Source organism: Pelodiscus sinensis, chromosome 22 (assembly GCF_049634645.1).
Source record: "Pelodiscus sinensis isolate JC-2024 chromosome 22, ASM4963464v1, whole genome shotgun sequence".
NCBI classification, from domain to species: domain Eukaryota; kingdom Metazoa; phylum Chordata; order Testudines; family Trionychidae; genus Pelodiscus; species Pelodiscus sinensis.
In genome coordinates, this window is record NC_134732.1 from 24,833,360 (window position 1) to 25,117,336 (window position 283,977).

The following is a 283,977-nucleotide window of genomic DNA, read 5'->3' on the forward strand; positions in this document are numbered from 1 at the left end:
GCTGGATGGCAAAGTCAGCGGCAGCAGCGTGGGCCTGGATATGGGATCCGACCCGCGCGGCCCCAGGGACACCGCGCTGCCGCGTACCGAACACGCCGCCTGCGGCTGGGGCTGCCCACGGAGGACACCGCTCGCGGGTCACGGCTCCAGCTTATGCCCGGCTGTTCCTAGGAATGGAGGTGGCGTTCCTGCTGCTCCTGCTAGCAGAGCTGTACACCCAGGAGTTTATCCTCCCAGCCCCAGTGCTGCGTGGCACCCCCTTCCCCACACACCCTGCACCTCTCCCCCGCGATGGCTGTGCCTGACACCCCTCTGCCCCCACGCTGGCCACCGGGCAGGCCAAGGGCTGCCTGCTGGAGCTGAGGATGGTGATTCCTGCACCCAGCGCAGCCAGGGCTGTACCAGAGGAAAGGGCCTCTCACCTAGGAGCTAGGAGGGGGCCGTTCCATAACTTCCTGCCCAGCGCCACTGCTCATGCTGAGCCACAAAGGCCCTGGGTGAGGCTTATGGGGACAAATGCCCACCACACCCACCTCTGGAGGGTGTGACCCACCGAGTCCCGCACCGCCTGGGAAGAGCAGTTTCAAAGGGCGGGACAGCAGCGGAGCTACTGTGGATCTGAGGAAATCAAATTCTGAGCCACCCCTGCCCCGCCTCAGGCAAACACCCAGAACAAGGGACAGCTGCAGGGTGGCAGCGTGGGAACGTTCAGGCGCTGGCTCCTGCCTTTAACCAGAGCAAACTGCTGCTTGGGGCAGAGGCAAACAGAAGCTGCAGTGACAGACAGGTGCAATTCTGACCCCCCCCCAATTCCTGCGTAGCCTGGGTGGGCGGGGTGCAGAGGAGAACCTGAGGATCCCACTGCAGCCCTATTGCGGTGTCCGTCACAAACAGCCTGGGGCTGGGCCGTCTGCCAGCCAGCCTCTCCTTCTGATTCCTAATATGATCTCCCTGGAAATAGTTTGTTTATTGAAGTTGTGTTTCCCGCAGGGAGCCTGCTTTAATGCTGCAGAACGGCTCCGGTTACAGGGAAAAAACACCCAGCTCCATGCCTGGAAACCCAGCCGGTCAGCAAACCTCTGCAGGCCCGTAGGCAGGAATTTCTGGGAGGGGGGCTTTTTTTGTAAATGTGGACCACAAGGGTGTGAATGCAGCCCCCCCCCCGTTTCCCAAGTGAGCAGGGAAATCAGCTCCGGCCTTCCCCCGGCTGGTCAGAGCATGGGGGAGGGAGGCTCCGGTAGCGTGTTGCTCCTGCCTTCCCCTGGCCGGCAAGAGCATGCTCACTTGGGGGATCGGTGGGTGGGGGGCTTTTGGCCCCCCCCCCGGTGCACAGGCCTGCTATGTGCGAAATCCTGGATCCCCTCGGCATTCTGCCCATGTGATCGACGTCAGGGAGATCCGAGAGTGCCGGCCCGTCCTGCACAGAGAGCCCCCCCCACCCGTGGGGAAGGGCTTCTGTTAGCTCCCCATGTATTTACCTCCAGCACGGCAGTTCTGGGGTTTCTAGCGGTTTCCTAGCGCTGCCATCGGCTGGGTGACTCCTGCGGGAAGAGGGAGTCGGGGTCTGGCACAACTCTGCCTCATGCCTAATGTCGCTTGGGAAAGGCAGGGATGCCTGGGGCAAGGGCTCAGAAGTCCTCCTTGCTTTTGCTGAAACACTAACTGCTAGGAGGGGAAAGATGGTCCCAACTCCTCACTCGGAGACAGGACTCCTGGGTTCCGTTCCTTGCTTTGTGGCAGATCTGCCGCTGCGCCGGACAAGACACGCTCCCCGTCTCCATCAGCGAATTAGGGACAACAGCGTCCTCCCCTTGGGGAGACTGGGGGGGTCAATGCTGCTCGAAAAGCTCTTTGAGATTCTCTTGCCGAACGGAGAAGACACGCTTGGCACAGCTAGCCTGTGGGTACGATACCAGCTCAAACGCCGCGTGTGCAAGTTCAGACCGGCGTTCCCAGGGAAGCGCCTGACATTCTGTGATCCACGTCTCAGGGCTCGCATTCCTTCCCCAAGCACTGCTTCTGGCAGGAAACAGGCTTTTGGAATGATCTGTTGTACATGTCACCCCAAACCAGGTAGAGACCCGTAAACACTAGACCAGGGCTACTCAACTTCGGAAGCCCCGGTGGCCACATATAAGTGTGATCACATGTATATATGCAAATATACACAAATAGCTTCTTTCACAGACAGGCATGAATACATAAATTAAGGCAAGACTACACAACACGCAGGCCCCGTTTAAGTCAGTTCTGCTGATATTAATAAAATGCAACATTTCCCCCTATTTCCACTCACATGGCAGCACTTTTAATGAGCAATGACAGTCCAGGAATTTAACTACTAAACCATTATATCGACTCGCCAGTGTGGAGCGTGTTCCCAGTGGAGGCCATGTTCAAAGGATCCCACCCGTGGGCTGTGTGTTGAGCCCCGTGTAAACCCAACCCACACCACAGGCGGCAGTTAACAAGCTGCGGGCCTCATGCGGCCTAGGGCCAGGTGTTGAGTAGTCCTGGTCTAGATCATCCCTGCCAGGTGTCTGTCTAACCTGCCCTTAAATATCTCCAGAGACGGAGATTCCACAACCCCCCTAGGCAACTTATTCCAGTGTTTCACCCCCTGACAGGCAGGACGGTTCCCCAATGTCCAACCTAAACCTCCCTGGCTGCAGTTTGAGCCCCTTGCTTCTTGTCCTGTCCTCAGAGGCCAAGGGGAACAATTTTTCTCCCTCCTCCTTGTGACACCCTTTTAGCTACCTGAAAACTGCTATCCTGTCCCCTCTCAGTCTTCTTTCCAAACTAAGCAAGCCCAATTCCTTCAGTCTTCCCGCATAGGTCATGTTCTCTAGACCTTTCATCATTTTTGTTGCTCTTCTCTGGATCTTCTCCAATTTCTCCACATCTTTCTTGAAATGTGGTGGCAGAACGGGATTTATATAGAGGCAATAAATAAGATATTCTCTGCCTTATTCTCTCTCCGTTTCCTAATGATTCATAGTAACGTTTGCTTTTTTACTGCTGCTGCACATCGAGTGGACGTTTTCAAACAACAATCAACAACGACTCCAAGCTCTTTCTACTTCCCTCACTAGGATTTAACTTCCACTTTTTAAACAATGCTTTATCCCTCACTGCTTCTTTGCCTTGGCTATTAAGCCACGGTGGCTCTTTTTTGGTTCTCCTACTGTGGTTTTTAATTTGGGAGATACGTTTAAGTTAAGTTTCTATTATGGTGCCTTTGTAAAACTTGCATGCAGCTTGCAGGAATTTTACTTTTGGCACTGTGCCTTTTCATTTGTTTAACTAACCTCCTCCTTCCCTGGCACCCCGCGCCACACTCAGAGCTGGAGTTCCTGAGATTATAGCCAGGAGAAAACTCTAGCTCCCTTCAGCTGCAGGTTACAGAAAATCTGAGCTCGTAGTGCTCTCTAGTGCCTTCTCGTTAAACTGCAGGTCTTTGGGCTTCCATTGCAACCCGCTACCCTGCTCCTTGCAGAGCAGGGGGCTTACTGCAGGGTTGTTCACAGCCCATCACACGGGTGAAGCAAGTGATTCCAGTTTGCCGTGAAATGCTGGTGCTTCTTCATAGACCAGCATCATTATGCTGTCTAGTACCTGAGGAACCTTCCTGGGTCAAGGGAGGCGAGAACAGAACCTGCAGAGAGAAGAATCAGTAGCTGAATGGGGCTGGCAGAGGAAGAACCCCCCAAAATAGCTGGCATAAGCTGCCCAGGTCTCTCTGAATGCCAGTTGTACTAGCTCACAGCCTTGGGCTGTGTCTACATTGGCATGATTTTGTGCAAACTTGCTGCCTGTCTAAACTGGCGGGGAGTTCTTGCGTAAGAACACTGACGTTCTAATGTGTGAAATCAGGGCTTCTTGCGCAAGAACTATGATGATCCCACTCAGGAAGAAGCCCTTTTGCGCAACTGTTCTTGCGCAAGAGGCCAGTGTAGACAAGCAACATGAATTTCTTGCACAAGATAAAGCCCAATGGCTAAAATGGCCATTGGAGCTTTATTGTGCAAGAGAGCGTCTACACTGGCACGGATGCTTTTGCGGAAAAGCACATGCCAGTGTAGACACTCTCTTGCACAAATACTTTAACACAAAAACTCTTGCGTTAAAAGTATTTGTGCAAAATCTTGCCAATGTAGACGTAGCCTTCTACTTTCCACCCTCTCTGCCTAACCAGACACCATCCTCTTCCCAGTGCCTAGCTGACAACTCCACTCCTTGCTGTTTTGCTCAGTAAAGAACAGCCAAACAGCCCTGGATTGTCCCCTACAGTAAAGTATTGTCAAAGCACCACACACCCATTCTCTAACAAAGGCAGCCCTCCCCCTGACTGGCCTTTTAAGAGATAATGGTTCCAGCCCCACCTGCGACTTATTCAGGCCTCCTCCCAGGGGAGGAAAATTGGCTCAGCCACGACAGGTGGGCCATGCGGTTAAATCAATCCAAGAGGCGAGGGCCCCTAGAAAGGCCAAAGGTGGGGAGGAGTCCAGGGCGGGGAGGCAGGAAGAACAGGGTAAAAAGGGTTGGGTGTAGTGCCTTTGTAATCTAGCCACACAGTGGGGGAAGAGAACGTTGTTTCTTTGGGCAGCTTCGGGGGGGTGTGTGTGAGAGAGAGAGAGAGACATGCATGCATGCATCTGAGCTCATACACGCCTCCTCTTTGGGATGGGCTGAAAGGGGGCAACTTGGAGAAGCTGAATGAGGGTTGCAGCTGGCCTGAATTATCAGCAGGGGAACCCCGTCTCCCTCCACCACTTCCCAAAGAGGGCTGGCCTAAAACATAGGAGAGACCCCACCCTGGACTCATGTAAAGGAGAAAAGTGACTTGCTGCAACAGGTGAATAACTGATATTCCTCAAAAGTACAGGGGGGAAAGGGGGAGTCTTGGTTTAAGATGCTTTGGCCTAGTGGTGAGCTCTTCCAAGGCCTTGAGGGAACTGGGGGCAGTGTCAGGCCAGGAGAAGGAACCCAGAGCTGGCTACCAGCTACAGACAGGCTTGGTCTCAGCCTGCAGGTGGGGAAGTTGAGGAGCACTGAGGCAGAGTTACCTGCCCACAGGCACCCTCAGCCCTTGGTGAGCCAGTCTTCTAGTGCCTTACTTCATCCACCAAACCATCTGCCTTCCAGCCACGGATCTCCGAGCGCTGTACAAGCACTGGCGCAATCTAGGAGGGTTTTGCCGATGACTTCAAGGGGCTTTCACCCATTCACTGCTGCAAAGGATTACTGTGAGCTGACTGATTCCCTCTCCCAGGTATGGCCCTTCTGAGTAGGGACGTTCACCTGAGCCTGGGAACAGCTGAGAGGCAGAATCAAGACCTATTTACGTGTGGTGCAGACTAACGAGCAGCTCATTGTCCATACACTGCTGTTCTCGAACTGGGGTGGGGAGGGAGTAACAAAACTCTACATCCACACTGGCAGGTTCTTGTGCAAAAACGACTGTTCTTGTGCAAGAACCCACAGGACGTCCACACTGCTTGCCCGCTCTTGTGCAAGAAGATTTCCAGGAAGGCGTGGGAAGAGAGGGCTTCTTGAGCAAGAGCTACGCTCTCTTCTAACAAGTGTAAGCCCTCTTGTGCAAGAGGGCAGTGTGGACGCACGGCAGGGGATTCTTGAGCAAGAAAGCCCTATGGCTAAAATGGCCATCAGAGCTTTCTTGCACAAGAGAGCATCCACACTGCCACGGATGCTCTTGTGCAAAAGGACAGGGCAGTGTGGACGTGTTCTTGCATAAGAACCCTTGTGCAAGATGTTCTTGTGCAAGAACCCTCCAGTGTAGACACACCTAGAAATGTCTTTCTAAAACGAATGGGGAAGGTAACCTGGGGTTGCAAGTCACCTGCCGGGTTGTAGAGGAATGCAAGCTGGCTCCCCTGGACCCACAGACAGACGGGCTACCTCTGGACCCAGCAGCAAGGAACCATTTCCAGACAGCCACTTCCCCAGATCAGTCTCTGGGCTTCCTGAAAGCGGTGACTGCCGGCACAGTGAGCAGGCGGGGGGAAGGCACAGACCAGCCAACCACTGAGTCCGATGGAGTGACATAGGCTGGTGTCACGTTACTGGATCTTGAGGGGAGCAGCCAGATCACTAGTGCACCCATCGGTGGGGGTGTTGGCCCCAGAAATGGTATAGAAGGGGGCCATGTGGGGTGTTGAATGGAAGCTCACTGTCTGCTAATCCTATGTACGCTGGTCATGTGTTTGTATAATGTCTGTGTGTGCAATTATTAGCATGTACTTGTATGGATCCTGAATATTTCCCTGCATGTGGTTGAGCATTGGGCAGGGCCTGGCCTGTGGACATGCTGATTAGTGAGGCCCTGTGGGACAATGGCTCTCAATGGGCCAAGGACACATCTAAAGAATGAGGGCTGTCACCTGAGAGCTGCAAGCAGGGAACAGAGATTGGCCTCTGGCCAGGTGACCTGCTATAGCCAAGAAGGGACCAGGAAGGAGGGATAAATAGGCCATGTGGGCAACGCCATCTTGTTCTCAGCTCAGCACTTCATCCCAGAGGCAGCACTGCAGGGATCGAAGAGCCTGGAAGACCTGTGAACCCATCCTGATCCTAGGATGCGCAACAAGAACTTTTAAACCAGCAGCTGTAACATCACTGCTAGAGCCTGCACCGAGAACTGGGAGATTCGATGCATGTAATGTACTATCCTTTAACAACCTTACTCTCATGCTTTTCTTTATTGTAATAATAAACCTTTAGATGTTAGATGCTAAAGGATTGGCCCAGCGTGATTTGTGGGTAAGGTCCAGAGGGTAAATAGACCAGGGATCTGTGGCTGGTTTCTTGGAACCGGACAGAACTTGTTCGGGGTAGGTGGGATTGGGTGCTAGGACTCCTGTAGCCAGACACAAACCCCATCTTGTTTTTCCACGAACCCCATCTTGTTCCCCCCCCCCCAGAGAGCAAGAGAAAGGCAGTCAGCCTTTGATGCCCTGGGAACGCAGGTGGGCTGCCTGTCCCTGACTCTACCATAAACAGAAACCAGACAGTAAATGGGCTAGCTGACGACCCGGGGCCTCCCGTCGCCCTGATGGCTAGTACCAGTAATTGACATGCCTGCACTGTCCCAGGAGAGGAATCTTCGCCCATCACATACCAGAGGTGCCCATTGTCTGCATTTTCCCAGGTGTAAATTATGCTTTGCACCCTTCGTGGGAAACTTGGCATTCAAAGCCATTTTTCCTAATTGGCCACTTGAGACCAGGAAGAAGCCTACATGACCCAAGGGGTATAAAAGAGGTTCAGCAGCCCACCCCATTTGAGCTCCAATCATCTATACCTGCTGGCAGGTATTGATTGTCTCCCGAGGTCTGTGGGACGCCCAACCTCGCCCTACTTCTTCCCAAGGGATTGAGAGAAAGACGCTGGCCACGCCAAGTCTGGAACGCAGGGGTGAGAATATATACCTGCTATGTGTCTATTTTGCATGCATTTAATAAGAGCTCAGAGAACCAAAAAGGTTTCATGGTACCTGTAAGTGACTTATTAGTGTAATTTCTGTCCTGTCCTTTGTAATGTCTGTTATCTGTAACACAGCAGTAGCATTTAACAACTAAGTTTACCCTGTAACAATAAAATAGTAACTGTTTAAGCTTTAACCTGACTCCTTCAGTTGCTGTAACAGAACCAAGCACAATTTAAAGAACTTCAGCTGGTAATAAGGGACTCACTGCCCTGACCGTCGGCTGACAACTCCCCACCTGTGTATGAGGCCCGGGGCCATCTGGGGCACAGATATTGCTGGGGTGTCGGAGGGGTTTTGCTTGTGAGGCTTCAGGCAGGCAGCTGAAGCGCTCTCTGGGACTGGTTTGTGGCCTGTTCGGAGAGGTCACCAGTCTGGGGGCTGTAAGGAGCCCCGGATTTGAGCAATTCACCCTGAGCAGATGCCCTCAGCTGTGCCCGGACACGGCCCAGTCTGTCACAGCTGGGCACAAGACCCTCTGCAGGCTGCAGCTCGGAGGTCCTGGTGGCCAGGGACTGCCCTAGAGGTACAAGGGCTGCTTGTCTGCTCCTGCCCTGCAGTCTTTCTGGTTGTTTTGTTCATGCTAACCTGAGTGAACGTGATGGAGGTAGGGGCCTAGTACTGTGGCCAGGAGGAAGTGAGGGAAGGGCAAGGCCGTGGCCAGAGACACCTGTCAGGTCTGCGATACACAGTGTGGCCACTCAGCTCCCAGGGGCTCTCTGGCACTGGAATGGTTCTCATTCAGCTGGTGCGAGGCTCACTGAGAGGTGAACGCAGGAATGCAAACCTCAGTCTGCTTCACTTTGGTGATAAATCTCCCTGTGTCCATGACACCATTCAGGAATCAGCAGTGTCCTGGTGGCTGCCTGCTCTGACTCCTGGGAGCTCATAAAGGGATGAAATTGTTCAGGGTCCACATTCCCCGTCTTCCAAGATTGCCCTGCAGCACAAATCCTACTCAGACGGCTGTAACCAAGATATCTGCAGGCCAGAAGCACTCACTAGCCTGCTCCTCTCTTCCCTCCACTTCTCCAGGGAAAAGCCCTCTATCTCTGAGGTAGACTCAGACAGGTGCCCCGGCTCCCTCTCTCCATTTGCACTTTGCCCTTGTCACGTTATCGGACTCTAAAGATCATTCTTGTACCCATGGGGGGGATGGAGGGTATTTGCCCCAAAAGTCTAAACAGGGAGCCACGTGAGGTATCACATGAAAGCTTATGTTCCACTGATTCTGTATGAGCTATTCATGTACTTGTATGATATCTGTATGTGGAGTTAGAAACATGTACTCTGTAGGGATGCTGGAAAATTCCCTGAGGCAGAGCAACAGGCAAGGAATTTTCAGCCAGTGTCTATGCTAATTAGTGAGGCTCCAGGGACAATAGATCTAAGTGCCAGAGACACTCCTGGGGACTGTCTTGATATCTGCAAGCCAGCCAGGATAACAGTTGCTGACTTGGGACACAGGGATAGGTCAATGGACCATGTGACCTGTTCTGGCCAGGAAGATACTAAGAGAGGTATATAAGTGCCATGTGGCACCCTCCATCTTGGTCTTCAGCTCAGCTCTTGATCCCAGATGCAGCCTTGCAGGGAGCCATGAGCCAGAAAGAACTGTAGGATGTACACCAAAGACTTCTAAGCCAGGAATTATAACATCTCTGCTACAAGCCTGTGTCAAGAACTGGGTGATTCGGTGCATGTAATGTATTATTCTTTAACAACCTTACTCTCATGCTTTTCTTTCTTTTAGTAATAAACCTTTAGATGTTAGATTCTAGAGGATTGGCTCAGCGTGGTCTTGTGGGTAAGATCCAGAGTGTAAATTGACCTGGAAACTGTGGCTGGTTTCTTGGGACCAGAAGAACTCGTTTGGGGTAGGTGAGATTGGGTTCTAAAACCCCTCACCTGTGCATTAGTCCCAGGGCTGTTTGGGGCACAGGAAGAGCTGGGGTGTCTTTCAGACAAACAGATTCATGAGATAAGGTCATAGACATTTTCCTTCCTTTTGTAACTCTCCAGACTGGCATCCTCCAGGCTCTCTGTCCTAGCACACACAAGGGTAGGAATCATTCTCTCTTCCTCGAACACACAAGCCCCTGAACCGTCAGATCTCTGGGATTCTGGCAAGATGCTGACTGGATCTACCCAAGTCACAGCATCATTCTCCCCAACAGACACAAACCTAGGGCCACCCCCTTTCTGGGCCTTAGCTGTATCCAGTCCCAACTCTGGGACAACAGCACCGCTCTCAGCCATCACAGGCTGAGGGACACCTTCCCCAGACACAGGATCAGGGAAACCCACTTCCCCTACAGGCATGCCACTGCCATACAGTCAGACAACTAGACAGTTTCTTTGTCCCAGCACCCCCAGCTATTCTCAGGCACACAGCTAGCGACAGATAGCTTCCTTCACTGACCCACTGCTACTTCCAGCAGCCAAACTGGCTACAGCCAAAAGGCAGGAGGCTGGACTGATAAGAGAAGAAACCCTGTGGGGCCAGGCGCCTGGAACCCTGCAGACTTCAGTGAGAATTGCTGCGGCTTAACTAAGGACAGAATCAGGCTGCTGAGCTTTACAAAGGATGAGTAGGTAGGTCAGGGGAGCGTAGGAAGTAAATCGTTCACGGAAGGGGAAGAATGCTTCTAGAAGATGGAGAGAGGCCTTCTCCCCGCGCATGTGTTTTGAAAACACTGTAAAAGCCAAAGGCAAAACCCAAGGATGTTCTCCAGCATTCTCTGAGCCAGGAACCAATGCCAGTCCGGCTAGGGACTGCTTACAGAGCCAATAGGAGGGTTGCAGCAGATAGGGCGGGAAATTCTTCCAGCCATGTGAACACACGTCTGATTGGACAGAGATCTGGAAAGCAAAGCACTAGGTCAGCTGGAGCTGTTGAGATGCACTCAATCGCCAGACAGCAGGGGCACACACAACCGCCTCACATGCTAGCATTTTACATTTCACGTGGTACTGGCATGGTTAATTAATGCAGCACACTCAAGCAAATGCAAAATTGTCAGCTGTCTCTACTGAAACCCTGTACTAGGGCCATTCCCAGGCCCCTTCTCTTCAGGACTGTGACACTGTCAGGTTTTTTATATTTCACAAACGGTTACTCACTTGGCATTTTGTAGGTAGCTGAAGGAGCCTGAGACTGTGCTTCAGCAGCTACTCTCATGGCCTGGAACCACATGGCTCTTCTATGGGACACTCGTGAAACAAGCATTGCTACTGATGCTTGGAGATTCCTGCATTCCATCTGTGTTTGATATGCTAAAGCACAGGAAGAAGTTTCATTCTTTGCAGATGGTGGTAAAGTAGCAGTAAGCACTTTTCCTATGCCCATGCAAGGAAACAACATCTTCAATTCAAAGCACTAACACTGTTTCTTCTGCTAGTTTTTAAAAGGCTGCTTAATGCACTGAAAGGTAACATTAATCCTCTGCACTGCAGCAACCCTCCTGACACAGCATAGAAGACCTGCTAGAAGACCCATTGCACATCCCGAATGTGTCTCGACTACATCTCTCTGTCGACAGAGATGTAGGTTAGGCACATCGAAATTGCTAATGAAGCAGGGATTTAAATATCACACCTCATTAGCATAAATATGGCTGCCGCTTTTTTTTAAAATGGAGTTTTTGAAAAAACAAATGGCAGCCTACACGCGGAGCTGTCAAAAATAAAACCTTTTTCGACAGATCCGCGTCTAGACTGCCATTTGTTTTTTTTAGAAAAAACTAGTTTAAAAAAAAAGCGGTGGCCATGATAAATCCCTGCCTCATTAGCAATTTCGATGTGCTTGATTTGCATCCCTCTGTCAACAGAGGGATGCAGTCTAGATGTAGCCTCTCTGACCTGTTCTGATGTCAGTTTCACAGAGACATAAAAGTTAGCATGAGGTGCTATTTAATTCCTTGTAAAGCTGCAGCAATCTGCAAAGACCAGCCAACCCCTGGGGGAAGTGAAGCTAGTCCTGCAAGTTATGGTTTAGAAAAATTTCCAACGGCTGTTCACTTTTTGCTCCTACAGTTAAGCTAGATGTTGAGGCGCTATCCAAAGTTGAGGGTTTCCCCTGAATGCCAAATATCTGGTAACCAGACCTCAATTTTCTGTCATCTTCTAGTTATTGCCGTGAATATGCTAGTAATGTAAACACTGTGAGAATAGACGATTCTATTCAGTTAGGCATTTATGCTGTGCTCATCACAAGGGGATGTGACAATATTAATGTCCAAGTGATTTTGCCAAATGGGCCCCCTTACACAGCTGAGTTTTGCACTGCGTTCAGAAATGTTTAGATTTTCATTTGCAATTCCAGCATGAACCTTCCAGCATCTCAATCCCCTGCCAAACCTCTGCAGCTCCCCTCGGTCACAACCCCCTCCTAACCTCTCCCCCAGGTCAGAATCCTCTCCTGCACCCATACCAGCTCCTGGACCTGCACCCCAATCCCTTGCCCCAGGTCACAACCCTTTCTTCTTACCCAACCTCCCTGTAAGACCCCAACCCCAATCCTCTACCCAAGCTCCCCTCTGCACCCAACCTCCGTCCCGGACCCCGCACCGCTCCCATAGAAAAGCACAGTCCTTGACCACTCAACCAAAATCTTGGAGAGGCCCCTCATCAAAAATTATTGCCTCCCCCCTCTGTAGTGAATCCTCAGCAATATCAGGCATAGATAAGTTACTAATGATGCATCTGCACTGAAAGCTCAATCCAAACTGCCACCCTTTCACACAATACAAGCACAAAGTAGTGACAAGTCCTGCACATCCGAGAGCAGTGTTGATAATTTGTCAGGAGCAAAAGGAGCCTTCAGAGCTTAGACTAAAAGATCCACCTCTTGAGAGCTATAAATCCTCAGCAGCATGCAGTGCTCACTCAATTTAACTTCAGGAGGCCAATCCTCTGAAATCAAGATTAAGACTGCAATAAACCTTCCAGTCACACTTGCGCACCTGTTGAAAGTGAGGTGAAATCCTGCGTAAGAGCCTTAGCATTACTAATAATTTTTAAGCACAAACTGTAAGCCAGATGGTTTAGAATGACAAATATCACCATCAATGGCTGTACATTTTTACGGGATATATTTGGGTTCATTTCAGCAATACCAATTAGGATTTCCAGCTGTAAAGTCATTGCTTCAGATAAAGCGCGGCAATAGAGGAAGAGAGAAGGGACCTTACTATGCTAATTTAAGCTACCTGTAGGAGACGAACTAATTCACTTTGAGAAGTCTGAAGTTAAATACTTTGGCCCCAAAACTTAAAAGCTTAGTGGAGTCAGATATCTGCGAGGACTCATGTTTGCCTAAAACATTAGCTTGTTCTTTACAGAGGACACTAAAATAAAACAAAAAACCACCTGTTTCGTAGTACAAATACATACTCAAAAGCTACACTAGTATAAGGCTCCCATGATTGATAGTTGGCTTGTTTAACCTCCATGCTAGGGATGCGAACGTGAACCTGTGTACATGGTGAACCAATCACAACCCCCCCACCTGCCAGCTCCCAGAGCTGCCTCTCTCTCCCCCTTCCCGCTACTATCCCAGAGGCAGCAGAACGGAAGGGGGAAGGCAGATGGGAGCCAATGCTCCCCACAAGCACCGCCTCCCAGCGTGTAAACATGTAACACTGAAATTTTCAGCAATTTCACATTTACAAAAAAACCCCACAAATTTTAACATTCCTGCTCCATGCAGTGTTATGAGTTCTGAACCAAAATCATACTATGAAACAGAATGATCTATGCTTCTCCGTTTCCAGATGTGATGTTTAATGAGAAGAAGCTAGCCAATATAACTAACAGATTCATAGTATGCAAAAAGGTTTATGCCTTAACAGCAAACTTCCGGAGAGGGTACAGGCGCTCTTTTCGCTGCTGTTTTTTGGTCTTCAAACTTTCTTCATATTTATTTAATCTGCGGCGCATGGCACGAGTCTTCTTTGGCCGTAAATCAAGAGGCTTGTATTTTTTGCCCTGTTTGCAGAAAAATAATAAATGAGCTTCAACAGCTGTTGTGTTCTTTTTAGACAGACATTTCTGAACCGTGTGGCTGTAGTGGTAAGAATAATCTGCAGAGTCTGGGTGTACACAAGTACGTACAGCTGTACTGTCTTGCTCCTGCATGGAGAGTAGACTCTAAAACTTCCCTATGCCATTCAGTCAGCATGGTCAAGATGTTTTCTGGCGAGAGTTCTGACTTCTTCTCTAATCTTTAGCCTCTCTATTGACAGTATCAAGAAAGGAACCAACCCCACCTGTGCCTAGGACATATACTTTCTCCACTAAGGAATGGAATTAATCTACTCAGCAGCAGTGACAGCATACCATCCATCCGTCACTACCAGCCATTTTACCAGACAGGACTGCAGCCTGAAGTTGAGTGATTTCTGATTTTATTAATCCCAGGAGTCTGCCAGTGCCTCTGGAATTTGGACAACTGCTCTAGAGAATACTGGCTCACCAGAAAGAATCTGGCCCATGAGAAATAACACCTGCGTGGGGGGGAAAACCCAACTCTGTCCCAGTACTCTGCCTTGATTCCTCAAGACTGCCAACCTTTACACAAGTATTTTCCAACAGAGCACTTACATCTGTGCCTACTGGAAAGCCCACACAGCCAGATAACAGTGTTACATGCTATCCAGTAGAAAAAAAATCCTCTAGCAAGAACAGATTCACACTGCATCTACTAAAATTCAGAGCAGTGCTGGGTGTTAGTCTTGCAATAAACAATGTTGTGAGAAGAGACCATAAAAGCATGAGATTAATGTTGTATTTTCCCCAGGATCAGAACATTTGAAATACAATCTAGTTTTCAGAATAAAGTTATTCTTGCAACTAATTGGGTCTCATGCCCCACAACTGAGGTCACATCTGAAAATGGCCAGAAAGCAATGTAGGGTAAGGCCTAACAAAGTACACAATTTAGACTTACTTTGTAAAATTTCCTCAGGTTCTCCTTCTGGGTCTGGTTGATGACAGTCAACACTCTGGCAATGGATTTGCGGACAACCCGGCTGCAGAAAATAAGCAGAACTCAAACCACAGGCAATAAAAGACTTAATCCTAAATATTTCATAAAGTATTTGCTAGTTTTAACTCTATTTTCCTATATCTTAGTTGATAGAACTCCTGATAACACAAGAACTACCTGAGAATTGTTTCTTACTATATTCAAGACACAGTAATAATTTTACTCTTCTGTTGCATTCCCTCTACTCAAACTCTAAAACAACTCCCTTTCCCCTGTGTAATACAAGTTTGTTTCCTTCCTCTAGCCCCAATGAACGTAAGAACGGCCATACTGGGTCAGATCCAAGGTCCATCTAGCCCAGTATTCTGTCTTCCAACAATGGCCAATGCCAGTTGCCCCAGAGGGAGTGAAAAGAACAGGTAACCAAGAAGTGGTCCATTCCCTGTCACCCATTCCCAGCTTCTGACAGAGGCCAGGGACACCATTCCTGTCCAATAGCTATTGACGGACCTGTTCTCTGTAAACGTATCTAGCGCTTTGACAAGATTTTTAAAAGTCCTGGCCTTCACAACGTCCTCTGACTTCTCCTCTGTGCTACCCGCTACGCTACCTACATCAGGTCTCAAATGTGCCATATCTATGAGAAGCAGTCTACCTATATTATGTGCAATATCAGCTGTAAGACTGAGTGTATGCCCACACATGGCTCACTGCTAGGGTTGAATGTGGCCTGAAGCACTTGTAGCCTAACGTATCTGAAGATGATTCATGTAGAGGAAAGAGAGAAAGCTGGGAAATCAGACAGATCCACTGCAGCTACAGCTCAGCAGCTTCACCCCCACCCCAACCTGGCTGGCCATAGGCCCCCTCGGACTTACATCTTGGACAGCTTGGAGGCAGCTCCGCCAGTCACTTTGGCCACCCGCAGCTGGGACAGCTCTACTTTCAGGTCGTCCAGCTGCTTCAGCAGCTCCTCCTTCTTCTTCCCTCGCAAGTCCCGGGCCTTGATCTTGGCCTGCCAAGGAAAGTGAGAGCTCCTCAGAGCCTGGACCGGCCAGCTGCCCCTCCTCACACCCTGATCCCCCCGACCGCCCCGCCCCCCCCAGAGACCGGCCCGGCCAGCTGCTCCCTCGGTCCCCCCCCCCCCCCCCAAGACCGGCCCGGCCAGCTGCCCCCTCGGTCTGTCCCCCCCAGAGACCGGCCCGGCCAGCTGCCCCTCCTCAAACCCTGATCCCCCCGACCGCCCTGCCCCGCCCCCCCCCCCGGAGACCGGCCCGGCCAGCTGCCCCCTCGGTCCCCCCCCCAGAGACCAGCCTGACCAGCTGCCCCCTCGGTCCCCCCCCCCCCCGAGACCGACCCAGCCAGCTGCCCCCTCGGTCCCCCCCCCCCCGAGACCGGCCCGGCCCGGCCAGCTGCCCCCTCGGTCCCCCCCCCGAGACCGGCCCGGCCCGGCCAGCTGCCCCCTCGGTCCCCCCCCCCGAGACCGGCCCGGCCCGGCCCGCTGCCCCCTCGGTCCCCCCCCCCCGAGACCGGCCCGGCCCGGCCAGCTGCCCCCTCGGTCCCCCCCCCCCGAGACCGGCCCGGCCCGGCCAGCTGCCCCCTCGGTCCCCCCACACAGACCGGCCCGGCCCGGCCAGCTGCCCCCTCGGTCCCCCCCCCCGAGACCGGCCCGGCCCGCTGCCCCCTCGGTCGTCCCCCCCCGAGACCGGCCCGGCCAGCTGCCCCCTCGGTCCCCCCCCCCCGAGACCGGCCCGGCCAGCTGCCCCCTCGGTCCCCCCCCCCCGAGACTGGCCCGGCCAGCTGCCCCCTCGGTCCCCCCCCACAGACCGGCCCGGCCAGCTGCCCCCTCGGTCCCCCCCCCCCCCCCCGAGACCGGCCCGGCCCGCTGCCCCCTCGGTCGTCCCCCCCCGAGACCGGCCCGGCCGGGCGCCCCCCTCAGACCCTGCTCCCCCCGGCCACCTCCCCACTCAGTGCCCTGCCGCTTCCCCCCGAGCCCGCCCGCCCCCTCACAACGCGGCCCGGTCGCAGCGCCTCAGCCCGGGCCTGCCCCGCAGTGGGGCCTGGGCCAGCGAGCCGGCCTGGGCCAGCCCCTCGGCGGAGTCCCCGCGGGCCCGGCTCCGCGCGAGCTCAGGGCACCGGCCGGGCCAGCTCACCCCTTCCCTGCCCCGGGGGCCCCCCGCCCCCCGCGGATGGCGCCGGATTGGGCCGGCCAGGGGTGCCGGCCGCGAAATCGACTCACCATGTTGGTGGCGGCTCGGAGCGAAAGGACGGAAGCCGAGCGAGGCCAGGAGTTAGAACGCGAAAGAGCGTTCTGGGCGGGATCAACCAATCCGCTCTCCCAGTGCAGGAGTGAAAGGAGGAGCCCAACTACCCTCCCCCTCCTGAGCCGTGCAATGGTACAGACCGCAGAGAACCTACCTGGCTGATAGGGGAGGGGCAGGTGCCCTGGGGTCCATAATAAATAGAATTATTTAATCTGTGTATTGATATTACTGTGTAGCTATCCTAGCAACTGCTGTCTTTCTAATCATAGCAACCGATACACTAACGATAGTAAAGACCGAGTAATTATATTGCAGGAGGCCAGCATTTTGCAGCGGCTCTGCATATGGAGAGACCCAGGGCTTCAGTGGAGCTCTGCAGGAATCCCTTGCATGATCAGGCCATGTGTCTTATACTCAGAGAGATTTCTATCTAGTGTAACCATACCAGTAGCTCTCAAGATACACAACGATAATGTACCATAATGATTTCTCTGTAACATTTCATTTTACAAGCACTGGCTGAGAATCAAACTTTACCACTAGGGCCTTAGAGAATAAGACATCAATGCTGTATCCGGATACCAGGCACTTGACCTGCTGCAAAGGCAATTAAAACACTAAAATCCATTCAGGTCATAGGAGTACTACTGCTGCCCCATTTTAACTGGGCAGTGTGAACTTGAAAATTATGCTTCTATCTGAAAACGGTGTGCCTGCTGTTATGAATGGCACACTGGAGGTCCTGAACCTGCAATTGGGTCCATATGGACACAGGGTGTACTGTACCTACATGGATCCAGTTGCAGGATTGGAGCTTTAGGTTGATGTAACAGAGTTCAGAGAAAAATCTATTTTCTCAAGTTGTATTTGTGCACATTGACTAATTAGGGCTCCAAGAAACTTCAGGGAGTAGCCGAGTTAGTATGTTACAGAAAACAACAACAAATGGTCTGGTAGCACTTTATAGACTAACAAAACATGTAGGCTATGTCTAGAATGGCCATTTTTTTCGGAAAAATCAGCCGCTTTTCCGGAAAAACTTGCCAGCTGTCTACACTGGACGCTTGAATTTCCACAAAAGCACTGACTTCCTACTGTAAGAAATCAGTGCTTCTTGCAGAAATACTATTCTGCTCCCGTTCAGGCAAAAGTCGCTTTTGCGCAATAGGGCCAGTGTAGACAGCTGAGATTTGTTTTGCGCAAAAAAGCCCCGATTGCGAAAATGGCGATCGGGGCTTTTTTGCGCAAAAGCGCGTCTAGATTGGCCACGGATGCTTTTCTGCAAAAAGTGCTTCTGCGGAAAAGCATCCGTGCCAATCTAGATGCTCTTTGCCGAAAATGGTTTTAACAGAAAAGTTATCCATTAAAAGCATTTCCGGAAAATCTTGCCAGTCTAGAGGTAGCTGTAGATGGGATCATGAGCTTTCGTTGGCACAGCCCACTTCTTCAGATGACCGGACTCCAAGTGCCACAAGCAGGGACTCCTGTGACACCCCTCTGAGTGCTACTGGCCTCTGTGGGACGCAGGGTCCATGCACACACATCCCAGCGCAGGACGGGGCCTGGGTAGGTCTCTTCCCCTGCTGCTCGTGGGAGTCTTTTTTGCTCCGCAGGGATCCGGCCCCCCCTGGTGCAGGCAGCCTCCAGCTGCAGTTCCCACTCTCTCCACGCGGTGGCGCCCCTGCCTCCCGCACGGGCGCCCCTGTCCCGTATCTAAGCAGCCAGAGTCATACTCGCCGTCGCAACGTACCCTGCTACGGGGAGGGCATGAGAGTGACGGGCACGGCAGCCAATCAGAGAGCGGAGTCGCCGCCTCGCCGGGCTACGAGCCAATTAGATCCTGTGGAGGGCGGGGCAAGCCCGCCCCCAGGCTTGTGTGAGGCGGCATCCGCGCTCCCCCGGCACCGAGCGGCAGCGCGAGCAGCTTGGCCGCGGAGCTGGCGCGGATGGTGAGAGGAGCCGCCCGGCAGCGCCTGCCCCGCACTGGCCCGGCCTCCAGGTGAGCGGCCCCCAGCCCCCCCTCTCCTCTGCCCCCCCCCCCCGTGCCAGCCCGGCCCCCAGCCCCCCCCTCTTCTCTGCCCCCCCCTCGTGCCAGCCCGGCCCCCAGCCCCCCCCGGCCTGCCCCCCATTTCTACACCCCCCGGCCCCCAGCCCCCCTCTCCTCTGCCCCCCCGGCCTGCCCCCCATTTCTACACCCCCCGGCCCCCAGCCCCCCTCTCCGCCCCCCCGGCCTGCCCCCCATTTCTACACCCCCCGGCCCCCAGCCCCCCTCTCCGCCCCCCCGGCCTGCCCCCCATTTCTACACCCCCCGGCCCCCAGCCCCCCTCTCCGCCCCCCCGGCCTGCCCCCTATTTCTACACCCTCAGCCCCCCCTTTCCTCCGCCCCCCCGGCCTGCCCCCCATTTCTACACCCCCCGGCCCCCAGTCCCCCCTCTCCTCTGCCCCCCCTCTCCTCTGCCCCCCATTTCTACACCCCCCGGCCCCCAGCCCCCCTCTCCTCTGCCCCCCTGGCCTGCCCCCTATTTCTACACCCTCAGCCCCACCTTTCCTCCGCCCCCCCGGCCTGCCCCCCCTTTCTACATCCCCTGGCCCTCAGCCCCCCCCTCTCCTCCGCCCCCTGGCCTGCCCCCCATTTCTACACCCTCAGCCCCCCCTTTCCTCCGCCCCCCCCGGCCTGCCCCCCATTTCTACATCCCCTGGCCCTCAGCCCCCCCTCTCCTCTGCCCCCCCGGCCTGCCTCCCATTTCTACACCCTCAGCCCCCCCTTTCCTCCACCCCCCCGGCCTGCCCCCCATTTCTACATCCCCTGGCCCTCAGCCCCCCCCTCCTCCACCCCCCTGGCCTGCCCCCCATTTCTACACCCTCAGCCCCCCTTTCTCCGCCCCCCTGGCCTGCCCCCCATTTTTTCACCTCCCCCCAGCCCGGCCTCCAGCTCCCCCCCCTTTCCTCCACCCCCTCCCAGCCTGCCCCCCCCATTTCCGCAGGCAGGCCCCGTCTCCCTTTCCTCCTACCCCTCCCTAGAGCGGCCCTGGCCTGCCCCCCGCGTACGCCCTGCTGTGCCCTCCTGCCGTCTGCCCCCCCGCCCTGTGCTGTGCCAGGTCCTTCCCTGCCTTCTGCCATGGCGTGCACCGTACACCCCCGCCCTCACCTGCTCCACTGTAGCCCTTGATATCTCAGATCAGGGGGGGAGGGGGCTTGCTGTAGGTGTCATATCTGTACTGCATGAGGTCAGGGAGGTGGGGGGGGACCCTGGGGTCTAGGGATGTAAAATCCCATTGAAGTGGTTAATGGGTTAAATGTTATGTTTAACCGGTTAACTGATTAAAGAATGTGTGGGTGGGTGGGTGGGGGGATGCTCCTCTGGGCTGGCACGGACCCCCCTGCCCTCCAAAGCTGGGATGGAGCTCCTCCTTCCCCCACCCAGTTGCTCTGATGTGCCTGGGCTCCCCATGGACAGAGGCTGCTCCAGTCTGCAGGGCACCCGGACTCTATCTGATGTGGGGGCTGGCACTCCAGCCCCCATCAGTTAATGTTTAACCAGACTGGCAAGCATCACCTGTTAAGATTGATGCTTACTGATTAACCTTTCACCTCTCTACTGTTGGCCTCTGCCCTTCCTAATACTTGTTGCCCTGTCCCCCTAGTTCATTGCCTTTTCCCTCTTTCCTGCCTCCAGAACAACAGGCCTGGTGGAGAAGCCTTCTCGCAAACGCAAAACCAGGTAAGATGGTGATTTTCCCATCCCACTTTAGTTTGGTGATGGCTGACTTGGTGGGTAGGTAAAATAGAACTTCACAGGTTCTTCTACATAGCCTCCAGCTACCAGGTCAGGCTCAGCCGCCACATAAGCAGGAATGAAGAACTTTGAATTCAAGGGGAGTTGGTGCCCACAGTGTGTGTGTAGGAAAAAAAAATGAACTGTTCAACTAGCCCACAGGAGACCTGAGCCACGTGAGATATCTGTGAATTTTCTAGGAGAGGATGGGGCATGGGATTTGTAAAATGGTGTCAAAGCTGCAGACCAAGGCAGATAATGCGTTGTAGTATATGTCCCTAATGCAGGGGATAGAAAAAATACATAAGATACAATCAGACTTTCCATGAGAAAATGTTGAGTACCCTAGAACCATGGAAATAATTCTAAAGGCAACAGGGGTTCTCTCACCCACCCTCTATGTATGTATCTCTGGGGGTATCAATAAGGAAATACTGTTGCTTGCATTTAGCATGCACGTTTCTGGGTCTGTCTATTTAGCCAGAAGAGAAATGTCTGCAAATCCCTGCTGCTGCCTTGTTCTGTGCACCTAGCCACACAGATGCTGCTTTTCCCTTGCTCTCAACATTTTAATTTCTGAGGAGAGGGAAGGGGATTCTGTTGTCAGTCTCTGAAATATTCTCTGGATTCTGTCTGGTTCAGTGTTGAGTTTCTTGGTTTTTTCGCTTGATGGTTTCTGCTCTTACAGCTTTTTTGGGGGGGAGGGGAGGGATAGGTTTGACATTGGGTAACATACACCATTCCAAATACTGAAATGCAAGAGCTCTTTGTGTGTATTACATATTTTATTCCTACAAACTGGTCAATATAGAGTTCGTAGCGTTGGCCCTCTTCCTTTTCAATCTGCTAAATTGCATTAAAAGAGGCCTTCAGTAATTTTCTAATTCTTTTTAATGCAAACAGCTGCTTGGATATGTGTGGAAATATGCTTTATATGTGGATGTCACAGAAATGTCAATTGTGTGAAGGCAAATAGCAAAGAAGGTAGGTTGTGACACAGTGAATTGGAGGAGAGGCTGTCTTAAAGACAAGTGTATCTAGTAAGATGTGTTCAACCCTATGGAAAAAATGTAGGGGCTCCTTACTTACTCCCTGCAGCGTCTGCTCTTTATGCTTTGAACTCCTGCAGTGGCTCTGTGTGGTAAGGGCTACTGAAACAAATTCCATTTTCATCAGTATTAATTGATTTCATTAATTGGTAGCATGCTCTGTGCTTATCCATGAGTTTTGGGGCAAGCAGTACAGATTGGTAAGAGCAGTTCAGCAAGGTTCACTTTCTTTGTGTGGAGTGAAATTTGGGTGGGAAAGGGAGATGGATAAGCTGCATGTGTGTTTGGAGGATTTTATTCACAAACTCATATACTTTATTGATAAGCTTGTGAATAATTTTGTGTTGTGCTTGGTTCTCTCTTCCCACTCTGTCTTTGTTACTAATTGTAAGAATTGTGGTGACCAGTGGCTTAATCTTGAATACTTGTCTCAATCCAAACTCCGTTGATGCAAAAGTTTCACGCTGGTCTCATGCCTTGGAGAATAACGAGTTACTCCACTAAAGTTTGTCAAGTAGCATGCCTAAAACTTGGCGTCCAGTTTGTACTTTAGTCTTATACTTAGGACTTGTCTTTACTAAAGAACTGTAGCAAAAATGTTCTAATGTAGTTACAATAATTTCAGGTCCAGTGCTGGAAACTCTCATGTAAATGGGGCCAGACCACTGTTGGCCAGGGTTGGCCCAAGGGTTTTTGCTGTTCTAGGCAAACTATGACTCTCTGCCCCCACTCAGTAATATGGTGGAAGCAATGGGGGGAGCTGGCACTAAAGCCACTGTTTAGCTCTGTCTGGCGCGGGGAGGAAGAGGCTCTGTGTGTTGCCATTCTCCCTCTTTCCCCCTTGCCCTTTGGCTGGGGGAACCACAGCACAGGGAAGTATTTGCCTACAGACTTTTTCCCTGCTGTTCTCATTGGCCAAGTTTTTGGCACCTCTTAAGTCCTGGCACCCTAAGCAACTGCCTAGTTCCCTCTGTATGGTTGGGCTGGCCCTGCTGCTCTTTTTCTAAAAGTCTTGCCATGTACCCTGCTCTGTGCTGGACTAGACAATATAGCAGTTAAAATGTTAGTGTAACCAGGAACTCTGTTTGCTCTCTCTCCCACCATGGCCACCAGCAACAAAACTGAAAAGGTAGTGGCAGTCATGAGGAATCTTAGCAAAAATATCCTAGTGTAGACCGAGCCTCAGAGGTTTAGAGAAGCAGCTACTGTTGAGTGCATTTACTGACCTTAAAGGATCTGGAGAAATGGTCTGAGGTAAATAGGATGAAATTCAATAAGGACGAATACAAAGTACTTCACCTTAAGGAGGAACAATCAATTGCACACACACAAAATGGGAAATTACTGTCTAGGAAGGAGTACTGTGGAAAGGGATCTGGGGGTTATAGTGGACCACAAACTAAATGGGAATCAACTGTGTGACACTTTCAAGAAACAAACATCATTCTGGGTTGTATTAACAGGAGTGTTGTAAGCAACCCATGAGAAGTAATTCTTTCCCTCTATTCTGTGCCGATTAGGCCTCAACTGGAGCACTGGACTCCACATTTTAGGAACAATGTGGACAAACTGGAGAGACTCCAGAGAAGAACAACAAAAAAAGTATTAAAATCTATAAAACATGACCTGTATGGGAAGATTGAAAGAATTGGGTGTGTTTAGGCTAGGAAAGAGAAGGCTAAGAGGAGACGTATCACCCCTTTTTAGTACTTGAAAGCTGTTATAAGGAGAAGGGGGAAATGTTATTCTCCTTAACCTCTGATGATGGGACAAGAAGCAATGGGCTGAAATTGCAGGAAGGGAGGTTTAGGTTGAACATTAGGGAAGAACTTTGTAACTCTCAGGGTGGTTAAGCACCAGAGCAGAATTACTTAGGGAGGACATGGAATCTCCGTCATTGGAGATTAAAGAGCGTGTTAGATAGACATCTATCGGATGGCCTGGATGGTGCTTGGTCCTGCCATGAGTGCAGGGGACTGGACTTTATGACCTCTTGAGGTTCCTTCTAATTCTATGATTCTCTGAATACTGTACTAAGTCTAGTAACACTTGCATAAGAATTGTAGCTTGCTCAGTCTATTGAATGAGTAAGCCATTAGGAACCTTAGCATCACATCTGACTGTAGATTAGATGTGTGGAAAATGTCTTTTAATTTTTATCTGAGATTGATTAACCTGCCGTACGCTGGCCTTCCCCCACTCTTTGAATGGCTTGGGGAGTCTCTGTAAGCCAAGCCGTGTTTTATTTTAACTGGAACAAACATTGAATCACTTAGTGACAAGCAAGAGCATCATTCTCCATCAGTCAGGGCTGCCAAAACAATGCAGATAGGATACACAACTACAGCAGCCAGCTACTATGCTACAGAAAATGAGAATCTTTTTACAGAAACCATTTGTGAGGAGAGGCACATCTGAAAGTCTTGTCATTCAAATTGTTACAACCAGCTCATGTAATGTTGGTCTGTGCCGCTGAAGAAATGAACGGTAAACTGCTGGAACTCGATTGAAAATCCATTTCCCAACAATATAGGGAATGTCTTCCTACCTTCCCACACCTACATAGCTATCTCCTCTGAGACTTGTAATCAAGTTAGTTGTGTTTGTCTGTTTCTGCAAAAAAAAAAAGAGGAGTCCTGTGGCACCTTAGAGACCAAAAGATTTATTAAGGCATTAGCTTTCATAAGTAAAACTCACATCATCAGATGAATTGGAGTCAAAGTTACAGATGCAGGAGCATCTGTAAGAACAATGAGAGAAAGAAGTTACTTGTGTTAACTTGGCTAAGCTGTTTACTGTAGAGGCATGTGAAAGCAAAGACACCAGTCTGTAAAAGGTTAGATCTATATTTCAATAATGATATAATTAAGCCATAGCAGTTGGAGGGAGAAATGGGTAACTTCTTTGAATTATGTTGTCTGTTTCCATGTTATTTATAAACCATCCACAGTTTGGCAAGTACGGACAAATAGGGAGACAGAGTCCCTATGCTAAGGAGTTTACAACCTGAGTTCTAAAAACATTTATTAAAAAAAAAAAAATTGGAAAAATAACTCTTTGCCCGGGGACTGTGCTATATAATGTACCAACCTTTTGGCAGCATTTAAAAAGCTGCTGCTTGAAAAACATCGTGATCACAAAAGTGAGCAAATAAACATAGGCCACAGCTGATGTAACGTGGGTATACGGTGAGAGCACTTTGTCCAGATGCTCATTGTGTGGGAGAGAAAATCTCTCCCAGATTTTCCTGCAGGATGTTGCTCTCTTGTTCCACTGTGTTCATTTTACCATTTGCAGGATACCTGTGTCATGTAGAGGTCATAAAAATGCCTTATTCTTTGATCCATTTGTAAGTGTCTAGCACAGTGGGGTTCTGGCCTGTGATTGGTGGCCACTGTAGCATGCTATTTTGACATTGGTTTAGCCTCACAGATTTTAATGACGCTCTGACCTGCTCTAGATTGAAAGGAGGGAACCATACATACTTTGTGTCAAATAGGAATCTGATCATTTGGATTCATCATTTTGTTGGCTCCTGTGTTAAGCATGGACACACGAGTCAATGGGAGAGGACTTCCAATATGAAAGAGTCAGAAATGCTGTGTTGTCGTTCCCCCCCCCCCCCCTCACTGGAGCCACAAATGCCAGAGTAGCCGGCAGCCTGTGTGATTTCCCCATTTTCCTATGGTGGGTGGTGCTCAGGCTTCTGGCTTCAGTCTGGGGTTGCAGGAGGCAGGTTTCAGCCATGCAGCGTCAGGCTCCTGTCTCTTGGCTCACCATCCCCTCCTTGCCTCTGCCCCTGCTGCCTTCCCTAGCTCCAGACCATCCACCTCATAAGCTTGAGCCCCCATTGCCTCCCTACCCACCTCACCATCCAAAGCTTAATTTGTCCCCTGGCTTGCCAGTGCTAAGTGAATCAGCCATAAAAAGTGGTATTTTTGTGTGTGTTGATATCACTTTGCACTTTGGGCCAGCTAGCTAGCCAGTCTGCTCCTGTGAAAAGTGATACAGGCAGTCCCCGTTACATACAAGATAGGGACTGTAGGTTTGTTCTTAAGTTGAATAGTTGAATCTGTATGTAAGTCGGAACTGGAGTCCAGATTCAGCCGCTGCTGAAACTGACCAGCGGCTGACTACAAGAAACCCCGGGGCAGAGTTGCTCTGCCCCGGGCTTCCTGGAATCAGCCGCTGATCAGTTTCAACAGCAGCAGAATCTGGATGCCTGGGACAGAGCAGCTGGGGCGCTGCTGGGTAGGTCCCTGCAGCGCCGCACCTCGGCGCTGCGGGGACCAACCGGGCAGCACCCCAGCTCCTCTTCCCCAGGCGTCTCCAAGTCAGCTGCTGCTGAAACTGATCAGTGGCTGATTCCAGGAAGCCCGCGGCAGAGCAACTCTGCCTCTGGCTTCCTGTAGTCAGCTGCTGGTCAGTTTCAGCAGCGGCTGACTTGGAGATGCCTGGGGAAGAGCAGCTGGGGTGCTGCCCGGTTGGTCCAGTAGCGCCGAGGTGCGGCGCTGCAGGGACCTACCCAGCAGCGCCCCAGCTGCTCTACCACAGGCGTCCCGAGAAAAGCCTGGTCTCCTGGGGGGGTGCACTAGCTGCCGCCGCCCCCCCCCCCCAGCGGACCAGGGAGACGCAGAGCAAAACTGCGGAGGACCTGGGCGGCGGGACCGCGGCGCGTCTGGGTGGTCCTGCCACCCGCGTCCTCCGGGGCGAGAAAAGCCCCGTTCGTTACTACGGATCCGACATAAGTCGGATCTGCGTAACCTGGGGACTGCCTGTATTAACAAACATACAAATATTACTCTTCACAGAAGCAGACTTACTAGTTAGCAATTCTATATTTTTTAAAAAAATCCCCACAAACCCCAGAAATCAAATAAGCAAAGGAAATAATTAAAAAAAAAAAAGACAAGAAAATGCAAAGCATCTTATTTGTGTTTCTATTCTGCCCAGTAAAGAATAGAGACAACTGTACGCTGTTATTGACTCAGGAAAAAAAACCCAAACGCCATATAAATGAGTAGTCCTGTAGCATCTTAGGCTATATCTACACAGCAGTGGTATTTCGGAATAACATAGTCTGTAGCTACACAGAAAACCGTTATTTTGACATAATGTTGAAATAATGTCGAGCTGGAGGACTTCTTACTCTGATTCCTTGTAAAACGAGGGTTATGGGAATAAGGGAAGTTGGAGGAATAGTGCTCTAACTCAGACTTCCTGCTGTGCAGACAGCGCCAAAAGCCAGAGTAAGCTATTTCGACTTAAGCTATGCAATTGATGTAGCTCACATTGCGTAGCTTATTTCAGCTTTAACCCTGCTGTGTAGAGGTGCCCTTTGAGACTAACAAAGATGTAAGGTGCTACAGGACTACTGTTTTTTTCTAAAGATGCAGACTTAACAGGGCTACTCCTCTGAGACTTTACTACAGAAATAAATTACAGTGACCTGGACACACACATGTGCATACTCGTTTTAGCTAGAGTTACGTTTTTTTCCTAAAAAATTGTCATTGTGGCCACTAGCAAGAGTTGGGGGCTGCGCTCTGAGGTCACCAAAAAACTTCTTGAGATCCTCCTAAAGAACATTTTCTGATGGAAGGAAATCAGGGCTGTGTGGGCAAAACTCCAATTCATTACTCTGGAAATCGTGACTTGCAGACTCAGGCGTTGGGGCTGGAACACAGGTTACTTGCCATGCGTATGCAAACTCCATTCTGGGGGTGTGATTTCAAGCTCCCTACAGTATTCCTACTTGTTCTGGCATAAGGGGGCATCATAAAGGAATGATCTGAGTTGTATGTGGGAGCAGCACAGAGGGTCAAGGAGAGGTCTGCTTCTACAAGTATGCTAATTAGCTGCCTACATAAACATTACCTTGCTATTTACATGTGCGAAGGAAGCCCAGTGGAGTCCTGTAATCGGACTCAGTCTGGTTCCCTGAGGATGTTGGGAAGAATGCAATGCCAAAAAGCCTCTGTAGGGAACAGGCAGAGATGATTCCTCTTTTGAAGTCTTGTTAATTATTACTGTTATTGTAGCAGAACAAAGACCAGACACTGAATTTTGTGATATAATTAAACATTAATTATGATGGCAGAAGCTAGAGCACAGGGATTTCCCTGCTCAGTGGTAAAGAATTGGTGGAGAAATGATTCCTGAACTGGAGATTGAATCCCCTCAGCACTGCTGTCCTCTGTACATGATTCTCATGCGTTTCTCTCTCTCCTTTCTGACCCGGAGGGAGGGCAGCAAACCAATCTGACAGCTCTCCTTGAGCTTGTGCTGTCTTAATGGAGTACAGTTCCCGTTGGAAGGCAGCCACCAACACCCTTGCTGAGAATGCTAACAAGATGTAGGATGATATGATTACTGCCCTCTAGTTCAGAAGCTTGGCCTGATGTGCCACTTGGACTATCTAGGCAATAATCCAGCTTGCTGGGAGTACATCTCCTAACCATCTAAGCAGCATTAGCACCATGTTTATGTGGTATTATAGCTGGATTGAACTAAGGTCTGTATATCAAAGGGTTAAAACATCCACAGCTTTCTGAAGAAGTAAAAAGAAAACCCTATCATATAACTCAGATGCTTTCCAGGAACTTGGCTGATGTGAGAGGCATGTGCTTTTCCACCCAGCTTTAGGAGATGGCTTAGTTCAAGGGGCCCAGATTTGGCTCATGGAACAGTTGTTGGCAACCTGCCACTTAATGTGCATGAAATAGAACTGATGATGACACCCTCTTCCTCTCCCCCCCCCCCCATCTCTGATGAGGAGGGGGATATCTGAGATCCAATATGCCTTGCTGTATCTTTGCTTGGATATGTGGGTTGAACTGGGCTTGCTACTTAGGCTGCATAGCAACTGTGATAAAGCTCTGTGGACTGTATTGAGCCTTGGGGCTGTGTTTTGGTGGTTTGTCATTTTAAATCTACTTTCTGTATCTGTTTTTTTCCCCCTTCACCTTCCTTCCCTTCCCTTGCCTCCTCCCCCCCCCCCCCCAGTTTCATGAGGTGCTCCACACCTGTTCAGAGTAGAGGTTTGTTTGTTTGTTTGTTTGTTTAAGGCTGCTGCTTTGATCTTGTGGCTTGTATTTTGCCATGTGCTCAAAAAAATATACGCTACTGACACTTTGCTGTGTAGAAACCACTGAAATACACCTTGGCACATCAGCCTTCAACAGAGGATGATGTTTGTTTTTCAGACAATGTTGCTCAGACATTTTCTTTCTAACTTCGGATGCTGGCATGTGAAAGCATTTGTTTATTGGTGTTACAGTAGAGCCTGCTGTCATGGGTGGGTACCTTGCTGCATTATATGCTGCATGAACACATGAGATGGCTCCTGTCTTAAAGACATAATGATGCAACTTACATTACTAATATAGTGCACTGCAGCATTGGCTGCAGTGTGACATTTACAATGCTTGTGCTCAAATTGCTGGCAGTGCGGCTGTGCCTCTCCTTCCCAACCGCTTTCTGTAAGAACATCCTAAAGCAATGTTTTAAAGCTCCAAATCTTTTCAACTATTCATTGGGGCTTCCAAGGCTGCTGATACAGAAGATAGCTGTTCCAGTGTCTGAGTCAGAACCTGGATGTATTTTTATTAACATGCTGGGTAAGTTATGATGGAAGAGTAGGGGACTTCCCCTCTTGGATGCAAGATAGAGAAGTAGTCATGAGCTGCAGGGAATGGGAGCACATGGAGTGCAGACTGGACTAATGGGCAACAAATTGCTAGAGGAAGCAATGTAAGGCAAGGAAAGTGCATGGGAAGTGAGAGAATGTAGCTGTGTGTGAGAGGTGTGGTGCCGTGCCGTGGGCAACTTCATTTAATTTTTGGAGAAACACCCCTTCCAGGCTGGTTATGTCAGCACACAGCCATGGCCTCCCTTTGAGCAGCAAAAGGATCACAAATACCTGAAGTAAGTGATAAGGACCTGGCTTCCAGCAGGCCAGGGTAGGGAGACTTAGGGTACGTCTACACTGCATGGCTATTTTGGGTTACCAGAGGCATCCCGAAATAGCACTCTGTCTACACAAGCCGCTCGTTATTTCATACAGTCACACTGTTTCGCCATCCCAGTAAACCTCTTTGTACAAGGGATACGCAGTGGCTTGAGATGGCACGTTATTTTGAAATTTGGTGCTGTATAGATGTGCCAGATTTCAAAATAAGCTATTTTTAAATAGATTTGAAATAAGATATGCAAATTGCGTAGCGCAAATTGTGCATCTTATTTTTAGATTAGGGTGCTGTGTAGATGCACCCTTAGTTGAAGCTGAAATTCCAGAGCTGGCTCCTGATCCTTGAAATTAATTAAAATGTGAAAACACTTAAGAAGCAAGTTAGGCCCAGCCACAAGGTGTCTTGGACAACTAAGATCAGTTGGGTGACCTGTGGGGAGACTGGATCTTAACTAGAAGCAGCTCTCTGATGGGAATGCGGTGCAGGGTGTAGTGTTGGATGGGGCACTGCAGGTCTTTTGAGCAGCCTTCTTCAGTGGGTGAGAACGGGAAGACATATAGAAAGCCATTTTCATGCAGGTCTTGAGTTGTAGCAAAATAAGCTATAAATAAACAAACAAGCATGTGCTGGCTAGGTGAGAGCCTCCATCTGGTCAGGGTGTGTGTCACATTCTGCAAGACACTGTCTCCTGGGTGATCTGTTCGGAAACTTGAGCTCATGTTTACTAGTGAAGCAGGAGAGCTCTGAGGCTCTGCTTGCTGATTTAAATGACACACTTGTGAAATAGCTCTGGAAGGCAGTTCCTGTTCAGAATGACTTGACCAGTAAGAAGCTTTTTCTTTCTCAGTAGAAGAGATGAGTTCCCATGTGGATCTTCTTGTAGAACAATGCCTTTTTAGAAATAGGAAAATGTGAATATCCTATTAATATCCTAAGGGTACGCCGACACTCCTGAGTTTCGTCAACAAAGCTTATGCCTACGCCCAAAAATCCACAAAACTAAAATTGCCAGAGGGTGTTCACATTTGCACCTTCTATTGACAGAGCATGTCCATACTGGGGGCAGTGTTGTCAGCAGTGTAAGCAAGGCACTGTGAGTATGTATGCAATGCTGATTACATCTTGGGATTCCCTCCAAGTTCTCCTGTAGCCACCTTAGCTGCTGTGTGTGGCATTATGAGTAGTCATATGCTGGCTTTGCTGAGGAATGTCAAAACACAGTGCAGCAACCTGTCCCCCCCCTCCCCCTGCAGCAGCAACCTGTCTAGAGCAGAACGGGAGCATTCTGGTGACTTGTGATTTGTTCTCAAAGGGCCTGACCCCTTCCATTTCGATTAACTTACCCAGCTGCTTCAGATGGATTGAGGGGACCCCTTGAGCTTGGAGCCCTAGTTGAATTGTCCCTCTTCCTGCTTCCACTCTCCCCACTCCACCCAGTTAGTCCTGGAAAGTGATTTTAAAACCAACTAGATCTAAAGACATACTGTAGTTCCTCTTTCTGCTCTTTCACGGTAAAGCTTTTTGCATTGCACACGGAAATTGTAGCTAATTTGAAATGTACCCTCTTGTAAGATCACACATACAATTTTCCATGTGGGTGAGTAAAGCAAAATAATCATTACAATACTAGATAGCAGTAATTATAACAACAATCTCTCCAGTAATCACTTTGGTGGCAGTCTTTTCTCCAAAAAAGGTAAGAGGAAAGAATTGTACAATGTCTGCTTTGGGTAAAACCAGCCCCGTGAGGTTCTGAGCCTTTCTTTATGTCATATGTGGGAGAGATATATTGCTGGGAAAGTGGATTCATCTGGATCTAGTGGCTTAAAATATATGAGAATCTAAGGTTTTGTAGTCCATGTTTAAGTGTGTCTTCCTCTTGCAGGGTGGGTGGGGGAGAGGACTGAAGTCTGATAGAGTATAGCATTTTGGGGGGCCCCAAGAAATTTCAGTGCCACTTAAACTTCCGGCTTAATATTCTTCCTGCTATGATGGAGTCTGAAGTGAAAACTTGGGGGGTGCCTTCACAAAGATTCAGCTGCCCACAAATAGTTTTATACACAATGATCCTTGATCATAAAGTGTATGACGATTTCTCAAATGGAGAGGACCTGGTATCATAGTTAGGATTCTCTTGGTTGCCTTCCCACAAGTTCTATCACTGAACAGTACAAATTTTAAGTAACCAACAAGGTTGCTAATGCTCAAGAGTGTCTGTATGAAGCAGGCCTCCAGTGGGACCTCTGACTTACCAAGCTGTCTGCATTTAGCATGGCTCTTTGAATGAAGTATCTAGAATCAGGTCATCCGTGCTTTGCTTTCCTCCAGGAAGCTCTCCACTTCCCAGTCCCATGTAAGGGCTTGGTTACAATTTAAGCACTGCTATTTTGACAAGTGCTGTGCTCCTTGAAAGAAGGAACTAGAAATACCCTTCCATTTGTGCATAGTGGTCACTCAATAGGCCTTGCCATAAGTCCACTACATCAGTGTTTCTCAACCGGTGGTACGAGTACCCATAGGGGTACTTGAGAGAAGTCTGGGGGGTACGTCAACACAACTGACATTAGGAGAGAACTGAATTTTTGTTAAGTTTTACAGTGCTGCTTTATTTTTGTACATTTTACACCCAAAAATTTCATCACCCGCCCAGATACGATTAAGTTGTTTAGACAAATGTGTTACAATGGTAGAAAAAAAATTGTCTCTGAAAACTGTAGGTACCACTGCATACTCGGCAGTATATACGCATAGCGCACAGCAAAGCTGGCTACCTGGGAATGGGCCCAGTAGCCCCTGCTGGCCTAGGGAGCCAGCATGTAACCATCATGGAAACTGATAAGCTGAGGCTTATCGGTTAACTGTTTGAAAGGTCACATGTTTAATCCCTGCTCCGCACTGAAATGTAAGTTAAATATTTCTATTCCAGTTGCTTTGTTCTATAACTATATGGTAACAAAGAGGAAGAAATTGACATTTCAGTAATATTGTAGCTGTGACACTGTTGTATTTTTATGGCTGACTTTTGAGGCAAGTAGTTTAAATGAGTTGAAACCTGGGGGGATGCGAGACCAATCAGACTCCTGAAAGGGGGACAGGAGTTGGAAAGGCTGAGAGCTCCTGCACTACAGGTAAAAAGTGGCTGTTCAGTCAGGGTGCTTCTACACTACACCCTTAGCTCGAAATATACAGGCAGTTACGAACGGGGCTGCCCCGGAGTACACGGACTGCGGGACCTCGCGGTCCCGCCGCCCGTGTACTCCGGGCAAGAAAAGCTGTTCCGTGTCTCCCTGGTCTGCAGACCAGGAAGACGCGGAGCAAAGCCCCGGAGGGGCTCGGGCAGCGGAACAGCTTTGCAAAGCCGCGGGGGGGCTTGGGCAGCCCAGGCGCCCCACTGCTGTCCCGCTGCCGGCGTCCTCAGACCAGGGAGACTGGGAGCAAAGCCGTGGAGGACCCAGGCGGCGGGACCACGGTGCGTCTCGGTCCGCCGCCCGCGTCTTCCTGGTCTGCTGGGGTGGGGGGTGGGGGGGCGCAGCTAGTATGCTCCCCCCCCAGCAGACTAGGCTTTTCTCTGGACACCTGTGGCAGAGCAGCTGGGGTGCTGCCGGTTGGTCCCGTAGCGCCGCTCTGGGCGCTACTGGACCAACCCAGCAGCACCCCAGCTGCTCTGGTCCTGATTCAGCCGCTGCTGGTCAGTTTCAGCAGCGGCTGAATCAGGACGCCTGGGGCAGAGCAGATGGGGCGCTACTGGAGCAACCCAGCAGCACACCAGCTGCTCTGCCCCAGGCGTCCTGATTTAGCCGCTGCTGAAACTGACCAGTGCTGACTACAGGAAGCCCGAGGCAGAGTTGCTCTGCCCCGGGCTTCCTGGAATCAGCTGCTGATCAGTTTCAGCAGCAGCTGACTTGGGGACGCCTGGGGTTCTTAAGTTGATTCTGTATGTAAGTCAGAACTGGCGGTCAGTTTCAGCAGCGGCTGAATCTGGACGCCAGTTCCGACTTAGGGACTGTAGGTTTGTTCTTATCTTGTACGTAACCCGGGGACTGCCTGTACTCCGTTTGCGCTATGCAAATTGCATATCTTACTCTGATTCTTTTTTAAAATAGGCCAATTCAAAATTTGGCATGTCTACACAGTGCCAAATTTTGAGACAAAACACTGTTTTGAGACATCCTTTATCCCTCATGCAATGAGGTTTACAGGGATGCCGAAATGGTGCATCTGCTATATTTCTCAATAGCAGACACCTTCAAAAGATGCGGAGTAGCTATTTCGGGATACCAGTAGCTTTGCAGTGTAGACGTACCCTCAGTGTCTTGGGGTGGGTAGCAAGATGGCAGCTCTTGAGGCACCCTCATCACTTGGCTGTAGTAGCCAAACTCATAAAGCCTTCTGAATGCAGCATTGTGCTCTTGCATTCTTTGCTGGGCATGCCAGCGACTTGCCAACTGCCCCCTTTGAGCCTGTGCCTTTTGTACAGGGGTGACACAAGGAGTCACATGTCCCCCAGATGCTGTGAGGGGGGGCAAGGTGTCAGCAGTGGGAGTAGTGGTGGGGGAAGCTTGGTGCCTGCAGCAGGGGCTCACCCCTCCCATCCCTACTCGCTCGCACTCCCTGGCAGCAGCAAGGGATGCGGTGTAACACCACCTCAACTTGCTTCACTTTCTCGGTGCCTTGCTCAGGATAGGTGTGGGACTGCCCTCCACTTACAGGTAGGGAGTGGAGCGATGCGGCCGGGGAGCAGAGCAAGCTGGGGCCATGTCTCTGCTTCCCCCTGCTTCTTCTGGTGAGTGCAGTGGAGTGACCTCCTGCTGCCCCCACCGGTGCTGTTAGTTGGGGGAAGAAGCAGGGAGAGGCAGTGTCTGGGCAGAAGGGGTGGTCCTAGCCCAGGCATGTCCAAAGTCCGGCCCGCGGGCCAATTGTGGCCCGTGTTCCGGTTTAATACGGCCCCACAGGTAATTTGGCAATATCTATCTTTTATGGCCCCCAACGAATCCATATGTATTGAGATGAATACATTGTAAAATCTCAGTTAATGTCAGTTGGTCTAAATCAGTTATAAATATATTTGGACACAACATGTATACTTGGTGTTATGTTCCTGTTCATATTTTTTGAACTTAAAAGTTGACAGACAACCTTTATTACCAATAATATGTAATGTACTTTACAATGTTCCTGACATATTTCAGCTTCCTGGATTTTTTTTTCATCTGGCCTTCAGATATGAAAGGCAGAGTGATTTAACACCTGTTTAGATTTGTCATCCATGTGACGAAATGAAAAGTATGCTGTTTGCAATAAACTTTGCATAAAATAGTTAATTTGCATTTAATTTTAATGGTTCAAAGAATGTCAGGCAAAATGGTCGGCCCTCACGCTTGTTCACTTCATGAAATCTGGCCCTCTTTGAAAAAAGTTTGGGCACCCCTGTCCTAGCCCTTCCATAGGCTGGAGGGGCGAGGTGGCCAGTGGCCCCCTAGGTATCCTCTTGCCAGTTTCCCCTGCTTTGGTAGCATACTCTGTCCTTCTGCCCTCTTGGTTACCATGACAGTTGTCAGAATTCAGTGCTCTGTCTTTGGGTGTCTCCTATCTTGTCCCCTTATCTCCTGGGCCATAGACTTTTCTTCTTGCATACAGAAGACACCCACAGGAACTTTCCGTGAATGATTCTTTTTATTCATTTGCCGTTTTGCTCTTTGTATGTTCTTTTTGCTGATCTAATGCATATCTTTCTCTCCTGTATTCTTTCCAGTCAGATTTGAGCTGCTTATTTTAAGTTGTCTTTTTTAGTTTGCGTGAATTACTGTGAAGGTTCCACTCCATAGATTACTACTCTGGCCTGTTTTAAACTAATGGGCTAAGGCAATGAATAACCCACCTATCTATGTGTATACTAGCACATTTGGTTCAGATGTAGTCAGGGGTGGTAAGAATCATGTAATGGAACTGTATCACCACTGAAAATCTCAGCGGTGACATGGTTACCCATGCTGTGGGCTCTGCAGCATAAAGCTTAGCTTTATACTGCAGAGCCAGCAGCAAAGCTTCTTCCCCGCTTGGGGAGTGGGCAGCCGGCTTTGCTTGAGTGTAACAGACATCATTAACCAATGAGCATCTGCTTATCGGTTAAACGGTTAGTCCATTTACACTCTAAACATCCCTAGGTGACGTCCCATCTGAGCTCACAAAAGACTCAGTGCTTTATTAACCTAAAACCTATACTGAAATTAATTTTAAATAACAAAGCACCTGAGTTAAATTCTGGAGGAAGAGGAGGCAGCACCTGAACCTGGCCTAGATGCTTAGGGAAGTGAGTAAAGACAATCCCCAGGTTGAGTCTAAGGTTGTGGTCACCAATCAGTCAAAAGTGTGGTCACCAATCAGTCAATCGTGATCGACTGGTTGATTGTGGGGGCTCGGCTAGTTGATCGCAAGGTGTTCCCAGCCACTCCTTGCTTCCTCCACCCCCAATGAAGAGCTCACACTGGTGCTACAACCTCCTGTGAAAATGGAGCTAGCTCCAGCTTTTTGTGGTGGGGGGAGTCCCACAGCTGCACACCAGATCCAGCTTATCAGGAAACATGCACGTTGCTTCTCCCCTCCCCACAACAGCGGGAGCGCTTTCTGAGAAGCTGGCTCTGGTGTGGAGGTGTGGGACTCTTTCTGCCCCCCCACACCGTGGAAAGGCAGGATGGGGAAGGAAGGGAAGAAAAGAGAGCACGCTTGCTTTCTTGTTTTCCCTTCCTTTCCCGTGCTCTGGGGAGGCGGAGGAGGTGGGGGTTTAAGATGACAATGCAGGATCTGGAGCAACTGGATTTTTTTTTAAAAGATGTTGCACGTGCGCTTTGTCCAGCACTACCCACAGATCCTGCCCCAGAGATCTTTGTCCCTGGCCAAGCTGTCCCTGCCCCTCTCCCCTGGCGAGAAACCCACCAGCACCCAGCTCCTGCCCTTCTCTCCTGGCCAGACACATACCCACAGCTTGCTCCTGTACCCTATTTTCCACCCAGTTTCTGCGCCCCCATCTTTATCCCACTCACTGGCAGCTCTGTCCCACACACTGGATCCCTCATTTTTGGTCCCACAGAGTGTAGAGGCGCCCATGAATTCTACTACCCTTGGAACCCCAGAAGAGTTTATCTCGCCTGAAGCCTTGACCCTCACTCCTATCTACCCTCCCTCGCCCCCACCCCCATGGGGCTAGAGTGCCAGGGGAGGGAGGTGTCTGTTGGGGGCACATCTGTGAGGTGGGAGGTTTTGGAGGGGTTTGTGGGTTTTTTTGCATCTCACGTGTGGTCCCCGACTGACTCTTCTGTGGGTCAGTGGCCCCTGGCCCAAAACAGGTTCCCCGCCCCTCCCATAAATAAAGACAATGCTGAAATGTTTTGTGTTGGACATAATATTTTATTTAAAAATGAAGCCTGCCAACAAGCCCCCATCTGGCTGCAACATCATAACAATCCTGCACCCCCCACAGACTCCAACCCTGAGCCTATCATATACCTGAGCCCCTCACATCCCCAGTCTTCTGCCTCAGCACTGCAACATCCACACACTGAAAATCCATGTCCTGAGCCCATCTGACTCCCAACACCCCTGCCCTGAGCCCCTCATATATCCCTACCCAAACTCCTCTGGCTTGCTCAGCACCCCAACCCTTCACCTAACCCCAGAACTCTCCAGCCTGGAGCCCCCTCCTGAGCCAGCATCCCCTTCTCCATCTCCTCCTGCACCTAAATTCCTTCCCAGAGCTTGCACCTCTCACCCCTTCCCACACCCAAATCCATCACTCCCACCGCAGAGCCCACACCTCCTGTCTGAACCCAGTGAGAGTGAGTAAGGGCTGGGGACAGCAAATGATGGAAAGGGTGGGGCCTCAAGGAAGGGGTGGAGTCTTGGGAAGGGATGGGGTAGATTTTGGCTTGCCCTGACATTTAAAAAGTGATGTTGGGTGTTAAAAGGTTGGAGACCATTGGTCTAAGGGATGAGGTGGGTTTAGCTGAGGCAGGGATGGGTGATCAGGAGCTGACTTTTTTTTTTTTTTCTTTTTTCCTCTTAAGCTTTTAAGTTGCTAATTTGATTTCAGAGATGGGCTGGGCTCTCAGATGGTATCTGAAGCTATATCTATACTACTGTATAAAGTTGACCCAAGCTACACAATTCCATTTGTGAATAACGTAACTGGAGTCGACGTAACTTAGGTTGTGTTACCGGGGGCAGGGCGGAAGGTTGATGAGAGAAACTCTCCTGTCAACTTCTCTTACTCTACTTGTCTGGGCTAGAGTAGGGGGATCTACTGTGGCGTGACGCGTGCTCAATTTTTGTGTGTCTTAACTAGACTTGCTAAATTGATCCACTGTTGGTTGATCTGAGTGTCAGTCTGGGTTATAGTGTAAGACACAGGCTGAAATGTCTCTTTCCTACCCAATGTTGGCCATAGGAGACAAATGTCAGTATGTAAGGATTGAGAAGACAAAAGCCAGAGTGGTACAATACGGCGTTTCTGGTTCATGTCCGTGATTCAAGGTTATTAGGATTCAGAGATATTCCCAGAAAACCTAGCAGTGATCATACCTTTACTGTTGATGTCCAAGGAGAGAAATTTAACTCTCCTGTCCCAGCTGTGAAAGTCCAAGCAAGGATACTTGTGCCAGCAGGATGGGCTTGAGTATTTTGGTTGCTGGGAAGCAGAGCAATTTTACTCCTCCCGTCTTTTCCTCCCTGACCTCCCTATTTCTTAAACAAAGATTTCATCTTCATGACCCATGCTTGTGCATGTGTGCAGGGATCAGAACAGAGTAAGATGTTAGAGAATAACTCTTCAATTGCTGCGGCACAAAAAGGCATGACTCAGGCAACAGCAAATTTGTGGCAGAGCTGTTTGTAGAATACATGCTGATCATGGGATAGCATTTCTCCCTACAGGGTATTTTTCCAGCTCAATATGAAGAATTTTAATATTAATCAGAGCTCCTTCTGAAAAGCTTGAGTAACTCAAAGTTGCAAACCATGAACTTGAAAATTCCTGAGATCCAGGACATCTGATAAATATGATGATTGATTACTGCTCTATGTTCTGAAGCAAAGTAAGCTGTCATGGGATAAGAGGAAAAGTCCTTTCCTGGATTAATAACTGGTCAAAAGGTAGGAATAAAGAGTCAGTTTTCAGACTGGAGAGAGGTAAGTAGTGGTGTCCTGGACAGATCTGTACTGGGACCAGTCCTATTCAACATATTCATAAAGGATCTGGAGAATGGGGTAAACAATGAGGTGACAAAATTTGCACATGACTGCTTAAGGTGTTGAAGTCCAAAGCAGACTGGAAAGAGCTTTAAAATAATGTTACAAAACTAGGTAACTGGGCAACAATATGGCAAATGATTTTTAATGTTGATACATGCAAAGTAAAGCATATTAGAAAACATAATCCCAACTATACATACAAAATGATGGGGACTAAATTAACTATTCCCACTCTAGAGAGATCTTGGAGTCACAGTGGATAGTTCTCTGAAAACATTCACTCAGTGCACAGTGGCCGTCAAGCAAACAGTGTTAGACATAATTGAAAAAAGGGATAGAGAATAAGACCGAGAACATCTTATCGCCTCTGTATAGAACCATGGTACGCCCACATCTTGAATACTGTGTGCAGAAGTGGTTACCTCATGTCAAAAAGGATATCTTGGCACTGGAAAAGGTTCAGAACAAGGCCAACAAAAATGATTAGGGGTTTGGAACAGCTGCCTTATGAGGAGTGATTAATCAAACTGGGACTTTTCAGATTGGAAAAGAGATGATTAAGGGGAGGGGTATGATAGAGGCCTATAAAATCATAGCTGGTGTGGAGAAAGTGAATAAGGAAAAGTTATTTATTTGTTCCTATAACACACAAACTAGGGGTTACCAATCAAAATTAAAAGGTTGCAGATTTAAACCAACAAAAGGAAGTATTTCTTCATACAACACACAATCAACCTGTAGAACTCCTTTCCAGAGGATGTTGTTTTATCCCTGTGTAGGCCAGGACTTTAACAAGCTAGATAAATACATGGACGTTAGTTCTATCAATGGCTATTAACCAGGATGGGGAGAAATGGTGTCCCTAGCCTCTAGAGGTTTGTCAAAAGCTGGGAATGGGCAACAGGGTGTAGATCACTTGATGATTTCCTGGTCTGTTCATTCCCTCTGGGGCATTTGACATTAGCCACTGTCAGAAGACAGGATACTGGGCTAGATGGATCTTTGGTCTCACCCAGTATGACTGTTCTTATGGTCTTATGAATCCTGTGTCACAGCAACGGTAAAGGCTAATCAATAAAGTCAAACTTAACTGATTCACTTCTTAGTTTTGCTCATTTTATTTGCCAGTTTACCAACCTTTTGGGTACAGGCAGGAAAAGCCCTCCTTTTGGGTACAGGCAGGAGAATATCCTGCATACATGCAGCAGACTACATTTGCGTCCACTGTTTGCTCTAAAGGTTGCCTGCAGGTTATCGGGGGGCAGCACCGAAAGCTCAGTAATTGAAACTGCTGTAGCTGGAGATAAAATACAGATTCTTTTTCTAATTTTAGCCAAAGAAGCTTCAAAGGGTCACATTGATCAGTTCCTTTTGTCATAGTAGGTTTCATTGTTCATGGCTAGACTGTTATTCAGTACTTCATTTTTTAATTGAAGCGTCCTTTAAAAAGTGTGAAGTTCACTAAGTGTCATACAGTCAGTATACCACCCCAAGCCAGGCAGCTGCAAAAGATGAGCCTTTTTGACATAATGAACCCAAGGCTAGGGAAAAGCACTGAGGCTGCACTACTGACAAAATATCATGCACCACAGAAGAGTATGTAACCTTGTGACTTTCCCTTCAGCTTTTTGAGGTTTGCAAATCTTTTTCTCTGTTGGTTAATTTGAACTGTTTTGTGCATATTTCTTATCTAAAGGGAAAAAAAAAACATTTGAGAGAATTGCATCAAGCAGTCTCTTCGGGTAATGCCCCCCTGAATTTACACATGCCTGTCTTTCATGTGTGTCTCTTCTCATGTCTCAAGAATTTCTTCTTTGGGTCCATCTCTTTGGGCCCAGCTCAGTTTCCTAAGTTCATTCTTAACTTGGGTCTTGATCCTGTCCTTCTTTTGTTCAGACATGACAGCACAGTCTGTCTCCTTGTGCTAGTACAGCCTGAACCTCTCTGTTCCGGCAACATTCATGGTCCAGCATGATTTTAGTTAGCCGCATGTCCACTTATCACTTGTGGGAAACTTGGCCACTGTCCCACGTAAAGTTTGTTAGGAAGCCAGGACTGGTGGCTCTCGTGTTCTGTGCTGTTGTTTAGCTCTAATTAACCTCTGAACATCTTCTGATTGTTTTACTTTTATAAAGGAGATGATGATTAAGATGGGCCCTAATAATTATAGAAAAATGAATGGTCTAGAGAAGGGAGATCAGAAACTTCTTGTGTTGTAAGGTAAGGATGCTAAATTTAGATGAATCAACTAATTGAATAGTCGATGTAATTTACATTGATTAGTTGATAAGGGTACCCCTGTCTTGGAGTCCCCTGATCCCTCCAGGCTCCCCCCAGCACTTCTGCTTTTGAAATGTAGCAGTCCTGCTCTAGCTACGTTTCAAAGGCAGAAGCGCCACCAGTTTCCTGCTGCACCTCTCCCCAGCACCATCTCCGTGGGGAAAAGGGGCAAACTAGCTTTTAAGCCAGCTTCTCCGAGCACCAAATCCTGCTTCTCCCCCTATCCCGCCCCGGCTGCCTTGTTGCTTACATCCCTATTATAAGGTCTGGCACAGAACTAGGGGAAACTCCGTGGGATTGAAAGACAGCAAATTCTAAACTGATAAAATGAAATGCACGTTCCCATAATGCACAATTAAGCATTAATTGCTACATTGTACTGAGGGCAAAAGTGCAGTACAATTGAACTAGATTAGATGTTTGTATGGATAACAATATTCTGAGCTAGAATAACTGTGAAGGGTCTATTTGCAGGGCTCGCTGAACCGCGGTGAGCCCCGCTCACCAGCCGTGCTGTCCGGTGCTCTGGGTGGTAAAAACACCCCGCTTCAGGTTTTTAATTGCTAGGGATTTGGACTCGTTTTCTGGAGCTAGATTAGTCTACATCTCCTACTACAGCGAGTTGCCTTCCTATGAAGCATCTGGAGGCAGGATACTGAACTAGATGGACCTTGAAGCTGAGCTGGGCTGGTACAAATTCCTGTTACTATGAGGTCATCTTTCGAGGTTCTGAGTGGTGGCTACCCAGATGTTATATCGGCCTGAATTACTGAATCCTGATTTATTAATACAGAAGATGCCAAGACCAAGATTAAAAGAAGAAATGCTGATAAAATGAAGAGTACCATTTTTATTCAGTATCCTATTTTTTCAGCTTTTGAGACTGCTGCTTATAGAAATGGTCTTTACTCTTATTTTGGAAAATAAGCTAGCCTAGTTAGAAGCATCTACTGTAAATATTTTATGCCTGTCACCTGAGGATCTGAAAACACTTGATATGATACACGACTTCCTAAATAGTTTGCTCTATAGCTAGAAAAGAGAAATGAACATGAATGTAACTGAAAATGCATAGAAATGTTCCTTATCAAGGTCTCCAAGGGATTTATTCATGAATTTCCATTTTGTAGCACTTTGGGTCTAAGGTCAGAAGTCACCAGTTTAGTGTCCTGTCAGGTGTCTTGCTCTGTCCAGTGACGATAATGGTTTGGCTGCGTTTGTGTGCTTCCCTTGTATGTTGCCCTGGCTACAGGCAAGTAGCCAGTGCAACAGAACTAGAGAACCCCCAAAGACCACAGTCAGATAAGGATGGAAGGCACCCGGTCAGGATTATTGTCAAATGAAACATACTCTCCAGCTTCCCAGCTAAGATCTCTACAGTTGTGCTAGCACATATGTGCCCCTGACAATGGACTCAGCTGAGTCAGTGGGATTTCCCACTGCCCCCTAGGCTGCACAATGACAACCCCCTGAAGGTACATTTTTATACACAGGCATAAACAAATCACTCCTGACACATCCGGTTGCCACCCTCTCATGTACCTAGATACGACCCATTACCTTTTACATGGTGGTTCAATCAAAACATTGCTGTCCATCATGAGGTCACTTTAGACCCTGTCCTGAACTGGGCGTTATCTGTGAGGAGTGTGTTGGTACCAAGATGCCTCCTAACAAGGTGTTCTGTTATCCTCCCTCTGGAATGTGCTTACGGCTTGTGCCTAGTACCTAGTAGGTCTGAGTGTTTCTGCAGTATCAGCCCTGTTCTTGCCAAGTTGTGCGAGCAGGGCCTGCCTCTTGCTCACAACTTAGCTTTGCTTTATAGTAGCAAAGTCTCGACCATTGTTACCTAGGCCCCAGAACGCACACCAGGCTTGTGTTTTATGTTTTAGGCCCCAATCTTACTACAGAGTGTCTCACTGGTGTTGCAGTAGCCTGCTGTTCTACTGCTCTAGGGGTGTTACATTTTGTTTAATCAGCTAATCTAGTAATTGATGGGGGGGGGGGGGGGGAGACTGCAGCGCCACTGTGGGGTTAGCGTTCAACCTTGCGGCCTGGCAGCTCTTGCTACATTTAAAAAGCAGAGGTGCAGCGTCTGGGACGGGGCACAAGCCAGGAATCAGCTGATTCCCGGCTCGCACCCGGTCCCCTGCTGTGCCTCTGCCTCCCTTCCCTCCCCCTACCCCACCCCACTTTGCAGAGATGGTGCTGGGGAGAACCAGCTTTTAAGCCAGCTCTCCCCACATTGGATTCTGCTCCTGCATTTGCTTATTGAGTAGTCGACTACTGGCTTACATCCCTGTACTGCTCTCCCATAAGCCTCCCTTTTTCCTCAACCTTTTGGCTCTACCCACTGTGCTGTAGCTTTTTTCAACGATTGCCTGTTGTAAATGAGAGAGTTATTGAAGTTAATCTCAGTTGTTTGAGACTCACCGTGATGTCTTCCCTTCAAAGCATCCTTTGACAAGCCCTTTTGTCAGTGCAACATCACTGAACAGGAACTTGCGTGACATTCAAGGTTAAATTGCGTTTTCAGAGCATGCTTCCAACACACATGAAAGAGGAGAAAATAGCAATATGATTTAGCAGTATTCACCAGAAGAGTTGCATTTGACATGGACGACATTCTAGCTATGTAGTAATCTGCTCTTAACCATTAGCAGAGCCAATCCTGCCCCTTATCCCCTACAAACATTGCCTTCGCCAGTCTGTGTCGACAATGCTGCCATGACAAATCGGGCTTCATTCTAGCCTGCCATGTATGCGTGTCCAGTCTCTATGTGCGTAGACAGTCTCATCTCTCCAACACTTCTGAGAGAATAGAACACTTCTGATGTCAGTGCCGTATGAGAGGATGTAAAATGCAGTGTGTGGTGGGTAGAGCGCTCCCTAGACCTGTTTATTGTGGAGACTCAGAGAATTGCTGCTCTTTGTTTCTTCCCTTCTGTCCCTTTGCACTGCAATACCTTCCAGAGTGCTGTACTCCCTTGAATACCTTCTGCTCCTTATTGTCTTCCTGGTGATCTTGCCTAGGCTTTGAAGTGGAAATTGTGTTGCTGCTTATGAAGATTCGCAGCTTTACTAGCAACCTTTAGATAGTACAATGTAGCACTTTAAAGACTAACAAGATGGTTTAATAGTGATCGAGATGCAGCCGTGTTAGTCTTTAAAGTGCTACATAGTTCTCTTTTGTTTCAGCTACACCAGACTAACACGGCTGTATCTCGATCACTATTTTAGATAGTACAGTGTGAGATGGTCTTGGTTTTCAGAGAATACGCTTAAGACCCCACTCTGCAATTAACAAATTAGATCCCCTTGACAGCACTCTGCTGCCGCAAGCTCTGCATTACATGCTGAGAGTGTAGCATATTCTGTTCAAGTACTAAGCAGAGGAGGGATTCATTGTGGAATACTGATTTTTGTTTTTGTTTTTGTTAGTCCACAAAGTTTGGTTGAATCTCAAATAACACTAATGCTACCTGATCTTTCTCCTTTGTCAGCCTGGCGGTTTGTCAAGGATTTAATTCAGCTACAGATTGTGAAGTGCACAGCCTTATAATGGGTTTATATACCCTACCGGGTAGCCGGATAAACAATTGATAATCCACAGTATACATCCATTGAGAAATCTGCAGCTTTTGTGGTTTTCACTCAAAGCCCAGTGTCTTTGGGAGTAACAGGGATTAGCACAATCTCTGTGGAGACCTAGGACCCCTGGAAGCCATTGTCCTGTAAATTTCCTGTCTCCCCCCCTCCCCCCGTAAAATAACTATAACTTAATCTGCATTAGCGTGGTGGAAATGTTTGTGGGTTTCACACTGCATGTTTTCAAGATATGCTGTTATGAGGCTGTTGAAGAGAAGTGGCTACTTGAGGCTGTTTCTCATGGAAAGAGCATTTTTAAAAATCTCCGTTGAAGGACCTCAGGCATTGTGTATCTTATTTTGGTGGACGTTTGAAACTTTTAGGATAAATACTTTAATGGAAAGGCATACGTTTTGAATGACATGGCATGAACAATAATTTTTTAAAGATTTTTCTAGTTTTTTTTGTTTTAATAAATGCAGACAGTAAGGTTTTAAAACCTGAAAGCTTCAAAGCATTGTGTGTGTATTGCCTACTTTGTATATACCAGGTATGGGATGTGGCCACATTGTGCTGCTTAGAATCTGCATTTATGGGTTTGAGGGCTTGTCTACACTAAATTTTGTCAATGAAACTCATATTGACACAGGAAAGTTGACAATCAAAATCCAAGGGGGGTTCACACTTGTTCCCTCTGTCAACAGATCACGTTCACATTGGGGGCACCATCATTCACAACCTGGGAAGCTGTGCTGCCTCGCAGCTTAGAGGGAACACAGGTCCCTGGGAATGGGGATGGCAGTCGGTGTGCTTCCGGGGAGCCTCTGCCACTCCATGCTGCTGCCTCTGGCTTCAAAACCAGTTTCCTCCACAGACTGGCTGCCTGCCACCCCGCTGCTGCCTCTGTATCAGGGGCTGAGTTCCCCACAGACAGACGCTGCTTCGTGGCAGCCTCCCCTGCCCCCTCACACGGCTTTAGAGGCAGCAGCATGGGGTATGGGCAGGCAGCACCACGGAGCTGGTGCTGGGGGGAACTGGCTTCTAAGCTGACTCCCCCCTGGCACTGGCTCCTGCCTGCCCCCTCTTGCTGCCTCTGTAGGGAGCTCCGTGGAGCTGGCACATGCAGAGCCTGCTTGATAGCTAGCTCCCCCTGTGTATCGGCTCCAGCTTGCACCCCTCACCCTCTGCGCTGCTGCTTCTCTATCAGAGGCAGCAGTGCAGGGGTGGGGGAGAAGGCAGATCTGGTGGTTGTGGGGAGCTTGATTAAAGCCAGCTCCTCATGGGCTCCTGATATAGAGGTAGCAAGTGGGGGAAGAGTGCCTGTAGTTGACAAGATTAACTGATAAGCCAAGGCTTATCGGTTAATCATGTAATTGACTACACATTGACATCCCAAATCTAAGGGAGAGTTTGTACAGGGGTGGACCACTAGGGCTGTCAGAGGAGCCCAGAGTGATGCAATTGACATCGGGGATGCTTTGAGGAAGCACTTTGACAATGAGGGACAGGAACATGCTTCTGATCTGGAGTTGGTTTCCTGATGTGTTCTATGTAAATTTTGGGGGAGCCACATATCCATGAAAGAAAAGGATTAAAAAGCTTGTGCCTGCAATCAGTGACTGCGATGTGAATTTGTGGAACACAAAAACGATTTCTCATTATAAAACTGTCTTTGTCCAAGCGAGAGCACCATGACTCTCCCCAAAACGTACCTTTGCTGGTCATGGAGGGCTTGGAAAGCACAAAACCTCGCAGTTCTGTGTAGATCCAGCTGTCATTGCTAAAGTTGTGAGGGGAGGGTGGGCGTGAAGAGGAAGCTGAGAAGTACCAGATAGCAGAAAGGAACGTGGGCATAGAGGGATTATTGCTTGACAAAGCATTGTGCATGTGCTACCTTGGAGGTCGAGTTCGGATCTGCTCACTCGGCAGCGTTATTAAAGACTTAAGTATCTGTTTGCTCCTCCTTTACTTTTTATAGTCTGCACAGTTGTGTCCCTAGCAAAAGCTTGATTCTTTTTTCTGTCCTGCCTTTCATCTCTCCAGCACTCCTTTTGTTCCCTTTTCTCTGTAGAGGAGCGCTGCAGCAGCTCCCTGAACATGTTGTCTCTGCTGCTGCTTGTCCTTCTTCTTATCTGCTAGAGACAGTCGGCGGGGGTGCGTGGTGTGTACCTCCGGGACACGTCTGCTCAAGGCCAAGCGGACAAAGCACAGAAGAGGGACTGTTAAAATCAAGCACAGCTTTGTAACCTTTCACTTACGAGCACCTTTTTGCAACCTACTGATGGCTTACATGGCAAGCACCCAAAGCATGGTGAGTGGTGCAGGGGGGTGGTGCATATAGACAAAGGAAAATAGTGTTTGCAGGGCTTGCTGTGTAGCTTTTCAGGGAACTCATTCTCAAATTATCCCACACTTTTCCAGAGGCAGGGATCATTTTAGCAGACATCTTACTGGTGAACATGAGCAGGGAAACCAGGGGACAATTACTGCACTCTTGTGGCTTTTGTCCTGCTCTGTGCTGCTTTGATCCCTGCACAGGTGATTGCAGAATGGCGCCGGACAGTGCCCTACAGTGTGGGAAGGAACACAGCTGCACTGCCAGGGACCTGCAGCAGAGGATTAACAAGTACCTCCAGGATACTTTCCTGGAGATCTCTCTGCAGGATTCCCTTGATCTCCGTCAGCGTCCATCACCATCCTGTTGGGCCATTCCAACTCACTACACAGGGCAATGTCCAGCTCTCAGAGATCCGTCCAGCTTCCCATTCTATGTGGCCAACTCCCACCTCTGCCCTCCAAGCCACAGCCGCTTACCCCATGTCTCATTGTCTGCTTCTTGCTCTCTGGAGAGAAACTGCTAAGTCTGGCTATGGGCTTCAGCAGTGAAGGACAGTTCCTGGCGCCTGTCCCACTGTGCAATCCTGCTGGAAGCACCATGTCCTTGTCTACCTCACTGTCGACATCAGTCCCAACCTCTGGGTTAGGCTAGGGATGTTAAATGGCGTTTAATCAGCTCATCGACTAGTCGATTAGAAAGGGGGAAACTGCAGAGCCACAATGGGGTTAGCTCCCGGCCCCAGGACCTAACCCTGCTGTGGCTCTGCCTTTTTAAATGTACTTTGAGCCTCATGGCTCTTAAAGGCTGAAGAGCAGCAGGGAGGACCAGGCATGAGCCAGGAATCAACTGATTCCTGGCTCACGCCTGGTCCCCCGCTGCACCTCTGTTTCCCCTGCCCCCCACAGAGATGGTGCTGGAGGGGAACCTGCTTTTAAGCCAGTTCCCCTCAGCACTGGCTCCTGCTTCTCTTCCTTCTTCCCTGCCCCTCCCCCCCCAGCTGCCCCCCCCCCTCTGATAGAGGCAGCAAGTGAGGGGTGGGGGAGCAACTAGTCGTCACTGGTCGACTATCTGATAAGCATATGCTTATTGGATAGTTGTCTAGTTGCTTAAATCCCCAGGCTAAGCCTCCTTTTTGCTGCCCCATGCCCTCTGAAGTATCCTTGGGGCTCTTGGCAGTAGAGGCAGGGTTGCCATCGAAGTTAGCATCTAGCTCCTTATAGAAATGGCAGGTCTTTGTTCAGCACCGGAGCTGCAGTTTGCCTCCTTTGCCTTATGGTAAGCTGGCTTCAGCTCCTTTTAGCTTTGCTCTTCACTGAGAAGTGCCCCGATCACAGCCCGTTTCACACAAGCCTGGAGAAATGTGCCTAGACGTATCCCAGTTCCTTTGGGTTAGTTGCAGCTGGGACCACGCAGACTTCTCGCCACATAAACTGCTTGGATCTAACCGCTCCGTGGTGGTCCAAGCAGGAGAGGCTTTGGTGTGATGGCTGCCTGGGAAGCCAATGAGACCTCTCTGTGCTGAGGCAGTAGGCAGAAAAAGGAATTTAAGGTTCCCTGGGGCTTTCATGGGGGAGGTGAGGATTGTTGTTTATCTTGCTGCAAGGCAGTGGGGTTCACACTGCTGACCAGAGCAATCAGCATGGACATTGTGGGATGCTTACTGGAGGCCAGCAAAAGCAGGTGTGCTGTTTACACTGGATGTTTGTGGACAGTAAAGGCCGGCGGGGGCGGGGAGGGTGTTTCTGATAAGGGTGGGATTTTTTTGTCACTGAAACACAGCATTTTTTCATGATGAGTCGCAACGCAGTATGCACGATTTCGTTGTTCTGTTGCCAAAAGATGGGTTTTGGTGACACAATTTGGTAATGTAGATGAGGCCTGAGTGGCTCTTGCCTTGGGTCTTGACATTTGGAGATGGAACAAGTGTGACATTAAGTTGTTAGTCACTGGGGTTCCCTGCCTCTGACAGTAAAAGGCCGAAGTATCAAACCTGGTGGGAGGATGCAAAGAACAGGGCATTCGGAGCCCCCGTGCAGATGGACAGAGAACTTATTGGAACTGCCCAAGCAATGGGGGATCTGGAAGGCAGGAAGGAGACTGCGGACTGTCTGTGTAGTGCACTTGAGAGAAACTCTCTGCTCGTGTTAAGCCGTCACTTCTCTGCAGCTTCAGCGTGTGTTTGTCACCCCTGCCACTATTCCCAGTTGCTTGCTGTATATAGCCCTAGGAAAGGGATTGTTCGTCACCCTGCCCTCCCCTGCTCGCTCACTAGAGACTTGTCCACTCCCTGCTTCCCTCTTCAGCTTTAGAATAGCATTAAGTCCTTGGAGTGAGGCTTGATTCCTCACATATGGGGTGTGAGGTAATAACTGTGCAATTCCAGCAGGCTACTGGGTAACTGGCTGCCATATTTTTGGCTGGCTAACATGTCTGTAGCTAAAACATTCTGTTTAGCCAGTTTGTGCATGTGTGTCCAATCTCTCTCCTAATCAGCCATGTGCAAAGCCGTCTTTACATTGCAAGCTTGTACATCAGCCCCCCAGTGAACCAGGAGCGCACAGTGTTTAACTCCTCATTCTCTCCCCCTTTCACTTTATGCTGCAAAACGTCGGCCAAATGCAGCAAGCTGCTAGGAAGTAGAACTGTGTGTGGTATAAATGACACAGACCCTTAGAGAATAACAGCTAGCATTGTGAAGCTATCCCTTATTAAACTGACCTGCTTTGCTGAATTTGTTCACCTGCAGGATGTTTGTAAAATTCTTCTGCTCTGGGAATTTCAGTGAGATGGAACCCTACAGCCAGTTAAGCAAATGGAGTGAACTAGAGGAATCTGAAGTACTGTGTGTTTTGAGAGAGTCTTGGAAAGGACCTCGCATGTCCTTGGCTAGAGATGAAAATGCCCATTAACCAGTTAAACATATCCTTTTTAACTGTGGAGGGTCGGGGGCTTGTTCCAGCTGGATCTGGCCCTCTGGTTAACTGGTAAGCATGCCAGTAAGGCTAATGCTTACTGTGTAACAGTTAACCTTTTACATCCCTATCCTTGACAAGTCTGTTTCTTTTGCCTCAGGGAGCCTGAGGAGTTAATGAAGTCTGTGAGAGAGAATAATAAAATTGGACTGAAAGTATCCATTTGCTGGCTTTTTTTTGGTTGGTGTTTTAAGCTAAGGTTTCAGTAAGTGTCTGTGGGGGGCTGCAGGGAAACCAGAGCCAACAGTGTAGAAACCATTCCTCTAAGGATCGACACATGCTAAGTTTTGAAAAACAATGTTTGCTGGCTCCTGTCTTTCATTCTTGTACCTTATGGGTTGGTTGGCTGGTTTGTTTGTTTTTCTTGTCCTTTTGCATAAAAGAACCTCTGGCTGTTTTGCGCATCAAATCTTTCTAAACTGACTGGTCTCTTAAACCAGCAGGCTGGGCTATCCATACCTGTGTGGCACCGATCCCTGGGGTTATCGACGGAGTCAAGAAGTGGGAGATTTGTAGTGAGACCATATTTTATTTTTGCAGTTCTAAATATTCCCAGGGGAATTGTGGTATCCTGGCAAAGGTAGAAGCTAGAATTTGGAATAGGTGATGGGGTGGATCACTTGATTGCCTGTTCTGTTCTTTCATTCTGAAGCACCTAACGTTGGCCACTGTCAGAAGACAGATTACTGGGCTAGATGTGTGTTGGGTGTGATCCAGTATGGCCGTTCTTATGAGAAACATAAGTATATTCCCTGTTTCTCATGAGGATTCTTCCTCCTGGCTGGCAATGGCATTACAAAACACTGCCTTTCAGTAGGGAGAATCATTCCTCCCTCTTCTCTAAGCAGCTTGTGATAGTAGTTCTGTGTCTACACAGCACCTAAATGTTGCCTTCTCCTGTGAATGAGAAGCCAATGCAGAATGAGGTAGGCGGAGGTGATTTAGCTCTTGTCATTATTCCACTCTGATTTAACTCTGTCATTTTTTTCCCTCCCCTATTCTCATTTAACTGCTCTCATTCTCTTCCCGCTGTTCTCCCCCTTCCTTTCTTTGCTTTGAATTCAGGTTTATGTCAAGGCTGAGTGAAACCAGGGCTTACGGCAGCAGCAACCTTGTCTGTATTAACTCAACCATAGTCTTGAATCTGGGATCTCTGAAATCTCTACTGGCAGCTCTGATCAGAAATATTTTGTAGATGGAACTTATGCTTTTTACAGCTGAGCTTTGCTTTCTTTGTCTCCTCAGTTGTGGCTTTTTTCGGTTTTAGAACTTTTTGTTTTCTTAGTTATATCCTTCTCAGTTTGGGAAACGAGACCCTGGGAGGCAGAATATCTGTTCCACCTGATCATTATACAAACACCACAAGTGTAAAATTACTTTATATTTTTATCGTGAAAATAGGTTTTGCTCTCGGTTGGGAAGAAATGCGTTTAAACAATGCAGAATTCATGCTAAGGTCTTTAAAAAAGCACATTTTGTGCCCATTTTTCAGAGGATTTTATACTGCCCCCTAGGCCAATACATACATTGTTCAGTTTAGAGGTAAATAATGATTAGGGCCTTATCGAATTCATGGTCCATTATGGCCAATATTATGGTCATAGGACTTGAAAATTGGTAAGTTTCACGTTTTTCAGCTGCTTAAATCTGAAATTTCACAGCTTTGTAATTGTGGTTCCCAACCCCAAAGGGGATTGGAGAGGGCAGGCTTTACAGACCCGTTGTGGTGATGGTGATTCCAAGACCTCCCTACTTCTGTGGTTGTTGCCTGCAGCGCTAGATGTGGAAGGCAGGAGGTTCCGAGAAGTGGAAGTGGGTCTGATCATCCCTGTGCTACTGGGAGCATCCCAGCCAGGGGATCCTTGCTGAGAGTCCTCACCAGCTTGGGAGGAGGAGCTGTAGGATCTCAGGCTGCTTGCCCAGTCCTGGCCAGCATCCTGCAGCTGGGGGAGGTACCCCTGGGAGGATCTCTCTGGTCTCTCCTCAACCCCAGCAGCTATGTAGGAGACAAACAAGTCCTGTCCCTCTACTGTCCAGCTGGAGCTGGGAAACTCCCCCTCCCTTTGATGGGGCGCTCCCAGCAGCACAGGTACAGTATGATCCAACTCCACAAGTCTCCAGTTGCAGGAACATCAGGCTGCCTGCCAGTCCTAGACATGGTCCTGCAGCTGGGGGAGAGACCTGGAGGCGGAGTGGGTCTGGTCTGGTTCCCCCCGACCCGCACTGCCAGAGCAGTTTGCAGGGAAGGAACAAGTCCTGTCCTGCCCCTGCCCAGTCAGAGCTAGGATGGAGTGCTCCTAGGAACAAGGAGACCTCAGATTTCACAGGGAAAGGCTTATTTCACGGTCCATGACTCATTTTTCACAGCCATGAAATTGGTGAGGCCCTAATAATGATCCTAGTGTTTCCTAATGAGATAGAGGCAAGAACTTGCTACTGATAATCCTAGTACTAGCATTTCCGTAGACTCTTCCAGTGCTGCTAATTCTTGGTGCTGGAGGAACTGGGTTTGAGTTGGTGAGTGCTGCTCAATCTTCTCTTCCTGTCCCATGTTGTTGTCGGGTTAGCAAGCTTCCCTGTTCCACACCAGAGGTGGCTGGGGTTCAACAGTGGGTGAAGCAATACACATCTTACTATATATTTTAGAAACTTTGTGCATCTGTCTTTGTGTCTGAAAGTCTGTCTGTCCAAGAACTCCTAACAGTACGAGCTAGGACCGCCACATTTGGTATGCAGCTTCCTCTTAAAGCAAGGTCAGGGTTTGGTTGTGCTGGGACAATGGGACGTGCATGGAATGCAATTGTTTCCCATAAGATCGAAGGGAGGGATGTGATAGCAGGGACAGTTATACCCCAGAATGACCGCAGGGAGGCAGCAAGTGCCCCAGCCCTCAGAGCAGCTGCTGGCCAGCAGTACGACCCCTGCCACCCTGGCCTGCCCTGTGGAGCAGCCACTAGCTGGTAGAATCCTTTCCCCCACCCTGCCCCTCAGCCCTGGGGAGAAGCCAGCTGCCCTTAACCCCTGCCCTGAACTCCACTTGCACCTTCAACCCTGACTCCTGCACCCCAGCCCTATGCCCTGAGCCCCTCCCCACATAGTGGTCCATATCCATGACCTAGAAATAAAAGCTTTTGAATCCAATTCCTGAACATCTAGGACTGGTCTGGGATCTCTGACAGACTGAGGAAGAAGTAGGGCAGCAAGGGACTTGCAAAATTATTTTTAATCATGGTACTATAGGTTGAACCAGAGAATTTGCCAAACCACAGGAGGCCAATATTGTCTGGCAGCATTACCAACACTTCCTCTGCTTGCTGGGCTCTTAGAACAGCAGTTCCCAACCACTGGTCTGCAACCCCCTGCCTGCTGGGCCATGGCACATTGTTCGGCCATGCCCACTGGGGGTTCCCTATAAGGAAATTCCCTTCTGTCCACTTCACTGTGCAGCAGCAGGGTGAGCAGAGCAGCGGCAGGGCTTTACTGTGCGTCCCAGTTCCAGCTGCAATAGCCACTACATGGCCTGGCTGGCAAGGCCACGTGAAGTGGCTGCGGTGGTGAAGCCATGGCCGCATGGTGAGCTGCCAGGGCCTGCGCCGGTGGCCGGGGCCTGCACCTGCGGCCATGTGGTGGATTGCTTGGTCCTGCTCCAGCGTTGAAGGTGGGGCCTGCTCAGGAAAGGGGAGGGCCCTGGGGCCTGCTGCTTGATGGGGTAGCTGGGACCTGCTGTGGCTGCATGGTGGTGGGGGGCTGGGCCCTTCTCGGGGAGGGAAGAGGGATGGAACCTGCTGCGTGGCGGGGGACTGGAATCTGCTCCCACTGGTGGGCGGATATTCTGATTGCTGGAGCTGAATAAAATATGGGGGGCTGTAGAAGTCAGGGTTGGCGTGTATGAGGGGGCGGGGGTACATATTTTGGCAAGCAGGATAGGTTTTATTCACATATTTGCATATTATAATGAATGTGACTATGCAAATGTTGCCGGTCTGCCGCGAGTTTGTGAACAGGTTTGCTAGTCCTTGGTACGAAAGGTTGGGAAATCCTGTCTTAGAAGATAGTTAGATTTAATTTACACCTAAGGAACAGAACACACAGCCAGGACTGGTGGATATCAACAAACTTTAGGGGACTGTGGAAAACGTGGCCACACTTCTGATAAGTAGACATCTGGCTAGCTAAAATGATGTAACTGGACCAGAGATTGCTGGTCTAGAGAAGTTCAACCTGTGTGTGTACCCTTTTGATCTTCAGATTCCTAACAAATGGAGTGGTTTCATAGCATGCAACCATGTTACAATAATAGTCAATTGAATGCAAAACTGACAGGTCAGTAAACGCAAGGTGAAATGAGTTCAGCTCAGAGCCTACAGTTCAGAATGCAGATGATCTGTGAACAGCCATGGTAATAGGTAACAGCCTGCCCTTAGTGTTAAGCAAATAGAAAATCTATCTTGTATTTGAAGTGATAGCCCTTCTTATTTCCTAATTCCTGACAGAAGCTGTCAAATTATTTCTGATGGCACTTCCCTTGTAAATCTGCATCCTTGTCCATCCAACCCATGGCTTCATCTTCATCTTTATGGCCAACTGGACGCTTCCAGTAGCTCACCAATATGTGACTGCTATACTGGAAATAAGGCCCTTCACATGATTAGCTGATGCGTTATTAAAATCTTTAAAAGCAGCTTTTTTTAAAACACTGCTCTTCCATTATATCTTCTTTTCTTACGTATTTATATATGGCTAGGGAAACTTCCTCTTTTGGAAACCAGGCCTTTAGTTCCCTGCTCCTGATACTTTTTCCTCATCCTGAAAACTGAGCAGTTCTACTGCAGCTAAATGTGGTGTGTCAGAATAGATAATATTGGAACCCTGGGATGCTTTGAATTGCATTCATGTACAGGCTGTGTGCTACTTCGCTTTTGCTTCTGTGTTGATTGACAACTGAGTGAGGAATGGTCTCTGGTAGCTGGGGATTAGTCTGGCAGATGAGTTAAAGGGGAGCAAGCTGCACCATCCCACTAGGGAGACGGTGTTGACTGGATGCTCTAGGTATCATCTCCAGCTATCAACTGAACTACAAATGCCATTGACGAGAAATATAAAAAATGGAGCTTTCGCTGTATTGAAATGAATGCAGAGTAGATTGCCTCAAAAACTGACCTAGTCAAGTTTCAATGGGGCAGCTGTGTTAGTCTGTAGTAGAAAACACTTAAACAATGAATAGTCCTGCAGCACCTTAGAGACTAACAACATGTTGATGGGATCATGAGCTTTCGTGGGCAGAAGTGGGTTTTGCCCACGAAAGCTCATGATACCATCTACATGTTTTGTTAGTCTCTAAGGTGCTGCAGGACTATTTGTTGACCTAGAAAAGTTTGTCTTGTTTTAGTTACCCAGAGCTTCAATTACATTGTTGTAAAATGACGAGGGGAATCCTCCAGACAGAAGACCTTGTTTTTATGAAAATATTCCTAGTAACTTAAAATAGACTATGTATTTCTCAGCACCTTTCTCAATAGAATATTTATTTCCTACAAAGTATGGGAGACTTTCAAGCATTTTACAAAGGCTCTTTGATGTCCTGTAAGTGGGGAGACTTTTGAGATGTTTTTGTTTCTGCTTGTTTGGGATCCTGATAGTTTCTCCCTATGGATTCGTTAGGAATAATTTGGTTTTATTTTTGGAAGCATTCCCAGGTCTGGATGGTGGTGAAACTAATGAGCCTGGGCCCTAACCATTCTTCATTTTATTGACCTATTGTGTTTTTAATTGCTTCTGATTTTGACAGATTTGTGACTCCTAGTGGAAAATGTCATCTTTATGGAGTCTAAAAATAACAATGAATATTTCTTACAGGATTCTTTAAGCGTTTGCTTCCTCATTGGAAGAATGAGGTGTACAGATAGTGCAAATTAGAGATGGTTTCATTTTGAAATCAACCCAAACTCTGATGCAATTATGCAGATTTGTATAGTTTAATGTAATATGTGTGAGGCTTGAATTTAACTATTTATAACTAAATAAGGGATCTTTGGAAATTCAGTTTCTGTATTTTAATAGAATACTTCATGACCAAGTGCTTTACGCACATTAACAAAAGTTGTCAATTGCATCTTACAGATTGGGATGCATAGGCCAAAGACATATGGTTGAAGTCTGGCATAGCCTGGTGTAGAACCTGGATCTTCTAATGCCTGTCTTTTCAGAGGACTTACTCTGAAAATTTTTATAGCTTTACCATTAAACATCTAATTCAATATACACAGAATTGAAAAGATATTCTCTAGGGTTTTATAAAATTCATTCAATGAGAGTCTTTCCTTTTTTTATGTGCGTGCACATGTGATAAAACAGTGTGAGATAAATAGGAGCCAAGTGGAAGATATTTTGAATACTTGGGGGATATTTTCTTGGCAGGAAATGTAGTAATGAGATCCTTTTGTGCACTCACTGGTTTAACAGTTTTTACTTTTGTGTTAAAATCCTGCTCAACCTAAAAGTTAATCTATAGCAAAAGGCTGCCCAGCCATTGGAGGTTTGAAGTGCAATCTGGCAAGCATTTTTTCTGTTCTGGTTTGAGGGGCATGTGTGTGTTGCGAACAGAAAATAACTTCTCCCACCCTCTTAACCACTAGATGCAAAGGAGCTTTATGGTCACGAGCACCTGAATATCTGCCTTTGAGTCTCCTTTTCTCTTACATTCATCTCTGTTGTTTGATACTTTTGGGTTCTGTTCAGTACAGGTTGGACATCCCTGGTCCAGAACCCTCGGGACCTAACCAGTCCTGAATGAAGGAATTTGCTGGATCAGGCAAGGTCCCCTGCCACTGATCTCCCAGGATGCTGCCACTCCCTCTGGCTGGCTCCGCTCCAGCCCCTGTGCCACGGGGCTCCTGCCCTGCTGTTGCCAGCTGGCTGGGGCTCTCCAGGGACAGAGCTCCCCAGCCGCTGCGGCCCTGCTTCTGCCCTGCCCAGCCAAGGCATCTCAAGAATGGGGCTCCGCAACTGCCCTACTTCTGTCCCGCCTGGAGCGTCCTGGGGACTAGGCTTTGTGGCTTCCCTGCTGCTGCCGCACCTAGCCGGGGATTCCTGGGGACGGGGCTCACCAGCAGCCGCTGTTGCCCCGCCTGGCTGAGGCTCCCCAGGTATGAGGCTCTATGGCTGTCCCACTGCTGCTGCACTGGGAAGGAGCTTTGCAGGGACAGGGCTCGCTGATCCTTCTAGCCGGGGCTCTCTGGGGACAGGGCTCGCTGGTTGGATGGTGAGGCTTCCCTTTGCTGGACTCCCTGACTGGCTCGCATTCCCAGGCACCAGGGCTCTCTGGTCCAGCAACATCTATGATCCTGCCAGACCATGGATGTTGCCGGACCAGAGAGTCCTTGATTTAAGAGGTACAACCTGTAGTAATTAAGTGCTGTACTTGCTAGGTGGTTCTTCTCCTCCTTCCTCCCCCCCCCCCCTTTCCTTTCTCCTGCATGTCCTCCTTGCCAGTTATGTAGTGTTTAGAGCCTTCAATGAGAGGAATAGAACCAGCCCCAGCAGCAGGCGGCCCCAGCTCGGGCCGGGAGCCAGGTGGACTGAGGGCTGCTCCAGCCAGGCTGAAGCGATACCCAGCCTAGGATCCCGCTTTAGTTTGCTAACCGGTTAAACACTAGGCAAACCTGACTTTTAACCTGTTAATTAACTGGGATTTTACATCCCTTATCTGCACGCAGTATTCAAGATGTGGGCATAGATTTATGTAGAGGCAATATGGTATTATCTATCCTGCCTGATGATTGAGCAGATGTTTTCAGAGGACTGTCTGCACTGACTCCGAGATCTCTCTTGGAAACAGCTAACTTAGTCCTCATCATTTTACACACATAATTGGGATCATGTTTTCCGATTACTTTGCATTTATCAACATTGAGTCTCCGTCTCAGGAGGCAGTAAGCCCATGTGCCCCTTCTTGAAGGAAGAGTGAGGCTCTTGGGGTCTGGCATGTTGAAGGGGGTCATCCAGAGACTGACCCTGAGGGGTGACTAGGAATAAATGCCTCCATTTCCTCTACTCGTTGCCCTGGCTTGCAGGATGAATTGCGATGCTGTAGTGGTGGGGATCTGATTGGCCCTTGGGAGAGGGAAGACATCCCTCTGGGATGGTTAGCGGAGGAGCTGAACTGAAAGGACCCACTTGAGAGGCTGAACCATTTTACTAGTTCAGTAAGTGACTTGATCTGTGAATCATAGCCGAGTGTTCTCTATCCTGTGCTCCAGTGACTAGCTGACTTCATGGGTTAGTTTGTAAACATTCGATGCCTACTTGGATTATTATTTTAAGTATCCAAGCGGCACCCACTACCCTTATTTACAGTTAAAGTATCAAGACTATTTGGCAGGTCAGAAGGCTAATGAGGCAAGGTGGGGATTAGATAAGAGCAAACTGGTCAGTGAAACTTCATTGAGACCGGGGAGCGAGCTGTGGAGGAGAATGATTTTAGGAAAGTTGTGCTCTTTCTTCTGCCTGAGCTGGGACCTTGTGTTTGGTGTCATCTTAAGATAGTGGCCCAAATGCAAATAATCTCTGTTCAGTGTCTGCTTTTATGCAGTTCCCATGTGGCCAGGGAGCTGGGGCTAACAGGTGGAATGTGTATTTGTTTAGGAGGTGAAGGTAGGTTACCAAGCTCCCAAGTCATCAAGGAATGAAACAGCAGGCTGCAAAGCTGGTGGGTGTAGGTTAAATTATATTTGTGGATACCACGCCCCAGGAAGCAAGGTTACAAATGGAAATCATGCTTTGGCTGTTCTGCTGAAGTGCTGCACAACATTATAGCTTGAAAATGGTAGTGTTGCAAGAATGTTTTCTGCTGCAAAAGTGATTGTTTATTGGGTATAATTACTGTTGCTCAGATTTGGGTCATGATCCAAACACTGGTTTTGGTTTAATAGGACAAACCTGCTCAAAGGTAGACCTTTCTGAATTAGATCCTGCACTCAATTTCTGTTCGCTGGTGGCGCCCCCATGGTACTCCATGGGGTCGTGAAGGGTAAGGGAAGTTTCTCACTTGGACCTGCCATAGTGGGGATGCTGCAGAAATTCGACTTAAGGTATGTCAACTCCAGCTACTCTATTCTTGTAGCTGGACTTGCGTATATTAGGTTGACTTTCTCACATACTGTAGACCTGGCCTAAATGTGACCTTTAGTGACTAAATGATTCTGGATGTCAGCTGAGTATGCACAGCCCCTGAATTGTACAAAACAGCACAAAATAGCAGTATGGAGAAATTGGGCTTTCTAAGACTTTTTAAATGGGGGTCTTCTTAAAGCGAGGCAGTTTCCTGTGAATTGTTTGTCCAGAAGAGCAATGCTGTCAGTGCCCTGAAACCATCCAAACTTTAGTAACTTCTCATCCTAGACTAAGCTTGGGTTGTTGGTGGTTCTTGATCGCATCTGTGTGGCTTGGCTGTGACATGCATAAGTTCTGAAGCTGCATGTTGGTAGTAAATTGAATGTCACAGTGAAGTGGCCCCATGATGATAACCCGTCAGGTGCCTGCACAGCACCAAAACGTGCTCCTCTTCCTTCCTCCTTACACTTCTGCACTAGCAGAATTTGTGATCAAGGCAGGCAGATCTTGTGGGCTTCCACAGATTCTTCCTGTGACTGTAACATGTAAGAGACTTCCTCCATTGAGCACAAAATATGGTTTTAAACATGAGCTCCTGCTATGTAAGCCCGCTCCTTCTAGCATGTGGGGGCGCACAGGCAGTTTCTCCCTGGATGTGCTGTGGTATCAATAGAGTAGACAGAGCAAACGGGCAGTGAATTAGATTCCACAAGGGAGGAGACCCAGGCATAATTTCAGAGATTCAGGAGCAGGGATAGAGGATAACTGGGCTTCCTGACTTAAGGGTTTCCCCTGGTGTGACAGTCTCCCCCTCAGCCCTAACAAGTGGTTATCATTCAGGAAACATTTTGGTCTCTCCTGGCCTTTCTGTGCTGCCAGTTCTTCTGTTAATCATTTTTCAAACTTGTGTCTTAGAGTAAAAGGGAAAAACACACTGTTGCCTGGGGAGGAGGACTAATTGCAAGTGTTTAAATACAGGGATAGCTGTCAGTTGCTAGCTTAATCAAAGGCTCCTGAAGTTGCACCCATGGAGCTGAAGTGCTGAACCAATGTTAGTAGCAGTTTTATATCTTCTTATATTTTCCCATGTAGACATTAAAAATGGAAGAATTTTGAGGCAGCATAAAATAAACTGAGTTCTTTGTTGAGTTAAACGTGGATCCATTAAAAAACCTGTCTGAAGCTGTTGTAGAGTACCTGTCTGCCACAGTGGAGCACTGCAGAGCGCAGAGGATCTGGGGTATAGTCCATCTTTCTGAGATACTTGACTTTCCTCTTCGCTGCTTCATATGTTTGTTTCTAGCTCTCTTCTCACCATGTGGTGTGTCTTGTGGGGGTGAATTTCATATGCTGGTGCTTGGAATAGTTATTGTCTGTTCCGTGGCATGTAAAATGTTAAATATTTGATGCTGGAGGCTTCAAATGCCAACTACTTTTTCATGGCACCTAGGTCCTGCTTTCTTAGTTCAGCTCGCAACCACGACTGGGATGTTTTGAGCTCTTGCGCGTCTGGCATTGCACAGAAGTAATTAATTGAAAATAAGTTGGGCAGATGTTTCTTAAGTTTCCCCTCTGAATCGCGTCAGCAATTGGTCTAGTGCAGTGCAAGCCACATTCTAGTGATAAAGCCTCGTGTATCATTCTGTTGGCATGTGAGAAAGGAAAGTGAATAGATGCTATGCTGCCCCTTGCCAAACACAGGTCTGCCTCTTGCCAATTACAGGCAGGCAGCCATAAAGTTCCTTGTTAGGTGGGCTATGTTCACTAGTGTCCTTAAAAGGTGAAGGAGGGAGTTGCCACTTTTCTCAGTACTTTGTAGTGCAGGAATGGGCAATAATTTTTGAATGAGAACCACTTCAAAAAAAATTGTAAAGTGGTTGTGGGCTGCCCCAGAAGGGGCGGGGCCTCAGACAGAAGGGGCGGGCCTTTAAATAGCAGGAGTTGAAAGGGTTCATGCTTCCCCTGCAGCTCCCGGGCATCACGTTAGCTGGGGATGAGCGCTGCAATCCTTCTCAATTCCTGCTGTTGAAAGGGCTCATGCTAGTGCTTTGCTTGGGAGCTGGGGATATGTGAGCCCTTTGAACTGCTTCTATTGAAAGGGCTCACAGCTCTGGCGCTGCTAGCGTGTTGTCAGAGAGCTAGGATGCGTGAGCCCTTCAGCTGCTTCTATTTAAAGGGCTCGTGCCTTCCTCGTGGCAACCTGGCAACGCATCGCCTGACAGGCAAGCAAATATGATTCTAGGTTGTATCAACAGGTGTGTTGTAAGCAAAACTCGTGAAGTCATTCTGCCGCTCTACTCTGCACTAGTTAGGCCTCAGCTGGAGTACTGTGTCCAGTTCTGGGCGCCACATTTCAAGAAAGATGTGGAGAAATTGGAAAGGGTACAGAGAAGAGCGACAAGAATGATTAAAGGTCTAGAGAACATGACCTATGAAGCCAGGCTTCATGAACTGGGCTTGTTTAGTTTGGAAAAAAGAAGATTAAGGGGGGACATGATAGCGGTTTTCAAATATCTAAAAGGGTGTCACAAGGAGGAAGGCGAAAATTTGTTCCTCTTGGTTTCTGAGGACAGGACAAGGAGTAATGGGCTTAAAGTGCAGCAGGGGAGGTTTAGATTGGACATTAGGAAAAAATTCCTAACTGTCAGGGTGGTCAAATATTGGAATAAATTGCCAAGGGAGGTGGTGGAATCTCCCTCTCTGGAGATATTTAAGAACAGGTTAGATAGACATCTGTCAGGGATGGTGTAGGTGGAGCTTGGTCCTGCCTTGAGGGCGGGGGGCTGGACTCGTTGACCTCTCGAGGTCCCTTCCAGTCCTATTATTCTATGATTCTATGATTCTATGATTCTAAGGGGTGAGCCCTTTAAACTGAAGCAGTTAAATGGGCTTGCACATCCCCAGCTCCCAGGCAGTGTGCTAGGGGGTGGGGCCTGGAACTGCCATGTGGGTCGAATCTGGCCCACTTAGAGGCTTTTGCCCACCCCTGTTGTAGTGCATGAAGTGATGTCACAGGAAGTGTAACCGAAGTCTGCTTGAGTTGGGAGTTTGGCGTGACATTGATGGGACAATGACTGTAGTTGTTCTCCAGTGTCTGCATGTAATCTGCTTTTTGGCCATGCTCTCCTGGCAGGGCAGGTGCTGCTCCCTCTTGTTCTGAATTGAGAGTTGCAGATGGTTGCACATATACAGTCATTGCACAATGATCCTGTGCAAATGGAATTTATTGTTGCCCTTTCTTCCCCAAACAATCCCCAACCCCATTAGTTAGCCAGATTCCACAGAGATGCCAAAAACACTTGGTTCTCTCTCTCTTTCTTTTCCTATTAATGACCTGTGTTGACCTGAAGTTTCTAGAGAGCATAGATGGGTCCCAAAGCGGTTAGCCATTTGAAGTTCAGTACATCTCATTACAGGTATCAGAACCTATAGCTCCCTGTTCACGGCTGGATGGTCATGACATTAATCTTGCTGTGGATTAATTTCAAACAGGTTTTCCAAAAAGACAGAACTATGTAGCACTTTAAAGACTAACAAGATGGTTTATTAGGTGATGAGCTTTCGTGGGCCAGACCCACTTCCTCAGATCAATATGTGGAAGAAAATCGGCACAACCATATATACCAAAGTGTATTTCTTCCACATATTGATCTGAGGAAGTGAGTGTGGCCCACGAAAGCTCATCACCTAATAAACCATCTTGTTAGTTCTGTCTTTTGTTTCAGCTATACCAGACTATGTAGCACTTTAAAGACTAACATGGCTGCATCTCTAACACTGTTTTCCAAAAAGGTCACTAACTTCTATACTTTTACTCAATTTTAGGTCTGTCCGTGCTACAGATCCCTTGTATACGCATTTATAGCATACTGCTAGTCATTGCACAGTATGAGGGTGTGCACAGATGAATAAACAAAAAACCCAATGATTGTGTAGGTATCCTTGGGCTGCAGCCCTCTTGAGTTGTTAGTGAGGAAAAGCTGTCAGTGAACAGGCATCATTTAGGGCATGTCTTCCTGGAAACACCACCGATGTCCAACAGTGCGGAATAGTGAACTATAGGTTCCAACAACTGGGGAAGGAAAGGAAAGGGATGGAAACGCATGTAGTAAACAGATTTAGGGCCTGGATCTCTTCTTTCTAAGCATTGCTGTGAGGCAACCCACATCACTTTGCTAATAGACAAAAAGCTGAGAGAGAGGAGTTGTTACAGTCACGCTGTGTTTACGCACAATCTCTTTTTATTTGTGCTTTTGTCTTTAATAGTCCAGTCAACAAGCTATTTTATGTCATGAGTACTATGCCATTTTCATTTGTTTCGTTAACTAGCGAGCCATGCTATATATATCCCCATGCTTTGTTAGGGTTTTCTGGTCCTGAGTTAATATTCCTGTTGTAACTTCAAAGAGTCTCTCAGAAAGTAACAGGTGGGAGAATTGCCTGTTGGATGTTTCATTATCCCTGTGAAATCATATATGCTTTTTAAAACTGGTCTGCTGAGTTCCCAGTTGCTTTCAATCTTTGGCTTATATAGATCTTTGCTTTCTTCTAGGACTGAGTTTGCCCTAAAAGAAATCATGTCATCGGGAGGAGCTGAGGATGATATCCCTCAGGGAGAGAGGAAAACAGTCACAGACTTTTGTTACCTACTGGATAAATCTAAACAGCTCTTCAACGGCTTAAGGTTAGTGGATTTATAGTGCTACACAAGTGACTAGCAAATTTCTCTCCTGTTCTCATTCAGGATAACATTGTAACCCAGTTGTTGACGCATGAACAATGCCAATGTTTGTACATTATACCGTGTATGCAGCAAATCAGGAGTAAATTGGAATGATTTTGTTTTACAACAAGTAATTACCGTGTATATATTGGGGTAGGGAAAGGGGATTATGGTTCTGCACACATTTTTGTTCTGAGATCCAGGAACCAAGACCAATTTCTACAGAAGACCTCTCTACCACCTTTATTGTTGTAGGAATCTGGAAAAAAATTCTTACAGCAGTGTGCCCTCTGGAATGCTGCATAGCCACTTCCTGAGCATCCGAGGAGGAGTTAGCTCTGTGGACAGCCACTGCATGTGGTTGGTTTACATGTCCATTTACATGAGGCATCTGGCTGTTGCAGACTAAAGGCCATGGTGGTTCTTGTGTTATGGTAGGGCTTAGGACTGACAAACAAGAATCAGGGCCCAGCTGCATGAGGCACTGTGTAGACAAGTTGCCAAGAAGATGCAAGAGCTGGTGCAATTTGTACACGATTGTGATACGTTGCTAGTGTATCACAGCATAATTATACAGAACAAAGCAGAGTGGGATAGTGTATAAATGTGCAGCCACAAATTCCTTTGCAGAAACCTGTGTGGCTACTTGGGTTTCTTGTGTGTTCCCAAGAATGGAAATGACTGACGGCTTGTCAGTGGGGATGTGATTCTGTTCTCTCCTGCTGTGTAACAAGTGCTGTGTGGGTGGGCTGCCTGAATTGGCCATTCTAATGCTGACATGTGGGCTTCTCTCTCTGGGTCTGGAGGTTGAATACAAAGATTGGGTGGGAAGGCAGATGGCCACAGTGGGAATGACAGGAGGACTGGTTTTAGATGTTTCTTTGCAGCATTCCTTACCTTTGGATTCATTGCTTTATTGTAGCACTTGTTTACACCGGCAAGTTTTGTCACCCCAAACCCCATTTTGGTGGCAGAACCCAGGAGCGTTCACATTGTAACATAACAAGTCATGAAAAATGCCCAGTTTTGGAGACAAAAAGCTTCCAGCTTCATGAGGGACTATGTCTCTCCCCCTCCCTTCACTGTCAGCAGTCATGCAGTGTGTACTACAGCAGGTTTTTTTTGTCAAGTTTATTGAAATTCAGCATGCTTCCCATAATGCCCAACTAGCCACTCTGGCCAATGCTTTGAACTCCACTACTCTTCAGCCAGCTAAACAGAAATGCACCCCACCGCCCTGAGAGCCCCGGGAACTTTAACCCCTGGTGTCTGGCTCATTTTGTAGTGGTCCACATGGTGTCTTCTCAGGGAAACAGGGGTGGCTATCACTCAAGACACACCCCTGCTTGGAGCACCCCAGAGCCAGGCCTGGATTAAGGTTAAGAGGGGCCTAAAGCTAGTGAAAAAAGGCCAACTGCAGGTTTATTTAGCTTTGCATTTTTGGAATGAAACCAGAGATGAGTCAGGCGGAGCACCCCAGTACGCAGATGCTTTAAGAGCTGGCTGGGGTGCTCAGTGGCAGGAGGAGGTGGGCCCACTACCAGCTGGGCTCCTGGAGCTTTCCTGCAGGCTGCTGTGCTAAGCTGCAGGCAGGTGAAAGGGGCTGACGGGGTGTGCCCCACAACAGTCCAGGGCTGCCTGAGCTGCCGCCTTCCACCCCCTCCCGGCGCCTTTTAGGAAGGGCAGAAGGAGCCAAAGCCACCCCGGATTCGTACCAATACTGTTTGTTGCTTGCTGTTCCCCTTCCAGCACTGTCAAGGAGCGATTGGGATCTTCTAAGCCACAGGGCTGCTTTGCCTTGGCTGGCTGGCAGGAGATCTCCTTTGAGCAAGCTGGCTCCCCCTTCTTTGCCCTGTCCTGCTTCCTTCCTGAGTGGGAGGGCCTAAAGCTATATAGGCTTATTAGCCTCATAGTTAGTTTGGCCCTGCCCAGAGCTTTTGCATCTTTTCAGTGTGGGGGTGATGAATCGGTGCAGTCACAGCTGTGAGTGACCCACCTGTTGGAACTGGAACACATATGGCCAGGTTTCCTGAGCCCTGTGTGAGAAGGGGTACGATGCAGAGCCAAGAGAACTCTGGCAGGCATAGCAGGAGATAAACAGCTGGTCTGGTGTTGCACCTAAAACCAGGGCTGAAAGTAACTTTAAATCTCTTACAGGCTCTGTCCAGTGTTTCCTCTAAGCCGCAGCCCAGCTTCACAGGTGATCAATCAGCCCTGCCCAGTCAGAGGCTCAAGGCTCCATGCAGGCAGCTAGCTGACTGGGGGAGGGGGGCTGATTAATGACGTGTGAAGCTGTGCTGCCCAGCAGCTTACAGGGAACACTGGTACTGTCCTGTCACAACCCACCCCTCCTTGAGAGGGCCTCAGGGCAGGGAAGGGTGCAGTACAACAGTACCTGTAAGAAGTATAAGTGTGGGGCCAGAGGGTTGGGGTACAGGAGTCAGTACAGGGGGCTGAGGACATGGGGGGTGGGATGCAGGAGTCATGATTGGGGTGCATGAGGGGCTCAGGACAGGAATTTGGAGCATGGAAGGGGAGGCTCAGGAATGAGGGCAGGGGACTTGGGGAGTGGAGGTGGGGGGAGAGGAGGCATCATTATTTCTCACATATGTAAACAAACTTGTTTGAGTGACCAAGAAATAGAACTGAGTGGACTTGTAGGCTCTAAAGTTTTTTGTACATAATTCTACATTCATAAGTTCAACTTTCATGATAAAGAGATTGCACTACAGTATTTGTATGAGGTGAACTGAAAAATACCATTTTTTGTAGTGCCAATATTTAATCAAAAATACAAAATGTACAGTGCTCACTTTATATCCCATAGAATACATAGAAATCAAAATATTTGAAGTTGAAAATATCTAAACATATTTAAATAAGTGGCATTCTGTTATTTAGCAGTGCAATTAATCCCAAACGTTTCAACAGCTTGAGAGCCCTAGTATTTAGTAGGAATGTTAAAATGAGTGTAACTGCTGAAAACTTCAGCTGTTACACAGGGAGAGACAGTCAGCCAGGTCTCTGTGTGACAGTGCAGAGTGGCAGGAGGCTCCCTGGGAGCTGGTGTGTGCGGGGAGCCAACTTTTAACTGAGAATCCATGCTCTCAGTCCTGCCCTGGGGAAAGTTCCTTGTGAGACTTAACAGGGATGCCTTACCCAGATAAATAGCTCCAGAGTGAATCACAGCCAGTTCTCCTGGACAGTGCTGGCTGACTCTTTGGACTTCAGGTTACTCACTTTATATTTTCACCCTAAATGGTTGTCTGCAGTAGCAGAGAATTGCATAACCCAGCAAGATAACTTTGAATCTTAAGATGGTGGCTTATAGTTAAAACACTGGTGAAACACAAGTCATGAACCCCAAGTTCTAGTCTCTGCTTTGCTGTTGACTCCCGCGTGAGCTTGGAACACGTCACTTTCTTTTGTGCCTCAGTTAACATAGAGGCCAGGCTGGGGATGGTCTCATTTTTAAGGGGTGCAGAGCAGTGTTCCCGCTAATCTTTTCCATCCATGGGTGGAGTTTTTCCTCTATGCGCAGAATAAATTTTTATGTGCACAGAGGCATGTGCAAATGCGCACCACTAGTAGAAACCCAAATCTAGGTGTGAGTGCTCTGCTAATCAGCTGCACAGCACTGAAATCTCTGCTGAGCAGCTGCACAAGTGCCCAGCTGACAGGGAACGCTGGGGCAGAGTTACTTTCTGCTGGCACAGATTCAGTTTTTGCTCGGGACACAGCTCAAGGCCGTTGCCCAAGCGAATCTTATCTGTAGGGCAAGATTAAGGATTGAAAGTCTTTGCTGTCTTGTTTGAGCCAGTGCAAGGTGTGACAAGAGTCCTGCCGTGTTTGTGCGATGGGAGTTGGAGCGTGCACAGTGAGGAGGGCATACCTGTTGCACAACGTAGGGAATTCCCTCAGGGCTGATGTTTGTATGTTACAAACTTTATTTCTTAACTTCTCTGTGGAATCTCTTGAGCAACACTGATTAGAGCCACGGTCTCCCTGGCAATTTAATGTCTGACTGATCTGAGTAATACTGTGTGTTGGGGGCTGTATGGATTGCTGGTATTCAAACGCAGATGGTTAGCAAAGGCGTTCTCTGCCCCTTTTTCCTCAACCATTGATCTACAATTTGTGTGAACTGGATTTTCAAATGCCAAACAGCCTGTGCTTCAAAATATGATCAATAAAGCAAATGGGAAGTAGACTAGCAAAAGACTCCATGACCGTACATAGCATTCTAAGGAAGTGGACTCTGGTACACTAGGACTGAAAGATCCTGAGTCCCAGGTTTCTCACTTGGCTTCTGGCACCATATGTCCTGTCCAGTAATCCTTAGGTCACAGCCTGCTTTTGGCTGTGGCCCTGAGACCCCGTAGGGAACAAATCAGAACTTCTTGTGTCTTGGAGCTTGAGGAAAGTTCAGGTTAAGAACCAGAAAGAGACGCTGTGATCTGCCACGGGGCAGTTGCGCCTTCTCTCTGAAAAAGCCGTTGCTGCAGCTCCATGCTGTGTGTGTGTCCTGCTGATCTATAGTGGATCAGGATTTTGTTAACTGTAACTGGTATGCTGGGGACAAGAATCCCTTCTCACTTAGCTGAATAACAGGAAATAGAAAAGACCAGTGGGTTTGAGCAGTCAATATAAGATGGTGGACTCCAGTCAACAAGCTCAGATGGTTTCTCAAGTGTGCCAGTGCATGGGTTTCTCTGAAGCAAAATACCCAGCTATTGCAGTCTCCTCATGCGCAGAAATCACTTGCCATTGTACACACAATGCTCCTCACAGCTGCGTTTTCTGTGAGCCTGGGGCTTGTGGTGATGCATTGCTGTAACTTCTCTCTGTGGTACCTCCTGAGCACGTTATCTGTCCCCTTCTGGTTTGCCTGGAAAAGGCTTCACATCCCAATTGCTCAGCTCAGCATTGGCTTCTCCTGTACATGCCTTCCCTCTGTGTGACTCAGGTGATGGCTTCTGCCACTTCTGGGCAGCGGTATGAGACATACAATGTTTCATGCTGGGGGTTTCCTTCCTGAAAATTCTTCTAAACTCTAAAGCTGCAGAGAGCCCAGTTTATGGCTCTGTGTTGGCAGTTTTTTCACTCTTGCTGCTGCCAGGATGGTGGGGCCCAGCCTGCCACGTCTCTTTGTTTCTCTAGCATTTCCTTCCTCTCTTCCCAGGTCGGTTGCCAAATACAGCATTTGGGAAAAACCTGTTAGAAAGGTTGCTGCTCACAAGAACATGTTCTGCTCTTACTGGTGGCTAAGGCTGCTGCTGTCCTTTTGCTACTGTAGCTGCTAAAATTGTTTGTATTTAGATGGTGGAGGGGGGGGGCGTGTTCTGTTGCAGCACTTGCCTCCCTTCATAAACATTCTTGGCTGTACATGTCAAAACTGACTGACTTCCTTGCAGATGTCCAGGTCTGTTTTCCCTTGGCTTTCCCTGGGATTGGAATGATGGTGCAACGTGCCAGGAAGTGCCCAGCTGGTGGGACTGCCAGCCTCTGCCCTGCTTTTGTTGATTGTCACTATAGGTGGCTAGATGTTGGGCTGCGTGCATGCTGTTCCAGCTCCGGGCAGCTGGTTGGCCCAGCGGGTCTTGATTGTACTGCCCAATAATGACAGCCCCCTTTGTAGCAAAGGCACTTTGGGGGTCAAGTGATTGTCAATGAAGCACGGTCCTAATGTCTGGCTCCATGGTAACAGGTGCAGCAGTACGTACAGTCCCATTGCAAAGGACTAGCACAGTTTAATAGCAGGACTTTCCATATCCCCTAGACCAGCCAAAGACCCTCCTTCGGAGACTCCCTTTTTTTCCCCACCAACACAAATGAGTTACTGATTGCTCCTCTGGTGTATCGGGTGTCACCCATTGTATCTGTTGGTTCCATCAAAACATCTCTATTTGTTGTGCTGCAATCCTAACCTTTATCTTGAGGATGTTCCTGTTACCTTTTGGGGGGAGGAGTTTATACCATGCTTGCCTAGGGTGTTCTGGTACCACCCTTCTGGAATGTGTTAGTGTGTGTGTGTTGTGCCTACCCTAGCACTTCTTAGGAATGTATGTTTCTGCAACGTTAGCCCTGTTCTTGCCAGATTCTTTGAGCTTGCGGCAGGCAGAGTTGGACCTCTGCTCACTTGGCTTCTTTGCTTTGTAGCCACAAGGCTTGACCCCTTCTTTGGTTCAGGCCTCTGGCCTCACACCAGGCTTCTGTTTCTGGCTCACTTCCAACTACGTTCCCCCACTTTTTGCCTTTATATGGGGAGGATGTTTACCCGTCATCCCAGAAAAGCATAATGCGTGAAAATGACTCAGTGGGCTAAACACTGTTACGTTACCGTACTTTATCATCATGCATGCGTGTCCCTTGGTGGGCACATTCCCTCGTATGGCTGGTGCACAGATTTTATTTGCCAGTTGATTGTAGGTGTGGCCTGGATTGTTAGGACTTTAAGGAATGTAGTTTTATGATTGAGCCTTGGAGGAACTCCCAGATTCTTCTTGTATATGGATATGGAATTTATTTGGGTGAGTGTTTACAAATGACACTACTTTATATCCCAGTATAACAGTCTTTCTTCAGTTTGGTGGTGCCTGGCCCTTTCACTTCAGCATCACAGAGAGCAACATACTCCTATTAGGCAATTACCTTTATCACCTGGGAGTAGGCTGAGTGCTTTGAAGTGCTGGGATAGGCATTGCTATAGCATGTCCTCCTATGCGTAGCACTGTGGCAGTAAAACAGATATTGGTACTAGTGACAATACCAATGAGGCCTCTCTACAGAGAATCCTAGAACACTACAACTGGAAGGGACCTCGAGAGGTCGTCGAGTCAAGTCTTCTGTCCTCGCAGCAGGGACCGAGCACTGTATACTCTAGACCATCCCAGACAGGTGTTTGTCCAACCTGCTCTTAAATATCTCCAGAGGTGGAGATTCTACAACTCCCCCAGGCAATTTATTCCAGTGTTTCACCACCCTGACAGTTTGGAAGTTTTTCCAAATGTCCAACCTGAACCTCCCTTGCTGCAATTTAAGCCCATTGCTTCTTGTCCTATCCTCAGAGGTCAGTGTGTCTGATCTAAATTATTACTGGTACAAACAGGGAATTTGTTTACCCAATTTGTAGTTACAATGTAATTTAATTTCTTTAACAGTTCGGGGGGTTTTGCCTTCACGTTGCCTGTTGATTGTTACCTGTGTGTTGGCTTGAACAGTTGAGCAATGGTGTACAGCAATAACCCCACAAAACAGTTTCTAGCTCACAGTAGCTTGTTAGTGAGGAGGTTGTGCTACTTGGGAGTTACTGCACAGTCCGAGTGTCTGGGTGTGGGAGGCAAGGGTTGGTCCTAGCTGAGTGCGTGTGTGACTGACTGACTAGATAATAGGGATGTTAAAATGTTTTAAGCAAATAAACATGTAACTGGTTACACATGTGGGGGGGCAGGCGGCTCCCCTCATGCACCAGCTCCCATTTGCACCTCTGTGCTGCTGCCTCTGTGTCAGAGGCAGCAGTGTGTGGGGAAGGTGACTTCCCAGAGCTGGTGTGCCCTGTGAGCTGGCTTTTAACTGGCTCTCTGTGCATACCAGGAGTCTGTGTGTAACTCTGGAAGTTAGTCAGTGAGCCCAAGCTCATTGGTTAACCGTGTACACAGTTACAACATTGACATCCCTATTAGACAAGCACATAACCCTTCACCTCCATGTGTTACACATCATTCTGGAGTCTCTGTTCAATTCAAGTGCAGCTCTTGCTCCTAGCGTTACTGCTACAGGCCTGTTGACAGTCGTCTTGGGTTTTGTAGGCCTTTTACTTGGTCTGAGCTGTGTCCCTCTGTGACAGCTTCCATGTAGCATTAGCCAAAAGAAATATTCTTTAACGTGCTTTCAACCAGGTCAACTCTAGCCTCTGCCAGCATACCACTGATGGCAAATGAATGTCTGAATACACAAGAAGGTCATAGAAAGAACTGTGGGAAACTTCCATGCGGGGCCTAAAGTTCGCCCCAACTTTTCCTATCATCTATCTCCATGCAGTATGTGGACCAATAGACCACAGCATAGTGTGTGCCATGCCCCAGGGGCAGTTGTGGGATTTCACTCATTCCGACTGAGTGTTAGGGATGTCCACAAATCTGAATCTTATTTTACCATTCCAATTGCAGGGCTTAGTAGTAAACTCTAGATAATATCTTTTTGCTGTGCTCATCCTCAGTCCCTTCTGCATATTGTGCTTGTCCTTCTGTGGCAGAGACACTGGGCTGGGGGTATGGAGAGAAGAGGGAGAAGGCTGCAGGGAAGGAGAGCAACAGGTCGTTGTCGATCCCCATTACGCCTTTGCTTTGTGATGCCCATTGCCTTGTGGTAGTGCCTGGAATAGCAGAGTACCTTGCCGTTGTGCGTCGTATTTGTAGCTTGTGCCATTGTCCATGTCTGCCTCAGTGGGCAGGTGGGAAGGAGAAACTGCCAGACAGCCCATTCAGATTGATTAAATGTTGAATACCCTAATCCAGACGTGAGTCCCCCTGCACCCAAACTCCTTCCCAGAGCTTGCACTCTGAAACCCCTCCTGGAACCCAATCTCCTGCCCTGGGCTAACCCTTCCATACGCCAAACTCCTTGGCCCAAGACCAGAGCCTGCTTGCCAACCCCCTGCATGGTGAAAGTGAGGATGGAGGAGGAAGGGGGATGAAGTGAGTAGGGTGAGGCCTCGGAGAAGAGTGGAGCTGGGACAGGGCCTCAAAGAAGGGACGGGAAGGAAGTGGGACTGGGTATTTGGGTTTGAGGTAGATCGGACATAGCACTTAAATTGAAAAAGTGATCATGTGGATAAAAAGGCTGGAGACCACGGCATCCTTTCCTCAACAAACAGGGCCCATCTGCAGGCCCTGAGTTCTGTACTATTCAAAAGCGTTACCATAATAGTTGTTTGTCACTAAACGGCCCTTCTCCTCCTTGTGAGCATCTGAACAGAAAGGTTCCTGGAAAGGGATGAGGGTAGTTCCTGGGGAAGGCGGCAGGAATGATGTGCAGAACACACGACAAATGGGCGGGAGGGTGGTGATGGCAAGAGCAGCTCTGCCCTGCAGACCAGTGCTCGACAGTGCTGTGGGGTTGAACTGCCACTAATGAAATTTTATTATGATGCTGTCAGGACATTATCAAAAGTGCTGGTGCTGGTTTCCATGGAGACACTCTTGTTCCCAGGGGAGCCCAGGAATGGCATGGTACCTGGCTGTGCCAGCTGTAATTAGGCTCGCCTGCTGCTTGAAATGTAAACGTGCAGCAATTTCTATCCACCGTAGCGGCCCAACATGTACATGTTACAGTGCTTCAGTCCTGGCAAGAGGCCATTAATCCGTGAGAATGCAAAGCACTGAACTGTCTGGGAAGCTTTGGATCAGATAGGAATGTTTGGGCTTGCACGGAAATTCCATGTGTACAAAATAGTAGGGAATGGACAGCAATGTTCCCCCTCATTTTTTACATCCATGTGCAGAATTAATGTTATGTGCACCAACATGGAGGTTATGTGGGGCTGAGGGGTTTGGAGCATGGGAGGGGGCTAAGGGTTGGGGCAGAGGGTTGGGGTGATAGCGTTAGCTGGGGTGTGGGCTCTGGGTTTGGGCTAGGGATGAGAGGCTTGGGGAGCAAAAAGAGGCTCAAGCCTACAGCAGAAGGTTAGCATACAGGGGGGCCAGGAATAAGGGGTCTGGGATGCAGGCTCCTCAGGGTGAAGCATGAAGAGGACTCACCCAGCTGCAGCAGCTCAAGTAGGACCAGATAAGAGGGGCTTTCTTCCCATTGAGCAGCCAAGCAGCTTATAGGGTAGATAGGCTGGTTGGGATGAGGAGAAGGGTAACATGTCAGTTCACTACGTTACAAGTCAAGAATGTAGCATGCAAATGCTTCATCTTTTCCTTGTTTAAAGCTACATTTTCTGTTCGCTGTGTGATGGACCTGAAATGGCCGAAATGTGAAGGAATAGGTGGGGGAGGGGAAGAGGGCTGCTTCTTAAGTATGTTAAAGAGCAGTTATTTAGCTAATCGTGTAGTCGATACAAATTGTACACACGACTACACGATTAGTCGATAAGGAGCCACTCTGCAGAGCTGCAGTGGGGGTAGTCGCTCGAGCTGGGACTGATCAGTCCTAGCTCACGCCTGCTCTGGACCGCTGTGGCTCTGCATTTTTCAATGTAGTAAGAGCCACTAGGACCAGTGCAAGCTGGAACTGCTCAGTTCCGGCTCACGCCGGGTCCAGAAGCCCCTCTTCAGGGGTCCAGGCTGCTGTGAACAGGGGCTGCTGCTGGAGTAGTCTTGGCCCAATGCAAGCAGAGGCTGCTTCGTAGCAGCTTCCCCTGCTTCCACATCTCCCACAGCAGAGGGGGAGGCAGGCAGCACTGCAGAGACAGTAGTATGACTTGTAAGCTGGTTTCCCCCCAGCACTGGCTCCAGTTCTCTGTGGAGGATGCAGCTTGTGATAAAACAGCATGAGGTCTGTAGCAAGGGGCTGCGCCGCAGCTATTCCTTGCCAACCGGGGCAGTCTGTAGCTGGAGAGAATGCTTTAGAGTTTGGAAGGGTCATGGTTTTTCAGAAAACAAATGCAGAGATTTGCTAGGACTTCCTATAGTAAAGTTGTCCCATTTGTTGCTGTCTGGCAGCTCGTGCAGCTTCTCTGTTCCCGCACTGAAGGCCCAGTGGCCATATGGAATCCTACTCAGACCTGACTCAGTTTGCATCTGAGGCAGGGAGTGGCTAACTCAGAGTCTGTCAGGACCTGCTTTCTGGCTAGTTCCTGCCTAGCTGCTAGGCATCAGCATCACAAAAGCAACAGCAGTTGAAATGGCTTTCCAGGCTGGTAGGGGAGAACGCCAACGACTGATTCACTTTGCATGAAATAAGACAGCCGGTTTCCCTCATGCTGTGTGGGAAATAGAGTTGGCTGATAAGCATAGCAATATTAATTTCCTATCCCACTTGGAGAGCTGTTAAAGAGATTACAAACAACAATGTTGCTCCTTTCTGCTGTGTCTCAGAGGGGTAGCTGTGTTAGTCTGGAACTGAAAAAACTTGATAAAAATCAGTATTTCCTCAGCACCTTAGAGACCAACAGACAATGCCGATGGGATCATGAGCTTTCGTGGGCACAACCCACTTCTGCCCACGAATGGGGTAAAGGGTCCAGGATACAGATAAACAGCTGTGGAAATCCCACTCTGCTGCCTTTCTCCTGCATGGTCCACAGAAGCTGCGTTCCCATAGTGGTCACTTCCCACGTGCCTTCCAGCACAGATCATCTCCTGTGCAGGGAGGGGGCCTGTCTGTAAAAACTAGTCCTAAGCTACGTAGTAGCAAAGGAGAGGTGAGGGGTGTCCACCTCCTGTTGTGACAGCACATCTCAAGGGCATCGCTGGGCTCTGTTAAAGAACTTCGATCCCTGGGTTGCAATTGTTCTTTTTGAAGTTAATGGGGGCTGGGGCGGAGGCATCAGAGCGCCTGTGTATATAGAACTGCTTTGCTATCAGTATGTAGAGCAGGTGAGCCAGCGGATTAATTTGGGGTAGGTCTTGCTGAAGAAATTCGTGACCCAATTCAAGAACAACTAAATGTAACATCTCCTGGAAACTCTGGTAGCTTTGCATGTGGGCTCTGTGCCTACCTTGAAATTCCACCCTAGGTTTGTGCTGAATGGGCAGACTTCAAGGCTAGGATATTTTTGTCTTCTCCATGGAATTCATGCCAAGCTCCTTGTGATTCCCTCACAAAAGGCTTTTTGTTCGGGTGAAATTAAGGTTGGGAACATGTCTGGATAATTTAAAGATTAAAATCCTTATAACATAGCTAAGAACAAATACCTGGCAATTGACAGTAAAGGTAGCAAAGGCCCTACCTCTGCTTCCATAAAGTGTCCCATGGAACGTGGAAACTTCAACAATGAATAGTCCGGCAGCACCTTAGAGACTAACAAAACATACAGATGGGATCATAAGCTTTTGTGGGCACAACCTACTTCCGATGAATGGCGTTATTAAAAGCCCAGTTTCTGAAGAAATAGGGGATGGGCGAGGGGGGCAGAAGGAAAAAGGACCATGGAATGTGAGTTCAGCCGTATTGTTCCTTACAGAGGTGTCTCCAGTAGTGAGTGTGATGCTCTGCCATCCCATTGGCATTTGTTCTGTTCATATAAGTGCTGTGGCTTCACAGTGTGAGCCAGAACAAGGAGCAATGGTCTCAAGTTGCACTGCGGGAGGTCTAGGTTGGATATCAGGAAAAACTACTTTACTAGGCAGGTGGGGAAGCACTGGGCTGGGTTCCCTAGGGAGGGGTGGAGTCTCCATCCCTAGAGGTTTAAGTCCAAGCTTGACAAAGCCCTGGAGGGGGGATGCTTTAGTTGGGGTTGGTCCTGCTTTGGGCAGGGGGCTGGACTCGGTGACTCCTGAGGCTCTTCCAGCCCTAGGATTCTATGTACGGGCATCTGCTGGCTGACTCCAGTGACATTGGATAACTGGTTTGCATATGGAATTGCAGGACCTAAGACTGAGAGGACTGAGGCAGTTAAATGCACCTTGCAGAATAGATTCCTTGATGAAGAATGGAGAGTGCTATCCAAGAGTTGAATTGGATTATTCATGGCTTGTCCTTGCAGCTTATTTTTGGAGACTCTTTTCATGACATCCCAAAATGTTTGTTACATTAAATCTCAATTAAATGTGATTTGTGGCCCCCTCGTTCTGGGACATTCCATGTCCTTTTGGGTACACTGAGCATTACGTTTCCAGCCAGTTAATGTATGTTTGCAACTCAAAGGATGGATCTCTTTTAGTGCTACAGGAAAATGGGAAGGAAGGCTCCAGGTGAACTGGCTTCTAGCCTGTTTGCAGCAGAAGTTCTCAGGAGGAAAGAAGGCAATTCCTCAGTGCAACCTCTTAAATTCCTTTTATGTATTAGACTGCATTTTAACATCCACGGGAGCTTTGAATTAAATGGATATTCTCTTTGCCTTGGACTAAGAGCAGGCTTTATGAAAATGGATCTGCCTCTTGTAATTTAGGGAGGAATCTAGAAACAGTTGTTCCATCCTAAAGTTGCCCTTGCATGGCATCACCTCCAGTGAGATTTGTTTTATGGGGTGATCCCTGGGCACCATTTAATTTCATTCCATGGATTATTAACTTCCTTCTGCTGACAGGAATAGTGGCTATATAACATGGTGTCCAAGTGTAACCGGACAACGACATGTTTGACCTGTCTCCCCACTTCTGGGGCAGAACTGAAGTCTCTGTTGTATGTTCCTGACTGTGGATGATATTTAGTACTGGTGCATATAAATGCTTTTGTTGCAGTTTCCACTTGCCACTTGAGAGCATAGGAGCGGCAGACATCCTGCCGTTTCCTTCTGGAGTTTTCAGGATTGCAGTCAAAATGTAGAGACACTCTCTTGTGTTTCACTGATTCAGGAGTCTTGACACATTGTGGTGAAAAACAGTCACAGAGCTTGGAAAACATGAATTCCTTTCCCCTCTCTAAATCGCCCAGTCTGTGTACACACGTGTGTGTATCTCCATCAGCACAGCCCGTGGCATGGAATTCCCACACAGTATTAGTTCCCACCAACTGTTGCTGTAGTTGCATATTTTGGCATGTGATGGGGCTTTTTCCCCACACTGGGCTTAACAGTAGAGCCCTTGGGAGGCTGTGCAGGAGGGAGGCAGCCAACCAGGGCTGGGCAGGCTCACATAAGAGCAGCCTTGGTCTCATCCTGGAGCTTGAGGTCTGGCTGCCTTGCAGAAGGAAGTCAGCAAGCACCCCAGACTGAGCAGTGCTGCAAGCACATTGCCTCAGGTCCCTGCAAGGATAAAGAGGTTGCTGGGGGCCTCAGGGAAGTGGCTCGAGGAGATCTTCAGAGAAGTCAGAGGGGGTGCAGCAAGTGGCAGCCATCTTACAGGACCCATGGGCCAGGGCCTGGAATAGTAGGCAGGCCAGGTCCTCCCTGCCCCTACTCACCACAGAGGGAGTGGCTGGGTGGAGCGATTGTGATATCTTCTCCCGGAAGCGGCAAGAACAGTGTGACACAGCTGCAGGGTTGTGTCCTGTAGAGGGTCCCTGGAGCAGAAGTGACGGTGGCAAGATGCCACCGGAAAAGCATGCACAGGTGCAGCACTAATTCCCACAGCAGCCAGCGGTACCACAGCGGTGAGTTGCACCCACCCTAGCTAGCCATGCCCTGTTCCCAGGCATAGCTGGACGAGGCAAGTACATGCGACATATTGCTCTATCTACTGCATATTTGCGAGTGTCGGTCTGTCAGTCTGTTCAAGAACTGCCCCTAAGCACTTAAGAGCTAGAACCACCAAGTTCAGTATGCAGCTTCCTCTTACCATAACTTAAACCAAGGTCAGGGTTCGGTTGGGTTGTGCCAGGACAATAGGATATACCCGGAATGGGATTGCTTCTCCTAAAACCATACAGGAAAGGGACAGAATCAACAGGCAGGCGAAAGGGGCAGGCTGGGGGCGCCTCCCCTGGTGGGAACACTGCTGGCTGTTCACTTGCATCAGGGAGCGAGGGGAAAGTGCACAGTTCGCTGCATTCCTCACTGTGACTGGGGAGCGCAGGGGTCAGATGATCCTGGACCTGCCCCAGCCAGGGGACATGCATCCCTCCTCCCACTGGGCCTGCTGGAGCTGCAGTGGCCATGGAGAGATGCTTCTCACCTGGCCCCAAGCTGCTGCGGTGAGAGGGCTGGAGTCGTTCTCTCTCTCCCTAGGGCAGCCTGCACCTGAACCCTCCTCCCCAGCCTCACCCCGAATGATGATTTGAATGAAGCCTGGACACTGTCATTTTATTTTCCAAAAAAACAAAACTTAAGGACCCGAGTAATGCCTGGTAAATCTTCTAGTGTGTGGTACCTGCACATTCCGTAGTGATAGACTGGCAGCTGAAAGCCTGTGCCGCTGCACAAGTGTCATTCGTACAGTTGTGAATTTAAAGACAATAAACGTGAACTTAAAATTGGATGGAAATAGAATGAATCTGGTGATGCTCTGAGCAAAAGGAGCTCTTGGCTGTACCCAATAGAATGATGTTCAAGGCTTCAGGGTGACTTTTGGGGGCTATTGTGAATGCTGGTTGGCTGATTTGTGTGTGGGTTGTTATGTTGGGTGAGTTGTGTGCATTTGTGCATGTGCAAATGAGTGTGTACCGCCTTGCGGGGCAGCGTGTGTTTGGAGTGGAATGTGGGGGTGATTTTGAAGAACCGTGGTAGTTCTTAGGTATTAGTCTTTGCTGCCAGAGGCGAAAACACCTTAGCCCCCAAAAGGCTCTGTCCCAAGTACTGGTGAATTCTGGCTCTCACCAGCCTATCCTCTTGCCTCTGATACTAGCGTTGCCTTGTAGATTAAATGACATTGCATGGGATGCAGGGTCATGCTGCCCGGCAGTTCAGGGCACTAGATCTCTACGTACCTTTGCCCTTTTCACCTATTCTCAGACCGTGATAAACTGACCATTAGCAAATATTCAAGCTGTTACCCATGTGTCTGGAAATTGCTGGTGACTAATGGAAAGCCCAGCCCTGTTTACGCAGGGGCCAAAGAATTCTGCCCGTGGGTAAGGATTAACAGAACAGGTGTGGGAATAGACGCTTGGCTCTCTGAGCAGACGCTACAGAGTCTTGGCTCTCTGCTACAGAGGCAGGGCTGTAGCAAGTATGAATCAAAGTTCTGGCCAGTAACCTAATCCCAGATCTCTCCTGAACGCATTGCAGCGGGTCTGCCTGTGAAGACATGACATGAAATTGCTATGGTGCAAGTGTGGATTAGTCCGAATATGTCACAAGTCCTTTTTTTTTTTTTTTTTTTTAAATAACTTTAAAAAACCCAGCCACCCAAACAAACTCGGTTCCATCTCTGACTGAGTTTGCTGCTCAGCTGCTGGATGTGTGCTGCAATTACTCTGCATTTGTCTGTTGCAGAGATTTGCCTCAGTATGGGCAGAAGCAGTGGCAGTCCTATTTTGGGCGAACCTTTGATGTTTACACCAAACTCTGGAAATTTCAGCAGCAGCATAGGTAAGAAAATGCTCCTGAGAACCCCATCTTTAAATAATTCTGCAGCGTTTCTTCTTGTATTCTGGTATTGCCCAAAGACCTGGACTGGAGTCCAGTGTTCCCTCTTAAGATTTTCCAGCGATGAGCGGAGTGAGCTTTGGCTTGTGCAACAGTATTGGGGTCATGAGCACTTGTTTGGATGTGTGCCACCGTGGCACCCAAGTTATTAACACACACATTCCCGGCCGCTGAAGCAGATCCTGCCCCTCCCCCTCCCCGCCATGCGGCATATCCCATTTCCGGCCCCAGCTGCCAAAACACACCCTGGCCCCCCTGTCATGTGACAGCCTAAGTCATTGGAGCAAGCCACTTCCATCCCCCGCCACGCAGCTGTGGCAGGTCCCGGCACCCTGCTCCCTCACCACGCTGTCTCAGCCAGCCTCACGCGCCACGGCGCTCCAGAGGAGGTGGGAGGGGGCGGGGGAGAGAATTTTTTGTGTGCAGCCATGCAGTTGCACATCTTAGTGGGAACTGTGTTGGGGTCCCATTTTTCTGTCCCAGCTTAGAGGAAGACAGTTCCTGCCCTGAAGAGTTTACATTTAATTTAAACCAAAGAATGTTGCATATAATCTTTTCTCTTTGTAACTTTTTTAAGCAAAACCTCCCAGCCTGCTCACATGCACATTGCCTTACTCTGCTGAGGGTCTCTGCAGTGCACCTGTGTGCCCAGGTGGAGCTCTGACCTTCTTACATCTTGCTGTACCTGGCTCTTCTGAGCATCCTCAGGAAGCTATGACCCTCTTCCATGTTTATCTGTGAAACACCATGATCCCTCTAGCTATCGCACTCTTTTTTGCAAGGAAACCTATAGTGCTGTGGAATCCCTTGTCTTGGAATGTGTCCCTGCTACTGTGCGCACGGCTCTGTCACAGCCTGGCTTGTAAGGGCCCTAGTAGAGTATAAAACTTTCTCTAAGGGCTGTTGTTTTGAATACCAACTTAAGTAAGGCAAGCAGGGTTTGATCTTCGAATGGTGTTTTGCCTTGGATTTGGATGGTTTCCGGGAAATGCATGGAATCTATTAATGCTCTTCCTTTTCTCTTGCTTGAAATAGACAAGTACTGGACAATCGATATGGGCTGAAGCGCTGGCAAATTGGGGAAATTGCCTCCAAGATTGGGCAGCTTTACTACCATTATTAGTAAGTGACTCTGCTGCTGTGCTTGCTGGGGACAAGTGGTGTTGCTCATGACCCCATGCAGCACACATGGTGGTGGAACAATTTCCTTCATGGGCCAGCAATGAAGGATGGGGTTGGGAGGTGCCATGTGTATTCTTGAGTGACTCAAGCTTGGTGTACAGAACAGAGTTAGGTCGACGTAAAACTTCTTGTGTTGACCTAATGCCAGTATACACACTACAGCCTTCTGATGTAAGTGCCTTGTTACACCAACATCACAACTCTCTCCACAAGGGGCTGATGTTGGTGTAGTTAGGGCCCTGCATTGTCCAGTAGACAGGTTGTAACCTACATCAGCTGTTGGCTTTTATGTGGAAGCCCTGAAACTGACAAAAGCCCAGCTGCCACTGGTGCAGGTTGGGGAGCTCCAGCTAGAGCCCATCTGCTACCTGAGTTCCCCACTCCTACCTGGGCTGTGCCCTCGCCCGCCTCTTCAAGTATAGCTGCCAGGCTTCCTGCTATCCAGGCTCTCAGTCCCCCACACTACGCCTTGTCAGCCTGTGGGAGCGCTCCTGGTGAGGACGTGCACCACCTGCAGAAAGAAGGTATTGGGAATATGAACCACAGCAGTAATTACTGTGGTGGTTGTAAGTCGACCTAACCTGGTTGACGTATGTTTCTGGTATAGACATGCCCTCAGGACTGGTACAAGGAGGCCACAGGAGGGACCACTCTCAGCCTTTGTGGCCCAGAAGATTCATTGCAGAATCAAAAAGTGGATCCCAAAGGTGACCCTCATGCTCGAATATTATTCTGCTAGAGCCTTTTGACACTGTGAAAAGATCTGCCTCTCTGCCTCAACGGTCACTTTAAAGTTGCTTCTGACTCTGCATATTGATTTAGTTACTAGTTGGGGTTTTTAAACTGTTGTTCCCCTTAAATCTTCCATGTTGATTGTCACCCGTGTGTGGGCATGATGTACTGAGATCTGATCTTTGTTGCTGGCTCCTTCCTTAAACTGAAATAAAACTGAAGCTCTGGAATCCCCTCCAGTCACATGCTAGAACTGAAAAACACTTTATGTGGCACTCTCTTGAGAGTGTGTCTGACCCACTCAGCCATCTTGTGTGTTGGTGGCAGGAGTGGGGGTGGCAGGAAGGTAATATGTTAGTGGAGCAGTGAGGTAATATGTTTCTCCCACAGCCTGCGCACATCTGAAACCAGCTACCTGAACGAGGCCTTCTCCTTCTACTCTGCAATTAGACAGAGATCGTATTACTCCCAAGTCAATAAAGAGGACAGGTACGCCTGCACCAGCGTCTTGACTTTTTCAGGATTAGAGCAATGAGCAGAAGCAGTCTTGAATTGTAAACTGTGATTAAGGGAAAATAACTGGGGTAAGAGCAGCTCTGTACAGGAAGTCTCTGTTAATCCTAACCACCCTGATGAAACACTTTATTGTAGAACCACCAGCCATGTGTGAAGTCTAGAGGGATTAGCAGTTGGGTTCAGCAGCTCATCTGTGTCCTTCCCAGCCCTTGGTATTAGTGCTATCCCTGGAAATTACCTCCATAGTGTTCTAGAGCTGAGAGATTAACTCTCTCTCATGCAGAAGCAAATAGAGAAAATAACAAGTTTCTTCATATTTACTGATGTTGGCAGTTTACCCTTGTCAGGTGTGCTAAGGCTGCTATTGTGGTCCTCCCCATCCATTAACTATTCTAGAAAGCAATGAGAAGTATGCTCCGGTGGGAGCAATCCTGAGCAGAACTTGTTGAAAAGGATGCTGTGAGGTGTAGTCTTAACACTTCAGGCTCCTGAGAGACTAGGAGACTTTAGTTCGAGCAAGGCTGAAATCAGGCAGTTCTGGCTGGGAGATCGGGCCTCTGTCCAATTAGAATTGGGGAAGAAGTGATTTGGATTTTTTTTTTTTTTGAGGAAGCCATTTTTATACTGATTGCTGCAGTGGAGAATTGTTTGCCCAGTTTGTTACTGGCACTCAAGAACTTTTGATTTGATTGGCAGAGTCTAGGGACTTACTGATTTTTATTTTTTTCCCCTCTAAACATGTTCACTGAAAGTCTGAAGCTAGACTAAACCATTTTAGTGTCCTTCATTGTTGGCCTCGGATCACGCTTATTTTTGCTTGGAGAATCTCCCCAATCCTGTCAGGGTGTCTGAGCTTCTTCAGACTCAATGTCATTGGCAGAAATGTCCCCTTTAAATGAGATAAGCAATTATAACACATAATGTAACTTGTGGAGGTTTAATGTTCAGTTGTCTCTGGGGGTTTGACTCATTGGTCCAGAATCTCACTTGTGATCCATCATCAGATCACATAAAGGAGCGAGGTTCTGCCCATACACTGGCAGAAATCCAGTAGGGCCAGCTCCTGCGCCAGCCACCCACATCCTGCATTTGAGTAGAGGATGTGCAGGAGACAGCACGGAGCTCTGCTGAGCCTTAGCTGATGGATGGGGCCCTTTAGGGATGATGTCCAGCAGCTCTAGATTAGAGGAGTCCCTAGATTGCTTGAATTCTTGCTAGGTCAGCACAGATGGTCATTTTCCACAACCACTGCATTGGTGTTTTCTTTTTATTCTCCAGGCCTGAACTGGTGGTTAAGAAGCTGCGTTACTATGCAAGGTTTATAGTGGTTTGTCTCTTGCTCAACAAAATGGATGTTGTGAAGGATCTCGTAAAGGTAAATGAATTCTGTGAGGGCAATGCAAAGTGTACATGCCCATGTAATGCAGGCCACTAACTGTGCAGATCTGTTTTGTAGTGGGGTATCATAGCTTCCAGGATATGAATACTTTCAGATAAAATCTCTCACAAGATCTCAGCTGCTGCTGCTGTTCTGTTAATCTTACCTCTTCAGGGGCTGCAGTGGGATGAACTGCTTCCTGAGGTGTTCTGTGCATCTCATAGTTGTAAGGCACCAGAGAGTGGTTTTGCCATTGGTGGAAGGCAGATTTCATGAAGCTGGGTTTGGATAAACTCCATGCAGTGTGGATGTGACCATCACGCTTGCTTCAGCTGTCTGAGTGCTGAGGAGGCCATCTCTTTAGGTGTACCTCCCTCCTCCCTGGCCTGTACCTCCCACCTCTCTCTGACCTCAGATGTCTCCATGACCCTCCCTCTCCATGAAATCTTTCCCCTTTTTTTGTTGTTAAACCGTCTGCTCAGCACAGCGGTCTGTTCCTTTCCAATCTGGTGTCGGGAGTCTCTGGGGTATTTCTTGCAAATGAGAAGAATCTAGTGTGCGTTGCCAGAAACAAGATTGGGAAAGACTTGAGACATGAAGGGACAGGAAAGGCATCGCCTGTGTGCGCCTGGCAGGGGTGAGGGGGAGACATGCTTTTCAGAACTGCGTCATGCTTAGGGGGACAGTAGACCACTGGGGATCGGGATACAGACCAGAGTATGTCAGTGAGCAGCGGTGGATCTTCAGCATGTTTGGAGTTGAGAGAATATCCTGGACCAAATTAGATACTTTTTTTATTGTGCTTGGGAAGGGGGGAGGGGGCAGGAAGTTACGTTCCAGTGACGTGCTGGTTGCCAGGAAGGGGGGAACATTATTGTGCTTGGGGAGGTGCCTGAAGCTGGGTGTCTGTTTCTGGTGAGTCTTGCTTTCCAAAGAGTAATGACGGGAACGCCGGACTTCCCAAGGGCCTTCCTACCCTGCTGCAAGCCATATCCTGGTGCTGGCAGTGTTGTGTGGGCTGTGCTGCTCTTGGCCTGTGTGGGTCCGGTGGGATGAATACCAAAGTGCTGCACAACAAGAACTAGTGGAGGAGGCAGCTGGGAAAGACAGGCCATTCACTTCCTGAACTTGTTCAAAGTTCTCTGTAACCTTAGATGTGAGTGAGAACTTGATAGCAAGAATGTAAAATAACGGGCTTGATAGCATGGCATGTGTGCCAGTTAATTTTGTGTCCCTTACTTGTGGGCCTGTCTGACGTACATTTGTGTTCTGAGAATACAAAGCCACAGTACCTGCAATCCTGGGGCCTGAAGTTGCACATGTTGGCCAACTTCTTGGCCAGATTCCATATTGGATAAGGCCTGTGGGTAGTGACAATCAATACTTCTGGAATGAAATTTCAGGGATGAGACATCTAAGCAGTGCTGAAGCCACCTGACCTGTGATACTTGACTGCCTTACATTTAGTTATTCGTTCTTCTTCCTTTGGCCTGTTTACCTCAGGAATTATCAGATGAGATTGAAGATTACACTCACCGCTTTAACACTGAGGACCAGGTGGAGTGGAATCTGGTTCTTCAAGAGGTGGCGGCTTTTGTTGAGGTGAGAGTGAAGGAACTTTGGTCTGTGCGGTTTGTTTGAAAGTGTCCTTCAAAAAACCAAACTCACACTTTAAAGGCAAAACATGGGAACTCTTTGCTGTGGACTGTTCTCTGAAGCCATGCCATTGGGAGCAAGCCAGTGAAGCTGTTGAGGTGCATGTGACTTTCGTGTCAAATTTCCTCAAGCAACACAGAGCTAGCAGCGCGTGGAGGCGTCAGGAGAATTGCTGTCTTCCAGCAACCCGCCTCCTCCCTTCTCTCACCTGGTGGCCAAGTGACATTGGGATCGGAAAACAACCATCGGGATAGTAACTGGCATCGATCTGCCAGCCCGTCTTTGTGGGAGGCCCGCTGATGCCGTTTGCTGACATTCTGACTATATTATTAGTAACTTGCAAATGAATGTATTTTGATGCTTGTATTGGCATATTATTCTGGCAATGCATAAGCAATATGTAATGGAAAATAGAGGATAATCTTGGCAGTTACACTGACAGTATGTCTTGGCACAGCAAGACTTAAAATGGGCAAAATTATAGCTACGAAGGAAAACCAAGATTTCTTCTCTAAAATAGGAGACCGCGTCCTGCTCTTCTCCGTTTCTATGATGTGTACGCATGTACTTTTCTGCCACATGATCCGTTATCTGCATGGGCTGCATGTGGATTGCCCACAGGGATTGTGTAAGGTTCCCAGAATCAGGGGGAACGAACTGGACTAAGTTAGATGGTTTATCTTGCCTGGGTAGTTTCTCCTAACTACACTTAAAAGTGCTACAACACAAATGTCTGTGTTTAAATTTCCCCGGAAATTCCTTCTAGTCCCGAAGAGCAGCTCCTCTTCCAGGCTGGAATTCCTCTGTGGCCTTAGGATAGAAAAGGCAAATTAAGAAAATAAAGGGTGTTCCCATTTCAGCCGAGATTTAATTTCTTCACTTCTGTTTACGAGTCAGTGTGCCGGTGATACTTTGTAAAGTCAATAATAGTCCTACTTCCTGCAGTTTCACTAATAAATAAGATGCAGATCTTACCGTTTAGTGTGAGCCGTGGCCTTGCTGAGTTCTCTGATCTCAGGCTTATAGTTGGATACTTCAAGCAGCCCACAAGCCTCTGAGTCGAGGCTTGACAAGCTATGACATGCCAGAGAGGCTGCCCAAGTAGCCACCCCCAATGTGGCCATGGGCCTGTCCCCATCTCCAGCCTGCCTGCCCGCTTGTGGCTCCCAATTCTTGTGGCTTCCACCCCCTGGCAACAACCTGCCTGGCTGTGGCTTCAACACACTGCAGAAGCAGCCCTCCTGCCTGCCATGTGTTCTCAGCCTGAAATGCCGGCACCAGCCGCCCCGCTACGTGGCCTCAACCCCAGCAACAGCTGGCCCACAACATGGCCTGGGCTGCCAGAGCAGCCGCCTGAGCAGCCACCTCCCAACACAGCCCTGGGGCAACTCTGCCCCTGCCAGCTGGAGCAGTCATGACACTCACCTTCCAGGAGCAGGAGGAAAGTGGGTGCTGCTGCGGTGGGGGCTGGGCTTAGCTGAGAATGTTTTGGTGCTTTCTCACGTAGACACACACGTTAAGGGAAAGCTGGCGCAGGCTCCTGGCTGTGTGGGGGAGGAGGGGTAGGACTGAGCTCCCACCTTGCATGCCAATGACAGTCGCTTGCGTGCCACTTATGGCATGCGTGTCGTAGATTGCCAACCCCTGAGCTATTGGATACCATGAGTGACAGGACACGGAGCCCCTTTTGCTTGTGCTCAAGGACCCTGTCGGCTTCCTTGGCATTGATGCTCTGTGCTGGTTCTCTTTCCAGGCAGATCCTGTGATGGTTTTAAATGACGACAATACCATCGTGATCACCTCCAACCGACTGGCTGAAACAGGGGCCCCGTTGCTGGAGCAGGGAATGATCGTTGGACAGCTCACTCTTGCAGATGCGTTAATTATTGGGAATTGCAATAATCAGGTAACGGAGACAAGGAATTGTATGTTCGGTGATCTACTGGAGTTGAAAACAACTAGGGTTTTTGCCCCTAATTCTACTAAAGGAAATTGCTGAGTCCAAAAGAGGCAAATATAAAATCTTTAGCAAGGATGGTAAGATGTAAATGAGCTGAACGTTTGGCAAACATGAGCGCTAACCAGCGAGGACTGCCTGGTCTAAAGTATACGTCCATGTGCGTGTTCCACACTAGGCTACTCTCGCATCCGAGTAGCCTTGACTGGAGAATATAAAGCAGTGTCCACAGGACTGTGCTGCACAGAGCAGCACCTTGTGTCTCCAGATGAGGACGTTGAAGGTGGCCTGAACCTACCACCATTAAGTCCTTTCTCAGCTGGCTGCAGCTGGAGCCTGAAAGGTTGCATGTCTATCGATTCTCCGCTTCCCGCCTTTCTTGAACATACGATCCTTAGCATTTTCTTTATTTGGTCCATTATTTTATTTCTCAGTTTTAACACAGTTGTGTTTAGAAGGGTGGTTACCTCCTCTCTCCCATTTTTAAGTCTTCTGTTTTGGTCCATTAGTGCTCTGGGTGACGCCAAATACCTTGGATTTAACCTCAGCTAGGTCTGCCTCATCTTCACCCTAGTGACGGGCATTTGAGCTGCTGCAGAGCTCTCCTGAAAGACTTTCCCCTAATAAACTTGTTGGACTGCAGTTCAGTCTTCTGTTCATGCCTTCCCCAAGCACTGTGCTGTCTTACCTGCTACTAGGGATGAAGCTACCTTTGGTGATGGTTCTCTGACCTGTCTTGGACTGGTTTTGTTGAGTTACTGCTGGGGAGTCTCCTGCAGTGGAGCACCCACAGGGACACACCTGAAGGAGAGGGTTAGTTACCTTGGAGTCACTGAGTTCATGTTTTGTCCCTACGGGTGCTCCACCTCGCTTTCCCTCTGCAGCGGAGCCCTGCTCCTTCGTGGTCAGGGAGGAACTGGGTGACAGCAGGTCTGTGCCTCTTGTTATCTGCCCTCATCTGGGCATACAAGGCACTGTCAGGTGCAGCCCTGCACACGGTGCTTTGCATTCTTTAGTCAAGGGTGCATGGGGACATCCTACGGCAGAGCAGCCATAGAGGTAAAATTGATCCAGCTCAACTTGGTGCAAGGTTAGTGACCTCTCCAAATCCGCCTATTGCCACACGTCTTTTGTAATCACTTGTAGCCATTATGCCAGTTAAGAATGATCTCTCCTCTGATGCCTGTAGTCTGTTGTGTGTATTTAAAATGTGATAGTGCCCTGTCTTCTGTGGGACAGTCTTGTCTGGAAAAACCTGATCTGTTGTGTCGCATGTTATGTGGCTCTTCTGTGTGAGGGTCCCATCACCGGTGATACAACAGATGAATGTCTTTTCGACGGCACAGGGGGAACTTGCTGTCTTTAGCTAACAGTGTGGTCTAGTGGCTTTCGTCACCGCTATGCTTTCTGCACATAAGCAGTGCAGTTATAAGTATCTTAAACAAATGTTGGACATTTCTAGATATTGTAAAGGCTTTTAGTCTCATCTTTTCAGTACTAAGTTGAAAGATCTTACCTGGATAATTATTAGGAAGCAGAGAGCCTATTTTCTCTGTGCCAGACAGGATGCATTAGTGACAGCACTGTTCCTCTTTCAGGTAAAGTTCAGTGAATTAACAGTTGATATGTTCCGAATGTTGCAAGCACTAGAAAGGGAACCAATGAACTTGGCTTCACAAATGAACAAACCTGGAATGCAGGTGAGTTTCATTTCACTTGCAAATTTGGTAAAAGACGTCTGTTAACTTTAAGCTATCTTCTCTTTGCTCTGCATATAGAGCATGGCAAATGCACTATTACAACTCTTGTTCTGATACTTACCAAAAGGGGGTCCAAAGTCTGCTTGGGTAACAATGGCTTCTTTATTGTATCTGGAAGCTTCGGTAGCAAGTAGTGTTTGGTCATAAGTGAAAGACTGAACATTGTTTGCTTTCCTTCAAAAGTCCCTCTGTTTCCTTTCTGCTTATTGGACTTTCATTCCCCCCCCCCCTCAGCTGGGTCATCCCTGTTAATTTAGCCCAGAATAGATAGCTAGGATGCATTTTGAGTTTCATTTGTAGACAGAGGGATGAATTAGCAGTCCTTGTCTTTTGTCAACATACTTCACAGCAATGTGTTGAGGTACAAATAAAATGGAAGAGGTTGTGAGTAAAGTTTAAAAACAAGGAGCTAAAACAGGGGTTCTTAAACTGGGGATCATGACTCCTTAGGGCAGGTCTGCTCAACTTTGGAAGCCCCAGGGGCCACAATGATACTCATAGGACATGCTGAGGGCTGCAACTTAAGTGTAGTTGCAAATATATATGCCAATAGGTTCTTTCACATTGATGGGCATGAATGCAAAGCATTTCCCCCAGTACCCCCGTGCTCCTGGTACCTCCTCCCTAGGGGCTAGAAATGCCGACACCCTGTACCCGTCTCTTCCAGCCAGCCCTTCCGTTTGCGCCTTTCATTGCTCATCCGCCAGGGAGACGCCTCGCCATTGTGGAGTGCGTTCCCAATGGAGGCTTGTTCAAAGGATTCCACCCATGGGCCGCATGTTGAGCTGTTTGTAAAACCAAACCTCACCGTGGGCCCCAAACAAATGGGCCGCGTGTTGAGTAGCCCTGCCTTAGGGGGTTGCAAAATTACTATGTGGTGAGTCACAAGCTGTCCGCCCCAAACCCACACCCCGCTTCATCTCCAGCATTTATAATATAGGTTGAACCTCTCTAGTCCAGCACTTTCTGCTCCGGCAATATCTATGGTCCGGCATGATTTTATTTAGTCAGATGTCCACTTTTCATGGGTGGGGCCAAGTTTCCCGCAGCCCCATAAAGTTTGTGGATAGCCCTCAGGCCTGGCTTTCAGTGTTCTGTGCTGTTTAGCTCTAATTGACCGTCAGTGTCTCCTAAGAGCCCAGCAAGCAATAGAAGTGTTGGTGATGCTGCTAGGCCATATTAACCTTCTGTGGTTTTGGCAAATTCTCTGGTTTGGTGCCAGTCAGGTTGCTAGATGCCAGGCTGCAGAGGTTCAACCAGTCGTGTTTAAAATAAGTGTTTTTTAATATATGGGGAGAGTGGCACTCTAAGGTGTGTTGTGTGAAAGGGGTGGCCAATACACTAGTGTGAGAACCACTGAGCTAGAATGAGGTTTACAAGTACTGTATCAGGGAGTGGCCTTGAAGATATGGTCAGGGAGCTTTATTAAGAGATTAGGAACTAACTACATTGAGGGCTGCATTTTCTTACCTTGTTCACAGTTTTTAAATTATAATCCAGGATAAAGCAGGATTCTGGTGGCAGGTTAAATTGAGTGGTAAGCTTGAATACAGGCAGTCCCCGGGTTACATGGATCCGACTTACATCGGATCCCTACTTACAAACGGGGTGAGGCAACCCCGCACTAGCTGCTTCCCCCCAGCAGACCAGGGAGACGCGGAGCGGCTTTTCTCAGCAGACACCTCAGCTTGAGAATAAAGGATTGTGGGAAGTGAGGTTTGGGAGAATAAAACTGAGCTCTGGAGAAATGTTTGGCTAGAGTTTCCCCTACAATATGTACCAGTTCCGACTTGCGTACAAATTCAACTTAAGAACAAACCTACAGTCCCTATCTTGTACGTAACCCGGGGACTGCCAATCAAACAGTTTCTGACATGAACTTTTTGTTACTGTGGCACCCACTAGCGAATGCTAAAAGGGCAGAAAAATAAGTTAGGGAAGCACATTGAAGATGAATATTCAGATAAATTGAAGTTTAAAGAATACACATGGTGTCCTTTTTGTTTTTGAAATAGGAGACGACTGAGAAACCTGCTAGGCGGGAAAATCCCCATAAGTACTTGCTGTATAAACCTACCTTTAGCCAGCTGTACACGTTCCTAGCAGCAGCATTTAAGGTTTGTAAAATGGGGTATATTTGTCAGTTGATTAAATCTCTGGGATGGTACACTTTGCTAAATAAAAGTAGACGAGTTTCCTTTCTGTTTTGCCTGAAAACCAAGGATTCAGTAACCCTTTTCAATTGTAAATGACAAAACACTTGATCTTCTTTCTCTTCATAGCTTGGAGATTTAAATGACTTATCAGTTTGTCTTAGTGACACATTTATCTGATTTAAACATACAAGTATCTTTACTAAGAATTCTACAAAGGTACAGTGGCTAAATTCATTTCCAGTTAATATAGTCGTGCGGCCCAGTGTATTTTGTTTGTACTTGTACTATCAGCAACGTGGGATTTAGTTGCCAAAAATAACTTGTTTCCTTTTGGAGAAAGCAGTGTCACAGCTTAAGAGCCTAAAAACTTCCTGGCTGTGTTTGGTGTTGTGCATGCCTACCTGCTCAGTCTCCTCCCCCAGAAAGCAGAGGTCTGTGGTATGTCAGTGCCCACAGGGGGGAGTGAATGGAAAGGTGGCACATGGATGCATATGATTTTTTGGGGGGAGGGTCTGGGAGCAAGGACCTCATTCAGAATTCTGGGATAGCTAGAGAGTCTGTTCTGCCAAAAGGGGCCTTAGCTTAACTCTTAGATTCCACGTTCTAGGAAGTCTGTCTCACACTAGATATTAGTGAAGTGGGGACTTGGGAGGGGGAGGGGGGCAGGGGAACTGTGCTTTTACAATCTATGGACCTGGTGTATCAATTACATATCTAACGAGCTACAGCTGAGCACCTCTACAGCATGCATTACTCTGTCCACCCAGTGGATCACTCGATTGCCTGTTCTGTTCATTCCCTCTGAAGCATCTGGCATTGGCCACTGTCTGAGGACAGGACACTGGGCTAGATGGACCTTGGTCTGACCCAGTTTGGCTGTTCTTATGTCCTTATCCAAAACACCCACTGAAGGAAGTGTCAATTTCAGCAATATAGATGTATGCAAAGGAGCCACATAAAACTGAAGAGCAGTCGGGGGTGAGGGTTGCACCTATAAATGCCAGTGGTTCCATCAGGCTAATACAGAATGTACATAGCCTGTTTCAGTAAATGGCTGCATTTTCCTCCTGCCTTTTTTCTGTGCTTGAATTGCAGGAGCTGCCTGCAAACAGTGTGCTGCTGATCTACTTGTCGGCCACTGGCGTGTTTCCCTCAGGTCGTTCGGATAGTGAAGGTACAATAAAGGAATGCTCCCTGTCATGAGCAGGGCTTGAATTTGCTTTGTATTTCAGAGATCTTGCAAACCTCCTTTTTAAAGGACAAGTCCAATTTCATATGCCCATCTACCTACCAAGACTGGCTTTCTCTTGGACTCCCAGCAGCTAATTCTATGTGTTCAGCACACAATAATCTACTGACTTGAAATCTTTTCAAAGGACATGAAAAAGTTTGATACATGTGAAAAATTAAAAATGTTACAAGTTTGAAGACACATGGCTCAATAGGTCCATCAGTGAAGAATCACCATAATAAAATGGTTCAGTAACATCTGGCATTTCTTCCCAGTCTGAAGTGTCAAAATAGAGGATCAGGAGATTGGGGGCAAAAGGGCTGAAGGTCTCTCTGCAGAGATTGTTGTACGTTGGTTGATGTGACAATTCAAGCCCCTGTCATGATTTTAATAATTCCCCTCACCTCATCTTCCCGTTACCCAACCAGCAGAATATTGGGATGCAGATACAGTCTAAACATCTAAAACTAGCAAACTAGTGCAAATGCAGCTAAAAGATTTTTACGTTTGTTTAATTTACTTTTAAGAGAGATTATTTGAAACATCCTAAATATTGTATGCACTTCATCTGTTTAAGACTGGCATTCCTTTATAAGATGCATGCTTGTTCCATCCTCCTTGCATGATTTGTGGATCTTGGAAAATGCTAAAAGGAAAAAAAATCCCTGCAAACTTTCTGTTTGGCAGTGATTTTTTTTTAAAAAAATTGCTTTTATCATTTTAATGTAATGCAACCCATTGTATTTGGTCTTAACTGTATTGTGCCCTTCATAATCAGCATTGTGTCCCACCTCACTGCATGCCTTGTTCTTACTTACTACTTTACTGTAGAAGTACCCAGTCTTTGTCCTGTGGAGAGCTTCACAGCCAACTTTTCAAATCCCAACGGGCTCACACGAATCCGATTACAGTCACAGTTCTGGGTGTATGTGTTTTTTAAATAGGAAAGTGTGACCTGCAAAAAAAATACAGAGCACTGCATGCTGGGATAGAAGAGGGAAGCTGTAGGCTGAAATGTTACATTATACAGACCAGTTTTGGCTGACACATCACACGTCAGCAACCTGTGACAGCACTACCTGAGAGTTTGCTCTTTTCCTGACATCCTAAAGCTTCCCATAGAAGTGAAAAGTAATTCCTTGAGGGGAAGGGTTTATAGGTATAGACAGGGAAGGACTATCTGCAAATGAAGCACCAGAGTTGAAATCCAACTTTGCAGAATTTGCAAGTCTCCGTATAGATGCAATTCTCCCATTAATACTAGAGGAGTTTCATTACTCCCACTAAACTGGGAAATAGACTCTTGTCTATACGAGCACACTTTTGCAGAGGCTGTGGAGATAGCTGTTTTTTAAATTTCGTCACTATCCACCGATCAGTTAGGCAGCCAGCCCAGATTCTGTCCCCAGTGAGTGGAATAATCACTAACCCTGCATTAGGACCAGACAAAGTGCAGCATAGCTTTGTAAATTGTATAAACTTGTATTAGAATTTCATAAACAACAGAATTCCAAAGACTTAGCCATTGCTTTGGATCTGAAACATGGCTGATAATATTGGATTGCTGCTAGGTTTAAAAACCAACTTTTCTACAACCTATGAGCTTTGTTTCCAATGCTCTGATGGCTGCAAAGGCTGGAAAAGTTCAGGTTTGGAATTGATTCTTAACTCATTAGAAGGCCCGATTCTAATTCTAGAACGTATTGATTCAAGTAGTATTTAAAATGTGTATTGATTGTCCTGTAAGAAATACATGTAAGATTCTTTTCCCATCCCTGGAGATGTCTGTTGACCTAGCTGTGTGGTTTTTTTTACTACATAGCCTTGTGGGTTATAGTATGTCTCTTGCTTTTCATTTCTGTTGTTTTGAAGAATAAATGGATAAGATAGAGGTTACTGAGCATGTTGTATTCCCAAACATGAGATGAGTCACTAAAATTACCAAAAACCATACTTTAGAATTTACTAGCCATGCATCTTAAACTCTTCCTAATTATCCTTTGTCCCATCTTTAGTTCAGATTCATGATTTTTTTTTTTTTTTGGTCCTATACCTCCAAACACTTAGTCCAAATTGTGGTGTGACAGTTAATCTCTGCTCTTTTTTTACTTTTGTAGGTCCATATGATTTTGGTGGTGTCCTTACAAATAGTAACCGGGACATTATAAATGGCGATGCTATTCACAAGCGTAACCAATCTTACAAGGAGATGCACTGGTGAGTTTCATGGGCTCAGCAAGGGGAAGTAAGTAGAAAGTGAGTTTTTCTTCTCCGTAAAGATGCACTGCTTCTGATTACCTTTTCTGAAAGGGAAAAAAAGTGCGTGGATCAAATGCATAAGTTACAGAACTTCAGAGATGGATCAAGTTTCCTGTTTGAAGAATTAGCCATGAGAGGGCAAGAGAATGGGATCAGCCTGACTGTGATGTTTACCTTCTTTTGAGCTATATTTACTGCCCATTGTGACTAGAAACAACACTAGGATATAGGGGCAAAATTAGAAAGGCCAAGACACAAAATGAGCTCAATTTACCTAGAAACATAAAAGGTAATAAGAAAACATTCTAAAAACATATTGGAAGCAAGAGGAAGACCAAGGATAGGGTAGGCCCAGAGCTCAATGAAGACGGAAAAACAAAACCAGAAAATGTGGAAATGGCAGAGGATCTGAAAGACAACTTTGTGTCTTTTTTTTCACCAATAAAGTTAGTGGTGATAGGCTGCCTACCATAGTGAATGCTGGAGAAAAGGAGGTAGGTTCAAAAGTTAAAATAGGAAAAGAACAAGTTAAATTACTTAGAAAAGTTAGATGTCTTTAAGTCACCAGGGCCTGATGAAGTGCCTCCTAGAATACTTCAGGAGCTGATTGAAGAGGCATCTGAGCCATTATGTGTCATCTTTGAAAAGTCATGGAAAATGGGAGAGTTTCCACAAGACTAAGGGCAAATACAGCACCCATCTATATAAAAAGGGAAATAAGGACAATCCAGGAAACTACAGTCCAGTCAGCTTCACTTCAGTGTCAGGAAACATAATGGAGCAAATATCTGAGGAATCCATTTTCAAATATCTGGAAAATGATAAAGTGATAAGTAACAGCATTTGTAAAGAACAGGCTATTGGCTTTCTTTGACAGGATAACAAGCCTTGTGGATAAGGGGAAATGCTGGATGTGGGATACCTAGACTTTAGTAAGGCATTTGATATAGTCTCTTATGGCCTTCTTATAAATAAACTAGCAAATTAGCTTGTCGTAAGATGGGATTTCAGGTCTCTCCTCCACGTCGGTCTCCTCTCCTGAGCCTCTGTTCTCTTGCTCCGTGTGTGTGTCTCTCTCTCTCTCCTCCTCCTCCTGCCTCCCCCCCTCTCTCTCAGCTCTCCTCCCCCTCCTGCCTCTCACTCGGGGGACCACGGAGCCCAAACGGCCCGTGCTGCATGGGGAGTGTGGAGCCCAAACAGTTGCTTGTGGCACTTGCTCCCATGCGGAGGCCCGGCTGAGCAGTGCAGAAGTCAGCTGAGCGCCACAGCAGGAGGTGAAGGGGGGAGGGGCGGTGACATTCACGGTCAGGGGGCGGGGCCTGGAGCCGCTGTCACACTGCACGTCACCACCCCACCCCCTTCACCTCCTGCTGTGGTGCTCGTCTGACTTCTGCACCGCTCAGCCTGGCCGCCGCGGGGGAGCAAGCGGCCGTTTGGGCTCCCCTGCGGCGGCCTGGCTCAGCGGCGCAGAAGTCGGCTGAGTGCCATGGCGAGAGACAAAGCACGTGACTCGGGCAACAGCGCCGCCCAGAGGCAACAGCGCCTCCCAGAGGCAACAGCCAGCATTTCAGCGTTAGTCACTGACATTGGGCTACTATATATATGCTTAGGGAAATACAACATAGATGGGACTACTATAAGGTGGGTGCATAACTAGATGGGTAAGCATTCCCAGAGTGGTTCACAGACATGCTGGAAGGGCATAATGAGTGAGGTTCCACAGGGATCAATTTTGGGACAGATTCAGTTCAGTATCTTAATCAAGTGAGAAGTGACTGTCTAGGAAGGAGTACTGCAATAAGGGATGTAGGGGTCAGAGTGGACTACAAGCTAAATATGAATCAACAGTGGGACACTGTTGTTAAAAACAAACCTCATTTTGGGCTGCATTAACAGGAGACACAAGAAGTCATTCCTCTGCGCTCTTCTGCGCTGATTAGGCATTAACTGGAGCATTGTGCCCAGTTCTGGGCACCACATTTCAGGAAAGATGTGGACAAATTGGAGAAGATCGAGAGAAAAGCGACAAAAATGATGAAAGTTCTAGAAATCTTGACCTATGAGGGAAGACTGAGAGAATTGGGCTTGTTTAGTTTGGAAAAGAGAACAAGAGGGGACATGACAGCAGCTTGCAAGTACCTTAGCGGTTGTTACAAGGAGTGAGAAAAATTATTGTCTTTAATACCTGATAGGACAAGAAGCAATGGGTTTAAATTGCTGCAAGGGAGGTTTAGGTTGAACATTAGGAAAAACTTCCTGTCCGGGTAGCTAAGCAATGGAATAAATTGCCTAGGGAGCTTGTGGGAATCTCCATCACTGGAGATCTAGAAGAGCAGGTTAGACAGACACCTGTCAGATCTAGCTCAGGGTTGGACAAAATGTGGCCCACAGGCCAATTCTGCCCACCAAGCCATCTGATTTAGTCCACAGGAGCCTTCACCATGTTCCTTGTCTACCCTGCACCTTCACTGTGCTCAGAACAGCTCGTTGAAGACTGCAAGGGAGGAGAGGCTTCACACACTGCCCCCGCCCTCAGCAAAATGTTGCAGCTCCAATTGGCCAGTTACCAGCCAATAGGAGTTACCCTTAACCCCTCTGGGCTTGCAGTGTTGAGAGCCACACATGGCCCCTGCAGCCAGTGCTGGGACGTGGAAGGCAGGGACCCTGGCTGGGGATGTGCTTAGCTGCTGGCCAGGAGCTAGCCACGTAACCTCATCCTGGCTACAGCCTGCCTCTGGCACCCCAACCCCTCCCTCCCCCTGATCTTCTGCACCCCTACTTCATGTAACTCAGACCCTCTGCATTCCTGTTCCTGCACCCATCCCCCTTCCCAGACCTTACACCCCAGTCTCCTGCCCCCGGTTACAACCCCCTCCTTCACCCAAATTCTTTCCAGATCCCACACCCTCTCCTGCATCCCAATCTCTTACCCCAAGCTCCCTTCTGCACCAACCCTCCATCCCAGTCTCTGCTCGCCATTTAATATCATGGAAGAGGGCGACCCTTAACTACTTTCCAATTCTTGGAGTGTCCACCCCTAGTCTAGATGGTGCTTCATCCTGCCATGAGGGCAGGGAACTGGACTTTTGTCGGCCTCTCGAGGTCCCTTCCAGTTCTAGTGTTCTGTGATTCTATGGTCATCTCCACCTGCATCCAAATGATGCTGCAGCCTTGTCTGCACTTGAAAAGTTTTGCTGGTGTAGCTGACCTGCAAACCCTACTAGTGTAGATCATAAAAGTGCTTCTGCCAATGTAGCTAATGTAGTTCCCTGCTCAAAGCAGCTATGTTAGTGCTCGTACTGACATAGCTATATTGATTTTTTTTTTTTAACAGCCCCCTAATATAAATGTGCTGGTTAAGTTTCAGTGTTTGCTGAATCCTTGATCTAAACATTGATGTAAGACTCTTGTAGACCAGGCCTAATACCATTGGAAGGTAAAACTCAATACAGCAAGATGGTTCACATGACACACACAGACCGAGGAGAAATTAATAAGACTGGGACTTTTCAGCAGTTATGTATTGTGAATGGTGTACTGGGTATGAACGCTTCCGAGGTATTTTCCCGAAAGGCTAGGAAAGCTTATGTTGTCTTCTACTCAACAATCCTGGACACCTGCTCTATTGTCCAGCTGCTTCTAATGTTTTATATCCATTATTTAAATCCTCTCCGATTTGGGGCTAATACTCTATACCAGTGACTGCAGAAAATCTTCTGCTCAAATATTGTTTTACTTTCCTATAAAGTGAGCTGCAACTTTCAGTGGGGGGCTTTTTTGTTCCCTCCTATTAGTCTCCCTTTGTGGGCAGCTAAGGAGAAACCTCCTCACTCAGAGCAGGACAGCGTGGTCCCTGTAGCAGCGTCGTAGAAATTCTTGTGCGGTGCGAATTGTCTCCTCTTTCCCTTTTTTTTTAGCCTTCACCCTGGTGATCTCTACCCTTTCACAAGAAAGCCCCTGTTTATCATTGTGGACTCCTCAAACAGCGTTGCCTATAAGGTAAGGGGTTTGAAAGCAAATGCGTGTTCTGGAGTATGGTGCCAACCCCCAGCTACTCTACTACTTTCATTGCTTCTCTTTTTAAACACGCAGTATTGAGTCTTTTTTGTTGAGGCTGTGCATGCGGGGCAGGATCTGGGCTTAAACTGCAGGGAGGGAGGGTTAGGTTGGACATTGGGAAATACTTCCTACCTGTCCGGGTGGTGAAACACTGGAATAAGTTGCCTAGGGAGGTTGTGGAATCTCCATCTCTGGAGATATTTTAGGAGCACGTTGGACAGACACCTGTCAGGGACAACCTTAGATGGTTCTTAGTCCAGTTGTGAGCACAAGGGACTGGACTTGATGATCTCTCAAGGTCCTTCCAATTCTAGTGTTTTATGATCCTTTGAATAGAAGCATGTTTAGCAATACATGAATGGCTGTCATTAGAAAGTAATAAATCTTCCTAGAGGAAAAGAAAAGTTCAAGATTTCCAAGATCTCTGTGGGGAGGCTTACTTTGATTCTATATTAAATATGATTGCTTTTTTGGTGGGGCTCATTTAATGTGCTTTTCTGCTCCAAATAACTAAGTATCCTACTCAGAGCTATTTTAAATGGCAGAAAAGTGTTAATGCGTGGAGTTTTGCCTTGTAAATAGGTGTGTTCATGTATCTGAATCTCTGAATGAGGGAAAAAATGAGAAATTAAAACACAAATGTGCTACAAAAATTAGCTATACATTCTGCGTCTCCTATAATATGTGCTAGAGATATGACACACTCCTCTGACTGAATGCGGTAGACACTATAGGACTACTCAGTGCCAAATCATTATTAGGAATCTGCAGTTCAGATAATGTGAAAGCAAGAGAGATTAATTCCAGAGGCACCACTCACCTCTGGATGACATTAATTCATTAGTGACTGTAACATTCAGAAACCTGCTGGGTATGCAAAGCTGTCACTTCCTGATGCCTTTCTCTTAAACTCCGCTTAGGTGGAGTTAGACAAATGGTTCTGTGCAGCTGTGTTTCCAAGGCGCATTAAGGACGTCTAGTGGCTGCATATTCCTGTTCTGTCCAGCGTCCATTGTCTGCCTGTTTCCCCTGTTTAGAGAGGGATGTTGGGTAACAAGAGTTTTACTCTCAAACACTCATGACTCTAGACATTTGTTAGTCTCTAAGGTGCCAAAGGACCACTCGTTGTTCTTAAAGTTACAGACTAACACAGCTCCCCCTCTGAGACATCTTACTATGAATATAGTTTTGTCATGCTCCTGTGCTTACCCCATTTACAGAAAGGGGATAAATGATTTGACCACAGTCACGGGGAAATCTGTGAAAGATGGAAATAAAGCGAGATCTCTTGATTTTCATTTCACTTTAACTGCAAGACCGTTCTTCCTCCATTCCTAGGGTAGCTGCTGAAAAAACCTCCGGGTCTGGTATGGCAGAGGCAGGACTGAGGAACCTCAGTACACATGCAACTCTGGACATGCATGTTCCCTGCAGGGGGAGTCTTGGGGAGGTCGTGGATTCCTGCATTTGGGCTTGCATCTCTTACTTGAGTCTTAAACAATATTTTTGGAAGAAATCTGCTTTGTAAATGCTAAACCGGAATAACTGAGCCCTGTCCAAATGGAGACCTGCAGAATTTCTGTGTGGCAAATAAGATAAACACCCATCTCCGCCTAGTTCTGTTCCTCATTGTGCTCTGTGCTGGATCAGGGAGCCAAACCTCTAACTTGAATGCAGCACGTTGGTTGTTATGCAAGCTCGTGAACCAGCCAGCAGCAGCAGAGAGAAAGGAGAGACCTCTACTCCCAGATAGTGTGCAAGGGGAAGGCGCCACTCGGATGTTCCTTGGAATTGCGTTTGGAGTTAGGAACTTGTTGGCCATTGGTGATTAGATGAACTCCTTTTTTTGGGACTCTCTAAAGCGAACTCAGGAAAGTTATGGTGAGTGTTTGAAATAGTTTTGTAAACAGTGTTAAGGGCCTGCTGTCTGGCCTGCAGGAAATCTGTCCCCATTCAAGTAGCAGTGCATACTTCTCAATGAGAGGCAAATAGTGGTGTGCCTAGCTCTGGTGGTGGTTTCCAGCCTCCAGTAAATGCAAGTCCCATGTCATGGGTACTTAGTGACCTGCAGTAAGAATACGTAACTAGTGCTGTTTGCAAATGTCCCTGGGTGAGTTGTGAGTGGAGACGAAATGCTTTGTGGGCAGAGCATGTCCATGCAGACAAAGTTCCTGCATGAAACATCCGAGCCAGAGAAGTGACTTCTTCCCATGCTGCTGCTCAGATCCTTTCCGAGAGAACAGGAGCTGGTGTGACATGTCTGTAGCACTGCTCAGCAGTATTGACAGGAACATGAATTGCTCAGAGGCCTTCTCCAAAAAGCTGCTTTCTGCTCTTGTGCACGCTCTCCTTCCTTCTCTGGAAGAGTTTAAAGCGATGACAGGGAGGAACGCCTGCCCTCAGTGATGTAGCGCTCTTAGAGATGGCTGTTAAAGTTGGACTTCGTACCTCTGTGAAATACCCTGCTGGGCTGGTCCTCTGAGACGTTGTCCCTTGTTGCTTAGCCAGCAGGGGTTCTCTTTAAGAAGGGTGTTAGCTAGGGATGTTAAAACGTGTTGAGGTAAACACACTTATAGTGGGGAGGAGGAGCAGGCAGGAGTTGACCCTTTGCCTATGACGTCGTCTCAAGTCTGAGAATCGGGGAGGGGGGATTGTAGTCCCCCTCCCAATTTTTGTCAGTGTGCTGGCCCTGCTCAGTCAGTGCTGCATCTCTGCCTGGCAGCCGTTGAAGCTGGAAGCTGTAGCTGTGGGGAAAGAAACAGCAGGGAACTGCAGGGAGCTTTGGAGGTTTTGCTGCTGCCTCTCAGGCACCCTGCATATCCTCAGCAGCTCCTCTCTGCAGCTTCAGGTTTTGGCTGCTGCCTCCATGAGGCGCTAACACGTGGGAGATGCAGGGAGGGGCCGCTAAGAATATGGGGGTTGTGCTCACGGGGAGGAGGTGGGGGGGGGCAAATCTTTACATTGTGGGGCCCCCCCACTCTGTAGGTGTCAGTCATCTCTAGCAGGAGCTCCTGACCCCACCACCTGGCCACAGGACAGAATCCCAGAGCTGGTAGGTGAGGAATGCGGGCTGGGACATGATGGGGGAGAGGAAAGGGGGCTTGTCTGTAAGCTGCACTTCAGTTGTAAGAAAGCCATAGTGGCTTGCAAGCCAGTTTGAACATAAGAATGGCCAAACTGGGTCAGACCAATGGTTCATCTAGTCCAATATCCTGTCTGCCCTCAGTGGCCAATGCCAGACGCCCCAGAGGAAAGGAACACAACCGGTAATCCTCACGTGATCCCTCCTATCACCCATTTCCAGACAAACAGAGGCTAGGGACACCATTCCTAAGCATCCTGGCTAATAGTCATTGATGGACCTAACCTCCATAAATCTATCTTTATATAAATCTGTTAAAATCCTAGTCTTCACCACATCCTCTGGCAAGGAGTTCCACAGGTTAACTGTGCACTGAGTGAAGAAAAATCTCCTTTTTGCTTGTTTTAAACCTGCTGCCTATTAATTTCATTCGGTAACCCATAGTTCTTATATTGTGGGTATAAGTAAATAACTTTTCCTTATTCACTTTGTCCACACCAGTCATGATTTTATAGACCTCTATCATATTCTCTCTCCTCCACTCCACCCCCCCCCCCCACTTATTCCCCTCTTTGGCCACCCCTGCTGTATAGTTCAATATGATCCATTGCTTTTTGGTTTTGTCATCTGCACAATACTAGTGTCTGATTCCTCATTTGAGACCAAAATCTTAATATCTAGTCCATAAATCTCCCATGGGCTTGTCATGGAACAGAGCCTTTAACCCAGTCAGTATTTTTCTAGGCGTGGGAAATGGCTAGACCATGCTGTTACTTTTATTATTTTGACATGTTCAGAAAGAATTAGTTTAATTAAAATACTATTGCAAGGAGTTTAAATGTCAGTTTGTTAGTCAGAAATCCGAAAGAAAGCAGAATTGGAACCTTCCTTTTTTTGAGCCACGTGATTGAATAAATAATTCTCTGGAGCTTATACCTAACATTGGTAACGCATGCATTGTAGGTGTGAAATGTAACCTGAAGGGAACTCTGAATTGTACTGAAGTGGCACTGTTTCATTAGCCGGAATGTGTGTGCTGGTGTCATACAGACATCCAGGTGTCCCATTTGGCACTGCAACTCTTCAGTTTCAGAAAGCTTGTTAGCTAGAAAAGAACAACTCCGTTTAGTAACTAAACTAGAGAAATATTTCATGACCTGTTTTTCTATAAGAAATAGGTTCTAGAACAGAAGATGCATTCGGGGTGTGTGTGTGTGTGTGTGTGTGTGTGTGTGTGTGTGTGTGTGTGTGTGTAGAACAGTGGTTCCCAATCTGGGGTCCACGGACCTCTGGGGGTCTGTGAGGGTATTGCAGAGGGTCCATGAAAAAAATAAAATATAAATAAAAATGATCATAGAAAATAATTTTAAAATACATTGCAAAGTTATAATCAATTATTATTTTTAAATTAAATATCTTCCAATAATGTTATTAATTGCGGTCCGAAAATCTATGTTGTGGCACCTTCGTGTGATGAAACGATCGTGACAGTTAGAAGTGTACAAACATGAGCCATACATTCAGCATGGATCTGGCTGAAATCAGGCTTGCTGAAGAGAAAGGACACTGATGAGCAGAGTGAAGCATCCACAAGTGGAATGTTTAATCAAACAGACATAAGTCAACGAAAAGTGAGAAAATACTCGGCTGACTACTAGAATTGTGGCTAGAATTGCCTTTGGGGGGTCTGCAAACATTTTGGGGGGGTGATTGGGGGTCTGTACTAGTGAAAAGGTTGGAAACCACTAGTGTAGAACAATGCAGTGCTCTGAACTGTGGATTAATTCTTGTAAAATACAGTATTTTTATTAACCCAAAACAGTGTGTTTGCATAGCAGCTACTTGAAGGTTCACGCTTTTTTTTTTTTTGTTTAAGTGGAGCCAATTTTAACGTTCATTATACCCGTGGTTCCCTTGCTCTGGCGGGAACAGTCCGCCTGTTAGGAAAAAGCAATATTTTTACCTGCGTTGGACAGCCAAACTAATGTCAAGGGAAGTAATTGAAAATACTAATCCGAGTTGGTCTTTGGCCTGAAAACAGATTTGTTCTCTGGAGTACAGAATATCTTTTCAAAGTAAGTCCATTATTGTAATGGCTTACTCTCTAAAAGCAATTTGCCTCTCTGAAACTAGCACCTACTTGGTTGCTCATTCCCCTTTTTAGTTCTATGTATTAAACATATATTGAGGTTCCAGTCAACAAGACAGAATAACAATTGATGTTTTAACTGTTCTGTTACAGAATTTCACAAACTTGTTTGGACAGCCACTGGTGTGCTTGCTTTCTCCAACAGCGTATCCAAAAGCATTACAAGGTACGAAGGTGTTGCCTTTCCTGGCAGCTTCACTTGTATTACATGATATTGTCTTGCAGTTTTTAATGTACCATTTATCCACGTCCAAAATGATCGTTTCTGGTGCACTCTCTTCACTTGATGATGGCCCCAGTGGGGGCGAGCAGTGCTTGAAGCGGCATAGTCGTTGACAGTTCATGGCGAATGACTTTTAACATGACACGTTTTGACTGGAGTCGGTCCAGGCAGCTTCACCAAGGGTCAGAGAGGAAACTTTCTTTGCAGATGTAGAGCCCAGGAAAGTCACCATCAAGTGCAGGGGTCATAATTCACTTGTTCTATTCTTACCATTTGAGGGAAGCTTCACTACAAAGGGGAAGTCACTAAGATAACGTTTCCCACTCTGTTCTAGGAGCAGTTCTTAATACCCAGTCTGCAGCATCTCTGGTACGAGGTGCAGGTTTTGGGGGGTTTCTTAAGGCAAACAATTAGTGCATCTCCTGGGACAATGGATTTCCAATATGGGCAAGTCTTAGACCAGAATATTTCTGGCAATTCCTATGTTAAAGGTGACCACGGTCAGATTCCCATCTGCCTTTCCATTAGAACAGACTCCCCAGTGTGGCCTGTGCTGTGGTCAGGGATTCTTCTCGTCAGAGCTTAATAGAACCACTGCAGCCATTAATTTAGGTAGCAAAATAAATATTTGCTAAATAAGAATAGATGCATATTAACTTTCCAATACCTATAACTGAATGGTTCTGGTGTGTTGTGAGGGCTGCCAATTTTACTGCTACTTCCCAGCATGAAGCCCAGGCTGCTGACATAGTTTGAGACACAGGAAGTGGTGCTCAGCAAATGAATGCATGAGAGAAGCTGGAGACTTCACAATTGCTTTAAGGTAAGTTCTATTATTTGCTAGAAACTTTTGAGTAGAAAATATTAAACCTTGTTCAAATGAAAGCTGTCAACAAAAATAAATTCATTAAATAATAGAACTTACCTTTTAAAATAGCAAATGTCTCCAGTGGTTTTCCTGGTAGTGTTAGTAAAGCACCAGTAAATACCTCTTGTAACTCTGAGACACTGACCAGTCCCCGCAGTAAAAGACTTCTCTCTTCTTTCTTGTCTTGCGCTGTCCGAGACAGGAGCACTCCCAAGGAAAGGACCAGGTTTCTGGAGAGTAACTGCAATCAAAGGCAGGGGCGTTAGGTCGTTTTGGGTGGGGGACCGTATATATACAGATTTGGTAATGCTAATAAACTGTACAAGAAAGAAATGTTCTAGGGTCCCTTTATGACCACCTTATACCCACAACTTACATTGTAAGATTGACACTAATGGTGTTTAAAACCGTGCACTGAGCGGGAAAGAATTAAACCTCCCACAAGTATGTGGCATCTCCTGTGCTCCTAGCATGCACAGAACTCTCATGAACTTTGAGTGGAATTGAGGCCTGCTATCCTGGTGACACGCTCCCTAGCCACAAAGCCTGGGAAGAGCTTTCCACGAACGCTGCATGCTGCTGCCTCGGTCAGCCGGGAATGGAGGGGCACAGGGCTCTGCCCTGTGGTGGGGACAGCTCTTCTGTTTCACATGCTGAATGCATCATGTTGTTGTTTATTGGCTTTTAGATCAGTCTCAGCGGGGTAGCCTCTTCACCCTCTTTCTGAACAATCCTTTAATGGCATTCCTATTTGTCTCTGGATTATCAAGCATGCGCAGAGGATTGTGGGAGAAGTGTCAAGATTACCTTAGAAAAATCAACCGGGATATCGCCCAGCTGCTGACCCATTCTCGCTCCATAGGTATGTCCTTAAAGACCTTCACACTCTCTGCAGCAACTTAGTGGTACAACTTGAGTTGGGTTTCTTACCTGCTTTTTATTGCTCAGCCTGGCCAAAGACTAATATTGTTTGTGCAGAAAATGCACAATTGTTCCATCTGGTGTTTTCCCAAAGGTCTTCTGCCTCAAAAATGCCTTTCTAAATTCAGTTTTCGTGAAGTGTCACCTTCTTCCTCTGCAGATCAGGCCTTTCTTCAGTTTTTTGGGGATGAATTTCTTCGCTTACTTCTAACAAGATTCATCTTCTGCTCAGCCACCATGAGGATGCACAAAATTTTCCGGGTATGCAGGGAAAACCTTTCCCTTTCTGAGAGAGCGTTACCAGACAAATTCTGTTTTTACGTAGAATTGCCTGGGCTGGAGGATAAAGGGCTCTTCTGTCTAGTTTCTGTGACTCTTCTGCTCCTGGGCTTCACTAATACTGCTCACGTGGACTCCTCACATGCTGAAATTAGTATTCATGAATGTATATGTGAACCACATAGTGGATAATGTTAGCCATGCTTACACGTGAAAAGGCCTTTTGCATACAAATGCTCATTACCAGTTTTACAGTATATTGCATCTGTATTCTGATTCCATGTAGAACACAGAACAATTTATCTGCACTGGGACACATCCCACCAGTTCTGAAATACACATTCTAGTACTGAGCAGGTGCATAGTGCATGCTCATGTAGAGAGCCCTGTAATTGTGCACAGCCATGTACACCAAGAGCACTGTGTCAAAAATATTGCACCAGTCTGGAAAGGTTGCAAATGAGAGCAGTGGGTGGGCTGCAGGATCGGGATGCATCACAGAATTCATGACTTCCCAAGTGGAGTGGGTGGGTGGATGGTTTTCTTTTTGGGGCGAATGAGGGCGCCACACCAGAAAAGATGCGGACAAGCTGGAGAGGGTCCAGCAAAAACCCTGGTCCATAAGGACAGGTTAAAAAAACTGGGCACGTGTAGCCTTGAGAGAGGAGTGAGGGAAGGAAGCTGATAAGTCTTCAGATTCATGAAGGGCTGTTTAGGATGGTGATCAGTTATGCTCCATGTGCATTGAAGAACAAGTAATAGGAGATGTAGGTTAGGTATTAGGCAAAACTCCCTAACTATACGGGTAGCTAAGCTCAGAATAGGCTTCTGTATGGTCTAGGTTTACTGGGTCCTGTTTCACTGCAGGAGTTTGGACTTGAAGACATCTTGCAACGTCTTTTAGCCCTATACTTCTGTGATTGTGTCAACATAAGACTGCAGATAATTACAGGGGGAAGAAAGATTGTTCCTCTGGCAGGCATAAAGTCTGCCTCTAAGACTGTGTGCTACATCCTCTTTGAAGCATACTGTGCATGTTGGCACCCAGGTTTATCTTACCTGCTTGGTGCTTGAGCATTGCAGAAAAATATCATTAGCAGTGTAGACAGCACATGTATCAAATCTCCTTCTGTCTCGCGTTCATGTTCCATTTGTATTGTGTGTTCATTGAAACATGCCTGGCCACCCTGGGGTCATAAGGCTTGGCTACTGCCACAGTAACAGACAGATGCCTTGCTGCCGTAACTTGAAAACCAGGCCACTGCCTTTGCATCTAGGGAGAGAGCTGTGAAGATAAGTGTTGTAATTTCTGCACGGACCTGGCCCGTCAAACAGCTCAGCATGGGTTTTTGTAATTAACTGGCCTTATATACTTTTAGTTCTGTACTAATGGATTATAAATAATTGTTTTCTTTTTTTTTTCTTCATCTAGCAGGAAACTCGAAATTACCCTGAATCTTATCCCCAGCTTCCAAGAGATGAAACAGTGGAGAACCCTCACCTCCAAAAACACATTCTGGAGCTGGCTTCCATCCTGGATATTAGAAACGTGTTCCTGGAAAACACCATTGATGACTATTAAAAGAAACACTTGCGTAATGCAACTGGGTTTCCCTAGCCACAGACTTTGAATGGTGCAGTTTTCTAATGTGAAAATCCACAAAAGGAGTTACCTGATTTTATTTTAAAATTTAGGACCATTATTTTTTAAAAAAAAGAAACCGCTGTTAGCCCAGCTACCCCATTGTGTAGGGGTCAATTTTATAAACAAATCTTTTCACATCTTTTCAATGTTGAAGTTAGGAATTCCTGGGATTTTATTTTTGGTGTTGTGGTTAAAAGCGACCACATATCCAGCAATTGATCCTAAGCATAAAGTATTATTGGTCACTTTTAGCCCACTTTATGGAAATCCTTTATTTTTATACAGTTTTAAAAATTTGAAGCAAAAAATGCAAATATAGAAAACAATATTTTATCCCCAAAGAGTTTGGATTTGAAATGGTAAAGCTGGAAACACATAACGCAAACCGGCAAGAGCAATAAAAGAAAGAGCCCTTCATAAGAAATATATATTTTTCAATCTTAGGTGAATAGTTAAATTTGTGCTGGAACTAATAGCAGTGGGTTTGGAGTGATGCTGCAGAGGAATCTCCTGACATCTAGTGTTACGTGTAAATTAACCATTTGACTTCTACTGAGCAGCACAGCTGGCTAAGAACAGAAGCTCCACCCCCTTGGGTGTAACTTGCAGGCTGGTGGCATAATTACAACAGTAATCAAGCAGGCCCCATTTCCTCAGTGAGGTGTAGTCAGACCCACATTCCATGTCTTGTGTCAGAGCCACCACCCTTCTGCCTGAGGCTGGTCAGTCCATGGCTCCTTAATCACTGGGGAGGAGGGTGTCTCTGTTCTTACCTGGTTGAGTGAATGAAGTAAGTGGCTTCCACGGTGTTCCCAGCCTGTGGTGAGTCTGTGCCTAAGGATCCAATCAGTCTCTTGCAGTAGGACTGAGTTCTAGCCCTTCCCAACAGAGAAACACTTGGCAAGAAGCCTCTTGGGACTGCTGTCACCTGCTCTAACAATGGGATGATCTTCCATGGGCTCCTTGTGACCCTAGAAGAACTGCTGTTTTGTTCATGTGTGTGGTGAGGGCCCACCATGCCACCCCACTCCCCTACCTGTGTGCTCAGAGTCCTGTTCTTACAGCATTTTCCCAGTGAGCCACAGGAAAGCTGAGCAGAGGAAAGGGGTGTGAAGCATACAGTCCCCAACAAACCCCGAAACACAGCTAGTAGGGGTGGGTTATATGTATCACAGCTTCTGCACAATAATTTCACCCACACCTAGATATCATCCAGTAGGGCTCCGTAAAGTCTGCACCAAGGAACGTGTGCTCTGTATGAAATTGGAAGCTAAGGTGGGGTGGTGCTTGCTGGAGAAGGAGGAAGGTAAAGCTGTCACGGCAGTGCCCCCTGGTGTCAAAACAAGCTCCGGGAAGATCTGGCACAGCCTGCTAGAAAGGTGTGGAGAGAAGAGGTGGACACACTGGAAGCGTAGGAGAATTTTGGCTTCTATGAAGCAAATGTTCTAAACCCCCAATTGAATAGCTTCTTGGCTCTCCAACTCTGAAACTGACTCCACTTCAGTTACTGGCAGTAAACAAGTCCGCTTAACCCAAAGCCCAGACTGAAGCACAACAAATGTTTGTAAGCTCCCATGTTTGGTTTTTAAAGATGTGTAAAATGAATAGTGGGTTTTTGTATGGAAAAAAGCTCATTTGCCAAGAAGGTGTTTGCTTTAAATCTGGGGAAAGGCAAGTGTGTGGTGATACGGATTGTAATTTTTGTATCTGAAATTGCACAATGGTTGTCAAATGGCCTGAAATGACAAATTTAGAAATAGTGGTAGCAAAGCAAACTGATCAGCTTGTTTCTGTGTGAACGTAAGCTGTACGGTGCTGGAAAGACTGCCTTTTGGTTATGCATGGCTGTAGCGCTGTCTGAGGCTCCTGGTACCGTAATGCTGAAATGTCCAATAGCAACAAGGATGCCGTGCTAGACTCTGGTGTGTCCTTAGGGAATCTACTGTATGGTACCAAGGTGAAAGCCATTCTGTTCTGTGTGTGTTGTTTCAGTGTCGGAGAAGGGGCAGGAGTTTGAGTAGCCCTTTAATGTTGAGGTCTAGTCCAATGTTTGTTTTAAACACAAGTTTGGTTGCTTCCTTAGCATGGTGCCTGCTTCAGTGGGCCTCTTCCCTGTGTGATTCTGTGATGTGACCATCTTCTTAAGACAGACTGGGATGAGAGTGCTACATGTCAGGATTGATGTCCATCAGCACTGCTGCGGGAGAGTCCCATGCAGAACAGCAGTAGATGGCACAGAGCAGGTGGGCAGGAGTGGAGCTTCCATAGCACTTGCTGGCACTGTGCTAGGCTCCAGCCAAAACTTTCACTCTGATGGGCACCAAAAATCAATGGAACTGGATAAGAAGGATTTCTTTGAGCAGATGTCCGGTTGGTGGTGGTGTTTTCTCCTGTGGTTCTTTGGTCACCCTTCTTTAGCTGAGATTGAATTGATTGTAAAGTAAATGTGTATATACTCAGTGTTTGTGTTTCATGTACAGTCACCACCCACCTGTTGGGTGTGCTTGTAAATAGGTATAGCTATATGTATATAGGGAGGTCTTGAGATGTGTATATACAAAAATTATATCTACACACCTGCGCCAGTTGGATTGCATTCCATGATGGTGTTCTAGAAGCATTATTTGAGATACTTAGTTAAGTTTGTGGCTGCATTACCACTGTAATCCTCTATTTTCAGGGGCTTATGTTGGGTAAATGAAACAATTTGGGGCTGAAACTAGGTGCAGGCCTCATCCAGGGAGCAGCTAGGGAGTTTTTTTTACAAATGTAAATATTCTAGTTCATGCTGAAATGCTAGTAATTTTCTGACCTGAATCAACAGAATCCAGGAAATGTGAAGTTTTGAAGCTGATTTGCCCTTTCCCGTGGGCATGAGGTCGCACTCACATAACAGAGTGTTTGCAGTGATGTTTAGTTTCTTTTGCCATAGCTTTCCTGGCATGTCCTTTGTATTCAGACACCCTGAGGAAGCCATGTAGGAATGTGGAAATCTCTGTAGTCGCAGCACAGAGAGAGAGAAGGCGCTAGTACAGCATCCATGGTACTTTCCCGTCCTGCATGTCAACATTGAATAAGCTAGATGCTCAGCCCCAGATCACTGCACTGACTCTGATGAAATCCCAGGTTTAGCTTTGACTGTTGTGGTTCCATTTAACTTCCCTGCAGCTGGGAATAGCATGTGTGCATGAGCTTGGCAGCGGATTCTGTTAGCATGCCCGGTTTGTGTCCTGATGGACCCTGGTGGAACGTGGTTTGAGAGCTGATGGGAAGCACTGATGCTTGACTTCTGCTCACACTGGAGGATGAATCGTCTCTGCTTACAATGTATTTATGTGACTTCTGTGTCTACAGCACCAAATGATGCATTTGGTCCTGCCTTCCCATTAGTGAAGTTTGCAGTAGGTCTAGTCAGGCAGGAACATGCAGAGAGAACTGGTAGGAGAGGTTGCTTAAGAATCTAGATAGATTGAGAACTTGATGATGGTTAAGTCATAACAAAGATCCAACAGTTCTGCCTGAATCTAAAAAGTTCACCTCTGGCTTTTTAAAGGCATCTCTCATTCTCCTCTTGGTTATTTTATCATTTTTGGCTGGCTTTGTTCAGAATACCTGCCATTAATCAAACTTGGCAACAGGGCTTTTCAGAGTGAACTTCGCTTTCCATTTTAACAGTTTGTCCATTCACTGTAAATGGTGGATTCTCTGTAACTTGAACATGATTTGAGGATTTCAGTAACTCGGCCAGAGCATAGGGGTCTATTAGGCTATGTCTACACTGCAGCCTTTTGCTAGCAGAGACTATGCTAATGAAGCGCTGGTTAGCATCTGTTGTGCTGTCATTTGCGTATTCTCTGCTGATGCTTTTTGCGCAAGAGGTTTTTGTGCAAAAATAAGCAGCGTAGATGGGTCTGTTTTGTGCAAAAAAAACCCTTTTGTGCAAGATCTGTAGACCTCTTTTTTTTGAGGCATAAGGATCTTGCGCAAAGGGGGTTTGTGCAGAAAACAGACCCGTCTATACTGCTTGGTTTTGCGCAAAAACCTCTTGCGCAAAAAGCATCAGCAGAGAATAGGCAAATGACAGCACGACAGATGCTAACGAGCGCTTCGTTTGCATTGTCTTTGCCGACAAAAGGCTACAGTGTAGACATAGCCTAATAGACCCCTATGCTCTGGCCTAGTTCTTGAAAATGATTTGAGGATGTAGCCTTACAGGAGAGGGTAGGTGAGGTTAACCTCATGTGTATACGAACTTATGGGCACATGGATATGGTTATGGCTACTTGTTTGTACATAACAGAAAAATGTTCCGTTAATTTCATGTTCAGAAATCCTCACTGCTAGGAAGTGAATTAGCAGTGAAAGGATGATTGAGCTGAGAGGATCACAGTAATGGGAGAGGCAGGGGAGAAGTATTGGATCTGACTGGGGGCAGCTGTTTCACTTGCAACAGTGGAGAGAACCTACTGTCCAAGTACAGGAGAGGTCATGTGAAGAGAGCAAGCTGAGCCTGTAATGGGGATGGGCGACCAGGAATGGTGGGAGGGCCATTCACCTCAGTAGGCCACAGCAGCCCACGGCCCACCGGGGTTCCAATTGTGGCACCGTGGTTCCCCTCTGGCCCCCCCCCCCCATGTGCCTCTCATGCACCAGGACATGTGCTCTGAAAGTGCCAGGAGGGAGGAGGAGTATTTAAGTGCAGGGCTCTGTTGCCCTGATGTGAGAGACGCGGGGGGGGGGCGCAAAGCAGCTGTGGGTCCATGGGCTGCAGGTGGCCTTTGGTGGGCTGCTCGTTGCCCACCACTGGCCTATAATATTTAGAGGAAAACATGCAAACTTGACTAAGTGCCAGTTTGGCAGATTTCTTCTGCCATGGCACCTCTGTAATAATGTTGTGGGTTTGGTGTAATTTCCTTCCTTTGGTGGCATCCCTCTTGCTTTGTATTTCTCTATCTGATCGTTAAAACATCTGGCTTTTACTACTGTTGCCTTTTCCTCTAGGTGTTTCAGATTGACAGGTAATAGGGCGGTGGAGCGTTTTATGAATTCAGTCATTTCTAAACCCTTTCCGTGTATAGAAAGGTGCCACCTCTTTGCTCTTGTGCATTAAGCTCTGACAAAAGATGAAGGTGCATTAGCAGCTTTTGTCCTCACGGATTTCAAATAATCATCAGCCAATACTGCAGAAGAAATAGCCACAAGGAAACCCTTTCAGAGAGAGAAAATGAAGACCATTCTCTCCTAAAATGCCAAGGAAGAAGTATACAGGATTTCAGGCTTCAGACAGGGACACTTCTGAATCTTTGGAAATCTTAAGTTTTAGCAGCTTTGTAAAAACTGACCCTGTGAAGATGGGCAGAGACACGACTACCTGCATATGAATCTACGGTTGCTCTTTGTACTGTGAGAAGCTCAGATTCCATACAATGTTGTGAATATTGGAGAGTGGAAAAGGCTTCATGCTGATGGATCAAGCTTGATTCCTTTTTCCTTTCATTAGCATCAAAACTTTATCCAGCCTTGCACCTAACCTTTGAACCCAGCTCCTTCCTGGGACTTAAAAACTCGTTTGTGACCTCTCCAAATAGTCCTTCTCTCCTAATGCTTTTCTTACATAAGCTTTGTCTGTACTAGACTTTCTCACCATAACAGCTCAGTAGTGGTAGTAGCAATGCTTTACCAGAAGCCTTAATATACAGCTGGCGGGACATGACAATGTGGCAATTAAAACATTACAAATGATCCATATTAGAGCTATTATACCAGCTGGCAGATTTGTACCAATAGGAACCATGGTAATCTTACGAGGGACGTTTAGTACAGATCCTGCTGTATGTATGGTCAGGATCTGTTTTCGAGGCTGCTGGTGAGGAGAACCAGAAGATCACCATAATGGGGGCCATTCAAGTCTCTTGCCATTGCATTTCGGACCCTTCATCTTAAAGACCCCATCTTGGTTTATAACTTCTTTTTTTTCTTTTTCTACCGTGGATGAAGAAAGCTAAGGCTTTCTGAATGATTGAGTGGTTTTTCAGGAGAATGAGTGAACGAATTTCCATTTCTTCTCAGTCTTTCTGCCAGTCAGCTGTTTCGGTAGGTGCATTGCTCTAAGATCCCAGCTTCACTTCTGCTTTTGAGACTTGAGCCACAGATTTCAAATACCACTTCCTTGTTCGGTTCAGATACTGGAACAATTTTCAGATCTTGGAGGTCATTCCTTTGCATGTAGGGCTAACAAAGCCTCTCATGCAAGCTGAAGCTGCAGAAATCCTGTTTTAAATTTTCTGTTCAGACTATGTTCCCCATTCTCTAATATTTGCTTACAAGAAGGAACCCCATGTACTATGCAGATGTCTTCGGGACTCTGTCACTAACACTTCTCAGTAGCAGCACTGAGCTACTTTGCCAGAGCATGACGTTGCTTAATGGGACTCTTTAAAAAGCACAAGATGCCACTACTTTGTCCCGTCCCTCCCTTAGGTTCGGCAAGTAATACAAGGGAAAGGGGGATGGAAATCCAGAATGAGGAACTTTACCTCGGGCAGCCCACCCACCCAAGAAATAGGAGCTTTCTGCCATTCTCTGGGAATCAGATTATTTATTGCTAAAAGTAATTTTGTATTGAATTGGTTCAAAATATTTTACAATCAGGTGCCTGTATCATATTTTGGTAAAAAAAAAAAAATATTTTACTTAAATATAGAGAGCATTTTTTGGGAGCAAATTGACTTTTCTTGCAAGGTATCTAACTCACCAAAGCAATGTAATTCCAGAAAATATTCTGTTGTCTTTTGAGAAGAAAGGAATATATTATGACATATATATTAGATATTATGACAATGACCACTGGACATTTCAGGAAGAAGCTAGAGCTTGTAAAATGAAAGTGAGGATTGAAGTTACTTCATTTAAAAAAAAATCAGTTTTCATTTTGATTTATTAGTAATTAGAATAAAATAACACCAAGGCCTGATTTACTGCTTCTCTTATCAGTTCTAACCCACTTTCAGTGCAAATTTGTGAGCAGATCTTGTGCATGCTTTTGCTTGTCAGCTGGCCCTTGATGGTTTTCCAGATTTCTCTCTTGGTTTAGCTGTACAAAAACCTTAGTTTCTCATATTTGTTGTGAGTAGACACCTTTTAAGAGACTTGAGTCATGAGGGTAGGTTTGGATAATCTAGGTAGAAGGCATTTTTGAGCCTCCATAAAAAAATGCAACCAAAATGCCTCTCACCCAACTCATTTAAGATGATCCACTCTAGTTTACATAATACAAGCCAAGCTTTTCATCAGGCAGCAGCAGCAATATTCTAGGGCAGAAAGAGAGATGAGTATGTAGATCATGATACAGTCAGACTCAATAATGCCATCTTAGCCAGATGGAGCCCCTACTACAATTCAAGTTAGGAAACATTTACTCTGTGTATTAATAATGAATGCTGAAGTCCGCCATGTGTGGAATAAGTAGCTCTGCACTTGGTATCTGAGGCATTTTTTCCCATGCAGATAATTTATGTAATTTTTATAGCTTTGTATTGTTGTTAGAAAGTAACATGCTTGTTTTTAACGTATTATTTGAAGGTCATAACTTGCCGCCATGGTGGTATGAAAGGAATTTTAATAAACTGTGGCAAATGCTTATATGTAACTAAAATGTTGTTGAACTGTGATGCCATTTGTAGGGAATATACAGTTGTATTTCTAATAGGCGCTCTCTTAAGAGATGGAAGCACAAGAGTTTTACATGTACCTATTCTGTTCCAAGTGCTGCTAGTCTATAGTGCATGTGATGATGCTGTTGGGTAACAGACCTCTGTAATGGTTCACAAAGCCACTGTTTCCCTTTGTTACATAACCATGTCTTGTTGCCAGTTTGTCTGTCTGTCTATTATGACTTGAAGTTTAAAAAACAAATAGTCCTGGTCTGACCAGTGTGGTGAGACCTTTCTGGTGCTGAGGGAATCTGAGGTCATTTTGGTTTTACAATGTTAGAAAGGACACTTTTCTGTAAAGTGCTATCAAGAAAATGTTACACACAAACACCGGTTCACATGGTTGATGTGAAAGCCTGATGTCTGTCTTGTGCAATACTGTATAAGCTGTTGTCTGTGTTTAATGCATCTGAATTGCTTAAACCATAATATCTCAACCATGGAAGATTTCTCATTTGTTTCATCCCATCTAATAAATCTCTTCCCAGCTTTAGTCTGCTGATATTGATGATACTTCATGTTGTAGTTTGTGCAAAACTGTGAGAGGGATTATGTAGGTTTCAGTGAAAAAGATCCCAGCAAGATGCTAATGGTGGGTTTAGAACTGCCTATTTGCCGAAGGCAACTTGTTCTTCTAAAGCATAGTATGTTTGTGCCATCCTTTTGCTTGCTGCTGCTGGGAAGACTTATTCCACTAAACAGACTTTCCAACTTAACACTGTGATTCTGCAAAGAGCTGATATAGCACCAAGAGAATGAAATTCTGCAACAATGTTTGATGCATTGAAGACAAATGAAAAGTGTGGATTGTTTGCTGTTAGTGTGTTGACATTTTCACATTGGTAAATGTTCTCTCAAAATGTGACTACATTCATCAGTTGTGAACTATTGTACATGAGTTTTGTATCTGAAATCCACTCGAAGTATGTGTATTACCAATATAAAATAAACGTATTTGCTTAAACATTTCTGGGTTTCCTTGTGTGCATCTGTACCAGCTTTTGCTGAGCTTATGCTCATTGAGATACTGGTGCTAGATGAAACCCTTCATGGTTGAGAGGTTCAATGGCATTTTTGGCAAGAGAAGGGAACCTGATTTTGATTTTTAGCCCCAAGTCCTCCATGACAGAGTGCAAAAACCAACTTCCTCCTGATAGCTTTGTGTTGCATCTGTTCTGCACTTTGTCATAATTTGTTGTGGCTTTGTTGCTGGTACTAATTAAGTACTTCCTCTTTCTAATGGCAACTGGCTTTCAGGGCTGTTTGATACAAGCAGCAGAGACTGACTACAGTTAAGCATGCCTTATAATAGAAAATGTAATACCCCATTTTCAGGTTTTTTTTAACTTTGCCAAACTTCAAACAGGAGCCAAACAGAAGTGCGTAGGTTACAGGAAGACTGGCAGAAGAGTTGATTATGATACTCGACAATCCTCGATTCTAGTCCTGGTTCTGGAAGCGAGTATAGTATTCTGCTTCGGTCAAGCAACACTTGTGAATGCCCGAACAAATTGTGTGCCCTCTGCCTCCAGCAGCTAGCCTACACTGGAGCAACCAGCTCCTTGACCCTCTGCTGGCTGCAGGCACCTAGTGCCTCAGGCAAAGCTGCTGCTGGCCCATGGGCGTCAGGCCAGTAGCGCTGGGTGCAATTGGCTTTCCCAGTTGTTTCCTACGCTGGGCCACACCAAGACTTGCTTGTAACAGGCGCAGGCTGTGGGGATAAGCACTTGCATGTGCTAACCACCAGAGGTAACCCTGTCTGCCCTCTCTCCCCCCCCCCCCCCGTCCCTGCCAGCCCCACAGCTCTCCCCCCGGCCCTGCCAGCCCCATAGCTCTCCCCCCCCGGCCCTGCCAGCCCCACAGCTCTCCCCCCTCGTCCCTGCCAGCCCCACAGCTCTTCCCCCTTGGTTTCCCTCCCCCCCCCGTCCTCCCCTTTGGTCCCTGCAATCGCCCCCCCCCCGCTCTGGCTCGGTGTCTCCCGAGGGGCGGAGCCAGCCGGGCAGGGAGCCCCGCCCACTCCTGAGGGGCGGGGCTTCCGCTGCCACCCGGCCGGGGGCTAACGGCTGGCGAGCCGGGAACGAGGCTGCAGCGAAAGCGCCATCGCGGGCCCCACCCCCTCCCCACCGCTATGCGCGTGCGCCCGCGGCTTGTCTCGTCACTTCCGCCTGCCGCGTTGTGTTTCCGGGTCGGCGGCTTGACAGCTGGTTCCCGGTGTCGGCAGCGTCACCTCCGGCTCCGGAAGCAGCGGCCGCGGTGGGGGGGGGGGGGCCGCGCGGTGAGTGAGGGCGAGGTGCTGTGGGGGCCCCTCCCCCCGCGTGAGGGGCCGCGAGCCTGGGCCGAGCCCGCGGGGGGGGGGGGTTGCCGGAGCGAGCCGCCTCCTGCCCTGGTGGGGGGGGCGCAGGGCAGCCCCCGGGACACGCGCGCGCTGGCTGAGGGGCGCGAGGACGCTGAGCGGTGCGGAGCCAACGGGGCTCGAGCGCTGTCTCGTCACGTGCTCGGGAGTTGGGCCAGCGCCGGGGGGGGGCATTGGCCAAGGGAGCAGCGAGAGCCCGGCCCGCGCGCGGCGGGGGCGAGAGAGGCGCTGGGCGGGGTCACAGGCTCCTGGGTTCGTGCGATGGGCCCGTGAGCTCCAGAGACACGAGCCCAGCCTCAGTCTCCGATGGCATGGACTGGTCCTCGCACCAGCCAACAGACAATATGAGCAACGTTTGGCTGGGCTACTGAGAGTGTAAACAGTCTGCAATAGCACTGTGAACCAGAGCACTACAGTCCAGATTAACAAGGGTATTGTTTCCTATAGTGGTACAGAAAATATTTAATTTGAACAGCAAAATTAAAGAATCTCTTTATTCTGTCTACACTGCAGTTAGTCTACAAGGTGCCACAGGTCTCCTTGCCGCTTTATTCTGTCTGTCTCTATCAAAATGAGGAAATGCATTTTGGGGAATTGGCAGAAAAATCCCCTCGCCAAACTCTTCTGGCCTCTTATCCATAGCTTTGCTAAGGAAAACTGCATGCAAAGTAAATGAAATATTTTTCTGTGAAGAAAGCTGCGTAACTTGTCACCAGTGACAGCTCCAAATCCACTTTTGACAATAAAGATAACTAACTTTTGAGTGGTCCCCCACAGTTGAATAATTTGTTTTATAATTTTTTTAATTGTTCAGTCTGATAAATATTTATAAATAAGGGTAATAAAAATGTTAATGCTGTAAAACTGATTACAGACTATCATCTGGTTTGGTGTTGAAACTTCGTCTTTCTTTAATTCACAGGTATTGTTAGGCCATGAGCCCTTTGAAGAAACTGGAACAAGTGTTAAACTGGCTGAGTGTGGATAAAATGTTAAAATTATATCTTGACTTTTGGAACCTTTAAAGAGAGCATCAAACTTGTTAACTCTGTAATTGAAAAGCAGTTGTATCTCAAAGGACTTGGATCTTTGGATGCCGTAGAAAGGCAGCTGCACTAAAATGTTTGCAAAACTGAAGAAGAAGATAGCAGAGGAAGCAGCAATTGCTCCTCGGCCAGGAGGGGCTGCCAGAATTCCTAGATCAGTAAGCAAAGAATCAATCACGTCAGTGGGAGCTGATTCTGGAGATGATTTTGTAAGTATCATGCTTTGCTTTTTACTAAAGCATTTGTAATGTGCAAATTTACAAAAAGCCAGGCATGAATCTTGACTAACTGAAAAACCAAGTGCACGTCAGAAATGTGTGATGTGCAGGTGTATCTAATTAGAAGTTTTTTGGAAATTAAAGTAAACATAGGTGTTAGTAGAGGAGAATAATATTAAATATATATGTTTTTCATGTTAAGAGTATAAAATACAAAATTATCCTCAATGCAGAACATGGCAAATGAAGGTACAGCAAAACTGCAGTAGTCTGGCATCCAGTTGTCCGGCACTCCTGATAGTCCGGCATCAACTGGAAGCCGGAACTGCTCAGGTCAGCTGCTCTCACAGCCGGGCCTCTGTGAGCCGCATGCATGCTCACGGCCCGCGCCGTTCTGCTCATGGTCCCTAGTGCACACAGCGTCCAACCTGCATGTGCTAGCAGCCGGCCGCTGAGCACAGGCAGCTGCTTCAGGACCCGGACATAAGGTTGGGAAGAAGGGGGACTGGGTGACAGCAGGGTGGGAAGGTGTTTGGCTCTGGGGAAAGGAACGGGCAGGGAAGGGGATTGGGTCACGGATGGTGTCCCGGCCAGCTCATTGAAAAGCTGGCCGCTCAGCACACGTGCCCCAGTGCCTGAAGGGCGATACGTGGCTGTATCGGCGGCTCCGGGACCCGAGCATAAGGTGTGGGGGGGAGGGCAGGGTGACTGGGTTGGGAGTATGCCACCTTATAGTACCTGCTGGTACTCCCAGCATATCCGATAATCCGGCACCACCTAGGTCCCAAAGGTGCCGGATTATCGGAAGCCTACTGTATAAGGTTTCTGGTACTATAGTAATAAAGTAATAAATAACTGGTAATAAAGGTATAAAGATATAAACAATGTTACAGCAAAGCATTATGTAAACATAATGCTGAAGATTGCAAGAAAACAATCCAAATTTTAAATTGTAGCATTCTGATTCTACGCTGACCTCTTAGGTTCCTGGTGCAATTACTGGTCAGGCATGTTGTTTACATACCTGGATAGAATGCTTACGTTGTTTCTGTAGCATTGGAAAAACTTCTAGGTTATCACTAGAATGTCTAGATAAACTATTTTACATGTGAAATTATAGTATGCGCAGATCATATATCAAAAATGTTAGGTATGTAAGTTAAAACCTGTTAGTACTTACACTGGAAAACATGCCTCCTGAAAGCTGTTATGTCACCCAAACCCAAGATTCCCCTGTGTCTTAATTCCCTCATTGGTGTAATAGATTTACAGCACACTCCTTGGAAAAATAGCATTTCTGAATCTCAAGCACATAAACATTGGTTGCTGAGTTAGACCAGACATCTTGATCTCTAACAGTAAATGGGACAATGCTGTGGTTATAATACTTGGTTTTTCCCTTTTTTCCCTTTGAACTTGGCTTTTCACATAGCAATTGATATAGATTGAGAAACACTGTGATTATTTCATTGTTGGTGTTGAGAACAGAAGTACGGGAGAAGGAGACTTTAAAACGGTGGGCAACCTACGGCCCATCGGGGCTCTCTGTGTGGCCCACAAGACATTTTGATTACCGTTGCTCACATGCAAGGTTGCCAGATTCAACTGGTTTCCAGCCATATAGTTTTTTTTCAACTGGTATTACTAAGGTGACGCTCATGTAAAGCAAGGGCACGTGCAGTGAGGTGTGTACTGTCTGTACACTGCATTTAACTGCGAGAGCCGAGCGCTCCCTCTGCATCCAGTCAGAGTTCTGCTATGGTTCCATGGACACATCCCGCAGCTAAATGCAAGGTGGAACATACTGTTTAGAATATGCGCTACTTATGGCCCATTATCATCTCTGCAGTCATAGGACAAAAGGAGCAGGTCAGTGGGTTGCAGGTTGTTTTACTTGGGGCTTATTAAAGAGATTATCTCAACCATCTTGTGTGTCTGGTCTCAACACAGCTACAGCAACACTCCATACAATACAGAGAACAGTTCAGGCTTGGGTGGAGGAGGGTGGGATCAAGCCACCACCACCCTGTTCTCCAGAGGCCGGTGCCCTATCCCTGAGCTCACTGGAGATCCCATCCCACCCCACCCTCCTTGCCTTCAGCAGGTCCCTTACCTAGTTTCACAAATGCAGGAGCCAGCTCTATCCCTAGGGAAGCCTAGGTTGGCTGTCCGGCCCCTCCCTTTCAAGAATTCTGTACTTTCGCCGCTATGTGCAGTTACTTGCTTTCAATTTTGGTTTCATAACGAGCAAAAAATAATAGCACTAGAGCCGTGGTCCCCAACCCGGTGCCCGCGGGCGCCATGGCGCCCGCCGGGCCCTTTACATGCGCCCACGGAGCAATCTGGGCTGGCCCCACCCCTGGGCGTGCAGCAGGTGCCAGCGTGCGGCAGGTGCCGGCCCCGGGCGCATGGCCGGCCCCGGCCCCGGCGGTGCGGCCCCGGCACCGCCCTTGGCCCCGCCCCCGCCCTTGCCGGCCCCGGCGCCGGCCCTGGCCCCGCCCCCGGGGGCGCCGCCCCCAGGCGCCTGGCAGCCCCAAAACGTTGGGGACCACTGCACTAGAGAGACTAAACTTAATGGAATGAATAGTGTCAGAAATTAACATTGTGTCCATGTTTTGCAACCTGTTTTTCCAGATAAATTTCTATTTTCCTGCTACTTACTTACTCATCCTCTCTGCTGCTTGAAACCCTTCCAGCCTGGGTAGCGTAACTTCCCTCTTTCTAGTCATCCTCTTAAATGACCAGTCCAGTAATTTAGACGACTTGTTTTCAGCAACTGTTTTAGAAAATATTGTTTTAGCTGTCACAGAGCTGACCATTTATACCCTCTTTCATTCTCCCAAGTACAGGAGCACTGACTTAGCCAGTGGTATATGTAAATCTGTTCTCTTTCCATGGAAACTATTAATTATTTCTAGCCCTTACAATGTAGGCCATCATTAAAATTTAAGTGTGGCAGAATTGTTCTTTCTGAAGCTCAGAAACCACATAGTTACTTGTCTCTCTCTAACCTACCAAGGCCTCTGATGGAAGCAGCTCCAGAGAAGATCTCTCATCCCAACTACTCAGAAGAAATGAACAGATCCGAAAACTGGAGGCCAAGCTGTCTGGTATGTTTCCTGAGTGTGTAAGTGATAACTTGGTATCTTTCACTGCAGGGAAATATTTTCCTTCACATTTAAATTTTTTAATGTATAAAAGGATTTTTTTGCTGTCTATTTATAGGAAGCCTGTTGGTCAGCAAGCAAGAGCTGTACAATACAGTCAATACAGAATGTTAAAATAAAGATTCATGACTTGCTATCTTCCTGCTGTACTCTTGGCACATCAGTTTGATCTTCCTGACTGTACAGTATAGTTTTCTCTGCCTCTGTGCTCCAACCTGAACACTTCTCTTTTGATGTGAACCCTCCAGTCCCAATTTGATTTCTTCTTTTTACTATTTGTATTGCAGTAGCCTCAAGCGACCCCATTTAAGTTCAAGACTCTCCATGGTACTAGGCACTGTACAGTAATTAAGATGACATAGTCCAGGTGTGGCCAACCCATGGCTCGCGAACTGCATGTGGCTCTCCTCCTCCCCCCCCCCCCTTCAAAAAGTGCATCTCGTGAGGCTGCCCCTGAAAACGACCCCCGGCTCCCTGGGGCAGGGGATCTATCCAGCGTGGCCCTTCAAAATGGCGTCTTCAAGATGGTGGCGGCTGGCGGGAGCGTGATGTGGCCTTTAAACACATTTCTTAAAGGGGCAGTCTTTTTTTTCCTCAACAACTTTACCCCGGCTCTTTGCGCTGTATCCACTGCTATTTTGGCTCTTTGTCTGGAATGGGTTGGTCACTCCTGACGTAGTCTTTGCCCTGAAAGTGAATGATCTAAAAAGACCTGCCTACCAAAAAAAGGGTGGGGTGGGGATCTTGATGCAGCAAAACTGGACAGAAATGACTTTTGGAAACTATCCTCATACTAAAAACAAGGAGTCCGGTGGCACTTTCAAAACTAACAAATGTGTTAGGATATTAGCTTTTGTAAGCTACAACACACGTCCGCGGATGCTGATGGGAAAAGTGGGGGAAGGGGAAATAAACAGAGGTGGGAGTGTGACATCAGTGCTAATCAAATCAGAGTGGATGTGGCTCACCTCCAATAGTGGTGAGAAGGTGACAGTACCCGGATGGGAAATTACCTATTGCAATGTGAGAATCACCTGTCCTTGTGACTGTTGAATCAGTTGCAGGGTGTCACATCTGCATATTAATTCCTGCTCAGCAGTTTCTTATTACAATTGCCATTCTCAGGCAGTAAAACTTCAGAACCAGGTGGCAGGACTTCAGAACCAGGTCCTCTCACCTCAGCACTGTCGGAGGTGAGCCGCATCCACTCCGACTGCATTAGCACTGATGTCGCATTCCCAGCTCTGTGTTCCCCGCCTCCTTTTCTGTCTCTTTTCTCTTCCGTATCTGAGGAAGTGAGCTGTGGCTCTCGGAAGCTCATGCCCTAATACAGTAGACAGGCTTGAAAGTGCCACCGGACTCCTCGTTGGTTTTGCTGAAACAGACTAACGTGGCTTCCTCTCTCAAATCCGTCCCTGCAAGAGGCCTCCCTGGCTGGCGTACAACTGGTAAAGGGGCTCTGTGCTGAGTCGGTGCCCACTGGCCATGTCCCCATCCACTCCCTACACACGGGACCAGGAGCACAATGTTCTCTGCTACCTTCTGCTTCCCAGGGCTCAGAGAGGGTCCCTGAAAACAGCGTAACTTGGAGCAGCCTCTGGGGGGTTTTGGCTTGACCTGGGGGCTGGGCGGGCCCCTGCTGAGCTCTAGAATATGGGAAGTGCAAATGTTCCTGAGAGAATATCCTTACGTCTTGTTAAGGGCATTTGAGGTCTCAGGGCTTGGAGTCTTACAAAAACCTGAAGCTTGGACCAGACGCCAAGATTTGTCGTCAAATCCTCCCAAGGCACCGTCTTCCTTCAGTCTGGCCTCTTAGTCATACCTGCTGAAGACGGCAGAATTACACATTCACTGCCTCTCCTGATCATTCATATCCGGGTTTTAAAGTAAGAGCGTGTTGCTGTTGGCTGGGCCTGGGAACTAGCCAAAATGCACCGTTTCTCTGGATTATTGCACAGTTGAGGAAAGGTGTAATATGGAGCAAGGAAATTAACTGCTGATGGATTTTTCTGACCCTCCTTCACTTTCTCTCACTGCGGCTATTCTTCACAGGCAGGAGTCAGCCTGAATCATAGTGCTTGGGTACAGCAGAATGTGGTGACAATGTTACCTTTTTTCGTGCCAAATTTAGCTTGTTTTCCTTGTTGTTAGCTTAAGTAAGCCCTTCTGTTTGTACCAACCATTTACCCCATGGCTGGAGTGTGGTAGAATTATTTGCTTGTGGTGTTCATTGTTAAGGTCAGCCTTGTTTTCCTTAACAGGAATGATTTTCTAGTTAAGAAAATCATTGTCACTTTCCACTCATATTTTTTTTTTTTTAATTTCCTTCCCTAATGTCTGTCCATTCCTGGTCTGTGCTTCTCCCTCCTCACCCAAGATTATGCTGAACAGGTCCGAAACTTGCAGAGGATAAAAGAGAAGCTTGAAATTGCATTAGAAAAACATCAGGATTGTACGTACTTTTATTTTCTTTCCTTTTTTAATTTTAAAACTGTTCTGCCTTGAATTCAGATGGAGTATAAAAATCTGTACAGTTAAAAATGTTTCTCTTCATATTGAACACATCCTGTTTGTAAAAATAGCACACAACTTTCTGCATGATTTACAGGGAACAAAGCAGCTGGGATTTGTTTGCTGTTACTCTGACCGCTGCCAGCAAGCACTTTTGCTGGACTTATGACTAGCATTTAAAAAACCCCTAGAGCACTATTACAGTCCAGATGGGAGCTCCTCCACTGTCTCTTGTTGTTTGTGGGAGCACTCACAGTGCTAGGCATTGTGCAAACATAAGGGAAGCACAGATCCAGTCCTAGAGCTATGGATCATTTGGGGGCCTGATCATCTTGACAGTGGTGGTTCTACATGTTAGTGTGACATACAATATTTACAGAAGTAAATACACAGTGTTTGCATTCGCATACCCTGACTTCTTAACTAGTGATTCTTTCACAGCTTCCATGAAGAAATTTCAGGAGCAGAATGAAGTTTACCAGGCCAACAGAGCAAAGATGGCTGAAGGAATGGCTTTAGCATTAGAAAAAAAAGACCAGGTAATAGACACAGAGTTCACACAATGAAACAATTGATTGATAGAGAGAAGCAATCTTGGTATAGTCCATATGTGTATTTCTTCACACAACTCAGTGGACTTGTGGAACTGCTTGCCAGAGGATGTTGTGAAGATCAGGACTTTAATAGGGTTCAAAAAAGAGCTAGATAAATTCATGGAGGTTAGGTCCATCAATGGCTGTTAGCCAGGATGGGCAGGGTTGGTGTCCCTAGCCTCTGTCAGAGGCTGGAAATAGATGACAACAGAGGGATCATGTGATGATTCCCTATTCTGTTCACTCCCTCTGGGACACCTGACATTGGCCACTGTTGGAAGACCGGATACTGGGCTAGGTGGCCCTTTGGTCTGTTCTGATGTAATATGTTGAAGCACTGGAGAATCACTGCTGAGATGCAGTATTCATTTGCTGTGTCACAAGCAGTCTTCTACCTGTAGGCTATCTTTATTTATTCTTATCTGGGTGGAGGGAAAGGAGCCGGCATAAGGTGCAAGGGTCAGTGTTGCTGACGGTTCATTCAGAGACCACGTGTCGCTTGCTCTCCTTTCTTAAACTGAGCTTGTGATAGTCATTGATGTGAACTCAAACTCCAATTTGCTGTTCAGGTAGAACTTTGCTGTCATGTAATTAAAGCCTGTAGATCAGTCATTGCTGTCAACCTGTGGGCTGCTTGCAGCCCAATGAGCACACATCTGCACTCTGACACATCCTCAGGGCCACGCCGGTAGTAATGTGTGGATGTGGCCCATGTAACTAGGACCTGACCAAATTGAAAAACATGCCATGGATAGTGAAATCTGGACTCAACAGAGTTGCGGGGAAGCACAGTGTTATTGTGGGGGGTCAGGGCAGGGGAGGGTCATGGTATTGCTACTCTTACTTCTGCACTAAATTCACAGCTGAAGAACCAGAAAGCAGCAGCTACTGGCGAGCTCTGAAGTCAGTGACCCATCACCAGCAGAAGTAAGGGAGGCAAAACTATATCATGTCATCCTGCATTACTGCTGGTGGTACCTCTGCCTTCAAAGCTGGACTCCTGGCTAGCAGCCATTACTCTCCAGTTGCTCAGCTCTCAAGGCAGCAGCACCATGAGCAGCAGTGCAGAAGTAAGGGTAGCAGTTCCACAGGCTCCCCTCCTTGAAAATCTCGCAACCCCTCTTCCCCCAGACGAACACAGGGCCAGTGTTCCCTGCGAGCTGAGCGCTTGGACAGCTGCCCAGGAGGGATTCGGGCGCTGCCTAGCTCTTTAGCAGTAGAAAGACGGCTGGCAGCATGTGTTTCTATTGGTGGCACATATACACGTGCCTCACTGACATTACAAAATTTATTCCACACATGGATTGGAAAAAAATAGAGGGAACATTGATCAGGACCCCTACAATTACACCACCTTGAAATTTTAGACTTAAATAGCTGAAATCATGACATTTGTGTAATTAAATCCTATGATTGTGAAACTGACCAAAACGCAACATAAATTTCGTAGGGCTCTATACATAACACAACTGCAGCCCACACCGGTAAAATACATTGAGCACCAGTGCTGATGCTGATACAGTTTTTCGTCTTGCATAACACAGATATGCTATGGTGACCCTGTCTCAGGCTTTACCAGTATAAAATGCTCTGCTGTTATTTTCACTTTCACTCATTCCGTTTGATGATTACCCTAATTTAATCCCTCCTGCTACATTTATTGGTGCATTTCAAAGTTGGTGTTTATATTTTTATTTCCCTTTTTTTTTCCTGTCTCCCTGGCATCCCCTTTGCAGGAATGGAGGGAAAAGTTGGTTCATCTCAAGAAGGCAAGTCTCCTTTGATATCTCTGTTAAATGTAGGCTTACTCATGTACTAGGACTTGGCAAAGAAAAGTTTATGCCAAGAATGTACTTATTGAGCGTCTCTGAGTCCATGTTCTCTGGCTGCACCCTGATAGCCATGTTTATTCTCCACTCCATCACCCCAGAAGGTAAGTCTGGAGTTAGTTTTGGAGAGGGAAAGAACAAATCACAGGCTTCGCACGCAGGCAAGAGATGAAAGATTGGCACACCAGTCAGCATAGATGTAACAGCTCAGCGTTTACCCAGGTTGCTCGTGTCTTGTTAGCGGAGTGTTGAGAGTGCACTTACATTTCTTGCTTTATGCTTCCAAGTATTAGCAAATTAATCCCTTGCGATGCTGCTGGGCATTGTCATCTCTGTTTTACAGAGGGGTACATGTGGGTGCTTAAGGTCTCACACCTATTCCCTTTCAGGATCAGTGAGCCCTGTATTTCAGGGGGAAAAAAACAAAACCCCAAGTCGAAGGTGGAGTGTCCACACTATCAAGCCCTTTATTTCGAAATAATGGGCCATGGAATTTGAAATCTGTCCCCCTGCATTTCATCAGAAGTAATGCTAATTCCAAAATAGTTATTTTGAAATAACAGTAGTGGGGATGCTCTGGTGGCACTATTGCAGAATAATGACTCCCCAGTGCTTCGTGGGGCTCTAAGTCTGAGGTGGCGCATCCACAATAACAGCCTGCCTTGGACTAATTTTGAGGCTTCCCATAGTGTGGGCACGCTAGTTTGAATTTGTTAAATCGGGAGCTAAGTAATTTCGAAACACTTTCCTAGTGCAGACAGGGCCTGAGAGAGTTCTGCACACTGATCCCGCGGCTGGAAGTCAGGGACTCCAAATCGCTTCCTGGGATACAGCATGATCTTGCTCTCTCTGGGCAGAGAGAGTCTGGGCTGGGGAAGATCTTCGTGCCAACTGATGATACGCGCTCACTTCTTTTCAAACCAGCGTATTTTCAGACAGTACATTGGTTGGGGCGGTGCCCATTCTTCCTGCCTGTCTGTGAAGCAGGTAGTGCTCTGTTGGCAAAACCCTCACTAGTGTAGACTCTGTAGTGGCACTTGCAAGCTCTCCCTCCGTGTGCTGCTGCAGTTGACCTTTCCACTTGGGTGTCTGCTTTTGATGCTCATTTCCTGCCATGAATATTAGTTGCATTTGCTTTGACAACTGCGGCGCTGCGTGCTGGGGGAGGAGCTTTATTGTCTCTCCCCTTCTTTTTCTGTGTAGCATTAACTTGGTATGATTTGTGAAGAGCCCTTCTAGCCTTGTCCCCAAAATAGTTGGCGAGCATTGTAACAACCATGGCCCAGCCCTTTCTTTGCATAGAGGAATTTATGTCTGGCTGGAGAAAAATCCTGTTGGCTCATATCCTGCAAATGAGATAAGTGTAACCTGTTTGCCTGTCTGTCATCATCCCCACCTGGGATTTGACCTGAAGCACTTCACTGCCAGAGAGTATCTTCGTTTTAAGTGGGAGAGCAGGGTTTCCAAAAGAGCTGTGACTATAAGAGCAGATCCGGCTGTATTGTAAGGCTGTTGTCCAAAAATAGCCATCACAGCAGAAGTTAGTTCCACGTCAGTAATTTGATAAAGGATTTCATTCTCAATGTAGTTGTTTCAGTTGTCCAGCTAAGTCTCTGCTCAAACAGATGTTTAGAATTGCTGCCAAGTGTTGCAAGTATTCATTCCCTATCACTGCATGCCTGAATGGTGGGTGTAAGGAACTTGCTATAGAATTTCTTCTTAAAAGTAACTTATTTTTATCCACAGCTGAAAGTTTCCAAAGTTCAGAAATGCAAGCTGGGTTGCTTACTAGACACATGCATTCTGACAACACAGTTGTAAGAAGTCTGTTATTTATATAGCACCCTAAGAGTGTGGGGTGATGTGCAGACATGAACATAAAACAAGATGTAATACATTCCTGACCTGAAATCCTGAGAGACAGTTTGAATTCCTTGTTTAATTTTGGTGGTTGTTTAATAGGAAAAAGAGATGCTTGCAGCTCAGTTGCAAGAAATGAGGGAGCAGAGTTTGAACCTTTTCCAAAAGAGAGATGAAATTGATGAACTGGAAGGCTTTCAACAGCAGGAACTGGCCAAAGTCAAACATATGGTGAGATTTTTTTTGGGGGGGAAGGGAAGGGGCTAGAGTTTTTCTCTTGGTGGTTCAACATTAATTTATTAAGGGTATTAACACTTCAAACCTGTATGATCAGTAAAATCTCAGAGTAATGAACACCTCCGGATTGGAGGCTGTTTGTAATTCTAAAGTATTTAAAAATGGGTAGTCCTGTGGCACTTTACATTGTTTGTTAGTCTATCATTTATTATTTTTGTTAGACTCTAAATTGCCATAGGACTCCTAGTTGTTTTTAAACCTACAGACTATCCCTGTGAGACATTCTAAAATATTTGTAGCCCCAAACAAAATGTAACGGTGGTTCTTCCAAAACTTTACAACTGCACATTGTCTGAATATGGCTTTCAAACTTTACTGTGCAGCAGAAAAACGTTGCTTTTAACCACCTTAATTTAAATGAAACAAGCAAAGAAAGTTTCTTAAGTTTGTCAAATCGTTTTTTAAACTTTCCCTTTATTTTTTAGTAGCTTACATTTAACACAGTACTGTGTCCTTTTGTTTTTTTGGTCAGTCTCTGCTGCTACCTGATTGTGTATTACCACTTCCCAGTCAGGGGCATGGTGGGCTGGTCAGTCTGTAACTCTCTCTGCTGTGTTACTGTGTATGTCTGGAAGTCTGGAGTCTTTACAGTATGTGTTTGCTGCAGTGTCCTGTAAATTCCCAGTTGACACTGAATCTGTAGCCTTATTGTGTTTCAAATTGAATCTAGTTTAGCTTGTAACTTTAAAGGCACCAGGACCCCTCATTCAGGGGGCTTTATTAATGTACCAGTTAATCTTTGCCAAAGATCATGTTCTAATGTTCAGCTTTTGAAAAAGGAAGAGTCTCTAAGCAGAGCACAACGGGAGTTAGAGGCATGCAGTCAAGAGCTAGCCCATGCTAAAGAAGAGCTGCAGGTCACAAGTCACTTGTCATCGTGTCTGAGCAGTGAACTGCAAGATTTGCGGCAGCAGCACTCAGAACTGGCAGCACAGAGGTGTGTATGTGGTGGGGTGTCAGCAGTAGGTAGATGTTCTGATTTATTTCCCACATGTCTCTAGGATGCAGAAGGCTAGCCGGTAAGCCTCGCCCTTTACCAGTAGGACTGGAGCAGATCCCCACCCGCCCTGGGCAGGAGCCTGTCCATGGCCCCGCCCTGCTGCAGATTACACGCTTGCTCCCGGGGAGCCAGCTGCAGAGCCTCCAATGAGGCCGCCTCTCCTCTTCTACTGCCAGCTCTGCAGAATAAAGCTTCTTTAAACTTCATGCTGCAGAGCCCACAGCATGTGTGACCGCCAGCATTCTGGCAGTTACGTGGCTACATTTTTAACCACCTTTTGACATCCCTACTCGTCTCGAGCGCTCCTGGATGTTGCCCACATGTGCAGTGGTCTCAGTGCTTGGTCAGTACTTGAATGCTAGTGTTTGGTAGGGGTTGGTCGGTCTGTCTGTCCCTGTCTAAAACTACCCTTTCACAGTTAAGTTAGAATTGGATCTTGTTTGTATGCAACCTGGGTCACCTAGCCGAGTTCTCGGTGCTCCGGTCACTCCCATTCTTCCCCCTGGTTATAAGTGCTGGAATATGCAATATCTAACTTCTGATATCTAAGCTCCTGTGAATGGCTAGTGCCAGACTGGAATAGGTGTCTTTATGGTTAGAAAAGAATCATAGGTTTCTTAGTCCGTCCCCTTTCCCTTGGCAAGTGCGTTCTGCTTGCTGGCCCACTGAGTTGCTCTTTCTCTTTCTGTGAAGGGATGAGCAATTAGCAGCTGAGGTAAATGCAGAAAATAAGATCGCTGCCCTGGAGCAGAGAGGACAAGAGCTGCAAACCTTGATTCAGCGTCTTTCAGCAGACTTGGAAAATGTAAGTTGAGATCTGTGGTGTCTGATAACTTTCCTTTGTCAGCATAATGCAGTTCACATGCCAGTTCAAACTGCATCAGCGCTGAAATATTTCAATTTGCGTTGGCTCTGTCAAAACTGAGTTTCGAACCAAAATATATTTTCCCAAATGCCTTAGACTCAAGTTGCCGCCTCTAGTTGTGAGAAGAGATTGGAGACGTCACAGATGGAGCATGAATCTCTCAAACTGGAATATGAGCAACACAAGCTAAAGGTACTGTCTTTGGAGGTGTGTGGCCCTTTGGTCTGACGCAGTATAACTATAGTGTTCGTGGGTGTGACATGAGGGGGCACTGCAGCTGGTCACGCTTTTGGTGTCCTCCAGCTTCGATACCTGGGACGATTGTTTGTATTTAATCAGTTGGGAAGGCATAAATGCAGTGCAACATGGCTCCTTAATTGTTTCGGATGAGATTTTTATATTCACTTCCTCAGTTGAAATATGACCCCAGGCATGTGATCTGCTACCCGCAGGTAAAAACACTCGCATCTAATAAATGTAACTTTGGAGCAGGACTTAATTTTTGTAAGTACCTTTTTATAGCAATGTTCAGCCCTGTGTAGGGCTATAACCTGGAGAGCTTTGAACACCTAGAAAGTGGGGTAAATGTGTGAGAACTGCCAGCTGTGATAGCTACTCTGAATAAATTCAAAGCTTACGTAAAGGATGGCCAATGAAGCTTTGCTGTCTGTGGGACGATATGTTAACAAATTGGGGAGGCGCAGGAAGGAAATTGTGTAATGAAATGAGGTACCACAGAAATCTCCGGCATTAGTCATACTAAATTCAACGTATTAGTACCTAGGACACCCAGAAATCATCAGAAGAAAATCTAACTTCAGTTGGACATACAACTCATAAGTTAGAGGCCCTGCTTGCATAATTTTTCCAAATGGGAAATAATGAAATTGAAGAGCTCCATTGGAAAGACCAAATGGACCAAGCAAATAACATGAATTGGTAGAATAACAGTAGCTAAAATGACTCTCTTCCAGGTTACATTTTTATTTCAAACACTTCCTATAGAAATGCCAACTCATGATATTAAACCTGCATTCTCCATTTTATACTTTATTGGGATGAAAAGGTTAATCTAGGCCTAATAAATAATTCAGATGCCAATTATATAGGTCAGTATTGAATGGCTAGGTGGAGTCAGTGGAGCATCAGAGAAGGCAGCCACAACCCTGACAAAGGGAATAATCTCTACCTAGCTTCATGTTGAATTTGTATATATCTAATATTTAATTTGTACATATGTAATGTGCCCTGGCTCTGTCTGCACTGCAAACACAACGAGTCTTAGAGCCTGGGTCAGACCATTTGGATTCATGTTATGGGGTAAAATTCCAGTGTAGATGTTTGCACTCAAGCTTGAGCCCAGGTGTTGGAGCCCACGCCTGAATACCTGTGGCATGAGCCCCCTGCGTAGAGACCCCTGCACAGGTACAAAATTGTATCCGCAGCTGCAAAAGTGATCTGGGGATAACTACAAATATGCAGGGTTCAAGATGAAAAAAATTGTATCTGCATTCGTAGCTGCAAAATCAGCTGTGGATATCCACACATCGACAGGTGCGCAGACCCACGGAGATAAAGCCGATATCTGCAGGTTTGCAGGGCATCTCCACTTGAGATGGTTGACCTGGGCTCTGAGACTCTCATAGGTATTATTTTTTTCTCAGTGCAGACATACCCCCAGATAACATACGGTGACTTTCACTAAAGAGAATTTTTCTGATGGACGGGCGGGCCCCCTCCCCCCCCTCAGTGAAACCACTATGTACTCTGTGTGGCTATAAAGATGGTGCTGGCTTTTTGTTCCATCAGGTGACTGTTGAAATTGATGAGAAAAATAAACTCCTTGAACGTCTGCAGGAAAAAGTGTCTTCCCTGGAAAAGAGACTTGAAGGGAATTTTTCAGGGGATGAACACGCATGGGAACTGCTCAAGGAGGTAACACTTCTACAGACAGCCCTTGACAGTGTCTGGCTATTACTCCTTCCATTACAGGACCGATGCAGTATCTAATATCCTGCAGCTGCTCCTGCTCAGTGAAATCTTAGCCCTGCTCGAGATCATGTCTTCAATGGGAGTGGCACACAGAGTGCAAGCCATAACACCAGGAGCCAAAGAATTAACCTTAACGTATGTTCCCCCTCTAGTCTGCTCTGGGAGCTCAAAGGGCTTGCAAAGCAGATGGGAAAGAACTCTGGGTTCTCTTAAGCAAAGTTCAAGCCATCCGTTGTATCCACTGAGCGAAGCCCCAAGCACGGATAATAAAAGTTGAGAGTACACTTAGGGGAACTGAGCACAACCAATAGCTCCAGTTACCATCTGCCCCTGTTCTGCAGCCCTGATGCACCATCTTGTTTCTGAACAGAGGCAGGTTTCCCTAGGCTAGGTCTGCACACGAGGACACCCGCTTTCCCTTGACAGCACCTGCAGTGCAGAGCACCCGGGCCGGGTGCAGCTAGTAGGTAACCTGGCTCAAATAAATCTAAGTCCAGTTTGAAAGCTGCTGGAGGAGGCAGCACAACACCCTTGGAGAGGTAAATGCTACAGCTAGTAACTCTTGAAGCCCCTGCTGGGGCATTAAGTAGCCACGCAGGGAGGCTGTGCAGAGGGGTATGGCAGGTTCTCTGACTCACCGAAGTGGTCCTGGATGCTGATTACATCCTCCGCTCGGACGGCAGCGACACCCCCCCAGGGCCTGTTTTCAGTACAGACGCCGTCCGGTAGTCATCCATGGCTTTGCTCGGGCAGCCCTGCGGGGCAAAGGCCCCAGTAGTTGCAGTTTGGGGTTCTGGCATCCTGCATTCGCTGTAAATGCAGCGTTGAGAGGTTCAGCATCTGAGTCCCTCTGTCTGACCTGTCATGGTTTTGCTCATCCTCAGAAAACTGCTCTGGAGCAGAAACTGGATGACACCAGACAGCAACTATTGGCAGCTAGAACCAGTCATGCTGAGACCGTGAATCTACTGGAAACCCAGGTATTTCCTCTGCCTTCACCAGTGCACTCAGTGGGGCTGGCACTTTGGCCGTGTAGAGGAGCAATTGGACATCCAAATAATTTGTTAAAACTAATACAAACTGCCGTCCTTCCAGTCTTGTGTTCAGAAGATTTGAGCCTGAGTGTCACCTTGAGCTTTGAAAGGAAACCGTAGCTGAGCATACCCACCTTGGGAACGAGGATGTGTCTCCCACACAGAAATATTGGGTGGTATCTGGAGCCCTGATTTCATTCTAGTCCTTCTGTCACGGGGTGACATTGGCCTTTTTTTGGCGGTGGCAGTTGACCCCTTCCTTCCCCCAGTTCAGCGTGAAAGAGGATGCCTGTGCCCTAGCCTAGACCCGTGTTCCCAGGATTTTTATCCAGATGTGGAATAAATTCTGTTCTGTGCATTGATGCATGTGTGGTTGTGCACCACCGTTAGAAGCACGTGCTGCTGGCTGTGGTCGCTCTGCTAATCAGCGGGGCGGCATTTGAATCTCTCCTGGGTGGCCACAAAAGTGCTCCGCTTACAAGGAATCCTGCCTAGATCAGGAGTTCTCAACCTTTTCTCCCCACCACCTCAACATGCTATAAAAACTCCACCGCCTGCCTGTGGCACAAGAACTAGTCTTGTGCCGTTAAAAGCCAGGGCCAGCATTAGGGGGGAACATGCAGGAGAGTTGCCCAGAAGCTACATTGCTCATGCTCCAGCTTTGGCCCTGGGCTTCGTCCCTGTGGGGTGGGGCTTTGGCTTTCTACCCTGGCCCCAGCGAGTCTCATGCTGGCCTTGCTTGGCAGCCCCCATGAAACCTGCTTGTGGCTCCCCATGGGCCCTGGACCCCGGCTGAGAACCACGGCCCTAGGTCCTTCTAGGTCGCTGAAGGAAGAGGCTTGGGGAAGGGGATGCTGCAGTGAGCCCAGGGGTGGACTGTGGCAAGTGCCAGGAAAAAGGGGTCCTGGAGGGAGATGCCCTGAGCAGGGACTCTCTAGTGTGGGGCTGAGTCTGGGCTCCAGGAAGAGACTCATGGGACAAGTGTGTGGGGCCCTGGCATGGGGATGGTGGGTGATCTGGGACCCAGTGGCCTTGTGCTGGGCCCTAAGAGCTCTTGTACTGTAGCCTGGTTTGCTCGGGGGGGCCGAGGGGATGGTTTTGCTAATGGGACCTGTGGGCTTGGCGTCTGAGAAGGAGCCGAGTTTGAACTTGTCATTGGGACCCTGTTCCTTTCTGCGGGTAGATAAAGGACAAATGGAGGCCGGGGCACTTGTCATGCCACAGCCAGTGACTGGAGGGTGCAGGAGGCAGGGGTCACCCTGGGATATGCTCCCTGATCTACGTTCATTTCCAGGTCACCAAACTGAACAGCCAAGTGACTGACGCACAGGCCTCGCTCGGCGAGAGAGAAGAGTTTCTGAAGACTTTTAGAGAAAGCAGCATGTGCCAGGTTAGGCCATTTCCTGAAAGGAGCACTCACAGGGCTGCTGGTTAGCCTCCTCCGCTAGTTCCTTCCCTACCCTGTTTTAGCAGTTTGAGTGCTGCTCGCCTGCAAGAGATCCAGAGGGACAAGGCACTAACTTACTCTTCTCTTTTAGCTGAAAGAGCTTGAACAAGCCTTGAAGCTTGCTAATGGGGCGCTAGTGAGGAGCAAAGAAGAGATCGGTGAGAGAGATCTACAGATCCAAAAGCTGGTGAGAGCTTAATCAGGCTACTCATGCTAACGCAGTCGCCACCATTTTCAGTCACAAAGTCGTGTTTCGATGTTCAGGCTGCACCTGTCGGAATGCTTCCTGCTAATACTGTGACATGGTCCCTAGGTGGGCAGATGTATCTGTGTGTGAGGGTAGGCACCGGACGGCCAAAGAGGGAAGGCATAGCATTGTCATTCTTTGGCAATGAAATGGGGATAAGCAGTGTGAAGTTGTCTGCCTCTGGCTACAAGCTCCATGTATGCTGCCCTCCAGTAATGACCGGATTAATCTGGCCTTAATTTACAGTCATGGGTTTTTTTCCCCCCAAAGCAAACAGATCTAGAGGTTGAGAGCAGCAAATTACAAGACCATATCTCAGTGGCAAAGCATCAGTGTGCAGAACGGATTAGCAGCCTGGAGGCACAAATAGCTGCCCTTGAAACCGCTCGAGAGTTTGATAAAACCACTTCCCAGCACAAGATAGTAAGTATAGAATCTCGTTAAGAGGCATTGCCTATGCCAGCGGTTCTCAAACTTTTGGGGCTCTGGAGCCCTTTACATGTGTAAAAATGTATGCGGAGCCCCAGCGGTCCACTGATTGTATGTGTTGTACCTATCGATGTTTCCAGTTTGTCAGCCTCGCGGACCCCTGGAGATGTCTCACGGAGCCCTGGGGCTCTGCAGAGCACAGTTTGAGAAACACTGGCCTATGCATAAATCAACATCTCTTTGGGGATGGGGTGTGTGGCTGTTGAATTTATATTGTGAATGGTAAAATGCTAGTTCTTGGCACTCGAGGTATTTCCATTTTACAGAGCCAGTTGGAACAGGAAAATGAAGATCTTATTGCAAGCAGAAAGGAATATGAAAGTTCGTTACAGAAACAAGAGTTTGAACTGGAAAGACTAACGGTATGGGCCTGCTTGTGATGACTATGCTTAAGTAAAGAACCAAGTTTGAGAAACAGCTAATGGCAAGCTCCACCCTCTTCTCCATACTTACAGCTGCAGTTGTGTCCGATCGTGGTTAATAACTTCATGCAGATTCCTCTTTGGAATGAAAATACCTATATACAATACAGACCAATAAAGATTCGTTGCAAATGGCTGGTACTTTCTTGACACAGAATACTTAGGCCTTACTAAATACTGGCATAAACAGTACATTCTACTACTAAGAGGGATACTGTCAAGCATGAATAGTTTTGAAATCCTCTGCGGAAGCGAATTTCAAAAGGAAAGTATAGAATCGCATTAGCAATGCATCATTTCATTCCTTTAGCAATTTCTGCTATCTGAATTAGCTGACCACTAAACAAAACACTGTTTGGTCATTTTAAGCCTAAACCTTCTCTCCTTTAAGATTATAATTTCATAGAAAGAGCTCAACATTCTAAATATTGTGTGTGAGATGTAGAATTTAAGAATTGGCCACTGGAGGGAGTCATTGTCTTGTTAAAATGAGGCATTATAAATGTGTTCATCTTTAATAGGGCATGATCTGTTTCTTTCACAAAAGCTTACTTCTGCAGATGCTCGAAGAGAAAGGCCCGAATACAGAGCTGGGAGTGTAGCACCAGCGCTAATCACATCAGAGTGGATGTGCCTCACCTCCAACAGCGATGAGAAGGTGAAAGTCCCTGAAGGGGAAGTTACTTACTGTAAGGAGAGAGCCATTCCCTGTCCATTCAGACCTCTTCGGCAGGTGTCAGATTTGCATGTAAATTGCAGCTCAGCAATTCGGCGTTGTAGTCTGGTTTTGAAGCTTTGTTGCCTACTGGCAACTTGCATGTCAGTAACCGTGTCCAGGGATGTTCAAGTGCCCCCTGCTGGTTTTTGTGTGTTCTTGATGTCTGATTAATGCTTTTCTTTTTTTTTTTTTTTTTTTTTTTTTCATAAACAGTCAAGTCTGTTCAATGTATGTGGCGGGGGGCATTGCTGGCACAGACCACATTAGTAGATGTTGACATGGTGTGGTTGGGTCTTGTTATGTTGTCGCTAGGCTAGGTGTGTGGCCAGAGTTGGCAGCAGGGGTTGGTGTTTCCGTTGTGGTGTGTGAAGTTGGTGGTCTGTGAGAATGAGGGCTATGGTCTGATAGATTGTAGGTCCTTGATGATGTGTTGGAGAGGGTTTAGCCTGGGGGCAGTAGGCAGTGAGTAATGGTGTTCTATTGCTTTATTTGTTGGGTCTGTCCTGTAGTAAGTGACCTCTGAGTACCTGCCTGGCTTTGTTAATCTGTTTCTTCACTTCTCCAAGTGAGTATCGTGTTTTTAAGAATGCTTGATAGAGATCCTATGTCCTGTAGGTGTTTGTCTCTGTCTGAGGGATTGGAGCAAATGCGATGATATCTTAGGGCATGTGTATAGACCAGGGGCGGGGAACCTTTTTTGGGTCGGGGGCTGCTGACTCACATTAAAATCAGTTGGGGGCCACACACAAGTGAGAAGCAAAAACCCCAAACAAACCCTCACTGATGAGGCCCCTAACTGAGGAGGAGGAGGACACTCCCCGCATTCCCTTTGCTTACAGAATGGGGAGCGACTGTCTAGGAAGGAGTCCTGCAGAAAGGGATCTAGGAGGCATAGAGGACCACAAGCTAAATAGGAGTCAACAGTGTGGCACTGTTTAAAAAACCCACAAAAACCCATGATTCTGGGCTGCATTAACAGAAGTGTTGTGAGCAAGACCTGAGAAGTCATTCTCCCGCTCTACTCTGCGCTGATTAGGCCTCAGTTGGAGTATTGTGTCCAGTTCTGGGCACCACATTTCAGGGAAGATGAGGAGAAATTGGGGAAAGTCCAGAGAAGAGAAACAAATGTGATTAAAGGTCTAGAAAACATGAGGTATGAGGGAAGGCTGAAGGAATTGGGCTTAGAAAAGAGAAGACTGAGAGGGTACATGTTAGCAGCTTTTATGTATCTAAAAGGGTGTCATGAGGAGGGAGAAAAATTGTTCTCCTTGGCCTCTGAGGACAGGACAAGAAGCAATGGGCTTAAACTGCAGCCAGGGAGGTTTAGGTTGGACATTAGGAAAAACTTCCTAACTGTCAGGGTGGTGAAACACTGGAATAAATTACCTGGGGAGGTTGTGGAATCCCCATCACTGGAGATATTGAAGAGCAGCTTGGACAGACACCTGGCAGAGATGGTCTAGACGGTGCTGGGTCCTGCCGTGAAGACGGGACTGGATGCAATGACTCTCGAGGTCCCTTCCTCTTCTAGGATTCTATACCAGAGCCTGGGGGCCAGCCTGGTGGATTTTGCATGCTCCAGCCCTGCAGTGGAGCAGCAGGGGGGCTGGCGTGTCAGCGCAGGCTCCCCAATGCTGGGGGGATGCTCTGAGCTTTGGCCCCCAGGCCTGAGGTTCCTCACCCTTGCTGTAGACGATGGATGGTGTGATGTGTTCAGGATGAAGCTGGAGGAGTGTCGGTAAGTCCAGAAATCACTAGGTATAGCAGGGGTGGAGAACCTCAGGCTTGGGGGCCAGATGCGGCTCCAGCTTGTCTGGATCCAGCCCCTGAGGCTCAGAGCCCTACCCAGAACTGGGAAGCCCATGCTGGTGCTCCAGATCCCCCTCCCCCACCCCCGTCCCACTGTGGGGCTGAAGCACACCAAAATCTCCTAGGTGCCGCCCCCTCTCCCCCGCGCACAGGCCCTGGTATAGAATCCTAGAACCGGACGAGACCTCGAGAGCTGTGTAGAGTTTATTTGTGACCATCGCTTATTTGCACTGAAGTGTCCAGGCAGTGGCACTCTTGTGTGGCCTGGTCCAGGCTGAGATGAATGTTGGGATGGAAACTGTTGAACCCGTCCCTGCAATAACCTGTCCACACGTCTACCCTAGTGACATCGTCACTGAAGCTAACCACATCAGCTAGACCAGCAAAGGCTTGTTCACCTGCCCATCCTCTCATGTGACATCTGCCAGCAGTGCCCCTCTGCCACGGACACTGGACAGACTGGACTGGCTCAACACACAAGAATAAGTGGACCCAAATCCGACCTCAAGACTAGAAACACACAGAAGCCGGGGGGGGGGGGGGGGGCATTTGACCCTCCCTGGACACGGTTACTGACATGCAAGTTGCCAGTAGGCAACAAAGCTTCAAAACCAGACTACAACGCCGAATTGCTGAGCTGCAATTTACATGCAAATCTGACACCTGCCGAAGAGGTTTGAATGGACAGGGAATGGCTCTCTCCTTACAGTAAGTAACTTCCCCTTCAGGGACTTTCACCTTCTCATCGCTGTTGGAGGTGAGGCACATCCACTCTGATGTGATTAGCGCTGGTGCTACACTCCCAGCTCTGTATTCGGGCCTTTCTCTTCAAGCATCTGAGGAAGTGAGCGGTCTCTCATGAGAGCTTGCGCCCTAATAAATTTGTTCGTCTTTAAGGTGGCACCGGACTCCCTGCTCCCTACTGAAATAGACTAAGAAGGCTCCTCCTGAAACATCCTTATTAGGTTCTTTTAAATGGGAAAGAGGTGGAAGTGGCAGGTGTGGTAGTCAGATTGATGGAAACGTGCACCTGCCCACGGTGCAAAAGTGATGCCAGAGCCGGCCATATATGTTTAAAAAACCCCACTGCAGCTAATGCGTAGGGATCACTCGCCTGCAACTGACATGCAGCTGCCTCCGGAGTGGGATGTGGCAACAGTGCTGCAGTGAAGATTGACTACTTCAGTAGAAACCCAGACAGTGTGAGATGTGAGGTCAGCTGAATGCAGTTGCCTGGGTTTGTAAAAACAGCTCCTGCCAGTCTTAGATTAACATTAATTTAGCAAGAATTCTGATAGGAGGGATGAGATTATTTGCTAATTACCCATCCGTCCCATTTGTTAATGGGTTAGGATCTTAGAACTGGGAAACTACTGCCTCTTAGTCTTGTTCCTGTGAAAGCTTCGTACTGAATTTTCTCCCCGAAGTAATGATTGAATTATTGCTGGCTTGCAGAAGGAATTAAGCAGCAGAGAAACAGTCAGTGTTGGAATTGCCAAAGCCCTGGAAGAAGCACAGAAACAAAGGGCGGAATTACAGCAGCAGGTAAATGTCTTGCTCTACCCCACACAGCAGTCTGGACCCTGACTTCATAATTATCCTAATACCCAGGGGCCCAAATCGGGATTAGGCCCCAATCCTCCAGCAGAGTCTCTGTCCCCGAGAGTTTCCATTGAAACGCTTCCCTGGTGCTGCTTTTGTGGCTGTGTGATCTTACCCAAGGGACGGGTTTCGCTGACGTCAGTAGGACTGTGCATGTTCCACGTTAGGTATGTGAGTGTGTGTTTGCAGGGTCAGAGGTTGAGGTAGGATGCAGCAGGTAGATGTAATGAACAGCTGAAGAGAAGGAGGGTGAGGTGCCAGTGATAGGAACACGTGGCTTATGGGCTGAGGACCCAAGACAAAGCTGCTCCATCCTGTTGCCTATTTTCCATAAGCATCACAAGCTGCTTCTTACAGTTGTGTTTTCTCCTGGATCACAGTGTGTGGGGTTCGAAAGGGTCCCAACTTAATGCCAGAATTGCTTGCTGTGCGCTGACAAGTTGGTGTTCAAGGATTCATTGTGAAGTCCCCAGTCATTTTCTCTACAAAAGTGTCACTGGACAACAGGCTTGTGCTTTTTTGTTGCTGGTAACCATGTGGGCTGTCAGCTAAGCAGTAGTCTCCAGGGTCACGTCGGAGGCCTTGGCTCTGGATGGGAGAGATGCGTTCTGTGTCCCTACATCCGGGTAGACAGGGTTTTGCATGAGTTAGTGTGCAGCCCTGTGGGACTGTCAGCCAAGTGCGCGTACAGAGAGCGAACGTTTTTCCTTGCCTGGATGGGGAGTGTCTGCAGCTTAATAAAGATTGAAAACCAGCAGTGTGTATTGCACGTTCACAGCTGGTCTCTCCTTGCAAAGAAGGCCTGGCTTGCTGGAATCACCGTCCTGTCATCTGACAAAGCGATCTTCCGTAATTCTGATCTGTTTTGGCCATTTGTTGTGTTACTTTGCTAGGCATGGTAGCGATTAGCCCGGTGAACTAATCTGTACTCCCCAACCTCTCATCTGCATTCTCTGTGGCCTGGAACACTTTGTCAGTTTTTTAAATCGTATTTGGAGAGACAGAGCCACTGAGCAGCTACAGCAACTGCAACCCCCTCTGCTTCTCCCAACATACGTCTCAAGCAGTCACTGAACGAACGTCTGGTGCTCAGCAGCCAGCCCAGCGAGCTGACGCCTGTTGTAGTAAATCACTGGAAAGGCACTCTGCTGCTGATGGGTCTTCATCCTGCTGCCTCGGTCCACCCACTGCAGAGCACTTTCAGCTGCAGTCCTGTCCGGTTTTTAATTGGTAACTATTTTATAGCTGCCATCTGCTGGCCAGCAGTTGCAATTCCAATGCAGGGTTGACCCAGGGCAGTATCTTTCACTGACGTTCTCATCCTGCTTTCAAGCCCTACCTCTTAACGAGGGACCAGCACTGGCCGAGGTGGGATACCCTGTAGCCTTTTGGCTAGGCCATGGACGGGCAACTTCCAGCCTGTGGGTCAGATCCAGTCTGGTTAGTCCCTGGCAGACTGTCACCTGCTGAGGTGCAGGTAAGTATAGAGGTATCGGGTGATCACAGCTCTTGCTGGCTGTGGATCACCCTTCACAGCAGGAAGGGGGGTCTCAGTCTGTGCTGCTTCCTGCCACACCTATTGGCCATAAGCAACGATCCACAGCCAGTGAGAGCTGCCATCGCCTGATACCTGGGGAGGCACAAGTAAACATAGCAGCGGCCCACCAGAGACTGACCCTGGGGAGCCGTTTTTTAATTACCTACTCCTGAGCCAGGCCATGGAAAGACTTGAGTGTTTGTGGGTTCTGTGTATTAACTGCTCCTCTTTACTTCCTCGTGTCTGGTTTCAAGGTTGCAGACCTGATCTTGCTGATAAAGGAAAAGGACCAGCTGATCAATGAAAAAACTGACGTGCTTCTAAAAAAAGAGGAGGAGCTAAACCAACTCAGTCAAGGTTAGACCAAAGGGGTCTCCTCATCCCTTGGTAAAGTCTCTGTAGCTCAGGGCTTGCTTGGCTGTACTTTATCAGAATGCTAACATTTCTGATGGGAAAAGGTGCAGAGAAGAGCATCCAATATGATTTGAGGTACCAAATAGCTTCCGTATGAGGGGAGATTAAAAAGTCTGGGGCTGTTCCGTTTCCTAACGAGATGACAAAGGGGAGGATATGCTAGAGACCATGTTCCCACTAATCTTTTTCCATCCACGTCTGGAATACATTTTTATGCACATTGAAGCTTGTGTGAATGTGCACCACCACTAGAAACACCCAGCTTAGCTGTGGGCACCGGCATTTGAATTTCTCCTGAGCACACAGCTTACAGGGAACGTTGGCTAGAGGTCTAGTGTGGTGTCACCTACCCCTTCAAATTACACCGTAACTAGGAGTCACCTGTTGGAAGCTCCGGGGCAGCTTGCATTGCTGTGCAGTGTCTGTTGTATTTGCCTCCTGCATGGCTGGAGAGTGGAAATAGGCCTGACGCTCTCCCAGTTGCCCTCGGCGCAGCTTGGTCTTTTTGTAAAGAGATTGACTAGAAAAGCTGCTGTTTAATTGTGGCACAAACCATGTCTGTGCTGACCCAGATCATGGAGTGCTCCTGCTGCAGATGCACCTGTTGCAGTCTGACATGGACGCATGCAAGAGCCAAGCCACAGAGAGGGAGGAAGCAGCAGGAAAGCAGATCAGTGTTTTGAGTTTGAAGATACAAGAGCAGGAGCACCTGATGGCCAGTGGGAGAAACGTGAGTAAAACTGCAGGGCAGCTTCCTCCAGTCTTGTCAGGAAAAACAAAACACGCCAAGACTTCAGCTCCCCCTGCTGTGCCCTCTCTGTGGAACATGACAGGCTTTGGACTGATCACCCTGTCTGCTGCCTTGAACCACCAGACTTGTCTTTGTCACTGGGCACATGGCCTAGAAAAACCCAATCCCCTTCCATTTGTAAGTGGCCTGTGAAAAGCAGCACCCCTAGTCAGACTCCTTGTGAGTGTCTGTCTCCTGTCCAAAGTTACCATTTAAAAGCAGTGGGGTTGTCTTTGGGCAGTGGCACCTGACTGCCAAAGTTGTGGTCTCTGAGATCTGCTTTGCTCTTTGCCTTTCAGACTTTGGCATTAGAAGCAGCAAGAGCCTTGAATAAGCACTTGCATGACCCAGAAGCCAGTGAGGTGGAACAGAACGGAGAGGTGGCTACTGCAGACATCATTCAACTTCAGAAAGACAACAGAGACTTGGAGCAGCAAATTTCTGAGAAAAACAAGGTACCACAATACAGTGGAAATGGTATTTTCCCCTGTGGCTCAGGTGGCTGTTACTCCTAATAAGCAGCTCGCCGTGTGTCCAAGAGGGCCACCAGGCCTGCAAAACATCAGCTACATGGAATATGTGATCCTAGGCGCTTACTGTCCTGCCAAACTTGCTGCTGCCGAAGGATTTCCTGTCCCCTCCTACCTCAGAAACAGCTTCCCACACTGTGGGCTCACTATTCTCCCCTTTCCTCAGACCTGCTTCTTCTAAGAAGCCTCATTATTAGGTGAGGATCAATACGTTTGGTGTTGTACAAACATGTCAAGGCAGAGCCTTCCATGGAAAGACGCCGCTAGAATACAGAGCTGGAAACACGGGATATGCAGAGGACAAAGTTGCTTTATTTTTTTAGCCTCTATTGAAGGGAATGCGTTAAGGAAGGAATGGTTCTTGAAAGTGGGGATTGACTCGCTGGCTTAAAGGGGATCATTCCAGGCCTAGGCCCTGTCTCCATACTCCATTATTGCTTAGCTCGCTGCAGACTTAGGTAGCCATATAAACAACAGAACTACTCTGTCAGAACAGAAATTAGAGCCTGGTTCCCTTTTTTTTTTTTTTTTTTCTAGTTAACCTCATATTCTCTCTAATGCTGTCACTCATCTGAACAGGGATTTAACATCTAGTCTCTCCCGTCCTGTGCCTGCAGCACTGTGTGGCTGAAAGAACAGAGCATTCACGCTTATCCAATTACCCCTCTCCAGAGCCAATACTTGGTTCAATGCTTGCCCCATTAGCTAGAACTTCAATTGTTGAGTTTTTTTTCATTTGAAACTTGTAGGTGTGAGCATGTCCAAATATAAAGCTTCCATGCTATTCATGTCAATTTCTCTGTCTTTTGTGTGTGTAGATGATAAAACAGTTGCAGCAAAGAATGACAGAACTCAAGAAGACCCTGCAAAAAGAGCTGGTAAGTCTTTAGCCTTTCCAGCCAGTTGATGTTGACAAGGTATTTACACTGCCAGTTTTTAAAAGCTGGCTGCAATCTGGACTGTAAACCCTTTGTGGTAGGGACTGTCGTCATGTATGTTTAAAGGGTGCCCAGCAAAACGAATCTCTAGTCTGGGGAAATAAATATTCATTAATCCCACAAAAGCTCCAGACCTTAGTGGCATTAATCACAATGTAAGCACCTCATTAATTGGTAACTTCAGCATAAGTACAAAATTATACCAGCCCTGATCTCTTTTGCACCTATGGAAAATCCAGGATGGCAGCTGTATCTGGTATGATCAGTTCACTGCAGTTCCTAAGAGGTGAGGGCTTAGGGTTTTCTCGTTGCTCTTGGCATTAGTCTCGGCTTCCTTTGTTCATCTCTGGAAACTTGCACTAGCAAACGAGAGGGAGGAGATATTTCTTCATTGACTCTTCCTCGCCATCACTTCAGTGAATAGAAGGATGCAGAAGAGGATTTGGGCACATCTTGATTTTTGCTGTGGGTTATAGAAGACCTGGCTCCTGGGTGATTGAGGATTCCCTGATGCTTGGAAAGGGAAGAATTGAGCTTTAGTTGCTATTCTGCTGTTTCTGGAGATCAGTGTGGCAGTGGCACTGCTGTCCAGCTCCAGGAAAAACTCTCCCTGCAATCCCAGATAGGAGGGAAGGGATACAGAATGAAGTAGTGAGCCCTGTCTCATTCAGCGTTAGACAAACTCGGACTTTGTATTAAAATTTGTGACGTACCTGCCTTTGAAGGCTTTGGTGGGAGTGGATATTCAGGCCTCTCCTCTACAATACCCCCATGCAGATCCAGCTCAGATTAGAGGCAGCACCCCTTGGTTTAGTTCCAGACATGGCTTGTGTGATGTATTCACCAACAGCTTCTGTGCTGTCTGAGCAGAGGCGCCAAGGATTTAATGGATACCGAGAGAGCCATCCTTTTCTCCCTCTTTGTCGCTCTTTCAGGGTAAGGTGAGGAGAAGTTTTTGCTCCAGTGTTCCTGCCTGGCTGTACCTGTCCTATGGTGAGAGGACTTCACTCTCCAGTGCTGTCAGGACAGCACCTTTCCTCAGTACTAAAAGGTAGTTTTTCCTTTTCAGAAAATAAGGCCTGACAACGAGATCCCTGAAGTCCGCGAGAAACCAAACTCTGAAGTGCCTAATGTTGCCATGACCGTCACAAACAATGCGGATTTAAATGACTCACGGGAGATCAACTTTGAATACCTTAAACATGTTGTACTAAAGTTCATGTCCTGCCGGGAATCTGAGGTAAAGACTTGTTCCTGTGTCTCAGGTTGACAGCTTTCCTCTTTCTTGCACACGCCACACTCAGTTATGCTTTTCCCAGCTAATTACAGTCTAGAAAGAGAACTGCAACTGCTGTGTTGTATGTTTAACTGCATTAATATTTGAAGCATCTGGGCTACATCTACATTGACATGATCTTGCGCAAGAACTCTTTTGCAGAAGAGTTCTTGTGCGAAAACTCTTCCAGAAGAGAGCGTCTACACTGGCATGTGCTTTTGCGCAAGAGCATCCTTGCCAGTATAGACGCTCTCTTGTGCAAGAAAGCTCTGATGGCCATTTTAACCATAGGGCTTTCTTGCGCAAGAAATTCATGTTGCCTGTCTACACTGGCCTCTTGTGCACGAACAGTTGCACAAAAGGGTTTCTTCCTGAGTGGGAGCATCATAGTTCTTGCGCAAGAAGCACTGATTTCATATATTAGAACGTCAGTGTACTTGCGCAAGAACTCGCAGCCAGTGTAGACAAGCAGCAAGTTTTTGCGCAAAAGTGGCCGCTTTTGCGCAAGATCGCGCCAATGTAGACACAGCCCTGGTGTCCTGTTGACCTTGGTAGGATGTTTTCATTTAAAATATTGGTACTAGGGGCGTGAACGTGCATGTCAAACTAAAGATACATTAGGGTATTGTATGTCTCCATTCTGCCTTTTAAAAGTTTCAGGGGGTAGCCGAGTTAGTCTGTAACAGGAAAAACAACAAATAGTCGGGTAGCACTTTAAAGACTAAAAAAACATGTAGATGGGATCATGAGCTTTTGTGGGCACAGCCCACTTCTTCAGATGACTGGAGTGTTGGAAATCCAGAACTCGGTAGGTTCTGGACTTCCAACACTCCAGTCATCTGAAGAAGTGGGCTGTGCCCACAAAAGCTCATGATCCCATCTACATGTTTTTTTAGTCTTTTAAGTGCTACCAGATGATTTGTTGTTTGTTTTTCCATTCTGCCTATTCACCAGCCAGGTTAACCCTAGGAACTACTTCGCGTTATCATAGGAACCGAGGGCATTCTTCATTGAAATAACTAGGCAAATTAAATACGTCCCTCAAACTATGCAAATCACAACAGAGACTTGTGAATCAAGAAAATCTACCTGCCAAATGCACAAGAAGTGAATCACCCCAGTGATTTAATGAAAGGGAGTCCCTTATGTCTGAGGCAGCCAACACCTGTGAGTGCAATAGGAGAGGCATCAGACCAAACCACAGATCCTTAGTGCTACTCCATAGTCTGAGTGGACTTAAGAGACCTGGGAGTTTTGCCAAGTATGAACAAACTGTTTTCTTTCAGGCGTTCCACCTAATTAAAGCTGTATCTGTGTTACTTAACTTTTCACAAGAGGAAGAAAATATGCTCAAAGAAACATTGGAATACAAGGTAAGATTTGTGTTTGTGTGCGTGCTCCCCTATGAGCCAGAACAGTGAGGATTTTCAGGTCCTGGAAGGTGATAAACAGGATAAAGCAACATATTTCGCAAATGTTAGCTTCTGTGTCTAATGACAGTTGCTGTTTTCATGCAGTTAGCACAGACCAGTGTGTTTAGAAACATTCAAACTTGGTTACAGCATATAAACTAGAAGTTGATTAAACAATGTATCTGTCGGGTGGTTTGCCGTTTCATTCTCTTGCAGGCACTAGTCATTTTTTGTTTTCTTATCAAAGCCTCAGCCAGCTCCTTGTTTTGTGCCTGAATCTCACTTAGGTGGCCTGCCATCTCCCCATAGGTGGCTTGTGTTTAATCTGTTTTTGTTAGTCTCTGCTCTTTTTCCTCATGTGGTAGTGATCACTGGCCGCTGTACCTGAGGGCACAGTGAGCTGCAATTTGCATTACATGGTTATTCGTGATTATTCTTGCTGCTTCTGCTCCCTGTGATAAAGTCTTCTGTTGTGTTGCTGGAAGCAATGCATGACAGCAAAGGCCAGCACAGGACAGAGGGCAGCTGTGTGGGTTAGTGGACTCAGCATTGGGTAGGAATCCACTAGCTCATTAGTTCTAATCCTGGCTCCCAGAGGAGTGCTGAAGTGTTCAGAGCAGGGAGCTGAGTCAGCATTCTTGGGTTCTACTCTAGCCTTTGCCACTGGTCTGCTCTATGCATGGAAGTTGCATAACCTATTCCTGCTTTTGTTTCCCTTGATGTAAAATGAGAATATTCATAGGAGCACAAGGGAGTTCTACTCATGGATGTTTGTGAAGTGCTATGTGGCGTTACCCCCACGCCCACTTCCTGTCTCAGCCTCTTTCCACTTGATTCAACCGGTTTAAGTTGACCATGTAGAGCACAGGAGGGGAGCTGAACACTGTTTTACACTGGGCATTGGCGAGGTTTACATTTGACTTGACTCAGGGTTCTGTGATTAACATCATATAGTTTAATTTATGAAGGAACATGCAGTTAAAAATGTTTAACAATCCTGTTATAATCAGCTAAACTTATGAAAGCAGAAGGAAGATGTGCCATTTAGACAGTGAAAAGCAGCGAAACCAATTTCAATTTGATTCTTAGTTCTGATGTATTGGGGCTGCAAATATTTGCAGCTCAGTGTTTTTCTGTGTCTTACTGTATAAATGGTTGGGGTTTTTTTACCAAATCATGATTGCCTTCATGAGCTGATATCTCTTAAATCCCCATGATTTAAAAGAAGAGTCTAGGTTAATGTGTGTTATGCTTTCCCATGTCAGATGTCGTGGTTTGGGTCAAAGCCATCTCCCAAAGGCAGTGTCCGGCCATCCATCTCGAACCCCAGGACAGCATGGTCTTAAGGGAGCTGGAAAATGAGCAATCAGCATCTAGCCTCCTTTTTTTCTGTGAAAAGGACACGACACACCTCTTGAGGTGTGCCTTAATCACTGTCATTGCAGTACTTTGTACCAGAATTTTGACACAGTTTACACAAATATACTGTACAAGCAGCATCCTTCACTGCAAATTGAAATTTTCTCTCTGGGTGGATTCTGTCTCAATGGCCTGTTATCTGTTTAACAGTCATCTCCTTGTGCTCGAATCCTGTGTCTTGGCACCAAAGGTTTACTACATTAATTTCACTCAACACTGGTGGCAGCAGTTCAGGATTTTGATATCTACATTTGTCGTCATGTGGGATCCTAGCTTCTGTTGCCATGAAATACTAGAGTTCCATAACTCTTGGTACATACTGTAAAGCTACCCGGTCTCATTGTACGAAGGTGGGAATGGAGGGGCGTTTGCTTGTCGTACCGTGTTCAATTCCTGACAGTTCAAAAAGCCTTTTGGAAAACACGAACAACGGGTTGCCTTGTTATACTGACCTAACTTATTAGCATTTGTTTGTATCACTGTGTAAATTTTACAGTGTGAATACCCTGACCTGCTGTTCTGAAAACTGCAGATAACATTTATTTAATTTCAGAGGGATAGCACAACTTTAAGGTTGTCTGATATTTACTTTTCTTAAAGAAAATTAACGTTTAAAATGGTCTTAATTACAGTACCTACTACTCAGTCACCTTTTAAACTAATGTACTAGTCTATAGCGTAGGTTGTTAGTATTGGAAAAAGGTAGTAAACCATTTTAAATACTTTTTAAAGCTGAATTTCAGTTTATTGTAAACAATTACAATTCCTATTGAAAGGGAAAAAACCTTTAGTGATACAAAGGGCACAGAATGTCAGTATAAAACCATTGATTTTTTTTAAAAATTCCTTTACAAGTTTGCTAACAGCAGATTTTTATAGCTAACATCTGCTTCTCTCTGAAACAGTATTGGTTATTTCAGACTTTGCATTTACTTGTAACTAAGACTGCAGCTTAAGATTTTAGAGTGGTGGGGCTTATTAGCTCTTTCCTATCATAAAAATGTTTGCCTTTTTAATATAAAAGCAGAATTCAGCTTGCACATGACAGTTGTGGCTTGAATGCTGTGAACTTTCCTGGACAGGGAGGACAGATTAAGCTATGATCTGCCATTCAAGTTGGAGTAGAATTTTGCCCTTAGTTACTAACCAAAAGCTACATTAAAAATGGGATGTGCAGTTTGTCTGGCTTTTAAAAAAAAAAAACCTGAAGTATTTATAAAAATTCCATAACTTAAGTGGCAAATTTAGTAATAATCTTGCAAAAAGGCTCGATTATTGCTGAATAGCACTTTATCAAATGCATCTTGTTAAAGAAAATTCAACACACATGTAAGCTAGAAGTTTTAGACCTAATGTTTCTTTATGGTACGATCTTAATAGTCACTCTAGTACTTTGCCCTTGCTGAGGTTCTAGGACTGGGCCTGTGCTAGTAAGAGTAATGTTGAAAGGAATTTTATAAGTCTTCTGGAATGAATCATACTCCCTGTCTAGGTGTTAATTACCTTTCTGTTGTAGAAGAATAGCAACCAAGATTTTCAGGTATTCTGGGATGCTCATCCTACTGTTGTCCACCATGGCCTACCGGCACACTGAGGACTGACTTTGAAGCTGATTTGAGTTGTTCCTGACCTTGCTCTGGGCTGCTGTTGAACCTGAAGGAGAGCAGTCTTCTTGGCTAGTTTGTTCCCTGTCCCCTGATCAACTAAGAGAGCTCAGGTTAAAAACCACAGCCTCAGTCTGATATTATAGAAACTTAAGATACTTAATTGGCCCTGAGCTAGCTTTCCTATGTTGAATCTTCTTTAATGGTCAGAGCAAGAATAACCTATGGTATATATTAAAACAAGTAATGTATTTTTCCTTGTATCAAAGTTCCTGGGGTATATATAATCCTTCCTATGACCATTTACCAGTGGATTTTTATTTCTTGCATTTTGTGCTGTAAATATGGACTGTATTATAGAACACAGACAATTGGAGAACTAATTTGTGGTGCACTATTTTTGATTAAAACTCTGGACTTCCTTCTAGTTATCTTATTTGGTTACCTCCAGGTGCAAGGGACCATAGCACTAACATGAACTATTCTAGTTGGAGAGAAAGTGCTTGGTGTATGAGTTAAGTATACGTGCATTCTGCTTTTTCTTCTATGGCTGGTATCTCCCAGACAAATCAATGCATCAAGTGAAGGGAGAGTTGACACCTACTGCAGAGGAACCCACATATAGTGATGGTTGCATGGCTTTGTAAGGGGGACTATGTAACCATACGGAGCAGTTGAACAATCAAGTATCCTTTTATCCCTGCCTCAGTGCTGTATCCTGAGAAGCAGGGCAGCCATCTTCCAGTGGCTATACTTCTTCAGTGCATAAAACCCATCAGCTGAACTTTCAAGCTCTTATTTCCTCAATTGTGACTTAAGGGATGAGGGGTGCTACTCACCCAAAAGACAACCTGCTAACTTACCCAGAAGTCTGTTCTCATGCAACAGGTTCTTCTCACCTTAAAAGATCATTTGAAAAAACAGGCTTTACAGAAGATGCTTTCAGTTGGCCTATCCAGTGGCTTGGGTCTGTTCAATTTTTAATCACACAGCACAATCCCAATGTTACTAGGACAACAGATTTTCATGGGAGAAGAAATATAGCCCATGGATTCAGGGTTTTGTTCTGCCCTAGGTTTAACAGTAGTGCAGCGAGCTAATTTTTTTTACCTGACCCTCAACTACAGTTCCCGTCTTTTACCACTATGAATCACATAGCACTAGTTAACACTCCATGCCCCACAGATGACCACACCACTTTGTATGTTAAGTTGTGCTGATAGTTTATTAGCAGGACACTACTCAGAAAAGGTTCATTTCAAAGGGAGTACATGTACTTCTATTTAAAGATGTGAACATATCACATAACTTTAAGATGAGCAAGTACTCGCTTTAAATGCTCAAAAGGGCAAAGGACACACTTTTCCATAACAGCATTATTTACACATGAAGCTTTGAAATAATTCCTTGCTCAGCTGGCATGAAGAGAAAAACTGAACCCCTGGAGTTAGACACCTTAATACACCATATATTATATTTGGCACTTAACTTAACCCCCTGTTTATACATACAAATTAAATCAGGGCCAGAAAGAAAGCATTCAAGTAAACACAGAGTGAGGCAAATGTCATCTACTACTACCAGTGCAGTTAGGTGCTCATTCAGTCTATTGGAGAGAAGGTGCTCTGGTTTAAAACAAACATCTTTGAGAGACAATCAGGGTGGTATAGACGTAAACAAGAGCACAATGCTTTGTGGAGGTGGGATCCTACAAGAATATTTCAACACTAAATTTGCCTTTGAATCCATAGCAATTTTATCTAAATTGTAAAATCAGATTTGATTCTTACAATCCAAGAGCTTTATTGACGCAGCAGGCACTTTACAATGAAACTGACCCAGTCATCCAGCTAGTCCTTTGATTGTATGTACAAAATCCCCTGTCAAATCGGCATTTCCCCCCAGTCAGGACTTTGCATCTGCTGAAGCCACAGCTACTTCTCTTAAATTAGCAATACACACAGGATCTTATGTCACCGTACTTTGAGGGTGCAGCATCTGAAGAAAAATACCTCTCCCTGTACAGTAACCAGAATGTCTGATGTGGTAAAGCAGACAGTCTCAGCCCCTGTATTTGATAGTCAGAACACACAATAATATTTGCTCTTTTCCCCAACCTTTAAAAATAGAAGCATTCCCGAGGTTTCCATAATATGTCAGTAGATTGCAATGTCTAGAAAGATGGGCCAATGTCACTTCAGCTGATTCTTTCTTCTGAGTCCAAAACTGTTCATCTTGGTTCAAGTTAAGTCTTTTAAACAGTCTTTCTTGCTGTAAGAACTCTTACTATGGAACCTAGTCCACCTACTGCTAATGCCTATGAGGGTAGAAAAAGGAGAGAGAGGTTACACGTCAAATCAACCATTGCACACACAAAGGCATCTTATAACAGCCGCTATTGACAAACCTCATTTCTGTACTTAATTGTAACACTAATCAGTGTATTGTTCCCTGTTGCAGTTGTTAGAGCCTGTAAATCCCAGCTGATTCATGGCTGGGAGTGAAGGGGAGGAGCAGGGCAAGTCAGATGACTTGTGGCACTCCACAGTGCTGGGAGGGGAAGGGGAGAAGTAGAAAGTGCAGGACTCCAGTGTGAGGCGCACATGGGGAAGGGGCCAGACCAGGGGTGTGCAGGCTGCCCACCAGTGGCCTCTAAGTATTACAACCTATAAGCAGGGAGAGTCAGTCTGCTGTTCTTAGGAAATGCAATATAGCTGAGTCCTCTTGCCAGCACAATGCACAAGCTGGATGTGTAAGAATTCAGATGTTTTTACCCACTTGCTCCCAAGTCACAACAGAGAATCATTTCTACATCACTGCTAAAGCTGGGCAACTGGCACAGATGCAAATTTGAAAAGGTTCTGAAAGGAAGTGCTAGATCTCAAAAGACTAGACAGATGACTTCTCTCTCCATAGCAGTAGTACCATGAGATCGAATGCAAGCAACGCTTCAGTTAGCGCCAGGTCTACTTCAGAACTTGCCTTGTTCCTCTCAGTCTGCTGAGGAGCATGTTGGCTGTTGAACATTTGGCTGCATACTGTTGAGTGGTGACCTCTCCCAAGGCAGAATGCCAAGTAATTTCATACACCCTGGGCCACCTACCCACAATGGCCAGAAACCATCATTTTCATTGGAAACAAAAAGCAGAAAGGTTCCTTGCTATCATGAGAACATGGCCATCTCCTTCCAGCCACACTTTAAAGTGACACTCTCAAGCAAGTGGTAGCTGCAAGTCTTAAGTGCAGTTACTAAGTATCAGTGTGTCCCCAGACCTGAACAACAAAGCCTTTAATGTCTGAGCGCTTTCCATACAGACCTATGTGCCTGCTCAAACATCACATCCTGCTCAGGCACCTCAGGAAGAAAGGTGTCAAAACAGACTGTTGGCAGCAGGGCCCTCCCCACAAAACAGCCATTCCATAGGGGACCTTTGCCTCTTACTTTAAAGCAGCCATTCCACACTTGAACTCGAAGGTGGGGTGTGGATCCAAGTCAGAGCTTTTTAGTTTCAAGACTGCAGAAGTGTTTCTCTTGCAAGTTAAGAGTAGTTCTACAATCATTGTTCAGTTTTCTACATCCAGATGCCAATTTACAGGAGTATGACAGTGGAAAGCTCTGACAGGCACGGGTTTCTCTAGCACATATCCAGAAGCTATATGTACGCACACTACATGTACGCACACCTTTGTATGTATATAATCCTAGTTAGATTCAATTAAGAAAACCACTCTACACTACTACATGATAGTACTTCCACCTTAATCCTCCTTCCAGTGCCAGCCCTCCATGGACTCTCAACCTTCCTAAATGGCTGCTAGAAAAGACAGACTTTGAAGCATGGTAAGAGTTAATGAATCCAAGGTCTGACAGACCAGTAGGGAGATCAATTCCCAAATAGTGTACCCCTGAGGGACATGCCCTATCATCAGACTCCTCCTCGTGCACCTCCGTTGACTACAATATTATGTGATTCTGCAGAGATACTATACTATATAGAAGATTTTCAACCATGATCATAATGAACTGTGGCTTCCAAATTAGGCAGCCCTGGAAGAGACACATACCTTTTCATGCCATTGAAGTAATATTGCACTGCTATTTTCTGTTGGCTTTTCAAATCCTTTATAAATGTACTTCATTAACAAGTCAATACCATTTCTGTCTAATGTGTTTACTGCCTGTTCTATCTCACTGCTTTTAAAGGATGTGAGGACCTTAAGCACCACTCCCTGGACCCGTTCCTGCAATGACAAAAGCAGAATGACATCAGAGCCCATCGCTCCAAAGAGCGTAAACAGCAAAATCTTAACTGTACCCAAAATGCACATTTACTCAACAAATGAATTCTAACAAATAACGTGCAATTGAATTCTCAGCTGAATATAAAAGGCTACGTCAGCTTGGGAACAATTAGGCTTTAGTTTTATACGATTTTAAATTTCAGTAATTAGAAGCAGGTAAGAACCAACCTCTTAAATATTAAAGATTGAAAAAAGTCACTCTTCCCTCCTGAGAATACAACAGGATTTGGTGGATCAATGGACCAGGGCTCTTTTAAGTACCTTAGTAGCAAGCTTCCCCCACTGCTATGCCCCAGCTGTCATACTCCATCCAGTCAAGTGCATGCAGCAAGGTGATAAAGGTACATATATTGGATCATGTCTAAGATGCTTCCCCTTGAGTATGCATGGTAAAGGGCCAGCCATTGAAAAGAAGCAGGTACTACTCAAGAGTGTTGAAATTAAAATGCATATAGTGTATATTTCTCAGTGGTTCACATGTTTATTTTAAAATGTAGTAATACTCCCTAGCTGGGTCAGTGTGTCAGCATCCAAGGTGAAGGAACACTCACACCAATAGAAACCCGAAGGCTCCATTTACCTTTATTGCTTGGTTCTTTGTGTTCAAAGGAGAATTCCGCAGGGCTGTGTGAAAAGCTCTCAGCATATCACCTGTGCAGCATAGCAAGTCAAGGACCCAAATTCTTAAAGATGATAATAAACATTCTAAAATGGAAAGTTCAGTGAACTCCAACCCCTGTCACTTGAGACAATGGAAATGGGAAGCAAGGAAACTGTAGCAACACACCACCCCTTTTCATAACTCATTTTAATATTTAATTCAAAACATCACCGCAGTGCACTTTAATACAAAATACTTGATTTCCAGAAGATACTTTGGTAGCAAATTAGAGTGTCAAAGTGTGCCCATAAAAAGCAAATTCAGTTCAGTCAGCTTAGCTCGGTGTTTCTTAAACTATGTTCCGTGAACAACTTTCAGGGGTGCTGCAACCTTTTCTTAGTTTTTGTCTTTTTGTGTGTGACAATTTTTTTTGAAGAAAATTCTTAGGTGTTCCGCATAAAAAAAAAATACAGTATTTGGTGTTCCATGGTCTTAAAGTTTAACACACACTGACTTAGATGTTATTTCCACCTTGCATATGATTCCAGAGGCTGAACATCCACCAAAGCTACAGACAAATACCTAAATGCCTTTGAAAGCACATGCCCAGGAAGACACAAAGTATTAAATGGAATTATTACAAATGCCAAGATTAATAAAAGTTGCACAACTCCTTATCTCAAACTCATCCCTAGAACATGATGAAAATATCAAATGTGTTAAAAATGAAGCCTGAGCATCTGCTATGGGCAATTAAGGAAACATGTAAGAAGAGTCAACCAAAAAAAAAAATCTCTCCATTGAGCAGTATGTAGAGAGAAAATTAGGGGATTTAACAACATAGATGTGCAAGGAACAGCCTAAGCTAGCTAGAGATAGTAGAGCCTCAGTTGTACTCTAAGCGATTTGAAAGCATGGGAAAGATTCAGATTCCATCTATTTATGAAAGGGAATGAATGCTTACCTCATTTGGGAAACATCCCAATTTGTCTTCTGCAAATCTTAAGTGTAACTGTAGATTTGCAGAAAAAGATATTGAAATGCAGTAGAGAAACTCAGAAAACATCATTAAAAAAACCAGGAGGAGAATGTGGAAGCCTGAGCTTTGCTAATGAAGAGATGTTAGCTTGTCTACGTAAGTCAGATTGTGGTAATGGAGCTAGGCAGTTTGGGGAATTCTATATTGTACAGAAAGTCACAGGCATCAGACAATTAAATACACATTAAAAAGCATGAATAAAAATGCCAAAACCCCCCACCGGATTTATCTTTTACAATTATCTAATTAGTTTCAGGGCTTGGGACCACAAATCTAAACAGCAAAAGCCCAACAATACAGCAAGGATTGCAAACAAGTACTATTTTGCTTCAAGGTCAATTTCCTCTTCACTTACAGTTTTTAAAGCAATTGTTCACATCTGAGTTGACAGGATTTCCTGTCAGTTAAACTAAAAATGACAAGACTTCAGTTATAAAAACAGAAACCTCATTCACCACAAAACTTAAAATTCTGTAAATCAGGAAACTCTTTTTCTTAGTTACTCACACAGTGACCTGTGGAACCAACATAATAACCTAACACTGTCATTTGCTCAGTCCTAGGTATGACGAATAAGAATGGCATTCATGGGGACAGGTCACCTAAAAAGTAGCTTGATGTACTTGCAACTATAACTGGTAAACTCTCAAACTATCTGCTATTTATTTTTCTCATGCTTATAAATACAAGTAATAGCAGGACGGTAAAGAACTAATTACTTCCTTAATAGCAGAGCTCCTTTCTGAAATACATACCAATCCAAAACTATGTTATCAACTTCATACTTGGTTTCAAAAATAATCCCACCATAAAGTAGTTAATCCAGTCATTCCTAACACTTGTTCAGAAGTCTTCCAGGATGCACTTTATCTTATTTGGTGAGAATGCAACTTAAGGGTCAGCTTCTGCTCAGGAAGCATTCTGATCCATATAAAGGAGTCAGCACATACTGAAACTAGTTACTAATCAAATTATACAAACAGAATAATTTATTGGCCTGATACCTAATTTAATTTTTACAGTAAAGGAATCTTAACTACAAAATATAGGTACAAGAGAGTTCAGAGGATTGGTAATGAGAAACAGAGCCCATCACCTTTCGCTGCCAGACTGGAATCCAGTTTTGTTAGAAACCAAGTCTGATTGGTCCGAGCAGCTATCTGAAATGATTTGGTGAGGCTTAATCCAGATCCTTAATAAAGACAAATCCCACATCCCAGACACCACCACAATTATTTTTTTAACAGTCTGAGCAGAGAAGTCAAGCAGTGAATGGGGAGAATGAACTTGTCTTCTCCACATGTGGTAAAGCAGTCACTATTGATGTACGTTAGTGATGGGTGCAAGCTTGTGCCCTTTTTGCAGGTGGAAGACCCAGGCTATCATGCGCTTTTCTCTAGGTGACCTTGGAGAGATCTGCACAACTCCACCTGGTATTTTCTAAGATGCACAAACTAAAACTACTATTTCTCCTGAAGATCACTCCCAGTCAGAGACCATCCAGCTCACCTCATACAAACACATACTTGCTGTAGGCTTAATTTGAAAACAAGTCGTTTTCTTGCTTTCATCTTCTATATAGGCATTTTAATAAAAGGAATAATCTGGGTTAGGTCCCAGTGTGGCTGATGACAGTTATTTTAAGCATTTTTATATCCGTTTGGCTCAATTAACTCACTTCAAAACATACTGTCCTACTTGAAAAATTGTTTCAGAAATGGGATGAGGCAATGGAACATTCTCCTTCTATATAAGGTTCTCTATCCACTTCTGTCTGCAACCCGTATTAGGTAACTAAATTTGCTTCCAATGTTTTTAACAATCCACTATAAACTAAAAATTACAACCACCACTACAAAAATTATCAGGTCCCACAGAATCCCTTTTCTTAAGCTGCTAAACTAGTAGGTCTGTTGGTGGTGCAATATGCAAATGTAGTACCTGCAATCGTACTTCAGGTTTTTTCAGATTTCAGGATCTGATTAGAACCCCATAAGCAAAGAGATAGCAATCTTAATCAAAATTAAAGCATAGTCTGGGACATGCTTTCATTTTTTATGTTTGCTGCTTGCTTTTCTGGGTTTTGTAAATAGCACATACAAATGAGAAAAGTATGAATATTTGTCATGTAAAAAGAGTGTGATGTGATTAGAACTCATTAAGTTGGACCACAAAAGGCAGATGAAAAGGCGAGATGGATTTGGATAATATTTTAGGGATCCACGCATTTTTAGCACTTTAACAGATGTTAGAATGTAAATTATAATATAAATGAGTCCTACCTAGGAGTAGGGACATTAATTGAATAGTTAATGCAATTTGCATAGACTATTTGATTAATTGATAAGGGTGCATCTGCCTTTGAAGTGTAGCAACACCCCAAGGACTATTGCTACACTTCAAAGGCAAAAGCACTGTGGGGAGCATGGGTCCAGTGGAGGACTCAAGCAGTGCCCCGCTGGCCCCATTCTCCCCATGGCTTTTCAAAACAGTAGTGCCACGTGGAGACTGGAGTCAGACCTTGGGCTCCATGTAGCGTTGCTGCTTTGAAATGCCATGGGGAGCCTAGCATCAGGCATCACGCAGCATTTCAAAGCAGCAACACCACATTGAGCCCAGGGTCAGCAGGGCAGTCCCCGGCTGAACCTGGGTTCCATGTAGCACTGCCCCAGGCTGCACACAGTGCTGCCACTTTGAAGCACCCCTGCCATTCTCTCTCTCTCTTCCCCCCCCACACCTCTTTCTGACAGGGGGAGGGGGAGAAGGGAATGACTAATCCACTAGTGTGTCCACTATCTGATAAGCATTTGTTTATTGGATAGTTGACTAGTTGGGCACATCCCTACCTAGGAGCATTATGGAATACCGCAGAACAGTTACATTATACCCTTTATACCTCTCCAACTGTACACATTTTCAAATTGCGCAGAGCTATTTAACCTCGTCCAATCAGTCTCTGTGAAACATTCATTTCCCAAAGTTTTGAAACACAAGACCCCACTCCCTGGGAGTCCATGGAGCCAGCAAAGCCCACACTGCGGCCGAGGCCCAGGGCTGTTCAGACCTGCCATATAACCCAGGGCCACGCAGAACAGTAGAACGAGCGAGCAGCCCCGGGCACCTCGTGACTCACTCAAATGCCCAGAAGCACGAGCCTGGGCCAGGAGAGCCCATTGCGGGGGGGGGGGGGGGGGGGGGGGGGGGGAATGGCCTCGGGCCGAGTCTATTGCGGGCCCCCCCCCCACAAGCGCACGAGCCCCGGGCCCAGCCCGTTGCGGGGGAGGGGGGAGGAGCACGGGTCTCGGGGGGGGAGGGGCCCCCACAGGCGCACGAGCCCCGGGCCCAGCCCGTTGCGGGGGAGGGGGGGAGGAGCACGGGTCTCGGGGGGGGAGGGGCCCCACAGGCGCACGAGCCTGGGCCAGGAGAGCCCATTGCCGGGGGGGGAGCGGCCCCGCCCGCAAGGATATTGCCTCAGCAGCGCCTCCACCTCGGGGCCCGGGTCCGGCTCCGCCGCCGCCGCCTCGTCCGGCTCCTCCACGAACTTGTTCTCGTCGTACTCGTCGATGTCCAGGCGGCGGAAGCGCGAGGAGAGCGTGTTCCGGGCCATGCCGGCGCGAGCCGCCCGCCGCCTGCCGCGCGCCGCTTCCGGGAGGGGCGGAACCGGAAACCCCGCCCCCCGGGGGAGTCTGCAGCAGCCGGAAGGACGAGGGCGGCGTGCGGCTGTGAGGCGGGGACGCGGGGAGGGGCGGGGCTAGGCGGCCGTGGGGGCGGGGCGGAGTGCGGGGGGCGCGGGGGGGCGGGGCCCGGCCGCAGGGAGCCCCGCCCCGAGCGCTGCCCTTGGCGCCAGGCCAGCTGTTCCCCCGCGGGCAGGGAGCCGGAGCGCCCCCCCCCCGGGCACGCGCCCTGGCTTGTGTCTGCGGGGGGGGTCCGGGTGGAACCGGCAGGCCCGTGTCCCAAGGGTCCGGTTAACACCCGGCTGTGTCCAGACGAGCCGCTTTTCCGGAAAACCTGCCAGCTGCCTACACGGCCGCCTGGATTTCCGCAAGAGCACGGACTCCCCACTGTCTGAATGGGGCTTCCTGCGGGAATGCCGGCTGCTCCCTTCGGCAAAGGCCCCTTTGCGCAAAGCTTTGATTTGGTTTCCACAAAAAAGCCCCGATGGCGAAAATGGCGACCGGGGCTTTTTTGCAGAAAAGCGCGTCTAGATTGGCAAAGACGCTTTCCACAAACAGTGCTTTTGCGGAAAAGTGCCCTGCCAGTCTAGACGCTCCGTTCCGAAAATACTTTTAACGAAAAACTTTTCTGTTAAAAGCATTTCCGGAAAATCATGCCAATCTAGCCGCAGCCACGGAGACAATGGGAGTGTCGGGTATTTTCTAAATCCGATGCAATGTAGATTGTGATGCAATGTCACATGTGTCCGGTAGTTTTGTTGAACTCATCTGGCAACTCTACGTGGGGGGGTGGGCAGGTTAGAATAAAAAAGTTGAGAACCACATTAAACCATAGCAAGCGTAGGGCTACGGTAGCCCAGCTCCTTACGTGGCCAGGTCCACATACCAAATATTTTAATTACATGACAAACCATTTCAACTCTGCCCTCCTTTTAAAGTTATGCTACTAGGTTCAACCATCTCATAAATGGACATTTCCTTTTAAGATATGGAAGAAGGTGGTTTGTGACTTCTTGCAGCTAGATTTATGAATGAAGAAATTACATGCTACTCCCCATTGCTGAGGTTCTCCCCACCCCCAAGCTGTGTTTCAATTCCAATAAAAGTCTTCATTTCTCCTGTCAAGCATTTCAGTTTGCTTCTCTGTTCTTGAGAAAATGAATTGTGCCTTGGAGATACAAGAAAACAGTTAAGTTCATGACAGTCTAACAATAATATCAATGCAATCAAGATCAATTGATTTTTCCAACATTTTCTCATGCAAACTTTTTTTTTTTTTTTTTTGTGTAATAGAGAAGACATAATTGGACACTGTAGAGGGATCAGAGAAGCCACCACTCAGGTACAGTTTTATCCAAGACTTGAAAACTGTCATTTTAATACAATTACTGCCCTAAAAAGAACCTGCTGTAAATGAAGTGTATCTACTAGATTAACAGATCAGTAAATGGTATCACACTACATGCATGAGCTGAGATAGTGGCAGCACCTAGAATAATCACACCACTTCTTCCATAACAGTTTACAGAAATACCATTTGGAGTTGAGCATTACACAATTGAGGGGGTCAGTCTAGAACAGGGTTTCCCAGCCTATGGGTCAGGACCCAAATATGGGTCTCCATTACATTTCAAAAGGGTTGCCAAGTGTCTCTGTCCTCCTCCATTTTTTAATTGCCTTGGGTCACCAAGTCTTCCTGATTGTCAAAATGGGTCCCCAGCTACGAAAGGTTGGGAACCGCTGGTCTAGAACAAGGGCAGGCAAAATTCGGCCCACAGCCTGGCCCACCAAACCACCGCATCTGGCTGCCACCGTCTCACAATTCAGTGGGAGCCTTGGGGAGGCTCCCTGCCTGCTGTTTCCCTGCACACTGCTCACAGCAGCTGGTTGTGGGGGCCATGTGCTCTTTGCATGCTGTCCCCACCCCCAGCACAATCTCACAGGTCCCATTGGCTGCAAACCAGCCAATGGGAGCTGCCTGGGCCATGCTTGTGGCATAGGCAACACCCTGTCTCCCAAAGGATGCACAGCTTACAAAGAGCATATTGTCCCCACAGCCAGGGGCTTTGAGTGGCATGTGGGGACATGGTCTGCAGGGAGCCTGCTAGAGTCCCCCAGTGGGTTGCTGGCCTGGAGCCACCTAAGGTAAGTGCCTGTCAGTTAGCACCTCTACTGGACACCCCCCCCTCTACTACATCCCAATTCAATGCCCCAGGTCATAATCCACCCTCTGTACCCTTGTCCCAGATCACAATTTTCTCTTGTACCCATCCTTGCTCCTGGACTCTGCACTCCATTTTCCTACCTTGAGCTCTCTTCTGTACCCAACCGCTATAGCAGACTCTACCCCTCTTTCGTTAATCTCATGGAAGAGTACAGCCCTTGACCACTTACCAAATTCTTAGGTGTGCTCCCCCCTCAAAATTATTGTCCACCACTGACCCAGAAACAAAGTTCCATGTTTGAATGGTGTTAGGACATAGGTATTCAGGCCTATTTATTCTACCAGTGAAATACACAGAGACGTTTTGGAATTACAGTTCATCTGCAAGTTCAGTTCTCATGCTAATGGGCTCAATTGGGACGAGGGATGGCTGGGCCATTACCAACCAAACATTCAATGAAGGTGCAAACAGCTCTTTAGGTAGATTTTTGTGTTAGTATCCCCCCCTACTGACTTTGATCCTTATCTGCTTTATTTTAACTATCCAATCTTCAGGTAATTACTGATTGCCTATTCTGCCTTCCTGTTTTTCCCTTTGATTTTTTCATAATCTCTGCTCCTTGTTTCCTACCCTCCCCCACCTTTCTTTTTTTCCTTCCCCCTTATTTATTTTGGGTCTGCACATCCTAAACTCAAAACTCTGGTTATCTGAAGAAGTGGCCTGTACCCACAAAAGCTCATGATACCATCTACAGGTTTTGTTAGTCTGTAAAGTGTTACCAGACCAGTTTTTAAGTATAAATATACAATGTAAGACAGAATTGGTGCAAGAGGAGTTTCAAGTAAACAAAATTAATTTTAATCACATATCAAGACGTAAATGAATTTCCAGTGTTCCACAATTATAGTTGTCAGATTCACATTCTTGTAAAACAAAAATCCTCCTCCCCAACTCCCAAATTATTCCAAGATTCAAGGCATGGATATTTCAACTGTTGACCCAACAAAGCTAAGAAAAGTCTTCAGAGAATGTGTGTGCTTCTATTTCAGTTTATACCATTTACAAAATTATAGAAATCAAGGTCCAAATCCAAGAAAAGTGCACTTGTGGGTTTCTGTACCACATGTGAGATCAATAGGAATCCAATGAGTCTACCTGTCCCATGATCCTTGCCAGATCTACTTATAAATTTAGTACCTTGCTCTTCATTTATATGAAGTCAAAAAGATCAGATTGTTAAAGAGTAAGTTATCCTATGAAAAGAGCATGTATGTTCAAAACTACATAAACTGTTTTACTTTTGCCTGGCTTCACCAGAATACTTCTGAAATGTTAGGAAAGTAGTGACAGTGAAAGGGAAATAGCACATTCTTAAATCCCAGTGAGATTGTTAACTTGAGCCATTAGAGATGCTATAAATATACAAACTGTAAACTGAGTAAGAATGCAATAGAACCCTTTGGTAGTGCCAGGACTTGTTCCATACCTGTGACTTATAAGAGTCTGTCCAAAAAGTTAAATTATGTTTCAAGACCGCAGTCTTGGACTCAGAAGTGTTTTTACTTGCACTCAAGAATTAAAACTTATAAATTAAAATCTCAACATTTTCTTTGGTAGGAACCTGTTTACCCACTGCCAACTCTAATTGCTTTCCAGCTGTTGAATCTTTGCTGACACTATTAGATGCTTAATATTGCGATTTTACTACTGTGGCTTTTTCCAAAATTTCAATATGGAATTAGGTATTTTAGGCACAACTGCTTAAGTTCTCCTCTGAAAAGTAATTTCAAGAGTGGTTTTGTGGACTTCCCTATTTGTTTCTCATTGACCTCTAGATCAAATCCATTGTACAAATATCCCTTTTACCTAAAATCAAAGCCAAGATTGGTGTGGTATTCAGAAACAACCTAAGCTATTACAGTTACAACAAGGTTAAACAATGTTGTTAATTTACAAGCAAGAACAGGACCCAGCTCGTGTCTCTGCTACATTAGTATTTGCAGAGTCAATAACAGAAGTGACAAGCAATAACTTATTTTAGTATGTAAGTGACATCTATCCAAGGAGTGGCTGTAATGAATCATGTCATTTCTATACATTCAGTTTTCAGAAGAGAACCACTCTTTTAAAGTTTGTGTCCAAAACATAGTATCGTAACATTAAGATCAGTTCTATAATTGATAGCCAAAGTAGTTCTTACTGAGGAGGAAAGAAGACATGCTCACATCAACAAAGTAGGAGTTTTATTTGCAATATTTAACCTAGGAGGTGGGTTTCATTTAAGATATGACTTTATTAAAAATACAAGATATGACAAATCAGAACAATTATTATAATGTACAAATTCAATAGCTGTAGCAGTTTTTTGTATTTTTATTGGAATCCTTAAAAAAGGGGGGAGGGAGAGACAGCCCTTTAGACCATTTTATTTTCTATTCACTTAAAACAAGATCTAACAAGGACAATTGAGTTTTACATCTTGTACGTGTGTACACAGCACAATGCATTTACAGTCCCATCGTGCACACTAGGCAATAACTTTGCTGCTGAAATTTCTTTAAACTTACCAAACAAAAACCTGAATGATATAATGGGATCAAAATAGTTCCGATTATGATTTTTTTTTGTAAAGGGAAAAATGTCTCACCTGAAAACAGAACTATACAAGAACTATGTGCAGCAGAATACATGTCAGACATTTCACAAGCATTCTCAAATGAGGGAGGGAGGGCACATGGAGGGGGAGGAGGAAGTCTAGACACACTGCTACAGACACCATAATACACAATACATTTAGATAATTTAAAAATAAAAAAAAAGGCAAGAGGCAGCATTTCAGCAGCAAAGTGCTCAATAAAAAGGATATAGAGGGATAGTACAAGGGAATGGGGGAACAGTAGGAGGGGAAAAGATCTCAAAGGAAATACGGTGTTGTTGTTCTAGGAGGAATTACACGTTCTGAGTCTGGAACTGCACGGAACAACTTTGGTTCTCTTGTATTTACATCTTTAAAGACCATGATTGATGCAATATTTCCACAACGGTAACAGTAATTTGGAGCAGACCATACTGTTACCAGCTTCTCATCAAACATGAATTTATAGCCTTCATGTACTAGCTGATGTGCTCTGCAGATGAGTTTTAAGTTGTTGATATGAACAAACTGTAAATTTAAAGAAAAACATTTATAGTAAATAGTTATACTTAATACTTAACTGTTCTATATCCCCTAAAATGTTGCTCTGTCTCAAGATTACAATATTTTACTCAAGGAGAACAGGTCTGCTAAGCAAATCTGCAAAGTCTTCTACAGGATCGCCACTAAGTTGAACTGCAGATGAGATACTATTTATTTCAGACCCCTGACTTTTCCCTCAAACTCCTGAGACCTACCAAATTGAGATACAGGTTGAACCTCTCTAGTCCGGCATCCTCAGGAGCCAGAGAATTTGCCAAACCACAAGAGGTTAATATTGCTTGGCAGCATTACCAACACTTTCAATGTCTTCTAAGAGCCCAGCAAGCAGTGGGAGGTAAATTAGAGCTAAACAGCAGCACAGAACACAGAGCCAGGACTGGTGGCTGTAAAACTTTATGGGACTGTGGGAAACTTGGCCATACCCCTGTTGACAGACCAGAGAGAGGTGCAGCCTATAGGCTTTTTTCCCCTCTGCAAAAAATACTAATCATGCTGCAGCTTAGAAACCAGTTAACCAGTCTGAAATGCGTTCGTACTACCAGTGGCGCTATAAATGGACATGGAGATTAAGGATGTTAAAAGGCAGGTAACTGACTAAATGAATACTCGATATTTGTAGGTTCTGGTGTGCAAGGGGAATGTGGGGAGTGTCTCTATCCTTCTCAGTCAGGGGCCACATCAGTGAGGGTTTTGTTGGGTTTTTTTGCTTCTCGCTTGTGTGCAGACCCCAACTGATTTTTCTGTGAATGGACTGTCCCTGACCAAAAAAAGGTTCCCCACCGCTGCTCTAATGGCACAACAGAAGTATGAAGCTTAAAGCTAAGCAATGTTTTAGTTTATCTGCTCCCTCAATTTTACATTCTCTATTATGGTGGCTTTACCTCATTTGTGACCTTTGCGCCAAACAGCCAGCCCGCTCCTCGGGGACTAATTGCCCAGGTATCAACATCTTCTGGGTCAGACCAGACAAGGTCACAAAAAGCTCCTTTGTGAGGAATTTCTTGATTGCGTTCAATGGTTCGAATTTGATCCAGTGTCTTGATGTCAGGAGATAGGCCACCGTGTACACAGAGAATCTGCTCATCTATTAACTAGGAGAAAGAATAGAACCATAGAAAAGCAGAGCTGGAAGGGACCTCAAGAAGTCATCTAGTTCACTCATCCATATCGAGGCAGGACTAAGCATACTGAGCCATACCTGACATATGCCAGGAGAGGCCTCACCAGTGCCAAGCAGAGCAAAGCAATGCCTGTAACTTACATACAACACTCCTGCTAGAATTCTGGGGTGCTGTAGCCTTTCACCACCAGCAATGTGCCACATTGCTGATTCATTCAATTTGTGATCCACTATCACCTCCAGATCTTTTCCAAGAATATGACTACCTAGTCATTTGGTAGTTCTACATCTGATTTTTTTCTTTCTTTGAGTACTTGCACTAGTCTTTACTGAAATTCATCTTGTTGAATCCAGCAATTCAATAATTTGTCCAGATCATTTTGAATTATGATCCTGTCCTGCAGTCGCTTATACCCATCCCATCTTGGTGTTGTCTGCAAGTTACAGAATCGCACACATCACGATTCAAATCACTAATGAAATCATTGACTGGACCTAGGACAGACCCTCTCTCTCCCCCCACTCCATCACTCTAAATAGATTTCTCCCTTTTGACAGCAAGCCACTGATAACTACTCTGAGGACAGTATTTCAAGCAGTTGTATGCGCACCTTGTAGTAATTTCTTCTAGGCCATATTTCCCTAGTCTGCTTATGAGAATGTTATGCAGGATTGTATGAAAAAACACCTAAAAGTTAAGATATATCAGTTCTCCCCATCCACTAGTCCAGGATTCATGTAAAACCTGAGATATTTTTACTTTTTAATTTCAATCTGTCTCTAGATACAGGGTGTCCCCGCTATATGTCCAAAATACATTAAAAAAAAGTGTGGACTTCTGTTTGCATGAATTGGTCTTCTTTTGCATGACAGAAGTGCAGGCAACGGGAGGACTTAAAACAAAACAGTTCCCACAAGCGTCAACGACACTAGTGTGGAACCAATGTATATCATGTTGACTTATAGCGGGGACTCCCTGTACCACAAACATGACAATTAAGGGCGATTTAGATGTGTGCCAAGTGAAATAATAATGCAAAACAATCGGCTTTATATATTTTTAAAGCAAGTTTAAAACTTACAGCGGCTACTGTGAGCATATCAAAGACTTTGGTACAGTATCTCCAGGCATTTGCATTTCCGTATTTGGTTTGGCACTCGTCTGTTAAATAGAAAATAGATGTTATTGTTTGACATTTTTTCCTTGATTCTGTTAAGGAAACCCCCCCCCCCCCAAATGTTGACACTAGAACTTGAAATCTCATAAATAAATGAACAAAAAATAAACTGGTCCGTCAGATGGGAGCACTCACTAGTTCAATGAGAGAGGATTTTTCTTATGACCATCTGACCTCTCCATTGGCAGCCGTCTTCTCGTTTCTTGCACACTCGAGCATTATTTTTGCACAGGTTTCCTCCTATCTCAAGGTGACTAAAGGTGTAGCCTCCATCAGAAGTTTCCTATGCCCCATCCACAACTCAAATCTCTATTTAATTCACCATGAACAAGTCCTTGGTTGAATTCTTGTTAAATGAAAATAAATCAGATGCTACTGGGATGATTAAATAGGCCAGATGCTCTTATCACAGTAGCTTTCTTTGGTTTAGAAATCAATATGCTCCAAACGATGTTACAGGAATTAATAAAAGCACATTAAGCCATTAAGGAGACCGAACAGACAAATCTTAAGGATTGTTTTTAAAATAAAAGACGTTATTTCCACAAGAGATCCACCTCTCATAACTGACCTCTCCTACTACCCGAAAGCAGCCACAGTGGTGTAGCCTGGTCCTATCTATACAGGCAGAGCCAAACCATGCCTTACATTTTTGGATCAAAGAGGGGGGGCCTCAGTTACTAAGTTCTAATAGATCTGGATAACTCGGACCTAGCAAGGAAGGATTCCTTAGACATAACGGATTAAAATGAATACCCATTTCTCCTCAGAAGCAAATCCATTTGTGATTACATATTACTTGGGGCACGTATTGGATTTTGGAGGATTCCTCAGGTCTTGTCAAAGCTTTGGAACTACAATTAAGTTTTCAGGTAAACTCACTCAATTTATATTGTCTGCACTACTGCCCAATACTAATCACATGTTCATTCAATACTATTGTCACATCTACTGCACCAGTCGTGACTTACCAGATAAGCCATCTTTGTTACCAAACTGATAGGATTAGAATTAAAATTTATTACGAGCCAAACAGCAAATTCTCAATATTTTGTTCTTCTACAGCACTTCTCATCAGAAAATACAAAAGGACTTCAAATAGTAAAAGCTCAACTCCCATATCAAGCCCCTTATACAAATTTCACAGATAAGAAATTTGAGGCACAAAGGTTATACTGCAAGTCAGTGTCAGACGCTATGTCTAAACTACAGGGTTTTGTTTGTTTGTTTTTTTAAAGTGGCCTTTTTTTAGAAAAATCTTCACCTGCGTCTAGACTGCCACCACGTTCTTTCGAAATTAAATCGAAAGAACGTGGCTTTTTTTGACAGCGGTAAACCTCATTTTACAAGGAAGAACGCCTTTTTTCGAAAGAGCTCTTTCGAAAAAAGGCGTTCTTGGCTGCAAACAGGGCTTTTTCGAAAAAGTTGTGGCTGTCTAGACTATCTCTTTCCAAAAAAGCTTTTTCAAAAGATTCTTTCGAAAGAGGCTTGTAGTCTAGACGTACCCAGAGAGAGAACTAGAATTCCATCCAAATTAGAGCACAGTCCATTTCAAGACTGCAATTACTGTAGCATAGAACGGGGAATGTTCTTTTACTATTTGGCAGTGTATAAATTCAGATTGGCGTACAGTTCTGATTAATCCTATTTCTCAATCCACTTGGCCTCTTAATTGCGTATGCTTTGTATTCACAATTAAAATTGCCCAAAGAAAGGACAGAATGAGCTCACTGCATTTTTGTGACATTAACCACAGCTCAGCAACCGTTTATAACGACTTACCATAAAATCCATATACTTGTGTTATCTGCCTGCTCTCATGATTCCCTCGCAAGAGTGTGATACGATCAGGCCATTTAGCTTTTAGTGCAAGAAGGTAGGTGAAAGTCTCCAGACTATAGTAACCTCTGTCTACAAAGTCACCCTGAAAATTTAAAATATATGGAAGAATAGTTTCAGGAGTGCAAACAGTAGTATCTCTATTTATAATTCTTTAATTTGCAGACGCCCATAAAGCACCATTGCTAAAAAATTCTGAGAACATCTTAAAGAAATGTTTAACTGGATATCTGAAATTTTACATTTTAAAAAAATTAACCATTGTTTTTGTGATTCTTATGTTCCCATTCATCCAAGAAATGTTTCAGGGTGTTCTTTTTAGCTCCTCATATTTAACTTTCCCTCTACTGCCAATGTAAGCTAGAGCTTTTAGATAGTAGGCTTTAAAAAAAAATGTATTTCCTTTTGTGTGAACCAGCATTACCTATTTCAAATTTTAATGGACAAAATAAAAGCCACACACATTAGCCAAGTGGAAGAGTAAATTTGGGAGTGAAAAGAAGTTTACATGCTAGAGAGTTAAAAATGGAAACTGAAAACTAGCAATGTAAAATCCTGGTTAATCAGTTAACTGGTTAAACATTACATTTAACTGGTTAAACGGGATCCCACGGTTGGGCTGGAGCAGCAGCCTTGCTCGCAGCATGGCAGGGCCCAGCTTTCCACAGTACGAGCTGCTCTGATGAGGCTGGAAAGGCCCCTGCCCAGGGTGTGGTGGGCCTGGCCACCAGTTAACCAGTAAGACACACTCAGTAAGGGTGATGCTTGCTGGTTAACTGGTGACATCCCTACTAAAAACAAAAACCAAAAGAAAGTTGAGGGTTTTGTTTTTAATCGGTGTAATTGTACAGGTGCTTTCCTTACACTTTTTTGAATGACCAACATCCAATATGTACATACCATAAATATGTAGTTTGTGTCAGGAACCTGACCTCCAGTTCTGAACAGTTCACACAAGTCATAAAACTGGGGGAAAAAAAGGTTTAAACATTAAGGCTTCTGTTATCATTGTTAGCTAAGAGTGTATTAGTACAATTAATTGGAATGTACCTAGGTTTAGGCAGAAATAATCTTTATTTTAAAAAAAAAAAGATAAAAATAGGTCTAAACAAGTTCCACTGTACAATTATGGGCTGAAGGGACATATTTCCCATTCATCCTCCTGGTGTTAAAAATCCACATTAACTGCCAAATTAAGAGAGCAGCTGCACACTGTGCTAATCCTGGATTCAATCCTGCAACCCCTTTGCATAAACATGCATCAGCTTCAAATGGGAGTTCCCTCCTCCTGGGACGAGGTCCCTATTAGCACTGAATAGTTCAGCAACTGCAGTCTAAGTAACAGCAGTTCACAGATGATCACTGAAAGTGAGGATCGTTCTGCAGCTCTTCTTATTCTGTGAGGTTGGCCTCCCAAAAGTACACTACGGGAAAATTATAAACAGTAGGTTTTCCTTCCACTGTGCAAAAGCAGTGCACACAGAATATTGCAAATTATTGAACGTTCAGTAGTTAGTTCTGCTTCCCCAACCACATATTTAAAATACTCCTCACCATCTACCTTTCTAAAAATGTTTGCAAGTGACAGACTGCTCTTCTCTAGGAATATAACATGCAAGCAGTTGCGCCACTTTACCTGTCCATGTATGTCTCCACAAACTGTAACTGGCGTAGATACTGGCTGTACATTTGACTCTTCAAGCAGCAGGTCACACACATAATCACATAAGCGCTACAGAAAAAGAAGTTTACACTGATCAGGCTGAGGTTTTTGTGCATTGTAATATCAAGAAATAACAGATTTATAAATTATTTGCTTTAGAATGTATTCAAGTCTCTAGACACCATGATCATGATCAAATGAATTGGGATCAATGTTCCCTCTAATTTTTTCTATCTATGTGTGGATTTTTTTCATTAATGTGCAGAATAAAATTTGTATGGGCTCCCAGGCATGTGCAAATTTAACATCCCTTAGTGCACAGCACATGTAATTGACATGTGTAACCACTGAAATGTTCAGTGGTTACACACAGGGCAGCAGCCAGCGCGCCAGGAGGCAGCATAGGGTGGTAGGTGGCTCTCTGGGAGTTGACTTAAGCCGCTCCCTGCGCATACCTGTTCCCCCCACCACCCTATGCTGCTGTCTCTGATAGAGGCAGCAGTGCAGGGCAGCAAGCAGCTCCCCAGAATCCAGACTGGGAGCTATGTGCAGTCATTTGGATTACCTGTTAAAACACATACACTCTTACAATCTTAATGTGCACCACTGATAGAAACAAAACCTAGGCATGAGCGCTCTGCTAGTCAGCTGGGCAACATATTAATCACCCCTGAGCAGATGCACATGCACATCATACAGGGAACACTGCTTGGGATGATAATAAATATGTAAGAAAATCCGTTACTAGCTAAACATTTTTTTAAAATTAAGTGTGTCTCAATGAATAGAGCAACAGTTCACAGAATGAGTGCATCTTAGGTTATTTAAATGCTATATTAAATTGCAGTTTTGCTCTAAAATTTGAAAGTCAGATTGCCACTTTATTTCATGTTTATTTTATCAATGGTTTCTGTATTAGATATGCTCAGCTAACAAGGAAAAAAGTTAATTTCCATCTGCAAAACTGCAAAACCTAAAACTCATCCTGAGATCAGAGACTCAAACTGGATTCTTTCCTGCTCACTCACCGATCAATAACTAAAGTCTCACTTACGCCTGTGCAACCCCATGAACAGTGCCATGTTCTTCACAGGTGGTTCACAGGTATAGCTCACTAAAACTTAGAAAACAATTCCACTGATGATGTACAAAAAAGAAAAGAATCCCCCTCACACATTCAGGCATGCTGACTCCACTAACTCGTAGAGGGAAAGAGTACCGCATACTTATTTTTGCAGGACTCTCAATATACAATGATTAATGGATCAGTTCACTTTTAATGGTCTCCCGCAGTGTTTATCTACTACTTATGTTAAACAAGCTGTTCCCACCTACTTGTTAACTGTGACACTGTGGGCTTGTAGGCATTACCACTGGTGTTGGTATAATTTGTGTCGCTGGGGGTATGAACAACATGTGATATAAGTTACACTGTAAGATGTACTTAGGTTTAAGTACCCATTCTCCAGATACTTAATGATGCTCTGTGTCACACACCCTTCCCTTTTTCTTTTTTTCTCCCCCCCTCCTATTTATTTCAAGTTTTCATATCCCCTACTCATAACTCCAGTCATCTGAAGAAGTGGGCTGTGCCCACGAAAGCTCATGATCCCATCAACATGTTGTGTTAGCCTATAAAGTGCTACCAGACCATTTGTTGTTTTTTTCTGTAACAGACTAACTCAGCTACCCCCTGAAGCTCTTGTAAGCACCAGTGTGGTTTTATTATGCCACCTCTCCCATTAACATCACAGTATCCTCACCAGAGGTACTACAGTTGCATAGCTGCAATAGTGCAGCTATCCCATTGTAGAGATTTTAGTAGCCCTCTGAGTATTTTTCCCAGATCTGAAGAAAAAAAAAAGCATCTGCAGAACAAAAACTACTGTCTTTTACCATAATAACAGCCCTACTGGGTCAAACCAAAGGTTCATTTAGCCCACTATCACATCTTCTGACTACAGCCAGTGGCCAGGTGAATTCAGTGGGAACAGACAGTAACATAATCATCTGAAAAAGTGGGTTGTGCCCACAAAAGCTCATGATACCATCTACAGGTTTTGTTAGTCTATAAAGTGCTGCAAGACTATTTGTTAAGTTTACTCATAATCATTGAACAATCCATCTCCTGTTGTTCATTCCCAGCTTCTGGCAAACAGAGGCTAAGGGCACCATTCCTGACTACCCTGGCTAACAGCCATTGATGGACCTGTCCTCCTAAACTTTGAACCATTATCACCTTCGCCTGCACAACACCCTCTGGCAAGGAGTTCCACAGGTTGTGTATAAAAATACTCCCTTTTGTCTTAAACCTGCTGCCTATCAGTTCCTGTGGTGGCCGCTGGTTCTTGCCTGGGAGTAAGTGACGCTTCCCTGGGGGCTCCGCTGTCAGTCTGGCGGTGCAGACTCGGGGTCCCGCAGCGCGTTCCCAAGCTGAAGAGCCCCCGTCCGCTCGGGCTCCCCGCCGGCCCCGCTTCCTTGCACCCTGGGGAGCTGCCGGTCTCTCTCCAGGGCGGGGCCAGCGCGTTGCTGCCCGGGGCAGGCCGGCCGGGGAGGCGCCTCCCGCAGCCCGCGGGGCCCCGCCCGCGCTCACCTTGAGGTCGTTCTCGGGCAGGTACTTGCAGAGCCGCGCGATCTCAACGTACTTATCCAGGTCCAGAGGCGCCATCTTAGCCGAGCAGCCGGGGCCGGAAACGGGAGCCGGCGACTTCCGGGGGCGGCCGAGCCCCACTACCGCGGCGACGGGCCGGAAACGAGGGGCACTTCCGGGGCGGGAGGCCGGAAGTCGGTCAGCCTGAGCGACCCGGGGGCCAGAAGCGGAAGCGCCCCGCCCCCACAGCCTTCCAGCGGGCAGGTGCCTTCGCCTCCGCGCCCCGCGCGCTCTGCCTCAGCCCCTGGCGCGCGGCGCAAAGCATGCCGGGAGCCGCGGGGCATGCCGGGCAGCGCGCTGGCCGCGCGGGGGGCGGGGCGGCGCTGTGAAGCGGCTCCGGGTTCCCCGCCCCGCGGCGGTGAGCGGGGGGGCCGGGCCGGGGGGGCCCAACGGGCCGGGGCCGATCCAGGCGGCCGCTCCTCCGCCTGCGCAGCGCCCGCCGGGGGGGGGCGATTCCCCTGCCCGCACTGGGGGGGGATCGGGGGGGGGCGGATTCCCCTGCCCGCACTGGGGGGGGGATCGGGGGGGGCGGATTCCCCTGCCCGCACTGGGGGGGGATCGGGGGGGGCGGATTCCCCTGCCCGCACTGGGGGGAGGATCGGGGGGGGGCAGATTCCCCTGCCCGCACTGGGGGGGGGATGGGGGGGGGCAGATTCCCCTGCCCGCACTGGGGGGAGGATCGGGGGGGGGGCAGATTCCCCTGCCCGCACTGGGGGGGGGATGGGGGGGGGCAGATTCCCCTGCCCGCACTGGGGGGAGGATCGGGGGGGGGCAGATTCCCCTGCCCGCACTGGGGGGGGGATGGGGGGGGGCAGATTCCCCTGCCCGCACTGGGGGGGGGATGGGGGGGGGGCAGATTCCCCTGCCCGCACTGGGGGGAGGATCGGGGGGGGGGCAGATTCCCCTGCCCGCACTGGGGGGGGGATGGGGGGGGCAGATTCCCCTGCCCGCACTGGGGGGGGATCGGGGGGGGGCAGATTCCCCTGCCCGCACTGGGGGGGGGGATGGGGGGGGCAGATTCCCCTGCCCGCACTGGGGGGGGATCGGGTGGGGCAGATTCCCCTGCCCGCACTGGGGGGAGGATCGGGGGGGGGGCAGATTCCCCTGCCCGCACTGGGGGGGGGATGGGGGGGGCAGATTCCCCTGCCCGCACTGGGGGGGGGATGGGGGGGGCAGATTCCCCTGCCCGCACTGGGGGGGGGGATCGGGGGGGGACAGATTCCCCTGCCCGCACTGGGGGGGATGGGGGCGCAGATTCCCCTGCCCGCACTGGGGGGGGGATCGGGGGGGGCAGATTCCCCTGCCCGCACTGGGGGGGGATCGGGGGGGGCAGATTCCCCTGCCCGCACTGGGGGGGATCGGGGGGCAGATTCCCCTGCCCGCACTGGGGGGGGATCGGGGGGGGCAGATTCCCCTGCCCGCACTGGGGGGGGATCGGGGGGGGCAGATTCCCCTGCCCGCACTGGGGGGGGATGGGGGGGCAGATTCCCCTGCCCGCACTGGGGGGGGGATCGGGGGGGGCAGATTCCCCTGCCCGCACTGGGGGGGGGATCGGGGGGGGCAGATTCCCCTGCCCGCACTGGGAGGGGATCGGGGGGGGGCAGATTCCCCTGCCCGCACTGGGAGGGGATCGGGGGGGGCAGATTCCCCTGCCCGCACTGGGGGGGGATCGGGGGGGCAGATTCCCCTGCCCGCACTGGGGGGGGATCGGGGGGGGCAGATTCCCCTGCCCGCACTGGGGGGGGCAGATTCCCCTGCCCGCACTGGGGGGGGGGATCGGGGGGGGCAGATTCCCCTGCCCGCACTGGGGGGGGGGATCGGGGGGGGCAGATTCCCCTGCCCGCACTGGGGGGGGGGATCGGGGGGGGCAGATTCCCCTGCCCGCACTGGGGGGGGGGATGGGGGGGGACAGATTCCCCTGCCCGCACTGGGGGGGGATCGGGGGGGGACAGATTCCCCTGCCCGCACTGGGGGGGGATGGGGGGGCAGATTCCCCTGCCCGCACTGGGAGGGGATCGGGGGGGCAGATTCCCCTGCCCGCACTGGGGGGGGATCGGGGGGGGCAGATTCCCCTGCCCGCACTGGAGGGGGGATCGGGGGGGGCAGATTCCCCTGCCCGCACTGGGGGGGGGGATGGGGGGGGACAGATTCCCCTGCCCGCACTGGGGGGGGATCGGGGGGGGGCAGATTCCCCTGCCCGCACTGGGGGGGGATCGGGGGGGGCAGATTCCCCTGCCCGCACTGGGGGGAGATGGGGGGGCAGATTCCCCTGCCCGCACTGGGGGGAGATGGGGGGGCAGATTCCCCTGCCCGCACTGGGGGGAGATGGGGGGGGCAGATTCCCCTGCCCGCACTGGGGGGGGATCGGGGGGGGCAGATTCCCCTGCCCGCACTGGGGGGGGATCGGGGGGGACAGATTCCCCTGCCCGCACTGGGGGGGGATGGGGGGGCAGATTCCCCTGCCTGCACTGGGAGGGGATCGGGGGGGCAGATTCCCCTGCCCGCACTGGGGGGAGATGGGGGGGACAGATTCCCCTGCCCGCACTGGGGGGGGGATCGGGGGGGGACAGATTCCCCTGCCCGCACTGGGGGGGGGGATCGGGGGGGGACAGATTCCCCTGCCCGCACTGGGGGGGATGGGGGCGCAGATTCCCCTGCCCGCACTGGGGGGGGATCGGGGGGGCAGATTCCCCTGCCCGCACTGGGGGGGGATCGGGGGGGGCAGATTCCCCTGCCCGCACGGGGGGGGGATGGGGGGGGACAGATTCCCCTGCCCGCACTGGGGGGGGGGATGGGGGGGGACAGATTCCCCTGCCCGCACTGGGGGGGGATCGGGGGGGGCAGATTCCCCTGCCCGCACTGGGAGGGGATCGGGGGGGGCAGATTCCCCTGCCCGCACTGGGGGGAGATGGGGGGGGGAGATTCCCCTGCCCGCACTGGGGGGGGATCGGGGGGGGACAGATTCCCCTGCCCGCACTGGGGGGGGATGGGGGGGCAGATTCCCCTGCCTGCACTGGGAGGGGATCGGGGGGGGGCAGATTCCCCTGCCCGCACTGGGGGGAGATGGGGGGGCAGATTCCCCTGCCCGCACTGGGGGGAGATGGGGGGGGCAGATTCCCCTGCCCGCACTGGGGGGGGAATCGGGGGGGCAGATTCCCCTGCCCGCACTGGGGGGAGATGGGGGGGACAGATTCCCCTGCCCGCACTGGGGGGGGGGATCGGGGGGGGACAGATTCCCCTGCCCGCACTGGGGGGGGATGGGGGCGCAGATTCCCCTGCCCGCACTGGGGGGGGATGGGGGCGCAGATTCCCCTGCCCGCACTGGCGGGGGGATCGGGGGGGCAGATTCCCCTGCCCGCACTGGGGGGGGGATCGGGGGGGCAGATTCCCCTGCCCGCACTGGCGGGGGGATCGGGGGGGCAGATTCCCCTGCCCGCACTGGGGGGGGGATCGGGGGGGGCAGATTCCCCTGCCCGCACTGGGGGGGAATCGGGGGGGGCAGATTCCCCTGCCCGCACTGGGGGGGAATCGGGGGGGGCAGATTCCCCTGCCCGCCCTGGGGGGGGAATCGGGGGGGGCGATTCCCCTGCCCGCACTGGGGGGGGATCGGGGGGGCAGATTCCCCTGCCCGCACTGGCGGGGGGATCGGGGGGGCCGATTCCCCTGCCCGCACTGGGGGGGGGATCGGGGGGGGCAGATTCCCCTGCCCGCACTGGCGGGGGGATCGGGGGGGCAGATTCCCCTGCCCGCACTGGGGGGGGGATCGGGGGGGGACAGATTCCCCTGCCCGCACTGGGGGGGGATGGGGGGGCAGATTCCCCTGCCTGCACTGGGAGGGGATCGGGGGGGGGCAGATTCCCCTGCCCGCACTGGGGGGAGATGGGGGGGCAGATTCCCCTGCCCGCACTGGGGGGAGATGGGGGGGGCAGATTGCCCTGCCCGCACTGGGGGGGGAATCGGGGGGGCAGATTCCCCTGCCCGCACTGGGGGGAGATGGGGGGGACAGATTCCCCTGCCCGCACTGGGGGGGGGGGATCGGGGGGGGACAGATTCCCCTGCCCGCACTGGGGGGGGATGGGGGCGCAGATTCCCCTGCCCGCACTGGGGGGGGATGGGGGCGCAGATTCCCCTGCCCGCACTGGGGGGGGATCGGGGGGGCAGATTCCCCTGCCCGCACTGGCGGGGGGATCGGGGGGGCAGATTCCCCTGCCCGCACTGGGGGGGGGGATCGGGGGGGCAGATTCCCCTGCCCGCACTGGCGGGGGGATCGGGGGGGCAGATTCCCCTGCCCGCACTGGGGGGGGGATCGGGGGGGGCAGATTCCCCTGCCCGCACTGGGGGGGAATCGGGGGGGGCAGATTCCCCTGCCCGCCCTGGGGGGGGGAATCGGGGGGGGCGATTCCCCTGCCCGCACTGGGGGGGGATCGGGGGGGCAGATTCCCCTGCCCGCACTGGCGGGGGGATCGGGGGGGCCGATTCCCCTGCCCGCACTGGGGGGGGGATCGGGGGGGGCAGATTCCCCTGCCCGCACTGGCGGGGGGATCGGGGGGGCAGATTCCCCTGCCCGCACTGGGGGGGGGATCGGGGGGGGCGATTCCCCTGCCCGCACTGGGGGGGGAATCGGGGGGGGCGATTCCCCTGCCCGCACTGGGGGGGGGAAATTGGGGGGGCGATTCCCCTGCCCGCACGGGGGGGGGGGAAATCGGGGGGGCGATTCCCCTGCCCGCAAGGGGGGGGGATCGGGGGGGGGGAGATTTCCTGCAGGCCCCAGAGGGTTTTAATGTGACTCTGGCTTTGCTTCCTTTGCTCAAGACCCATGAGGCCGAAGGCCTTGCCAATTCTGGAGCCTGGAGATGTTCCCCAAAGGGGCACGTGGTCAGTACATCTGAGCATTTTCCCATTTCTCCTCAGCCTCTCCCATTACTGTCGTTTGTTATTGCGTTATGACCCCAGTTATCTCACTGGAGTCTGTGGGTCAGATTCCCCCATTAAACCCTGATAACCCATCCTCCTCCTAGCATTTTTGATGAGCCTATGGGTTCAGATCAGAGTGTGGGGACTGTATTCTAAACTCACTTTTCCCCTCATTCCCCTGGTCCAGGAGTGGTTCACACCCTTCTCCAGCACAGCACTTGTGTATTGATTGCACTACAAATATCCCTGTCCTTTCCTCCCCAAACTACTTTGTGCACTCCAGGCCTGATTCTCATGCCTGTGTTTCCCTGTTCTAGGTACAAGCTTGTCCCTCAAGGAGAAAGGCCTAATGCACGCGTTGGCCATAACTGCTTATATTTGCCTTCAGCCCCAACTGCTGGGAAAGGCCAAGTGGTCATTGTTGGGGGAGCAGACCCCAGTGGCAGTTTCTCTGATGCCCACATCATAGATCTGGGTAAGAGCAGGAAGCATTCAGCAGTTTTGTTGCCTATTATGCTGTCTGTCCTTGGAAACCAAAACGTCTGTTCTATCCTTGCTGTGTTTGAGGAAGAATGGATCAGATCCATGAAAACACTTCAGTGGGATAACAAAAGCTGTGATTAGGCCTAGAAGCAGTAACACGGTTAATTCCAGCAGATCCACACAACAAACTTACAGCTGCACTGTATCTGGTGACGATTATCAGTCTCATCTGGCAGGAGAACGCTTTCCTGTTAGGTTAGTAACTTCACCCTCTATGGTAGCTGTGTTGGTGGGATGGGAGACATTCTCCTCCCCCAACATAACACTATCCCCACTGGAGGTGAAAGTCAGCATAACTACATTGCTTGGGGATGTGGGTTTTTCACACCCAAGTGATATAGTTCTATGTAGACCAAGCCTTAAGTGTTACATCCTCTCCAGATGGATGAAGGGCTCAATCCTGCTGTTGCATGGGTCTGCATATGGTTGTGGATGTAACTGAAGGATCGGAGCCTAGAAGGGAATAAAGTTTCAAGTCTGCATTTTCTGGACTTGAATCTCATGTCTGTGATCTGAGCTATGGACAGCCACAGTCATTTAGTTGGGGGATGAGAGAGGTGAGCTAGGAAACATAATGATGAAAGATATTCTGTCACGTGTTTGTATGCTGGGGTGTATTTATGGGGACTCTTTCAAGTTTCAGTCTCCATACTCAATAGGGAGATTAAATTGTGTTTATTTTGGCAAACGTGTAACTACTGAATTTTGTAGTGGTTACATGTTTACATGCGGAGCCCGGGGCGGGGCGGCAGCATTACTGTAAACATCAGTGTTGTAAATGGAGCTCTGTAATTCCCTCCATTTCAGATAGACACCAATGGTCAATGCCTGGTTGGATGGGCCTGTTGCCTCGATACGAACATGCCACCTTCATTCCCACTAGCAGCCCCACTAGCCTCTGGGTGTTTGGAGGGGCTGACCAGTCTGGAAATAGAAACTGCATTCAAGTGCTGAATCTAGGTGAGTGTGTGGTAGAATCCACCCATCTCCAGTCTTCTCTTTCTTTGTTGGATTGTTGCACATGCACTTGTTATCCACCTGAGAAACTGTTTGAATTACCTGGTTACGTTTGCAATGTCCAGGTTACAACTTCAAAAGCTGTATTTACAGGCTGCTGATTTTCTTTATTTCTTCCTAGAAGTTTTAAAGACTAGCTAGGATCAAACCTATGATTTTCTGAAAGTGCTGTGTTCCCCTTGGGTTCCTTGCTGCAGGCAATGCACTGTTCTTAGTGCTTCACAGCAACAAATCCCCTACCTGATGCCAGCAGGAGCATTCTTGTGTCAAACAAGTGAGTCCTGCCAGAGGCAGCTCAGCCCACCATGCAGTTTAATGTAGGTCATTTGAGTGCGATATAGCGTGGTCTGCTCTGCATGGGTATTAAAGAGTCTTGGAGGTGTTTGCCCTGGAGTTAACTAAAATTCCTCTCCCTTTTCTATGGCTTTGTGTGCCTGTTTTCAGCCTGTCTGTTGCCTTCCACTACACGTCTCGACTTGTGCAATGATAAAGATTCACTGTACAAATATCAAGGTGTGGAATAAATACAAAAGCTTTCTAGGATTAGTGGGAAGTCCCAGCAGCCATGCTTGATTTCAGTGTATAAATACATTCCACAAAGTCAGTTGTGGTTATGTAGATGGGATATAGCATTTTGTCAGGTGCTGTAAACAAACCTGAATTAGGCACGTGCAACAAATTGACCTTTCATTTGCAACTTGGATTTTTTCCCTCATTTCCCAAAAGCCATTTTTTGCCATGCTTGACTTTTGCTCATCACTGTGGTTTGTGCTTAATAATTCCTCGTCGAGTCAATTTCAGTGCTGAAAAATTCATATACACAAGGTAACTTCTTGTTATATATTTATGAACAATTATCATTTCCTCTTTTAATTAGGCACAGGAATTTGGGAAAGCCCTCAAGTGATTGGGACTCAGCCACTCCCTAGGACGTACCACACATCATCAGCGGCTATAGGAGACCGGCTTTATGTGCTTGGAGGGGGAGATAAAGGAGCAGAGCCCGTTAAAGATGCACAACTTCATGTGTTTGACACAAGTAATAATATAAGTTAAATAACTAATGTTTTCTTACACTGAGTTCAATGATTCATTGTCCACTTGAACTGAAAGCTTGCGTGGTACAGATACAAAGACCTGGAAATGGAAATAATACATAAAGAAGTGGGTAATAGAGTATTGTGTATTATTAGACACTGTTTTTTGGCTGCAGGTTTAAATTAGATTAATGGGCTTCCCCCCCATCTGAAGCTTATCAACATCACACGGGAACTTGGTAGTACCTTCAGTGGAAAGATCTAAGAGAAGAGTGTCATTGGCATTGCCGGTCGGGATTGAGGTGCATTGTCAGAATCCTCCAACTGCAACCACAACTTGCTGTAGTAGCCACTCTCTTTTAGTAGAAAGAACATCATATGTTGCTCACTTCACTACGAAGGGACAATACATAGAGCAAGAAAAAATATTTTTTGTCTATTGCACCAGCTGCATGGAATTACTTCTAGAAGAGATATACAAATAGCTACATTTCTTTGCTGAGTATGTGTTAAGAATGTTAAGAGTCGGGTAACAATTTGTATCGACTACACGATTAGTCAATAAGGGAAGGCGGTCGGTCGGTAAGAGAAGGCAGGTCCAGGACCGTTTTGGCTCTGCATTTTAAATGTAGTAAGACCCGGCCTGGCTTTTACTACATTTAAAATGCAGAGCAATAGCAGGGGTAGCTCCTGGCCTGGTGCAAGCTGGGACTGAGCCTGGCTTGCTCAGTCCCGGCTCACACCGGGTCCAGTAGCCCCTGTCTATGGGGGTTCCATCGGGGGCTGGGACACCCCCCCCCCCCAGCCCCTGTGGACAGGGGCTGCACTGTAGGATGCAGAGCAACCTCCTCTGCCCCCCACCTTGTTCTGCTGCCTCTGATAGAGGCAAAATGCAGGGCAGAGGTGGGCAGGTGGCATCATGGAGATGGTGCTAGGGGCACTGGCTTTTAAGCTGGCTCCCCCCAGAACTGGCTCCTGCTTTACTCCCCTTCCTTTGCTGCTTTTGATACAAAGACAGGAAGGTGGGGTGGAATGCAAGTAGTTGAATAGTCGACTCGACTACCTGATAAGCCTAGGCTTATCAGCTACTTGACTACTTGCTTACATCCCTATTATTTATTTCAATTGCTTCTTGCAATAATCCCAGAAACTAGACTCTTGAACTTCATTGTTATTTATTTAAAAATCGTCACACTTGGTCTAGAGGTCCCTAGACCTGGGTTTCTGGTTTATTGGCTTTACAGAGCTCCAGCAACTCATTACGTAATCATATGTATTCCCATTTCTAGCCACTTTGACTTGGTCACAGCCAGAAGTACATGGTAATCCGCCCTCACCTCGGCATGGCCATGTAGTGGTTGCAGTTGGGACCAAGCTTTTCGTACATGGTGGATTATCCGGTGATACTTTTTACAATGATCTGTTCTTCATTGATATAAGTAAGTATATGAAGTAGCTATCACTGTATTAAATAGTGTACTGCAGCTTTGGGAGAGACCATCTCTTACAAAACCATTACAATAATTATTGTATACGTGCAGTAGATCTGCTCAAAGGTAACTGGTTGGTGCTCTGGGCATGTTGGTTTTGTTATCATGCTGACCCTGCATTTTTTAAGTAGGCAGAAATCCTATTGGCTTTGGCGAGAGATCTGTAACACAGGTCTAATAGATTGGGATTTGTGGTAATGATCCAGAAGTGTTTGTGCAGGCCACATGTATATCAAAGCCAACAGCCAACTTGTTACAAGCTAAGAGATGCAGGCATTTCTGTAACATGGCTATGGAATTAATTACTATCTGGCGTATCTAAGCACTGAATGTATGTTGCCGTGGGGGTTCTTTTGACTGTCACTGTCAAGTGGTTTTTCAGCAAAGTGTCTGAAAGCCTGGCTCCCATATTTCTTTCATAAATAGCTGCAGTAGCATATTCTGTAAATAAGAATTAAAACAATGCTCTTATCTTACTGTATAAGGCACTCTCATGAGTCAGAATGGCCGTGAAAGCATTATCCTTTCCTTTGAGGAGAATCTCAGAGTTATAAACACCTGGAGAATTGAATTGGTTCATACCCCGGAACAAAATATTGTGATTATTCTTTTAAAAGTTTATAACTGAACATTGATTTAATACAACTTGAAACTTTACCATCAGAAGGAAAATGTGCTTTTCTTCATCTTAATTTAAATGAAACAAACACAGAAAAAGTTTCCTTGTCAAATCTGTTTTAAATGTCCTTGTTTTTAGTAGTTGACGTTTAACCATACGGTATTTGTGTTTTTAATCTCTGCTGCTGCTTGATTGCATACTTCCATTCCAGATAAGGCTCATGGTTGACAAGTCAATGCATAACTGAGGTTCTGTTGTAATATAGACTGGTGCTTATGAACTGGTTGCTCCCCTGTTATATATGGGAGAACATTCTTAACCAGCTGAGCTCTTGATACTTGGCAGCTGTCAGTACCACCAGGAATTCCCATGCCATGTAAAGAAAAAAATCTAGCACAGCCCCACCAAAGGAAAATCTTTGTGTTCCCCCAGTGCTACCACCTCAAAAGGATGCAGAAGAGTGTTATAACTGTTGTTCAGATCCAGAAAAACCAGCAGTCTTAGTAGTAGCCTGAGCCCTTACAAGCAAAGCCCAAGTGTGACTGCTTTAAAACAAAAGCAAACCCAAAGATGGGTCTGATTCTCCCAGAGGGTTTCAGACCCTGCCCAATGGTTGGCCCTTCAGTGTGAATAAAGAGCCGTTTATTTCAGTCTGTAAAATGTAGCTATTAATTTATTTTTCTGCCTATAGATCACATGAGATGGGAAAAGTTACCAGCTGCTGGTGATGTCCCAGAAGGCCGGGCAGCCCACTCAGCTGCTGCCTTTGGAGACCATCTGTATATTTTTGGTGGAATGGATGCAACTGGGGCACTGGATACAATGTATAAATATCACATAGGTGGGAAGGGTTTTTCATAAAATTCCACAAAGGTTCCTTAATTACCGTATGAAATTATAAAAGCAACAAGGAGTCCTGTGGCACCTTATAGACCCGTGGTCACCAACCAGTCGCTCACGAGCTACTGGTCGATCTCGAGGCCTCGACCAGTCGCTCGTGAAGCGTCCTGTAAGCCCCGCCCCCATTTCCCTCCCACCCCCCAGAAGTCCCGCTACTTACCTCTAGAGAAGACAGAGGTAGTATTGGCTTCCGGCGCACTGGGGTTTGGCCCCGGGGCTTCCCGGCGCGGGGAGGGGGTTGACGCCTGGACAAGCGCCTGCGGGGCTTCCCAGCGCGGGTAGGGGGGTCGGCTCTCTGGGCAGGCGCGCGCAAGGCTTTCCTGCACGGGAGGGCGGCGGGGGGTTGGCCCCGGGGCAGGTGAGCGCACGCGGGGCTTCCCTGTGTGGAGGGGGGAGTTGGCCCTGGGGCAGGCGCGCGTGGCTTTCCCTCCGCGGGTGCGGGGGTTGGCCCCCTGGGCAGGCGCACACGCGAGGCTTTCCTGCACGGGGGTTTGGCTCCGGGGCAGGCGCGCACACGCGGGGCTTCCCTGCCTGGGTGGGGGGGGGTCGGACCTCTGGGCAGGTGCGCGCGAGGCTTTCCTGTACGGGGGAGGGGGATGGCCCCGGGGCAGGTGAGCGCGCACGGGGCTTCCCTGCGTGGGGGTTTGGCCCCGGGGCAGGCGCGCACGGGGCTTCCCTGCACGGGTGGGGGGGTCGGCCCCCTGGGCAGGCACGCGTGGGTTTCCGGGGGGGAATGCTGGGAGGAGAGAGATGCAGGGGACTCTTTGCCTCCACTGGCATCCCGCTCCCCTGTCCCCACTCCCCTGTCCTCAACTACAGAATGCTGTCTCCATTCCTGTCCCCACTCCCCGAACTCTGTCCCCAGCTACAGAACTGTCCCCACTCCCTAAATTCTGTCCCCATTCGCGTCCCCACTCCCCGAACTCTGTCCCCACTCCCCGAACTCTGTCCCCACTGGCACTCTGTCCCCTGCTGCAGAATCCTGTCCTCTGCCCTCCCAGCACCCTGTTCCCTCTCCCCTGCCTCCAGCCACAGTACTCCGTCCCCTCAAAATGTATAATTATAAATGCTTCATTTTAGATTTAAATAGCATGAATACAAAACAGACCATTTATTTCATAACTATAAACACGTGATTTTAATTGTATGTATCACATAATTTAAAAATAAACTGTTTATCAGAGTGTGTAAGTAAGGGCTGGGGATAGCAAGTGATGGACAGGAGGAGAATAGAGAGGGCGGGGCTTCAAGGAAGGGGCGGGGCAGTAGATCTTTGCCTGTTCTGAGATTTAAAAAGTGATCTTGGGTGTAAAAAGGTTGGAGACCACTGTTATAGACTAACAGATTTATTGGAGCATAAGCTTTCGTGGTGAAAGACCCACTTTGTTAGATGCATGTAGTGGAAATTCCAGAGGCAGGTATAAATATGCAGGCATAAGAAAAGAGTACTAATTGAGAGTAAGGCTAGAGATAATGAGGTCAATTCAGCCCCACTTCTAGCAGCTGATGTGGATGTGTGAACACCAAGGGAGGAGAAACTGCTTTTGTAGTTAGCTAGCCATTCACAGTCTTTGTTTAATCCTAAAATGATAGTGTCAAATTAGCAGATGAACTGTAGCTCTGCAGTTTCTCTTTGAAGTCTGTTTTTAAAGTTTTTTTTTGTTGCAGGATGGCTACTTTTATATCTGCTACTGTGTGTCCAGGGAGATTGAAGTGCTCTCCTACAGGTTTTTGTATATTACCATTCCTGATACCTGATTTGTGTCCATTGATTCTTTTATGTAGGGACTGTCCAGTTTGGCCGATGTACATGGCAGAGGGGCATTGCTGGCACATGATGGTGTACATTACATTGGTAGATGTGCAGGCGAATGAACCCGTGATGGTGTAGCTGATCTGGTTAGATCCTGTGATGGTGTCGCTGGTGTAGATATGTGGGCAGAGTAGGCACCGAGGTTTGTTGCAGGGATTGGTTCCTGTGTTAGTTACGTGGTGCGATGTATGTGTAGATTTCTGAATCTATTGAAATCTATGGCATTTCTCCAGTTCTACACTGGCATAATGGTATACGGTCAATCCATATCACCCTCCTTTTTTTTTTTTTTTTTTTTTAAGGGGGTTATAACATTGCAGACTAGTCCATAATTTATGATGCTGTTATCCTCATTCTTTTTGTTAGCCTCATTTTTTGTGAATTTCAAACTGATTTCGTACTGAGTTTTCTGTCTTTTTTAACTGCAGAAAATCGACGATGGACACTATTAGAATTTGATTCTCCTTTGCCCCCTGGAAGGTTGGACCATTCCATGTGCATCATTCCATGGCAAGTACGTGTCAATGTGAAGAACAGAGATTCAGAAGCTGTAACCAGCCAAAACAAAATTGGGAAGGAAGCAACTGAAACAGTCAGTGATGAAGGTGACTCTGATCAAAAAAAGCAAATAGGGAAAGGCTTTACAGAAGACAAATTAATGTATTTGTTTTTAATATTTGGTGGTATGGATACTCGAGGGGAGATTCACAGGGACTGTATAGTGAATCTGATTAAGTAATAAAACCAGAGTACTCAAACTGTCCATTTGTATCAGTCTAATTTTTTCAGTGTTTATAACTTAACGGATCACACTGAGAAATCCTGGTATGAAGTGACAGTGCTGTGCGAAGCAGAAAACCCTTTTGATTAGAATGTTAATGTTAGAGATGACTGTTACTTTCTTCCTGTACTGCTGTGTGTATTTACAGATATATAATGTCCTTAATCCCAAAGCGTCACCAACTCCAGTAATGTGAACAGATACTTTTTACACTCTCTTTCAGAGGATAGGCAGATACGATGCACATTTTGCTATTGGCAAGAGAGGTGGAACAGAAGCTGGGGTGTCTGGCTTTGGAATCTGCCTTGTGAGCAAGATGAGTTGATGGAATGTGCTTTGAATGAAACAAACTAAATGTCATTTGTTTGAGGTAACCTTTCCATAGCCGCCTTCTGTTTAGCAAGTCCTCTTCATCTCTAATTTCTCAGGGCTGGTCTCCATGGAGAAATTTGACGTAAATATGCCAGTATAGTTAACATTGTTGCTATATTGGTCTAATCCCTAGGTTACCTCTTATTCCAAATTTTATTAATTTGGAAGTAGTATACAGTAGAACACTGGTAATGGATTACTCAGGATTGGAGGTTTGTAACTTTAAACAAAAGGTTATGGTTCTTTCAAAAGTTTACAACTGAACATTGACATTATACAGCTTTGAAGCTTTACCATGCAAAAGAAAATGGTTGTTTTTCCCCTTAGTCTTTGCTGCTGCTGCCTTATTGCATACTTCTGAGGTGTGTCGTTGACTAGTCTCTTTGTAACAGACTACTGTGTAAATTCAACTTGAAAAAAAAATCCTCTTACTCTGAAATAAGGGTGTTCACAGTGAGGACGGACAAGGGTAACACTAAAACTTCCTGTGTAGATAAGCCCCTGTATAGCTCCCTTCAGGTGGGAGCACTGGGGATCTGTAATCCTCTTATGGGGGTAAAACTTAAAATTCCTGGATTTAACTTGATACTAGTGACTGACACAGTGTAGATATGGCCACTGAGGTTGCTTTATCTATTGCTGAATTACATTTATTCTGCTGATGTTTGAAACTAGTAGGTGAAACTTCAGTTATTCCAAATCTAAAGCTTATGCCAGCAAGCCTTTTATTTAGTAAAAGTTAATTTCAAGGAATATGAAGGTCTGTCATTTAAAAAAAACAAAAAACACCTGAAATGTGTTCCTAGATAGGCCAAAGATAAAATTGTAAGTTAATAGGGGGCTGAAATCTGCCCTCTGTGAAATCAATTTTCTTGGTTTTTTTTTCTCCTTGTAACTTAATCTTAAAGATCAATGTTTTAGTGAAACTTGGCAAAGCCCATTCTACTATTCAGATGTAACTGATTGCTAGAGGTCTGTGGAGGGTGGGGGATTAATAGTGGTACTAAGAAATGGAGAGTGAACTGGAAATTAAACATAATTGGACAGTGATTGTAAAAAAAAACAAATTAATCTGAGTCAAAGGTAACACACAGTGCCCAAAGTACAGTAATTCCTCAACATTGTTATGTTTCTGAAAAATGTAATAAGTGTAATGTTAAATGAATCTCGTTTTCCTGTAAGAATTAATATAAATGAGGGATGTGCTAAGTTCCAAGGACATTTTTTGCCAGGCAAAAGGCATTATGTACATAGGCAGTGTAAGTTTTAAATGACAGAAAGAAGAGGAAATGTGGCTGCAGGGATATGCCCCTCCCTCCTTGCTTTGTGCATGCAAAGGCAGAGAGATACAGCTCACTAGTAGATAGATTGTGGCCATCCATCAGAAAGAGCTGCTGCTTGACCCCTGGAGGGTGGGCACTAGGGGAAGCAGTTCAGAGGGAAGAGGTTGAGGTGTTCCACTTCTGCTACAGCTGAAGGCATTTCTTGTGGTGGGATATCCCTGCTGTGCCTAATGAATGACCCTGGGCAGATCCCCTTTGGCAGCAGATGCTGTGTTCCCTAGCCAAGGCCCTGGCTGAGAACATGCCTTCCTGATTGTGTCTCCGGCAATCCCTGTGCATAGGCACCACCCCACTGATGGCTGCTAAGTGGGAGTAGCCTATGTGTAGCTGGGCAAAGGAGCTGCTCTTTCTACTGTTTTAACTTGCTTTTCGTGGGCTGCTGCCCCCGTGTTTTCTTATCCCTTCGAGCAAAGGAGGGGAACTGAACATTGTGTATAGAACTGTATTCAGCTGCGAGACAGGCACTGCTGTGCATCTTTCCCCTCCCCCACCTGCTTTGCAAGTGACCTCTCAGGCACTCCAGGTGGTGCCCTATTCCCTAGAGCCGTGGTCACCAACCAGTCGATCGCAAGGCGTTCGGGCAACCCCACCCCCCATTTTTCCCCCACCCCCGAGAAGCCCCACTACCTACCTCTAGTGTAGTGCCGGCTTCCCGCGGAGAGGACAGAAGTCCTGTTCGAAGCCCGCGTCACTTCCAGGAGTTCGGGAAGTGCGCGGGTTGCTCCCCTCCCACAGCTCTGTTGCGTGCTGGGGGAGGGGACGTTGGCCCCGGAGGAGGAGTGCGGAGGCTTCCCTGTGCCGCCAGCGCCAGAGGGGTGAGTTGAGCGCAGGGGTTTCCCTACGCCGTGGGAGCGGGGGTTGGCCCCGGGGCAGATGCCTGTGGGGGTTGGCCGCGCTGTGGGAGGAGAGGGGATGGGCCGGTCCACGCCGTGGAAGGGGGGTATGGACCTCGGGCAGGCGCCCACGGGGGTTTGGCCCCGCCACAGGAGGGGGGGATTGTCCCCGGGGCAGGCTCCTGTGGGGGTTTGGCCCCGCCGCGGGAGAGGGGGGTTGGCCCCGGGGCAGGCATGTGAGGGGTTTCCCTGCCCCGCGGGGGGGGAGGGGGAGTCAGGCCCGGAGGAGGCATACGCTGGCTTCCCTCTTGGAGGTGGGGGGGAGAATCCTGGGAGGAGGCAGATGCAGAGGACTCTCTGCTGCCACTGGCACCCTGTCGCCACTCCCCAGATCCTACTCCCCTGTCCCCAGCCCTTCCAGCACCCCGTTCCCTCTCCACTGCCCCCAGCTGCAGAACCCTGCTGCTACTGGCACCCTGTTGCCACTCCCCAGACCCTACTCCCCTGCCCCCAGCTACAGAACCCTGTCCTCTGCCCTCCCAGCACCCCGTTCCCTCTCCCCTGCCCCCAGCTACAGAACTCTGTCCCCACAAAATGTATAATTCTAAATGCTTCATTGTACATTTAAATAGCATGAATAAAACAGACCATTTATTCCATAGCTATAAACATGTGATTTTAATTTTATATATCCCATAATTTAAAAAAAACTTTCAGAGTGTGTAAGTAAGGGTTGGGAATAGCAAGTGATGGACAGGAGGGGAATAGAGGGCGGGGCTTCAAGGAAGGGGCGTGGCAGTAGATCTTTGCCGGTTCTGAGATTTAACAAGTGATCTTGGGTGTAAAAAGGTTGGAGACCACTGCCCTAGAGGGTGGTGGGCCACAGAGCAACTGAATTGCTGGGGGTGGGTATCATGGTGTTTGCAAATGTTCTGCAAGGTATCCCTCAGCCCATGGCAGGAGAGGGGAAGCTACCTGAGCTGCAACAGCCTCCCCTAACCAGACCACGTTGGCTTTGCTAAGGCAGCATTCAACCTGTGTCCCTGCTCCCTCTTCCCATTCTTGTGTAAGGGGACTGTTAGCCCCTTACTAAAACTTGGGGTTTTTTGGTTAGCTAGCTCCCAGTATCAAAAGGGGAAGAGTTGGTGAGAAATCAGGGCCCTGAGCCCGAGGTCAACACTCAAGTCAGCCTGATTGACAGGCCAAAGAGGGAATTAGGCCAGATCCTGTCCTCAGAGCTGGGATTTTTGGGTCTGAGAAAAAGGGTAGAGAGCTAAGAAGAGTTGCAAAGGATGCTGAGCAGACCTGCAGTGACTAGAGCCAAAGGGGTCAGAAGCAATGCAAGGAGCCTGGCAAAGCAGCATAGTCTGCAGCTGGGTGTGGTGAGCAGGTGGGACTAGCAAAAAGGGATGGGGAAGAGGCTCTGGGCAGGGAGGCACTACCAGCCAAGAGGCCTTGTAGGCCAGACAGTGAGAGGGATCCTGCCACCTAAAGCTGAAGTCCTGTGGTTACTGCCAGAGCAAGCATGTCCAGCCTGTACACCTGGGGCCTGAGGGGGCCCTAGGGACTTGAGGGACAGACTGAACTGTCCTTACACACTGCACACTGTTTGTGATGTCCCTGTGCCATGGAGTGAGGCTGTGCGCCCTTTTAACCTCATTTTCTTTTCAATCGCTGTTGAATTGTATTCACTTTGAACTAGATGTAATGATCAGTGAGTCAGAAAAGGATCCAGTATGAAGAGAGCAACCTGGGCCCAGCCTTGTTGGGATTTTGAGGACTGTGCTACTCAGGAGAGTGGAAGGGCAGCCAGGCCTTTGGGTAAAATAAGTGGGAGTGGGGACTCAGATCCTTTTGCTGGTCCATTTTACCAGGGTAGTAGAGAAGCCAGTAAAGTTCCCCACAATAGCAGGATGGTTACCCTGCTTCCACTTGCTTCTCCTCTCAACATTGGGTCCACCCTTCCCCTGGCCTGAGCCCCTAGCAACAGGCAGGGTGATGTGCACTACTTCCTGATGAGCACGACTAGCAACAATGTTGAGAGCATTGCATGTTTAAATTAGCATGTTCTAATAGAGCTATCCAAACTATTCTAGTAGCCTGCATATGTTTTGTGAATGAAGGAAGGCATGCTCCTTACTAAAGTTTTCCAGTGGTGCAGCAAATAAATGAATCCATTAAGGGATTAAAGTGTCATTATGCTGAGCAAAAATACTGTTTTACAGAGCTGACTTTCCCTGCACAGTCATATAGCAGAGCTTTAAGACAATACTGGCAGATAGCCAAGAGTCCATGGTAAGCAGCTGCATGATTCAGCCAGGCAATTCCCCATGCTACAGTGTTGAGCCTTTGCTGTCACCACAGGGTAGGCATGTTGTTGCTGTATGTAGTTGAGGCACAGTAAATCTTAAGAGCTTGACAGCTAGCTCCAAAACACCTTTGGGCATCAAATCTCCCAACACTGATCCCTGTTTGACATGTTTCAATGGAGTCAGAAGGTACTTGGAATGGTAAAAATCCTCCATCCATACTGAGGCTGACTGGACTTAGCTGAAAACACAAATGGTCTGCTACCCCCACAAGTTCAAGAAATAGCTGAACCCCCTTCATGTCTAGCAGCACCTTTAGGTTAAATGATTACACTGAAATGCTGTAGGAGTTGTAGGATGAACAGAACTTTAGTTGGAGAGCTTAGCACTCAGTGAGTTTGGTAGTTTAAGCAACCTTCCAGGAAATCAGAATCAAGGTATGCTAGATCCAGTGTAAATAACAAATTTATTGTGGTCACTTAGGTAGAAAAAAATTCTACACAGAAGTCACATGACCTGTTTTCAACATGAACACTTCTAAACCCCAGTTCATTTTATAGTCCCACCCTACTACCCACCCTTTCCCTCCCCCCCCCCCCCCCCCCCCCAGACATCAAGCAACTGCTAATGAAAAGCAGTAAACAGCCACTTTGGGCTAACATTTCCACCTCCACACAGAGTGAAGATTCCAATTACATTCCAGATTAGAGTTCAATATTATCTTAAGAGTTCGAGTGTCCAGTATTTACAATGCAACATTCAGAGATCAAAATTTACAATTCATCCTTTTCTCCTGCTTCCTCTTCACCCGGAGGAGGGCCTGCACTTCCATAAAGCTTACTAACAATTGGCTGGACAACTTCCTCCAGCTCCTTCTTTTTAGCTTTGAAGTCTTCAATTTCAGCATCTTGGTGGCTTTCAAGCCATTCAATCTTTTCCTCTACTGCCTTCTCTATTGTTTCCTTGTCTTCAGGTGAGAGTTTGCCACCCAGTTTCTCTTTATCCCCAATCTGATTCTTCAATGAATAAGCATAGCTTTCCAACTCATTTCTGGTATCAATACGTTCTTTAAGCTTTTTATCTTCCTCTGCAAACTTCTCAGCATCATTAACCATTCTCTCAATCTCCTCTGGTGTTAGGCGGTTCTGGTCATTGGTAATTGTGATCTTGTTTTTATTTCCAGTGCCCTTGTCTTCTGCTGTAACACGGAGGATTCCATTCACATCTATCTCAAAGGTAACTTCAATCTGTGGGACACCACGAGGAGCAGGAGGGATTCCAGTCAAGTCAAAAGTACCCAGGAGATGGTTGTCCTTGGTGAGAGGACGTTCACCTATAGAGGAAAGATTATTTTAGTTTGGGAACAAGCACAAACATGACCTGAGGAAAGGTTGAAAGAACTGGGCTTGTCAAGTATCTAAAAGGGTGTTAAAACAAGGAAGGAAAAAATCTTTGGCCCTCTGATAGGACATGAAGAAATGGGCTTCAATTGCAGCAAGGGAGGTTTTTAGGTTGGATGATAGGAAAAACTTACTCTGTGGTTAAACACTGCACAATCTCCCTAGCAATGTACTGCAATCTCCATTACTGGGGATAGTTAATGCAGGTTGGATAAACATCTGTCAGGGATGATCTAGGCAGTGCCTGGTCCTGCCATGAAGGTAGGGGACTGGATTTGATCTCTGTGGTCCCTTTGCAGTTCTAGCATTTGATGATTCTAAAGGGTGGCATAACATATGGTTTGACATTGTTAGGATAAGACTGAACCTCTGTCTTGTTTCACTAAGGGATCTGAAAGCCAGCCAAAGTTTGGAGGCACTTGAATAGTTGTTGAAGCTAGATGGCCTAATTAAAAGAAAGTGTTCCATTATGGCTTTTAGCTGTCTACAGTAGTGCATTCCTTTGCCTGCAACAAAGGGGAATAACTTGAGCTATCCGTGTTTGCAGTAAAAACCTTTGCCCTGCCATAGAGAGGATTTGGACTTCTCCCTCCAAAGACCACAAGATTAGAGCCCTCATTGGAAGGGAGGGGAACACGGGACAAATCTAGTCGTTACTAGAACACTAATATTGTTCAAGACCTTACAAGTAGCCTTGAGTTTACCAAGTTATCTTAATTTAAAAAGTTGATTCTCCATAAGAGCTATGAGAATTCTGGTACGACCTTTAATTTTGAGATGGTCATTTGTTGCTCCTAGTCTAAGGCTTTACAAAAAGTTAAACACAAATTCTACAGGATACATCCTATTTTAATTCTGTGATACAAGACTTACCCTCATAGACCTTGATTGTTACAGTTGGCTGGTTATCAGATGCTGTTGAGAAAATCTGTGATTTCTTGGTGGGGACAACAGTATTTCTTGGAATGAGCTTGGTCATAACACCCCCAACAGTTTCAATGCCAAGTGTCAAAGGACACACATCAAGCAGCACCAGATCACCTAAAAAGCAAGACATTTTTCTAGCTTTACTCATTCGGTTATGATGGTGTTATGCTAGATTACATGGGCCAATGGTTACCATACCTTTCCTTATCAAGGGATGGTAAGTATTGTTCCTAGTGTGGCAATGCTAACGAGAATGGGAGCTTTCAAGAAACTGCTCCAGAACTAACAGTAAAATGTAAACATTGTGTATTGCTAGTTTAGTCTGCACATACCAGTATCTTGGTCACCCGAAAGGACACCAGCCTGAACAGCAGCTCCATAAGCTACAGCCTCATCTGGATTGATGCCACGAGAAGGCTCTTTGCCATTGAAGAACTCTTTAACAAGCTGTTGTATCTTGGGGATTCGAGTAGAGCCACCCACAAGCACAATCTCATCAATGTCTGATTTCTTCAGGTCAGAATCTTCTAGAACTTTCTGCACAGGCTTCATAGTGGAACGGAACAGATCCTAAAATGCAAATAAGTTACAATAGTAAAGATATGGCATTGTTTCTCCTCTCTGCTGGAGAAATACAGCTGAATAAGCGACCATGAGTAAGCTAAACAAATCTGGCTGGAGTGAGTATGCCATTTTACCATGTGACCACAGGCAAGTCTTGTGCCTTAGTATGTCCTCCTCTAACTATCATATGCACTGACATAGTTATTGCTTCACAGCAAAGTTTAGTTTTGTCCATTTAGTGCAGTATAAGCAATAATTGAACATAAACATCCAAGTAACAGTAAACCATTGACTGGCTGCAAAACAATTCTAACACTAGCTTCAAATACTTACCATATTCAGTTCTTCAAACTTTGCCCTGGTCAAGGTCTCCGAGAAGTCCTCTCCTTCAAAGAAGGACTCTATTTCAATTCTAGCCTGATGCTGAGAGGACAGAGCTCGCTTTGCTTTCTCCACTTCCCGACGTAGCTTCTGTACAGATCTGTTGTCCTTCCTAACATCTTTACCCGTTTTCTTCTTGTACAGCTTGATGAAGTGTTCCATAACACGTTGGTCAAAGTCCTCTCCACCCAAGTGAGTATCTCCATTTGTAGCCACAACTTCAAAGACACCATTATCAATGGTGAGAAGGGAAACATCGAAGGTTCCACCGCCTAGATCAAATACAAGGATGTTTTTCTCGCCCTCCCGCTTATCCAGGCCATAGGCAATGGCAGCAGCAGTACTGTATAGAAAAAATAGTAGTTAGAGAACTCACGTGGCCTAGTACAAGACATTTGCAGAACAGTTGGAAAGCTACTTACGGTTCATTGATTATTCTCATGACATTCAATCCTGCAATAGTACCAGCATCCTTTGTAGCTTGACGCTGAGCATCATTGAAGTAAGCTGGGACAGTGACAACAGCATGGGTAACCTAGAGGAGGAGGATTAAATTAACTCAATTTCAATCAGCAACAAAAAAGAAATGAAAATTTGTGACTTCCAATTTAAAAAAGTGATTGTCACTGCCTTGAAAATGCAGTCTCACTTTCCAAGGGAAGGAGAACTTCCTTTAATGCTATGATTTAAGGAAAGCTCGCTGGGGCCTGTCCCAACACTCATCCATCATTTCTGCAAATGCTCCCAGCCAAACTGGACACAAATTAAGAGTCAAACTAGTCTCCATATTAGATTTTCACCTATCACTTCATTCCAGAAAGCTGCTACTGCTATAAGATGTCAGTGAGCCATTTGTTATGTACCTACCTTCTTTCCTAAATAGGCCTCAGCAGTTTCCTTCATCTTTGTCAAAACCATAGCAGAAATTTCTTCTGGAGCAAAAGTCTTCATCTGTCCACCACCAACATCAACTTGAATATATGGCTTGGTTTTCTTTTCAATCACCTATCGAATATACAGTTATGATCAGAACATGAATATTTGAGTAAAAATGTAAATTTCTAATAGCTAGAAGTGTCTTTTAATGAAGAGAACTGAAGCCTGAACAATGGTCATAAAGGCCATGAAAGGAGCTAATATTACTAGAGAGAACCATCAGACCCCCATCAATATCAAATGCTCATTCCATTTTGACTCAAAGCAAAATAGAGCCCATGAACTACTCCAGTTAAGGGAAAATTAAAATACTGAATGGCACTAATGTAACATCGTGACACCCTCCCCCCAACCCTTTAGTAAAAAGAGAGAGTGCTAGCCAGAAACTAATGATTTTTGGATGTGCCCATGATCCCATCTACATGTTTTATTAGTCTATAAAGTGCTACCAGACCATTTGTTGCTTTTTTCAAGAGAATTCAGTTTGGCTAGCAAGGGAAGAGACAATGAAATGTTAAGTCACCTATGTGAGCAGCTATTAGACCCCAGCCTGCACCTGTGACCCAGCAGCACATAATCACCCCCAGCCTAACCCTGGCATCTCCCAGACCTTGAAGGGCAGGTACTTGATGTCCTGCTGGACCGAGGGGTCGTTCCAGGTGCGGCCGATGAGGCGCTTGGCGTCGAACACGGTGTTCTCGGGGTTGGAGGTGAGCTGGTTCTTGGCCGCATCCCCGATGAGCCGCTCGCCCTCGGGCGTGAAGGCCACGTAGCTGGGGGTGATGCGGTTGCCCTGGTCGTTGGCGATGATCTCCACACGCCCGTTCTTGAACACGCCGACGCTGCGGGAGACACGAGGCCGCGTCAGGCGGGCCCCTCGGCTGGGGGGGGGGGGCTGAGGGGAGTGGGGGAAGGGCCGCGCTACGCACCACGAGTACGTGGTCCCCAGGTCGATGCCAACCACGGTGCCCACGTCCTCCTTCTTCTCGTCCTCCTCGGCGCGCGCGCCGCCCAGCAGCAGCGCCAGCAGCGCCCACCTCACGCCCTGCGCCAGCCCGCGGACCTGCGGGAGCAGAGCGGCTCAGCCGGGCCCGGACCCACCGCGGAGCCCCCCCTCCCGGCTCCTCAGCCGGGCCCGGACCCACCGCGGAGCCCCCCCCCCCGGCTCCTCAGCGCGGGCCTAGGCCCCGAGCCCCCCGGTTCCTCAGCGCGGGCCCAGGCCCAGGCCCGAGCCCGCGCACTAGGCCTCGCGCCCCCCCACTCACCGCCATCGCGCCTCACAAATCCGCTCGGCTCTCTACGCTCGCTGTTCTAGCCAGGCCGCCGCGGCCTCGCGCCCTTATATACGCTCCCTGGCTGCTTCGTGTAGGCCAGCGATTGGTGGCGGGACCCGCGCTGGAACCTGTCCATTGGCGGGCGCCGGCTAAGCTGGCCGCTCTCGATTGGCGGCGGTCGGCCTCTCCGCAGTGACGTCCGGCGTCGCGCCCCTCCGCCACCGTTCCATTGGGCCGCGACACGGCGCCAGCGGACCAATCCGCGCCCGAAGGGACAGCCAAGCGGAGTGAGCCCATTGGCTGTCAGCGGTGGTGACGCCGGGGAAGAGAGGGCAGGGCTGGTCCTTTCTGGAAGTTTCTATGGTTACCAGCCCCTGGGGAAGGAGGGGGCGAGGGGTTGCCAGGGGAGACAAAGGAGCCAACAGTCCTGGCCCCACTGCCACAGAGGGAGGGGCCGAGGCCACCAGGCGCCTGGGGACACGTCTCATGCCGGGCCTCGAGGACGGGGCCACGTCCCACGGCAGAGCTCACGGGCATGGAGACTGGGACCTCCCCACGTGGGGCCTCAAGGACGGCGCCCGATCCCACGGCGAAGCTCACGGGCATGGAGACTGGGACCTCCTCACGTGGGGCCTCGATGTCGGGGCCACATCCCACGGCAGAGCTTACGGCGGGCATGGAGACTGGGACCTCCTCACGTGGGGCCTCGAGGACGGCGCCCGATCCCACGGCAAAGCTCACGGGCATGGAGACTGGGACCTCCTCACGTGGGGCCTCGATGTCGGGGCCACATCCCACGGCAGAGCTTACGGCGGGCAAGGAGACTGGGACCTCCCCACGTGGGGCCTCGAGGACAGGGCCACATACCACGGCAGAGCTCACGGCGGGCATGGAGACTGGACCTCCCCACGTGGGGCCTCGAGGACGGTGCCCGATCCCACGGCAAAGCTCACGGGCATGGAGACTGGGACCTCCTCACGTGGGGCCTCGATGTCGGGGCCACATCCCACGGCAGAGCTTACGGCGGGCATGGAGACTGGGACCTCCCCACGTGGGGCCTCGAGGACAGGGCCACATACCACGGCAGAGCTCACGGCGGGCATGGAGACTGGACCTCCCCACGTGGGGCCTCGATCTCAGGGCCACATCCCACGGCAGAGCTCACGGGCATGGAGACTGGACCTCCCCACGTGGGGCCTCGAGGACAGCGCCCGATCCCATGGCAAAGATCACGGCGGGCATGGAGACTGACCTCTGCACATGGGATCTTGAGGACAGCACTACATCCCACGGCAGAGCTCATGGTGGGCCATAGAGCCTGGGACCTTGCTACACAGCCGCTTATGCCAGTGCAAGGTCCAGCCTGACTCTTCCCACGTGAGGTCTTGAGGACGGCACTATATCCCATGGCAGATGTCATGGTGGGCAGAGGAGACTGACCTCCCCACATGACAGCCTCTGTGGTGCAGGGGATGGCCTGACACTCTTTACTTGGGGCCTTGAGAATGGTGTGACATCCTGCATAAAGGCCATGAGTGGATGACAGTCTTCCGTGGAGGCCATGACAAGAAGCCCAACAAGAAAGGCCCACCAGAGCAATATGACTGCCTGAGTGGAAGCTAAGATGGGTTGAAATGATCCCTCATGCTGGGGACATGATGTCACAACACAAATCCTATTATCTATCCATAGATACCAAGATGAAAACTCTTCAGTGTGTCATTGTGTCATCTGCACTGTACACTGGCATATAGTAAAAGAAACCCTTTAATTTCCATGTAAAACTGCCTTAAAAATTAAGGTGGAATAAATAGACATTTACTCTAAATTAGGCCTCTGAAAACTACTTGTTATTCAAAAATAAGACTGGATCTGGGATAAAATGTGGAAAATACAATATTCATTAACTTGTCAAGAGCTGGGTTTTAATTCTCAGCCTTAGGTCTGTCTAAACAGAAAAAAAGAGGTTTTTTGCTGATATAATTACACTCTTTGGGTTTTTGCTGCCCCATTCAAATTGGAAAATGAGTGGCTCTTCCTTTTGGGTTTGGCACTTTGTAGGCTTCATGATTGAGTCACAATGGCCTGTAATTGCACCACTACATCCTGACACAAATATCATTCACTGCCTCAAATTACATCAGCCTCAAGATATATCTCAGGATAGGTGGAAGTTCTAAAATAATCTTTCTATACGTTTAACTTCTCTAAATTACCAATACGGTATATGAAATGGTTTGTCCTCCTATCTAATCTATCTATGTAGCTAAACTTTAAAAAAATAACCTTCAGGCAAAATCTATGTCTGGGATGTTTCAGATGAAAGAGGAAAGTTTTTGGGAAGTTACAAGTGACAAAACAAAAGGCTAGAATAAAAGCTTATGCAACCTGAAACCTAATTTATAAGAAGTTTCAGGTATTGCACATGCTTCTCAAGTTCTACCAATTTTGGCAGTTTTACAATTACATTTTTTGATATTTTGTCTTTTCTCTGTAGCTATGTAAAGACCCAAGCAAACAATGCCTGAGCAAGTTTCATTCTAGAATAATCAAACTGTTGACTTGTGAGGAGACAAACCTTTCAAAGGAGCTCGACTTAGACTTGTAAATAAAAACCTATTTTTTCCATTTATCTTTCTCTTCATAAATTCTTTACATAGACACTGAACATTCTCTTTCTGTATCACTCACTCAACCAAAAATTCCAAAATACATACTAAAGAAGCTTTCCCCACAAGTTGAAAAAGAGAAGGATTATTACATTTTTTTAAAAGTCCCTGGGAAGCACTCACAGTGCAGAAAGCCGTATAAGTATATATGCAAATAGATAAGATTTAGACAAATAGAATGTACAGTGTTTAAAACATAATATATCAAGCCTGGTTATTGTATAAGCTGTTCTCTGTTTAAGTGAACAACTTTCTTCACCATTAAGTGAACTACCCTGATTCAAACAGTACCAGGAGATCATCAGGAGAGACAAAAGAGGCCAGAACTACAGAATGCTATGCTGTCCCTACAGGTGTGTGTCTGATATTTTTATTCCTCCACTCAACTTTTTCACATACTTTCTTTTAACTTTTATATTAGACAGTCTTTCACTTTGAAGGTTATGGTAATTTATATATATACTCTTGATTTTTTTCTTTCTTTGCCATTATGTCTATTTTGTGTCAACACATTGTTATTTAATTTCCTTCTTTTAAAGGATCTTAAGTTACTTATTCAAATTTCTGCGCTTAATTTTCCAAGAGGACTCTCTCCTGGTATATAATACCTATGCTTCCTGGGAGTTGGATGTAATCTGGGTACTTTATTTCTCCTTGGCAAAACTTGTGTATACAAGGGGAATGTTTTTCTCTTTTAGTTCAGAACTTATATTTATTGATGTTTGGGTCTTCTAAAGTTAAACAATGTCATAGAATTAGCAAATGTTCTGGGTTCCTTTTTGGAATAAAAAATGGCTGCTGGCTGACTTGTACCTAGCGTTAACAGTGTGTAAAATGCTGTATGTTTTTGCCTGACTGCCATTATTGAGCATATTTCAATTTGCCACATTTATCACAATTGATTCTAAAATTTTACTAAAATAATGTTTTAAAAAGATTGATCAGGAACAAACCTGAAGGAGGTAGGATCTGATGACTTCAAAAAAGAATGGTAGATAGAGCTTTCGACTTGGTAGATAAAACGTTAAAAATGTGCTAATCATTAAAGGTTATTTGGAAGGGAAATCTCTACATAACTCTGGTGCTGATTAAGTAAAGGTTACTGCTCGTTTTCAATTAGTACAGACCCCAGTGCCCAATCATGATGCTAGGTGATACCATACTAATATTTGTAAAAAGTGTTGAGGTCCTTGAATGGAAGGTTTTCAGTGTTAGTTAGCATTATTAATTAACTAGCAGACTTACCCAGCATTGCTCTGGTCCCTCAGGGCAGGGGGCTGGTGGAGTGAGGTGTGCAGGAGTCAGGGTTGGGAGGTGGAAGGGCTCAGTGGAGAGTGTGGGGGGGGAGTCAGGGGATGGGGTGGGCAGCGCACAGGGTGGGGGTGGCCGCTGACTTCTCCCCAGAGTGACAAGAGGCTATGCACCCTGCCTGCTGGCTTCTTCCTGGGGGTGGCCCAGGTGGGGGGGGGGGCTGCACTGGCTGGCCAGCAGCTGTTCCTTGGTGGCTGTACTGTGGCTTCTCCCTGGGGCTGGGATGCTTGCTGCCTCCCTGTGGTCATTCTTGTATATAACAGGGATGTTAAAATGTGTTTACTTGTGTAAATGTGTAACCGCTGAAATTTTCAGCAGTTGCACGTTTACATGTGGGGTGGGTGGAGAGGCAGGGTGGAGAGGTGGGTGGAGAGGCAGGGTGGAGAGGTGGGTGGTCGCAGGGAGCCAGTTTTTAAGCTGCCCCCTGGGAGCATTAGCTTCTGCCTGCCCCCCACCTGCACTGCTGCCTCTATGGGAGGCAGCAGTGTGAGTAGGTAGACAACTCTACAGGAGCCAGCACGCACAGGGAATCAGCTTAAAAGCCAGCTCCCCACATGGACAGGCTCCCCAGCGTTTCCTGAGGGCGGCAGGGCTGCACTAGCCAGTCCCATCGGTGTTCCCGGGAGGGGAGGTGTGCCGTGGGGTGGCTAGCCAGAAGGGCACTCCAACCACGTGGTGCTGCAGCTGATGGTAGCGGGGAGGGGTTTAAGGCAGGGGAGTTACATGCATGTGGAAACTGTCCCCAGCCAGCCACTTTCTGCCTGGTGTGGCTGCCCCCAGTGGTCAAGCTGCAGTATTGCAGTTCCCAGCACTTGCTGCCCCCCAATGGCCACTCTCAGTATAGCATGCCTCCTAACTGCCCCTCTCTTTCTATGTTAAGGAAAACATTCCCATTTCAGGCACAACCAACCCCTGACCTTGCTTTAAGTTAGGATACGAGGAAACTGCCTTCCAATTTTGGTGGTCCTCGCTCTTGCCTTTCAGAAGTTCAGCTATCAGATTTTTCAATTTCCAGATAACTGGATCTATTTATAGGCTGCAATAAATAACAGAAGGGTAGCATGGCTATTTTTGCATATAAATATCAGGAGCTTAGTGTTTTACTTCTTGTATCTAAACATAGTTTGTTACTTGACTTAGTATATCCTGAACAACAACTTGTATTTAAGGTTGGTAACATTTCCTGCTGCTACAAATGTCATTCATTACTTAAAATGGCAAGGCTAAGGTGAAGAAGTTTGATTCAGTGTAATTACAGGGTAAGAACTAGCCAAAATAAAGCCTACTGAAACTGTTCACACTTCAGTGCCAGGCGGGATTTTGGCATGACATCTGATTCTTTGACACTCTTCCTTGCGCCAGAAAGCCATTTTCATGAATGTGCAATTGATCTGTGGCTTCTTGACTATTGAAAGAGATCAAAGACTTTTCTGTAAGGGTGTGTCTGGACTACAAGGTTTTTTTAAAAAAAAGTGGCCTTTTTTTGAAAAAACTTCCCCTATGTCTAGACTGCTCCCGCGTTCTTTTAAAAGTAAACCGAAAGAACATGGCAGTTTTTTCAACTGCGGAAAACCTCGTTTTATGAGGAATAATGCCTTTTTTTGAAAGTGCTCTTTCGAAAAAAGGCGCTATGTAATGCAAACTTTGCTTTTTCAAAAGAGAGCATCCAGACTGTCTTTCGAAAAAAGAGGCTTGCTTTTTCAAAAGTACTGGTTGTAGTCTAGACACTTTTTTTTAAAAGAGGCTTGCAGTCTAGACATAGCCTAAGATATCTGTTGGTTTCCTTTCAGTTTTTCTGGTCAGTCCTGGGACACTGGTGTGTAGTGTTATCAGTCAGATCCAAATATGCTTATATGTAGCCCAGATGTAGACAGGCGTTCTTACTTACAAAAAGAAAACACTTCAGAATAGAATTTTTAAAATTCCAGATGTTGTGTACATGTGTGCTACATCACGTTACTCAGTGGCTGATGGCCTTAATTTCAGAGGTGCTGAACACCCAGATCTCTCATTGGCTGCAGTGGAAACTAAGCTACTCAGCACTTCTGAAACTCAGCAGTCAGCCCACAACCTCTTATATCTCCCAGCTCCTTTTAGCTCAGGGACAGAAGTTAGTTGCACCTTGTAAATTGAAGTTACACTGGATAATATCCAATCTGTTTTAGTCTTCAAGAACTGTCACTTTGAAATGACTCTGGACTCTCTTTAAACCATGACTTCATTTAATAAAAAAATAACATTTCCCACAGTACTTCTTTCATCACAGAATCATGACTGAGAGTAATACTGGCTAAAATCTTATTGATATGAGTGAATATATGTTTTGAACCTAGATTAAGATATAATTAGCTCCTCAAAAGAGGAAATACATAATTTCAAGGATCTACAGCAACTTTCCACTTTCAAAAGCAGAAATCTCTTTCTCTTTACAAATCTGTGGTAGAGAACATGATGCTCCATTTCTGCCAAACATAGGAACTGTACGAATTTCAGCTCTGGCATTCAAAGCTTACTTGAGGACAATTTCCTTCTGAGAGTATTATTAGTAGAGTAGGAAGTTGTCCTTGTTGGTTGTCTTACAGTTTCTTTTGTTTTTATTCGATACATTTCTGATGTCGTTTGAGATACCCAGTCTTTATATTTAATTTCTTTTATGAGGAGTCCAATAAAAAGTTGAAATTGAAATCTTGAACTGATTGTAACACTGTCAGATATACAGATACATGTCTCAGGCAGGCATGTTTATGAGGCATTTGTCAGAAGGGTGCAAATGTGACTAAAACAACTCCCTTGTTTTCTTAGTGTCTACAAAAAAAATCAGTTGTGGGTAAGCACTGACTATTGTTTTTTATTCTGACCAATACAATTTTTTGGATGACCTTCCCACGCCAGTGTGTATTACTGACCTGTTTTACACTTAAGATTGCAAGTTCTTTGTGTTGGAGCTGTCCTTTTGCTACATGGGGGCACACCAAATAGCCCAAATGTTTTCTGATCTCTAATAGGGATGTAAAATCCTTTTTAATTGGTTAGCCAGTTAAACATTATGTTTAAATGGTTAACAAGTGCCTGGGCTCTGGATGTTCACGGCAGGACCAAGCACCATCTAGACCAGGGCTACTCAACTTTGGAAGCCCTGGAGGCCACAATAATACTCACAGCACATGCCAAGAGCCACAACTTAAGTGTGGTTGCATGTACATGCAAATATATATGTAAATATATGCAAATAGCTTCTTTCACACTGACAGGCATGAATACAAAGATGAAGGCAAGACTATACAACATACAGGCCCCATTTAAGTTGGTTTTGCTGATATTAATAACATGCAATATTTACCCGATTTCCACCCCTATGTCAGCACTTTTAATGAGCAATGACAGTCCAAGAATTTAAATGCTAAAACGCATATCAACAGAAGGCCATTATATTTATTACTTTTTGCTTTTGCTCCCACCCATGAGCTGCGTGTTGAGTCTTGCGTAAACAAACTGCACCGCAGGCCTTGTGTTGAGTAGCCCTGGCCTAGATCATCCCGGACAGGTGTCTGTCTAACCTACTTTTAAATATCTCCAGAGCTGGAGATTCCACAACCTCCCCAGGCAATTTACAGTAATTCCTCATTTAATGCTATAGATATGTTTCAGAAAATGATCGTGTTAAGTGAAAACGTGTTATGTGGGGTCAATTTTCCCAAGGAAAATAATGGAAAAGGTGGGGGTTGCGTTTCAAGCGGTGGTGTCTGTTGGGACTGGGACATAAGGTTGGGGGAGAAAGAGGACTGGGTTACAGCAGGGAGGGGAGGTGGTTGGCCCTGGGGAAGGGGAGGGGAGGAGGATTGGGTTGGGTGTATGCCCCTGTGACAGATCTGTGTCCGGTGAAGGGGGTTGCCGGGGACGGGGTGGCGGGCCGGCTGGGGAGATCGTGTTATTCCGGGGACGGTCGTGCAATTCAAAAAACGTTCCCTAAAAAAACCCCCGTGAAAATGTGTTAAGCGGGCACGTGTTAAATGGGGAGTCGCTGTTTCACCACCCGGACCGGCAGGACCATTTCCCAGTCCCCAGCCCCCTTGCTGCAGCCTAAGCCCATCCTTCCTGTCCCGAGATCCCAGCCAGGGGGCGCAGTCCCCCGTGACACCCTCTCACGCCCCCTGCCAGGCCGTGGCGCGGGGCTGCCATGTCTACCGCCCAGCCGAACTACAACTCCCAGAATGCCCGGCGCCGCGGGGCGCATGCGCAGGGGCGAGCCTGCCCGCTCTCGCGGAGGGAGAAAGACGCCAGCAGCCGGAGCCGCGGGGTCTCGGCGGAGCGGCGGCGGCGGAGGTTGGGCCTGACCCCCCCCCCCCCCCCTTTCCCCGCGGCGGGCGGGCTCCCTCCCGCGGCGGCCACTGGGCCTGGCGGGCGCGCGCGTGGCGGGGCCCTCGCGCCCCCTGCCGGGCCCCGCGCCTGCTCCGGCGCGCGCCGCGGGGCCCGGCCCAGGCCAAGGTCAGGGGGCGGCGGGCGCGGGGCCGCGGCCTGTCAGGCCCGGGGGGGGCCCAGCCGGGGCTCGGGCGGCTCCCTGCCCCGCCGCGCCAGGTCGGCGCCTCGGCCCCCCGGGCGGAAATGCGGCCCCCGCCCCGCTCCGGAGCCCTCGCCTCGGCCGCGGGACGTTCTGCAGCGGGGGTTGACCTGCTGTCCGAGGGGGTTGACCTGCTGTCCGAGGGGGTTGACCTGCTGTCCGAGGCGCAGGGGTGTAGCGCGGGGAAGCCTGGGCCGCCCCAGCGTCACCTGGCCTGGGGCTGTCTAGCGAACTGCAAGTATCGGGGGGGGGGTCGCCGTGTTAGTCTGGAGTCCTGGCACCTTACAGGCTAACCCAAGTGTAGGAGCGTAAGCTTTCGTGGGCAAGGACCCACTTCCACAGATGCAAAGTGCAGGCAGCGAAGTCTTGAGGAGTCTGCTCTGGTGGCACCCAAAGAGACGTGGCGCAGGAGCGGGGCCCTGTCTGACCGAAGCTGGCGGGACAGTGCCTGTGTGTGTGAGAATTAATTTGGGTTGGGATTTATTTTATAAAAGTTTTGGGTCTGTGCAGTTAGACCCAAAAGCTTTACATGGAAGAGCATCCTGACTTACATTCCGTCAGCAAGCAAGAGGTAGGGATCTGGTCAAACGGCGTGTGTTTTCTCTCTCATGATATTGAATTCTTACGGGAGCAGCTTTTATGACACTGATGAAAAAGGAACTATTAAAATTGCTGATCTGTATAACTGAATGTATGAGCCTTTATTAACTTTTACCCCTTGAAGTGTGAAACTGTAGCCTGGAGACAATCTGAAGATGAGGCGGAATGAGTTAATTATGGGATAAATATGAAAATTGTAAGCGTGAACCTCCATATACTAGGTGAGAAGCAGAGCAGGGATCTTCAGAAGAGAGACCTGTGCACTGTAAACTGCTGTTACTTTATAGAGGTCTTTAAAATAGTCTGTCTAGACATCTTTTTATGCATTTGCTCTTGTTCTTATTTTCTTTGAAGAAGCTATGACGACGTCCTGAGACTTTTTCTGTTACCTAATTGAAGTTAGTTTTCACTTCATCTTTGGTTATAGAAGCAATCCTTTCTGGAGACCTTATAGTAGGAATAAATAGGTGAATTTTCAAGACAGCCTTCTTCATTCTTGAAGAATAGGATAAACAATTTTTTTTCCTGAATTGCATGTTCTTCATATTTTTCTGTGAGGCGTGGCTCTCTAGAAATAATAGTGACTTCTTCTGGCTGTAAGAATATGCTAGATATCAAGCTTGTGTGTCATATATGCATTATTGCCAAAAAATTTCTTGGGGAATAGACTGCCTCATGTATTATCATGGAGTCTGAGAATTTTTTTACCCTCCCCTTTATCTGCATCTTCTCTGTCAGACAAGTGCTTATCTGTCTAGTCATCCTGCTTACATCAGTGTCTTTTAAAGAGACTTGTGATTCACACCTGTACCTCTTTATATAGCCATGGGCTTTCTTGCTAACTTTAATTGGAAGTCTGCAATCAAAACTTGCCCCTTACTGAATGCATCCTTAAAGAAACTCTGCCCACTTAAGAACTCCCCACTTTTTGCCCTGAATCCTGGTAGGACTGCAGGATGGGAGTCATTTGTACATCATCCTGTTCCTTACTAACTTCATCTGGAAGAGTTCATGAATCTACCTTTTAATTCTTACCATTGTACAGTAGAAACTGGATCTGACACATTTTAATTTTCTTTCTTCATAGTCCTTAAAAATCTCATCCCAGTTGGATATTTTAAAATCACCCTTTACTTGCAATTCTCCAAATGCAATACAAAATTCCTGAAGTGGGGGTTAATCTCCATGTTGCTGGGAAAATAGATCACTTGTATTGTGTCTGTGAGGGTATAGTCACACTAACTCGGTGATTCTGTATGAGCAGTCCATGTGAGCAGATCCCAGGGCCCACAAAGGGCTACATCAGTTTCAGTGGGGCTACTCATACAATACAGCACAGGATAGGGCCTAAATTGGCATGACATGGAAACAATCTTCCTCAGACAAAAAATGATTTTAACGTTTTTTTATTCACAGCTGGTTTGTAAATACACCACTTTTAAAGTGTTTGTATAAATATGGTTTCTATTTCTAGCTGACGCTCAGTCCTGCTAATGTGATATAAGCCCTTCTTTGCCTAATAACTTTAAGAACTTCCCAACCTCTTACATTCCTTGGGGATAGAATGACTCAGTAAAATGCTCTAAAATATAACCATGTGTATATATTAGCAAGGAAGATATTGCTGACATTTTATTAATGGGGCATTTTTAGAGTTGTCTTTGTTATTAATCACAACACAAACAATTGTAGTGGGATTTTTTGCTCCTATTACGTGAAAAATTTATATTGAAGTAGTATGTGGTATTCACAGAGTTATGAAGTTTGACTTGGTTTCTGTACATGTAATTTTGAAATGTTTGCCTAAAAGTTCACCTGCATTCCCCTTGTCAAATTTTTCTTGTGAACTTCTGTTTTTTTTCTCTCTAAATATTAAGTAACATGAAAATAGCATCTTTACAAATGAGGATTTTGGAGGGTGAGGATTGTATTCACTTTTTGGGGGAGGAGGGGGAGTCAGTAAAAATGAGCCTGTGAGGTTAAGTTAGCTGTTACGAATTCTGAAAGTTAGTGCCCTCTTGTGTACATAGACAATCAAAATTTATCTTTTTTTAAATCTTATCAAACCTAAATCCTTCATGCTGTTCACATTTCACAGATACAATATTTAACTTAATAAATGGTATTTGATTGTGGAGAATCAGTCACCCTCTCCAATTACATGTTGGTGTGTGATGACATAATTTCCACAGACTTTCAAAACCGGGGTTTTGAAACTGGATGATGGCAAATAAATTGGACCTTTGTTACAATATACTTGGGGAACAAGCTCTGAGTAATGAGCTTTACATCTCCAAGTAAGAGAGAGAGACAGCAATTGCAATTTGAGCTTTATTGGTAATTTCATATCAATATTTATTTACATTTATAAACTATAACAAGATACCAGTCTTAATAAAATAGATGTTTGACATAATTTAGAAGCCAAGGAATACTATGAGCTTCCAACCGTCACACCACCGTCAAACCCTGTCAACTTCCTTTTGCTCAAAAGGTTGTATCAAATAGGTGTAGTTTGCACTTAGGTCTGGAGGTCAACAGACCTGTGATGCTTTGGGCCAGCGAGAGAGGGACGTGTGGGTGTGGGTGCGGGTGCGTGCGTGTGTGTGTGTGTGTGTGTAATATACACTGCTAGCTTCCTCTCTCTCAAATACAAGGGATTCCAACTTGTATACCTCTGCTGTTGCAAGTGTGGTAGGATGGCATAAGAGAGAGGCAGTGCCTTAAGTAAAAATGTCCACCTTATTGGGTTAATGATTATTTTCTAGTAATGCCTCTGCTTTTTATATTTTGGCAACATAATGTGTTGTCTGAAAAATAAGGCTATTTCTACACTATTCACTAGTGTCAGCAGTATGTAGTGTAAGTGTAGAAACATGCTGACATGAAAAGCAAGTTAAGTCCACACTGGAGTGTGTAGCTACCTGTGTCAACAGTTGCTCCATCTGGAGGCAACTGTTAAAATAGTGTAGATGAGGAGATGCTGTTGGGGCTGCAGAGAACCAAATAGGGTGCCATATCCACAGGCTTCAGGCACACCTTTACTTGCCTTAGCAGTGTCTCACTGTCTGCAGTAGTATTTATTGTATTCTTCATGGGTGGTCAGCAGTACAGGCAGTCCCCGAGTTACGCGGATCCGACTTACGTTGGATCCACAGTTACGAACGGGGCCCTCCTTCTCCCTGGTCTCCAGCAGACCAGGGAGAGGAAGCAAAGAGGCGGAACACGCGGGCAGCGGACAGCCCAGACACGTCTGGGCTGCCCGCGTGCTCCGCGGCTTTGCTCTGCTTTGCTCCCCATCCCCCGGTCTGCAGACCAGGGGGACAGGGAGCAAAGCGGCGGAGCACGCAGGCAGTGGACAGCCCAGACACATCTGGGCTGTCCGCTGCCTGCGTGTTCCGCCGCGTGTTCCGCCGCTTTGCTCCCCGTCCCCCTGGTCTGCAGACCGGGGGATGGGGAGCAAAGCAGAGCAAAGCCAAGGAGCCCGAGGGCAGCAGGACAGCCACAGCGCGTCTGGGCTGTCCCGCTGCCCCCGGGCTCCGCGGCTTTGCTCCGGACGCCTGTGGTACAGCAGCTGGGGCGCTGCCGGTTGGTCCCGTAGCGCCGCTCTGGGCGCTACTGGACCAACCCGGCAGCACCCCAGCTACTCTGCCCCAGGCATCCTGATTCAGCCACTGCTGGTCAGTTTCAGCAGCGGCTGAATCAGGACGCCTGGGGCAGAGCAGCTTGGGTGCTGCTGGGTTGGTCCAGTAGCGCCGAGGAGCGGCGGCGCTACTGAACCAACCCAGCAGCACCCCAACTGCTCTGCCCCAGGCGTCCCCAAGTCAGCCGCTGCTGAAACTGACCAGTGGCTGACTACAGGAAGCCCCAGCCCCGGGCTTCCTGGAATCAGCCGCTGATCAGTTTCAGCAGCAGCTGACTTGGGGATGCCTGGGGTTCTTAAGTTGAATCTGTATGTAAGTCAGAACTGGCGTCCAGATTCAGCCGCTGTTGATACTGATCAGTTTCAGCAGCGGCTGAATCTGGACGCCAGTTCCGACTTACATACAGATTCAACTTAAGAACAAACCTACAGTCCCTATCTTGTACGTAACCTGGGGACTGCCTGTATATATATGTTGCCATAAATAGCATGCAGTGTAGCTACATCTTTAGAATTGCATAAGTCCATCTGTCAAATGATCACTGTACCCTGTAAAAGGATCCTGAAAATTAGGGGATTTCCTACCAGGGATGTAAAATCCCGTTTAATTGGTTAACTCCGCATTTCTCAACTGTTGGTCCTGACCCCCTGAGGGGTTGTGAGCAACTTACAGGGGGGTCGCAGTATCACAAAGTTTGAGAACCTCTGGGTTAACTGGTTGAATGTAATGATGATCCAGTTAACTGATTAAAGAGATGGTGGGCAGGGGGGCTGCTCCAATTCCACCAGTTAACTGGAATTGTTAAGAATCACACATTAAGGGTGATGCTTTCCAATTAACCTTTCACATCCTGACTTTCTACCCCCCCACAAAAAAATCCATCCTCCTATTTTAAATTATGTATTATTATTAGCCTGGATTTCAAGATGAGTTGAGTCTTCCAGGGAAGACAAGTACTTTGGAAAAGCATAGCATTTGTTCTGTAGGAAAAACCCTGGAAATAGGTGTACCCTATATAGACATTTAAACTTGTGTTAAAGAAAATAGGCTGTCCGGATTTTAAAACATTGTTTAGACAGATATGTTGTCGATCTCTCTCCCCCCCCCCCCCTCCTCCTTCCCTTCCCCCCCAACCGATGTGGATACACTTCATTTCGAGCCTCACTATCTCCCCACTCCAGTTATGCTAACTTGTGCCCAGGAATACTAACTGTGAGACAGACGTTAATAAATTCAGTGTTGCAGTACAGCCACTGAGCACAAGCACATTTATAATGTAAAGTTGAGTTAGTCTTTTATTAAAGTTGAGGTTTGAAAGTTTTTTTTATTTAAGGAACTGGTTTTTAAAGTTGAGAACTCAGTTCATACAATTTTTATTTGGTTACTTATTTGCAAGTGACAATTTCAGCTTTTAACTTTTGAACTAGATTTTTGAGGCGTGCTATTTATTTAAATACAATTCCTTTGCTTTTTAGCTGATATTGTACATGTTACTGAGAGGAAACATTTTTGTTCTCACGTGGGACAAATTAGCAGGGAAACCACTCAAGGGGGCTTAGGAGATGTTTTTCGTTTTGGTGCAGTGGTTTTGGTTTTGTCTTGCCTTGCCTACATTTGATCTGTCCAAATTTGCTGTGAAAGCTGAATCCTGTGTGGGCTCCATGCTAAAAAAAAATAAACTGAAGCAAGAAGTCTTCCAAGGGAGCAGAAAATGAAAAATATAACTTTGGTAAATAATCTTTATCTATTTGGTTTAACACCCCTTGGAAATATTTTATAGAGCTGCTTGTTTCTTTATATTGCAATATAAAATCAAACCTGTATTTTGTAGTAAGCATTGGTAAAACTTTCAATCGTCTAATACAGTATAGTGTTTTTTAGGACTTTTATTGCCTTTTATCTGTCCTAGGTATTTCCAAGGCATTAATCATGTTGGTATCCAAGTACCATATTCCCTTTTACTTATGTGTGACAAGAATTGTCAAATGTTATGTCAGACCAGTATAGAATCATAGAATACTAGAACTGGAAGGGACTTTAAGAGGTCATCAAGTCCAGTCACCTGCCCTCATGGCAGGACCAAACACCATCTAGGATCACCCTGACAAATCCCTATCTAACCTGCTTTTAAATATCTCCAATGATGAAGTTTTCACAACCTCCCTAGGCAATTTATTCCAGTGTTTCACCACCTTGACAGTTAGGAAGTTTTTCCGAATGTCCAACCTGAACCTTCCTTGCTGCAGTTGAAGCCCATTGCTTCGTGTCCTATCCTCAGAGATCAAGGAGAACAATTTTTCTCCCTCCTCTTTGTAACCCTTTTAGATACTTGAAAACTGCTATCATGTCCCCTCTGTCTTCTCTTTTCCAAACAAAACAAACCCAAGTCTTTCATCTTCCCTCATAGGTCATGTTAGAAATCTTCCAACATGCCATATGTATCAGATTCATTACTTTACTTTTATACATCCATGTCTACACTACACAATAAAGTCAACCTACCTTATGCTGGCATGCAGCCACTTTTTTTTTTTTTTTTTTTTTATAATGGAGATTGCCTATCTCCTAGAACTGGAAGGGACCTTGAAAGGTCATTGAGTCCAGTCCCCTGCCTTCTCAGCAGAAGCAAGTACCATCCCTGATGAATTTTTGCCCCAAATCCCTAAATGGCCTCCATGAGGATTGAACTCACAACCCTGGGTTTAGTAGGCCAATGCTCAAACCACTGAGCTATCCCTCCCCCCTTCATTGCTTGATGTGTCGGTGCCCTTTCTGACTAGCAGCATTCATATTGATTGGATTGTCAGTGTGGGACATTGTGGGATGGCTCCTGAAAGCCAGTAACACTCAGTATAAGCACTACACTGCTTCTACTGACATTGTGTTGACCTAACTATATTGACCTTGACTTAACTCCACTCATGGAGGTGGAGTTATTAAGTCAGAGTAGCAGGGCAGTTACATCAGTGGGAGCAAAATGTAAATGTCCATTGTTAGGTTGACATAAGTAGCCTTGTATTGACCTAAATCTGTAGCATAGATCAGACTCAAGAAGTTCACAAACTATATCTGAGTCTTCATCAGCAGTTTCCAGTTCACCCTGTTGTTCTAGACTTCCACATGGCTCCAGAGGTGTTGTTGAAAACTGAAGAGTGGAAGCAGTATTTTGAGGCAATGCTTTTTCTAGAGGCTGAGAGTTCAGTAGCAGTCTAGTGGGCCAGTCCGCTTAATTGAGGGCTATAAAACCAAAAAAGCTGCTGATTCTGTTGCCCTTCGGAGTACCCTTGCCATTAATGGTGTGGAGGCTGGTCCTGTTCAAGGCGACCCAGCTCATGCCCTGATAGCCTGGCTAATGCAGCCAGACACAGGCTGCTTGGACAGAAGGAAGGAACATTTTTAACTGTCGCTTGACTAGTTGAGGAATGGTAGTTGTGTGCGCTTGGCCTTTGAAAGGAAGATAATGCTATTTGTTTGGAATAATTTGGAAGCAGAAGAAAAAAAAATTCACCCATTATATAATTGTATGATACTTGTTTTGCATGATACTTGTGAGAATGAGGGGCAAAGCCTTACTGGCGGGTGAGAGGCTGAGGTCCAGAGACTTGGGTAAAGAATCAAGCAGCCAGCAACACATCCCACAGAGAATACCCCTCCCTCCAGAATGCTGTTTGAGATGCCTGTTTGTATTTTGAATCTTATGCCTGAACATGTTGCTGGGGGGAAGAGGGGTTGGGATGCAGACATTTTGAGCATTGGGGTATTGTGTGGGTGGTTAAAGCTGAACGTTCCTTGTGTGATTTTTTTTTTTTTTTTTTTTTTTTGTAAAACCCTATGAATTATTTCAGCCTTATTTAAAGGAATTTCTGTGTGTAAAATCAGCGATATCCCATAATGGGTGCACTGTAAACCAGGGGTGACCAACCTGCGGCTCTCAAGCTGTATGCGGCTCTTTGCTTAAAGAAATGTGGCTTGTTCAGAGCCATATGCCCAGACTGCTTATGGCCGCATCTGGCGCTTGGAGGGAAAAGTACATGACAGGGGCTCCGGTGAGACCCAGGCATTGGGTTGTGGGGGAACCTGGGAGTGCCTGGCTCTAGAGGAGGGGAGGGGCATTAGGTTAGTAGGGTCCCTGGGTGGGGGTCCCGGGCTCTGGGGGGGGGAGAGAGGGCATTGGGGTTAGGGCGGGGGATGGGGATGCCTGACTCGGGGGAGGGGTGGGTGCATTGGCTTAGAGCAGGGGCGCAGGGGGTGAAGCACCTTAAACTCAGTCTTCATGGATGCAGAATAAGGCAGCCCACACACATGTCATATTTAAATTCCAGGGCAAAAAAAATCAGTGAGTGCGCTCTATCCACTGCTATTTTGGCTCTTAGTCTCTAACGGGTTGGCCACCCCTGCTCTAAACCATCTTATTAGGAAAGAACAAGAACAAAAAATTTTAATGCAACAAATGGGAAAATGTTGCGTGAAGTCATTACGTGCACTTCACTTCATGTGCCCATGTGTTACTTTACTAATACTAGTAGGGGAGAAAACAACTACCTAATATACCAGTGTAATCTGGCAACCTTGCACATGGATGACAGTAAACAAAATGTCTTGTGGCCTTGAGCAGCAGGTTGCCTGTCAGTGATCTGGAGCTGAGAGGTGAATGGGAGCTTCTGGGAGCACTGCTGTGGGGATGCAGAGGTTAGGAGGAGTTGTTCATCCCAGTAGCCAGCAGTGGTCAGGGCCTGAGTAACATGGCTGGATACCAAATTAAGGTTCTGGTGGCCTAGCAAGTCCATGTTTTCTAGGAGGGCTTTCTGGCTCAGGATAACATCTGTAAGTTGTCGGTGTGTTTATCTGACTTTTTCCATGCCCTCCTTTTGTTACCGTGATGCATTCCTTGGCCTGAAGTGCTGTTTTTGGCCAATGCCACAATCTACTGGGAAAATGGCATTTTTTTTCCTCCTGCTGCATCCTCACATACTTACAACCTCCACATCTCAACCAGCCTGGTTTTCCTTGGTGACTCTGCCAGGAGTTGTGCAAACATCTCAATCTCGAGGTTGGTTAGCCTACTGGAAGCAAACAGAGACCCTACCCTTGACGATCTCACTGCTGCAAGTATTGTGGTTGTGGGAGTAGGATATGGAAGGAGTCACTTTTTCATATCCCATAAAAGACAAGGTAGCTTTTTGAGTATGTATATGTGGCTTTACCTCTCTTAGCTTCCTCCAAAGAATGAGAAGTGATCTTCATGCACAAAGGGTAGTGGGTGCGTTTGGTTTTGTCTGTCATATCTGCTTTCAGGTTGTTTTGGGTGGGTGGTTAGAGCTATGTTCCAGGTTTGTTTTTGCAGTTTGTGTTGGAGATGCTTCTGTGGCATTGGTGACGTAAAGGGAAGAGGTTATGGAAGGTAGCTGGATAATAATTTTCTTTGAGCTGTCCTTGATGATGTTACACTGAGGCAGGGGATTAGGAGGAGAGAATGATCTTATTTAAAAAGGCAAAGGGCTGGCTGGTGAGAGGTACTGAGAAGTAGGCACTAGGATGTTTCCCCCAGGAAGTGCTGTAAGAGTGGAAGGAGCTTGCAGTCGACAAGGTTGGGGAACATGGACATAAGGCATCTCTCTACTGCGCAAAACAAAATCAAGGCATTTCTGAGTCTTAAGTTCTGCTGTATTTCCCTTGAGAGAGTGCAGAGGAAAGGGCCCTACAATATTGTCACATACTTTGCATCTTACAGGGCATTTGTACCTCAGTGGGGAGCCTTGTTTGTGTCTTGACCAGGCAGGCAATGTGCACTTACACCGCATGTAAACTAACCAGGTTTCTTTTCCTGTAAGCACCGTCTCAATAACCCATAGAATGTTGCACAAATGAATGCTTTCATTATTCAGATCTGCTGCCGAGGCGGGGGTGAAGAACATGTTGTAATTCTGCCATGCTGACAGGCACCATGAAGCAACAGAAGGAGGTGCTGGGGAGGGAGGCAAATGCTCTTAACTAACATCTGCCAACAATAATAATGAGTAATAAATGAGTAAGATGGATACTTACACGCTGAAGTTCTCATCAGGAGATCTGACTTTCTGGTGGTGATTCAGGCTCATCGGACCCGGGGCAGAAATCATTGTCCATTGTGGCAGGGCAGGCCGTCCATTGTCAGGCTCCTGAATGCTGTTTCCAACACTCAGAGCACAGCTCATTTCCTGATGGGTCAAGCTATTGATTCTTGCTGTGAGGGACAGCGCGGGCAGCAGGCTTAAGGTAGCGTCTGGGTTGGGATGTACTGGAGCTTGGTAGGATCTTGTCAAAGAAACAGATGGACAGATCACATTCCCCTACCAGATGATCTCCTTTTATCCCTTGACAGCATACTTTCTTGTGCGCTGCTTGATCTTTCTCTGGCACTGGTTTGCATCTTGTCGATATCTGCTTTGCAATGTTCGTGAGCAGATCTTACATCTGTAGCAGACTACTAGAGTTTCCAAGGGCAAATAGGCAACATCTGGCCCTGAACCATCTTTTCAAGGGGAGAAGAGCCACTCTGGAAACTTGATCCTAGGAAAGGAGGGGCACACAGACTGGTCAGTAATGCAAAGCATTGGGTGGTGGCCTTTGAAAGCATGCAGAAAGAGGAGTATAGCAAAATCCATTTGAAGTAATCCTAGTCCACTATGGAAGAGAGTTTCAGTGTTCGTGATAAATGTGGAGTTGGTGCTCAGTGGTGGGTTGCATCATTTGTTTGCAAACTTTTTCAAACCGGATTAACTAGTATTGGATCCAGTTAAAAACTCCAGTGTAGGCAAGCCCTCTGTTGGCTGATCTTGATCTCCTTGGCTTAGTTTATACTGGGAAAAGAAGTGTGTTCTTAATGTAAGTGAGTTAAGTTGAGGTGAAAAGAAATTAAGATAAAACCGTTTATATTTTTTTCATAGGTTAGCAGGTCAAGTGGGATAGTAAAGAATTTTAACTTTACAGAGTAGAAAGAGAGAGGTACAGTTGTCTGCCCAATACTTCAAGAAACCTCTCTCTTTTTTTCAGGGGAGACTAGAATAATTGTATTTGATATTTGCATCCTTTAAGATGAAAAATCCTATATAAGGCTAATAATTAACAGTTCAAGAGATTTTAATAGGTGGTGAAAAGCAATGAATGATCTCCCTGTATTTTAGCTTCCATTGTGAAATAGGTTGCCTTTGCAAATAAAAATTTGCAAATCTAATTAAAATGTTCCTTACTCTTTTCTACACACACACTTGTTTGTGAATTAAAAATCATCATACAGGCTTTTAGCTGGACAAATGTGTAATCATAAAATGGCATTATGATAAATTGCTGTACAGTTCCTTTTGAACAAAAAGATCTTTTGTAGTATGTATCTAAAGAAAAAAACAAGCTCAACAAGAGATTGTTTTCACTATTAAAACAGACTTTGTGAAACCCTATGCAAGTGTTTGAGATGTAATTTTTACTTTCAGGATCTGAAACTCATCAGATGTGGGTTAATTATAAAATGTCAGCTATAATGGGGAACTTTGCAAAACTGGAATTTTTCTCCACTCGTTTAATGAGGCAGCCACATTTAAAACTTTTTGTAAAGGTACTCTGTATTTTTCTTGAAGTCCTTTTGGTGTAATTCAAGTGAGAAGGAAGAAAAAAATATAACAACCAAAACTCTCACTGATGTGGCCCCTGACTGAGAATAAGATACTCCCCACATTCCTCTCGCACACCAGAGTGTAGGGAAGGCCCAGGATAGTAGATTTTGTGTGCTCCAGCTCCAGCACCAGCACAGACTCCCCAATGCTGGGGGGAGAGAGCCCCGAGCCTCAGAAGCTAGATATAAGCAAGCGGGGATCTGCATCTAGCCTGAGGTTCTCCATCCCTGTTTTGAGTTATAGGGTTTTGCTTGTCAAGTTGAACCATAGATGAAGGAAGTTGTTTAAGGAGTTTTTTGTAACTCATGCTCTCAAACCATCAGGACTTCTTTAAAAATTCTCTGTCCAGTTAGGGAAGCTAATAAATGTTATTTAGAAAGGATACAATGACTCAGTGCTTGGTGTGTCCAGAATGATCTTTAAAAGAGTATAAAGAAAGTGGTATGCCTGTAAATCATAAACCATACTCTAGTTCCCTGAGTTAGGGATGTAAGCAACTAGTCATCCTCTTCTCATCGACTACATAATTAGTCTAAATTTAACATCTCTACCTTGAGTATGGGAGAAAGTAGCATTGTGAGGTCAGGCTTCAGTGAAGGTGCTAGAGTTGATGGGAAATAGACAAGCATTCCATTTATTATTGTATTTAAGTCCCCATCCCAATAGTAGTTGAGTGCTCACATGTATGTATCATAAGCAGCATAGTGGAGTTGGCCAGAATTCATCCTTCGGAACGAGCACTCAAGAAAGGTTACTTCTGGTGGCGAAGTAATGAGTGGTCAGCTAAGATAGTTTTCTTTGTGTGAAATCAGATGAAGTTAATGGCTACTCAGTTTTCTTCTATGTAATTGTGCTTACACAAATCGTATTGCCCTTGTTAATGTTTTTCACAAATGATTCCATCATAATTTAAATAGAGGGGAAAAAGGAATTAATTTCTTTTGAATAACTTGACTGTGTTTATCAGGTGTCAACGACAATATGCCTTATCTATTTAGATGTTTAAATTGGGTAGTTTACTCCTGTTAGCCAGTATTTGCTAAGATCACACTTTTAACTCCTCAACTAGACAAGTTGCATCTGATTATGTATACTTACTTGGGAAACACCAGCTTTCATTACATTTCTACCATAATGAACTCTTTTAAATACTGTGATACTTTTTTTGTTTTAGTCATTAAGAAGCAAATAGGATGTGTGGTTAGTATAAGGTAGCTGCTGTTGTACTGAGATGTAATATAATGGACTGTGCAGATTTCCTTTCCACTTGAGGTTTCTTCAGTTTGTTTTGTCATTTAGAGAATTTCTGGATCATGGCCCACAAGTGCATTCCTGTGAGTTGGGATGTTAGAGGAGATATTGTAGACTGAATTCTACTATTGAGTAGCAGTGCATTCTGTGCTTGTTTCCAGCATTTAGCTTATGCATGGGTGGTGCTAGTTATGAGCCTCTTGAGCGGAAAAAGCAAATTGAATAGTGTGGGAAGACTGAATCTCTTTATTTCACATAAGAGCATGAATTTTTGTTGGTCAAAGGGCTACTAGACCCAAACACTTATTTTAAATTGCAACATAACTTAGCATGTGTTCTCAAACATCTTATTCACATGTATTGCTTTGCTCATTGAGCACTGACTTGACTACATAATATGTCAGAATGGGACTCCTTTTCCCCTTTTACCTCCCTGTGTCTGAGGGTAATTATGCTAACCTTCATCATTAGAAATTAGAAGGGTGTTTCCCCACCCCTTAGCATGCCCCTTTGGGGGAGAATGTCACTATTATTAATGAAAATAGAGTGATGTTCAAGTTAGCAGAACTGAAGGCAGTTCTAATTTATGTGGAACTGGGCAATATGTTGTTACTGAGGTTTTCAAGGGTATGCAAGAAGTTTGGAAGATCACATCCATTTGAAGTGTTTTACAGCAAGGAAGGCTGGCACGATGAGGGCTGTATCCTGGGGTTTGGGAGACCTGGCCTCTAAATATTACTACATTAATGAGGACCAAATAGGGATCAAAGATAGGTACTATAGTTATAGTAAATCATAGTTCTTAAATTTTATCATAAAGTTTTTGATAACTTTTCAGTATTCAAATTCTTTTTGCCTGCTGGAATTTTAAAAAATAGAAGCTATAGAGAAATGATTTTTCATATATTTTTCCTTTTGCAGTGATTATTGTGTAGTCCTCTCACCCTTAAAGATGGTGAAGCTGGATATTCATACTCTGGCTCATCACCTCAAGCAGGAACGACTCTATGTAAATTCAGAAAAGCAACTTATTCAGAGATTAAATGCAGATGTATTGAAGACAGCCGAGAAACTCTACCGCACAGCATGGATTTCCAAACAGCAAAGGATTAACTTGGACAGACTTATCATAACAAGGTGATAAATGCTTTGCGGGAAATTGACCTCCTTAACTCTTACGAATTAAAAGAAATCTATGATTCTTTTCATACTGCATATTGAGCGCAACAGTGATTCCAATGACAGATTTAATGGCTGTAAAATCAGTTAAATCATTCCAGAACAGGAAATCTGAGTTGTCTCAAATTTGCTCTTTAATATGATGTGACTAATGGTAATTCAAACTATTATTTTAATCTTTGTGTGTGGTGCATCTCTCCTGATTGGTATTTAAGCACTTGAATTTCAGTAGTTGTAATGAATTTCATGCATTGATCAATGCTTGCTCCTTTTTTTGAAACTTAACATCTACACTTTATTGTAACTGCTATTTTGTGGGGGGTGTTCTTTTGTTTTTTGGGTTTTTTAAGGAAACATTCTTGCAATGTATTTCTTACTCTGTCTAGAGGTTCTGATACAAAATTTTTATCCAAATCTGCATCTGTATCCTCAAAAATGAGCCACAGATATCTCCATTGACATCTGTGGATGCAGATATAAAACAGATATCTGCAAATTTGCAGGATTCTTGATACAAAATTAATATCTGTATCCACATCCCTATCTGCAAAAATGAGCTGCGGATATCTCATCCACGGATGTGGATATCTATGAAGTTGCAAGCCTCTTTAGATTCAGAATAATTATTTGTCTGTTAAAAAATAGGACTGTCAATTAATTATAGTTACTGCATGCAAATAACTCAGAACAAATTAACACCTAGTTGTTGTTTTAAATGAGTGTTAATCTTACACCTCTGGAGATGGGATGCAGTAGCAATGGAAAGGGAAGCACTGGCTGTGGTAGTGAGCAGAAGGTAACCAGGAAGGAGAGACTGTGGGTGATTTGGCAGAGCTGGTTAAATACTTCAGGGTTGGGGGTGGGGGAAGAGCCAGGTGTTAGGGGTGGGCAAGAGGGACCACTTCCTGGGGCGCTGTGCTCAGAGAGTAGTTGCTGCATGCCTGTAAAGCAACGGAACCTCTGCTCCACTGCTGCTCCTGGCCATCCTGCTCTGTATGGGAGGCTAATGTTGGGGTTTCTTCCTACTCCCAAGTGTGTATCCAGTTGCTCCTGAGCTGAGGTGGAGGAACAAGGGAGCATGTCTGCTGCTAGCTCAGGGATGAGTGCTGTGTTGAGTGGAAAAATCATTCAAGCTTCTGAGAGCTCTGCTTAGAGACAGTGCAGTTCTAGCACACACGTGTATTTATAATAAATACAAGTGAGCAGTGGGCACTTCGTATTCTGCATTATAATTTTAAATCAATATATTTGAAAATGTAGAGAACATCCAAAATATTTAAATACATTATATCCTGTTTAACAGGGTGATTAAAACTGCAGTTAATCAGGACCATTTTTAAATCTTGTGGCTAATCATGATTAATTTTAATTGACAGCCCAATTACAAACAATTAATTGATTTCACTATTGTTGTTTTTTCTCTGAAGTGCTGAAGCTTCTCCTGCTGAGTGCTGCCAGCATGCCAAAGTCTTGGAGGACACACAGTTCATTGATGGCTACAAGCAGTTGGGATTTCAAGAGACCGCTTACGGAGAATTCCTCAACAGGTTGAGAGAGAACCCTAGGCTTATTGCTTCCTCTCTGGTTGCTGGAGAGAAACTCAGCCAGGACAACACACAAAGTGTTATTCACACAGTCTTTACCTCCATCTATGGTAATTGCATCATGCAGGAAGATGAAAGCTACCTCCTTCAAGTTTTGCGATACTTAATAGAATTTGAACTGAAGGAAAGCGACAACCCCAGACGGCTTTTGAGGAGAGGCACCTGTGCATTCAGCATTTTATTCAAACTTTTTTCTGAAGGACTCTTCTCTGCAAAACTCTTTCTCACTGCAACATTGCATGAACCAATCATGCAGCTGCTGGTGGAAGATGAAGACCACCTAGAAACTGATGCAAACAAGCTGATTGAAAGATTCTCTCCTGCACAACAGGAAAAACTCTTTGGGGAGAAAGGCACAGAAAGGTTTAAACACAAAGTTCAAGAAATGGTGGATTCCAATGAAGCTAAGTTAGTGGCTTTGGTGAACAAATTCATTGGTTATCTTAAGCAGAACACATACTGCTTTCCACATAGCTTGAGATGGATTGTATCACAAATGTACAAAACTCTCTCCTGTGTAGACAGGCTGGAGATTGGGGAGGTGCGAGCAATGTGCACGGATCTTCTGCTCGCATGTTTCATTTGTCCTGCAGTTGTCAACCCAGAACAGTATGGAATAATTTCAGATGCTCCAATAAACGAGGTTGCAAGATTTAATCTGATGCAGGTATGATATCCTTTTGTATGTTAGGCTAAATAAACAAGGTCAGATAAGAATAGCCATGCTTGGTCAGACCAATGGTCTTTCTAGCCCAGTATTTTGTCTTCCAACAGTGTCCAATGACAGATGTTTCAGTCAGAGTGACCAGAGCAGAGTAACTTTGAATGATGCATCTTGTCATCTAGTCCAGTTTCTAATAGAGGTTATGGGGCACTAGGAACCATGGAATTGTGTTGCTGACCATCTTGGCTAATAGCCTCTGATGCACCTATTCTCCCATGAATTTATCGAATTCTCTTTTTAACCCAGTTATGATTTTGGCCTTTATAGTATACTCTGGCAGTGAGTTCTGTACATGGACTGTCTGTTGTGTGAAGAAGTACTTCCTTTTGTTTGTTTTAAACCTACCCACCTGTTAATTTCTTCAGATGACCCCTAGTTCGTGTGTTCTGTGGAGGTGTAAATAGAATATTTTCCTGTTCACTGTTTCCATGCCATTCATAATTTTATCGTCTTCTATCATATTTCCCCCTTGCTGCTTTTCTAAGCTGAAAAGTCTCTCCTTGTGTATGGAACAAAAGACAGGACTATGCAGCACTTTAAAGGCTAACAAGATGGTTTATTAGGTGATGAGCTTTCGTGGGCCAGACCCGCTTTCTCAGATCAAGTGGGTCTGCCCCAGGAAAGTTTGTCACCTAATAAACCATCTTGTTAGCCTTTAAAGTGCTGCATAATCCTGTCTTTGTTTCATCAAGACCAGACTAACACAGCTAAATCTCTACTACTATTCCTCATATATGGAAGATAGTCATACCCCAGTCGCTTTGAGTGCTCTCTGTACTTTTCACAATTCTGCTCTCTTTTGAGATGGGGTGACTAAACCTGCTCCTGGTATTCAAGGTGTGGGCACACCATGGAGTTGTATGATATATTTTCTGTCTTATGTTTCCTGATGTTAGTTGTTTATGGTTTTGGTTTTTTACTGCTACTGCATGCTGAGTGGATGTTTTCAGAGAACTATTCACCATGACTCCAAGATCTTTGAGTGAAAACAACTAATTTAGACCCCATCATTTTGTAAAAAAATAATCCCAACTGTATATACAATGCACATTATTTGTCACTTAACAACATAGAATTTAATCTGCAATTTTGTTGTCCAAATATTCAGTTTTGTAAAATCCCTTTGTAACTCTTTGCAGTCAGCTTTGAACTTAACTGTAGAAATGATGTATCTTTTGCAATCCCATGATTCACCTCCTTTTTCACAGCATAGGTCCCAGTACAATCCCTGGGGAACAATGTTCTCTCTAATCTTTTCCATTCATGCGCAGAAAAATGTAAGTGCACCTAGTCATGTGTGAATGTGCACCACCAGTAGAAACAAAACCTAGCTGTGGGCACTCTGCTAATCAGCTGGGCGGCATTAGAATCTCTCCTATGTGGCTGCACAAGTACACATTTTACAGGGAACACTGCTGAGGAACCCCACTATTTACCTCACGCTATTGTGAAAAACTGACAGTTTATACCTACCCATTGTTTCCTATCTTTTAACCACTTACTGATCAATGAGAGAACCTTCCCTCTTATCCCATAATTGCTTAGTTGGCTTAAGAGCATTTGGTGATGGAGATTGTTGAAGGCTTTCTCAAAGTCCAAGTACACGTACCAACCGAATCACCCATGTCCACGTGCTTGTTGACTTCCTCAGGGAATTTTAATAGGTTGGTGAGGTGGATTTGCATTGACAAAAGTATATTATGTTCATCTGTGTACCTGTTAATTCTGTTCTTTACTGTATTTTCAAGCCATTTGCCTGGTGTTGAAATTAGGCTTATTGGCTTGTAATTGCCAGGTTTCCCTGTGTACCTTTTGAAAAAATTGTTGTCACCTTAGCTACCATCCAGTCATCTATTACAGAGGCTGATTTAAACAGTGGGTTAGGTACCACAGTAAGTAGTTTTGCAGATTGATATTGGACTTCCTTCAGAACTTAGATGAACATCCTCCAGATCTGGTGACTTATTACAGAAGTCACCGATTCCTGAGCAGCTTGGGCAGTCCCAAGGCCAGGCACACTGGCCACTGCTGGAGCAGTCTTGTTTTCCCCACCTCTGCACAGCAGCAGGAGTTTGGGAGCAGGGCAGTGCTTAATTGGGGGGCTCAGCTCCTATTTCTACATGCTGCCTCCACCTGCAGGCATTGCCCCCACAGTTCCCATTAGCTCGGAACTGCAACCAGTGGGAACTGCAGAACCGGGTTTTGGGGTGGAATGGAGGCAGCATGTAGAGATAGGAGCTGGGTAGGGAGCCTGCCCCAGCTCCTCCAACCTGTACCAGCAGCGGCTCCCTCCAGGCCTCCACCTAGCACCTATGGCACCAAACGAGCTCTCACACCTTCTAGTTTTAGTAAAAAGTCATGGACAGATCACAGGCCATGCATTTTTTACTGCCTGTGATCTGTTCATTACTTTTTTTTTTTAACTAAAAATACCTGTGACTAAAATCTTAGCCTTACTTATTACTATTACATTGATCAATTTTATTCCAGTCTCTTCTGTTCAGTGAATTGTTCATTAGGCTTCCCCGCTACCACCTTGTCTTCCTAGAGTGCTCTTTTAGCATTTCAAATCATCCAGTGGCCCTACTGACAGTTTGACAGGCTTCCTATTTCTGATGTACTTAACTTTCGTTAGTTTTTTGTTTCTTGAGCTAGGTGCTCTCTATATTCTTCGGTGGCCTACCTTACGCTTGTCTTGTCAGTCTATGTTCCTTTCTATTTTCCTCACTAGGATTTGACTTCCAATTTTAAAGTACTTTTTTTCCTCTTATTTCTTCTTTTATTTTGCTACTTAGGCGTGGTGGTGTTTTTTGTTACAGTTTTGTTTTTTAAATTTGGGGCATACATTTTGTTGAGCCTTTTAACGTGATGTATTTAGTCTTCCTGTAGTTTGCTGGCATTTCACCCTTGTCAGTGTTCCTTTTAATTTCTGTTTAACTAACTTCCTCATTATTCTCTTTTTGAAGTTATTCTACAGTGGTGGTTTTCTTTGGCATTTTTCCATCTCCAAGGATGTTAAACTTAATTACATCATGATCTGTATTATTGAGCAATTCAGCTATTTTTGACTGTTGTCCAGATCCTAGTCTCCACTTTACGACTAAATCAGGACTTGCCTCTCCCCTTATGGGTGCCAGGACAAGCTACTCCAAGAAGCAGTAAATTATAGCATCTAGAATTTCTTCTCTTCCTCCATTCCTAATGTGCCATGTACCTTGTCAATATATGAGTAACGAAATTCCCCATTATCATTGTGTTTTCAGCACCAATAGCCTCTTAGTAGGCTTTCCCTGACCATTTTGCATTCGCCATCACACTCCTGATCAGGTGGTCCTCAGTATATTCTTTCAGCTATACTCTTATAGTTCAGTCATGGAATTTTAGCCCTAGAGGTTCTACGGGGTGATAACGTTCATGTAAGATTTTTACTTTGACTCTGTTTTCTTTCACATATAGTGCCACTCCCCCATGACCTGCCATCATTCCTATATATTTTGAATCTGGGTATTACTGTGTCCCATCAACTGTCTTTCCACTAAGTTTTTGTGATGCTGCTTATATCAATATCCTCATTTAGTGCCAAGCCATCTAGTTCACCCATCTTAGTATTTAGATGTCTAGCAGTTGTATATTAGCATTTGTAGGTTTTGTATTTAAATGGGGCTCTTATATTTGACTCTTCCTTTCTAGCTGCTGTCCATACTTTACCAAATTTTTTCCTTTTCTCTTTACTAGGCCATGGAGATCTCCCTTTAATAAATTCATTACGTGATTTTTTTTTTTTCCTACCTGAACTGTGTTCTGTTCCTCACTTATCAGCTTTTCCCCAGCCCTTGGTTTAAAAAAATCCTCTGCAGTCCTTTGCAATCTCTCCTTTTATCTGAGATCGTCTAAGCATTTATTGTTAGGGTTTTTACTAGGGATAAGGTGAAGAACACTGATATAAAAACATTTCTGCTATTATGATCTCTGGAGAGGCAGATTTAAACCTCAAAGTCATTTATTGGTGTTTTCGAGAGCAGTTGTTGAAGTTAAATATAAATATCTAATCTCTACTCTAAAGGGTAATTTTCCTGTTTTCATAAAGCTGAGAGCTGTAAAGTGTAAATATTTGAGACTGGTTTAGCAGTGTTTTAAATTTTAATATTCAACTTTTGTTAACATAGTATTCTTTTGCTATTCTACACAAATTGAAATAATATAATTTCATAGAATTAGCATAGTGGAAGGAACTTCAAGAGGTCTTCTAGTCTAGTTCCCTGTACTCCATGCAAGATAGTATCCTCCAGACCATCCCTGACAAGTGTCTGTCTAACCTGCTTTTAGAAGATCTTCAATGATGAAGAGTCTACAACCTCCCTAGGCAACTTATTCCAGCGTTTAACCACCCTGACAGTTAGAATATTTTTCCTGATGTCCAACCTCACTCTTCCTTGCTGCAATTTAAGCCCGTTGCTTCATATCCTATCAGAAGTTCAGAACAATTTTTCTCCCTCCTTATAATAACCTTTTCAAGTACATAACTGTTTATGTCCCCTCTATCATCTCTCCTCCAGACTTCACAAACCCAGTCCTTTCAATCTCCCCTCATAGGTCATGTTTTCTAGACCTTTCATCTTTTTTGTTGCTCTTCTCTGGACTCTCTCCAATTTGTCCACATCTTTCCTGAAATGTGGCACCCAGAACTGGACACAATACTCCAGTTGAGGCCGAATCAGTGAAAAGTAGATCACAAGAATTACTTGTCATATCTTGCTTACATGCTCTTGCTAATACATACAAAATGTTTGCGTTTTTTACAACAGTGTCATGCCGTTGAATCATATTTAGCTTGTGAGCCGCTATAACCCCAGATCCCTTTCTGCAGTACTCCTTCCTAGGTAACAGAGAGGTAGCTGTGTTGGTCCGATCATGGCAAAACAAAAAAAGCAGTCATGTAGCACTTTAAAGACTCACAAGATGGTTTATTAGGTGATGAGCTTTCGTGGGGCAGACCCACTTCTTCACATCATATTCTGTAAGTGAATTGGCATGACTATTATATAACAGAGGGGTACAATGAAGAAGTAAACAAATTAGCTGATTTGTTACTGTGTAATTTGTTTACTTTTTCATTGTATCCCTTTGAAGAAGCGGGTCTGCCCCACGAAAGTTCATCACCTAATAAACCTGTTAGTCTGTAATGTGCTACGTGACTGCTTCCCCCCCTTCCTTACTAGGTAATTATTTCCTATTTTGTATGTGTGCAACTGATTGTTCCTTCCCAAGTGGAGTACTTTGCATTTGTCCTTACTGAATTTCATCCTATTTACATCAGACCATTCTACAGTTTGCACAGACGATTTTGAATTTTAATCCTATTCTCCAAAGCACTTGTAACACTCCTCCCATCTTGGTATTGTCTGTAAACGTTTAGTGTACTCCCTATGCCATTATCTAAGTCATTGATTAAGATACTGAACAGAACTGGATCCAGATCCAACCCCTGTGGAATCCCACTCAGTATGAACCCTCTGGCAGTAGTTTTCCACCCACCTTTATAGTAGCTGCATCTAGGTTGTATTTCCCTAGTTTATGAGAAGGTCAGAAAGTAAAGATGTGTCACATACCGCTTTCTCCCCATCCACAAGGCTTGGCTAGGATTTCTTTTTCAAATATGGTACTGTTATATATTGTTCATTGACTGGAAGATGGAATTAAAAGAAAGCAGCCTTTGAGTTGGGAGAGCAGAAAAAGTACACAGTTTTCTTAATAGGAGAAAATGTGCTTCCTGTTTAGATAACCTGGATAGCTAGGAGTGAAATTCCATTAGAATCATGGGACTGGAAGGGACATTTACGTTATCTTGTCTAGTCCCTTGCACTCATGGCAGGACTAAATATATATCCACATAGAACATTTTACTTTCGGCCTAAGAATAAATGTGAGAAATTTTAGTCCCAAAAGGTCTATGTAAATTAAAATAGTTGGAATTGGAAGCACTTTCTCACCTGGTTCCTGCATTATGAATAGGGATGTTAGATATTGGGTAATTGAATAGTCTTAGCAGTTACTCAACTATTGTGTAGTCCCCGGGGGCAGGGACAGCAGTCAGTGCAATCTGGCCCCACTCTGGGGAGCCCCCTGCTACTCAGTGCTGCTGCCCCTGTATCAGAGGCAGCAGTGCAGGTGGGATCCGGTCCGCAAGGGGAGCCAGTTTAAAAACCAGCTTCCCCCACAGACTAGCTGCCTGCTGCCCCGCCATGAACAGGGGCTGCTGCCAGGCCAGCCTCAGTTTGCCATGGACAGAGGCTGCTCAATGGGAGGCGGAGCAGCTTCTGTCCTCAGGGCCAGGGAGGGGAGGGGACAGGAGGGCAGGCGGCACCATGGAGCTGGTGCTTTTAAGCTGGCTCCTCCCGCCCCCAGCACCGGCTCCTGCTGCCTCCTCCTCCCCCCTGTTGCTTCTGATACAGAGGCAGCAAGCGTGTTGGGGAAATGTGAGTTGTCAAGCCTAAGCATATTGGTTAATCATTGACTTTGTTTACATCCCTAATTGTGATCTGTCTTGGTGTTTATATAATTGTTTGTGAAATATTTGCCTTAACTGTTCTTTTTCCATATTAGGTCGGGAGACTTTTGCAGCAGTTGGCAATGACAGGTTCTGAAGAGGGACATCCACACATGAAGAGCAACCTTGGCAAATTTGACAAAGTAAGAGTCAGGACTAAAAATAATACATTTGTAAATATTTGACACTTTGCTTTTCTGTAGCCCCTCTCATCTGAATTTCAAAGCACTTCACAAACAAATTGTCGCACCTTGGTTCGGTGATGTGATGGGAGCCCCCAGGGTTAAAGCCGACTACCCAGTGAAAATTACTGGATGATAGTGAAACAAATGATTTTTTTATTAAGCACAACGATTCTTTTATTAAAACCAAATGACTTTAAAATGAGTTTTTAACAAGTAATTGCCTAGTGCTTTTACAGGAGGGAAAAACTGAACCAAACTTTGTGATTATAATTCGATTATATTAAATCACTATTTCTAATTCACTTAAGGCAGCGCAGCATGCAAGCAAAAAATATAAAAAGAAAGCCAGTATAATGATGATAAAAGCTCCGTCCACAGCCAGCCCCTCTATGGTTATTTTAGGGCAGCTGGTGGAGTTAGTCATTAATCTACCTCTACAACTTAACAACTCCTGGGTTTCTATTTCTAACAGTTATACTTGGCCTAAATACAACACCACTACACAACACAAGATTATACAATTTACACAGTGTGGTTAATAGAATTCAGTTACACTCTACAAAATTACACAGTGAAATTAACACGATTCAACTATTAACTAAACCAATAACTAACAAATCCAGCAATGATAACAGTGTAAAGACACACTAGAACTCGGAGCATTCTCAGAACTCGCGCACCCCTATCTTTGACTCAAAGGATGGGGAGGCAGCCTCAGGGTGATCAATCCTTCAGCTGGGCAAAAAGACATGTGACCTCAATACACGGAACCTCCCTGAACAAAGGGGTCGAGGATCTTTTATAACATAACCTGATATCCGGTGCCTTATTAGGGTCTGTTCCCTGGCCAGGCCTAATAGGCTGGTAATGAGGTAATGTGCAATATTGCCCTATAGGATTTTTCACTATGCCTGCCTGATGGCCCCGTGGACAGTGCTCGGTGCGGACATGGTCAGTGTGCATGGCAGTTGCGTCTTATCTCCGTATGCCTACCGCCCTACCTTCAAGGACCAGTCAAGAGAGTCTTATCTGTCTCTTGCAGCTGTGCTCTATCTTTTCATGCTCACCGCCCTGTTCTTAGATGCCTACAAGGTTAAATTCCGTTCACTGAAAGCTGCATTGTGCGCTTACAAGTTATGCTTTCTCAGAGTGTGTCAGCGGCCTACATTTTCTGTGAGCGGCCTTTGTGTGTCAGAATGGGCAATGTGCGCATGTGAGGCCATGGTCAAAAGGACCTGCTCTGCGACACAAATAAGCTTTACAACCCTCTTATGAGGTATGTTAGTAGTATATCTAATTTATGGATAGGTAAACTGAGGCACAGGTTGAGTGACATCTGCATGGTCCTAGTAATAGAACCCAGAAACATGGAGTCATGCTTCCTGATTACTAGACACACACAAATTTTCTGCTTAAATGAAAACACTAACAAGATATTAAACTATGGCATTTTCTAAAACCGATACTAAGTGACTTTTCATAATTTTTCTCTCTTGAATCGAGCATAAGTTTTATTTTGAGTGGACACCATTAACTTGAAATGTAGGCAATTTAAAAAAGATCACACCCGCTTATGGATCTCCCTTTCCATTTTTGCTTCATTTCCTGTCCCCCACCTTTTAGTGAATTGCTTATTCTCCTTTCCTACTGGGTGAAGCAAGCATACACAGTTGGGAAACTGACTCCACAGAGGAGACTGCAATTAACTATACATGATGTGCTGTCAAACGCAGAAAGCAAACTAATAAAATAAACTTTTTTGCTTGTTTCTTTCAGTCTCTCTTGCTACTTGTAATGAAACTAGATAAATGTTGAGTCAGGTGTGACTTTTAAATTAACAGTTCCTTTACTTACCTATCCCTGTCCCCTGTAGTTTTGTTTTACTTGTAAACTATGCTCAACGGGGTCCTGGGAAAGGAACAATTTAAATATAAGTTCCTTACACTAATTTGTAATAAGTTATCCAGTGCCGTGGGATAGGAGAAATAACGAGGAGTGTAGAATGCATTTAGATAAATTACACTTTCAGATTCAAATAAGGAATGAAAGGGATTCTAAAATTTGCATAATTTTTTACTTTTCATTGGCTAAAAGATGTTTGCTATCTATGTAAGAAGTGGCAAAACTGATATTCCCATGTACATTTTGTGTAGACCTCTTGTTCCTTATGTTTGTTTCTAAAATTTTGAAACCATTCACTTAAAACAAACAAAACAAAAACAACCCTGTCTTTTCCTTGCAGAACTGTGTTGCTGCTTTCCTGGATGTTGTTATCAGTGGGCGTGCTGTGGAAACCCCTCCGATGTCCTCAGTTAACCTTCTAGAAGGGTTGAGTAGGACTGTGGTTTATATGACATACAGCCAACTTCTTAATTTGGTAATATTCTGGTTCTTTAATAGGAGTAATATTTTCCTGCACGCATTTACAGTAGAGATTTTTAATATGTAACTTCATGTTCATTTTCTTAATTGTACAAACTCCAATTTCCTAGGTTGGTTTTATGCGAAATGTAATGTCGAGTGACCAGTTGAAGGAAGATCGGATGGCTCTGGAAAACCTGTTGGCAAATTTACCCCAGAACAAACCTGGAAAAAGTGGCAGCCTTGAAATTACTCCTTACAGTACTCCACAACTCTCCCCTGCAACTACCCCAGCCAACAAAAAAAATCGATTGCCTATAGGTGAGGAAACTTGTGAAGAAAAATCTTACATCAGAGGCTTTTTGTTCATAGGCTTCCCTGCTCTCTGTACAGAGTATTCAGCATTTCTTCAGTCCTCTTGTAGGATATACTTAAGATTTCTTCACTCCACTTCCACTTTGTATTTGTGGGTAGCATAGCTGTCTTTAAAACAGACTTTCGTAATGAAAATATCTGTTGGATCATCTTTCTGGTGTAACCACTCTAGCAGCACTGTACTTTTTTTATAATATTTTTCTAGTGCTTTGTCTGGTCAAGTTCAAAATTTCTCAATGTTTCTCCCACTTTCCTTAGAAGAATATTTGATGATCTAATCATTCCAATGTATAGTGTAATTTTTCCTTTCTATAAATTCGTCTTGTTATTCTTAGTTCTGCCTTTTATATCATATTAAATTTTAGTGTATTTGTATTGTGTAATTGAATTTGTAGAGTTCTAGTTTGCATGGAACGTAGACTTTAATTAGCATATGTTAGTGAAATAGTGCAGGCCAGTAGCTAGGAGAGAAGGCAAGGAAAGAGTCAGAGTTCGAGTGGTGGTGAAGATAGTGCAGTTGTCAACATTGATTCAGAGAGGGTTTAAAGGTGCGGGGAGAGTAGGAGGAAAAAGCAGTGTGCAGGTTTTGCAATATTTAGAGAAGTGGCAGGCTGTTAGTGAGGAAAATGCTGGAGAGTCTGGAAAAGGTGAGAATCTGGGAAGAAGTAAGGCATGGGGAAGTAGATTTAAATCCTCACTATAAAGGTGATGAGGGTGGAGACAATCAGTCAAGTGATCAGAGTGGAGCAGGGAAGAAGGTCAGGTGTAGACATCTGGGAACGAATATATGAAAAATGGCAGGATGGAGGTTGGGGGATTCATTGATGATAATGCTAAAATGTAAGCAGTGTAAGAGAGGAGTCTGCCTTGTAATTATGCTGTCTTAAATCTGTATACCAATTTTAATGTAGAGCATTCTGAAACCTAGAATTTCAGGATTTTTATGCCTTTTCAGCTCAAAATATTCCATCTCAAAATGTGGCACTTTTTTCTGTAGATCTGAAGTACTGCACTCTGAGTCTAATTATATGATTAGAATATTGATATTCAGTAAAAAGGAGAAAAAGAGCTTTGTATCTAATCTGTAGCCTAGGGTGCAAAATATTATATTTAAAATAATAAATTAAAGGTAGCAGTTACCTTGGGTATCCTGAGTTATCTTTACCTCTCTATGCACGTTTGTTCTATTCTAGGCTTACATTAGTGAAGTAATCTCTTGTTTGTATTTATTTTACAGTTTAAAATATTTTTGTTGTTCAAAGGCTTGATTTTATTTTTGTTTAATGCTGTCGAAACCCAGGACAACAGTTGGCAGCCATTACTGCCTGGGATACTTCTGCCACCAATCTCACAGCTCACATAAATCTAGTAACCCCATTTGGTGGGTAATGGACTCTTTCCCTTTTTCCTCTATGTAAAACTTGAATTTACTTCATAAAATCATGCTTCACATGCTTCTTTTTAATTTGCTTTCTGCCAGGCTTCTGTTTGTTCCGTTGCAAAGGGCACTTCCTACTTAAATAGCCAAAAAAATGTAGTAACCTAAAAAGCCCAGTCTCCCTTTGATGCATGTTATTTGAAGGTAAAAATTTAACTTTTAGATTTGCATATTTGGTTTCAGTTTCCATGTTTCAACAGAGGAAACTGATGCCATGCTGCCATCCCATAGGAAAGAAAAGGAACTTCAGGTCCTTGACTCTTTCTCCAAGGTATCCAAAATGGGGAGAGAGAGAGAGAAGATTGTGTTAAAAGGAGTTACAGAGAACCACAAAATACTCAGGATAGTCTTGCGATGTTGCTTTGCAGTGTGTTGATCAGTTCCTGGTGGTGTAACATCAGATCTTCAAGTCTGTGAGTGTTTTGTGACTTCCTGCAGCTCTCAGAGTGGTTCTCCCGTGCAAGATGTTGCATACTTGAGTTCTGAAGGGCTTATTTCTCTTATCAGTACCTGCCTTGAACAGGGGAGAACCACCCACGGTCAGGCTGAGTGGCATTTTCATTTATGCCATCACACAATGATAAATGAGCATGTCTAACAGGTAGTGTTTGATACATTCCATCTAGTGTACACTTGAATCCCCTTTTATATCAGTCCAAAATTGTCTTAAACCCCAAGAGTTACTCCACAAAACATTGAAAACTGTTAGTAACGCTGCTTTAGAATCTGGTTGTGCAGTGTGTGTCTAGCTTCTGTTGACTTCATTAGGAAGTGCTCAGTAACTCCTAGGATGCGGGGCCTTAATTCCTGTGTGGAGCTGTACATTGGCTAGGAAGTTTTATTGGTTAGGTCCAGACTTAAGGTAGCTTTTCTGAACAGCATTGTCTGAGTTGCCTGTTCTTGCAGGCATTCAGGGAGGCATCAGCTTATGTATGTTGAGTAACTATTACTGATGTTTGGGTGTAGTCCAGGGAGTTTGCTGATGACTGCTGAAGGGATAAGGTGTTTTTAAAAAATGTTTGTTTGTTTGTTTGTTTGTATGATGTCCCGAGTCTCTGTTTGCAAGAAGCTGGGGATGGGGGACGGATCACTAGAGAGTTATCTGTTCTGTTCACTCCCTTAGAAGCACCTGGCATTGGCCATTGTCAGAAGACAGAATAGTGAGCTAGAAGGACCTTAGGTTTGACCCAGTATGTCTGTTCCTACATACTTACTGAGGTAGTGCTCCTGTAATTCTTAATCAGGATTTGGGCTTTAGGCACTATACAAACATAGTAGCAGATAATTTGTAGTCTGTTACTTTATGACTTAGTTCATAGCATTTAGAAACATTTAAAACCATCTTATGGGAGATTCTCATTCTGGTAAGGGGTCTTGGAGATAAGAATTTTAAATTGGGAACTGGTTCTTACATGTTCAAAATTTTTTTGTCTCTCCCCACTTCATCTGTCTTCTCTCCTTCTCCCACTCCCATCCATCCATCCTCTGCGTTGTTTCTGAACAGACCTCTAAGCCATAAGAAGCTTGATTTTTTTTTTCCCCCTTCTAGTTAGCAACAACAGGGTCTTTAAGTTGTTGAAGCCAGCCAGGACCAATAAATGGTTCATTACCCAAATCCAAAATCTTACTTTTCCAGATGTTCTTCATTTGTTTGTCTTGGACTCCTGGTGCTTTTCAATGAGCATTTTCCTATTTAATATTGTGGGGATTTCTTACCAGTGTAAGATGCTTTAGGTTGTGAGGTTGGCACAGTTGCTTTGTGGGGTGTGTGTGGGGTGGGTGTGTGTGTGTGTTGAAATCTCAAACTGCTTAAAAAGTATTTTAAACACAGGAACTGAAGAGCCTTTCTGGTGGTGCTCTTGTTTTGGCAATGGTACAGAATCAGAGGGGAGTTTCTATTGCAAAGGAAGAATGCGTGTAAATAACTGTGGCAGGAATGTCTGTGGATAAATGAAGAAGCATGGTGTGTTAGATACATCTTAAGCCACTGTGCTCCAAGTCTGATGTTTTCACAGTAGTGCAATAGTTAAATAACAACACAGGCTGTGTGTCAGTTTTGCACATTTCCAGTATCAGTTTCCATCTTTCCAGAAAGCTGCAAATTGTGCTCTGCATTTTGTCCATTCTTTGATATGCATGCGCTAATATCACACTTCTGTATTGTAATAGCATTTGAAGATAATCTGAAAGTTTAAATATTGAAAACATTCATAACACTCTGTTTTTAACATGTCACTAGCTCCCCGTAGCAGAAGTAGATCAAATATTCAAATGGACCAGCATGGAGACCATGAAGGATCCTCCCAGGATTCGATACAGGAAATTCAGCCAGAAGAAGTACTGGTTATTTCTTTGGGAACAGGTCCACAGCTCACCCCTGGTATGATGTCAGAAAATGAGGTATGAGCAAGGCGTCAAATGTAAATAACACGTGTTGAGAAATGAACAATGTGTATTCAGACCACGAAATAATATTGAGATGGGCCAAACTAAGACCAGATTTAAATTGCAGAATTAGGGCTAAAACCCTTTTTTTGTTTCGCTGTGTTTAGGTGTTGCAAATGTTCACCAAACCACAACTGATTTCTGTTTGTAATGATTAATACAGCATCCAGGGTAATAGGTGGGTGTGCCACAGCCTCACATTCATAGATTCTGAGCTCAGAGGAGACCACTTAACTTACTTCCTGTATAACACAAACTATCGAACTTGCTTAAAATAATTCCTAGACCATATCTTTTATCATAACATCTGATCGTGCGTTAAAAATTACCAGTGACGAGAACGTACCATACCCCTTGGTTAAAGTGTTCCAGTGGTCAGTTACTGTCAGTGTGAAAAATGTATGCTTTATTTTCAGTCTAAATTTACCTAGATTCAGTGTCTAGCCACCAGATCATGTTATACTTTGGCTCTGCTAGATTGAGGAGCCATTACTAAACATTGTGCGTGTAGGTATTTAGAGATGGTAATCAAGTAACCTTTTAACCTTGGCTGTGTTAATGTTAATAGAGTGTTCTCTTTGTGCACGTCTACAGAGCAGGGCTAAAGCTGAAATAAGCTATGCAACTTGAGCTGCGTCAATTATGTAGCTTAAGTCAAAATAGCTACGGTCTACACAGCAGGAAGTCGAAGGCAGACCACTCTTCCTTTGACTTCCCTTAGAGTAAGAAGTCCTCCAGCTTGACGTTATTTTGACATTGTTGAAATAACTGCTTGTAGTGTAGACACAGACGATGTTGTTAGGAAATCATGTCAGTTATCCCAAAATAACACTGCTGTGTAGACGTAACCTTTGAGTCCATCACTATAAGGTAGGGGTCTCAAGCCTTACTGGGAACTCCTCCTGATTTACTACACAAATCTTGAGCCTGCCCTAGTCCCATTCCCCGAGTCAAGGTGACTAAAGCCCAAGCCCAAATCCCACCGCCTTGGATGGGAGGATCAAAGCCAAAACCTAAGAGCTTCATTCTGAGGCGGGAGCCCGTAACCCAGGGTTGAGCAAAAGCTCAAGGTCTGGATCCGGCCTGCCAAGGGGGTTGATCTGGCCTGCGGAGGCCCTGCTCCTCCCCCGCCCCCAGGCCAATCAAGGGGGAAGTGCATGAAGTTTCCTCTGCCCTGCCTGGAGTGCACGGCTGTTGGCAGGGCAGGAGGAGGCTTTGTGTGCTCCCCTGTCCCCAAGTCGATCAGGGCCAGGAGGTGGGGGGAGTGTGTGAAGTTTCCTCCTCCCTGCCCCCACCCTGCGAGGAGCGCTCGGGTGCTTAGAAGCATCATGCACCCTGATTGGTCTGGGGGGGAAAAGGGGAAGCATGCGAAGTCTCCTCCCACCACTAGGGGCATGGGCACCTTGGGGGAATCCCCCGCCCCTTCTGCTTGAGGCCCCACCTCTTCCGGTGCGGCCCAGGGCCACTTCAAGAATGTCTGCAGTGGCCCCCAGCAAAAAATTATTGCCCACCTTTGCTGTAACCGGAGCCCCACTACCTAGAGCTGAAACCCTCAGACTTGAGCCCTGGGCCCCCAGCAAATCTAAGCTAACCCCATAAGTGAGATTGCTACCCATAGTTAGAGAACCGCTACTATAAGGCACATTTCTAACCCTATAATCATTCTCATGGCTCTTCTGTGAATCCTCTCCAATTTATCACTATCCTTGAGTTGTGGGCACCAGCGTCGGACACAGTTTTCCAGCAGTAATTGCATCGGTGCCACATAAAGAAGTAAAATAACCTCTGTATTCCTAATCAAGCTTCTTCTTAATTGCGTTAGCTCTTTTTCCCCACTGGGAGCTCATATTCATCTAATTATCCACCATGACCCCCAAATTTTTTTCCGACACTGCTTCCCCGTATAGAGTTCCCCATTTTGTAAGTATGGCTTCAGTCCTTTGTTTCTAGATTACATTTTACATCTAGCTGTTTTAAAATGGATATTAATCTGAATCAGTACCTGTATTCACTATTTACCACTCCAATTTTTGTGCCATCAGCAAATTTTATCAGTGATGGCTTTGTTTTCTTCCAGATAATTGAAAATACATTAAATAGCATAGGGCCAAGACCTGATCCCTACAGGATCCCACAGGAAATAGACTCTCAATGAAAATTTCCAGTTCAGTTACATTTTGAGATCCGTCAGGTTAGCCAGTTTTTGTCCATTTAATGTGTGCCGTAGACTGTCCTTTTTTATCAAAATATTGTTTGGTGCCAAGTCAAAGCAGTAGTACTGATATATACTTTTATCAACTAGACATGTAAATTCATCAAAAGAATGAAAGGATCTGTTTTCAATGAATCCATGTTGACTTGTATTTAATTTTGCCTTCCTTTAATTTTCAGTTGAGTTCCGTATCAGCCATTCAGTTATCTTGCCTGGGATCTGGCAGGCCGGTAGGCCTGAAAATCTCACGGTCATCCTATTTGCTCTTTTTTAAAACTGGCATAATATTACCTCTCCCCCAGTCTTTCAGAGGGCTAGGGAAGTTCTAGGACACATTGAAACTTCTCATTAGCAGTCCATCCAGATCCTCAGCCAGCTTTTTAAAAACTTTTCCATCAAAGAATTATATGGACCTGCTGATATAAAAATGTCTACTTTTAGTAGCTTCTGTTTAATGGCCTGCAGAGACAAGAGCTATGGAAAGAGAGCAATCATCACCATGTGATGGGAATATAACAGTTGTTCTGTATTTGGTGAAAAATAGAAATATTTATCAAACAGAAATTTTGTTTCATTGTGTTTCCTGGTTCCTTGGTTAATTTTGTTCTCAACATCTTGATTTTTTTTTTTATGAGTGCTTCACTCTTTTTACTCGTCCTTTTTGCAGTTAAACACCCTCCTGATTACTCTAGCCACTATCCCCAAGGAGATGGGTTTCCTTTTTACTGAGATGGAGGCCATTCATGCCATATGAACCCCTCTCCCAAGAGAAATGAGACCAGTATTTCACAAATCCAAAACCTTCCACCACTTATCTAGCCAGTGGTTCACTTCCTGAATCTTTTGCCGTTGTGCTGTTGTGGGCCAGAAGGGATCTGAGAGAAGGTTGTGTGGTCACTTTAAGTACCTAAATAGTAAATGAACAGAGTATTTATCCGTCTTCCCTCCCTGATAGCGTGTGTGAACGCACGCAAGTTGACATGTGGGCAGTTTTAATAACTCTGAAGAAGTCAAGGAGAACAGTGTAAAATAAGTATTGTATTTTATATGGCTTTAGAGTTTCTCTGCTGCCAAGTAAACGTGATGTCTGCAACTGGATTTTGAAAGCAGATAAACCCCACCTTCATTAATCCTTCCCTGCCTTGCCATTCTATGCAGAGAGATGTCTTTGTTCTTAGTAGGGTAAACCCTTCTGATTCATAGATTGAAGAGATTTCAGTGGCTCCAAAGGAACTGGTTCTGTGCTTTACAAGCATATTAAGTTTTATGCTAATCCTCTAGAAAATTGTATAGACTAAAGTTACTGTGTATGTCCAAGTTATAAACTCCCGAAACAAAGTATTTAGAATGAAAGTGATTAAACAGACTTAACAACTGCAGCATAATAAATAATGAAGTGTTAATTATGCAAAGCTTGTGGAGATGTTACTTCATGTTACGTTGCTTGGGAGCAAACTTGAACTGCCTCATCAGAGCTTGTAAAGGCTGAAAATCCACGTATTACATTATTCATGGGCAGCTGTTGGCACAACGTGCTCTTTGAATAAGAGAGCAACATACTTTGAAGTCTATTAGTGTCTTGCCCAATAATTCAAATTCCCTCCTCTTGGAGTGCTGTAATTATTGATTGCTATGTGATATTAAGGTGCCATGAAAGTAAAAAATCAGTTGAGGTTCCATTTTCATGACGTACTGAACGTTTACATCTTGGCTATTTTAAAATCTCACTACTGCTGATCGGTCTTGATACAGCTGATCTTTCCTCAAATGTGAGCTGTTAGATATTGACACTGCCATTGCAGGTCTAGAAAAGTTAAAAAAAAATCTGGCTTCAGCTGCTAGAAGTCACTGTAAATAAAATTTAATTTTTGAGTTAATTAAACATGTTTATTCACTCTCCCCATAGGTCTTAAATATGCAGCTTGCCGATGGAGGACAAGGCGATGTCCCTGTTGATGAAACCAAACTCCATGGTAAACCTGATAAAACCTTGCGCTTTTCCCTCTGCAGTGATAATCTGGAAGGAATATCTGAAGGTGAAGGGTTACTTCAGTATTCAAAAAGTTGTCAGGTTTTAATTCTAGAAGAAGCTTTTGTTATAAAAGTGTCATTTCCCTCCCTCCCCCCAAATCCTACCGTCATGTCTGGCCATAAAAAAATCATCCTTGGCTCTAACTTTGACATACAGGTTGCCGAAGATCATTTTGGACTTGGAGCGATGAGACAAATTAATTGTAATTGAAAAAGAACAAAAGGATTTTCAACTTGGTACATATTATTGGCATGAATGCAGTTTAAATTTGTAGTTCCCAGACTGACTTTTTAATCTTATTTATCGATTTTTTTTTTTCAATATGTAAAATGCTCTTAAGAGCTCTTTTATATGAGTATCACACACATCAAAAGGCTTCCCTGGGGTATTGAATAGGCTTCTATGAGCCATTCAAATGTCCCAGGTAATACCTTGTTAGGTTTACTTAACTTTCCATGATTGGTTTTTTTTTCTCTCTCCTTGTTTTTCAGAATAAATAAAATCCAAATATTAGAGGAAAAACAATGATTACAAAAGTCTGTTTCAATTTTGGTTAAAAGTACACTAATATTGATGTGCTAACTATTTGTTGCAAGATATCTGAAGATTGGTTAGTGTTGTGTGGCACCTTAGAAGTCCCTAAGTTCAGTATTTCACAAGTGGCTAACTTGAAAATGACAGCTTGGGTGTCTTTGGTTGGTTGGTTGGTTGGTTTTTTCTTCCAGTCTTGCTAGTAAATTGCATCTTGTATTGTTTAGTCTTCAAGTTTGAACAACTCTAACAGAAAAATCAATTTTCACTAGGTCCTTCAAATCGCTCCAATTCTGTGTCCTCTTTGGATTTAGAAGGAGAGTCTGTGTCAGAGCTTGGCGCAGGGCCTTCTGGGAGCAATGGTGTTGAGGCCTTGCAGCTATTGGAACATGAACAAGGTAGATACAGACACAGCTGAAAGTGAAGAGATTATTGTAGGCTGATACAATTCCTCTCAATCTGTCTATTTTTAATCTCCAGATTGGATGTGTCAGACGAGTAAAGAGACTTTCTATATCATTGGATTATTTTCAGACTTTTTTGAATATCTCTCACTTGCTAATGAAAAAATAAATGCAAGTTATTGTTGTCCACTAAAATAGTGTTAACATCGTTCTTAGAGCAGTGAACTTACATTTTATTTTGAAATCTCAGTCGTCATAATAAATATTTTAAAATTGCTTTATGATTCCTTCCTTTTCAAGAGGGAAAAGGATAATTTGAATTGTAGCAATTGGAAATGTTGGACTGTAGATAGTTTTGTAGTTACTAGCACTTTAACTGGAAAGGGCAAAGTGTTCCAACTGATAGGAATTCAGTCTCTTTCCTTCCACAAACGAATCCCACTTTCAGTCAGTTTTCATCATGCTCACTCAATCCTTCATGTCTGTCTTTCGTAGTTGCAAACAGTTACAATAGATCTCTGGTGTTTGGCAGATATATACCCTTTTTAAACCTTCTCACAGAAGTCAGTGTCTGTTTCTCAAATACGAATAAAGAGTGTTATTGTTTTGTATCTATTTGAACATACAAAAATTGTGATTAGTATTAAAGTGCTGTACAGATCTTTGTTAGTTAAAACTTTGTTTTACTTAACAGAATTAGTTAGCATGTTGCATGCTAACCTGTAGCATGTTGAAGAATTTTTTTAACACCTTTTATTTTTATCTAGCCACGACTCAGGATAATCTTGATGACAAGCTCCGTAAATTTGAAATCCGTGATATGATGGGATTGACTGATGATAGGGACATATCAGAAACTGTTAGCGAGACCTGGAGCACAGATGTCTTGGGCAGTGACTTTGATCCAAATATTGATGAAGACCGTTTGCAAGAAATTGCAGGTAACTGACAGTACATCTGGCAAGAAAGAACTACGTTAAGCGCTTTTGGAGCTCTCATTCTCTCTGTTTATGAAATAAGTGGTGTTAAATCCAAGCTTCTTTGTAGGAAAACTGTAGACCTCTATCCTACCTTTCTTATGAGTGCTTTCTTCTGTTCCTTTTCAGTAGATGTTGTGTGTCTTCTGTAATCACAACTGGCATCCAGTTTATGGTGTCTCTTACTAGAATCCTCTCATCTTGGTTGTGCAGGTGCAGCTGCAGAGAACATGCTTGGCAGCTTGCTGTGTTTGCCAGGTTCAGGATCTGTGCTGCTTGATCCCTGCACAGGGTCAACTATATCAGAAACCACCAGTGAAGCTTGGAGTGTAGAGGTATTGCCCAGTGATTCAGGTCAGAATCCCACAATTGCTCTTTAGTTTGATCTTTGATATGAACAGTGTTGTTTTATAAATATTTTTGGATAAGGGCATCACTTGGCTCCATCACTTTGAGAGGGAATATTACCTGCCCAAAGACAACACAAGCTATGTCAAAGGGAAGGTAATAATCATAGTTGTCCTTTCTCAAACTAAGATGGCTGCTGCTTATTCCAAAATAAAATTTAAAAAATTATGGAAGTCTTTAAAATTGCCGCATTGCAAATAAAGATACCCAGTAGAGCACTTATGCTGCACAATAAGCCAGTTTGTAGCTATTCTCTGTGGATGGTAGCTTGGGGTAAGGGGGAATGGTGAGCAATGACTAGGAAGATAGTAGATGTGCTGTGGTATGTGTCTTGTTTGTAATTCTTTTGGGTGAGTTTGGTTCAGTGCACAAGGATTTCTAATAAGCAGAAAGGGCTTAGTTTTGTGATGCTGTTAACCTTGCCATGCTGAATAGAGGACGTAAGTCAGAGGACTAGATTCTAATGCAAGAGCAAATCTAACATGGCTTGGTGGCTGTTGGCAATGTTTTAGAAAAATGAAGGGTAAACGGATCACTGTTCAGTCTATGGCAATCTTTCTAGGCAGAGTTTTTATAGTTTCAATGTTTTCATGAGCATTTACTATATTGTTCCATTGTCTCTGACTATGAAGCTTAATTCAAGGGTTTTTTTTCTTAGAGTAAAAATATGTGTATTAAAATGCTGCTATAGAGATAAAGTACTATCGGCGTTGCCCTGCCTGCAGTACATCAAAGTAGAATGGGCTGAAATGTCTCATTTCAGAGTATGTGACAAAGTTAACTAGACTCTTTACATTAAAATCTAAATCCCCACACCATCTTTTTGTATGTGAATTGTACATGACAATAACACTGGGCAGTAATGCACCATTTCTCATTTAGAGGCCCCAGATCTAAAGCAGGAGGAAAGACTACAAGAGCTGGAAAGCTGTTCCGGGCTGGGCAGCACCTCTGATGACACAGATGTGAGGGAGGTCAGTTCTCGTCCCAGTACACCAGGCCTCAGCGTTGTGTCAGGTGTGTCTTTATTTTCAGGAACAAGTTTTGCTTTCTTAGATGATAACGAGTTTGTTTTGCCATGTGCTCAGTTTCATCAAATTTATGCTCCCCCATACAAAGGTATTTTTTGTCTGGTGCTCATACTCTGATTCCCATCATGCTCTTCATCGTGCCAAAAACAGTGGAATCTGGAGAATCTGTTGTACAGAAGCAGAGACTTGCAGTAAGGTGTTGAATCTAAGAAATTGCCTCAAATTTCCTTGTATCTCACTATGGACACCTGCCTTCATCTTATCTTCATTCTATCTAGTGTAACACACTTCTGTACTTTCTCTTTATCTTACTTGCTTCTGTCATAGATTTGTGAAAATGATTTGCAAATCTTACAGTCCTTTATATTGTCTATATTAAACAGTGGCATACAAAGATGGAACCCGAACATTACAAGACCTTATAGCAGTGCAGAATTCTAAAGTCAAGGCTCTTCTCCTAGAATGTCAAGCTCTCATTTCTCTTGAAATCAGTGTTTGGGAGTTGGCAGCAAAAACTTATTACAGATGTGCAAAAGTTTGTTTTTTCTTTCTGCCTCCTTTTTGTCTCAAAGACCCTTACAGACACTTTTGTCATTTGTCAGGCATTAGTGCAACCTCTGAGGATATTCCTAATAAGATCGAGGACCTTAGGTCTGAATGTAGCTCTGACTTTGGAGGTAAAGATTCTGTGACAAGTCCTGATATGGATGAAACAGCTCATGGTAAGTAAAGCCCTTGGATAGTAAGTGAAAAATTAAACCATGTCTTAAGTGAGCGCATCAGGAATTGTTGAATTTGTGACTGTAAAATCTTGTTACACTATACATCCCAGCAAGAAAAAGTGGGGTAAACATGGCATAAAAGAAAACTTCACTTCGATTTAGAAAATGTGGATTCTGGTTTTTGAGAAGCCATTTACAAACATTTTCTCCATATTTGTTTATCGGAAGTGTTTATGCTTCTAACTAGAAAGAGGAGGTGGTGGTTTACTGCTGAGTCTCAGATGTGAGTCTTTATTCTATGTAATTTTACCAAGTTAGTTTGACTGCTCTTTGGATTTGAGACTTGCTCCTCTCTCTGTGTTCTGTGGGATTTGGTTTGGTTTGTGTTTTTATGGTTTTTATAACAATTTGACTGTTCAGTCCTGCGAGTGCTTTCAGGTGCCTTCTTTTCAGTGCATTTTGAAGTGTTAAGCGTTTACTAAATGCTGCCTGTTACAAAAGCATTCCCAGAGCTTACGAATTGTGCCCCACTTTAGCTAAGAAGCAGTGAATGGTTCATGCAGATCCACTTTCTGTGTTTCAGGAGCCAGTCACTTGACTTCTCCCCCTTCTCAATCGGACTCTTTGCTTGCATTGTTTGACCCTTTGTCATCACACGAAGGTAAATTGTAAAGAATGAGCCATTCTTGTTTTTAAGATAAATACATCAATCACTGCTATCCATCTAACTGGGTGGAAAAAGCCTTGTTTATTTGAGAAACTTATGTACATGCATAACCACCACAGTACAATACTAATGTTTGGTTCACTGATGTAATGTTTCATGGCTCCAGGTGCATCAGCAGTGGTTAGGCCTAAAGTGCACTATGCAAGACCTGCTCATCCACCACCAGATCCCCCAATTCTAGAAGGAGCTATGGGAAATAATGAGGCCAGATACCCAAATTTTGGCTCCCACATCTTAATCCCAGCTGACTTGGAGGCATTCAAACAAAGGCATTCCTACCCAGAAAGACTGGTCCGCAGCAGAAGCTCTGACATAGTGTCATCAGTTCGGAGACCTATGAGCGACCCTGGCTGGAACAGGCGGCCTGGTAATGAAGAAAGGGAGCTTCCTTCACAAATACCCAACATTGGAGTAGCTGCTTCAGGGGCTGCGCCTCAATCCTCATCCTCATCCCCCAGTAAAGACTCCTCTAGAGGAGAGGTAAGACATCCATTGTGAAGCTGAAATGCTGCTACATCTTGGTTCTCTTTCTCACATGTCATTTCTGAGTAAAAATGTGCGCCGCGGAAATACGTGAACTGGGGAGAATCGTGCTGTTCTAGCACCTTCTGAAAGGTGACCTGTAGTATGATTTTTAAAACATCAAAGCTTAAAATGTGAGTGGCCCAAATAGGGTCCCCTTTGTTTGATTTACATGACGTGCTTTAGCTGTAGGATCTGTGAAGTAAAGTGTTTCAACATACTGAAGACAAACGTTTGAGAGAGAGATTTTTCTGGGACTGTTGTAGAACAACTTTTAGTTCAGAAAAAACAGTTGCATTTGCAAACAGCCCTCCCTAGGAGGACTTAAACTTTCAGTTATTTTACTGTGTTATATGCTGCTTTGCTAATCAAGAAAATATTTTTCCGTCGTCCATTTTACAAAGTCAAGTAAAGATTTCAGCACACTGAAATATAATAAGCTGACTTTCCCTATAGATGGAGGAACGAAAAGATAGTGATGATGAGAAATCTGACAGAAACAGACCCTGGTGGAGGAAGCGTTTCGTTTCTGCTATGCCCAAAGGTAATGAAGTCTCACGTTTACATGTTCTTGGCACCTTCAGAAATGCTGCATGTCGTTTTCAATAATTCTGCCCTGATAGAAAATGTTTTGTGATTAAATCCCCAGTTACTGTGATATCATATATTAAATGGTCAGTCTGAAAGGCTGACTGCGTGAAGTCAGTGGCAATCAGTCCATTCTCGCAATATTATCTGCCTTTCTATGTTGTTTTAATCCAAAATTGGTTTGCTACATTTACTTAACAAAATCAGGTAGTGCAGAGTCAGATCTTGTAAAGGATCAAATCTGTCCAGTAGTTCATGAAAGAGCTTTTGAATTTATGGGTATTGGTGCTGTTTTAGAAGTAAAAGATATTAAGTGCACGTACATGTTCAGTCTAAAAATTGATCGTTGGTATTTAAAACTTTGCATACATACAATTGTATCTAAATGATAAACCTCACAACACCCATGTGAAAATAGAACCACATTGTTCCCATTTTGCAGAGAGGGATTTCTTCTTAGATGAATTGGACTTGTATAAAAGTATTTAACTGGCTTTTTGTTTTTCTACATATTTTAATACTGCACAGTGGATAGCAGCTTTTATCAGGAACCACTAATTAGAAGCATTTCCTAGAAACAGTTGACAGTAGTGCTTGACTCTGGACCTGTGTGGATATAGGACTAGAGTAAATTTGTGAAATTAGCCAGTTTCATGTCCTAATCTATAGATGAAAAATACTGAACTCAGAAGGCACTATGCTTCAAGGCTTTTGGGGAGTGCTGATTGTCTGCTTAGCTCAGTAGCTGCTAAGGGCATAATTAGTAATATGATCACAATAGACAACCTGTTGACCCAACAAGTAGGCTTGGATGTCATTGTCTTTTTTGTTTAAAAGAGAACTTGTATTACTGAGAAGCTTCAGGCATTACCTGTGCAGTTTCTTACACAAATGCCCTTCAGGGAGCCTTTACTTGATGTTAATCTTACGGTTTCTTACAGTTTCTAAATGTGGTTTGTGATTTCATGCTGTGTTGTCTCCATGTATGGTGTGTCTTATGCAGATTTTCTGTAATTTTCAGCTCCTATACCATTTAGAAAAAAAGAAAAGCAAGAAAAAGACAAAGATGACTTGCTGCCAGACAGGTTCTCAGCACTTCAAGGTTTGTAAATGATTTTGCCCTCGCAAATCCTTTACTAAAAGTATGCACCCCAAATTCTGGAATAGCAGAAACATTCCTTTTTACAGAAATGTATGTACTTGGAATGAGAACGTTTTAATGCTCGAAATTAGCTTCCTAACTGAGGAGGTTATTGTGATTAGTCCATACCTGCCCAGAAGACTTACTGGGTCTTAAACTTGTTATGTAGTGTTGTTTGTACTTTGCATTGAACTCAAGCACCACGTGGAGCTATTCCCTGTTCTGTTTTCCTCATTGTGCAGATGATCCCAGTCCCAGACTAAGTGCACAGGCACAGGCTGCCGAAGATATCCTGGACAAATATAGGAATGCTATTAAGCGAACCAGCCCAAGTGAAGGAGCTATAGTAAATTATGAAAGCTCAGGTAAGGATGTCTGCAGTGCTATAGCCACAACATTAATTGCATCCATGCTGACAATGGGAGCCAAAAGAGAACTCTTGGTCGAATCCATGGGAAATTCTTGGTGGTGATAGCTTATGCATGTCATATTAACAATTTGTTTTCCAGTTCTTGTAAAAAATGAAAGACCATTGATCACTAAAATGGAATTCTACAGTTCCTTTTAAAAGCAAACTGTTACATATTTTGATTGTTTTTATTTACTCTTGACATTCTGTCCTCTTCAGATGGATGGAGTGATCTAGGTTTCTTTTCCATATAACTTAAAAATTCTTCTTGGAAATTAAAAATGAAAGAAAGCAAATGAACAATTTATTGCTAGGCAGTCTAGTTCCTTTCTGTGAATTTTCTGTTGGAATGTTTGCTCAGACGTAATTGGAGATGGCGAAAGCATACATGACTCTCCACGTGATGAAGCCCTGCAGAATATGTCAGCAGATGACCTTCCAGATTCTGCAAGTCAAGTAGCACAGCCCCAAGACTCTGCTTTCTCTTACAGGTAAATATGATATTTGTGTATGTAACTTTGCTTGTGATGTTGGACTAAGACAAAAGCTGAAGCCATGTGGTTTATCTGCAGAGAAATCATTATATACTGTAGATATCCTCAGACTTCATGGTGGAAAAGAATCAGTCTCTGTGGAACCAGTAATATTGGTTCATATTGTACACTTCCAGATACTTTGTCCAGTGTACTTTTAAAATATGTAGTTTAAATTATAGGATATTCACAACCAGTGTTCCCTCTAAGATTTTCCATCCATGGGTGGGTTGAAATTTCTCGTGCCCCACCAGTATTGAGGTGGGGTGTGGATGTACACCCATCAGTACAAACAAAAACTATAGATATAAATATGTATTTTAAATAGTTCATAGGTGTGAAAGAGAATATATTAAAGCAAGTGATAATTAACAAGAAACAATGATTATGATTATGTAATATGAAATCAGATAGAAAGAAAGTTAATACTACCCTTGGCAGAAGAAGAGGTTTGTGCCCATGAAAGCTCATGATACTATTTATATAAAGTGCGACAGGACCATTTTCTGTGTGTGTGTTTTTTAGTTAGACTAACATGGCTATTCCTCTGAGACTTTGGAGTACATGTATCCCCATCCTTTCTAACAAACAGATGCACGTTTCAAAGATCTTGCAAATAAGGTTTCATCCTACAAAACAGTTAGCATCACACCTAGTGCTTGCTGCTTCTGACTCAGAAGAGCCAGAACTCTACCAGATAGCAAAGATCTGGCCTTAATGCAATACAGTTTACCATGTATTAATGAGTAACACAGGATTTAAAAAAATCATTCAGAGCTTTTTTTAGATATTTGCAACACTCAAAAAAATTCTATTAAAAGAATCTTTCTTTCTTACCTTACGCCATTAGCATAGGGGTGGGCAATAATTTTTGATGGGAGGGCCACTCAAACAATTTAAGTGGCCAAGGGCTGCCATTATATTAATGAAGGAGGTGCAGAAGGGAGCTTAGCGTAAGGGCTTGGGCTGTGGGATCTGCGAAGGAGTTTGGGTGAAGTAGTGGATTGTGACCTGGGGCAATGGAATGGGATGAGGTGGGGGGGGGGGGAAGGAGAGAAGGGAATGCTGGGATTTGGGCTGTGACCAGGGATAGTGGATCAGGGTGCAAGGTCTGAGGGGGGAATGTGACCTGAGGAGCAGAGTAGGAGGAGATGCAGTGTCGGCGGGTGCATGGGGGCTGGAACGGGTGCAGAAGGTGTGGGTTACATGGGGTGGGCTGTCAGAGAGTTGGGGGAGGGAGGGAGCAGCTGGGTGCCAAACATAGCCTCTGGTTGGGAGACCTTACTTGGCTTCAAGCCAGCAGCCCAGCAGGTTCCTTAGCCTGTGCAGGCCGGGTCGCACACAGCGTCCCAGCCTGCACGTGCTAGCAGCCGGCTGCTGAGCACAGGCAGCGGCGAGGGCTCCGGGTGCGGCGGCGCCAGCGGTGGTTCTGGGACCTGGGCATAAGGTTAGTGGGGGAGGGAGATTGGGTGGGGGGGGGGAGGGAAGAGATGCCTGGCTCTGGAGAAGGGGGAGGATAAGGGATAGGAAGTGGATGGGGGGGGGGGGAGGACGCATGGTGTCCCAGATGCGCGTGGCGGTAGCGGCAGTGGCTCTGACTCTAGGACCCGAGCATAATGTTGGGGGGAGGAGAGGGGGATTGGGTTGGTGAGGGGGTGTGTAGGGTGTGCCGGCTGCTCAGCGCCTGGAGGGAGACGCGCAGCTGTAGCGGCGGCTATTTTTCCCCTTATGCAGTTTTGGTGGGGGAGTGGTGGTGGTTTTTTTTTTTTTTTTTTTTTTTTTTGCTCAACAAACCCCCTTCTCCCCCGCCCTCCAGGTACGTGGCTCTTCACACTCCATCCACCACTATTTTGGCTCTTTGTCTCTAACTGGCTGGCTACCCCTGGCCTAGAACATTTCCTGAATTTGGGAATTGACTGAATGCAGTGTCCAAACGTTACTGGTTAGACAAACAGAAATGCCAATGAATTGAATGTACAGCCTCCTTCAGTTCACTTGGCCAATTAGCAACATTCACAGTCCCAGTGTAAAGGCCAAAGATTATTGCTCCTAGTCTGAGAATTCTGGGAGGCCTCTGGGAGGAACATTCCATAGCAGCATGGCAAAGTCGGTTTGCTGTGTCTGAGCTGGCTGGAGAATATCAGTATTCAGGGTTGCTAAGCTGGACGCCTTTCGTGAGCATGAAATTCACTGAAAAGACGTCATTATTAATTGTAGTTAACCAAGGTCTGCACTTCGGTTCATTGCAGTGCTCGCTGAACGATACCTTTTCAAAATGGTAAATGGGACCATTTCATCTGCCGAGTTGAATGAACTATGTGGTGTGTCATCAAACGAATCAGGGCTTCTGATTCGCATTTGAAAGTATTAACCCTTTCCCACCCAAGTCTGTCCAGACGACATTCATTTCTAAGATTTGAGAGCTGTTAATGCTGGTCATTGTAAGTGTGCTTGACTCAACACTGTATTGAGGGGAAATAATACTTGTTCTCTTCAGGGATGCTAAGAAGAAACTGAGACTGGCTCTTTGTTCAGCAGATTCTGTTGCCTTCCCAATGTTGAGCCATTCAACAAGAAATGGGCTTCCTGATCACACTGACCCTGAAGGTAAATTCTCTGACGTTAGAGACACGTTTCGCTATTGTATCTTGTTGTTCCTGCTCCTACCCTCATCTTCGTATTTTCTTCCATGCTTCCCTCACACATGGAACAACCTGCCAAATCCCAGTTTCCAGTATGTTGTAACAAGGTATCTTGGAAAAGTTGTGCTGTAGCATAATGAGGCAGATCCTGAGGCTTTAAAAGTGTCTTGGAATAGTCCCCTATTAAAACATTATAAAATGTAGCTGCAGAGAAACTGTAGGAAACAGAGAGGGTGCATTAGATGAGATAATCTGAAAAGAGACTAACTTCCCTTATTGCTTAAGAAAAGTGTGCATATGTGCACATTTGCATGTATGTAGTATGTGTCTGTGCAGTTCTAAGGTTTTTTTCTTGCATTTTTCCTTTACTTATCCCTTATCTAGGACGTTTAATGGTCCTTCTTTAATAATTGTTGCAAATATATATCAAAATAACACAACTCATGATGGACATTGCTTAACATACATCATTGAAATGGTTTGAAAGTATTGCGTCCACCTGCTTTTCCATGCAGCTCCCTGAGATCAAAACACATGCCTCTCTCTTCTGTTTGTGGGAAAAACCTTATAGGCAGGGTACTAATTCTATCCTCTTTTTGGTCAGACAACGAAATTGTGTGCTTCTTGAAAGTTCAGTTAGCTGAAGCCATTAACCTACAAGATAAGAACTTGATGGCCCAACTGCAGGAGACAATGCGCTGTGTAAGCCGCTTTGATAACAGGACATGTCGAAAGCTGCTGGCTTCCATTGCAGAGGATTATAGGTAATTTGTTTTTGTACATCATTATTAAGCAGTTTCCAAGTGCAGATTTTTATCCACTGGCAGTGCACATTCAACCTGTGGAACTCCTTGCCAGAGGATGTTGTGAAGACCAGGACTTTAACAGGGTTCAAAAAAGCACTAGATAAGTTCATGGAGGATAGGTCCATCAATGGCTATTGTTACCCCCAAAATACCCACTGGAGACCACCCACGGTTACACTAGCATGGATTTATTGATTGAGGAATTAACACTCCCCTTTATGCACTAAAAGGTTAAACTAAAGAGGATAGAGCTGCCACTAAAGGTTTAAACTAAAGGGGAACTAGCTGTCGCTGTCTGTCTCACTCACTCGCTTGATCATTGTCTTCGGTCAACCCTCTCTGGGGTACCTGGTGCTGGCCACTGTCGGCAGACAGGATACTGGGCTAGATGGACCTTTGGTCTGACCCAGTACGGCCGTTCTTATGTTCTTATGCCCTCAGGCACTCACACACTCACACAGGCATGTGGGTTGCAGAAGGAGTCAAGGCATGTAGATCCTGGAGGGTCTGTCTGCTGATCATGGCCCGGAAGCTGGTCAGAAAAGAGCTTCTCAGAGGGTTTCTGCCACATACTCTCTCCTTTTATTGCCTCTGTACAACCCCTGTGCCTCCTCCACCCCACACCAAGGAGCATGGCCAGACTTCTCTTGATCCAGCAGGGCAGCAGCCTCTGTAATTGGTCTGATGACTCATCACCTGGCACCACCGTGCTCAGCTTTGCAGTTTCTAATCCCAAGCTCACATTAGTCTCCACTCACTCACATCTAAGGGGAGGTTGCAGTTTAGAGCATGTTACAAGCAGAGTGGATGAAAGTTACAAAGTTGCAAGGCTCAGTGATCACCAAGCTTCCAGTAAGTTCTGAACTTATAAAACAAAGATGCTGAGAGTTACAAAGTTGCAAGGTTTTACAACGATTACAAGGAGTTGCAGAGTTTAAATGGCAATGCAGCTGAAACAGTTACAAAGCTTCAGAGAATCATTTACAAATCATCAGTACTTAAGTGACTTAGAAGACAGCAATACAATCTCTAAGTCATGTGTTGGCAGGACCTTAGAGTTTGTGTATTTTCAGAAAATCCATGTGTAAAATCAAGTAATAGCTTGAGCGGAGGCTTTTATGCAACAGCTGATAGGCAGGAATGGTGTCCCTAGCCTCTGTTTGTTGGGGCTGTCGGTGGATGACAGGAAAGGGATCACTTGAAGATTCCCTGTTCTGTTGGCTCCCTCTGGGGCACCTGGTATTGGCTCCTGTCAGCAGACAGGATGCTGGGCTAGCCGCTAGATGGACCTTTGGTCTGCCTCGGTATGGCTGTTCTTATGTCCAACTTGACTTGCATTTTTTTTTGCTAAGCTGGGTTTTTACATCTATCTGCACTTTCCCACCATGTGCTGGAATTCTGTCTGCTTTCTGGGAATGAACCATGAAAGATTTGAGTCTTAAATCAGCCCAACTAGTAACAGATTCTAGTAAGAGAATGTTGTTAGGCCAGCCTGAAGGTGCCTTTATTTAAATTCTGCTTTAGTCTCTCACTTCTTGGCATGGGAAGGGTATGGAGGCAGTGAACCAGAATGGGAATTTGGGTAGCTGCCTTACTGCTTAGGCTGAGGCACTAAAACAGAAGGTTGTACAATAGCTTGAGTTCAGGACATGCTTTTCTATAAAACCTAGGAGAGCTGAAGACTCCCCTGATGCCATTCTGTAACCAGGTTTAGATAGCTAGTGTCTCTTGTCTTTTGGCTGTTGAATCCCTAATAAGAGAGGCATTTTTAATTTTAGGAAAAGAGCTCCCTATATTGCTTACTTAACTCGGTGTCGCCAAGGCCTGCAGACCACACAAGCCCATCTGGAAAGGCTCCTGCAAAGGGTTCTGCGTGATAAGGAAGTGGCCAACAGATATTTCACCACGGTTTGTGTGAGGTTACTTCTGGAAAGCAAAGAAAAAAAGATAAGAGAATTTATTCAAGGTAATTTAATGCAGAGTGTGGGTCATCTGTATCTTTTTTAAATACTAAACATAAAAATAAATTGACTGCATCTCAAGTTAGGAACAAACCTATTCTAGGAGTCTAACTGCTTTTAAATATCTATGCACATAGACTCTGAAAGTAATCTGAGCAGAGAAACATTGCTTATTTCTGCCTGCTTGGTCACTCCACCATTTTGGGCTTTGCTGTGCTGCAGCTTAATAAAATGCAATCCCCACCCCTGCCAAAAAACACTAAAGTTACGCAATTAACATCACAATGGGGAAATCAGCTAACTCTTGGCCTTTAGATCTGCAATTAGATGCACGTGCACATGCCCCTGTCCCTGTGTGACCAAGGAAGGACACTTGCACTGGGCAGAAAGGAGAAATTTGGTCTTGAAAGAGTGAGCTACTAGCTGGAGAGAATTGGCAGCTGTGACTGCAGGGAGCTGGGGATGGAGCTGCACTTCCTGAGTGCGAGAGAGCACAACTGATGGCTAGGGGTCCTGGTGCATTGAGTGCCCTGTATGGCGGTATACACTTTGTTACATTCACATGGCTATAGCAACAATGCACATTTAATCAAATGCGCGACTGGAAAATGGTACACATGGGCTTTCTTAATCTCCTTCCTTCCTAGTGATAATGTCTGGCAGCCTTAATGATATTGGTCCCTATTGGTGAACTTGATAGTAATTACACATAGTATTGTTCCTCTTCTCGGAGCCCAGTGCAAGAGGTAGAAAAGTCTCTGTTTTGGGGGAAGGGTGAGTCATGAGAATTGAATAACTTGCTCTGGGCTCCAGATGAAGAGAGTAATGTAGGGCCAAGCGGAGTGCTTAGACCACACCATCTGAAAACGCAGCTCTACTTTCTTCTGATTTCTCCATTGGAACGACCTTGTTCCTCTCCATACTCCCCCGCCAACTGCCCACCCACAGAGCTACAAACAAGAACCCTTCCCAGCATTGACCAGTTTCTGGCTCTGCTTTCTGGATGTGCCATAGGAAACTGCTTTAATTGGCCTTTTAATTGTGTTTCCTCCTATCGCTTTGTGTTCAGACTTCCAGAGGCTCACTGCCGCAGATGATAAAACAGCCCAAGTGGAAGACTTCCTTCAGTTTCTATATGGGGCCATGGCCCAGGATGTCATCTGGCAAAATGCCAGCGAAGAACAGCTCCAGGATGCACAGCTAGCCATAGAACGCAGCGTGATGAATCGCATTTTCAAACTCTCCTTCTACCCCAATCAGGACGGAGACATTTTGCGTGACCAGTAAGTGAACAAGATGAGATGGACCTAGTTTCTCTCGCAGTGAGGAGAGAGAAGTAGCTTTGTTTCCACAGAACAAGCTGGCGTGCCTTGCCAGAAAAGCCAGCCTTACTACACTACCCCTTTGCTTTGCTCTGTTTACATTAAATAGGGTTTTCTGTGTTTAAAAAAAAAAGAGAGAGAGAGAGAGAAACTAGTCCAGGTCTTTACTTTTAACATCCTATGCAAAACTCCACAATTGCAGCAAGCTACTAGGACTAGAGGAAACTAATCTTTATGATGTAGGTACTAGACTATAACCCCTGTAGTCTGGTGTTTCATAGTGGATAATTAAAACCTTCTTCAGTGCACACACCCTCTGTTTACAGTTTTGGTGCAGTTGGCCAAATGCATCCTGGGTCTTTCATCTTCCTTAAAGCACCAGGTTTCTGACCACTGCAGCCAGCATGAGATGGATTTGGAGTCCCATAGGGCAAGTCCTGCTGTTTGCGAAGCCAGTGCACACTCACCATGGAACTGGGGTTGCTATTTATACCTGGTGTTCCTCTTAATCCCTCTTATGTCTGCAAGGTATTGTTCAGATGGCTCTAATTTATGCAGCTGTGTTGTGGCATGGGGAATCTGAAAGGGGGTTTTGCCTCTTCTGTGAAAACTGTATTTGGTCTCTCTAGGTGCCTGGCGCTCTCCTTTTCTCACTTCACTTCTGCTCCCCCTTTTTCAGGGTCCTTCACGAGCATATTCAGAGGTTGTCTAAAGTAGTGACTGCGAACCACCGAGCACTTCAGATACCAGAGGTAACCACCACTTCTTCCCTCCAGCTTTGGGCTTAAGTTAGAGGAAAAATAGCACGTCTCTTCCTGAAGCAGGTGATGGAGCTGTACAGTCCCCTCCTTGGCACTGAGGGATGCTGTTGTTCTACTCCACTAGTGTAGCACAAGTTTGAAGGTGTATTGACCATTTGTCACTTGTGCACTGACTAATATTGAATTAATGGTGGCTTAGCTAAGCAGATCAAGACTCATGTACATCAGAGTTGTGATTTATGGTCACCAGGTAAACTAAAATCTTGTCGTGTTAACTAGGTTGGGAAGCACCCCGAGGCAGGGATAACTCTAGAGACGGCTATCAAGGCCAACCTTGGGTGTGTCTAATGAAGAGAATTCTGCATCTTCCCGTGACAGTTGATTCTGCCTCCTTCCTAATAAGATTCTAGGATTGGCACTGTTGGTCTCACTCTGAACCCTAGAAGGTCTGTTGAGTCAGTGTGAAGCAGTGGATATGGGCGAGAGCTATTTTTGTTGCGAATATCACCGTCTTCAGCCATTACTGGTAGTTGTGATTTGTTACCATCTGATTTTTCAGTTCTCTGCTCTTCTCAGCTTCCACCCCTTTAACAGATTGGACTTCAAGAATTATACCTGTGAGACAGCTCAGGATCTTAGCTACTAGTCCTAGCATAGTATTTTAACCTGGATAATACTTTGCCTTTTATACAACATATTTTTTCCTCAAGTTGTTTTACAACAGTAAGTAATCACAATGCCCCCATGCAGGATGGAGGAAGTTGTTAACCCTATAAACAGGTAGGGAGATGAAAACAAAACGAGGCTAAGTGAATAGTCGAGTGCCACAAACAATGTTCCCTATAATCTTTTCCCTCCATGCGTGGAATAAATTTTTGTGCACTGAGGCATGTGTGAATGTGCACCAACAATAGAAACAAAAAACCTAGCTCTGGGTACTCTGCTAATCAGCTGGGTGGCACATGAATCTCTCCAGTTCATTTCTTGGTCCCTAGCTCTGAAAAGGTGAGGGTCAGTTAATGGGAAGTAGAACCTTATATCTCCATCTTCTTCTGAAACACTACATTGGGGGAAATGAGTCAGAGAACAAGCTGATTGTATGTTAGTTATATGATTAATATTACTTTTTTGCAGTGTTTGTACACGTAGAATGAGGGAGGCTTAGAGTGCACTGCAGAAAATACTTAATTGCCTGGATTGACTAGAATTGGAAATGATTTTCTTCTCTTCAGGTGTATCTCCGGGAGGCACCATGGCCATCTGCCCAGTCTGAAATCCGCACAATTAGTGCTTACAAAACCCCACGAGACAAAGTGCAGTGCATTCTGCGCATGTGCTCAACCATCATGAACCTGCTGAGTTTGGCCAATGAAGATTCAGTTCCTGGCGCAGACGACTTTGTTCCTGTTTTGGTATTTGTTCTGATAAAGGTGAGTCTTCTAGCAGAGAACATAGATTATCTCTCTCTCACACACTTTCCTTTCGTTCTTGTGGTAAGCAATCAACACTGCACATCTCATTTAAAGTATAGACTTCAGCAGGCACAGCCTGGACCAGAGCGAGTGTCACAGATGGGACATTGCTCTAATCATATGCAAATCTGAAAGTCAGTCCGCTAGTTTGCCACACCTCAGTATGAGCCTGTGGCTCAGTTGGTTCTGAAAATAGCCTTGCCTGGGCCCGGGGTCCTCATTAGATCTCTGGCTTATGCCCATTTGCTGCCTCAGAAGAACTAGGCAGTGGAGGCTGCTCTCTTGTGTGCGAGCTAGTCCTCTGTGCCTGCCAAAGTCGCTGGTGACTAGAGGGAATTTTGAAGATCTTGGGACTCTTTTTGAAGCCAGTAAGTGTTTAATCTTGATGTGTTGGCTGGCGTTCCTCCTTAGCAAAGCCAGCTCTTGCCTATGGTGTTCAGAGAGCTGCCGCTGAGTGTGGAATGGGGCTGCCTTTGTCCCTACCATATGGAAGCTGTGAGACGTAAGTGGAGGGGCTATCTACATAACACGCCGTTTTCGTTCTATTCTGTTTGACACTTATCTTGAAAAGTTCAATCTAACTGAATTGTGGCATGTACCTTTTCTTTGTCACCCCAGGCGAACCCACCCTGCCTGTTGTCCACCGTTCAGTACATTAGTAGCTTCTATGCTAACTGCTTATCTGGAGAAGAATCTTACTGGTGGATGCAGTTCACCGCAGCAGTTGAATTCATTAAAACCATCGATGATCGCAAGTGACCCAAAAGAGCACCTTTGTAGACAGACTGTTAGCAGCAAAGAGCCTGTAAGAATGTATATCCACTATTTCAAAGGCTAAAGAAGACACACTTTCCTTGTATAATATTGTACAGAGTGGAAGCATCTAAAAACCTTTACTAATCAGATTAATTAATTTAACAAAGTTTTCTTTCTCTGTTTTGGTTGCATCTTTCCCTCCCACCTGATAGAGATTAGCATGGGAAAAAGGGACCACACTTTTCAGGTATTTGTGGGTTCTCAAAATGGTTTAGGAATCTGTTTGCTGCCACCGCCCCTTTGACACAGACACTATTTTCTCCCTAGACTTCTGTTAATGTAAATTCATTCATTTTCTTTGTTTCTAACCAAAAAGATCATGGCAAGCACTTTTCAGAGCCTTTCTAGCTTAATACACTTTTTTTAAGAGAACACCAGTTGCACTGAAAGTTTGTAGCAGTTGACCTAGTTATAAATTGTACTTCACCTATGGTAAAATGAAAATCTGAGGACAATGTAAATATATTATATACTATTTAATAAACTTCAGTCATCTTTGGACTCATTATCGTTTCAACCAGCAAAGAAGAAGTTTCTCTTTCCTACAGCAGGTTATAACATACTGTATAGGGTAATGAGAATGACTTCCTTAATAGGACAAGTTTAAAAAGGGTGAACCTAAGTATTTATTAAAATTTAATAAAGTTTACAGAACTTTCTGAAACTGGAATTTACAATTCACAGGGCTCTCACTAGAAAATTTTTAAAATTTTTGGCTCTGGAATTAGAGCGTTTTAAATAGTTTGGATTTATAGAGGAGAGGGACTGTAAATTTCAATAGATAAGTTCTAATATAAAAAGGAATAGTACATACCTTATTGTAATATTTTCTTCTGAAATACTGTGTATACTGTACAAACCCCAAACAGAATACCTTACAGAACCTTAAACTGTAATATATATTTTGATTATTCACATTAAATACACATGCCAGGGGTTTCAGTGAATGTTTTTTACTGTGTTCTTTGTATTGTCGTCTCTAGTAGTACAGGTTTTACTATTCATATAAAATCTTTTAAAATGCCACATTGTCCTTTATAAAACCCATCATGAAATCAGTTCAGGGAGTCTTTGCAGATTTGTCTCTTCCCTTTCCCTTTCCCTTTCCCTTTCCAAATTGACAATTAGGCGAAGATCAGATAGACTTCCTTGGCTGAAATAGTAGAGTTCCTATAGATGGCCCAAGCCATTGCTTATGCGCATGAGTGGGCACTGCCGTTTTCACTGTACATCCATCTAAAAAAGGATTTTCATCCATTTCTTTTGCCAGAGGCACGCTGCCAGCATTACTCCTTGCTCTTGCTTCCTCCTCCAGTGCACATCACTTTGCTGGCAGTGAGGTGAGCCAGATTTGCTGGCTTTGAGGGGTAAAAGAAATGACACGATCTGCATCCCTTCTTTAGGCAGAAGAGTAGATGATGGGTTGGATATCTTTGGTACTTGAAAAGGCCAACACGCCACATGCTAGAAGCTATGCGAGCTGTTAAAAAAGGGAGTCTCTAAAAATCTAAGTAACTACTACGCCTGAGTCATTAACTGAAATTAGAACAATCTATGTACAGTATTAAGTGCTTGAGATGTGATTGTATTACCCGTCTAGGCATAATTCAGTGAAAGACACTTGTTTTCAAGAACTTAATAATGTGTAATTCAATATATCATTTTTATCATGTTAAATAAATCATGGGGAATCAAGTGGAGTGGGGTTTTTTAAGTTTTGTTTATAGTCTTTCTCCTCTATTATAGACTTGCAGGGTACAGCAATACTTTCTAGTAGCAATGGGGAGTTGCTGTAGTTTACCTTACTGTGATCTTGAGTCTGAATGGCACTGTAATACTCTAGTTGTGTAGCCGTCATGTTTTTTTGGTGCTAGTATATTGCATTCATAGCCCTGACCAATAACATTCAGCAGTGAAGCAGAATACTGCCCTTCAGGAGATAGCTAGAATTACATTTGAAAGCAGTGCAAATGTATTATACCACGATTCAGAAGGGTTCTGTTGTCAAATGATCACCGAGAATTTGCTGTGTTAATATCAAAGTACTGACATCCCCTTCATTCTGCAATTTTCGGTGTTAGTGACTGAGAGTATTTGGTCTCTAAAACCTGTCGTATTCTAAACTATTTTCTTACATGTATCATTCAGCACACAGCTCTCTAAAGGGGAGCAGATTGAGTAGTCAGTGGTTATCCTGCAACTGACCTTTTTATTATGAGCAGTCTGGATACAAAGGAGTTGATCAGGTCTTCAGGATTTATTCTCTTTATTGGAAGGTTTTTCACCTGGCAAAAACCATTTTCTTTACATTTGTATCACTTCACTGCTTTTCTGTATCAAAAAGCTACTGAAGAACTTGAACAATTTTTTAAATAAAGTTCTATAAATATTTGCCTTTTTAAAATAAGCCCCAATATAGATGAGACTCTTCACAGCAGGATGGTCCATTGCTTCTTTTTTAACCTGCTATAAAAGCCTTTTATACAATGTAATAAATGTAGTAAAAGAAATAGGCTTTCCAAAGAATTAGGAATCGTATTGTAATGTGCGTGTCTCTTTGTTTTCTCCTAGTGTCCTGATTTTGTTTTGAAATGTTAAATTATGTGTACAGGAAGATGACCTTAAGTTTTCTGTTGTGCAATAAGTAAGAAAGTAAAGTCGGGAAGCACATTAAGGACCAAACAGTAAAAACTGTTTTGCCAAAAGTCTCCAGCCAGCCATGCATGCACATCGCATTGCATCAGTACTCCTGTATCGAGTGCGGCTGAAGTAATTCTGATGGTGAACTGGAAAATGTTCTGGGCGGTGTGTGTGGAGGGGTGGGGTGGGGTGTTAATAGTGATCACATATGCAGACTCAAGGCCTGGTTATTGAAGTCAAGGCAGCTGTCTGCATGAGTAAGGAGTACTCACCTGTCTGATTTTATATGATTGGGCCCATACATGTTACAAAGGCATTGTTTTCCTCTGCTGGGATGGGGAGCAGGAGGGAAGAGGTTCGGTTCTTTCATTGAGGGGGGGGAAATCCCCTTTTGCTTCTAGCCCTGAATTTTCTTTTTTTAAAGCTTGTTCTTCAAGAAAAATCGCAATGTATGGCCTGTTCTTGTGCTACCAAATATTGAATGTAACTGCCATGAATTATAGGAAGAAGTCACACACACAGTCACCTTTACTGTAGGTGAGTCTGTGGTGAGCACCATGTGTTGGATCAGATGGTTTATTTGAAAATGTTCGTCTCAAGCCAAATTCTAGCAGAAATTTGCAATTTCATTGCCATGTTAATAATGCTGAATAGTTTTTTGAGGGACATTAGTAGGCTAAGAAAAGGGAAGCAGTCAAGAGCAGTCCTCAGAGCTGCATGAAAGTGAAGCATATTTGTCTAACGTCTAATAATTGATGTGGCCAAGCTCATTATATGTATTAGCTGCCTTAGGCTAGCTATTTGGCAGGAGACCTGGAGCAGCAGAACATAGTGGGCTGTAGGAAGAGGGAGGTAGTCCTTGATTTGGGTAACAGCTGATAGCTTGGTTGAGCCTGTACTACTGGAGAATTAATCTCTGCGGAGTTACTATTGTGTGTTCTGTACCTTTAATTGTGCTTCACCTCTATTTAAAAGCTTTGTACTGCCTCTTTCAAACTGGTAAAGCCTTTAAAAATTTAAATTAATGAGCTTGCACAATCTTGTATACAGGAAACCCATCTTGTCTCTACTGTGATTATTAATGTATTATATCATTCTGTAAAAACTGATTAAAAAGGAGAACAGTTTGATTGTGACCCGGTTTCATTTCTCTGCATTGTAACATTCATGTACTGTTCTATGTACTCAGCAATGGCAACGAAGCCTGCAGTGCAAGCTTATTTTATTGTAATATAGACGACTTTGTTTTCACTAATTTTTGCACTTTTGTTTTCAATTCTGCACTGTTCTGTCCTGATACATCCACAGACTCCTCCCCTGCGAACATGTGTACAGCTCAATAGATGTGGCGAGGGAAGGGACAGAGAGGAAACGAGATGCCAGTGACAGGCTAAGGAGCTTTTCACTTCTGGGGCATTGGTAACTAGCAGTGGCAGGGACCGAGGGGTCAGTCAGTGGCATGTGTAAAATGAGCGTAGGGACATGCACTGCCTTGTGCTGAACAGATCCCTGCATTCTGCACAGGCCGAGCATAGAATTGTGTGCCAGGTCTCGCTAAGCCCAGCATCGCTACTGAAGCTAATTGGCTCTGTTGCCAGTGTCAACATGGAGCAAAGGATCAGCTACGTTGGTAGTGAAGTAATGTCTAGCCCTGTGCAAGCAATGACTAGTGCAGAGTGCTACAGCTGGGCAGTCAGAGGATTTCATTCCCCATGGCTGTCGAGTCCATGAGCACTCAAGTCACTCAAGGTTTTTCTTCCCTTTTTAAAAATGTCTCCCATTGAACAGGTAAGCCCATAACATGGTTCTGATTAAGATGGTCTGTCTAGTCATGCAGCAGGATGTTTAACAAGTTACTAGTAGATTAACTCCATTCAACGTGATCTGGCAGTTAAAGGATAGACTTTTCCAGGCTCTGTCCTCCCTTTACTTTGGCTAGTAGGTTTCTGCAAAATATTTTATTCTAATAGCAGATTTTTGTACAGCAAGAATCTTGCAGCTCCTAGGGAGCGTGAGACATGGCTGTGGGTTGCAGCTGAAAATGTTCACGCGGTTCTGATTGGGGATGGGCAGCAGTTCAGTCCCCTCCTGTGACCTGTCTGGTCCACTGTTTGAACAGCATCTGTCTTATCTGGATGTAAAAGTTCAGGAATATTTGTAGTCCATCTGGCCTCATTCCACTTCCTGATCTGTTCGAAAGCAGCACTATGTAAAATTAAGCTGTCATGCGCCATGTATATTTTTAACTGAAAAGCTGCTTTCAACATGCACAAACACGTTCTGGCGAGGAGAGAACCATCTGTGTGTCAGGCCATTACAGAAAATACCCTTCCCCAGCAATAGAATTTTAACTTCAAAAGTGAGGCCCTTTGCTTAAATGGGCTTCTGGAAAGACCATTCAGCAGCAGTTAATTTTGTTCACGTATTGTCCACTTACAGCAGCCGGAGTCAGGGATCTGGTTTTATGAAGCCTTTATTAACAAACCCGAAACTCACAACACGGCCGCCTGTCCTAGGGAGCTGGGGGGAGGGTACTTAGCCTGCTCTTCCCCACCATTTCTCATATCAGGCTCTTTTGCCAGAGAACAGCGGTGGAGGAAGCAGACGCAGACGGGTGAAGTGACGTGCGCGTGGTCGCTCAGTGACTAGCAGCTGGAAATGGACCCACAACTTGGCTTCTCCCTGCACCTGGGACAGGCTTCCCTCCTCAGTGAAAGGAACCCATCTCCAGGAGAGGCAGTGGCCAGCCTGTTCTAGGGACACGGGGGTGTCAGTATAACTGCAGGTTTTCGGGGAGGGGATTTTTTTCGCACCCCTGAGCCTAGCGGGAGGGATGGCAATTCCTCAAGCAGAGCAATGGAAAGGAAGTTGGTGCTAGGGATGTAAACTCCCCTTCAACTGGCTAACCCATGTAACTTTTTAACCCATTGACTGATTACGGGGGAGGGGGGCTACTCCAGCTCCCCTGCCCACTGCTGGGCTGCAGCACTCCCGCCCCCTCCCTCCCCACCGCAGGCAGGGGCTGCCCCAGTGTCCTGCTCAGAACAGCCTCTGCCGGCAGCACCCCCGGGCCCACTGCAGACAGGCTGTGCGGCGGCAGGTGGGGAGCGGCTCCAGCCCTACCTCTTAACTGTGAGCCCCACTGGTTAGTTCACGCTCCTCCCGCCGCAGGCTCTCCCTCACCTGCAGCTCCCCTGGCCGTGGAAGGGTTAACTGCACCCACTGGGGCTGTTCTGCTGGACTTAGGCAGCTGGAGAAACGCCCCCCATGCAGCTCTTCTGGGGTCACGTGTCTGCAAAACCGGCCAGGCCAGACCCTCCTCCGGGGCCGCTGGGCTGGGCTGGTTTCCTGGGGCAGGAGATCTCACCAGGACCAGAGTGACGGGAGAGCAATGGGCTCCCCTGTAGCACTTTGCCCGTTGGGGGTGGGTGGCTGCAGGTGCGTACAAGGCCCTTCCAGCTCCTAGCTGGGTGCCTGGGGGGAGAGCAGGAGCCGGGCCCCTGAGACCCAGCTGCAAGGGGGCGAGTTGGGAGAACTGTGTGGTGGGGGGAGGGGAGTCTCTGGAGCCCTCTGTCTGATGCTCTGCGGCCAGAGCACCTTCTACTGCAGGCAGGGCTGCGGGCTCTTGGCCTTGGCCTGGCCGAGCAGGTGCAGGTCTTCCAGTGTCACGTGCACCACCTGCAACAGACGACGCACTGTCAGGTCCCGCCCCCAGGGGCTGCTCTTGTTCGGGGCCAGATCCCCACCTGCCCTCTCCACAAGGCTCGGGGGGCTGGAGCCAAGCGTAGCGGAGAGACCCTAGCGTGGGAGCTGCAGGAAGTGGAAGCTTGTCTCTTAACACCCCGGCGCCCAGCCGAGCACCCCGACCTGCCTGGGGCCAAGAGCCTCCAGTGAACAAGGGAGGCTCCGGCCCCCGGGGGCTGGTCCCATTTCAGCCCCTGGCGGCTGAGGGTTTAGCTGGGCAGGGGCAGCGGGGGAGAATCCCCCGAGTCAGGAAGCCCCTTGCTTCCCCCTGTAGCACGGAGGAACCGGCGGGGGCTTTCTACAGGGCAGCGGCGGCCGGCCGGGCCTCGTGGGCTGCTGGTCTCGCAGCCCAGCTCATGGCTCCTCTCCTGGAGCTGTGAACAGCTGCTGCTGCTGGCGCGTCCCTCCGGAGAGGGGAGGCTCCTGCCCAGACCCCTCTGCCCTGAATCGGGGCAGCCGCCCCTCCCCCACCTTGCTCCCTCCTGCCGCCAAGCTGCTCCCAGCTCCCGGCTCGCTGGGGGCGGCGGGCGAGCTGAACCGGTGTCCCCAGGGCCCCTGCCCAACTCTGCAGAGCAGGGTCAGGCGGAGCCGCCCCAGGCTGGCAAGTGCCTCAGCGGAGCATCTGCCTCAAGGGGCGGTGCCTGGCGTGAGAGTTCAGGGCCCCAGCTTGCGCGCTCCCTCCCCGGATGCCACCGCAGCACAGGGGAGGGGAGACGACGGAGCAGGGCGGCTTCCCCTGCCTTGGAGAGCGCGCCTGGGTCCTCTCAGACACGTACCCAGCAGCAGCCAGCACGCCCGTCTGTGCCACACGCAGTCACCGTCGCACGCCCCTGTCTGTGCCACACGCAGTCACCGTCGCACGCCCCCCGGTCTGTGCCACACGCAGTCACCGTCGCACGCCCCCCGGTCTGTGCCACACGCAGTCACCGTCGCACGCCCCTGTCTGTGCCACACGCAGTCACCGTCGCACGCCCCCCGGTCTGTGCCACACGCAGTCACCGTCGCACGCCCCGGTCTGTGCCACACGCAATCACCGTCGCACGCCCCTGTCTGTGCCACACGCAGTCACCGTCGCACGCCCCCGGTCTGTGCCACACGCAGTCACCGTCGCACGCCCCCGGTCTGTGCCACACGCAGTCACCGTCGCACGCCCCCGGTCTGTGCCACACGCAGTCACCGTCGCACGCCCCCCGGTCTGTGCCACACGCAGTCACCGTCGCACGCCCCCCGGTCTGTGCCACACGCAGTCACCATCGCACGCCCCTGTCTGTGCCACACGCAGTCACCGTCGCACGCCCCCCGGTCTGTGCCACACGCAGTCACCGTCGCACGCCCCCCGGTCTGTGCCACACGCAGTCACCGTCGCACGCCCCCCGGTCTGTGCCACACGCAGTCACCGTCGCACGCCCCCGGTCTGTGCCACACGCAGTCACCGTCGCACGCCCCCCTGTCTGTGCCACACGCAGTCACCGTCGCACGCCCCCCGGTCTGTGCCACACGCAGTCACCGTCGCACGCCCCCGGTCTGTGCCACACGCAGTCACCGTCGCACACACCCCCATCTGTGCCACACGCAGTCACCGTCGCACGCCCCCCGGTCTGTGCCACACGCAGTCACCGTCGCACGCCCCCGGTCTGTGCCACACGCAGTCACCGTCGCACGCCCCCGGTCTGTGCCACACGCAGTCACCGTCGCACGCCCCCGGTCTGTGCCACACGCAGTCACCGTCACACACCCCCCCATCTGTGCCACACGCAGTCACCGTCGCACGCCCCCCGGTCTGTGCCACACGCAGTCACCGTCGCACGCCCCCCGGTCTGTGCCACACGCAGTCACCGTCGCACGCCCCCGGTCTGTGCCACACGCAGTCACCGTCGCACGCCCCCCCGGTCTGTGCCACACGCAGTCACCGTCGCACGCCCCGGTCTGTGCCACACGCAGTCACCGTCGCACACCCCCGGTCTGTGCCACACGCAGTCACCGTCGCACGCCCCCGGACTGTGCCACACGCAGTCACCGTCGCACACCCCCGGTCTGTGCCACACGCAGTCACCGTCGCACGCCCCCGGACTGTGCCACACGCAGTTTCCGTCGCACACCCCCGGTCTGTGCCACACGCAGTCACCGTCGCACGCCCCCCGGTCTGTGCCACACGCAGTCACCGTCGCACACCCCCCCATCTGTGCCACACGCAGTCACCGTCGCACGCCCCGGTCTGTGCCACACGCAGTCACCGTCGCACGCCCCCCGGTCTGTGCCACACGCAGTCACCGTCGCACACCCCCCCATCTGTGCCACACGCAGTCACCGTCGCACGCCCCCCGGTCTGTGCCACACGCAGTCACCGTCGCACACCCCCCCATCTGTGCCAGACGCAGTCACCGTCGCACGCCCCCGGTCTGTGCCACACGCAGTCACCGTCGCACACCCCCGGTCTGTGCCACACGCAGTCACCGTCGCACGCCCCCGGACTGTGCCACACGCAGTCACCGTCGCACACCCCCCCATCTGTGCCACACGCAGTCACCGTCGCACGCCCCGGTCTGTGCCACACGCAGTCACCGTCGCACACCCCCGGTCTGTGCCACACGCAGTCACCGTCGCACGCCCCCCGGTCTGTGCCACACTCAGTCACCGTCGCACGCCCCCCGGTCTGTGCCACACGCAGTCACCGTCGCACGCCCCCGGTCTGTGCCACACGCAGTCACCGTCGCACGCCCCCCGGTCTGTGCCACACTCAGTCACCGTCGCACGCCCCCCGGTCTGTGCCACACGCAGTCACCGTCGCACGCCCCCGGTCTGTGCCACACGCAGTCACCGTCGCACGCCCCCGGTCTGTGCCACACGCAGTCACCGTCGCACACCCCCGGTCTGTGCCACACGCAGTCACCGTCGCACCCCCCCGGTCTGTGCCACACGCAGTCACCGTCGCACGCCCCCGGACTGTGCCACACGCAGTCACCGTCTCACGCCCCCGGTCTGTGCCACACGCAGTCACCGTCGCACGCCCCCGGTCTGTGCCACACGCAGTCACCGTCGCACACCCCCGGTCTGTGCCACACACTGTCTCTGTTGCACACCCCCCCGTCTGTGCCATACGCACCCGGTCTGTGCCACACGCAGTCACTGTTGCACGCTCCCGGTCTGTGCCACACGCTGTCTCTGTTGCACGCTCCCGGTCTGTGCTACACGCACCCAGTCTGTGCCACACGCAGTCACTGTTGCACGCCCCCCCCCCCCCTCTGTGCCACACGCACCCGGTCTGTGCCACACGCAGTCACTGTTTCACGCTCCCGGTCTGTGCCACACGCTGTCTCTGTTGCACGCCCCCCTCTGTGCCACACGCACCCGGTCTGTGCCACACGCTGTCTCTGTTGCACGCCCCCCCTCTGTGCTACACGCTCCTGGTCTGTGCCACACGCTGTCTCTGTTGCACGCCCCCCCTCTGTGCCACACGCACCCGGTCTGTGCCACACGCAGTCATTGTCGCACGCACCCCGTTTGTGCCACACACACTCAGTCTGTCAAAGTCTGTCTCACACAGTGTCTTTCACCCTGTCTCTGTAGCTTCCAGCCCTGCCCCTTCCAGGGTACCCCCGGAGCCGGCCCATGACCCTGTACCAACATTCATGAAGTGAAAATTGTCGCCCACCCCTGCCCGGGATGGAGAGCTTCCCGTGGGTACTGGCAGGGCAGCTGCCCGGGTTGCTGGGTTCAAGGGAGGGGCGGGCAGAGCCACTCTTCCCTCTCACCTGGGATACAGAGTCTCTTTACCCTGGAGAAGAGCAGAAAAAGTTCCCCCCTGGAGCCAAACTGGGATTTTTCTGTGGGAGGCCTCAGCTCTTGGCTCAGGGAAAGCGAGAGCTGTGGAGCCGCCCGGGGTCACCGAGCCGCCAAGCCCCCCCGAGCACCCGCACGCCCAGTCCTGTCTGTAACTGCCACGCAGAGCCAAGGGGCGGGCAGGGGCCGCGTGGCACTGAACGTTAGCTTCCCTAGGCCAGGCTAGGCCATGGGACTGCAGGACAGATTCTTCCTACGAGGCCCAATGGCTCTGCGGGGCCACGGGGCTGCCTCCGGCCGTGCAGGCTGAGTGCGGGGCCAGGTCCCTCCCCGGCTGGGGAGCTGGGACCGACTGGCCCAGGCCTGAGAAACAGGCTCGCTCTCCCCCTGGCTCTGTTCGCTTTCTGCAGCCTGCAAGGGGAGCGGCTGCGTTAGCCCCTCCCTTCTCTGCCGCGTGGCCCTCATCCGCGCTGCGGCCAGGGGCCCGTACCTTGCTGTGGGCTGGGTCGGGATAGTCACAGACGCCTGCTGGGAAGGCCGCGCGCATCAAGGCCTTCAGCTCCTTTGGGTAGACGTAGGTCGGGTACTTGGCTTGCTCCAGGCCGACGCCTGCGTCCCACTTGAAAAGCAAGCGGGCGCGTTACCCGGGAGTGAGCCAAACTGGGCCCCGTGTGCAAAGCCCTTTGCTCCCCGGCGCTAGTGTGACGACCCCCCCCCCCCCGGTCGCAGCCGCACCCGGCAGGACTTGGCGTGGAAACGGCTACCGGGTGCGGCTGCGACCAGTCCCGGGGGGTTCCCAGCCTCCCCCCGCTCTAGTTGACGCCTGCAGCGCGGGTGCAGTAACGTCAGAGTCCAGCGCCAGCTTCCTCCCGCCGGCCCGGGCACCTCTCCGGTTCGCCAGGCCGCCCGCGGGGCTCAGTGCTTTGCAGCGCCACGTGGACACGCTCCCCGTCGGCACTGCACCCCGGGCTCCCGCTGGCCGGCCCTGCCTGGAGAGGTGCTGGGAGCCAACGGCCGGGCCCCCTCCAGGCGCTGCGCTCACCAGGCGCCGGCGGATGAGTCTGTAGGCCTTGTGCCGCCGGCGCCGATCGCTCTTCATCGCAGCCGCCTGCTCCAGGAGCGGGGCCACCCAGAGGGGGATCCTGCAGGAGAGAGGTGTGAGCGGAGCCCTGTGGCTGCCCCAGGGACCGCGGCCGGCGGTGGGCCCCACGCAGGGCAGGGTGGGTAGGGGCCTACGGGCACAGCCGGCCTGGGGGTACCTTCTCCTGTCCTCTCCCCCTTCGGCCGACCCCGGGCGCCTGGAGCTCACAGCCAGGTGGCGGGGCAGAAATCAGAGGCTGCCCCCCCCTTTGCTCCCCGAGAGCCCCGACCCGCAGTCCCTGCAGCTCCCCTCCCCTCCCCTGGCGAGGCCCCTGGGTCCCCCGCGCCCGGAGCCAAGCCTGGGCAGCCGGGGGAGGAGCCGAGCAGGCTCGTCCCTGGGCTGCGGGCCGGCCTAGAAGGGGCGCCCGTGGGCCGCGTGCCCCAGAAAGGCCTGTCTGGCCCCGTGGGGGGGGGGGGGGGCACCGCGGTGCCAGGGGCTCCGGGCGGCTGGAAGGGACGTGGCAGCAGCGGGCCCCGGGCTGTGGCCTCCCTGCCCCCGGGCCCCCCTCCCGCCTGCCCCCGGGCCCCCCTCCCGCCTGCCCCCGGGGTTCCCGCAGGCCGGGCTGGCTCACCCCCACTGCTGGCAGAGCCGCCCTGCAGCCTCCATGGGAGCAGCCTCCTGGGCCTGAGCCTGGGCCGGGGAAGCCGGAGGGGCGGGGGCAGGGGCGGGGGCGGGGGCAGGGGCGACCTTTTCACCCCCCGCCTGGCTGGGCAGCGCCTGTGAGTGACTCGTCCCAGCCCGGCCCCCCAGGGAGCCCAGCGCCCCCCACTCTGTGCGGGGGAGGGGAGGGGAGCTGCTGGCCGGTGGCCCCCGGCTGGGAACCTGGCCTGGCCCTCACCAAGGACGACACCCAACGGCCGAGAGCCCCCCGCACGCCCCCTGGCCTGCCCCCTGGCCTGCCCCACATGCACCCCCCAGCCTGCCCCCTGGCCTGCCCCACATGCACCCCCCAGCCTGCCCCCTGGCCTGCCCCACATGCACCCCCCAGCCTGCCCCCTGGCCTGCCCCACATGCACCCCTCAGCCTGCCCCCTGGCCTGCCCCACATGCACCCCTCAGCCTGTCCCCTGGCCTGCCCCACATGCACCCCCCAGCCTGCCCCCTGGCCTGCCCCACATGCACCCCTCAGCCTGCCCCCTGGCCTGCCCCACATGCACCCCCCCAGCCTGCCCCCTGGCCTGCCCCACATGCACCCCCCAGCCTGCCCCCTGGCCTGCCCCACATGCACCCCCCAGCCTGCCCCCTGGCCTGCCCCACATGCACCCCTCAGCCTGCCCCCTGGCCTGCCCCACATGCACCCCCCAGCCTGCCCCCTGGCCTGCCCCACATGCACCCCCCAGCCTGCCCCCTGGCCTGCCCCACATGCACCCCTCAGCCTGCCCCCTGGCCTGCCCCACATGCACCCCCCCAGCCTGTCCCCCTGGCCTGCCCCACATGCACCCCTCAGCCTGCTCCCTGGCCTGCCCCACATGCACCCCCCCCAGCCTGTCCCCCTGGCCTGCCCCACATGCACCCCCCCAGCCTGTCCCCCTGGCCTGCCCCACATGCACCCCTCAGCCTGCCCCCTGGCCTGCCCCACATGCACCCCCCCAGCCTGCCCCCCTGGCCTGCCCCACATGCACCTCCTTGTCCTGCCCCACGTGCACCCCCACAGCCTGCCCCCCTGGCCTGCCCCACATGCACCCCTCAGCCTGCTCCCTGGCCTGCCCCACATGCACCCCCCCCAGCCTGCCCCCCTGGCCTGCCCCACATGCACCCCTCAGCCTGCCCCCTGGCCTGCCCCACATGCACCTCCTTGTCCTGCCCCACGTGCACCCCCCCAGCCTGCCCCACATGCACCCCTCAGCCTGCTCCCCTGGCCTGCCCCACATGCACCCCCCCCAGCCTGCTCCCCTGGCCTGCCCCACATGCACCCCCCAGCCTGCCCCCGACCTGCCCCACGTGCACCCCCATGTCCTGCCCCATGCACTCCCCCCCATGTACCTCAGCCTGTCCCATGGCCTACCCCTCATAGCCCCCCCCCCCCCAGGTTCTGCCCCACACACCCTCCCCAGCCTGTTCTCTGGCCTGCCCCATAATGCACCCCTATGGCCTGCCTCCCGCACCCCTGCCAGCCTACTCCACATACATCTCCTGGTTTGCCCCACGCACCCCCCCCTCAGCCTGCCCCCCCGGCCTGCCCCATGTGCAACCCCAATGGCCTGCCCCATGCACTCCCCCCAGCCTGCCCCACATAGTTCCCCCCCATGTCCTGTCCCCCCCCCCACACACACACCCCTGACCTGCCCTATGTCCTGTCCCATGCACCCTCCTGGCCTGCCCCACGCACACACACATCAAGGTCCTTCCCTATGCACTTCCCCATGGCCTGCCCCACATAGCCCCCCCCATGTCCGGCGCCACTCACACCCCAGCCTGCCCCATGGCCTGCCTTACGTGCCCTGCCCCATGCATCCCCACCCAGTCTGCCCCACATACTCCCCTTGTCCTGCTCCACACACACCCGAGCCTGCCCCCTCCCCACCCTTTGGCCTGCCTCATGCACACCCCCTGTCCTGCCCCACACCACCCCAGCCCAGCGCACACTCCCTATGTCCTGCCGCCTCCCCCCACGCCCACACTACCGTCGGCCCTGCCCCAAGCATGCAGCCCCCCCCCAGGCCTGCCCCACATGCCCCTCCAGCGTGCCCCCCACACATCCTCCTAGCCTGACCATGCACACACCCCCCCTGCCCTGCCCCACATGCAACACCCCCCCCATGTCCTGCCTCCCACCCCTCCCGGCCTGCCCTCCCCCACACACTCCGTATGCCCTCCCCTACTCACACACACAGCCCTGCCCCATGCACACACCCCCAGGCTGTGGCCCAAGCACACACCCCTCCTGGCTCTGCCCCACACACAAACCCCCCAGGCCCTGCCACCCCCCCTTGGCCTGCTGCTGCTTTGTGCTGGCTGGGCACGTGTGTCAGGGGGGCAGGGTGAATCCCCCCCAGCTGCCCTGAGCCCTGTCTAGGAGAAGTTGCCGGCTGTCACACTGGGCCCCTAGGCTCTGCCTGCCCCTGCCCCGCAGGGCGCCTGGAACCACGCGATGCCTCCTCCCCACCCCAGGTCTGTCGCCGGTGGGCCCAGCTGCCACCTGCCCTGGCAGTGGCTGGCGAGCGTGGGGCCTGGCCTGGGGCGGCTACGCAGGCAGGCCGGGGACACCGGGCAGACGCAGCATGTTGAGTGCGAAAGGCTCCCCACGGCCTCCCTTCCGGGCCCCCGTCCTGCCTGGCCCTGGGGCGGAGAGGGGCTGGTCGGCACGCAGGCGGGGACAGCGCCATGCCCGCCTCAGACGCCCCCGCATGGCTCGCCAGGCGTACGGGGCACAGGACACACGCGTGACCTGGTCTGGCCCGGACCCTGGGCCTGGCCTGGGGAGAATGGCCTCCCTTGGCATGGGGAGGATATCGGGGGGGGGCTATGACAGGCTGTGAGGTGCAGCCGCCCCCCCCCCTCCTGTGGCGGGGAGGCCTGAGGAGTGAGGGGCTGGGGGACGGGTTGGGGGTACTGCGGCGGGGGTGGGGGAGCCGGGCTGTGATGGAGGCTCGTGGCAGGCCTGCCACCCCAGGGAGAAACACCCAGCAACCCAGGCCTGGAGCCCCCCCCAACCAGCCCCCTCCTAGGGCAGGGCCCCCTTTCCCGCCTCAGCCGAGGGGCCGGGAGGGGGAGGCCGCAGCGGAGAGTCCAGCAGCGGCTAACACAGGGTGTGTGTGTGGGGGGGGGGGCTGCCGCTTGTGCCCGCCCTGCGGTGCCCCGTCCCGTCCTGCCGGCTCCCGGGGGCAAGCAGCAGCCCCTGGCCCCCTCAGCCTGCTGGACCCAGGGCAGGGCATTTCCCGCGGGGGGGCGACCTCTGTGCCAAGCGGCCCCTGAGCCGGTGCTAGGGAGCCTCCTGGGCGGGGCAGGGCGCTGGGGAGGGCCCGGTGGCCAGCTCCCTGGGGACTTCGGGCCCCTGCCCACGAGAGGGGCGTGGGCCCCCGGGGGGCAGTGAGGGGCTGACTGACCCCAGGAGCACGCCGGGCACCGAGGGGCAGCGCCGTGGGGCGCCGATTCCTGGGAGTAACCGACCGGTGCCAAGCGCCTGCGGCCCCCCCCAGCTGGCAGGGGCCAAGGGAGGCTCAGAGCCACTAATGCCCCGTGGCCTGCGGCTTCCTCTGCTGCATTGGCCCAAAGGCCCCAGCGCCGCCGTGGCGGCTGCCAGAGACGCGGCTGAGCTGCTCCATTTCTGCCTGGCTGAAGGGGCCGGGCTCTGCGTGCGCCTCGGCCTCAGACGCCCCCTCGGGCTGCTGCCCGACCCGGCTTCACTCGTCCGTGGGCCGCACCCACCCCTTGGTGTCGCGGGTGCTGCACACGCCTGGCCCGGCCCCCCTCCCCCATCCCGCCCGGCTCCGGCAGGGCGCCCCGTCCAGCGCGGTGAGCTCGCCCGCCGCTCTGCTCCGCGCCAGCAGCGCTCGACACGAGCAAGGCGCCATTTTCGGTCTCGGCAGCCAGGCCCGCCGTGCGCTCGGTCCCTGCAGTGTTATTGACCTTGATTCTCGCTCATTTGCATCCAGCATTTTTCATCCTTTGGAATACGGTGTTTGGGGACCTTTCCATCATTAAGTGGATTTACAGCAATTTCCTTATGTGTTTTCTCCAAGGGATTCTGTTATGAGAGGCACATTAAATCTCCATTAATACCTCATTATCCGACTGATAAGATTACCATGATAATGAGGCAGAAATTCTAATTGTTTCACTTCTTATTGTGCCTTTCATTAAATCATATACCTGGAAGTTAGCATCCGCGCCATTTCCAGCCGCCCGCCCTAGGGAGCTGGGGCCCTTCCTGACGAGCGAGGGACGTCCTGGGCCGGGCCGAGGTGCAGGGGGCCGGGCCCGGCCATGGTGGTTATTGATGGTGCCTGTGGAGTCCTGCGCTTTGCTGGCCGGGGCAGGGCACAGGCTGGGTTTGCCCCCGGCGCCCACTGCCCATGGCTCCTAGCGACCGCCAGCAGCTCGGTGACCTGCCTGCCCCAGGCGGGCGCTCGTCCGCGGGGGAGCTGAGCGTGGCGGGGTGACCGGACAAGGACAGTTAGGAAAACGCTGCGTGGAGGCCGTTGGGTAGAAGGGGTGTGGCCCCTGCTGACTCTGGGATGCCAGGCTGCGCAGAGGCCCTTGGGCACCGGTAAACCTCACTTCAGACCAGCCTGGGGCCCGCCCGCAGGGACACGGGGCCCTTGCCCGCTTGCACGAGCCCAGGGCGGGCGCGGGAGCCGGTGTGGCCTGAGAGCGGCGCGCTCTGTTTCGCTCACCGGCAGCTCAGGGCCCAGGAACCCGGCTCCCCTGCCACGCGCGGGCAGCGACACCCCACAAGCCCCCCCATAACAGGAGCAGCTGCACCCAGAGGAGAGACCTGGCGGCCGGGAGGGCTGAGTCTCCCCTGGTGTGTCTGGGACAGGGCAGGCCCTTTGAGCCGGCTGCCCCGCCCGAGGGAATGGGCCACGCTGGGCCGGCGGGCGGGTTCTGCCGGGCGGCTGCTCCCTGCCACGTTTCACAGGGTGGAGTTTGACGGGCGAGGCGCGGGTGCTGCTGGCAGAGAGGGTCCTGGCCAGGGATAGGGGGTCTCCCTCAGCCCCCTCGCCCCACCTCCAGCTCTGCCAGGGCCCCTCAGGCCTGACTAGCAGCTATTGCCAGATAGTCTGTTTTCCACGGGAGGCAATGGCCTTTTCTTAACACAGCCCATTAAATCTGCAGGATGCCACTGCCAGGAGGCTGCAGGCCAGTGTGGGCGGGGTGGCAGCCAGAGGCCTGCCGGCAGCACCCACCCCCGCTGTTCCTGGGCCCTGCGTGGCAGAGCGGGGCAAATCCGGGGTGGTTCCGGGACTGGCCGAGGCCGCCCTGGACTGCAGCAGGTCCACACTGAACGGCTGCCACCTCACCCCGCAGTGGGACTCGGTTTCTGGAGGGCTCAGCTCAGGGCCCCATGGGCTGGGTAGCCTGGTCCCATCGCCCCTAACCCGCTGCGGTGCCTCAAAACAGCCTGTGCCTCTCTGTGCCCTTCGGATTCCTCTCTGGGAATTACACCCAAGCCAGCTCTCCCGAAGGCTGTCACTGTGCAGCCGTGCGTGCCCCAGACCCACACGCATGAGCTTACTGAGCAGGCCTCATGGACAATCTTCCCTCTAATCTTGTCCACCTGTGTGTGGAATAAATTTTATTTTGTGCACCAGGGCCTGTGTGGATGTGCACCACCAGCAGGAACACAAACCGAGCCGGAGGCACTCTGCTAACCAGCTGGGCCGCATTGGACTCTCTGCTGAGCAGCCGCACAAGCACCCAACTTCCAGGGACCGCTGGTCAGGGCTGGAGCGCGTCAGGAGTCAAAGCGCTAGAGAGGGCTGATCTTTGAGGCTTTGTTCTTATGTCCCCCTCCCTGGCTGGGGCGGAGGAGGTTGTGCCGTGTGGCGCGCAGCAGCTGTGCGTGTGAATTGCGGCGGCTGGAGCACGGCGGTGGAGTGGAGATCACTATTTTTCACCCTGGCCCTGTGAAAGGTTACCTGCTGGCCTAATAATGAGCCCTGTCATTAATGGCTCCTTCCCTATGGCTTCTGCAGCTGCACTGCCAGGGCCCATGCTGGGCAGTCGGCTGCTTCTGCCAGGCTGGGGACGGGGCTGCTTGACCCGCGGTGGCTTCCGGAACAGCAGCATTAACAGGCGGCCGGCGGGGCGGGGCGCGTATCTTGCACGGAGGTGCCAGGCTCAGGCAAGCCCCCGCCCCCGAAACTGCAGGGCCCGGCCGATCTGCAGGGCCCGGCCTGGCGCGTGGGGAGCCCGTGGCCTGCTCTCCTGTGTGGGCACAGGCATCTCTGCAGCCCTCTCCTGCGCCTCGCCAGCCCCCCCTCGCCGTCAGGACGCGCGTGGAAGGCGCTTTTGGCTGGTAGGAGTGTGGCACAAAGGCAGGGCAGGCCCCAGTAGGCGCAAGATGGCTGCCTCAGTTTCCCATGGGGCCCCAGGCCCCCTTGATGTCCTGCCCCCACCTTCAGCCTGGGTCATTTGTGGTGTCCCCCCCCCCCCAGCTGGGAGCATCTTTTACCTCCTGTGTGTGTCCCCTCGTGTCCCCTCCTCTGGTGAGATGGGGGCGTCTCTGCCTGTGGGGTGAAGCCATACAGCTGCCCTGCATGCCCCAGCCCAGGCTACAGGTGGAGGGGTGGGGGGAGCTGGCCTCAGCCCCAGGCTCGCAGCGCCACGGCCAGGCACCGGCTCCGGGGGCGAGGAGCAGGGCTTGGCTCCTGTGCCCGCGAGTGGCTGCCTGGGTGTGGGAGGGCCCAGAGGCGGAAGTGGAGTGGCTCAGGCCATGGTGCCAGAGAGACGCTAGCCCGGGGGTGCTATGGAAAGGCCCTGCACGTGTCGCCGGGGGGGCATCTCTCAGGGTCCTTCCCGGGGCTGCGACCAGGCTCTCGGCTCCTCAGCCCCGGCCCGTTTCGCTCCACTCGCCTCAGCGGCTTCGCTGCCACCGAGGCCAAGAGACGGAAGCTGCTGCCGGCGCCCCTCCTCGCGCCAGCCCGACTCTGCCTGTGCACCCCGACTCTGCCTGCGCACCCCGACTCTGCCCAGCCCTGGGGCCTGAGCACGGGCTGGACAGCGCTGGCCGCCTCCCTCAGAGCCCTTCCGGCCCAGCAGGCCAATGAGCCATGAACGCCGACGGCTCTCAGCAGGAGCAATTATTGTCTATCATGTGTCAAAGGCGCCCGCAGTGACCCGGGGAGATGGAGCCATTATGGGCTGGGGGCAATGGCCCGTGACCGGGGGTGGCCCTGGGAGCACAGGCCTCGACATGCTGGGCCGTCACGGCCGCGAGGAGCGTGGCTGGTGTGTCTGATACAGCCGAGCTGCCAGAGAGGGCTGGGCCCGGCCGGGCAGGGCTGGGAACACGAGATGCTGGACGTGGGCAAAGGGGCCCCAGTGGCCCCGATCCGGCCCGCCAAGCGAGTGGACCCAGCCCCCGCCCACCCCGCCGCTCCCCCTGCCCCAGGGCAATCAGGGCTTGGGGGCGGGCGGAGCACGTGCAAGGGGCTTAGAACTTAACGTCACCGCCGGCTGCTGCGCAGGGGGTGGGTGACTCTAAGCCGGCTCCCCCATGCAGGGTGGGGGCAGGGAGCAAGACACATCATATGCTCCCTGGTATCTAGAGGGAACCACCAGCTGTTCTGAACATCTGGCGGTTCTCTCTGAGTGGGGCAAAGACTTTGTGCACCCCCCACCCCAGACCAATCGGGGTCTGTATTTTCTGATATTTTTTACTGGACAGGAGGCGAAAATACCGGCCTGTCCGGGTCAATACTGGACACCTGGCAACCCTAGGGACCCAGAGTGCATAGGGTTGCCAGGTGTCCGGTATTGACCCGGACAGGCCGGTATTTTCGCCTCCTGTCCGGTAAAAAAATTCAGAAAATACCGGACACCGAAAATGTCGGGGATTTTCGGATTTTTTTTCTCTGCCAGGAGGCGAAAATACCAGACTGTCCAGGTCAATACCGGACACCTGGCAACCCTACAACACGCTCAGCAAGCAGGCCCAGCCCCCCGGACCCTCTGGACGCCCCCCGCCCCCACCCTCGCCACTTACCTGGGTCCGTAGGGGCTTGTCTTGTGGCTGGAGCAGAAAAACAAAATGGCCACCAGCAAAAAAGCCTTTTCTTAAAGGGGCCATGCTGATTTTTAAAATGGGTTTTTGCTTAATAACTGCTGTTGGGGGCCTTTTTTTCCCTCAACAACTTTGTTCTCCCCTTTTTTTTCCTCAACAGAATTTTTTTCCCAGTGTTTTTTTTTTTGGGGGGGGGGGAAGAATTCAATATTTTTGATTAAACCATCTGGCAACCCTAGTTCCTATCTCTGCACTTAAAGGGGACATGCTGTTTTATTTATTTTTTTTTTTTTTGGCTTAATAAGTCCTTGGAGTCCTTTTTTTCCTCAACAACATTGGCCCCCCCCATTTTTCCCCCCTGCAACAGAATTTTTTCCAGGTGTTTTTTTTGAGGGGGGGGTCGGTATTTTTGTTTCAACCAGCTGGCAACACTAGCTGCCAGTCACGGGGGGTGGGTTTTGACGGCCGTTTCCTGGCTCCTTCACAGCAAGTTCTTTGCTGGCTCCGCTATCGGATTCCAAAGCCCTTGGCACTGAGGCATGGGAGTCGGCCGTGTACAAAGCCAGGGCCGCCCTGCCCCACGCGTGGATCATACAGCTGTGTAGGGTGCCTGACAATCTGGGGCACCGCTGGGTCTTAATGTCCACCCGCCCGCCTCGTCCTAGCCCTGCCCTGAGGTAACTTGAAAGGGTCGAAGCCTGCCAGAGCGGTGAGCAGAACATCGACCCGGGAAAGAGCCGGGCAGGAGGCCACGAAGCCCGTTCCCAGGCACGTGCCAACCCAACACAGACTGGCCGGGTCAGAGTTGACCGGGGCCGTCGCCAGGCCCTGAGTCTAAAATCTGCTTTAAAACGTTCCACGGGCGTGTGGCTGACGCTGGTAAAATCACAGCTCTGCAACGCCCTGCCCCGGGCTGCAGCCGGGCATGGGGACCCAGTGTAGTAGCCCTGCGCGGGGTCCCGCCAGGCTGAAGGCTGGCCCAGCCTGTAGCCTGCCACCTCGGGGGCTTTCCATCTGCTCCGGCTGACTTTCTATCGTTCCGACACGGGCCCACTGTCCTTCCCACGGTTGGCGTCTCTCGAGCCGTGCCCAGGGCGCTGCTGTTCCCCGGCTGCGCTGGGGACGGTTCGTGTCTGGCTCAGCAGCGCAGCAAACCCGGCAGGTTTGGGGGGGGCAGTGCCGCGCGTGGCAGCCGGGCCCCGTGGCTGGCGCAGGAAGGGCCGTGACCTCAGCATGTTGGTCCCGGCTTCCGGCCCACGCCTGGTTTCACGGGGGAAGCTGCCGGGGCCCCGCATGGCACCGGCCCCTTCTGCCAAAGCACCACGCTGCGGAGGGAGGGGCCTGCCTGGGGCTGCCCTGCAAACAGGCCCCTCGCCAGGCTCCCTTAGCTGCCAGGTGAGAGCCATGGTGGGCAGGCGCCCCGCCCGGCTCCCCTGCTCCATCGGAGGCCTGGCTGGGGCCCCGCGGTCCCACCCCGCCCGGCCTGGCAGCAGGAGGCACCGGGGAGCAGGGGCTGTGGGTGTGTTTGTGGGGGGGCTCCCTTCCCCCCACCTGCTCTCTGCCGGGGGGAGGCTTTGCACACACCCCAGCACTCAATGTCATCTGGCCCTGGCAAAGCGCCTCCCAAACGAAGGACGAGGCTGTTTCCATAGTAACCGACAGGGAGGTAGATGGAAATGGCAAGCAGCGAAGGGCTGGGATAGCGGCAGGGCCGGGCGGATCGCAGGGCAGCCCCTGGGAGAGAGAGGGCTGGGGGGGGGGGGGCTGCCGGCTCCCCTGGCTGGCCAGACTCTGCAGCCCAGGGCCACCGAGTGGGGGACAGTGCAGCTGGCTGGCTCAGGGCGAGCCAGCTGGGGAAGCCACTCTGCAGAGCCCCCGGGATGTCCCGTTGCCGAAGCCTTTGCTGCCCCTTTGGCCCCCAGGCCCTGGTCTTGCCCTGCTTTGGGGGGGGGGGGGGGATTGCGCTGCACCTCCAGACCTTCATGAAACCCACCACAGTGACGCCACGAGCCGCCATCCTCGCTGACAATGTCCCAAGCGTCCCCTGCCAAACCCGGCTCTTCGGGGACTGCTGGGGTTTGGCCTGCCAGGTTTCTCCTTTTCCGGGTGGAATCGTTTTGTTCCAGACTCCTGGGGCACTGGTATCTCTTTAGCGGCCCCTGGACTCCGTAGCAAGGGAGGGGGGACTAGCTGGAAACGCGCCCGGGCAGTAGAATCGTGAGGCAGGATTCGCACTCACAGGCTGGCAGCCCCGGGGCTCTGCCACAGGAGGTAGGACGCTGCCGTCTGGGCAGGGCGTGAGCCCTGGCACTTTTCACAGCCGATGCCCTTAGCTGCAGAGCAGGGGATCAGCTGGGCCGCCCAGGGAGGAGGCAGAAGGGGGAATCTTTTGGAGCTGCCCCGGCAGCAACAGGGTGAGGTTGTCCTGATGGCCGCGGGCAGCCTCACGCCCATTTCAGTGGCCGGCCCTCGCAAGACTCCAGTGCGCTGCAGCACAGAGTACATTGCAACACCTGCATCTCGCAGGTGCGGTTTGACGGCTGTAGCCAGCCGGCTTCCTCCTGCCAGCCCCCGTGAGCGGCACAGTCGCTTAACCAGATCACGGACACAATCGTTGGGCTGAGGTTAATCAACAGTCACTCGTGTTTCCAAGTTTAAATTGAGCATTTGTTTAATTATGTGCAAGTAGCAATACATTCTGGTCATTATCTAAATCACTATTTTATTTCCTGGATGTGGTTTCATAATGCTGGGTTTGCGCTCCAGCCTCTGCATCATTAACAGAGAAGAGTTAATGAATATAAAAGCGTAAAGGCTAATTACACTTTAATTTACAATCATGGTCTCATTTTGGGACCGCATGAAATCTGTTTGGAAAACAATTAAAAAAAAAAAAAAAGCAGCGGCAGCCGCCCAGCGCTGGCCTGGGAGAGGTACGGCCTCAGCCGCACACTGAGCAGCGAGCGAGCTCCGGGGGCAGGCTGCGTCCGAGCCACCTTGGCAACAGATGGTCCAGCAGGATGGGCACGGACCACCGGTTCCCTCGGTCCCAGGGGCGTCGCTAGGGCTGCCACGCCAGCCCTGGGACTGGGCACGGCTGCTCTGCAGCACAGCCCTGCCGTCACGCCGCACTTTGCGTGTGCTGGGCACCACTGGGGAGAAGCGGCACGCCAGGTCCTCGCAGGGAGCCACCCCGGCGGGCGCCGCTCCCCAGCCTCAGCAGAGCCGGTAGGGGAAGCCGCTTCTAAGCAGCTTGTCCAGTGGTGCAAACTGGCCTGTGGTCACCAGAGCAGCATCTAGTGCACCAGGGCAGCCTGGCGTGGCAGTGCCGCGGTTTGGCGCCACCCCGTCCGTCCCGCGCCCGCAGGGTGTAGGAACACGGGACCGGTCTCCTGCGCCAGGAGCCGAGCTTTGGGCCCCTGCCTGCCGGCGTCTCTGAAGCACAACACGCCTGGGGGTGCAGGTGACCTTCTCCGGGGGGGGGGACTCAAGGTGCCATTCAGGAAGGCAGCGACCCCGCGGGGCCGGGAGCGGTAAACGGGAGCCCGCGCACAGCCCAGGGAGCCTACAGGTCGGCTGAAGGAGACAAAGATTTATAGGGTTGCAGATGTCGCAAGCAAAACCCAGCAGGCCCGCTGACGGAAGCACTTTGCGCCATGTACAATTGCTGGCGCTGCAAGGGCAGCCTGCCTGGGAACGGGGCTGGCTCGGGAGCAGGCCCGGTGTCCTGCCAGCCTGGGTGATGGCGTCTGCCCATCACCTCGAGGAGGCTGGCGAGAGTGGCTGAAGGCCCGTTTTGTAGTGACCTCTGCAGAGGGGAAGCGAGTGCTTGGGCGGGTGACTGCGTCGTAGAAATGGGATCATCTAAAATACAGCGCTGGGATGCCCAGGTGCTAACTAGCACGACCCCAAGGACAGTGGCTCTCAAAGAGGCCAATACACACCTGAGGAGTGTGCCTGGAAACCTGCAACCATTCTGGATGTCATGGCTGCCAGCATGTGAAACACAGACAGGTCACTTGACCACGCGACCTGCTCTGGCTTGGGAGACCAGGAATGGATCTAAAAGTGCCATGAGGCAGACTCCATCTTGTCTTCAATTCTGTTACTGATCCCAGATGCAGCCTTGCGAGGGACAGAGCCGGGAAGGAGGCCGACCCGTCCTGACGTGGGATGAACACCAGAGACTTTTAAGCTAGAAGTTTGTAACATCTCTGCTAAGAGCCTGCATCAAGAACTGGGTGGTTGGTACATGTCATGTATTTTCCTTAACAACCTCACTCTCCACCTTTTCTTTCTTTTATTAATAAACCTTTAGATGTTAGATTTAAAGGATTGGCCCAGCGTGCTCTTGTGGGTAAGATCCAGCGTGTAAACTGATCAGGGATCTGTGGCTGGTTCTTTGGGACTGGGAGGACCCGTTCGGGGTAGGTGAGATGGGGTTCTATAACCCCTCACCCGTGTGCAGGCCCGGGGTGCACTGTGGCACAGGGACAGCTGGGTGTCAGATGGGTTTGCTGGTGAGGCTTCCTGCTGGCCGGATTGGCAGCTGAAGCGCTCGGTGTGACTGGTTTGTGGCCTATTTGTTAAGGTCTCCAGTCTGGGGCTGTGAGGAGCCCTGAGTGTGAGCAATTCGCCCTGAGTGGACGCCCTCAGCGGTGCCCAGACCCGGCCCGGCCCGTCGCACTGCCCCATGGGACACGGCTCAATTGCGTGCGTACTGGCAGACGGGAACGGAAAGGACAATGCTCCGGTATTCCCGAGTCGCTCAGTATAGGATCATAGAATCACAGACACTCGAACCGGAAGGGACCTCCAGAGTCATCAAGTCCAGTCCCCGGCCCCCACAGCAGGACCAAGCATCAGAGATCGTCCCTGCCTGGTGTCTGTCCAACCTGCTCTTAAATATCACCAGAGATGGGGATTCCACAACCCCCCCAGGCAATTTATTCCAGTGTTTGACCCCCCTGACAGTTAGGAACTTTTTCCAAATGTCCAACCTGAACCTCCCTGGCTGCAGTTTAAGCCCCTTGCTTCTTGTCCTGCCCTCAGAGGCCCAGGAGAACAATTTTTCTCCCTCCTCCTTGTGACACCCTTTTAGATACTTGAACACAGCTAGCCTGTCCCCTCTCAGTCTTCTCCTTTCTCAACTACACAAGCCCAGTTCCTTCAGTCTTCCCTCAGCGCTCATGTTCTCTAGACCTTTCAGCATTTTTGTTGCTCTTTGGACCCTCTCCAATTTCTCCACATCTTCCTTGAAATGTGGTGCCCAGAACTGGACACAATTCTCCAACTGAGGCCTGATCAGCGCAGAGCAGAGCGGAAGAAGGACTCCTCGTGTCTTGCTCACCACACTCCTGTGAATGCAGCCCAGTGAATGCGTTTTTGCAACAGCGTCACCCTGTTGACTCATATGTAGCTTGTGGTCCACTCTGACCCTTAGA

At 47.5% G+C, this 283,977-nt stretch overlaps 8 protein-coding genes across 21 annotated transcripts; 4 read left to right on the plus strand and 4 right to left on the minus strand.

The window, feature by feature from the left end:
* Window positions 1–13,259: 13,259 nt before the first annotated feature.
* On the minus strand, window positions 13,260–16,887 carry RPL35 (ribosomal protein L35). Its single transcript, XM_075905685.1, has 4 exons — window positions 16,732–16,887; window positions 15,371–15,507; window positions 14,454–14,535; window positions 13,260–13,492 (listed from the first exon to the last, which is right to left on the minus strand). Exons 1-4 carry the CDS (start codon window positions 16,732–16,734, stop codon window positions 13,343–13,345), a joined length of 372 nt encoding a protein of 123 aa, XP_075761800.1. The 5' UTR covers window positions 16,735–16,887; the 3' UTR covers window positions 13,260–13,342.
* A 1,719-nt stretch (window positions 16,888–18,606) lies between these two features.
* Window positions 18,607–116,670, plus strand: SCAI (suppressor of cancer cell invasion). Of its 4 annotated transcripts, none has more exons than XR_012897209.1 (18): window positions 18,607–18,755; window positions 20,433–20,477; window positions 63,635–63,766; window positions 79,785–79,880; window positions 80,973–81,059; window positions 82,242–82,340; window positions 83,646–83,742; window positions 85,249–85,347; window positions 87,155–87,307; window positions 88,957–89,058; window positions 91,134–91,235; window positions 92,370–92,448; window positions 94,623–94,722; window positions 98,682–98,763; window positions 104,148–104,220; window positions 105,916–106,007; window positions 106,227–106,327; window positions 107,778–107,815. XR_012897209.1 is itself a non-coding variant. In XM_075905695.1 (18 exons), exons 1-18 carry the CDS (start codon window positions 18,703–18,705, stop codon window positions 107,925–107,927), a joined length of 1,824 nt encoding a protein of 607 aa, XP_075761810.1. In that variant the 5' UTR covers window positions 18,607–18,702; the 3' UTR covers window positions 107,928–116,670. The 4 variants fall into 4 exon arrangements, 3 of the variants coding, with proteins under 3 accessions (XP_075761810.1, XP_075761811.1, XP_075761812.1); XM_075905695.1 differs by having other exon boundaries at window positions 105,834–106,007; window positions 107,778–116,670; XM_075905696.1 differs by lacking the exon at window positions 106,227–106,327 and having other exon boundaries at window positions 105,834–106,007; window positions 107,778–116,670.
* A 1,165-nt stretch (window positions 116,671–117,835) lies between these two features.
* GOLGA1 (golgin A1) lies at window positions 117,836–162,069 on the plus strand. Of its 5 annotated transcripts, none has more exons than XM_075905693.1 (24): window positions 117,836–117,977; window positions 118,978–119,310; window positions 122,339–122,429; window positions 124,864–124,938; window positions 125,439–125,536; window positions 127,327–127,359; window positions 129,382–129,510; window positions 130,344–130,513; window positions 131,270–131,381; window positions 131,538–131,633; window positions 133,251–133,376; window positions 134,318–134,413; window positions 135,762–135,857; window positions 136,006–136,101; window positions 136,432–136,584; window positions 136,917–137,012; window positions 141,055–141,144; window positions 142,993–143,095; window positions 143,725–143,882; window positions 144,242–144,397; window positions 145,291–145,350; window positions 146,480–146,650; window positions 147,973–148,059; window positions 162,031–162,069. In XM_075905693.1, exons 2-24 carry the CDS (start codon window positions 119,176–119,178, stop codon window positions 162,052–162,054), a joined length of 2,451 nt encoding a protein of 816 aa, XP_075761808.1. In that variant the 5' UTR covers window positions 117,836–117,977; window positions 118,978–119,175; the 3' UTR covers window positions 162,055–162,069. The 5 variants fall into 5 exon arrangements, with proteins under 5 accessions (XP_075761808.1, XP_075761807.1, XP_075761804.1 ...); XM_075905692.1 differs by lacking the exon at window positions 162,031–162,069 and adding an exon at window positions 158,429–159,754; XM_075905689.1 differs by lacking the exon at window positions 162,031–162,069 and adding an exon at window positions 149,364–151,543.
* On the minus strand, window positions 152,320–160,758 carry ARPC5L (actin related protein 2/3 complex subunit 5 like). Its single transcript, XM_075905704.1, has 4 exons — window positions 160,530–160,758; window positions 156,004–156,075; window positions 155,187–155,363; window positions 152,320–153,438 (listed from the first exon to the last, which is right to left on the minus strand). The coding sequence occupies exons 1-4, from the start codon at window positions 160,668–160,670 to the stop codon at window positions 153,376–153,378; spliced, it is 453 nt and encodes a 150-aa protein (XP_075761819.1). The 5' UTR covers window positions 160,671–160,758; the 3' UTR covers window positions 152,320–153,375.
* A 3,059-nt stretch (window positions 162,070–165,128) lies between the features above and the next one.
* PPP6C (protein phosphatase 6 catalytic subunit) lies at window positions 165,129–174,629 on the minus strand. 2 transcript variants are annotated; one of them, XM_075905702.1, is made up of 7 exons: window positions 174,495–174,629; window positions 171,875–171,970; window positions 171,139–171,204; window positions 170,182–170,323; window positions 168,304–168,383; window positions 166,983–167,192; window positions 165,129–166,065 (listed from the first exon to the last, which is right to left on the minus strand). In XM_075905702.1, exons 1-7 carry the CDS (start codon window positions 174,567–174,569, stop codon window positions 165,817–165,819), a joined length of 918 nt encoding a protein of 305 aa, XP_075761817.1. In that variant the 5' UTR covers window positions 174,570–174,629; the 3' UTR covers window positions 165,129–165,816. The 2 variants fall into 2 exon arrangements, with proteins under 2 accessions (XP_075761817.1, XP_075761818.1); XM_075905703.1 differs by lacking the exon at window positions 174,495–174,629 and adding an exon at window positions 174,254–174,456.
* Window positions 174,630–174,669: 40 nt separating this feature from the next.
* RABEPK (Rab9 effector protein with kelch motifs) lies at window positions 174,670–187,647 on the plus strand. Of its 3 annotated transcripts, none has more exons than XM_075905699.1 (8): window positions 174,670–174,755; window positions 179,364–179,426; window positions 179,783–179,940; window positions 180,816–180,968; window positions 181,903–182,064; window positions 183,352–183,501; window positions 184,863–185,012; window positions 187,313–187,647. In XM_075905699.1, the coding sequence occupies exons 2-8, from the start codon at window positions 179,368–179,370 to the stop codon at window positions 187,621–187,623; spliced, it is 1,143 nt and encodes a 380-aa protein (XP_075761814.1). In that variant the 5' UTR covers window positions 174,670–174,755; window positions 179,364–179,367; the 3' UTR covers window positions 187,624–187,647. The 3 variants fall into 3 exon arrangements, with proteins under 3 accessions (XP_075761814.1, XP_075761816.1, XP_075761813.1); XM_075905698.1 differs by lacking the exon at window positions 174,670–174,755 and adding an exon at window positions 174,759–174,909; XM_075905701.1 differs by lacking the exons at window positions 174,670–174,755; window positions 181,903–182,064 and adding an exon at window positions 174,757–174,909.
* A 5,322-nt stretch (window positions 187,648–192,969) lies between these two features.
* HSPA5 (heat shock protein family A (Hsp70) member 5) lies at window positions 192,970–198,047 on the minus strand. The gene is given in 9 exon segments (NM_001286892.1): window positions 192,970–193,855; window positions 194,796–194,963; window positions 195,182–195,419; window positions 195,747–196,137; window positions 196,217–196,329; window positions 196,662–196,799; window positions 197,341–197,572; window positions 197,660–197,793; window positions 197,996–198,047. Coding segments are annotated over 9 exon segments (1,980 nt in total). The 5' UTR covers window positions 198,002–198,047; the 3' UTR covers window positions 192,970–193,295.
* Window positions 198,048–206,150: 8,103 nt separating this feature from the next.
* GAPVD1 (GTPase activating protein and VPS9 domains 1) lies at window positions 206,151–262,337 on the plus strand. 4 transcript variants are annotated; one of them, XM_075905686.1, is made up of 26 exons: window positions 206,151–206,307; window positions 220,608–220,823; window positions 222,293–223,136; window positions 229,797–229,883; window positions 232,168–232,302; window positions 232,418–232,607; window positions 236,339–236,499; window positions 240,663–240,792; window positions 241,592–241,717; window positions 242,491–242,664; window positions 242,914–243,054; window positions 243,991–244,125; window positions 244,742–244,861; window positions 245,445–245,522; window positions 245,695–246,068; window positions 246,567–246,654; window positions 247,720–247,800; window positions 248,082–248,204; window positions 248,610–248,739; window positions 251,279–251,388; window positions 252,028–252,187; window positions 254,008–254,195; window positions 255,260–255,473; window positions 256,192–256,264; window positions 257,506–257,703; window positions 258,364–262,337. In XM_075905686.1, exons 1-26 carry the CDS (start codon window positions 206,162–206,164, stop codon window positions 258,502–258,504), a joined length of 4,563 nt encoding a protein of 1,520 aa, XP_075761801.1. In that variant the 5' UTR covers window positions 206,151–206,161; the 3' UTR covers window positions 258,505–262,337. The 4 variants fall into 4 exon arrangements, with proteins under 4 accessions (XP_075761801.1, XP_075761802.1, XP_006114374.2 ...); XM_075905687.1 differs by having other exon boundaries at window positions 240,663–240,729; XM_006114312.4 differs by lacking the exon at window positions 206,151–206,307 and adding an exon at window positions 206,702–207,113.
* The last annotated feature ends 21,640 nt before the right edge of the window (window positions 262,338–283,977 follow it).

Excerpts from the sequence above, each read along its gene's own strand:
- RPL35 (XM_075905685.1), bottom strand. Across the intron at positions 14,536-15,370 it reads GCCTCCAAGCTGTCCAAGAT|CCGGGTTGTCCGCAAATCCA; the intron begins GTAAGTCCGAGG and ends TATTTTCTGCAG. Across the intron at positions 13,493-14,453 it reads ACCTGAGGAAATTTTACAAA|GGCAAAAAATACAAGCCTCT; the intron begins GTAAGTCTAAAT and ends TTCTGCAAACAG.
- SCAI (XM_075905695.1), top strand. The coding sequence starts at position 18,703 with ATGGTGAGAGGAGCCGCCCGGCAGCGCCTGCCCCGCACTGGCCCGGCC. Across the intron at positions 85,348-87,154 it reads AGGTGGCGGCTTTTGTTGAG|GCAGATCCTGTGATGGTTTT; the intron begins GTGAGAGTGAAG and ends TTCTCTTTCCAG. Across the intron at positions 106,008-106,226 it reads GACCCATTCTCGCTCCATAG|ATCAGGCCTTTCTTCAGTTT; the intron begins GTATGTCCTTAA and ends CTTCCTCTGCAG.
- GOLGA1 (XM_075905689.1), top strand. The coding sequence starts at position 119,176 with ATGTTTGCAAAACTGAAGAAGAAGATAGCAGAGGAAGCAGCAATTGCT. Across the intron at positions 127,360-129,381 it reads AGTTGGTTCATCTCAAGAAG|GAAAAAGAGATGCTTGCAGC; the intron begins GCAAGTCTCCTT and ends GTTGTTTAATAG. Across the intron at positions 136,585-136,916 it reads CCACTTCCCAGCACAAGATA|AGCCAGTTGGAACAGGAAAA; the intron begins GTAAGTATAGAA and ends TCCATTTTACAG.
- ARPC5L (XM_075905704.1), bottom strand. The coding sequence starts at position 160,670 with ATGGCCCGGAACACGCTCTCCTCGCGCTTCCGCCGCCTGGACATCGAC. Across the intron at positions 156,076-160,529 it reads TGGAGGCGCTGCTGAGGCAA|GGTGATATGCTGAGAGCTTT; the intron begins TATCCTTGCGGG and ends CTATGCTGCACA. Across the intron at positions 153,439-155,186 it reads TACTTCAATGGCATGAAAAG|GCATTAGCAGTAGGTGGACT; the intron begins GTATGTGTCTCT and ends CTACCCTCATAG.
- PPP6C (XM_075905702.1), bottom strand. The coding sequence starts at position 174,569 with ATGGCGCCTCTGGACCTGGATAAGTACGTTGAGATCGCGCGGCTCTGC. Across the intron at positions 170,324-171,138 it reads ACACAAACTACATATTTATG|GGTGACTTTGTAGACAGAGG; the intron begins GTATGTACATAT and ends TTAAATTTTCAG. Across the intron at positions 166,066-166,982 it reads GCGCAAAGGTCACAAATGAG|TTTGTTCATATCAACAACTT; the intron begins GTAAAGCCACCA and ends TTAAATTTACAG.
- RABEPK (XM_075905699.1), top strand. The coding sequence starts at position 179,368 with ATGAGGCCGAAGGCCTTGCCAATTCTGGAGCCTGGAGATGTTCCCCAA. Across the intron at positions 179,941-180,815 it reads TGCCCACATCATAGATCTGG|ATAGACACCAATGGTCAATG; the intron begins GTAAGAGCAGGA and ends CCTCCATTTCAG. Across the intron at positions 185,013-187,312 it reads AATGTATAAATATCACATAG|AAAATCGACGATGGACACTA; the intron begins GTGGGAAGGGTT and ends TTTTAACTGCAG.
- GAPVD1 (XM_075905686.1), top strand. The coding sequence starts at position 206,162 with ATGTCTACCGCCCAGCCGAACTACAACTCCCAGAATGCCCGGCGCCGC. Across the intron at positions 220,824-222,292 it reads GACAGACTTATCATAACAAG|TGCTGAAGCTTCTCCTGCTG; the intron begins GTGATAAATGCT and ends TTTTCTCTGAAG. Across the intron at positions 232,608-236,338 it reads AAAAAATCGATTGCCTATAG|CTCCCCGTAGCAGAAGTAGA; the intron begins GTGAGGAAACTT and ends ACATGTCACTAG.